At 27.9% G+C, this 288358-nt stretch overlaps 6 protein-coding genes across 10 annotated transcripts; 3 read left to right on the forward strand and 3 right to left on the reverse strand.

The window, feature by feature from the left end:
* Window positions 1-1157: 1157 nt before the first annotated feature.
* On the forward strand, window positions 1158-154240 carry RapGAP1 (Rap GTPase activating protein 1). Of its 5 annotated transcripts, XM_065502110.1 has the most exons (6): window positions 9240-9482; window positions 21794-22354; window positions 86049-86220; window positions 149436-151112; window positions 151210-151710; window positions 151786-154240. In XM_065502110.1, the coding sequence occupies exons 2-6, from the start codon at window positions 22110-22112 to the stop codon at window positions 151939-151941; spliced, it is 2751 nt and encodes a 916-aa protein (XP_065358182.1). In that variant the 5' UTR covers window positions 9240-9482; window positions 21794-22109; the 3' UTR covers window positions 151942-154240. The 5 variants fall into 5 exon arrangements, with proteins under 5 accessions (XP_065358183.1, XP_065358182.1, XP_065358185.1 ...); XM_065502111.1 differs by lacking the exons at window positions 9240-9482; window positions 21794-22354 and adding an exon at window positions 1158-1396; XM_065502113.1 differs by lacking the exon at window positions 9240-9482 and having other exon boundaries at window positions 22228-22358.
* Window positions 26852-27790, reverse strand: LOC135952260 (lectizyme-like). Its single transcript, XM_065502116.1, has one exon. The coding sequence runs from the start codon at window positions 27748-27750 to the stop codon at window positions 26929-26931; it is 822 nt and encodes a 273-aa protein (XP_065358188.1). The 5' UTR covers window positions 27751-27790; the 3' UTR covers window positions 26852-26928.
* Window positions 55874-56766, forward strand: LOC135952259 (lectizyme-like). The gene has a single exon (XM_065502115.1). The coding sequence runs from the start codon at window positions 55896-55898 to the stop codon at window positions 56715-56717; it is 822 nt and encodes a 273-aa protein (XP_065358187.1). The 5' UTR covers window positions 55874-55895; the 3' UTR covers window positions 56718-56766.
* A 3730-nt stretch (window positions 154241-157970) lies between the features above and the next one.
* LOC135950350 (ubiquitin-conjugating enzyme E2Q-like protein CG4502) lies at window positions 157971-189538 on the reverse strand. Its single transcript, XM_065499897.1, has 6 exons — window positions 188629-189538; window positions 163086-163481; window positions 162017-162134; window positions 161596-161945; window positions 161239-161399; window positions 157971-160198 (listed from the first exon to the last, which is right to left on the reverse strand). The coding sequence occupies exons 2-5, from the start codon at window positions 163253-163255 to the stop codon at window positions 161315-161317; spliced, it is 723 nt and encodes a 240-aa protein (XP_065355969.1). The 5' UTR covers window positions 163256-163481; window positions 188629-189538; the 3' UTR covers window positions 157971-160198; window positions 161239-161314.
* A 5848-nt stretch (window positions 189539-195386) lies between these two features.
* On the reverse strand, window positions 195387-238025 carry LOC135952173 (uncharacterized). Its single transcript, XM_065502010.1, is given in 7 exon segments — window positions 195387-199855; window positions 199965-200119; window positions 200191-200355; window positions 200534-200650; window positions 202894-203024; window positions 236547-237361; window positions 237684-238025. Coding segments are annotated over 6 exon segments (3597 nt in total). The 5' UTR covers window positions 236750-237361; window positions 237684-238025; the 3' UTR covers window positions 195387-197029.
* Window positions 238026-239697: 1672 nt separating this feature from the next.
* LOC135950697 (mitochondrial import inner membrane translocase subunit Tim21) lies at window positions 239698-240825 on the forward strand. The gene is made up of 3 exons (XM_065500227.1): window positions 239698-240134; window positions 240205-240387; window positions 240524-240825. Exons 1-3 carry the CDS (start codon window positions 239766-239768, stop codon window positions 240707-240709), a joined length of 738 nt encoding a protein of 245 aa, XP_065356299.1. The 5' UTR covers window positions 239698-239765; the 3' UTR covers window positions 240710-240825.
* The last annotated feature ends 47533 nt before the right edge of the window (window positions 240826-288358 follow it).

Here is a 288358-nt window from a genome sequence, read left to right on the forward strand (position 1 = left end):
AAATTTGTATGTTGAAGATTTAAAAAAAAAATCCTTTAACCGACTGTAGCGCCCTCACGAAATTATCATACACTTTAGTACGACAAAGGCGACTGCAATTAATTTGAAAAATTAGACTACATTAAATATAATTAAAATCAAACCAAGATTATAATTTAATAAATATGCAAACTGCCAATACAAATACAATTTACGACAACAACGTCAAGATAGTGAATGAAATAGAGAAAAAAAAGTAAACTTTTTTTAAAACGACAAGTGGTCAAGAATGAAATAAAAAAATAAATCAACAAGAATATGAAATACAATTAAATTATAGTATAGAATAGAATAATAACAAATAAAAAATCATATATGGGTACATGTTCTGGCACTACTTGTATGAGTATTATGAACAATTCTTTTATAAAGCAAAAACTTATTAAAATAACTGCATACAAGTATATACACATGTAGTATTTATTATATGGCATTTAGTTTAAACATTTACATACATACGTATTCTCATGATGCATTCTCTGGGTTACAACAAAGTGGTTTATCTTTAAGAAACTGTAGTAAGTAGTGAAGGTAGGCGACGACCTGGGGGTGCACTAAAAATATACTGCAGCTTTATTGAAAACTTTTTGAAAACTAAACTTAAGATAACAACATATGTTTTTACTGAGTTGAGTGTTTGATTTTGAATCATATGAGTGAAATCAGTTTCACCTTAACAGTATATCTGATAAACTTTTCCTAATAAGCTTCTGAAAATAAACACGGCCTGAATAAGTCTTAGTTAAATCTTGGATTCGAAACAATCTTAGTCTTACTCGATTTCCAATGTTCTAAAAATTACTAAATCATGATTTTAAACATGATGAAACCAAACCAATATTCTGTGTAGCGCAAATATTGAAAACTCGTCGTTCGGTTTATATGTAATTATAAAAGAAAAAAAAGAACTATAGAGAAAATCTGCGGTTTTTTAATAATAATAAAAAAATTCAGTAATCATTTGTAGTTTGTAGTATGTGTATCTCAGTAAAGAATTAACAAATGTTTCATAAAACGAATAAAATTGGAAATTTATAAAGAAAATAGTGGAAAATAATCAAAAAAATAAAATAATTTAAATTGAAACGAATAATAAAAATAAGGTGAAAGTGAAAAATTTTATTAAAAAAAGCATGTCCTCTTATCATACTCTTTCGAATACTAATTTCGATTGTGATCATCATGCACATCTTTCGAATAGTGGCACTTTACATCGCATGTTAAAATACTGGCGTAATAGTCCCAAAAAGCCGGCCCTCAAGAAAAGTTCCAGTTTCATTGAATATCGAAAAAAGCAAACGAATGTCATTTATCAGAGACTAGAAAGTTACGATGAATCAAAGTTGGAAAAATTAAGGTAAGAAATCAGTGCAATTTAATATTATGACAAATAAGCTCAATTATTCCGTTTAAAATAAATCTTAGTCATTATAAAAGCTTTCAATTATTGTTGTTAAAAAAACTGTGTATTAACATTTAAGTTACGCTTAATTGTTTAGTAATTTTATGTGTTTTTTTTTAAATATTAACTGTAATTATGAAGCATAGTAGGGAAAATGGGGAGATTTCTTTAAATTTTGAGGGGCACATTATAGAAAATGTTTAAAATAAATTAATTATTGGTTTTTGTTTTCTTTCTTTGCGACCACTTAATAAATATACAGTTTATTTTTATGGTTTATCTTTATTTAAAACAAATAAGTCATTAAACTTTAAGTTATTTCTTCAGGGTTACCATAAGATAGATGATATTGAAAAGCAATGGTCTTTATGAAACTAGTTAAGGTGATTAACATATGCAAAATGGACATACTATATCTATCATATCTATCAGTTATCAAAAAATTTATTTTGTGTCGAATATATTGTCCTTTTTTGGGGAATAAAGAAATTTTTAAATTTTTCTAAATATTTTTTTTGTAAGAAATTATAATATTTTCGAAGAAATAAATATTTTATTTAAAAAATGTTGGTATAAACCATAATTCAAACGAATTTAATATGGAGCATAATGAATGTTAACCACAATTTTGAATTTTTGTCTGCTGCTTGATTCTATTCCATGTTATAAATCTAAGTTTGTAAAAATAATAATTTGTTTTTCAATTAATGAAGTCTCTCGATTCCCATTTGGATGCTGATACATCTTAGAAAAGCGCAAGCAACAATTGTGTTTACATTGTATGTAGTTTAATATTTCTAATGACTGGTTGCTTTTACATTGGAACTTATCTCAAATTATTATTGTTTTCATTTTCTCCATATTTACTAAGTAAGTATGTACGTATGTACATTCATTTGAACAAGCCGCCTGGAGCACCAGCACAAAAAGCAAGTAGAAGCATCTGTATTTGTTTGCTGCGTTCAGAAACATTTTATTATATTTTTTTCTTTATTTTTTGTATTATTTTATCATAAAAAAGGTGTAATCGCAACAGTTGACAGATGATTATGCTTTCATATGTTGTCTTTTCTAATGCTGCTGCTGTTTGTAGTTATTTTAAATTAAATACATACATATGTATTTGCTTTGATTTTTTGTTTCATTTGTTTAATTCTAACTTGAGAATCTTTAAAAAGCCGCTAAATAAATACGGATTAAATTTAACCGTTACGGCGAATAAATATGATGTAGGTACATACAAATTAAAAATTATTAAAAAGTACTAGATTGGATCTGTACTGCACCAAATAATACTGTTGTACACTATGATATTAAACTTTGTCAAGTTTCATAAACATATCGAACATACATATTTCGTTGTTCGTTTGAGTTTTTTGTTAATTTTTTTTTTCGAGAAATTATATACATACATATGGGCAATTCCATGTCATCGTATGTACGTAACAGTTGTATGCCTATAGAGTGGAATAGATTTTGCAAAAAGAAGAGTATCTGAAAAATGTGCATGTTCCATTCAGAGGGTACATTTTAAAAAATAATACGTTCTTTCGAAAAATTGTTGTCCAAAATATCGAGCGAAATATGGGTATATCGTAAATCGTGAGATGCGTATGTTTTCTTTTAATTTCTTACACTAAACCAAATATTTTTCCTTTACAATCCGTCATATTTAAATAAAAACAATCTTTGGATGATGTTATAATGAATGAAATTTAATAACGTACGTGACAGTACTTTCTCTTAAAGTAAAACAATATATATTCTGTAAATATACATATGTATACAAAAACTAAACAAAATAATTAGAAAATATATATTCGGTTTAATAAACAATTTGATAATAGCAAAAAAAAAACAATCAGACTCAATTTGAATTCATACTACATGCTAGTTGGGAGCTTAGTTTTCGCCGCAATCTTAGCCTAAAACATACCAATTAAACTAAAAACTTAAATACCAGTTTAAACTATCATTTTGGCCCTTAAAATATGATAATAAGCTCTAAATTCTTTCACATAGTAACATTATAATGTTTTCTCCTATTCAAATCATCTTGAAAAAAAGTTTCAATGGTTTTTGTTTTTTCAGTCGTAGTTGTCATTATCGTGGAATTACCCATATGTAGGTGCTTGTATTACACATATCAAAATTTTATATTTGCAAATCCAAGCGAATCCGATATTAAAAATGGAATAAATAAAGATGTCAAAATATTGTTAGGGGAGGTACAAATTTTAACGCAGGTTGAATTTTAACACAGTTGACCATCTCACCACCCTTGTCCTTATCTTCTCATTGAACCACCACAGTTGTTTTATTAAACTTCCCGCTATTTCTCTGTTTAACTTACTAGGTAGGTATGTACATTTTTGCCATAATTTTGTCATGTTTTCTTTTCATGTATCCCATCCTAGAGTGTCCAAAAAACCGGCAAATTTGGAAAACCGGTTTCCGGTTTAAACGAATAAGAGTGTCTTTTAAAAAACCGGTCAAACGGTTTCGGTTTTTGTCTTCAAAAAAACTGGTTAACCGGTTTATATTTATATTTAAATTTATTTAATATGAAAAAGGTCTCTTAAATTTATTTTTATTTGTACTAAATCTTCGGAAATTTAGCATTTTTGAATTTTTAAAGCTCTATCTTTAGCAATTATTTTATATTTTTTACGAAATATTATTAAATGCTATAATTTTCTATAAAATAAATAAATATTTTTAAAAATGGTATCAAAGTTTTTCATAACTATGTTTGATTGAGCTTCAGAAAATATATTTCATTAACCCCCAGTAACACGAAGTCTGGTTATGTTTTAACTAATAGTTATACTGACAGTTTTCATACAAAAATAATTTTAACCGACAATATAACTATTAGTTAAGGCATAACCAGACTTCGTGTTAATGGGGGTAAAACCGATTAACCTCTTACAACAACCGGTTAGTCAAAAAACCGAAAAGTTGAGTTTGGTTTGGACACTCTAATCCCATCTATGTATATATGCCACCAAGTAATTAGTTAAAAATTTTTGCATAAAACTGCACTAAAGGCAAAAGATATATTTTTGTGATACAGGAAAATCGAATGACAAAAAATCATAATTAGTCTCAAACTAAAATCATACACTTACACAAAAACTATGAAATTAGACTGTAAAAAAACTACAAAAATCAGCAAAAGCTCCATCCAGCAAAAACAAAACAATACATTTTCAGTTAATGATTGCTGGCTGTTGTTGTTGTTGTTGTTATTTAAGCTGTTAGATAATGATGATGTTCATCATCATCATCGTGTTATTATCAAAGCTTTATACAAAACAATGTCCCCACATGGACACTGCAAAAATACAAAATAACACAACAGAACACACACATCCATCCAAACAACCAAACAAATCCAACGAATGAAGCGTTAAAGCAGAAATACAAAAACAATACACTTTATCAGTAAACAAATAATTGCGCTAGAGACAGTGAGAGAGAGAGTTAAAAGTGGGGAGCACACACACACAGTTTAAAAAACAAAACTTGGAGCCAGTCAGAGCATAAAAATAAAAAAAAATATTAATTTTTGTCTTGTATCCACATTTTCACAATACCATCCACAAAAAGAGAGTTTCTGTGTGATAAAGAGAATTGGTTATATTGGGGGGAATACAGTGTTGTTAATGTAACGAAAATATGTATGGGGAACTTGAATTCAAATTTAAAGCAACTGAAAAAACATTAAATACAAAAATTAGTTTTTTTTTTTTTAATTTACTCAATATTTTTTGAAATTGCTTGGAACCATTTAATTTTCATTGTAATGAAATTTCGTTTAACCGGAATGAGACCACATTTTTAACATATTTGCTTCTGATTTAAGCACAGTGATATTAATAGCTTTTAGTTCTGCGAGAAAACTCATCAATTATTTAAATCCAATTCAAAAGGCATAAGCCAAATTGAGAAATAATTATAATTTTTATTGGAAATTATACAATTACAATAAGAAAGAAATACTTTTACAAGAATGTTCCTTAAAGTGCGAGCAAGTCCTTGATGTAGCGGCTTTGTGATTATTAAATCTATATTCAGTCATTGATAGTTTTCGTGGTGGCAAGCAATTATCACTCCAAACATTTAATCGGATAGCGTGATAATTCAGGAACTGAAGATGTCCTCCTTCTTCTCACCTCACTATTTGTAAATATCATACTCATGCCTAGTTTTCTATGGAATTACCACAAACTTTTCGTCTGAATACTTTCAATATGTGTTGTTGTAGCTCTCTGTAACAACGGATGACTACCATCGATCTAATATGTATATAACCAAGTGCATTAATGACAACGTCCTTATGTTGATATCTCTTGAATATATCTGCCTAGTTGCTTCAGACAAAGCTAAAGTGTTACATGAGATCTAGTCGCCAACTTCTTACAGAAAATCCCATGTCCTACGCTTGCTTCTATATTATCATTCATGGACTTTTAGTTATCTCTTGGCAGAATGCTTATGGTGATTTCGTTGTCCCAATGAACATGATCGTCATTGAAACTCAATCTAAATTGAGTCCTATGAACATATTCTTTGATGTAGAGAAGCAATGGATCGATTTCAAATACAGTAAAACCTTGATAATCCGAAGTGCGTTTATTCGGAATATTCGGTATTCCGCACATCAGTTTTCGCTACATTGTGTACTCTATAATCCGTATTGATTGCATTTTTATAACTTTATAATTCGGATTTCATAGGTACAAACTTTAAAAAAAGGTTGTACAATTCTCGACAAACAAGCAAAATAAATAGATTTATTTTGAATGACTATTCTTGACTTGTAGAATTGAAATATGTTAATACTTTTTTATAAAATGTACACACAGTTACTAAATTTTACGTACGATTTACTTTTTGGGACTTTTTTTAAAAAAATATATATTTAAAAATACAAGGCCTGTCTCATTCATTCACTCACTCACTCATGACTGATGAGTCAGTGAATGAGTGAGTGAGTGAATGAATGAGCCAGGCCTTGTATTTTTAAATATATAGACTTTTAAAAAAAGGCCCAAAAAGTAAATCGTACGTATACTTTAGTAACTGTGTGTACATACATACAATTTGATAATCCGGATTAGGGTCTGCAATCAATTATCCGGATTATCAAGGTTTTACTGTATTTAAATAGTGTCACTATTTTATTCGGCAGTTACATGAATAAAGCATGGTCCATAGGTCCATATATAAATGTATTTAGAGTTTTTATAATTTTCATGATAAATATGTATTAAAAAAAAAAAATATACATACATACATATAAAATTATACTTCTTAAAAAATCGCCACATTATTGTTAAAAAATCGCTAAAGTATTGTTTATTTAAATTCAGAACTCACTTTTATTATTTTCTTTTCCATATAAAAATAACAACAGCATTTAGCACAACAATAATTATTTGTTTTGATTTTCGTTCACAATTATTTCGTCTACAGTGAGCACTTTTGTAATGCAAAAAAACTCTTTTTTTATTACAAAGAGAACCACTAGTTCCCACTAGACTGGCATTAAAATTTAATAATTACCCAGCAGTTCTAGGAGACAGTACCGAACTAGTGATTTTACCCGTCAATTAGGGTGGGTGCTAGTTACTTCAATAGCCACGTGACTAGTCATTTTAACACGGGCATGTCCTAAGCAGGGGGTCAATTGTTTCTTTTTGATTACAATGGGACTGTCTAATAGCTGGTCCAAAGTAGGCAACGCATTGGATTCACATACTGGTTACATAGCGTCAGTTACCTTGCTAGCTTTATAACTGGTTACTTGATCAGCTACTTGACTAGTTATTTTAAAAAGTGCATGTCCTAAGCAGGGGGTCAATTGAACCTTTTGATTACAATGTGAATATCTGACATATAATCGAAAGTAGTCAGCGCTTCTGGTGGGTAATACAAAATGCAGTACAAAAAAAAATTGAAGCGACTTCACCATAGGTTACTAAGAGACACTGAAGTGACTATTGACTTCATGCTGTTACATGCGATATCAGTATACTTAAACTGTATGAGAATTATATCAACACAATTTGTATAAAACCATTTTGTACAAATTACTCAAAAAACGTTTAAAGTGACTACACTCCGGATTGCTTAGAGACACTTAAGTGTCAATTGTCTTCACGCTAGATTACTTGGAATGTATAAAGTAACCAATTGTCTTCTATCTGCACTACAAATTTTACACACGTGTCAAATGACCAAGACATTTGTGACAATTACTGTCTTTAAGGGATACATTGACTATTTGCTTAACTGCTGGGTAAATACACTACATACATTCACACATCCATTAATACATGTTTTGTTTACATGCTCATACATATCTACAGTTAAACTTGGTTATAACGAAATTATATTTTTAAATACTTTTCAAAGTCTGCATTTTGCTAACTGTCGAACAACTTGCTGTTGTATTTCTACATAACTGAAGCAAATCATGATCTGTTCTCTATTTTTCTATATAGCCGATTTACATTTAGGCACAGGACTATATGGTATGTTGAATCCGGCATTGCTGAATAAACGTTTTTGTATATGTATATAGAAACATATCTTAAACAGCAGCATTATGCTAATTTAAATCACTATCATAAGTTTCAAAATACATCAATTCTAAATATAGAAAATAATTACAAACGACGCACAGTGGTATAGAAAACAAACCCTTAGTCCAATTTGAATGAAATTTGACAGGCAAAATACTGATATCTTTAAACGTCCAGATAATAAGTGAGAAAAAAATCAAAATATGATACCTCCATATTGCTTATTATGATATTTTTTTTTAAAGGTTTGAATGCTACTTTCGACTAAAATGTTCTGCCTTTAAGAATGTTCTGGAAACAATATCGCCATATTTGAAAGATGGAATTAAATCATCACTTATTTCAAAAACAATAAAATTGGCAACAACATTAATTAAGATTTCTGCCACAGGGTTTGTATCAGGTTAGTGTTGGAAACGATTTTAATTTGGGTTAATTTTTCTTCAATGGATAGTAATTTTTTTGCCATTTAAAATCCTTCGCACATTTGTCAAAAGTTTCGCATATTTGTCGCTGTGTTTTTCCAGCAATTCATTACGAGTACTGGAGTTGGAAACAGAACTGTTTCTTTTCCTTTTCGGAGTACAATATTCTTGTTGAGGACTTGCGTCGACGACGACAACCATAATATGGTTGATTGTTTCTGAAATAATTAAAGTTAATTTACAAAAGTAAATTAACTTTAACTTTTCAATCATTGTCCTTCGTTATTTATTTATTAAAATAGACTGAACGATTTTGGAATCACATAAGTTTGACATAGAGACCCCAGTCCCACGGTGTTCGTTATACCCCAGATTTACTGTATACATATATTTTTTGTTTATTTTGCTTTAATTTATTCTTTCTACTCTGAAAATAACAAAACAACAGAAAAAAATATTTAAAAAAAACAACAGATTTTAATGCCGGTTATCGCGCATACTTTTGTCGATGGGAATGAATGTCTGTGATGGATTTGGAGTATGTGTGGTATTTTGCCGCTGTTGTTTTTGCTGTTTTGTGGAACATATGAGACTTTTTGTGTGTTTTATTTGTTTGACATGTTTCTAGAGGAGATTTTTTATTTGTGTAAGAGAAATATTGTAGTGAATCTCGGCTGTCGGAGCTGATTCGTTGGATTGTTGTCGACTTTTTGAGTTTTTTTCCTACACATTTATAATGTGGTTGCATTTGAATTTCTTAAGTTAGCAACTATTAGTTTTACTTTAAAAATCTAGCAGAGTAGGTGGACGGTCGGTTGAATACGTGAGAAAATATTTTGAAAATCCACGCAATTGATTAATAAAAAAAGACGTTCGTTTAAACAAATTTGAAATTATTAAAATAATCACAGTCAATTATTTGAATAAAAAAAAGTAAAATTCAAGTGAAAGGTGTAAAAAATCGTTGAACGATTTTTCGCTTAATTGAAAAAGCTTTTCTTCGAGTGCAAAAGAAATGTAACGGTAAAGTGTAAATGCAAAATTAAACGAAAATTAATTACTATTCAAAACCAATTGTCTACAAAAAAAGGGACTGACTGAGTGAGTGAAGTGAATGCGTTAGTGATTTTACGTGCAATAAATCAAAAATATTTGAAAAATTTGTCGCTGTTTAAGACGAAGAAATGTGAAACGTGTTTTGTGGTCAATAATTAAACTGACCTTACCCAAAATACAAAGAACATGTACTAAAAATTGTTACATTATACCAAAGATAAAAGTACAAAAAAAATAAGTACGTAATTATTGTTTGAACAATAAAAAAAACAAAAAATTTCACCGGTTGCCTAATAACAACCAGCAAAGTGATTGCTATCGTGTACAAATCAAAAAACATAAATTTCAATTTCTTGAATGTGTTTTTGTTTGTTTTGCCAAAAAAATGTCACGTGTCTATTAATAAATTAATTTTTCTTATTGAAAAACAACCACAGCTATGTATGTACAACGCCAATTAAATACAATATGTAGATAATTTCAATAAATTTTCACATTCAATCAAAAGTGTCAAAGGAATCATTTAACAACAACAGCAAAGTAATGACAGTAACAACTAAACTGTCAAATACAGTTCATTAACCACCACTACCACAAAAAAGTGTTATTGAAGGAGAAAAAAAAGAAAGTAAAAAACAAAAAAAAAACGCAATAAAACACATAAATTTACATTAAATGAGTAGTTGTCAATAACTGTTTCTTATTAATAACAACAACTACAACAGTAATAAATAAATTAAAAAAAAAAAACAACTTAATGTACATGTAGCAACAACTGCAACGAAACTTATTAGTGTGTGTTTCTTTTTCTTCTTCTTCTTGTGTTTCCCCCTCCTCCCCTTTCATTGTCATTAATAATTTATAATTTAATGTGTTTCTTATACGCATCTCAACATCATTATCATTATCATCAACATCATCATCATCATGTTGTTACTCTTTAGCAATTTGCAATTTAATTTGCATACTAAAACTTCAAGAGTGCGTGAGCTTGTGTGCATTTGAGTGTAATATGCAGTTTTATTTATTTTTTACCTAAATTGATCTCTTTCTTTATTGTGCATGTAAAAAAGTTATAAAAATATGAAATCATAATCTGGTTTCTTTGAATGCCGCTATCATATGAGATGATATTAAAATCGAACGGTATTATCGTACAGTGCGATCAAATTTAAGAACTCTTGGTCTTTGCGTAATGATATGATGGGATGATTCTACGGTGAATTTATCTCTTTAAGATCTTTGTTATGGTGGAATGTAGTAGGGAAATAATTTTATTTATATAATAATAATAATCATATCATTGTCATAATGTCCATTGAGGGTACATTATTATCTATCGATAATTGCTAATTTATATAATAATAAATTTAAAAAAGTTTATACCTATAAACAAATAGTTTATAATTTTATTCCAAGTTGGTTAAATTGAAAATGATAGAGAATTATACATAGAGACGAGACACTCCGATTTGTCAAACAAAAATACAACAAATCATATGTTTGATACAACAACGATATACATTGACTAGCATGTATTTTGTTGTTGCAAGAGTTAGGTTTTTGACAACAGAATTAGGTTTTTGACAATTACGTCTTTATTAATTATCAATTACGAAAATATTATTAAATATACATACATATGTATCTATTATTAAATTTTGTCTTTGTAAAAAACAAATACCTATATTTTATTAAATTATTCAAATGATACATTTACTATTTATTTGTTCGAAATTAAAGGAAATATTAAAAGTTAATCGATCACTTGAATAATAAGAAATATGAACTTTTATTCGAATAAAAAAATCGAATAATTACCTACCCTAATGATTGATCATGTATATTATAACAGTTTTATCTAAGAAAACTATTACAATATTCGATGTGATTTTCAGATGTCGGATTTATCTTCGTCGGTACTGAGATGTTTTGAACTCTGGTGAATAGCAAAAGCATTGTTAGCCATGGACTTTTCTCGTTGTTTTAAAATTGTCTAAAACCTTTTCAAAATAGTGAATGATCCTGTACTGAAAAGTAACCGAATTTAAATGTTAATTTTTTAATTTAAAAAATTGATTTCTGCAAGAGATTTGATTTCTAACTTTTAACCAGTTTGAATAACAATCACCAGTGTAACCAAAAACAAAGCAATATAATTCAAAAGATTCTGACCGAAAAAAACATGCATGTTTTTGACCAACTGCTACCGTTTTTAGGCCTACTTTATAAATTTATTCCTAATTTTTTGGCATATAACTCACATTGATGTTCGTCGATGAAAATCTTTTTATCAAACGAAAATAAAAAATTATACATATGTATTCCAATTCGCAGATTTTCGATTATTCCATACTTAGATGCAATGTATTGATTGTAATGTATTGAAACCACAAAATAACAACAAATCCTACAATTCATGTCTATGAAAAGTATACATATTTGGTCAATTCACAACGTCTCTTATCAAGTCATATTGTCATAATATCCTAATATTTCAAAATGGTTTTTATTGCTTTTCAAGCAATATTGTGTGTTATCGTAACCAACCAGTAGAGACCTGAGCCGAATGCCAAAGAGCCGGTTAAGCCGATCCGCCGAGTCGTGATATATTAGGGCATTATGACAATGTAACTGATAAGAGACCATGTGAATCGACCAATTGTATAAATATTAGTATCCAGATAAAATTTAGCACAAACAAACGGTCCTTCCGTTACTACCGTAAATCATTATATAGAGCATAAATGTTCTCCAAATTTTAGTAATGGGACGTTAGGTTTATTAGATGGCTTATCTTAGGTCTAAGTGCTGGGTTTACATATAGTCGAGCTTGAGCGAACACATTTTCATACTTGTTAGATCATATTTTTGTTTGTTGTGATATCACATAATCATATAAACATTTCGAAATATTTAACTTAACTGAAAATGTTTTAGATGTCAGTGATTCAATATCGGTATGGATCGCATTATTAAATACAAAATCACTAGTCTGATCCCAGTTGATCCTAAATTTCAAATCTATAATATTTGTTTGGTAAACTGCCCATAAAAGAGAAAGTTTTAAGTTTCTCTCAGTGCAACTTAAAATCCTAGGAATTAATATTAAAGCATTTTTTGTTATTATTTCCCGATAAGATTATTTATAGCAGAAAAAAGTTAAAAAAAACATTATAATAACAAAAGAAACGAGTCATACAAGTATGTACGTCGTACATAAAATAAATGTTTCAATGGCAACAAATTAATCATCGAAATGCTACTTGTAGTTAGTTCGTATACCAGAACAACGTCGTCATCATCTTCATCATAATCATCGTAGACTTTGTGCGCAAAATAAAAACTTTCTTTGCCAAAGTGATAAATTAACTTTCATTTAATTAATATTCAAAGAAATCCGGAAATTATTTAAGGAATTTTGTATTAAAAAAAGTATAAGCTTAATAGCGGTGAGAACAATTTCTAATATTCTGTAGATTAGCGAGATATTTTTTAGTTTACATCGATAAAAATAATGGATGTTTAACAAATTCATATATATTACTGAAATTAACATTTACTCAGTTATAGTGATATTTCATACAAAGTTGGAAATGGATAATGACATTAGGTTTCATTTCTAGTTCTACCAGCATTTCAATTATGACGAACTTTATTTAATATATTGAAAATTTGCCGTAATGCATATTGTTGCATATTACGATCATAACATATTTCGACGTACATATTTTACTTGGTCTTGTCTGCAAAAGTGTGTTTCATAATTAATGTTATGAACAGGGAAACCAAAATATGCAAATGCAAGTTTTTTCTGGTGAATCTAATGAGCACATGGATAAGATATTTACACGTTTCAGAAATATTTAAGAATTTTGGCATTGATTTGTTAGTGCATATTTTTGCATATTTTACCCTTAAAAGCATATTTTTGCATATATGTGTTTTAAGAGCATATTTATGTCATATTTTTGCGTTTTAGAGCATATTTTACTGTTTAATAGCATATTTTCACTTTATCAAAAACTAATTTTGTCTTACTTATTTTTCGCTGTTGTGTTACAGGTTTTTTTTAATGTAAAATAAGCACTATTTTAATAAAGCGCCATCTAAATATCAAATTTTAGTTCGAAGTGTTAAAGAAATATTGTCTTTTACATTTGCTCCTATAACATCAGTTGATGTCGAAAGAACATTTTCTATGTATAAAAATGTTTTCAGATCCAATAGACAACGATTTTTATTTGAAAATTTAAGTCAATATTTTGTAATTTATTGCAATAATAACCTTACTTGATGAAGAGACTTTATATTCATATAAAATATCATCAAAAAATACCTTTCGAGGCCTTTTCATAGCTTAAGTTCCTATTGTTTTTATGTTGTATTTATTTTTTGTTAGACTTGTTTTAGTTCATGTTATTTTTGTTTATTTTTTTAAATAAAAGTATATTTTTTGGTTAAAAATTATGTAAAAGTTTGTTTTTTTAAGAGCATATTTTTTAAATTTTAAGATCATATTTTGAAGTTTTTACTGCATATTTAAAGCGCTTAAAACACTTTTTTTAGAGCATATTTCCGGTTTCCCTGGTTATGAACATATATTTACATGTCTGCTAGAAATAAGTTCGCTGGATATATTAATGATATAAGACAACAAATCTATAGATATCGCAATCCCCGTCGTACGGACGGATCTTGTGGCGTAAAATCTTTAATAATACGTAAATTGTTATATTCTATCAATCTGAAAAATCTGTCGCAAAATCTTCTACTGCTATATTTCCAATAATATACGCCACGCCATCTCAATGTCATTATATTCTTTTTAAAAATTCTATCTTACAAAAAACATCCATCCGATACTCCAAAAATATGACAATCTCAGCATACTGGGCCTCCTACGGTGGAGTGCATGAGTACAATGTGAAAACAGGTGCAAAAACCACATTCCTTTAGTCATGGCAAAAAAATCTATTTTTTCCAAAAATATTTTGTAAACATGAACACGAAAAAATCACAAAAAACTACACACAAATCCAGAAATAACATGAACTGCAAAACACAACATCTTTCCACAAAAAAGCTACTCGTAAAAAAAAACATAAAAAATCGTTGTTAAACTCGCTGCAACAACGACGGCTACAGCAACCGGTGCCAGCACCAGTGCCTCTACTTGGCTGTGGGCCAATCATCAAATATGTTGGCCATAAAATAGAGAAGAAGTGGCAGCAACATAAAATAAAAAAGAAAAGAACTGAATTCTTTTATAAATTTTGTGCCATTATTCAAGAATGGAGGGCACGCAACACGTTACTATCAACCTGATGAAGTAAAACCGCTAAAGCCATTAATTAAATTCGCGTGTTGGCTGTCTGTTTGCTCCATGTTGTCTCTCTTGCAGCAACGAAAATTCAAACAAAAATCTTATTTTTTTCTTTCCTTGTACCCCTCTTGATGATAGGTAGCAATGGTTTATTTTAAATTATGAGAATAATTCGTATGAGTTTGGATTTTAATGATTCTTGCATTCGTATGAACGCATCAGCGATCGTGTCGGTAGTCTCGATCGATGGATGGGCATTAGAGCAAATCATCTTTTGGTTGGGTTTAAAAAAGCCACCGACCGCATTGATAACTTTGTTGCAATTTTCAGTAGTATTTTTCAAAATTAATTTAATGTTGTTGAACGTTGCTAACGCCTGTTTGTTCAACAAGTTGTCGTTTTGTTGCGATCATTTTTAATGTTGGCTTTTAGATTTTCTTTAATTGAGTTTTTATTGATGAATTTTTTTTATGTCGTTAAAAATGCAACATTTCCATAAAAATTTTTGAAACTTGTATTAATCTAGTGAATTTCAATTGACTTGAGGAAGGTCAGTACCAATAAAGATTATAGGAAAATTATTGTTTTTGTGTTGTTACAATGTTGTTTTAACAATTTTGTTTTTTCTGGATATTCTGGATTTTTTGTAGAAATTAACATTCAGAAGCCCCCAAATAACTTACATAGCTTACGGTCCACAAATTGTTGATATATATTAAGTAGAAAACGCAGAATAAATCGATTATTCCCCAACAATTTTTTGTAAAAAAAACTATAATCTTACATACTGAACCAACTTCGAGTTATTTGATTGGGCGTTAAGAATAAAATAAACACTATTGATCTTTGAAAAGAAGTTTTTCATTTGCCTACTAAACCAATATAAGGAGTTGGTGATTTCGGGCAGGCAAGATAAAATACATAAAGTGCCGACCATACATTACTATATAATAAATTCAAGTTTTTAATGTTTAAACATTTGTAATTTCTCTATGTGTAGCCACAAAAACATTTAACCTTTGAAACAAGAAAATGTTATCTACTTTCATAGAAATGTTTCCTTTTTGTATGCAATCCTATTCGCGACATGCTCCTACATACATTCACCGATAAAATAATCTATTTCAAATTGTTTATTTTGTATATTTTCCTATAATTAAACATGCATATGTATATATGTACGAATGAGTACGGGGAATTTTTGTTTACAATTGAACATATTAATTGGTATTATTTTTCAATGAAACGATAATTAACATACAAATGCAATGCAATGCATCCATAAAATGATATACGTTTGCAGCAACAACAAATACACAATTGTTGTATAGAAAATATGTTAGATTTTTCCAATAGATTGTGTATAAATATTCAAACATTCGGGTTCAGATGTTCTTTCATATCGTCAAGATGTACGGATGAATGAATGCATCATTACATTGTTATGCACTGTGGTACTTAATGACCCAAAATACCGAAAGAAGCTTACTGGCAGACAGACAGACAGACAAACAATGCACGCATACACGCAGCCAGTCTGTCAAATTAGAAAACAAAAAAAACTAACATTTGTTGCATCAATAACAATTCCATCATCTATTTAACCAAGCAAACAAGACAATGCTGCAACACGTGAAATAATATTTATTTATTTTGTTGACACTTTAACAAACAAAAATGTTTTTTCTTTCTGGTTTTCTTCAAATCTGTAACAATAGCATAAAGATTGAAGATTTTAAATAACAAACGTTTTTTTTTTTTTGTTATTTGTAAAAAAGTTTTTGTTTGTAAATAATTTGTTAATTTGTCCAAAACAAATGCGTGTGTGTGATTAATATTTTATTAATTGTTTTATTTTTTATTGTGTAAACATTTTAATATAATTTAGTATGTATTTAATCTAAAAAAATATATATGAAAAACTTTTTAACAGACGTCACTATCACTGTTGATAAATGTTCCTTTGTAGGAAAGCCCTACAGTTTTAATGGTATATAACTACTTGGGCAGGTCTGGAGTTGTTTTGTCAACGAATCTACTACTTATTTAATCAAAAATGTAGCTAGCCGATTCTCTAGTGATTTTGCTAGGAAATTTTATCAAGAAAAAAATAGATACGTGGTTTTTAGTGGCTTAATAAATTTTATTAACACTTAACTAGTTCCATGAATTGCAGGGTATTTATCATACAAACATTACAATACAATAGTAATTTTTCATACATTTCATAATGTAATCTTATCTTGGATTCGTAATTGTCAAATGGCCTTCACGTACGATCATATTTATATAGTTGTTTTATTATTAATATTATTTATTACAAAAAACAAATAGAAAATAATAGTAGTTAAACAATTAAGTATTTAATATTAAAAATATCTAACGAATTTTCTAAAAATAAAGTTCATGAGTTATTGCTACGCAATTACACAGAATTAAAATGTTTTTCAAAGAATTAAAATTGTTTTTTTTTAAATGAATCTCTGGTGAACTGCATATCTCATCACAAATATGGTACTTTGACGATATTGAAGTTAATCATTGGTATATCTCAAAACTTAATTAATTTTGTTTCTCTTTATTACCCAGGAAGAAACAAAACAATCAGCATAACGTCATTGCGATCTTGATTAACATACATATTTTTTTTAAAAAAGTTTCGATGTACTAACAATATTAAATTGATAATGCCAAAAAATCATCCACGTTCTCTTGTTTACCGTAAATATAAATTAAAAAAATTTACGTTTTAATAATTAAATTTTTTTATAAAATTTATGACAAAATTCAAATTTTAAAGAACATTGTTTTAAAAATTCGCTTATTCGTACCTTTTGATGTTGGATTTTATTCATTTAAGCTTCATTAAAAAGATAATTAATTATGTCCTATATAAACTACATAATTAAAAAAATGCTTTTCTGATGCAAATACAATATTCAGACGCACTTTTGCAAATGTTCTCCATATTAAATTTAATTTTTTTTAAATAATCTTAGAAAGTGTTATATTGACTAAACAACCAAATTATACCAGAATTTGGTTGTTTAGTCAATTAGTCACAGGGAACCTGTTCCGATACCTTTTAAAAAGTATTTAGAATGAAGTGGTTGGAAAATTTTGCCTCACCCGCTTTATAGTCCCATGTCTCATAAAATATTTTACATTTTTAATTTGTTGTTTAGTCAATTTAACAGTTTTTAAGATTATTTGGAAACAAATTATATTTTTTTTTCTGAGGAGTATATAATTATCCTTTAAATATATGTATCTTAAATCAATAAAATCCGATGTTCGTAAAATATAAATATATATATTAAATTTTCTTGATTTTTTAAAAAAAATTAAATCTTGCATAAAATTTTGAGTTTTTCAAAACTTAAAAGAATAAAAATGTTCAAATCTGTTTTTTCTGTACTCTGGTGGAATTCATGAATGACAAATTTCATAAAATCTAGGATGATATTTTTTCGGGTTTTGTAATGGTTTACGATTTTTTTTAACCGCTATTAATTTAGTGTTATATTTTTTAGAATTTATGAACTTGAATTCAAAATTTCTACCACCTAGAACAATGACACTGTTAAAGTGACAGGTTTCCAGTCGCATGACTAGTTCTGTGTGTCAATTTCCTTCAATTCTGTAGTTGTTTAGTGCAAAAATCGTATGGTGCTGTAAAAATAGCAAAAACAATAATTTTATATGGGGGGATAGAACCCCATATAAAAATTATAAATTACAGTCTGTGTCACCTTCATTCCGTTCAGTGTACTCACAATCAATTCAATTTAATCACCTGTTTCAGTGTGTTTTTTACGAGCATTTTTATTTAGTGTAGTTCGTAGTTCATTAGTATGAGTATATTTTAAATTATTCTACATTTCCTTTTTAATTTGCACTATTAAAGTCAAACGGAAACATTTCATTTCCCATGCTCTCTTTCTTTCAATCACATGTGTATTTTTGTTTTTCTATGTGGATTTGTGTGCAAATTCAGAATATTTTATTATTTTTCTGTTGCTTTTTGTTTTTTTTTTTGAACAAAATTGTTACACAGTAAATTGACACCTTAGCAAAGGATGCCAGATTTGCGGATATTTCATTAATACTTTTTTATAAAGCATTTATAACATTTTGGTCTACTTAGACCTTTTTTGAGATTTAAGCTAAATTTGTGTTTGCTATAAAATTATAATGATACTTGGTACAACTATGCAATTTCAATAGCTTGCGCAAACTATCCTTAATTATCGATATGCATTAAAACATGAAAAATTAACAAAATATTTGATTTTATTGGTTAACATATTTTCGCTATTAGGGGACCTATTCGATTAGTATTCAACCGGTCGAAAAAAGAATATGGCAGCCCTAAACTTAGTTACAAACATTTTTTGTTGCTTGTTGGTGAATGTTAGAGAAAGAGAATGAAAATGTATCATGCATCATGCATCATATGTAACAAGCTAAATCATATAAAATCACAACAACTAAATAAATAACTACAAAATGACTGGAAACAATTTAAGAACACTACTTTATTTGACATGCCAGACAAATCGAATGAATGAATGAATAAAACGTTTGACAGTCAGTCAGATGATGACGACATGATAAATGGCATAGTAACCAAGTGTTCTGTAATACATTCAGTAAATAATTGAATAGAACGAGTGATTGAAAGATTGTTCGCAAAAAAAAATTTAAATTTTTAAAAGTTGAGAGGAGAAAATTGTATGCATAATGTATTTAAAGAGGATGTTAACAGTATTTTATTAGAAATATTTTAACAACTAATAGACTTGGAAAACCTCCTGTTAAAATTTGAATCCTCAAGAAAGATAATGTGAGAAATGATTATTCTAGTGTTAAATATCAGGGGTCCTTCCATATTTTCAAAATGTTTGATTACAATATATTTGGCATACATTTGAGTTAAGAGTTTTTCATTTCAATAATCAGGTTTTGATATTTAAAATAAAATATCTTAATAACATTATAGCAATTATGGCCGTAATTTCAATATCGTCGCCCCGAAATTATCTTCACGTATGTCCCGTATGTCACAAAGTTTCAACGATTTATAGCCAGACATACGTGAAAATGTACTGATAAAAATTGCTCAAATTTTGTTCTCCAAAATTATCTTTACGTATATGAGTTATACTTGCAGTATGCTAAATTAACGTATATATTTAGTAATTAGTAAGCTATTAATTAAACCACCAATCTTTAATTTTGTGGTCGCTCTGGAAAAGTTATGCGAAAAGCTAGTTCTAAAGTGTGTTTTTTTTTAAGCCGGATAGAACTTGAAATTGTAAAAAATTGCACAAAAAAGAAAAACTTTAATTAAAAAAAATGTATTCAAAAGAATACATGGCGTTAACATTCGAAAATGATTTTGGGTATATGGTCACCACGTCTGTTTTTGACGAAGCGCATTATGGACATACATTTTGGACTACCTTGACATTGAATTGATGGTATGTCACGTATAACACGAACAATGTTGGCCTCCAATGCGTCAATTGTTGCAGGTTTATCTGCATAAACCGTGACTTCACGTGGACCTAGAGGAAATGATCGAAGATGTCGACCTTGGAGTCCAATTGACAGATCCATTTCTCGCAATCAACTTATCGCCAAATTTTGATTTCAATAAATCGAACCACGTCTCGCTAAATGTAATTCATATTTTTAAACAATAACTCATTGATCGTTTGAATTTTTCTGGATGTAATGAAGTTTTTAGGGATTGTTGTGGTCTTACTCCATATGCGGCAATTTTGTTTATTAACAAACCAGATAATCCAATCCATGAGCCTCATCGCTGCACGCAATTTTGCGATAAATCAGTCAATAAGTTGCACGAATCAATAACTGATTATCGGAGTACATTATTTATAATGATTAGCCAGAGTATACTGATCCTAAATATCAAAAATTGAGCGCAGTAGGATAGTTTGTTTGACATTTAATCTGTCGTCCTTAAAAACCCTTTATTATTAAAATTTTGGAAAGTGTATTGCAAGATTTCTACTACTTTCCGTCTACTTTCCTTGACATTTTTTCAAGTTACCTAATGCTTAAGTAAATTTACCTGCTGAGTATTTTACACCGTATATACATATATCTTTCTTGAAAGTAGCTATAAGTGTTAATGAATTTTATAAAAAATTATAAAAGAGATAAAGAAATCATAATAAATAGCTGGTCAAATTACAGCAGAAAGGGAAACTGGAAGTTCTACAGGCTCTCTTTATGACAGTAAAAGATTTTAAACTGACAAATAATGCTCTAAATGTCTCAAATGGTAGTAATAATAATTATAAGAATAATATTAAACAAGACCTTATCAATATTTATTAAAATAATTATACAATTAACATTCATAATTGCTTGTAAATAAATTCCTTTGACATTTTTGTTTCTCAATCATGTAACTACAGTTGGCGTTTTTATTGAAATTTCTTTCGTCTTTCTTTTCTCCAAAAAATTGTATAAATCATTAGTAATAAAAACATTTGACTAAACAATCATTTGCTGCTTTTATTCTTGTCGTTGTTGTTGGTGGTACACGTAATTCATTAAAAATCAGCCGGAGCCTCAGAGTCTGGCTGCGGATTTTTTAATATTTCGGTTTATTCTTCTGTGTTTACTCAGCAATGAAAATACATTTTAGAGTGTTTTTTTACACAATGAAATGAACAAAAAAGTGAAAAAAAAAACAATTCAATAAACAATTTTTTATTACCGTGACAGATTGTGAGAACATGATTAAAGAAAATAAAAAAAACGAATCATTATTTAACAAAAGTAACAAAAATAAAAGAAATTTTAAATGTGTAACAAAATTAATTTATATGCTTACAAATAAATATGGTGACCTTTAAATTCTGTGTTTACAACAAAAAAAAATTAAATTTTTTCATTATTTATTTATTTGTTTTAGATCAATAAAGTTTAAAAAGAAATTATGTTAAAAAGAAAATGTGAATAAGCTATAATTTAAACAAAAATTTTAACACTTTAAAACCTATTTACATAAAATGAAAAAATAACAAACAACAAACTAAAGAAAAAATGTCTTACAAAAAGTGGCGGCCATTGTTGTGAGCTCTCAATTTATATGTAAATTTTTATTACACATAAACCAAATATTATTACACCAAAAATTAATTTAAGTCATTAAAATATTATAAAACAACTACAACACAATAATTCACCATAATTCCCAGCAAAAGTTAAACAAATAGCAAAACTACAAAATGCTAAAAGTCCAAATGATGGAACCACAAGTTGGCAACAACGATTCTAACCGAGATTCTACAACTACTAGTGTTAAGCAACAGCAGCCGGAGTCAACATCGCCCAAACGCATGAGTAGTGGCGGTGGCAGTATTATTACAAAAACCCCCACCTCATCGCCCCTGCATCATCCTCATCCCGTGCCACAAAGACAAATGACTACTGGTAGTATTAAGTCGGCTAGTCAGGGCTCATCGCCTGCAGGGTAGGTACATACATACTTTTAGAGACTACTACTACTGCATACTTATATTTAGAATGTTTATTGGGAAAACTAAGCACAGCAATCGTGTAATTTAATTAAAAGAATTTTTGAAAAAGATCAAGACATTTAATTAATTTGAATAAGTCTTAACCCTCTGACCGGCAAGGCTGCCTTTAGGAGGGGTATGTTAAATGTATGTAATGCTGCTTTATTTGCTTATTTCTCCCGTTATAACGGTAAATATGTATAAAGAGACAAACAATTTACTTATTGTGATAAATATGAACGTGCCCTTGTCTTTTGTTTTTTTTTTTATTCCAACGTATTTTTTTTATTCTAACAATAACCTGGTATATTTGTTTACCTCAAAATAAAATTGGCCGGTTAGAGGGTTAATATTATTACATTCATACATGAAAATAACAAACATGATTGGGGTGACCATAACCGAACAGCGTCATATTATGATTGCATTTTATGGTTGCTGTCAAATTATATTATGTATATGGTTTGTATATGAACATATAATATTACTAAATTGTAGCATCATGAAATATCATAATAAATTATTTAATAGTATCACAACCATAATATGATTGTGTCCCACAATGATTCCACCACAACCATAATGTGGATATGTAAAAGCATGATATCTGATATGATCATGTTATGGTTGCAGCGCAAAATCATATTTTTGTTGTGCTCATCCAGGTTGTGATTTCACCTCAACCATACAATGGCTGTGGCCACATAACCATATTATGGAGTATTTGTGATCATGTCATGTCATTATTAATATAAAAATATTTATCATAGTTATTATAATTTAGTTCTAGTTAGAATTTTCACAAACATAAACATCCAAAATCAATTATATTGCCAACCATATAGAGACAATGTTGTGAACCAAAACATTGCTGTAAAAAACAAGTTATTGTTAAAATAAAATGTTTTAAACCATAAAGTTGTTTGCGAGAAACTTGTATAATGGCCTAGAACATAGCATAGTTGCGGTAACCATGTATTTTCTTTATGTGGACTTTATGATTTTAATTACCCCATATTTTTATAAAGCTTTTTGACTCAATCAATTCGTCACAATTACGACATTTTGTTTTCGACTTTATTAAAAGAATTTTAAAATTTCCAAACGAATTTCTTTGAGCAAAAAAATATATGAAAAAATTTGTAACGCATCCGTTCGTTTATAAATTGGAAAATTTTATAAAAACAGGCTGTTAAATTTTTAAATTTATTTTGACAACTTTTCTCGTGCGTCATTCTAAGTATTTCAATTCAATAAAAGAAGATCCAAGTGTATCAAATAGGATATTTGATAGTTATTAATTCAGAATAACCAATGATACCGTTTATTTGATTATAATTGATATTTTGAAAGGCCTTTCCATTCCATTACCATTCTATTCTAAAGTACATTAATGATTCCCATATGTATTGTATATGAGGCAATACAATTCCAATTAGATTATACATTAAGCCATGACATAACAAGTCGGCAAGTCTTTAAAGTAAATTCGTTGTCTATGGCAAAAAAAAAAAAAATCTGTTTACAGTTGGTGGTTTTGTGATAGACTTCATTTCTGTTTTCTATTCTAAATTTGTTTCTAAAATGTTGACACACTTAAACACCCACTGTCTGTGGTATTTCTATTTTGTATTCCCTGCTAAAACATTTGTCTCTAAATACTTGTTCTGAAAAACTGATGAATTTTTTCATGCACTGATTAATGACATAAAAAGCATTCCATTCCATAGTGTAGAGATTAAAAGATTTTTCCAATTTTACAGAAAGCAAAACCAATTACATGCTTTCAAGTAGCAGAAAAACTAAAAAACTAAATCTATAGCTATACAAGTATTTGTATGTATATTCAGTGATATAGTGACAGTCAGGGCAGTGATTTTCATACAGATAGATGCACACATTAGATGTCAAATAACCCAAAACAAATTTGGACCAAAATCATTTCATAGATCACATAGATTTATCTTACCACGAGTGGTTTGCCTATATTTAAGTACAATTTATTTGCTACCCTATTAAGTACTTATTTTTATCGATATAACGAGGACCGTTTTCTGTTGGTTGAAATCAGCTTTGAGATATCAGATATTCGTTCAATAAGTTTAGCATTAGCAATTTGCAAAATCGGATATGATAAAAAATCAAGACTACCTTGATTATTGGATTAGTTTGAAACAGAGACCTAAAATAACCGAAATTAAATTTCGATCTGGTTTGAAATATAGTACATCGACAATACACATGCAGTAGCGAGCATAAAAAATGCAACGCCATGCATTGTGATTTTCAACAGCATTGCTTTTGCTTAAAAAGATATCCAATTGTCCACATCTGCTGTTTTTATATTCTTATTGATCATAGGCAATTATTGTATGACATTTTGTCCAACATTTTTTTACGTAAGTATAAAATGAAATAAAATCTTTAGTAAAAACAGTGGTAAAATTGTGCAAGCAAAAAAATGCAACTCTACGGAAATTACTTAATTTTTAAAATTTTGAAAAAAAAATAATTATAAAAAATTGCTAAAAACTATAATACAACAGGATAAACATTTTATCCAAAAAACGCCATACTCCTATTTCGTTATAAAAATTTAGATATAACTAAGAATTGTGTTATGATTAGAGTGCCGAAATAATTTTGATGGCTAGTTTTGAATTGGATTTTATTGAAATAAAACTAAAATGTTAGACATTGAAGTAATCAAGGCTGTGTTACCTGATCTATGGAAGGTGACATCATATATTTGATGCTACCCAAACGAACTCATGTGGACATTTCTTCGTCCCGACGTATATCACAAAATCAAAAAAAATTCTGGTGTAAAATTCTTAGATCTATCGATCTGTTCAATCTACAGGTTTATATCTCTTATAATTTCAGAGATATTGTGCAGCAATTTTGTTGTATATCCATTTTTGCTAAAAAAATTTAATGTGTTATGAATCATAGTTGGGGTAGTGCACTAAATGTTGATTGAAATCAGCATTGCACTATAATTGCAATAAAATTGCAAACAATTTTGTTTGCTCTATTTTTTATCAGCTTTAGTGATAATGCTTATTTCTTTACTAGCACTAAATAAAAATAGTGATAGTGATAATTTTTTCACTATCACTAAACGAAGATTTAGTGCAAAAATCTGCACTATAATTAATTAGTGCAACATTTTAACCTACAATCAAAAAAAGCTGCATTAAACAAACTATCACTAAATTTTCAAAAATGAGTTGTCATGATATTGTTGAATCCAAATTCGAAAAATAAAAATTTTAAATATTTTTTTTTGTTATTTTTAATAAGTTTTAAATTAGTGCACAGAATAAACTTTTTACTTTAGTGCACAATTTGAAGGTGCACTCAAATTAGTGCAGAAAAAATGTTGCAATAAACTGATGATTGCATTTTTTTTTTAATCAACTAATTTAATTTTGAATGCAAAATTTTTAAACTCACTATCACTAATGTTTAGTGAGGCTGCTAATTTTCAACTCAGCACTAAATATGAACAAAATGATTGCACTAATTTTACACTATCACTAAGTATTAGTGCAAACTGCCAAATTAGTGCACTACCCCCATCTATGGTTATGATATCGTATCTGCAATTTTTGTGGATATACAATAAAATTTGTATGAAATTTTTATCAGTACATTTTCACGTATGTGCCATAAATTAATAAATATTTCATAAAATGTGGAGTATACAACAAAATGGTAAATTTTTTTTGGAGCTTTAATTTTTCAGTAACTTGAAAAATTTCCTCCAAATTTTTAAACTAATCGATGTAGAATTTCAAGCACTACTTAATACAGAAATATCGAACCACTTTTTTCGACTCAATTTTTGTTTATATAAATCGTTAAAACTTTATTCAATTTCATTATTTGTAATTTATAAAGACCACGTGATGTCATATGATTGTGAAAATCTTATTTTAGCATTAAATTTCAGCACCCTTCTAACATTAACTAATCATATCCTTTTGATCTTGAGCTCTTATACACTCAGTTTTAAGCACACCACCACAATTATTTGATTTCCTTTTCATGGAGCATACCCGGAAGATTTTAAATTGGTAAAGAAATAAATAAAAATTCTTGAAATTTTCTTGGTTTTCGAAATCTTATATATCAAATGAAAGGTATTTCATATGCATTTCCAAATCAATTTCCATTTTTTGCTATAAGTAAATATTATTACTTTTTTCTTAACTCTTCCGATAGCCCTGTTTGCCAATCATTCTTTCAATGAAACTGTATTGAAAACAATCTATATTTTAAGTCAATGTCATTCAAGTTTTAAAATTTGTTTCTAGTCTTAGTACTTAGCGTTTAACGATAATATTATGAAAACAATTTGTAATATTTTTCTCAGTTCTTTTATGTGTGTACTTACATAATTAAATTCTCCCAAATCCCCATTTATTACAAAACTCATACCAGAATTGCTTTAGCAGGCGTTTGCCTTTAATGTGCATTTATTTAAATCGTAATTTTCATTGTTTGTACAATTAAAATCCCTTTAAGCCAAATAAAATTGTGTTTGAGCTTGATTAATCCAGGCAATGTAGGCAGAGACACGTGTGTAAATCGAAGGCAATTGAGCCAAACCGCAGGGAATATAACCCCAGGAAACAATACCAATCAATTCAGCGGGAGCGTTTTCGTATTCCTTAACCAAGGGGCCACCAGAGTCACCATTGCAGGCAGAGATGCTTTGTTGCAAGGAGTCCGAACACAAGTTGGTTTCATGGATGGGAGCATCGGCGGGTAAAGTGGCCTTGCACTTGTTGAATTCAACAATTTGGGTGGTTACAGTTTGCAAAGTACTGGCAGCCGTCAACACATACGATTTAGGTTGACCCCAACCATATAAATGAGTTTCACCATCATGGATTTCTTCGGGAGCAGGCAAGACAGCTGGTTGCACCCATTCAGTGAATTCGAAGGGTTGTGAGACGTGCAAAATGGCAATATCGTAAGGTCCCACACCACCACTGTAGTTTTCATGTACCTTACCAAAGTCTACCACACGGGACTGAGTTTTTGCATCGTAGTTGGTGCGCTTGTGTAGACCAGCAACCACACCCATGCCCACAGGATTGCTAATGCAATGAGCAGCAGTGATTATCCAGTTCTTGTTGATGAGGGTGCCACCACAAATGTGGGAGTGCTTGGAGGTTCTGCTCAAGGAGACAATGTAAGGAGCTGAATGAGGTGCAGCATCTTCTCCCTTAATAATGTAGCCAGTGGCAAAACTGGGCACCAATTTTTGAACAATATTGGAAAGCGAGGAGGCATTGGCACAGGCCACCAAAAGAGCACAAACTACTAAAACTTTCATGTTTACTTTTCAATTGCAAACTGATGGTCTGTGTTTCGACTCGCAAGTTTATATACCTAATTTTAAAGGTGCAATTCGAAGCTTACTGGTGTATTATTTGAATTTATTTCTTATTTCGCGATAAGTCCTTAACTTTATGCCTTTTTGTATGGGATTTCCTTAATCAGTAGCAAATACTTCAGTTGATTTACAATGGGTCCATAAACATATGTATAAATTTGTTGTGTTTATATTTCAATGTTTGAAATACTGATTCTTTTTTTATTTAGATGTTCGATTAGTAGTCTGCTAATAATGATTAGATTTGATTTTGTGGGCGATTAGAATTTAAAAAGTGCAATATTTGATTAGTTAAAAAACCCTCAACTAATGGAATTTTGTTTTGACTATCATTTTAAAATAAAAATAGATCATAAACAAAGAAATAATAAAGTTTATTTTGAAATTTGAATTAATGTTTAACTTAATATTTTTAATACATAATTGCAATACAAAACTGTTATTAATTTTCTATTGCATACTTCTTCCTTCAATATTTCAAATTCCCCTAGATAATATATACAATAGAATAATTAATATGCAGCTTCATTAATTTTTTGTACTCTTTATGATTTACTTTTGATTTTATTATTGAAATTATTAATTGCAAAGTACGTTGTTTGAGTTCGAAGTATTTTTCCTTTCTTATATGTAGCTGCCACAATTTACGACCAAAACCATTTATTTTTGTAACATACAATTTCCAACACTTTATCGTGCTACTTACTTATGTAACCAAATATTATGAAATTTAAATAAAAAAACTAATAATTAGCTTAAACAATTTAATTACCTCAACTCAACAAAAATATGAAAACCATAAAAATCTAGACACTTTAAACTAAAATAAACCATGAACACTTTTTACTCATTCAAGGGAGTTTTCTTTCACTACACACAGTATTTAGTTTCTAAGAAGTTTGTGCATTTTCAAAATAAATAAAACTTTATCTAGAAACAATATATGGACAGACAGACATCCATTTGTTTTGAAATATTTTTAGACTTTTTACACTATTTCGAGAAGTCTCCCCTTTTTAATTTATGATATAAAAAAAAAATTAGTTTAAAGAACTTTCACGGCTAAAGGTTTGATTTATTATGACATTTGGATTCTAAATAATCAATGAATGTATGAATGAGTTCATTGTTTATTTTTAGTTTTGTATATAGAGCGGGCAAATAGTGGTGGAAGCCAGGGCAAATGGTTGGGTGTAGGTGGAAATTGATATTTAGATTCCTGTTATTTAAAGTCGCCTGTCTCGACAGTAGTTCAGCTTTTGTTTTGATATTTTTAATCCATTTTTACATATAAATTGTTTACTATTTGCTGTTTAGCTTAAATTATTTTTAAATTTTAATCCTTAAATGATAAAATTGGGTTGGGTATTTAAAAGTCAGTGTAAGTTCAGAACTTTTTTTATGGTTTCTCTTTTTTTGTTTCAGTATTTCTTTTGTAGTATTGTTAATTTAGTGTTGATTAGGAGTTTTTTGTTGACATGTTTGATTTCATTTATCATTTACAAATGAATTATATGTGTCGGGGGTGTTACCATAATTATGTTGAAATGAAATATAAAATCTATGATTCCTTTCTTCCTAAACCTGAGTTTTATTATACTAACTTTTATTAAAAACAGCTTTTTTTGCTAATATATTTTGGTAAAATCTAAAATTAATTGGATTTATTGGTAATTTCCATGACATGTTTTCTTCAATCATTTGCTACACTAAAAAATTATTCTCAATAGCCATATCGTAATATGTACTTACATAGGAGTATTTCACAATTACAATGTTTTACTGATATAAATTCATTTGATTCGTCCTCATTTAACAACTGTTGACGACTTTTTTCTATTTATTTTTATTATTAAAAAATACAATTTAACGTAACAAAAATGACAAATATTAATTAAATAATAATAAAATGTATTTATTTGTATTATTAAAAACCCTAATCACGTCTATTTGGCGAAAAAAAAATCAAATAAAAAAACAAAGCATGAAAAAATCATTGATACCTCACAAACTCACAATCAACAAATTTATTTATTGTAATATTGGAAATACAAAAAAAAAACGAAGAAGAAAAAACATCAAACAAAAACAAACCATAAATTAAAACATATTAACAATAATATTAATGCTAAATAATTTAATAAACAAAATATGAAAAAAATCACTGACAAATGCAAATAATTAAATACTTATTTAGAAATACGAACAAACACTTTTATATTGAAATAAATTAGTATTAAGGCGGCACTTATTTTTAAACTTAAATTGATTTAGCATCTGCCCTGATTTATTAGAAATATTAAAACGGTTTGTGAAGAGATTTACTGCAGTACATCCTGTGTTAAAATTTCATATCTATGTATGTTCAAATCATCGAAAATTGAGTTGTGCTCAGATCAGTAGTTTTGAAGTTTTATATTTGAATCCTCAATTGATTACAATTTTAATGTCAAACCGCTTGATTTTAAAATTTCCTTAAAAATTAAAGAATATTCTTTATTTATCGGTTTTGTTGTAGTGAACATCCCTACTTTTTCAAATTGTTATATTTATTAAGTTTAGTTTTAGTTTTCAAAATATTTGCAGTTAAATTGGATCCACGATTTTTCATGTGAAAACCTATTTTTGACAGATATTTTTTAATTTTTTTTTTTCAAAAATTCGATTTTGGTGAAAAATTTATTTATTTTATAGATTATTTCAAATTATGAAACAATTGAGGATTTGATAAAAATTTTGTTTTTTGATTTCTCATTAAAAATATTTTTCTTTTCGAAACTATGAATCTGATTTTTGATGAAAAATATTTTTGGAAAAACTCTCTCTTTTGGTGAAAAACTCAAAAAACTCTCATCTCCAATAATTATTAATTTTCGATTAATTTTTTAATAAACAATCTGTTTCTAATTTTATTATTATAAGCCCAAAAAATAAGATTTTGATGAAAAATTAGACTTTGTTTTTTTCGATTTAACTGATTTTTGAGAATTTATATATAATTTTTTTGGAACTAGAAAATAGTTTATGGGAAGAAGGATAGAGAGAATGTTTGTCGAAATTCGATTTAAATTTTTGAACATTGAAAATGACTGTAAAAACTTGGAAAAAAAAACTCTGGAGCCAACACTCAGTGACATGCAACGACAACATCTATCAAATCTCCCATAGATCATTCCCAACGAAAGCCAAACTTAAGTAAATTGTTGGACTTTAAAAATTTTATTATTATTTTAAAATTTATATAAGTCATGATAAACTAGAAAACTTTTAGAATTTGGAGCACAAATTCCAATAGATCAATAATTTTTAGATTTGTTGACCTCTGTCGATTAAGGAATTAACATAACATTATGTCAACCGGCATTGTTAATTTAATCGACTACTCAGATTCAGATTGACTCTTCGGCATCCAGAATTATATTATAGGAATTTTTGTTTTGACAAAAAATATTTTCAGATTTTGTTTTTAACTATTAAATAAATACGATTATTTGTGCAAGTGTATAGAACCGGCTTCTATTTCTAGTTATTTATTAAAATTTATGTTTTTGTTTAATAACAATACACGAAAATTCTAAACAAATTATGTCACTGCATTGTGTTTTTATTAAGTGTGACAAACAATAGATTTAAACAATATTCAAAATCGAATTTTAAACAAAATCAAATCATGTATTTAAATTTAAATTTACAGCTACAAAGTGAAAGCGAGAAGAACAAAAAGAATATTAAATGTTTCACTTTCATTGTACGATTAGAAGTTAGTTTTATTAATAAATACCTATTTGCTGTCTATTTAAGAGTGTGTAATAAAGAAAAAGAACAGAAAAAAAAGTTCTTTAATGCTTTTTACACAAATATTTAGTTTTAATTCTTTTGGCCTTATTTACAATACATTGTTACGGGGCTGTTGTTGTTTTTCTACTCCATCAAGCAAAAATTTATTATTAAATTGTGGTTTCCCAAACTCGAACGAAAGAACACCCAGAGAAGAAACCAAAATCACAATTTTCAGCCACAACTTTTAGCATTTAAGCACACATTAACATGACACTCGAGGCATAAAACAGTCAGTCGTATGTGACACTCGAATTTGTGCAGGAATAAAAAACCAAAGAATCTATAAAAACTTGACAGAGCCAAGTAAATTATGCTGAAGAGAATGAGTGACACAAAAAATCATATATCAGATACACAGATACAAATAATGAACACTGCATGAGCAAGCAAAAAAAAAAACGCCGACAAATACTGAAAAAACGTTATTTTCGTTATTATGCCTCTAAGGGTAAATTAAAAAGATACAAAATAAAATAAAATAGAAAAGAAAAGAAATAATTTTTTGTGTTTGTTAAAATTAAACTACCATTAAACATGACAAGGAGTTGCCAATTTTAATGTTTTATCAAACAGAACAAATCAATGTCAAACACCGTTTAAGTACATTTTGAACAATCAAATTATAATCAAATTTAAATATTTTTTTCATATTTCTTTCGACAAAATTTTGACACATGTCATTGTTTAAGGGCGAACACAATTAAGTAATGCTGTGTTTGTTTTATTTCTTGTTAAACAAAAAAAAAACTCTTTTTTCAAAAGATCTTTAATTGATTCGAAACGGATTTATTTCGTATACAGCAGACCAAAAAGCTTGAAAAAAAGTTTGAAATTTATGTTGTTTCAGTTATAAAGTCAATTTTATTTTATTGCCATAATACTTGACAAATAATGTCATGGTTTGTTAAAGACATTTTTATAGACTTACTTTTCTTCTTTTTTTTTTTTTGCTTACCTCCCCCACCTAACCTTTTAGTACCATACATATATATTTAAGAAAAAGTTACAGTAAATAATAAAAAAAATATTGAAAAAATAAAAAGAATGAGCTAGAACAACAAAAAAAAAATATAAGAAATAAATTTGTAAAAACGTATAAAAATCACGTTTCCGTTTAACTCCCACCTTCATACCTCATAAACGTATGAGTAGGTTCATACACTCAGTGTTATAGCGAAAGGTATATTACAATTTCATATTTACAAAATAACAATGTACTAGTACACATTTTTGTCAATTATTATTATTATAATATTAAACAAGTTTGGGTAACATATTCGAATCTTATATACCCTATACCCTTCAAAATTCGTTTTTATAAAACGATATTTATGAACAAATTTTATTTTTCTCATTGCTTGAAAGTTTCCTTATGTATCTTTGAAAGTTGCCATTCAATTTGTTTTAGGCACATGTGGAGTTTCACATTTCAGAATTTTATATTATTGGCTGTACTAGTTCAGTGCAAATAAAAATTTTTTATAAAGTTTTATAAAAACTAATAAATATAAATATAAGGAAAAACCTAAGGAATATAGTACTTTATTATAATGTGTTTAAAATATAGAACTAGTTATGGGAAAAGTTTTTTTTAAAAATTAAAACATAAATATTCTGAAAATCAAAAATATCATTTGGTGTCCATATACGGTGCACTATATGTATAACAAAAATCAATAAAATTTTTAACAAATAATAAGGTGCATTAATATTCTTCAAGTACAATATTTCACGAAATAGGCTTTACTAATATCTTAAGCAGTGGGAAGCTAATAGTAGTTGAGCTAAAATCATATTTTAGGGGTAACGGTAGTCAACCTTGCTATAAAGATAAAAGTCGGATAAGTTAAAAACTTAATCTCCTCCATATAGCTTCTCAGAGATTTCCAATCGTGCTACACTTCACACGGTCCAGAGATCGTAACTTTGGATATATCCGTACGGGCCACACGCAGAGAAAAAATATAGTTGGGCATGGTTACTGTAACCATTTCAATATTGTTACAAGTTTTTTAACTATATTATAGTCACAGTAACCATTTACATGATTGTGGTAACCATAATATGGTTAACTTACGATTCACATGATTGTCTCAACCATATATATGGTTACAGTAAACATATATATGTTTGTGACAACCATTTATATGATGAAGGACTCATCATATTATGGTGCTCTCGGCTTAAGGCTTATCATAATCTGAGAACAACATATTATGATAAAATTATTCATCATAAATATGGTTGTCACAAACATATATATGTTTACTGTAACCATATATATGGTTGAGACAATCATGTGAATCGTAAGTTAACCATATTATGGTTACCACAATCATGTAAATGGTTACTGTGACTATAATATAGTTAAAAAACTTGTAACACTATATAAATGGTTACAGTAACCATGCCCAATTATATTTTTTCTCTGCGTGCAGATGAGACTTCACTCAGTTTTGTTAATTGTTAATACATTAATTAGTGTTCTTAGTGAGTGTTGGTCTATTTAAGTATTCACTTGGACTGTAGTGTTTTGATAATAATATGTTCCCAAGTTCACTTTTCAACCATTTCAAACAGTTACATTTTTTCAAAAAGAAATTATAAAGATTTTTCCCATAACAGATCCAAAATTACGAAATTTTTGACGGCCTTTTCTGAAAAATTTGGTTTTGTAAATTTCCACTCAAAAAATCATTTTAGTGTAACTATTATTATCAACCTTAGTGTTTAAAGTCTGAAGAGTTGTTGTATTCAATTTCAAACGACAAAAAACAAACTTTTCCTACAAAGACGGTGTGAATTCTTAAGAATCTAGAAAATGTAGACAACAAGTACGAGTACCAAAGTAACTAGTAAAAGTCGTTGTACAAGTCGAAGAACCCAAAGAAACGCATTAAAATAAATTGTTTATAGAGGATTTTTTTTTGTGTGGAAGGGTTGCTTACTTTGGCTGGGTATTTAATCCAATTCTGACAACAAAGCATGTGTGAGCTCCAAAGTGTTTAGACTCGAATAACAAACGACAACAAACACACTTTAAAATATTGCAACAATGACACTGTGCAACTTTCTACAAATAAACGAGAGAATAAATAGGTGGAAACAGTTGGGTTAGGCTGTATGTAAATTTAACCATTTCTTTTTTTTACTTTCAACTCCTTTCCATTCTTAACAAGTTCTTCAATGTTTTGTTAGTTGCTTTCATTGTCCAATGTTACAGCCACAACAAAAAAAAGGAACCCAATAAATAAGAAGGCAACTTGAAAATAAAATAAAGAAGAGCTGCAAAACACAACTGAAGCTCAGATGTCACGTGCATTTAAATAAGTTTTAAATTGCACACGTCTATTGAAAGAAAAATTGAATTAAAGGGAAAAAGTTTAAGAACCAACAGCATTTTATTTCATTTCAGAAACAAAGCAAAGGATACAATAAACCCACATTTTGGTAAAGGACAAAAAAATTTAAGAAAAGTGAAATACATACATATGTTGCAAAATATGTAAATTTTTTTTTTACTACAAATACAAGAGAATTCGTGCTCAAAACATGTGCTTTAAAAATAACAACTTTGGACAAAATTCTTATGTTAACTTAAAATAATCTGTTCTGATTCTCAATCAACATGTGATATTGAAATATAGAAAACTAGTCTCTCGCCAATTTTTGTTTTATTTGTTTTAACCTATGCCTTAGATTTCTCTAGGTGTATTTCCTCCAAAACCAAAAACTAGTTTCTTTCATAAAATAAATATTGTTCTTAATTTTGAAGCTCGTGTACGGTAAAAGATCAAAAACCCACCATCTAATCTGCTGCCGTAAGTCAATAAAAACTCAACAATAGACCAAGAGAAAAAGCATAAAGAACAAAATAAAAAAATTTAAATAATATTCACATCTAAGCTCGTTAACGTAAAAATTTATTGGCTACAATGTGTTAATAAGATACCAATAAAACTGAAACACAACCAAAATAATGACAAATAAAACTGACGGAGGGACAGACAAAACTTCATTCATGTGACATATTTTTGTCTTTCCAGAATTGTGTAAATGAAATGTTTAGTGTGTGAGATCTTTGTTTAGACTAGATTAAATCATAAATGACATACGTTATACAGTTGCACACACTCCACTCTACTTCATGCCTGATGTCACTTGCAGCCACTTTATAAGACTTTCAACTATATTTGTGCAGCATGCAAGTAGTTAAGTGTGTTGCAAAGAGCGGCGGCGCTATTTTGTGGCTGTTTAATTTGACTTAAAGTTCATTCTAGTAGATCACAGTTTTCAAAATTATGATCATCCCCATCATTGTTTTCACACCAGCCAACCAACCAATTATGCTGCTAGAGATTAAACTTTAATTACTTTGGAAACGAAAAAAAAATCAATATTTTCAATTTGACATAATTGTGTGGTTGTGGCAGTGACATTGTGGTATAATTGCTTGTGGCAAAGATATTTTTAAAATTAAAAATAAATTATTGAAATTGTTATTTTCTTTTAAAGTCTTTTCCGACTAAGTTTTATTGCTTTGTGCTGTGTTTGAAATGTTTATTTCAGATGCATATTACAATAATGCATTAGTTACTTCTACATAAAAATAATCCAATTATTTAGCAGATAATAAGATATTTGATAATGTCAAAAAATCAAATGAATTTCGATTTAAAATTTGTCATTCTAAATAAACTTATTATAATCTATACCACCATAGCGGGGTAGGGTATTATACGTTTGTGCTGATGTTTGTAACTCCCAAAAATATTAGTCTAATACCCACCTTAAAGTATACAGATCGACTCAGAATCTTAGTCGATTTAACGACATCCGTCGGTTTGGCTGGAATCCTAATAAAATAAAACAAAAATAAGTTTCGTATAGAAATAATCACACGACTTTATTTCATTCCAAATAAGACCCACTTCACTAGCGAAAATTAATTATTGATATTTTTAAAGAAAAAAGTTTTTGCTTATTTAGTCAGTGTAGGGCATTATGTGATCCGATTTCCCGGAAATGGAGATGTTAAATTGAATCAAAAAACTGCTGCATTGAGTCGATGTTGGCTACCAATTATTCATAGATTTTAAAATTTTATTAATCTGTATTTAAAGCTGTTGCAAATTTAATTATTTTACTAAATGTTACGCTTACAGACGACATCTCAGATAGTATTAAGTTTATATGAGATCTCAGATAGTGTATATTTTATACAATCTGAGATCTCATTAGAGTTGACAGCGTACATATTTGTTCATCAGCTAATTCAGTACAGCTTCTCAGATGTAGATTGAAGGTTTTTTTGACACTCACATAGATTCAAACTTATTTTTTAACATATAACTTTGATATCAACTCAGATGGCCTAAATATAGCTTAAGCAAAATTATTTTTATTCATTTAAGATCAAATATTTTTCGTGTTCCCTTTTCATACCCCTAGTTTTTAAAACTTTACTTTTGGTCCCTTTCAAAGTTTCCCCACATGTCTAAACATAGATAATTCACACTCAAAACTTGAAAGTTTCCCATTATTTAAAAGGTTTTATTTTATTTAATGCATATGAATATTAATTTATTTAAATTAACTGTACATTATTTGGAATTAAACAAGGATTACTACATATTCTAGTATTTATTTTGTAAATACCATTTAAAACCTTTTCATGATGCGCAAGGCTGGTTTGGTTGGGTTGTGCCAGACATAATTATGAGCTTTTGATGGGTTTTATTGGCTGGAAGACATGTAAGGTCAGGCAGCTCAACAGGTCAATCACATGAGTATGTGAACATATGTAAGTACGAGTAAATATTTTCATAATAAAACCAAAGCCTTGTTTAGTTTTACTAAAATATAAGTAGTAGTAAATAAATAATACAAATGATTACGAGTATTTCAACTAAATATTGGCAAAGATACAAAACAAATCAAAAACAATAAACATTACAACAAATGATGACCGCATCGGCTGTATGTTGTATGTGTGGATGATGATGACGATTGCCTACCACAATACAAATGTAGTTGTTCAATTTCATTTTCAATTCAATAATAAAGAAAATAAGAAAAAAAACGGTTAGTTACCTCTTGCCAACTATTGAACAGCGGCAACAGTTTGTTTTGGTAGCAGGATAGGACGGATTTATTTACCAATGTTACCAGTTACCAAAAAATATTTCAACCAAAATGTTGTGGTTGGTGTAGTTTTTCTTTCTTTCTCAGACAGTTACCAATAAATGCAGGCAGATGTATTGGAATGAAATACATTAAGAAATCAAATAATTATGTTAAAATCAAATCAAATAAAATAAATTATTTACACTCCGAACAATACAATTGTTAAATTTAGCAATAATTTGTTGTTGGCCATATTAACATAAGAAACAAAAAACCTACTCTCAAAAAAAAAAAAAACAAAATGAAATGGAGTGAATTGAATTGAAATACAAAATCCCAGTAACAAATCAAAAAAGTGTGAATGACTGCAAAACAACTGAATAAATTGTAGCAGCAACAACATCCATTCCATTCATCCAACCACTAAAAAGTCGTTTACAAAATCATTCAGTTTTAACAGTAGATTATTATTGTTATTGTCGGTCGGGCAGCCTGAAATCACTGAGTTTGGCTTTCGAGATCTTTTGTTTTGTTGCTCTTAAAAAATTCACAAATTGCTTGTATCGTCTTTAAATATTATTGTGTATTTTGGTCATATTTGTGGTAAATGCCTGTTGTATAAATGAGTGCTTTAAAAAAATACATACGTTGTGTTGTAGTTTGTGTTAAACACACGAAATTAGTAGTTTTGTAAGAAGTGTGTTTGTTGTTTTGCTGCTGCTGCATACATACATATTTTGTTATTATTACAATTTTTTTTTGGCATAATTTTGTTGTTGCTGTTGTTGCCGCTATTGTTGTTTTTGTTTCTTCACAACTCGTTGTTGGCTCGCGTGCCACATGCAAGCGAGTTTATTTAGACAATTTTAAATTCGGCATTGTCGACTATCGGCATTACTCAGCCAATCTGATTTGCAAAATTGGTTAACATCACTTTCTGAATTTTTTTAAAGTAAGATTTTGTTATTTTCCTACGTACGTTCTCTTCACACCTCTTATCAGTCATTTTAAAGTAAACATCCATTAGTTTCGATCCAACACAGAGGCAGTAAATTTTACTGAGTAAAATATCTCAAAACTATTACGACTGACGACGCACAGTGGGTTGAATGGTACCCAAAGTGGCGATTAATTCATAGAAGCCGTAGTTTTAAAATATTTTTTTTTTTTTATTGATGAGTTATTATAAGCACATAAAAACACAGCATTTTAGAAAAAAAAGGTTAAAAAAAATTAACCCTTTTTTCACAATTTATGCTGTAACTTTGGAATGGAAAGCGATAAATTATTGAATAAAATTGGAAATTAAATTCATGTGCTATTAAAAAATTCAAAATATAAATTTATTGTATGTATTTATATAAGTATAAATTTAATTTAAAATCCAATTTTTGTTTTACACAAAATTGTATAAATTTACAAATTTTTTCAAAAAAGTCATAAAAGAGAATATTATAATTTTTTAGTACTGAATAATCATAAATCCATAAAAACACAGCACTTTAGAAAAAAAAAAAAGTTTAAAAAAAAAAAATTTTTAACCCGTTAAATGCATTATTGTTTTTTGGAAAAAAGACCTTAGCTCACAATTTATGATATAACTTTGGAATGGAAAGCGATAAATTAATGAATAAAATTGGAAATTAAAGCATACTTAATAGCTATTAAAAAATTTAAAACATAAATTTATTATATGTATTTACATTAGCATAAATTTAATTTAAAATCTAATTTTTGTTTTTCACAAAATTTTATAAATGTACAAATTTTTTTAAAAAAAAGCCACAAAAGACAAAAGTTCTTTCACTATAACTTAAATAAGTAAAAAACTCAATAAACCCGTAAAATTTTTTTTCTGTATATAGAAGCTGAAAGTTCATATTTCAAGAGCATTTAATGGAATTTACTGGATCTCGCCCTGATTTTTTTTAAACTCAATCTATATATCGAAAAAACCCCAATAATGGAGAACTTTAAAAAAAAATTTAAAAAATATTTTTAAAACGTTTATCTAAACAAAAAGTATTTATTTATGTTCTCAAATACCTGAAGTTGATGGTTCCATTTTAATATTTCTACTTTTAACAGATTTAACAAAAAATATAAGCTCTCGAAATATCACAATTTTCAATTTTAACCACAGCACGCAAAATTTGTAAAAATTATTTGACTTTGACCGCTCACTGCCAATAAAGTAAGTTATTCACAACTGTAATTTTAGCAGTTTGTGATGTATTATTTAATGCACTTTAACCCAATACCAAACATGACTGAAACAGATAAAGTTCAGCTTTTGAATTAATCGCCACTTTTGGTACATTTCAACCCTCTGTGCGACGCACCTAGAATGTTGCAAATTTAAACTAGGAAAGTGATTAGTCAACAGGCAAATAAAGACTTATGTGCTGTTTTTCTATAGCGAACGAGTGCTTTGAGTGGACGTTTTACATGTATTTTGTTTTTGTTACAATAACAAAACTCATGTTAAATTTCCACTCAAAGTACTCGTTCGCTATAGAAAAACAGCACATTATTTACATTTTAAAAAATGTCGTGAAAACTAAATAACCTTGATCCAAAATATGAAGACGATTTGCCACTTTGGTGAACTTTTCATTAGGACAACGTTCAGCCGTATTAACCGTATGTTTGTTAAAATCAGCAAAATCGCTGAGATATAAGACAAACAGCACCACTACCTCGATATTCATATAAACAAGGTTTAAAATGTAAACTAAAATTGATTTTAGATAGCTCCCAGATACACGCAGAGAACAACTTTATTATTAAATATATTTTATTTCTATAATATCTTGATTTCTACAGCAATGTTTTGGATTTATAATACGATCGTAGAACCATAATATGATTAACAAGGTATTAAATTATATTTTTGAAAATATAATTTTATGATATTTTATATCATATACGAAGCATAATATAGTTTTTAATTTGGAAATATTTTTTGGCTACTGTAACAAATGACAGTTATTTCATGACTAGTATCAATAATTTATGTAAAATGCATATTAGTATGTAGTACGTATTCGTAGGGTATTCATTAAAAATTAAGTGCCTTGCCATCCAACATTTTCTGTTAAAGCTTCTACTGCATGTTGATCTATATTTATATATTTTACACAAGAACTACAAAAACAACTCTAGCAAAAATATAAATTAAGAATTGTATGCGCCATTTACACACAAATAAAATATTACAACATTGCAACACACACTTTAAATACAAGTACCAAACAGCATGTAGACGGACACAAGTTGTTGCAAAAAGCTAAAGTGTGCCAAATTATTTTTTTTTATTATTATTTTTGTTATAAAAATATTTTCTATTATTTAATGATACCCCAGAGTGAATTTAAAAAAGGAAATTAAAGTAATAGACCTAAAAATAAGTATGTTTGGCCATTTTACCGCCCAGTTAAATATAAGAGAGCATAGTGATGGTCAAAATGTTAGTAACAAAACCTATGGTTTATTAAAGGTATGTTTTCGAAATGATCACAGTATTATGTTGTTTACTCTTGCAAAAGTCATGTCAAATCAAATAAATATTTACCGAAAATTGTGGTAACGTTTTCATTATCCATTATTTGAACAATGTGAATACACATTTACAGTCTTTATTAAAAAAACTTATAAATTATGAAAAACTATTGTAATATTGCCTTTTTATGATGTTATGATGATTAAAATTCAAACGTGTACAGTTAAGAGATCAAAAACTGTACTTCTTCAATATGTATACAAATTATTTCATGGACAGCTTTTTGTATAAATGATTAAACTATTGGGACGAGCTCTAATAAGCTCTAATGATAATTTACAGAGAAACACAATAACCTGATGATTACATACAAATAATTTGTTCCCAAAACCTCGATTCGGAAGCAATGTTTAAAGGCCTAAACAAATGATCTGTGAAACAATGGCGGATCATCTATTGTTAGTAACAATAAAAGACCTTTATTTAAAAGTATCATTTGTTTTAAAACTTAAAAGATATTAATTTTTTGAAACAAATAAATTGAACCCACACTTTTTGCTAGTGTTCGTTTAAAAGCACAAGTGTTATATAATTTTTCTCTTAACTGTAACGTTTCGCAAATTGCCATCTAATAAAGAGCTTGTTAAAATTTAACACATCCGCTAAAACTCCATGATATCCGGTTTATGGCATAAATAGATGATAGAGATAATAATTATTTTTACTTGACCATTTGCGGTCTTTGTAGACAATTTAAACAAAAAAAAAATAGATTATTTAATTTAATGTTTTATGTTTTTATGGGGAACATAATATTAGCTTGTATTGGATAAGATTTGACACTTGTTATAGATTTAAAGTGCGCAATTTAAAAGAGAAAGCCATTTTATTGAAGCAGTTTGATTTAATAAGAACAATTTTGTTTTAGACTTTACCTTTTTTTTTGCATGTAAAGTAAATAAATTGTGCTGTACTTGAACATTTAAACTTAAATTATTGTGAGGAAAAGTTAAAGTTTCATATTCTATTAGAATATTTCTTATATCATTATTAAATTCAAAACATTTAACTTTGTTACATTACTAGTCACTAGTACTTTTTTTTATAAATTTTTATTTTCATGAAATTTAAAAGTTTTTATAACTTCTACCCTTTACATTTACTAGTTTTCCTTACACTCCCCTTTGTAACACTTACCGGAAGTGCTGCATTTGTTTTTTTTTTGTTAAAATCAAAATAACTTTATTTTCTTTACAAAAAACACCTTTAGTTTTATCTTTTTGTCATTTAGCATATTTTATGCATACATTTGAGTGCATATTTATGCGTATGTTTATGCACAAATTTATGCATTAATGCATGCATATTTTAACCTCAAAAATCATACAGAAAAACTAAAGTTGTTGTTTTGATATTTTGTTAGAAAATGAAATTTGCAAGTCAAATATATATTTGCATAAGTATCTAAATATTAAAAGGAACTGAGAAAAAATATATTGCTTTTAAATCATAAAATTGTCTTTATATACTCTACTTAATATTGTAAATTACATAAAGCATTATGTTCAATAACTAAGGTGTGTTATAAAAATAATATAAAGTAAATTTTGCAAAATACAACGTTTCTCTGATATAAACTTATTTTCACCTATTTAATCTTTAAACAGAATGACAAACAGATATACATACGTATTAAAATTTAGCTTTTTTTAATTGGTTTTTAAGTTATTCATCGTTATCAATCAAACATTTGATTTCGGTATTTTTGTTGTTACGCTGTTTTGAATTTTATATGATGATATTTAGGATTTATATAGGACAATACAGACATACATTCCTTTTGATTAATTTTATAATATATTTAAGTTAGTATTGTTTTGTTGATTTTTAAAGTATTGTATTATTTTTAAATTATTTAAAATTTGTTTATTTTTTCTTTCTAGGTAAGTGTCCTTCTAATTTATATATCAACACCAAATGACAGTTGTAAGTTATTATTATTAATCTTTAAATCCATACAAATCTTTGTAAATTTTTAAATCAGTACTTCCCAACATGGGGCCCTGTCAGATTTTAATGATATAAAATTTATTATTTACATATAGGAGCTAGGACCGTATTATTATTAACATATAGCCGATTGTAAAATACATGCGACATGGTTGGGGCAACTATACAATTTCATATTGCTAACACCATAATATGGAGATGTCATCTAATAGTTTTAAATATAATTATATTATTATTATTGAGCTGGAATCATAATATGGTTAGTTTACAACCGTCATGTTTGTGCACAACCATAGTATGGTTGTAGTGTAATTATAATGTTGTTGGTCATTATCATATTAAGGTTGTGCTACTATTATAATATGATCGTTGTAAAATATTTTATAGTGGCACACATTAGTACTAATATAACATCAATAACATTCCAATTTTGGAATGTTATTTATTAAATGAAACGGTTTTTATTACTTCTCGGATACTACACTATCTATATGGAAGTGGTAGTGAAATCATAATACTGGGATATCTGATCAAAACACTCAAATATTTTTTTTTAATTTTACCTCAGTAAATAAACACTTAATGGAATCATAATAATGGGATATCTGAAATTATCTTAGGATCCACAAAATGTTTATTCAATTATGTTTCAAAAAAAATTCAAATATGTTTGAATCCTATAATTATTTCAGATATAGCACTATTAAGTGGTCCTTGAACTACTTGATTCGTGGACATTTGCTCAATTACTATTTATAGAATTATATTTAAAGATTACAAGATAGAGATTTTAGTTGGCTCGTGTTTATATCGCGACATACTCTCCAGAATTTTGAGATTTCATATTAAAAAAGTAAAAAATGTCTAATTCATAAATATAAATAATTTTAAAGATCTAAAAATATTGTCTTTCTTGTTGTAAGCCAAAATCGTGATTAATTCTTCAATTCTTTCTGCTATTTATTTAACAAATTAAGAATTTCCTTCGCTAAAATACAAACACAAAAACATGAATACATTCGAATATATTCCATTGAAATTACTGACATAAATTACTATTAGTTTTTAAATTTCCGTCACCTGATAATGTATGAAATAAAAAATCACTTTAGCATAATTTATGCAGTGATTTGTATTTATTTTTTAAATAAAAAAAATATATTACATATTTTTTCATTTGTATGTGTTTCCCTTCCAGATACTTAGTGGTTGGAATACTACTACAATACAATCGTATTTCTCGTAATGTACTGGTATTATTCACGTTTGTTACTTCAGGAAATTCTCGCTGATTCGAATCTTACAATCAGCAGTGATGGCGTTGGCGACAGCGACAGCGATACATATCAACAAGTTTCGCTCAAGTATTTATCAAAGTGTTAATGTGGTGTTTGGTATTTTAAGAAGCAGTTTGTTTTTATGTTTCGAATAATATTCCCTTAGGATATGAATGGTAGAGTGTGATAGAAGAAAAAATACTAACAAATACTTCTTAATTTTTGTGGTAACTATGTATGTATGTATGTATGTATGTAGGTAAAGCAAATTGTTACTACAGACTTCAACTGTAAAGGAATGTAGTTCAGAGTAGTGTTCATCTTATCGTAAAGTATACATCCAATTTCTTCATTTGCAATGCTAAACAGTTGACTTTGTCTGAATTTATAATACATGTGTGTGAATTTTATTTCTTTTATTCCCTATCACCATCTACCATTTATTTAAACAAACTTGCAACTTGATGATGATTTCGTTAAACTTTAATTTGTAAGAATGTTTTTTCTTAATTTTTAGTTTTCAATTCTCCAGGCGATTATTAAAAATCTCTTAATGTATAAAATTTGTTTTTGAGAATGTTTTGAAAAGTTTATTTATGTATTTAGATTTTGGAAAGCAAAATAGGGTTGTTGCTAGTTGCTTATTAGTTGGAAATATTTTGTTTTTTTTTTGTTCTTTATTTGAGGTAATATTCTGAAAGTAGCATTTCTCTTAATTTAACCATATTAAAATATTAAATCAACATTTATTATTTGTAGTAAAAATGTAAAAAATCTTTTTATTTTATCTAACAAAAAGTACAATATTATAATAAAAAAATCTATGTTAACTGCTTATAATCATGTTAAAAATCCACAAACAAACAAACAGAAATTTGCTCATAATCTCCTTCATAAACCTTCTGTTTATTGTATAACGAACGATTAAATTTAGTTGAAAACATGGAAAGCGTAATAAAACTTGCAGCATGTAACTAACTTTTTTTCATCTGTATTCGTACTACACACTCTCAGATTACAAGTGGAAAATTGCCTATAGCGAAAATATAATTTATCATGTTCTTATTATGTTTTGCTATGTGAGTTTCTGACTAATACCTGCAACAGATAGAATGAAGAAACAGAAAGAAAATAAACTTCAATGGCCTCCAAGTTTTTGTTAGCATTGCGTGCAACTCCTGCAGCCGTGTTAGCAAAAAGTAAAACCCGGTAGACTTTAAGACGCTTTACGCCCATGTAGCCTGTCGCTCAAATATTTACATTGACTTTGACGTATTTGCAGATTTTGTTGTTTTTATTTTTTTTTTCTAGTTACTACTCATACCGAACGAAACACACTTCAGCTTTAAGTAGCTGAAGTGTAACGAATAAATACTGTTCTGCGTGTTGTTGTTGGTGTATCTCTCTGCAACATGATGAAAATAAAATTGCAAAAAAGTGCAATAAACTAATAAGTGGTTTTTTGTTTTATATACTACTTATACATATTTTTGTATTTTTATTTTTCAGACCTGCAACCAACGAACAACTCACTTACGTTTTTCAAATATTTATGAATATAAACTGTAGGTACTGACTGCTACACATTATTTTGATTGTGTTATAAAGTTGTAACTGGTAAAATAGAGCCGAAGGAGTAGTATGTATGTAAAAAAATTATTGTAATGGGATTTTATTAGCCTTTTTGCTGAACACGTGCACTTTGGAATAAAGGGTGATCTTAACAAAGTAGTTACAATTATTTTATTCAGCTACAAAATGCATAACTTTTTGGTCTATGATTTTAATTAGCCTTTTTGCTGAACACGTGCACCCCAGCGAAATAATTCCCCAAAAATAAAATGAAATAACCCCCCAAAATTAGTACAGAGAGCAACAACAACAATTTTTGGGGGTTTATTTAATTTTTTGGGGTATTATTTCATTTTTTGAATTGAGGGATTATAAGTCCCCAATATAAATTTTGGAGGATAATTTAATTTTTTAATGTTTAAGGAAATCTTAAAATCTGTAAATTATGTCACGATATATTAACAACTTGTATTTACCATTCAAAAAAAAAAGTTGAAGTGATAATTTTGCAGTGCAAAGAAAGTTGTAAAGAATACAAATTAATTTTGAAATTGTAACTGGGTTCAGAAATACTTTTTTTGGTTCAGAAATTCAAAAAGTCGGTATACAATAGTATCAGTTAATAAGAGTACAGGAATAAAACTTGCAAGGCAAGAGTAAGTGTGCTAAAAGCTGGTAACTGCTTACTTGCCAAGAATTATGTTGAGCACAACCACAAGAATGAAGAAGAATTGTATAAGGAGTTAAAGGCTCTTAATATAATTAAGGACGAATGCGAAGATCTTGCAGGAATATTAAGGGCTTAATAAGATTTGAGTTGTATGTTAGTAAGTTAAAAAATATTCTTCTATGTTTCTCTAAATTTCTAATGGTGTTTGAAAATACTTTCCGAGGAAGCAAATTTATTTCCTCATATTTAAATAAATAAAAATAAAAATTAAAAAGATTTTAATTTTAAAAAAATGTATACTTTTTCATAGGAAATTTGTATATTTAGTCTGCTTTAACTTTTTTAATAAGAGCTATAAGGTTTAACTTAAAACAAGTTTAGTTGAAATATTTATTTGTAAATTACTGTAATGTTTTGTGTAAAAAATAAAAAATCGCGCGATTAATAATTTTTATTTTATTTTGCCAAAAGTACAGTGGTGGCCACCAATTTAAGACAAATACTTGATTTTTTTTCATCAACTGGATTTTAGTGCGATAGAGCCAAAATAAAAGGACCTCTAAGGGTATGAAATTTATTATTAATGTTTCTAGTTTCTGAAAAATATTTGGAAAAATCGGTAAAACATATATGGACAAAGATATGTGGAAATACGTTGACCCACCTCAGCGAACATCCGCTGTTAATAACATGATATGACCGAAACTAATGGAACTAAAAATACGAAATTTCGTTTTTGGTCAAGTTGTAGAAAAATTTTATGTGTTCGTGGTGAATATGTATGATTTGACACAGTCGAATAAAACACACTTGTATGTTAAAACAGTCCTCATGCATACATATTTGTGGAAATATTTTAAAAAATAATTGACAATCGTGGAATTTAGCAAACAATTTTTGTCTTAAATTCCTGGCCACCACTGTAAATACAAACATTTGGGGGATTCAAACGTTCTGTTATTAAGTTATATTGTCATAATGTCCTAATATATTAGGATAGTTTAAACAAACAACAAATTGTTATTTTATGATAAAACAAAAAAAATAGTTCAAAAAGTCTTATTAGTTTAAAACTTTTACTTTTTTGTTTGAAAAACAACAAAAATGTGTTTAAACTATCGGACATTATGACAATATGACCTAATAGCAGACCAATTGTTTTCGATCACCTTCACTGTGTTTGGGGACTTATTTCATTTTTAAAATTGGTGTTCTATTTCATATGGGGTAATATTTCATTTCGTTGGGGTATTATTTCTCTTTCAAAATTGGGGTTTTATTGCATATGAAATAAGGCCCCAAATTTTGGGGGGTTACTTCATTTTATTTTTGGGGTGTTATTTCATGCCGCATAATTTAGTATTTTGAATTTGATAATGATAATCGCTGATCATATATAGATATTAGGTTGCCATTCGAATAAGCGAGGAAAAGTATTATTCTCATTATTTTCTCTAAATCAGAATACCATCAGAAGTTTTAATTTTAAGCATCTTAGTAATTGTTCTAAGAACTTAAGATTTTAATTTGTATTAATGCCCGTAGAAATAATATTGTAACTTTTCAAAAAAAAAAAACAAATAAATAAATTAAAAATTGCCCCTGGAAAAATTTCCTGATTAGAAGCCCTAGTTCAGAAACCAAATAAGTTTTAAGTACCTAAAAATTAGTCAAAAAATTCTGAAACAGTTATCCATTCAAATCTAAACTATGCAACATAGAATGTTTTGCTGAGTGGTTCGCAGAGCAGCGTACTACCTGCAACTCTTATCTTTCCTCAGGTCCCAGCAACTGTAACAATGGTCATAGACATTTTTTAACGATTTTTAACACTGCCACGAGCCAAAAACTGTCTCTTCTCTCGGATTATCTGCCGACCTTAGATGTATTTGTGCCATCAGTTTAAATAAAGAGTCTAAGGATTCCAATTTTAATTGTGCCGAACATAAAAATAAAATACTATAGACTTAAGATTAGAAGAGACTTACGTGGCTATAAGTGTTATTTATAAGTGATCTTTTAATTTTAAAAGAATTATTGATTTTGTTCAAGAAAAGCAAATAATTGTCTTAGAAAAATATTTTTGAAATTAAAATTGTTAGAATCAAATTTCTTTAATTTGTCTTTTTCACGTAACCTTGACAATTTACCTAAAAGTTATATTATAACTTTTAATTAGGATGAATTGAAATGAATCTTTAATAAATTTATTTAATATTTTTTTATGGAATTAATGTTTATTTTTAATTTGTATTTTTTGTTTACTCTAAATTTTTGGCAATACCTACTGCTTGCAACAAATCTGTAACACATGTTGTTTGAATTGTATCGGATAAACAAAATACTTTTTTTAATTTGCAATAAATTCGATGTGTGGCATTATAAAACTGTAGATAAATCCATACATACATGATACTTGATATTATTAGTACTTTTAATAATATTTGTTAAAGATGGCAGAACCGTAAAGGAGTTAAAGCAAAAAATGTTCATGTTTTTTTTTTAAACAAGTAAGAGTACTATATTCGGCTGTGTTCAATCTTATATTATTATACCCTTAACCAAAGTATACTTTAAGAAAATATTAAAAGCTGTGTTTGGTTAAACAAAAATTAAAATTTAGGTAACAAAAAATTTGGTAAACAAAAGTTTTGGAGGAAAAAAATTTTGGTAATAAAAAGTTTTTGTGAAAAAGAAGATTTCTGTGAAAAATAGGTGAGAAAATCAATGTAGTCGCGATTATTTTTGCTTATATCTCAGCTATTTGTGGGCCGATTTTAAATAGCTCAACTCAGGTTGGACTATTTCGGATGTATGAAAGTTATTTGTGGGCTTCGGTAAATTGATTTCAACAGAAAAGTACATACTTTTATCATAGATATATCGACTCCGCTACCTATATACATATATACAAACTTTTATTTATATAAAAATCACCCAATCTATAAATAATTTATCTGCTGGTTATTTTACACCGTATAAATTACCGGCATTAGACTTGTTTGTCTATTATTTAAAAATTTACTTTTAGTCCTCATTACAATTTATATAATTTTTTTATCAATGTCACTCCTTTAAATCTCCGCACAAGACGAATTATACCTTAAGCTCAAATATCTGTTTCCTTTGAAAATGTATTTCCTCATAGTAAAAGTAAATAAACCAAAACTGTTTACATTTTCAAAACGAAAAATCCAAAAAGAAACCAATGTTTTTCTCTTCATACATTCGAGAATGTAAATACACCCAGTAAAATGTATAAATATCAAATACCCCACCCCTGGGGTAAGGAAAACCATACATTTTTACCCCATTACAACAAAAAACAAAATAAAGAAAGAACTTAAATTTGTGAATGTTCCAAAGTCGTACGTAGTCGTATGCGAACAATTTGTTTCCGTTTGTTGGTTGGTTGGTTGTTCTGAATGTCTTCACTTCTTCGTACACGAATTCTTCTTGAGTATGAATTCGGAAGCCATAGAGCGAAAAGAAAAACAAAATTCTGAAAATCCAACACATTTGGCATATGACCTCGTATGTGTATCACTTTAAAATAATTTATTATTTATATAAACCACATTTGTTGTTGCCGTTGCTTTTTTTTTAGATTAATTTTTCTGTAAATTGAACATTTTATTATATCCATGGGGATGGAATATTCTGTGAATATGAATATGTGAGAGTGTGTATGGAAGTGTCTGTTGAAAAAAGATGAATTGAATTCAAAAACATTTAAAACTGCATTTTCGGCATTAAAACGGAAATTATTAGTTTTATATTTTTTTTGTTGCTTTTTGGATGGGTCTGTCTGTGGTGGTATTATTTTTTTAGTTTTTGTTTTGTATCTAAAACAAAAGTCATCTGATGTTTGTGAATTGGAGCAGAATTGTTTGGTTGTAAAATTTTAATAAATAAATATGTAAGTATATGTTTATTTTTAATATGTTTTGATGTTAAAAGACAGCATTAGTTTTAATTTGAAAAATAAACAAATATTTTTTTCTTTTTCCTTAAATATTATAACTAAAAATCTTAAATAAAGTGCATACTTTTATTATTTCTTTCAAATTGTCTTGCATCTGTCTGCATATGAAATCTTTATGACATTTCATATTTAACCTTTCACCTTTGCTAAAGATTACAAAATCAATCAACTATTCTATACATATTTCTAAACATAATAAAAATCCACAAATATTATATTTTCATGTTAATCGCCCTAAATTGACAGAAATCGGTAACCATCATCTGCTTTATTACAGAAACTAAACGAAAAATTTAATCCAATAATAAAAAAAAACAACCATAAATAAGCCAGCAAATCTTTAGATGAGAAAAAAAAATAGTTTGAAATTGCATATGTTGCTATATGTTCTTCTCTAGCAACAGAGAATACTTTAGGTGAATTTTGGATGGGCACGTCCTGTTTTACATGAAAACCATAAAATACGTAAACCTGCAAACAATATTTACTATGTTCCCTCAAATTGGTGCAACAGAAAAATCTCAAATTTCTCACGTAATGTTGGCCTATAACATAATTTCTTTCACAACACTTTTTACTATGATTGCAAATTGTTTTTTTTTAATGAAAATAAGGAGAAACAATGATGAAATCATGATTGAATAAATAAATAAATTTCATTTTAAATTATTTATCTAACTTCTGTGGCTAAATTAACCACAATCTTCTAATTATATAAAAAAATATACAAATATTAAACGTTTGTAGTCAACATGATTCACTGACATTCTCATGCATCATGATCCCTTAAATAAAAATATAGAAAGAAAAAACCAAACACCAGAAGCTCTTACACAAATTTATCATAATTCTAGTAATAAATTGTGAAATTTCAAAACCAAAACCAGAAAAACACACAACGCCTTTTTATGGTTCATTACGAATTGACTTCATTCATATTTAGTGATAAAAATATTCATGGAGCCTTCTCATGCTCACATTGCAATTTTACCAGATACATGTACAGATTTCTCACGTTTTAAGAGTAACTGAAAGAGCATTTATTTCCATAGTATGAATTCATACGATTTGGAGAAGATGATGTGTATGATTTGTTTTCACATTTAGTTATTAAGATGGCTACTAACTATTTCTTATGAATAAAATTTATTGTAATTTAGAAAATTTTTATTTTAACATTTTTCAATATTTTATCTTCTTGTTACAAAACACTGTGAAACAAAATTGGTGTCAGAATATACAAATTATGTACGAAAATCGAAAATGATTTAAGTGGAATTGAAAATATTTTATGCTTAAAATATACGGTTTCGTAGTTTAAACAGAGTCCACAAAATTTAAAAAAATATACCAAAAATGCGTTTATTATACGAATTTTAAGATTTGTTTGTTTATCTCAATACAATTTACGTATATTTAAAAAGCTTTTAAGATCTTCAATTGTTGTAACTCATTTATAGCTAAAATATAATGCAGAGAGATCCAATTGATACACGTTGCATTATAGTAAGTTCGACAATAAAATCGCTCAAGATATGTATTTCTAAGTAGCGATATACAATAGATAGTGCAAAGTTGACAGAGGAAACTTGTAAAACTGAGGGTAACTACTAGGGTTGTCATTCGAATAATCGAGGTAAATATATATTTTTTTTCAATTTAGAATAAAAAATTTTTCGATCAATAATTTTCGAATAATCGAATAAATAAATTTTCAATTAAAATTAAAAATATTCCTATGTATATGATTACAAATTTGGATGACATACATCCCAAACAAACAACAATAATAATTGACAATTTTATTCTAAGTTGGTTACATTGGACATTTTATTAGAAACGACTTTTTACATTTATTTTCCATCTTAAATTAAACGAGAAAACCTTGTGACTAAAGACCTTGGGAAGGGTTAAGTATTTACAACTAGTCGGTACTAACAATTTTTAAATATAGGAAAACGAATTACCTCCAATCACTTTGGTCCATCCATTCCTCTAAAATAGAACAAAATATCCCTAAGATGTGATTGATATGACCTTTTCTAAATCGTTTGTTTCACAAAAACATCTTGTCAAAAGCTACTTGAGAAATTCGTCAATATAAATTTTTTTTATGCAAATGTTTTACTAAATCTCACCAAACACCTTTTCCCAATCAAGTATTTACCATGATATCAGAGTAGTTATACATGAGTAAACTTAATGTCAACCATTGTGAGCCAAAATACTTGAGCCTCCCACATAAACGTTCTAATATTGCAAATGACAACATCAGCGTAGCAGCCTATTGACTAAAATAATCTACCAAGTAATAGTCAAATGTTGTTGAATGTATTTCATTAATGTTTACCTATAGATACATACATTTAAGAAAATCAATTATCTTAAGAGTAAAATGCCATTATTTTGCTTTTGAATTCATTACGAATGACAACGATGTCAACAAAAACAACCTGTTAAATTAAATACACTCCTCCAACTCTATAAAAACACCTTATTTTGACAAGACATCGTCCCACCACCAACATTCAACATTTCCGATGAAGAAGAACTTGACAAGAGTCAACAACAATAAAACTAATCCTAAAAATAAAACAAGTGACAAATTAAAAACACATTTAGGCAGGAGCAGTACCAAACACATCAACAACAATAACACCTCAACTTCCAATTATTATTGTTGTAATATTGGTAGAACACTTCAATACACGTACCGTTCATTCGTTCATTCATCCGTCCGTCCGTTTCTTCATTCATTGCTTTGCCATTAACCCACCACAGCTGTCTGTCACCTGATAAAACGGAAGTTTTTTGTTGCATTAACCATTGGAGGGGTCATCATCATTATTTGTATTATTATCGGAAAAAAGTAACCAAAAAGGGAAAACACCTTATGAAGTGCAAAAAACCAAAAAAACGTATGTGTTGGATAAAATACTGGTGGTAATACGAGAAATATATCGATTATGCTTAAAATTAATGATGAGAAGAAGACACACACGCATAAAAACCCACCAACGGACATGAGGACAGATAGACGGACGGACATTAACATTGTGAGTAGTAGATTTCAAATTGTTTGAACGAGTACGAGTATGGAAACAATATTGTTTAACTACTAAACACATGCTGTTCCATTTGAAGGTGTCATTTGCACCTCTGGTAATATTTTTTCGTTCTTCTCCTTTTTTTTATTTATGGTCTTCTAACCAACCATCCAAGTACATATTGTGTGATGCGAGAGTACTACATGTGTTAAATGTGTTTACGGATCATTAATTGTTAAATGATTGTTTTTTTTTTCTCTTGTTACTAGTCTGTGGCGTATTGGGCATAAAAAAGTAATGGTTTCAATTAAATTAAACCATCAACATATAGTCTATAGCAACATGTACCATACATAGGTTTACATATGAAGTTAGATAATTGTGCTTATTTCCACTTAAAGGGTTTATTTCCTTGTTTCGTGGGTATTAGCGTAAACTATGAGTTCCCATAGATATTGGAAAAAATTTAATACGATTAAAGAAATTTATTTGGCATAAATTAAAAGTGTTATTAAAGGTACTATTTTAATAATTTGTTTAGTTGTGAAAAAATTTCAATTAATTTTAGTCCAAGTATTTTAATAACAAAAACGGAACATAGATTTTAAATTTTTCCCTCCTGGGCCTGGGCCATATTAAATAGACAAGTTCCTATCATATTATTATGGAACTAGAACCGATACATTACTTTTAGAAATCAAACACACGACTAGTTGTATGTCGGTTCCCTATACGGCAATTCTGAGCACTTTACTTCTTTCATTAAAAATACTATAGAGGAGAGGATACATCCGAAAAGCGGATTATCTCCGATTTAAATGAAATCATATATTTTTTTACTCTGGACCCTTTTACGGTCTAAAAATATGAAGTTTAAAGAATATGCATAAAGTTTAAAGTCACACCAATTTAAGACAAATACTTGAATTTTTTCATCAACTGAATTTTAAGTGCGATAGTGCCGAAAATAAAAGGACCTCTAAGGGTATGAAATTTATTATTAATGTTTCCTGTTTCTGAAAAATGTTTAGACAAATCGGTAAAACATATATGGACAAAGATATGTGGAAATACGTTGACCGACCTCAGCGAACATCGGCTGTTAATAACACCGAAACTAATGGAACTAAAAATACGAAATTTGGTCCGAATATTTTATAATAATAAAATTATAATGATATAAATGTGAGAAAATATGTTTATTTAAAAAAAAAATTGTTTGGTCAAGTTGTAGAAAAATTGTATGTGTTCATGGTGAATATGTATGAATTGACACAGTCGAATAAGACACACTTGTGTGTTAAAACAGTCCTCATGCCTACATATTTGTGGAAATATTTGAAAAAATAATTGACAATCACGTGGAATTTAGCAAACAATTTTTGTCTTAAATTCCTGGCCACCACTGTATATTTAATTAAAAATTTCGGTTTTTGGAATTTTATATCTCAAGAATTAACCTTTGAACTATTAAAAGAAATGTGACTTATTCATACCATTTTAATGGACATATCTTCATCTTTTATATAAAATCAAATTAAAATTTATTGTACATCGTACTTCTATGAAATTTTTTTCAAACTTCAAGATGTCAAGAAGTATAAAAAAAGATAAACACTTGCAATACACAAGAACTGTGATAAATTTCATTAAAATCGGAGGTGACAAATCCGTCTATTGTCTGCTTTGGGATGGATCATTCTAGAGCGAAAGCTACAAAAAAATCTAACAAAAAAAAAATGATTTCTATTTTCAAATTCATTCATTAGCAAAACAAGTGTTTTTTTTTCTTATCAACATCACACATAAATAAATAAATAAATCGAAAACTTTCATGTTGTAAATCATACGTTTTTAAATATTGCTTAAATTCCTTGTTTACCGTCCCAGACTAAATTTTATCAAGCAAAACAAATAAACGTCATGGTCTTGGCTAATAAAAATCCAGATTATCAAAATCCAATAATTTACAATCCAAAATACCATATTGCCACCTATATAAACCCATTGTGTTCAAAGAGCTATATCAGTTTCAGTTTGCAATTGAAAAGTAAACATGAAAGTTTTAGTAGTTTGTGCTCTTTTGGTGGCCTGTGCCAATGCTGCCTCGTTTTCCAATATTGCTCAGAAATTGTTGCCCAGTTTTGCCACTGGCTACATTATTAAGGGAGAAGATGCTGCACCTCATTCAGCTCCTTACATTGTCTCCTTGAGCAGAACTTCCAAGCACTCCCACATTTGTGGTGGCACCCTCATCAACAAGAACTGGATAATCACTGCTGCTCATTGCATTAGCAATCCTGTGGGCATGGGTGTTGTTGCTGGTCTACACAAGCGCACCAATTACGATGCCAAGACCCAGGCCCGCGTTGTTGATTACGGCAAGGTACATGAAAACTACAGTGGTGGTGTGGGACCTTACGATATTGCCATTTTGCACGTCTCACAACCCTTCGAATTCACTGAATGGGTGCAACCAGCTGTCTTGCCTGCTCCCGAAGAAATCCATGATGGTGAAACTCATTTGTATGGTTGGGGTCAACCTAAATCGTATGTGTTGACGGCTGCCAGTACTTTGCAAACTGTTACCACCCAAATTGTTGAATTCAACAAGTGCAAGGCCACTTTACCCGCCGATGCTCCCATCCATGAAACCAACTTGTGTTCGGACTCTTTGCAACAAAGCATCTCTGCCTGCAATGGTGACTCTGGTGGCCCCTTGGTTAAGGAATACGAAAACGCTCCCGCTGAGTTGATTGGTATTGTTTCCTGGGGTTACATTCCCTGCGGCTTGGCTCAATTGCCCTCAATTTACACTCGCGTCTCCGCTTACATTAGCTGGATTAACAACGCTCAAACTGATTTTTTTATGGCTTAAATTTGTAGAGATTTAAGACTTTTTAATAAATATTGATGAGATTATACAATTGCAGAGTTTTTATTGTCTACTAGGATCGCCCTGGGGTCGAAATTCGATCACTTTAAAAAACACTTTTTACCACATATATGAAAGAATTTTGAAACAATTCTTTATATATATTTAAGCCTGTCCAAGTATGGTTTTAATTAGTAATTTCTTTACTAAACAGAATTTTTAAGTATCAATTTGCTATAATATTTGTTCTTGATTACTTAATTTATTTTGTGCATTAGTTAATTATATTCGAAATCTATTATTTTCTTTTTCATTTCACCAAAAGAAAACTTTCTTATTTCCATAATCTTATCCATTTGTGGAAAGTAAATTGAAATATCAAAAGAAACTATAAATACAATTAGATTTCTTTGATATTTCAATTAAGATTTTCTACAACCCTTTGAGGCATTCATTCAGAATAAATGTCAGTAACAAAATGTTTGTAAATCCATACAAATAAATATTTTACATGTCTTTGATACATAGCTTACGCATGTTAATAATCAGATTTTAATGGAATTAAAACAAAGAAATTTTAGGTTTAATATTTAAAATAAAAAATTTCATTTGAAGAAAATACACTTCATTTAATAAATGTCCAGTTGTAAATTTAATTTATAGCTGCTAAGTGATATATTGATAACTGCTAAGTGCAAATACGATTTATTGTTTATTTTGCGTTAAGTTGATTCGATTGTTAAAAGGTAACGTTAGCGATAATCTGTATTATTTTGGTAAAGGTATTTTAATAATAACGCCAAATTTCGATCTGATTTAAATGGAATTTACAAAAATTAAAAATAAGCTGACAAAGATGCCATTTTGAAATTCTGTAGATTTCAATAAACTGAATTTTGGAAAACAAAAAATTTTGTCATAATTTAAAATTATTTATAGAATAACGCAAACGATAATTGTGAAAATTTATATACATATTTTATAGGTGACCTTGACTTTATAATGTAATTTAATTTAAAATTTTCAAAATGTACTTTTGCATTTCTAAGAAAACTTCATTTCAAATCTCTGACATTTAGATTCTTACATACAAATCAAATATGTAATTTCGTTTATAAATAAATACACACACTCATTAAACATTTACACATTTATAAATATTTTTCAAATAAATTAAAATGCTTTTAATACAAATTTATATTATTTGCTAGGACTTTAATTAAAAGTATTCACAAACATTTAAATACATATATCAAACTAAATATAAAAGTGATAAATAAAAAAATAAATAAACAAAAATAATTTTTACTTAAAATGACAGTGAATTTAATTAATTGCAATTTAAGAAAAAAAAAACGATATATGTATAAACAAATTTCAATTATACGGATAATTGAAAATTACATTTTAATTTTAAAATTTCCTAATTATTTAGAGTTTTTTTGATAATGTCAAGAAACATTTTCAAAAAATTTAATGAATTGCATAAACATACATATTCTTTAGAGTAAGAAAAATTTCAAGGACTGAAATCACTGTAACCAGGACTTGTTTTAATTACATATATATTTTTTTTCTCTTCATTTTATAAATTTATACGCAGTGCTTAAAGTCTGAACTATCTTTGTAACCTTGCTTATATAAAGCGGGATGTGTAGGACCAACAGTGTAATTAAATTAAATAAGTTAGTATCAGTTAAATCCGTACAATGAGATGGTTGTTGCAGCAAACAAACACATCATGCTTTAGCATGTTCGATTATGGTCATAACAACCATGTTTTTACTTTGCGTGCAGTGGGAAATAAAATTATAACTAATTCCTTTCTCAAAATTAATAGATTAGATAAATAATAATTATAACGAAAAAAAAAAACAATTTTATCGATCTCAATCCTTAATATAAGTCAAACAACATTTCAACTAGATTTCTATCTTTAACAGACATTGATGAAAATGTCACACAATAAAGAAGGCAGAATTTTGATGCCTTTTCTGTGTGGCAGACAACGATGACAGCATGTATGAGCGAGTGTCTGTCTTTCTGTATGGTCGTGTAAGAGGAAAAGTTTTGAAATGAATAGACTCCATAGACTTAAATGCACACAGTTCGCTCAACACACACATTCACTCTCAAAGGACAATGATCTGTAAAATGAAAAATGTTGGCATAGAAAATAAAGAACGCAGTAGTCATTTTGCTTTTAAAAGGTTTTTATTTTTGTCTGCTTTATTTTATGATGTGTTTGTTTGTTTGTTTTATTTTTGCTTTTTTTTCGAAATGCAAATAATAAAATAGATTTGAATTGAGTTCTCTTTAACGCTACTACTCACTTACTTACCTTTCTATGTACATATTAACATTTCTATTTCTATTTTAATACATATTTATTTTTATTTTTCTAAACAAGAGTGTGAAAAGGGTAAATCTTTAGTTTACTCTGCCTGCATAGACTCACCACTCACATTGTTTGCTGACTGACAATCTTATCTGATTTTAGATTTTTTCATACACATATTTTTTTCTAATTCACACTGACATTGGAGACTTTTTAACAGTTTTTTTTTTAAATTTCAAAAGGTTAATTATGTGTTTTTAATAATCTTTTGCTTTATGTGTGCTTTCAATCTAGATATGCCTGACTGTAGCCGTGATTCCTTTTCAAATGAAATTTATATAGGCTTGAATTTGTTTAAATTAATTTAAATTTATTCATAACAGAATTTTTCCATTTATGCATATTTTTTGTTTTCACTCTTCTTGTTATGTTACTCTTAATTTTTTTTTAATTTAATTTTGTTTTTTCTTCTATTTTTTGTTTGTTTTAATTCCATTAAAGTGCATTTAAAGACTCATACCACTTGTGTTGTATATAGACTCATTTTCCAGTGCAATTTGTCTGAATAACCCAGCGACCACTTATTCATTCATTCATTCATTCTGCCAGCCTGCCTGCAATCCTCACAGCCCACATGTCAATTTGTATACTCTTCTAAAACACTGGGTTTTTTGTTACAACAAAATACAAAAAAAAAAGACTGAAGGAAGACTTTTAGATTTTGTTTTATTTTTGTTGTTGTTATATTTTTCTATTACATACTTTGTTTTTTTATTTTAAGTAAAATGACAAACACTTCAAAAAAAAAAAATATGTTGCAAGGCTTCTTTTTCTCTGTGTTTCTGTTTTGGATTTATTTCATCACTGTAACTCTGGGGTTGCAATGAAGTTATTTTTATGAAATTTAAAAGTTCTACATGGTTACTGTTCACACTTTCTTCTCACTGTCATTCAGTATTAAAATTTAAATTGTTTGTTTACATACAGTCGTACGCAAAAGTTTATCAACGTTTTGACAGTTGCTGTCTTAAAAGTTTATTATTAAGAATAATGTAGATACATATGTAGTTATATTTTTATATGAAAAATTTTGAAAAAGTAAATTGTTAAATGATAAATGTAGTCAATGCCATTTCTTCGTACTGCGTACAGTCAAAGCTTAGTATATCGAGTGATATATTTTCAGTTAAACTAAAAAATCGTTATATCGATCAATCTTTATTCTAGTATTTTTCATTAAGTGTTGTTTGAATTTAGAATTAGTTTGAAAAAGGTTTAAATCATAGCTAGAATACAATTATGTTTACGGCATCAAGGGTTGAATTTATACTTTATACTTTGATTTATGCTTGAATTCCAGGAAAAATGTTTATTGTGTAGATTTCACATTTTATTTAAAGTATCGAACTTTTTAAAAAGTTTTAAATGTTAAAAAATTCCAATTGAAAATAGCTTTTGTATTTCATAGATGCTTATATATAAAACATACACATCTGACGTCGATTTGTAATTTGATATTTAAAATTCCAAATTTTATATTTTCAAAATTTCTACAAAATAAAAAAATTTCTGTAGATTCTAATAAAGACGTAATGGAAAATAAAAAGGCAAATTTTAATAGTTTTACCTGTTTTTTGTTAGCGTGGAGAGCGTTTTTATATAAGCGGATTTCGTAGAAATCCTTCGGAGCATCGAAAATCCATTAAGACCACCCTAATGGCAGATAAGTTGATATAGCGATGTCTACCGGTGTATTGAAATCAACTTTCATACATCAATATACGAGCATATGGTATGGTTCCGATTAGGTTACTATTTAAAGTCGACTAAATCGGTATATAAATAGCTGAAGTACGGTTAACAGATGTAGGACGTAAAATAAGTCTCAAAATAAAATGCTAATTATTTCATAAAATTTCTACCAAATTATATTATAATTAATTCAAAAATGTTACTTTGTAACACATAACGACCCAGAACTAATACGTTTTACCCAGTTTTCTCCCAGTGCAGAAACATTCCATGAATAATTTTAAACTTAAAAAACAACTAAAATTTCTTTATAAGCATTTTAACTAGAAACATGAAGAAAATTTCACTTTATTTAATACAGGCTTTTAATAAAATAATAAAATTTTCTTCTTTTTTTTTCTTGCCATTTTTCTCTACATAATTTCACATAATCACTATTTATACACAGACGTTATTTTTATTCATATCCTTGTTTCCTTTCCATTTTATATAAGTAAATTTTTGTTATTACACTCTTTTTTTATATTTTCTTCATTTCTTTAATTATGTTGTGTAAAAGCAAAAAATAAAAAAAAATTGTAAAGTGCCAACTTTGTTACCCGTCGGAACCTATTCAGGAAAATAATTTTCTAGTAACAAAATTTTGTTCTTCGTTTCTATCCTGCTCTTCTTATTTCATTTTCTTTTTTAATTTTCAACAAAAGAGTAGAAAAGTTATAATTGTGATTTTTTATGCTATACATAAATAACTGGCTTCTAGTTAGAAGGGTTTGCTTGGGGTTACACTGTTTCGGTAAAGGAAGACAAAAATGAGTGACAAATTTTAAATATATAGCAGATTTACTATAGTTATCCAAAAGGTTGGCGGGAATTGAACCCTCAATACTGAGACGAATAGACTCATTTACTATCTACTAGCATTTCGGTTTACCCATATTTATAACAATTCCCATTGATACCAAGTTCCACAGCACCTGTTCGATTTTGTTTATTAACTTGGAAACAGTGTAGTACACTGTTGTACGTAATTCATAAATTATGTTGTATAAAGTCTGATGACTACATGCCTACGTCGCAATATGTTTGTTGTTGCTGTTGACGTTGCTGCTGTGGCAAGCCTTGTCAGTGATAACGTCTTTGCTGTAGCTCTCAAAACTGATGGTTGAAACCACCATACATACCAATTGCAAACAAAACGTACAAACACTCAACAAATAATACAAAAAAAAACAAATAGAAGTAGAAAGTCTAAGAAGAACTTTTTCGTAACGCAAAATGAAAATAAAACAAAATCTATGAACTCTCATGTTTTCCAAATGAAAACGAAAAATGAAGAAAAACAAAATAGACTTTATGGATGATGTTTTGTAAAAAAGGAAAAAAAAAATTACAAGTGTGAAGTACGCGAAAAGCATGCACCCTCCCAAATAGGTGGTAAATTTACCATTTGCCCCATTTCCCCACACACTGAACTTACAACTATTGCTGCAGCGTTGAACAAGTTGTTTTATTTTTTCTTCCTTTTATTCTCTTTCTCTGTTTCAAAGCCGTTTTAACTACTTAGGCTGTTTTTCTCCCCTCAGAGCCTACCTACCAACACAAGAACAAAAACTTTTATGATTTTTCCATTGAATTTTTTACTTTAGAATAAAAATTCTCCTACAGTTGGTTTTGTTTTTATATTATTATATACAGTATCGGACAAAACATTTGCAACTAGCATAGCAATTTTATAATTAGCTCACATAAAACACACGGGGTAATCAAATTCAAATTTTTATATTACTTATAAAACAAAAGGAACCTCAAAAGCGATATTAAATAAAAATTATTTTAATTTCTTATATACATAGACATTTTTAAAACTTAAAATAAACATAGTCACTTCTTCAGTAAGACAAAACAATTGCAACTTAAAAATATTTCACGGTAACATATATTTTTGCTTAATATTTCGTAGCGAAACCCTTACTATCTATTACGGCTTTGCATCTTCGTGGCATCGACTCTATTAAATTATTAATAGTAACCTGTGGAATAGCATACCACGCATCTTTAATCCGATTGAAAAATTCATCAGCATTTTTGACGTTATTGCGATCAATCCGCTGCTTTACAATTGACCAGAGATTTTCTATCGGGTTCAGGTCCGGTGATTGTGGTGGCCATTGCATTACATTAATACTGTTTTGCAAAAACCAAGTTTTTACTACCTTCGAAGTATGCTTCGGATCGTTGTCTTGCTGAAACGTCCATCGTAAAGGCATTTCCCACTCAGCATATGGCAACATAATCTGCTCAAGTATGTTTTTATAAGACCATTTATCCATTATTCCCTGAATTCGATGAAGTGGGCCCAAACCATTGGCAGAAAAACATCCCCAGGCCATGACATGACCGCCTCCATGTTTGACGGTCTTTACACAAAATTCTTGTTGTACTAGTTTTCCTTTTGGTCTTCTAACACGAGTTATGCCATCACTAGCGATAATATTGAATTTTGATTCGTCACTGAAAAGAACGTTTTTCCATTGGTTTACTGTCCAACTAATATGTTCTTGAGCAAACTGTAGTCGTTTCAGTTGATTACTCTTAGATATGAGAGGCTTTTTAGCTGGCCGATATGCTAACAAATCAGCATCAATAAGACGTCGAGAAACAGTTCTTGCGCTTACTGGAATATTTAATTCTTTAACCAATGTTGGAGCCGATTTAAAGGGAAACTTTTTAATCTCTCTAACAATTAACGCATCGGTTCTTTTGTCAGTTTTTCGAGGCCGACCGCCTTTGCTGATGACCTCCACAGACTTAGTTTTTTTAAAACGTGATAAAATTCGAGAAATTGATGATTTATGCACCTTATACTTAATCGATAGTTCTTTTTGAGAAATTCCTTGATTGAAATCATCAACAATACGTTTTCGTAAAACTTTACCGAACTTATCAGGTGCCATCTTTATCGAAATTACGAATAATTAGTAAAACTTGTTTTTTATACAAAATAATTTTACAGCTAAATGAAAGTGAGATTTTATACCAATAAACTACGAATTGGAACAAAACAAAAGCAAAAATAACGGTTTTTTTCAACATTAACAACAAAAACTGTAAGAGTTGCAATTGTTTTGACGGATAAAAATAATAGGTTGACTCACATACTATACTGCAAAAATAGAACCTAGCTATAACTGAACCTAAAAAATGTATTAAGTTATTACTGACATAATAAGAAACTTGAACTCACAAAATCAAGTTTAAATACTGGAAAGATTTTAATTTTACGAAACAAAACTAGTATTTTCAATGTTAGTTGCAAATGTTTTGTCCGATACTGTACGAGTCTGTAACAATATTTGTGCAAACGTTTGTTTGGAATTGTGACTGATGTTCCTTACAAGCAAGGTTGGCTACCGTTACCGAAATAACTGCAATTAACGTTGCAGCTAAAATACCGTTACCGATATTCTATAAATAATTTAAATTATTAAAATACACAATTAAAAATGTAATACTAGGGCCATTTTTGGACTTCTTATTTAAATATAAATTATTTTGCAAAAACTACAATTCCGATGCGGGGCAATTGGAGCTTCTTTTGCGCATTTTCCTAGCAATAATTTTATTGTTTAATAAACTTTTTTTCTTACTGGGCGAAATGTATCAATTTTTGTTTATGTTGAACAGTTGTTTTATGCAAAACTATCGATAAATTTTTGATATTTAGGGCGTGTGTGAAACGGTAGCAAAGTATGAGGGAAAGTAAATTTTTGATAGATATGAGGTGAATAAAATTTCATTAGCTCATAGGGCTACACAAATTTTTGACAAACGAATAGAAATTTTGACAAACTTAAAAAATATATACAAACTAAAATATGATAAGATATGTTGTGAATTTGTGTTATTTTATGTTTATTTAATTTGTAAATCCTATATAAAATTCAAACATATTTAAACAGACTGGAAATCGTATAAATTCTTGGTATGTATTTTGAATTTTCTAGACAGTTGTCAGAATTTATCAGAGTCAAAAGATATTTCATTTGGCACAGCAGAATTATAAAATTATCTCACCATAGGAAAATTATAATTTACCATAGTACTTTGCTACCGTTTGGCACACGCTCTTAGTAGTGCTACCATACTTTTTTTACAATATTCCCGAAATTATTTTTAATTTTTTTTTTTTAAATTTTATTAATAATTTAATTCAGGGTGATACCAAAATAACAGCAAATACCGAAATAATCTAACGTTGCCGAAATAACTGCAATTACCGTTACCGGTACAATTCCATTACCGAAATAATCTATTTTAGCGCTACCGTTATCTTTTAACGGTTTTGAATCGGATTACAAGTGAGCTGTATGTATGTGTGTTTCAAATATAACATTACCAACTTTTTCTATATACTTCTACAATACAGTGGGGCAGATTGCAAAACAAAAGAATATAAAACTTCTAAAATGCTGCGGTTTTTAGAAAACTTTAAGAATAATACGCTAAAGTTTTTTATAACAGCTACTATATTTTGGTTATTGGTAATTTCATCATATTTGTAATAGTTACAAACTATGTTCCGCTGCTTTTAAATTGTTTATCTCTGAAAGAGTGATCCTTCCACACAGATATTTCAAATCGAAGTTCTATATTAGAACAATTTATTTTGCTATCGGCCCAGACCCACTGTGTACTACCACTCACAATATCAACCGAAAATGTCTGATTGTTGTTGATGTACAATAAGTGTTGATATGTCGTACTTTTGCTGGAGTATTTGCAGATAGGTATATTAGGATTGCTCCAGAAAATTAAACTAAAGATTGGTTAGCTAGTTTGTTTTAACACATTTTTTTTGGAGTCTGTAGAGTACATAAATACTTATAGTTCTTCATGATCACTTCGTTTTAGAGAAATAACGGTAATCTTAAAGTTACAACTTCAAAACATAAATAAATATGTTCTTTTGAAACAAATTTTAAAAAAAGGTTTGTAAGAATCGGTTACAAAGTGGCTGAGTTACGATAGTATAAAGTCAGGATGTTCCCCAATTACTTAAAGCAAATTACTGTCTGCTATGTTTTTTTAAAGAAAAGCATATCACAAAAATTATTATCATTAATTTGTATATACTTACGAGTTTTGGAAAGCTAATTTAGTGTGGTTTTTCACTAAAATAAGAGACAAATATTTTCCAAACGATATTTAAAAAGTATCTTCTTTTTGAAATGTAAAACACATATCTTTTTAAAAAAAAGAAACAATTATAAAATCAATTTCAAACCAATATACTTATGATTTGTTGAAGTTGTAACTTTAAGAATATCGGTATTCATTACATTCGCTAATAAAAATGTACATACTAAAAAAGGTGATCGAGAAAGGTGACCATAATCGAACAGATCAATATTGAGATTGTATTTTATGGTTGCTTTAAATTATATAATCATATGTACATATGTATGTACACTCATAAAAAAAATTGAGTAATCCGTACTTAAATCAATCCGGAGCGGTGTCAATAGTAGGGTAAGTACGGATTTTCTTATACCGAGTACAAAATACTTGATTCAAGTACGGATTCATCAAGCCCAAAAATCTTAATTTTAGCTCTGCCTAAGTACGGCCGAGATTGAATTAATCCCTAAATACGCTTGATTCAAGAATTATAAACTTGATTTAAGCACGAATTCGTACTTGATGTAATCCAAAAATGTGACTGATTTAAGAATATCCGAGATTGAATTAATCCCAAAATGAGCTTGTTTCAAGAATTTTGAACTAGATTTAAGCTCGAATTCATACTTGATGTAATCCTAAAATCGGATTGATTTAATCCCAAAATGCGATTATTTCAAGAATTCTGAACTTGATTTAAGCTCGAATTCGTACTTGATGTAATCTAAACTAAGATTGATTTAATAAAAAACAAAATTTTTAATATAATATTTAGAAATAATATAAATATATATTATATAATATTGTATATAATAGTACATATAATAAAAACATATCTAAATTTGAATATAACTACATTGTGGAGTGTTTTTTTACATTTGAAAAACACTCATAAAACTCGTTTGTCACGGAAGTCATCTTCTTCAATAAACAGCCAATTGTCAACTTGGGACTGCACGGAAATTGTATTGTCATCGATATAATAGAATCATTAATTTTGCTAAGATCAGTGCATTACCTGAAGTTTTTTCGACTTTAAAAGCTTCTCGCAAAATTCGCTGACCAAGAGGAGGTACTGCTTCCTTTATGTCGCCCCGTTGCATATATGTATGTATTTCAAGCAGTTCTGTGTTACCTAAATAGCTGCAAATGTACAAACAATGACATATTATCTTATTATTATAATTTCTTATTCCTTTTAAAGATCAAGAATTTTGTTCTTGATTTAAGCACAGGTTTAAACTTACTATTAGTATAAAAACAAGAAATTCATTCTTACCTTAAGAATTCTTGTGATTGAGTTTCATCAAAACAAATCATGTCTCATTATTGTTTCAAACTGTTTCTAACCTAGCGTTTACACATGCAAGTAACAGTTCGAAAAACACAATACATTCACACTTTTGCACTAACACAAGCACACATGCAGCCACTTACAGCTCACTGCCTAGTGAATTTCGATGGACAGTGATTTTTTGACACTTACTGCAATAAAGTGTCAAAAACACAAACAGAGTTGCCTAACTAAAAAAATTTAAAAAAAATTACTGGATTGTGGTAAAATAATTATTATATTTTTAACTTATTTTATGTATATTTGTAAAAAAAATTGTTTTTTCTCTTCAAATATGAATAAAGAACGCTATTAAATTAATTTAAGAGCACTAATCTCATTAAAGTAATAATAATAATTATTTATAACAATTATTTCCCTACAAATATATGTATGTGGTATCCTAGGCAACTCTTAATAATAAAATAAAAGCTTTGATTGTTTGTCATTTTTACAAATTTTATAATAATTTATAATTTTATAGGAAAACTGTCTTTTATATAAAAAAATAGTAAACATATACATATTTTAATTATCTCTTAATTCGTTTTCTATAATTTTTAGTTTAAGAATTAGAGCAATTTTTTTAATGTGTTTACGTTTTGACGACATTTTTAAAATGAACTTTTACTTGCATGTGTAAACGCTCAAGCAACTTGTAGACATTTCGATGTATTTTCGACATTTTCGATAATAATAATACAACTTTCCTCAATCTACTTGCATGTGTAAACGCACCGTAAGCAAGAAGTTTGATGTGTGCTGTTTCTATGTGCTTATGATATGTGCATGTTTTGTTGTTTGCGTCTTCTGAAAGTAAAAAACCGTTTGTAAATGATGTAAGCCAAGCAGTACAGTTTATTTTAAAGAATTTGTTGCACATTAAAAGGCTATTTATAGAACCCAATTTAGTAAGCCAAATGCAAATTTTACGTTCTAGATTCAATAAGAAAACACATGTAAAATGTTGATAGACTTACTCGATTATGTTCCATTGTAAGTTACAATATTTGTTATAAAAAACATTTTGTACTCACCTTTTAAATAATCAAACACAGTAGGAAGTTGAATTACTTGAAAAGCTAGAGCAGGAGGGTGTCTTCTTTATCTGGAGTCACTCCCACTTCTTCCAAACTCATTATAATTAAAAAAACACAACACAATAAAAAAAACTTTAAAAATCACCACTTTATTCAACACAACAGATTCAACTCACAAAACAGACTGATGCAAATTGCACTGCAAAACTTGAAAATAACCGACGGTGCGAGTATAATATTACTTTGAGAGCAGTTGAGAGAGTCAATTTTATACCGTTTTTTTCTCTCAGGGATCAATTTAAGATTTTTCTTACTTAATTCAAGAACGTGTACTTAAAGTAAGATTTTCTTACTTAATTCAAGAATTTCATTCTTGTTTTAAGAAAATCTGCGCTTGATTTTTTTAATCAATCCCGTTAACACTTGTTCTAAGTACAAATGAGTGTGAATCGTACTTATAACTTTAAGTACGATTCTGGCAAAATTTAAGTAAAATAAACTTAAATTTAGAATGTGTTTTTTCTTTCTGTGTATGTGTCATAAAATATCTAAATATAATCCTATCTAACCATAATTTAATCCCTTGATATAATAGTACCACAAACATAATATGATTTCACTATAGATAAACATGACCAAATTATTATTATTATTATGAAACAAAACACTAAATTTTCATTTCAGTTTTGAAGCCGAGATTTTAACTTCATACTAAGGAAGCCATCCTAATGTATTTAGTAGAAAAGTTAGCTGGTATGTCTTTGTATGAGTGTGTTTTGGTTTATATACGTCAATGTAAATGTGTTGTATTAAATTACCATGTAGTGACACAATAGGAAAAAGGAAACACAAATAGGTGAACGTACTCTTTGATTTAATTTTTTTCTTTATGTTTTCTCTCAACAAAACATTTAGGCACCCTACACTTCAAAGAGATTCGTCGTTTCTGTAATGTCCTTAAAGCAATTCCATTATAGTGATTTCTATAGAATATTAAATGCTAAAAATGAATACTTAATCATACTATTACACTAGTAGGTACTTTACCAAACAAAATAGTTTATTTTAAAGAATTTATTTAAGGTATTCTTAAGTTTCAAACATTTTTTATTTAAGAATTTTCTCGAGCTCTATTCGACTTGAAAACAGCTACAGCTATATATATAACAATCTAATGTGTTGTTTTGAGTGTAGCGTGCAACCCATGCCAATGCATTGGTACTTGTTTCATTTTCATGTTGTTTTTGCTTTCAATTTGTATGTGTGTGTAGGTACGCGCACATAAATCCCATTAAACATTTTACACTAAATTTGGTCAGAAGTCGTACCGACAGTCTGCACAAGTTGCCGATTTCCTTTTCGATTGTATAAGTGGATGACACGAAATTGTAACTCATTGTCTAAATCTTAATTTTTTTATTTGTCGGACAGAATTCTTTATAATTTTCTGAAAATTCGAAAATTTTCTATCTGATTAATGTCAGAAGTCTCCCAAAACATTATATATGTATAATATCGGATGTGCAGACTCGCCTCAGAATTTCTACCAATATTTCAGAACTTGTGTAGAAAAAGCTGACCTTTAAAAAAAAAACCTTTGACGGTTAACCGAAAATTGGCCCTTTTGAAAAAACAGGGTTTGATGGCTACCCGGTTAATCTACTTATAAAGGAACTACGAGTATTATAGAAGTTTCAACAAAACAAACATAAAATAAACAATAAAATAGTAGTCAAAAGTTATTAAATACTAGTTGACCGCCCCGGCTTCGCCCAGTACCTATTTACTAATGTTAGTTCTTCAAGTCTCTTCAACCCACATACACCTGCGTGTTCTTATTTATTTGCAAATAAAATATTTAAATTTGTACAGCAAACTTTAGGGGGCATTTTTATTACTGGACTCAAAAAAATTTCCGAGTTTTACCCGGAATTTTTGAATTTTGTTTCTTTACAAACCATCTCCTGAAAATTTTGAATCGAATAAAAAAAATCAGCCAAATCGCTCCCGCCGTTCTCACGTGATGACATTACGTACATGGACCATTTCATTTTTATATATATAGAAGATATGTATTTAATATTGGCCCTATGCTCCAACTCGCAACGACGGGAATAAAAAAATATGTAATATAATATTATTATATAGTAATTAAATTTCACAGATGATTTATAAACTAAAATTTCAAGAACAGAACACACTAATTAAGTAAAATTTGCCGAAAGAAGATAATGAATGAATTTAAGGTTTGGTAAAATCATCAGTAGGTTTTGAATGGAATTTGTAGGAATTTGTATGATTTAGCCTAAATTTTTGAATTGATTCTGGAAAAGTCCTCTACTTGAAAATTTTTATCGAAAGAACTATTTATATCAGAAGTTTAGATTATCAATCAGACCAAATGACTATAAATAAAAAATCCACCATATTTATTGATTTTAGTGCCACATTTTACAAACCGGTTAACCGAGTAATAAAAACCGAATATTAACATTTTAATTTAACCGGTTCACAAAAAAGTCGCAATTGCAAGGAAACCACGATTTTTCGGTTAACAGGTTTGTAAACATCAGACACATCGGAGACGTCGCCAAAAATGTTTACTGGGATGTTTTATTTGCAATTGAAGTTGTTCTTGTTGTATAAACTTAAGTGTGGATGTGTGTTGGTTGGTTATATCAATAGTCGTTGTTCTGTTAAATGAAAATAATAAAATTTTTATTAAATTTAAATTGAAATAAATACCTTTTAAAATAAATTATAGAGCAAAAGAGCTGAATGAACACAAAATTAAATGTTTAAACTTGCGAAATTATAACCAATCGAAATTGAAAGAAAATCCCTAAAAAGGGAAATGAAAATTGTTAATTTAGATTTACTTTTCAAAACAATTTAAACGTTTTGAAATCCTTTAAAGTAATCTTGTTGAATAATTACTAGAAGTAGTGTGTACCCTTGATAAAGTTTTTATTTCTTTCTAATGACAATATATTTTCATCAATTTGACCCTTTATTCTGCTAACGCGTGCTCTAGTTATTTTTTCATCACTTTTTTCTTTTTCATTGAATTTTTTATAAGACGACAAACCCTCTTTATCATTTTTTAAGCTATGAAAAGAAAACAACTTGTATAGTGACAGTGAACCCAACCACTCAAAAACAAAAAAGAAAAGAATAAAAAATCTATATGTTCTTAAAGACCTTTTTTAAATGTAACAAAATCAGGGTGAGCGTTTTTTTATTCATTCAAAGTGTGTCTTTTAACGGTATAGAGATTATGTATGAAAAAACCACAACAAAAAATTAATTTGAAAATTTTTTTGGGAAGTACAAACCAATTAAACAATAGAGTTTCTTGAAAAAAAAAACACTTACAGCTCCCGCAGCAATTGAGTTTATTTTGAGAGCTGTGTGTTTTTTATAATTAAAGGGATGTTAAGTTAATAGATATAATAAATTTTGTTTTTAAATGTTTATAATAATTGGGACAAGCTGTTTTTTTTTTGTGGTTAATCTCAAAGATTTTGAATTTGAATATTGAAGAACAAATATTAACTGATGTGAGAATTTATTATCAGGATCAAAAAAGGAATTTAGGAAAAAAATAGAAACACCCAGAAAAAGCCACAGTTGCTGCAATAAATTTTAAATAACTAAAGTTAAATAAAAAAGTATACACCCTAAATATTTTAAAATACCTACATAGTTTATTTTATTTTTACTAAAAATTTAATTAGGATTTAGTTTGAAACTAAGGGAAAACACAGTTTCAACTGATTAATGAACAGATTTTCCGTATACATTTGTACTAGACTGGGAGCGATTTTAAATTTAGAGATATACAACTGGACTTAATTGCTTTTGGACTTGGTAGGTCTTTTTTGAATTTATTTCAAAACATGCGTTTTTAATAAAAATTTTTTATTTTCAAGATATCCTTTTAACAAATGTTAAAGTGATGAAAAAGCATCACATTCCATTTGTTTTTGCAACTTTATAGATCAACGACCTTTTCACATAGAACATTTCACAATTAAAGTTGCTTTGTAACTGGAGCAACAACATTAAAAACAGCGCACACAGCCATTGCAGTTTGACATTTGCCAAGCATTTCCCTTTTTAAATTTATTTCGAACATCATAATGAAGTTCCTCTGCGATCCTGGTTGGCTTCAATATTAAAGATGTGATCATACCAGATGTTGTGTTCAACAGCTTACAGAAACTGCAGTACATAGATACCAAAGTAAATCTTAATAGATCCCATTAGGTTTCTAAGTACATCATTCCTTATATCCCACATGTCTTATATTCATCGGTGTTATCATTGCAAAATTCTTATATTTCCAAAGATCAATAAACTTTATGTAGAACATTTTCTGATTAACTGATCATCCGTTGTTAGGTTGCATTGTAATCAAGCATGTAGAACTCCCTTTGGAAAACATAATAATATTTTATTCTCATAAAATTTCTGATAACATGTTGTGGTTTGAGTATGACGATGTATCATACCAGGGAAACTGAAAAAAATTAAGGGTGGGAAAAACATGCAACATGACCAAATAATGTTCGATTTGAAAAACTCATTAGCACAACATTTCAATGGAAAATCTTACAATTGCTCTATATGGAATGATTAATAATATAATGCAATCGGTAAGAAATTATAGTGCAACAGTCATGTTCCTTTTATAGAGTTCTTACAATCGTCTTTAAGAAATCTTCGATTTGTGTGATCATACCAATTGCATGACATGCAACCATTATTAATGTTGTAATTTTCAAATTGCATTATTAAGGGCAACATTTTATTGAACTAAAAATACTATTCCATCAATTCGACTATTAAAAACATTTATTTATAGACACCCAGAAAAATGCATTAGTTCCATAAATAGTTTAAAAACTCTTTCTCATTTGTGCTTGAAACCAATGATCACTTGTTAGATCTTAAATATCGTTATCGAAATAATGCAAATTAGCTTAAGCGTTACCTCTTAACCGTTCGGTAGCAAACCTTGTATCCGTCAGTTTGTCTGTTTGACAAATTTTGAATTTACAAACTAGAAAATCAAACCAAGTACACTGTAGCCTACTTTATTGTTGCAATTAAATTGATTAAATCTTTTAAAATTGATTTTTCTTATTCGTTTCTTATATTTTTGCGGATATTTTAAAAATCTTTTGATAATTCTTGTTTGCACATTTATACTTGCGCTATCCTGTTCCTGACTAAAGATCTTTTTATAGATATTGTTTGCTAGTAGTAAAAAAAAAGTTTAGAACTGAAATTTAATCATTCTCACCATGACTTCGGTAGACTAACATACGTCATTATAAAACATCTATCAAACTTCACACATAACTGAATGAACTCTAAGTAGAACATTTCCGACTACTAACTAGTTGCAAATCAACTGAAAAACTATTACGAAACTGCACTTACACCACTTACAATAATACAACCATCCACCCTTTTCTACCGGCACCACGAACATCATTATGAAGTTACACTATCTGATCCTCTGTTGTAACAACTATGTTCGTGGTATGATCAAACATTTGTAGTATAACAACATGTTGTAATCATACTAAAAACCGCTGGAAAGAACAGAAAAACACACAGGGGTTGAAAGAAAGAACTACAAACAAGTAATTGAACAAAATACTAACGTCTCTTGAAATTTAATTTAGTTTTAAACTTATTGTCGTAACGATAGGTAGGGCTATAAGATATTTATGTGGAAATCATATCGAACGAATATTGAAAAAACGTGAGCGCGATTTTATTTTTATAAGAAACAAATAAAACGTGTTTAGAAATTTAAATGAAAACGAATTAATTTCTTGGATTGGATTTGTGAGAAAATTTTATTGAACAGAGTTTTTATTTTCTTTAAAGAAAACACTACTTTCTGAATTCAAAACGTGTTTAGTGTAAATTTAAAAACAAATAAAGTTACATATTTAATGGTGCAATATAATTTTTAAGATTTTTTCTATAAAATTGAACAAACGAATTTTTATTTACCTGTTTACTCAACAAGAGATAAAAATCTAATTTTAAAAACAAATCTCAAACAAAAGAAAATTTTGTATAAAACACCAAGTGTATCCTTTTAAGTGAATTGACGACCCTAAATAAACAAAAGCAACAAAGAAGGAAAAAAAGCAAAAGATCAGTTTTACGGTCAAAATATTTCTCCTTGAACATAAACTGAAAAAAGTACCTGATTTTTACTTTTATTTACTAGTTAAGAACATCGTATGTTACTTATAAGGAAACCATTTATTTAACGTGAGAATTAACTTGTCCTGTCTACTGAGGACTGGAAATTTGTTTAAAATATCTTTAATTCCTATTGCTGGATTAACTTGACGTCACAACGATCAACTACAAAAAGACAAAATGAAATACATTAGTAATGGTCATAAAGAATCCTACACCCTGGTGGCACGAAAAAGATACATGAAGAAGTTATTGTAAGTAGATATTCTAAAAACAAATATGTGTACTCGTAGTATTTTAGTCATCAAATTTTATGAAGAAAAAGGGTTTTTTTGGTCTCCTTTGAAAATTAAGATGACGCATAAAGACTAAACTGGATTATGGAGACAATTTCTAAATTGATAATTCTATTTTCTTTAAAACATATAAAAAATATTTTTAATGGCCAAAATTTCTATTTTTATTTCAATTACCCATTTTTCTTAAAATTCCTTTTTATGCAAAAATTATGCAAATTTTATTTGCCTGTTTACATAACATCCGAAATCTTTTATTTTTACGAGTGTTGCAAAACTATAATAAAACCTTTGGCTTATTTTGTGCAAAAATTTAGCATGCCCTCTTCAAATTGTCAAGTACAAACTGACATTTAAAAAGGGATGCTCACGCTCTCATAAATTATCCATAAATATGCAAATTTCTTTATTTTTTTTCTTTCACAATTTGGCACGCGCATGCGCACGGTTTTTGCATATTTTTTTAATTAACTTTAATTTCGAAAACAAAAAGTTAATTTAAATAATAGACTAAACAAACTGAACGATACATAAAAATGTATGTAAAATGCTAATGAGTATAATAAGTTTATAAGACATGATATTCTCATTTTAAAATTATGTATTAAATTTATGATTACGTGGAAGTTTGCATGATCTGTCCGTATTATTGCCTTTTATTTGTAATGGGTGTTCAGTGATACGTTACGGAGCAAGTGTTAAATTGTCTTAATCTATCATTTTGCCACACGTATGTGTATGATAAGTAAAGATGTTGCAACAAGTGCTTTTAAAGAGTATTTGGCGGGAAATTTTATTTAAGCAAGAGAAATATTTTAGACGCTTGTTTGTTAATGTTTAAAATAACTAAAATCAAGTTTCCTGAATTTTTTTTTTAATTTTTATAAATGTAACGTACAGTTTTTCAACAGTCAGCTGCTGTTTAAAAATAATATTGGCTGGTCAGTTCTTTAACATTTTTTTTATTTATTACAACATTCTTAAAGATTATAAGAAAAATACCCTTTTAAAAAACTATGAAAAAAAAAATATTAACAATGATTTTTTTTAAAAAAACGACACAATTATCCTTCGTCCTTCAACTCCATGCTAAGCTTGTTAATTACAAATATGATTAATCATTTCCTTAGCAATCTCAATAAATATTTTCTTTTAAAGCAAACAATTTAGCTTGTTAAATAAATATACCACATCATCTATCCAAGATGAGGATAGGATGATGAGAATTTCTTTTGTTTTTACCAACAACCCCTTTTTTTTGGCATTTAAACGTTTTGCTAAACAAACTGCCAACAGCAAATGCTTTCATGATTTACATTTTGTTTTTTTTACGCCAACAATTAAGAAAACGAAATTTATATAAATCAGAGTTTAAAAAAACAATTGCCGGTTGCCTTTTCCTTATACCATTTTAATCAATTTGTTAAAAATCATTTTAAGGCGTTAATAAAAATTGCATTAAAATAGACTAATTAATAAAGAAAATATTAAATAATTTTCACGTTTGTTGTACAACAACTAAGGAAAATTATTCGGTTAAACAACATTTTAAAAAAAACTAGCTGGTATTTAATAAGGGATCATTTGTACAGTGTTTGGTTATACAGCAGCAGTTTAATTGTTAACTGGTCTGAGTAAATAATTTAATTATTTTTTCACAAAACTCGTCTTATTATTCTTTATTTCAGTAGTTTACTTTAATGAACAAAAGTCCTATTAATCAATTGTAATAATTAGCAATTGACTAGCTTACTTAGAGTTAGAACTGTTTTACTTTATCTTGAGAAACTGCTCCTGGTATTACAGTTTCATTATGTTACGTACATGTATGAATGATCATAATCTTTAAACAATTTATGTGTAAGAAAAAATTTAAGTATATAATTTTTAAAGTCTATAAACATTTTTTTTTAAAAATTTTTCATTTATGGCTTGTTGTTTATTTTTCGAATTTTTAAGATCAAAAACATTTACTGTTTACTTGTTTCATTTTGAGCCAATCTTTGTAGCCAAGATAATCAGTTTTAAATAAAAAAATATTGTGTGTTTCTGTCTGTCTGTCCGTCCGTCAGACTGCCTATGTTGTATACTTGTACTCATATTATAGTTTACTCAGTCATTAATTGTATATGAGGGATTAAAAATGGCAAGTTAACTTTTGTTAAAATGTCTATATAAGTTTAGTTCAGGTTTTTTTTTTGTTGCTGTACTATATTTTTTTTTTCTTTAACTTCAATTATTATTTTTATGATGGTGCCACTTTATGGGCCATTAGTAGACTAGAAAAGAGTGTTTGGGAGAGTAGAAGGAGAAAAAACAAATGCAAAACGAACGCGGGCGGTACAAATGTTTTGTATGTGAGTTGTACTAGTCAACAGCAACGATGACGGGAATAAAATCAAAATAATGGTAACAAATTAGCTGTAAATTGTTTAAAGAAACTTTATAAAATATTTAATTAAATTTTGGAGAAAAAAAAGAACTAATAACAGACAAAAATAAGTATAAAAAAACTTGTTTATTTGTTCTTATAAGGTTTAATGGTGGTAATTTTGAAATAGTTAGTTTTTAGAAACAATTATTGCCAATTTGGTAATAACGCCTTGAACAACACAGTATTTTAGTTGGAAACGCAAAAAAAAAAAATAACTTGGTTTTTGTGTATAAGGCTAAAAGGTAACTAATAATGATTCAAGCTTTAATGTATGGTTTTGGGAAGTACTTACTATTATTTCGGTAGGTTTATTAAGTATTATTTTTCATTATTTACTGAAACTGAATTTATTTAATTTAAAAAAATTCTATCATGAAATTCGAGTACTCGCTTATTAGAGAATTATAGGTCTTGTATTTTTCTTATTCTAAACTGAAAAAAATTGTAATTATTCATATTCAATATATGGTTTATTTTAATGTTGACACTTTATTTAACTATTTAAAAAAGTTTTATCATAAAATTAGAGTACAAATCTATAGATTAGTTGATGACATTTACCACTTGTAGGGTGTTTTCTAACCAAATAGAGGGCGTTTTTTCTATACTTAAACAAACATGTGTTATTTTTATTTAATTTTATTGTTGTTGTTTTATTACAACAACGACAACAACAATCAGAAAACTCAGAATGACATTTCGTTACTTGTCAACTTATAATCAACACTTGTTTCTTTTTGCTAAAAGTCAAGACACATTTTGTTTTAATACTCTCAAGACAAATTATTGTCAAATCAAATAACTTTAAATCAAAATACAAAAAAAAAACACATAAATTTAATTAAAAAAAAAACCAACATGAAGTAATACTGGCTATATTGTTGTTTTCCCAGTACATACTAATTCTTTGAGTACATTATTATTACAAAATGATTATTTATAGTGAAGAAACTTGCGTACTCACTCCATTATAATTTAAATGTGTTCTTGGTTTTCTGAATTTGTTTTCTTTTTACCAAAATGATTATAAAGTTAATTGCATGTTGCAACCTTGGTTGCTGGCTAAAAGATCTTAAATCAGATAAATAAGTTAGTTTCATACAGTAATTACAAAAACCAGAAAGAATAATTTTTGCGCCCACTATCAATTGACAATGATGTTGTTTTTCATATTTAATCTTTTTAATAAACTGTTAAATCTTTTAATGCTTTAATCAATTGTTTCGTTTTTTTTATTTTATGGAATATTTGTATTCGTACAATATTAAAACTGACAATTGCTTTCCTTATGTAGATAAAGCAAGGTAGATCTTTCTTGCACTTGGGTTTCTTTCAGTGAAATTTTTGTTTTGCTTTGTCTTTGAAGAAGAAATTAAATTAAAAAAATTAGTATGCAAAATGTTTTGCAAATGCAACATTTGTCTGTCTGGTCTAAGATATACGTTAGTGAATTTATTCGTTTTGATATTTAATTTGTATTTAAATAAATTTGAAAACTAACGGCCGTTTAAAAAAAATCTACATGATTAATTGCAATTTCTTTTGACTGTGACTACAAGAATTATAGTGAAATCAAACGGCGGATGTGTGTTAAAAGATGTGGGAATTTTTAATATAAATATGAAAATTAAGTGGTCAAAATACTTCAAGGTTTTTTGCATTATAACTTAAAGACGAAGTTAAATTGTTTTGTTTAGAACTTGACATGACGAGTCACTATATTAGTCATTGTTCTCTCTCCATCCCAGCAAAAACTTTAAATGTACCTAACTCTGTTAACTCTATCTTGTATCGATGATGCTTAGAGAATTCGAATTTAAGTATCAATTTTTTTTTCAACGTTCGAACATATATTTTTGGAAGCTAAATTCAAATGTATAAATTTTAGATTCTTCACCACGAGCGGTTATTTACTAGTTGAAATTGTTGCTGGGACATTTAAAATGTAAATGTAAAAAGCTTAAAAAATATGGCGAATATTTTTTCCAAAATTTACCAATTCCTTTAGAGTTAGTTGGCTTATTTGTTCAACTTCACATTAAAATATTTTTAAACAGTTTTTTTGTGCAAATTTTCTTTAGGTTCCAAAGAAAATTTATTCAACAATTTTTAGTTTTTTTATTTTCAATTTAAATATTTATTTTTTCGTACAACTTTAAAATGAAATGTGCTACAAAAATGTTGGGGAGGGTGCCCAAACAGAGGAAAGAGCCGTCGTTGTTGTGTAATAAATATTCGACCACATGCTGTTTATATTACGCCAACAATCATATATTTTCACGAAAATAAACTGAAAATAATTTAAATATTTTCCACGTAAAAACACTCTTAAGAGCACGAGTCATAAAATCATTGATACAGCCACAATACCACCAGGCTGGTTTACTTTACTATCTATCCTGTTTGACAGTTGAGAAAAGTTTTTTCTTGCTGTCTTTGTTGTTGTTGCTGTTGTTATTGTTATGCTCAAGTGGCTTAGCTCAGCTTAACGGTGGAAGTGTCACCCAGTTAAAGACAAAAAAGTGACATTTTTGTGTTTCATATGTGAATGATCAAATGTTAAATTCATGTATCTTTATATGGGTCACTAAAATACACAAAGAACGTTTCACTCTACTTTACGTAAACTAAGACGAAGTGTGAAGTAATACAGCAAGCGAGTGTTAACGTAGGATTATGTCATAAATTTTCCAAACACCTAAAGAATTTCTAAAGAAGGAAAAGTGCTGCTGATCACGACAGCTGGTTGGTGGTGTTAAATACTAACAACAACCCTTTTCCTTTTTGGGGGGGCATATTTAATCATATATTTTATGACCTATCATCGTCTTAAGATACCAGTTGTTCTAGTTGTTACACTTAATCCTGTTTATTGCTTGCTTTTGAATACGCCAAAGGCTAGAGAAACTTTTCTTTAAAATCATTGAAAATTTACCTTAAAATGTTTTATTTGCATTTTAATTTTATGCAAATTGGTTTTCTTGCTAACTTCCGGCCATAAAATTGTAATTTATTTCCAAGTTGTAAATCCGCTCTATTACAACATCCTTTTTTCTTTCTTTTGCTTTACTTTCTTACCACCTTTAAGCATAATTTAATAAAACCTCAAGCAAAGTGTTAGATGTACACAGTTTATGGTCTAGTTTTGTTTAACTATCAGCCGTAATTTTATTTATTTTATGGATAAATTTAACCAGTTTTTGGCAAACTATTTATTGCCTGAAGAAATTTTCATTTCTATCTGTGCAGCTAAAAATATTTCGAACAACCCCTTTAAAACATTCATAACAACCACTAATTTCGTATTATTAAGCATCATTCTTGGTCACCTTTCTTTTTATCTTTCTTTTTTGTACAAGCAAGTTATAAACTCTAATATCCTTACAAAGATCTTTGCAGCCCTTGTTTGTCATTAAGTTAAACTTTTTTTGAATGTATTGTTCAACTATCTTCTTGTTGTCTGTGGAGAATTAAAATTTAACGCTTTACAAATGCTGCCAAGATGTTGGAAATATAAAACTTCAATGGTTCCACCTCATTTCCTTTTGTTTATCAAAGAAAGAAATCTCTTCTTCCCCTTCTCAATACACGTCCGTTTTTTAATTATGGTGTTGAGTGATAATGCTGAAAATCATGATCATGTTGATGAAACATTTGCGTATAAATCGTTTAGCAAACAAATTTGAATTATTTAATGTGGCAAACATTATTTTCATTTTCAACTATTGTTTGTATAAATTTTCTCACAGTTTATTCTTTATTTCGAATATTTTTCTTTGATTGTTGATTTTTTAAAATTTCATTATTTTCTCAATTTTATGACAAAGGTGAAGTGAAATTTCGTCATTTATCCATTGCCAGTGATTTAATAAGAATGAAAACGTTAGTTGACTTTATACACCTTTTTTAGACGTTACTAAAGTATTCGTTAAGATAAAGTGTTTATAAACAAATGTTTTCGGTCTGTCTATCAAAGATCAGAAATATGTACAAAATCGGCCATTTGTGGGCCGATTTTTTCGTTTTTTAATAGTAACCGATTTTGATTTCAGCATACAGATGAGCATGGCTATCTCCACTCCGCTATCTATGTTTTGTGTGAAATAGCATAACCTTATGATTTGAACTTAAAATTTGAAATTCAAGATTCATTATGTTCAAATGAATAACAAATTATTTTATAGTTAGTTAGCTTTTTAAATTTTCATTACATTTACTGGCACTTTTAATGCTTGAACATATTAAAAAAATATTTTTAAAAAAAATTGTAAGCATTCCTTTCTATAAATTAAAAAAAAACATTCTTTAATATTTGTTTAAATTAATGACAAAATGATTTCTTGTAAATTTAATTACTTTTCATTTCATGCAACCCCTGATTTTTTTAATTAAATTTCTCAACAATAAAAAAAAAACTATTCAATTACATTTTGAGGCGTTTTTTGAAATCTTAAATGATTGATGATGATCTCATTCGACTTTAAAGAAAATGTACTTTCTTCTCTCTTATGTTCATTATGGTTTTTCAATTTTCTTGGCTTTTGTTATTATTACTTTTCTGCTTTCATTTAATACCTTGAGAATTACTTAAGATTTTCTTAACACAAAAAAATCTCAGCAGGGAAAAAAACTAAACAAACAAATTGAAATTAAAATCACAAATGATTAATGGCACAGAGAACTAGATTGATTTTATGTGTTTGCTCATAAAATGACAATTACAAACAATTAAATGGCATTTATACAAGATTATAGTTCTTTAAGCAAATACATATATATGCAGTAAGAAGCAGTAAATCATGAAATTTCAATCAATCAAAAGTAAAAGGCAACAATTCCGCTTCCGTTAAACAGGCCTACACCACAAATGGTAAAGCAAATGGACAGACATTTCTAAAGAATTTTAATACTAAAAGCATTCGTTAAACACACTTGCTCCATACTATTTTAATTAAATTTTTTATGCAAATTTATTGTTTGTTTTTATAACTCAAATATGGTTACAATTTTTAATGGCTACAACTACGAAAATAAAGACGAAGAAAAATACTATTATTTAACTATTGTTCTTTTAAAACATTTATTTCCCATACACCTTTAAACCAGCCAGTGTAGTATTCATTTTGTTAGTCACTGTAGGTAGTATGTAAATGTTAATGTAAGTGATGACATTTAAGCAGAGATAAATTAAGCTTTACATGTCATTTTGACACTAAATTACATCGTAAACAAGAGAACAAAGTATAAAAACAAAATTAATGTGAGAATTTCAAGATTTTGTTCTACATTTAAACCGGCGGAAAGAGATCGACTTGGCCACACATGTGTGTATTCTGCCAAAACCTCAAAAAAACTATAAAAACCGTGGGGGCGTTCAAATTCTAAAAGAAATACAATGTGTGTGAAAGTAATAAGAGTATTCAAGAAGAAGAAAAAAACACACACCACACAATACATTATCACATTACCTCTAGTTAAACTAAGTTTAAAGCAAAGATTTTTTACAAGATTAATGACAGGATATTGTTGTTAAAAAACACACACAAGACATGTAATAAATGTCAATGTTAGAATTAATTCACTGTTGTTCAAAAATACCCCAAGGAATTTAAAATTCATTAAAAAATTCCCATAAATAAATATTTAACGGAAATTTTTAGTTTTTTTATTCCTATTTACTGTTTTTTCGTACTGTAAATTTTTCCAACTTTTTTTTTTTTGTATAATAATGGGTTAGAAAATCAGTGATACAAAAATTCATAGAAAACTAGAGCAAACAAATAAAATGAAATGTAGAGCAAATGAGAAATAGAAACTCTGATAAAAATCACACAAAAATAAAAACAGCATACATATTTGTAACAATGGAAAATTGTCACTATGAATCAAGGGATGGATAGTTTTTCTTCAACTTCAACTGTATAAGCATGAAGTGTAAATGTCCTTTTAATAAACGCCAGGCTAATGTCCTGCTGAGAGACATTACTCCAACTGATGTATTTTAGCGATAATAACTTTTGTCGAATGCTATATGTATTCGAAAAGGGATATTTTATAAATTGCATGTGAAAAGTCAAGAAGTTTGAAAAGGTTTTTAAGGGTTTCAGAGAAGAAAAACATGCAGTTTTGAGTTATATTAACATAGTGTAATTAGGTTATTAAAAACTCAACAGGAAATGTTCATATTTATTAGGTATTTAAATGAAAATGTTAAAATAGTGAGAATATTAGAAAATCGTATATTAAGTCATTAATTAATGACATAAATACTCGTACCAAAGAAGAAAACGCTTGGGAAAATGGGAAATTAAAAATCTAAAAAAAAATTAATTAAAACCATTTAGTTTAAAATGCAAAATAAATCAGACTTTAGACGTTTTTTTGCCAAACAAATAACTAAAATTTCATAAAAAGTTGAAATTTTCATTATTCTGCAATATTCATTTGGACCCTATGGAATTTATATATTCTGGATTCTTTTAGATAGGAAAGTTGATATAACGTTGCCTGTTTAATCTTACGTAACCAAAGCAAGTACTATCAATATATCACATATTTAAAATCAGCAATATCAGTTCATAAATCTCTCAGATATGAGCATTATAACATGATTACCTCTATTTTTAGGAAAGCTTAATGAAATCTAGAAAATTATTTATTCCGAAAGAGCGCTTCTTAGATGCAGTTGTGTAAGGAAATAAAAGCCAGAAAACAAAAGCTGCTTCCAACTTGTCTTCTGTAAGGAAGACGGCTAAACCAAATTTGCAGAAGCTAAAGACAGACATTTTATAGTTTTTCTTTGATATTTGTAGTTATTTTAAGCGATTTTAAAGCTCTTAAAAATGGCTTTAGCGTTTTTTCCATAACTCTTTGTAAAACAAATCCCATCATATTCCCCTTATCTGTACTTACAGCACAGTAGCAGACACGCAAAAACCTTCTCAAGTATAAAGTTTCAAAGGGTTTGCGTTTTTTTTCCTTCTGGTTTTTAAACTAGTGGTTGGTTTCATTGTTTTCCAGCCGGTTTTTATGATTTTTGGTCATCAAACAGAAAAACACGCTATATTTTTACAGACATTGAACATCATACTTATAATTTTCAAAAGCAATACAAACTTCAAGTGGCTTCAACTTCATTCATAATTTTTTTTTTCATTTCTTCTTTTATGTATAAAAGTAAGAGAGAAATATAAGAAGTGCTTGTGTCCTATTGTTAAACAAGAAACCAGAAACAACAAGAGAATAAAATCTTAAAGTTTTTGCTTTTTTATAATCAAACCGAGTTTAGTTTTTCTGGGTTAACGCTTCAGTGACAGTGAAACAATAACAACAACAACAGCCTTAAGGAAATCATAGAAACCAACAACAAGATCATAAAAAAAACAGTGTAAATAACACATGTGGTTGATTCTTAACGAGCAGAAGAAATAAACCACCAGGAAGGAAGTATGTTCCTTTGATTTTTATTGTTATTTTTCACTTTGAAACTACACAAAACAAAAAATGAACACTTGTATTTGCCGAGTTGATTAATCAACACACACAAAATCTAGGGGTTTTGAGAAAATTAAACAAAAGTCAAGACCGTAACATAAATATTTCTAAACAAAAAAAACAAAAAATATATATATTTTGCACAATTTAAACAAAAACCAACACATTAGGATTTTCTGCAAAAATTATTTAAGACATGAAAACAAAACCACTTAGACTTATTGTCCGTCCGTCTGTCTTTCATTCCATCTTACGGTGTTTGTAAAAAAAAACACAACAACTCAGTGTTAGTGTTGTTGACATACAAACATCATTTTGTTGTTATTGTTATTTTCATTTGTTTACAGAAGATGTTCTTCGTATAATAAAAAAATATGTATTTCTTCTCTTCGCTTTCCAGTCAAGAGGATGTTGTCATAGTTTCATCACAAACATTTTAGTTGTAGTAGTTTCCAAGTGTCAACAACTTTTTCACAAACCAACAGCGCAGCTGTTATTGTTGTTGTTGTCTAAAGAAGAAAAGTGTTTTTGTTGGTGTTGATGCTCCCACTATTTCTAGGTGTTTATTTGAGACAAAAAATGCGTTTTTCTAAATTACAGCTCCTTGGAAATGTGCTTCACTGGCACTTGAAACTAGAACACTAATAAATTAACACCTTAACACAATTACACTCGTACAGGACATGCTTAAAACAACAATGACAATATGTACAACAACACTAATATTGGCTACAATTGTTAAATAAGCAACAACAACAACAACAAGTAAATAAATTACCAGCATCGACACCCTCCACAAATTCTAAATAAACAACAGAAGAACATGTAAATTTTCTTGAGGGTGTAACTGTGTAAAAAGCTACATATGGGCATTTCCACGACTCCAAACGCGACATTCATACGCCTTTGAAGTGAAAAAATAAGGAAATCTGAATAAAATGTTTCTTATTTACATTTTTGGATAGCATATTTGTAGCACTATGGTTTTTGCAAAAGATAGGATTTATCGATTAGTTGTTTACAATATATTTTAAAATAAATATGAAGGAGGTTTTTTTGGAAATACCCATATATAGTTTTATAAGATTTTGTTAGTTTTAGAGGTTTTGAAAAACGAGAGTACTATAAGAGCTCCTTCGCTTTTAGCTTCGTTTTGTAAAATTAGCCCTAACGATTGATTTTTTTATTTTTTAAATAAATTTTTAATTTGTTTAATTTTATTTTTTTTTTCAATACAGACGCCAACATGCCTTTATGGCTGGTACCACAACAAAAGGTAGTGGCGGTAGTTTAACCCACAGTCCCGAAAGATTAAGAGGCGCTACACATGATCTCTTCGAATTGCTGGAACGAGTACAGTGTTCTCGTTTAGAAGACCAAAGATGTGAACTCCCACCGTATTTTTCACAGGTAAGTTAAACACTCAAAATTCTAACTTAATATGCTTCATAAGTTACAATATAATACAGCCACAACTAATTCACAAATGGCTTAAATTATACTGAAAAAATTACAACTAGCTGACCTTTCACAACTGTAAAAGCTGGCCATAAAATATTTATCATCCTCCTTCTTCTTTTTATTTGTTTGTTTGAGTCGGTTTTATGTTATTTTTATGTTGCAAAATTTGTGTAAAATTTTATTATCATTTCCTTGTTGCCAACGTCATAAAACTGTTATTGTTGTTGTTTAAACATTGTACTCATATAAATTCTGGCATGTTTAACAAAAAAAAAAAAAATAAGTAACAGCAAAAAGATTTTAAACAATAAATGTCAAAATTCTATGTGATGTCCACAGGAAGAAAGCAACCCCAAAAAGAAACACCCTCTCTCCAGCGGCCGTTGTGCTGAAAACAAAATAGAGATGAGATGAGATTGAATTTAATTGTGCAACAAAAATATCAGCTTCATGTAATAAACATTAAATAAACATTTACAACATGTAATTTGTCTCATAAACATTTGATGTGTTTGTTGCTGTTGGAAATTTTACAACATGAGAGTTACAAATATTTCAGCAGCTAAATATTGTCAATTTATTTATTTTTTTTAGCAAATTCAACATTTAACACAATGTTTAAATGTGTACGTCTGTCCGTCCGTTCCTTAGTGCGTTAAATTAGATTGAACGGAAGTATGAACCAAATTCGCAACAGTTTTAAAACCACCAACTAATGTTATTCTTTGTTAATAAATAATTACTTTAATTTATCATTATTTCTACAACTTATTATTTCATTACAACTCCAAAAATTAAATGCAATGCAATGTTATTTTTTGCCATTAAACACAACTAACTAAAAAATAATTGTGAAGGTTGTTAATTTACCAAAAACACCTACAACTCGTTATTTTGTGGGACTGTACAAAGTGTTTGTTTGGTCATCAAGTACTTGTGAGATCATTTACTTACTGTCTATAATTTCATACTAGAAAAAAATCATAATGACACTGACACTTTAACACTTACGAGTACAAACAAAGTTTTCTTAAACCACAATATTATGATCTTGTCATTATTTTAGCTTTTTTTCTAAATCACCATTTATTAAAGAAACACCGCACCCGTCCCAAATTTTATATTTCTCATTTCGTTTCAGTTAAATTTCAATTGTATTTAATTATGTTTTTATTTCGCTTTCAATGTGCAATAATTAACACTGACTAGTTTCTTTTGGTTTGTTGTTTTTTTTTTTCATTAAATCATTAGTTTCATTTTAATAGTTTTTTGTTCACAAACATTTTTTCCGTTTATTAAACGGAATCAACCTTAAAAAAAGTGAGTTTAGCTAGAAATGAGCCAAACGTGAAAATATTTATATTTTATTATTTAAATGTTTGTAAAATCTTAATTATCGTCTAGATTGTTAAGTTAGGCTTAATTAAAAAAATGTTTTTTGAGATTTTACGAAACTAATTTTATAAAATAAATATTGAAACCATCAAGAAATTCTTCATATATTGTTGAATTCCTTGAATTTGTTGAAAGATTTCATTAAAAAACTTGTAATTTTATTTTCTTTCATATATAAAAACAAGTAAGAAAGTATGGTCGGTCAAGTCACAAAAAAAGGACCTATAAGATGCAAACGCAATTCTTCTTAACTGTGATAATTTTTCATTATAAATCATACCAAATAAGTAATAAAATCAATCGCATTAACAGATTTCAAAAATATATAAAATCAAGGATTTTAGTAAGGCACTTAGCACATTTGTACACAAAGCTAACGAATTGATTAACAAAATAAGTTTAGGTTTTAAATCAGACCAAATGTTATATATAATGTGACTATAAAAATTCATTAAAACGGGAGATTTATTGATTTTAATCCCAAATTTTAAAAGCCGGTTAACCGAGTGATATAAGCCGTTTAACCGAAAATCAACATTTCAAATTTACCGGTTCGCAAAAAACCGACATTTCGAAGAAAAACCGATTTACCGAATATTAAACTGTATTTTTACTTTTAATGTTGCTGCGCCCTCTGGGTTTCAACAATGTAAACTAGTCGTATAGGTTTGTGACTTGACTATTGAATGATGTCTTGGCTAGGAACCAGAATTTCGAGGTAAAATAAAAGAAATTCACCGCAGCGGTGAAGTAAACATAGTATTTAATTTCCTGTATATCATAGACACAAACCCATAATTTATATTTATATCAGAGACCGAAATTTCATTTCAAGGGTAAATTCTCATAATTCGGAGCCATTTAATTTTTTGCGATATATCACTGAGAGAGTGATTTATTCGAGAACATTTTAGGTTTGGGGTTGAGAGAAACAGAAAAGAAACAAACACAAATAATATGAATAAGTGATTTATAATTTATTTTTTTCGTAAAGGTCAGCTTGTGACTTTTATTTGCGAACATGAAAAATAAATCGCAAAAATGCATTTGATGCAAATCAACGCGTAAATATATACAATTTATCAAAATATTAATAACAATTTAAAAGAATATTTTCATTTGTGTTACTCTGACTACATTACTTCATACTTATCATATTTTTTGCATAATTTGTTAAAAATTACTAACAATATGTTATTGTATGTAAATAAAAGAGAAAGTAACAGTTATTAAGAACAAGAACAAATGAATTGTTTATCTCACATCAAAACCATTAAAAAACAACAAAAACGAATAAATGTCATACCAAACCATTTCAATATAAATCATTTTATAACGGTTATTTTCAGTGATTTTTATTTTCATCACAAAAATATAAATCACAATTTGGGTTTTTTATATTGTACCAACTTGTAGTGGGAACACCGCTGGCTACATTAAAAGTAAAAATACAGTTTAATTTCCTGTGTATCATAGACACAAACCCATAATTTATATTTATATATTGTACCAACTTGTGTGGCAACAACGCGGCTGACATCAGTGGCTGACGTCAGCAAAACCATTTTTTTTATATGAAGTTTTTCGGATTTAGATTTGGGGGGTCTATCATCCAAACATTCCCATAAGAAATACACAGGCATCAGCCTGTGAGCGGCTGATGTCAGCCGGAGCATCCGGAGTATAAAGTTGCCAGATTGGTAGCATTTTATTATTTCTAGTTTTTTTTTAACGTTATTAACTCCATTTTAAAAAAAAAGTATAGTGTTAGAAGTTAGAAGCTAGTAGAAGTTACTAAAAGATTTAATTTAATATACATATGTACACATTATTATGAACCATTAACTCCATTTTAAAAAAATGTACAGTGTTAGTAGAAGTTACTAAAAAAATTTAATATTTTAATAACAGTGTACATTCAGTACAGGAACAAAAAGTCTTGGTTTCACAAGAAATATGGAAAAAATCGCAGAAATAAAGAAAAATATTTAATTTCACAAAAAAAGTTAATTTAAAAAAAATTTCTACATTTTTTTAAACGCAACGACATTTCTAAAACTCAACGACAAAAGTTAAACAAAATTTCTCATTTTCAAAATGGTTCACAAACTTATTTTTAAGAATAAAAATATTGCAAAATTACTGAAATTTCTATATAATTATTGAATTTTTTTTACAAAATTTTATTGTTTTGAGAATTTTTTATTTACATCATATGTGAACTTGAGTAATTCGTTACATTTTTGATTCGTGATTATTTGTGATGCTGAGTTGTTAATAAGATTACAAGGATTTGTTTTATGCCAGAAGTGTGTAGCAGTAAACAACTGGCAACCATTATTATAGGCAGCAACAATTTTATAGGTGTTGATTTTAAAACTGACCAAGACAATCGTTTAGAGAGAAATAACTAAACAAAATATTACAGCAGGCAAAAAATGTCATTAATATCAAACCAATTTGAAAAAAAAAACAACATAAACAAAGCTAATCTTTATTTACTTTTAATTTTATTTTAATTCCCTTCATCACTACTTAACCTTTAAATTTGAAGAGAAACTGAAATGAGTTTTTCGATACAAAGACTTTTTGTTTTTATCAGACGTCACACATCCTCGTAAACAATTGCATTTACAACTGTTGGCGAAAATTGTTCAAAACAATTTTGAACCTTTTTTTCATTTATGACTTTTTTGTTATTTTGTAATGTTCTGTTCATTTAGTTTGTTTTGTTCTGGGTTATTGACGAATAATATTCATAAAGTGATGGACGCCAACAAGTCGCTGGTGGGTGAAATAAATTTCACAGTTTATTAGTTACTGTTTCAGGTTTTTTTTGTTTATCCCAGCCATCATAATGTTTATTGTTGGCAGGGAGAGAGTTTTTTCTATTAGTTTTTCCTGAAAATCCATAAAATAATATAATGAATGAGTAACAAAAGTACATACATTTATACTACTAAAATAATACATTTTACTTAACAAATTAGTGAATTTCGTCAACATGGTTTCTTCTTAATGTATTGTTGAATAAAAAAAAAACAACCAAACAACAATGAATAAAAAATATGTACGTAAAATTAAAATTTTATGGTGAGAACTTTAAGTTAAGTTTGTTTTTTGTGTGACTGAATTTGCATAAGAGATAAATAAAACTTACTTTTGTTTAACAATAAAAACACCAAAACCAAAGAAAGATTTCTGAAGAATGATAAAATTAACAAAAGAAAATAAAACATTGCAAAATAATAAACAATTTGAAATTTAATTGAGTCTTACACACTAAAATTAAGTTAAAAAATAAAAAATGTTTTTTATTGAATACAAAACTTTGTTAAAATAAAAAAACAACTCCCTGGATAAAAGAATATGTACATAGTTTAGTTTAGTTTAAGCGGATTTTCTCGAGTGTATTTAAATATATATTTTAAGTTTCTACCCTCATTGTTTAAGTTCTTTGCTCGCCTGCCACCTTTCTTCTTACTTAACGTGTCTTTCATTCTTGTTATTGTTGTTTATACGTAGTTGCTTTATCAAGAAACCAAGTTTCTTCAACATATGTATGTTTGTTTAAGTACTTCAATATACAAATTTTGCAATTTTTTTTGGTTTTAGTTTTGAAAAATAAAAAAAATATGCGGGTTTTTTTTATTAAAAATAAATGTTTGCTCAAGTGCTGTTTGTAAGTACAAAACAACCGTTATAATATAATCATCATCATTATCCTCTCCCTACTTTTCATCAGGGCTCTGCTCTCCAGCCACCATATTTTTCTTAGCAGCAACATTCTGTTTTGTGTTGTTTTCGCACTACAACAGCAACAACATCATTTTTTGAGATCCTCTCACAATTTTGTTTACAAATTTATTGTTTTTTGTTGCTACTTTTCGTTTTGTTTACAAACTTTTACACTCAATGTGAATTTTGAATGTTGACGGATTTAAAAGTTCTGTTCATGCCCTGGCTAGAACTTCTTTTTTGAATTTCAATTAGGATTTGGAATTTATTTTAAACATTTTAAGAATTTCTTGGAATAATTTACGATCTGATTCATTTCTTTAAGTTTGAGGTCATTCATATTAATTCGAACAAAAATACTTTTTGTGGTTTTTTAATGCAAAGTTTACAATTAAGATGTTGTGACTAAACAAAAAGCTAAATTTACTTAATTAATAATTTTATACTAAATAACGGATAAAAGAAAACACAAATATTTAAAATAAATACAATTACAATGCTTTCTTACAATATTTTATATGCATAAATTTCATATTAATTGTTTGATTTTCAAATTTTTGTATTAAAAACGCTAAAAAATTATTTGAAAACTCAGTGGTGATATAGGTACATACAAAAATTTAAAAAATTTTTTCCGGTCGTGTTTAAGAAACAAGCCCTAACTTTTTGGAGTACTCCTAAAAATTTTAAAATTAGAGTTCTATGATTTGCTTGAATCAAACTTATTTTGCCAATTTATTACAATATTTGTTTGTCAGCTGGGTTTTTATACGGAATAAGTCATCACGGACTAAGTCATTTCCAACTAATTAAAGATCTGAAATCTTAAATACATCTTTATGTATATGAATAATGGATGGGTATTTATAAAAATTTATAGCCAGGGCCATTTATAATAATAACTGCTGTTTTATTTCAAATTCTTATATGTATTTGGTTTTTAAACCTTCACCCCTCTCTTTCTGCTGAACATATGTACATATATAATGAGAAAGCGTCGAGTACTCGTAACTGCAACTGTTGATTTTATGAAAAAAAAAATAAAATTAGAAAAAATTTAAAGAAAGAAAAATAAACTTGGCTTAAAGCAACCGGAAAATAATTATAATTTTTCACAATATTCCAACGTTGTACTCCTCGTACTTTACACACAGTTAGAGGAGAAAAAAGTGCCACTAAAAATGAAACCCTAAACTAAACACAGAACAACATTATTCATTCATAAACTATTCATTCTGTGGTTGTAACAAGATTTTTGGATACTCCATAATATTTTAAAAGAGACGACACAACGATGATATGATGTGGATAATGTAAAATAATGCACACTCAATAAATACCCTGTATATCGTGGTGCTGACTGACAGGTATCGAACATACCAATACTTCACTAGTGATGTCATTAGTTACTCTAACATTTGGTAATTGGCCACCATAAATTAAGCAAGCTCTCTACAACTTCAGATCATTCAATCCTACAATAAATATATGACTTTGACTCGATCTCTTGTGTTAAGAACTTTGGCGTATATTGCCACAGAAAGAACTACCGGGTATATTTAGTACTCGTACTATGTCATGTCTATGTGTTTGCCACAATCTGCTGTTGTTGCTGTTTCATCTGAGTATTTCATCCAGCCCAGCCAACACACACACATGATTTAGAATCCATTTGTGACTAGACAAGAAACAGTCTTTAGGTAGTTTGTAATAATTTCCACATTTTCACATTTGTAAAAATACGTGAATTAAAAAAAAAATGCAACAAAATGTGGCTGAAATGTGGAGGAACATTAAAAGAGCTGGTGATGATGGTGGGAGTTGTATACTGTTTTTGTTCACTTGGTTTGCTTTAGTTGTTGCTGTTGGTTTATATGGCAATTAAAACAAAACTCTTCTACGTAACGTTTATACTACTTACTTTTTTTAAAAAAAAAAAAAAAAGTAGACGGAAAAACTCATACCTACTACCGCTAACGACTTCAGTTTACTCTGAAGTATATGAAAAAGTCTCATACATTCATGCCACAATAGAAGTGCAATATAACAAACACATCTATCTCACATGTATGAACATACATACATTCATCCATACATACATATTTGTAAAATATGCTGATGCAACATTTAACAGCGGGTTGAATGGATGGTTGGTTAGCCGGCCTTATGATGATGGGTGATTTGCTGACTTACTACTACTCTGCTAGCAAAAGGGTCTGGGTCTTTTCGTTTACCAACTACTTGTACAACAACAATAACAACTCTTTAATTTGAGTAGCCCCTTTATCACGGAGTAGGGGATTACTTAGGTCTTTAGTAGTTTCCACAAACGATTTGCAACATTTACTAATTTTAAAAGAATAAAATTTCAATTTTTCTTTCTTTAAATATTGAATTTTTTTTTGAAATATTAGAAAATAGAAAAATGTTTGTATGTCTATTTCTCAGTTTTAAATTTTAATTTGAGTTATTACATCAAATGCTTTGTTATTATAATTATTTGTATAAATAGTAGCCGATCTTTCGAATTCGTTCTGAATTCCCCAAAAACCTAAAAACACTATTTTAATTTTTGTTTCGCTGCTTAGGGTTTTAGACAAATTTGTGAGGCAGTTGTTAATTTTTCTTCATTTCCAAAGCTGACATATGCAAAATAAGCAAAAACCCAACAGAATACGGAGGAAAAGAAGATACTAACATTTAAATTATGTTTTTACTTCAAAGTGTCGTCGTCTTTGTCTTCTTTTACAAAATTCACACATTCAAGAGCCAAACTCAAAAGACCGTGAAATATATGCGAATAGTTGGTAACATAAAAAAATATAAAAAAAAACTAAAATGAACAACTTATATGTAAGTAGTGAAAACTCTGGCAAAGAATAACGACATGTTTTAGTAGACTTCCTGTTGAAACGAAATATAGAAAAAAAACAACCTGCTGGGAAGACAATGAAATGAACAAAAATTAATACAAAAACATTGTTAAAAAAGTGAATTTGAAAGTTAGTCAGTGAAATTGGGGAGTTTTTTTTATTATTGTTTAGTTGTAATTAAGTAAATTGCAACCACACATACGTACGAGTCTTGTTTGTTGTCTAAAATAAACCAAAGGATAATTTGTATCCTGTTACTGCTTGCTTATACTGTTGTAAAAGACAAAAAACCGCAATAATTTGCTATAGTATTTAAATTTCCCACAGGATATGTGAGGGCATGCATGCATACGTATGTACATATGTATATTTTACAAAATTAATTTTTGCAGAGATTTTTTTAATTTTTAAAGATTTTTTTTTCATAACTTCTGATTTCAAACCAGTTTTGTTTGATTTCCATTACATATGTACATATTTATTTTGTAATTTCAAAATAATTTGAATCGATTTCAGACATAAGATCTACATATATATGTTTTTAGTTTGGTAATGTTTAAAAGAAACTTTTATTAATTTTTTGTATTTTCTTTACTTCTTTAGTGTCTTGTGTTTAAGTATTTACGAGTATTTAAAATTCTTTAACTATTTTTATTGAGTGTTTGCACTTTTCACTTCTTTTTTATTTACAACTAACTTTCTATTACATACTTGAAACTTTTAATTGAATTTTTTCTCTGCATATTTCTTTCTATTCAAAGCTAATGAAAAAAATTTTAACGTATAAGGACTAAATAATTGTATAAACTGAATAGCTAGAGCTTTTTTATACTCCAACACCACCAACAAAAGTTATAAAACGTATTTTTTTAAGGATGTACATATTTAAAAAAATGTGTTTAGACTGACCTAAGACAAAAACAAATTAATTGAAAAAGTCAAGCAGAAGAGCAGCAGCAATTAAACAAACACTTAGAGAAATAACACAGGAAAAAGTAAAATGAAACGAATCTTAACGAATTTGCGCGACGTGTTTTATAAATTTTTGCAATATAAAAAATAAAGATAAATTCAACAAAAGCTTTAAAAAAAGTTTTTCTAAATTGTATAGATTTGAATTCTAAAGATTTATAATGCAATCGAAATCTTTGGAACAAAATATTTTCTTTATGTTCTTGCTGTTAGGTAACATTTTGGTATACAATGCCATTTATTCATCATTCTCTTCATTTATACATACTACATTTATATTTAATTTATTTTTATTTCATATATGTATGTAAATAAAAGTAAACAAAAAACAGCTAATTCAAATGCACAGTTTGCGAGGCATTTAAGCGTTCACACGAGGAGCCTTATTATTAATTCATTTAAAAATCACATAAAAATTGTATGGTATTGAAAAAAATTGACTTTCCAACATTTTTTCAATATGTAGTTGAAATTGCTACTTTTATATATTTGTAACGTCTAATTTTGTTAATTTGTGAAAATCCTACTTTTTTTTTGGATAATGTAATCGATTATTCGTGGATGAAACCTCGTAACTCGTATGACATTTATATCGCATTTTCCTTAATTTTTAATTCCTCTTTTAGATTGAAATTAAATACAACAACAAAAAAGTATTTTTTGTTACCTACTAGGTACAAACTTTATGAAAATGTCATTAAAACAAAACTTGTCATTACTCTCCTCAAGTTTGCTCAATAGACAGTCAGTCATTCATACATTCTTATGACACCAGCGTTACCATATGTCAAGTTTTCCCTTTTTTTGCAAGGTTTTTGAGATGCAAAAAGTTTAATTTTTTTAAAAAAAAGTTTTTTGGAAAATTGTAAATTTATGATATCAATAAGTTGAACCGTTTATTTCAAAATGATGTTCCCAAATTCATTTACTAAATATGTTAATTCATTTATTTAGGAGCTGAAATTATCTCAGTCTAATTATATGTACGAATTGGTTTTATAATTTTAGTATGTAGGGTGAATGCACCAGTAGTCGGCAGTTTAACTTTTTTTCAGTTTTTAAAGTGATACCATTATGAGTGCGAACATGGTATTGGGATGTAAATGGGTTATTCTTGTTTAGTAATTTGTATAGTTTTAGACTCAATTAATTCTTTTCAAGCAGTTTTTATTAAATTTGAGCAATTTACGTTTTTTTGAAAAAACACGATTTGTACCCGAAGTCGGCACCCTTGATCCTAATGTCGGCAATTTGTGACCCAATTGTCGGCATAGCATTTTTTATTAAGGAAAGAATAAAATCTTAAAAGAATTCAAGTTAGTTTTTATTTAAAATATCAGCCATTTAAATAAATACTAATAAAAAACATAAATTAGTGCATTTGAGGTGAAACCACTGTGGCAAATATCATATCCTACGTTTTTAGACCATCATCCTCAGGATCTGTGTCCAAATCCTCTTCACATGTGCCCCTAACTCGTTTTATCTTCCTTTTTTTAATTTGTTTTGGTTTATTTTATTTTTCTATTATCACTGTAATTATGTATATGTTTGCGGTAACCATTTATGTTTATTTTATGTTTAAGTTACCATTCACATCATTGTAGCAATCATATATACATATGATTGTAGTAAATATTTATGTGTTTGTGGCAACCATGTTTATGATGTAATACTTCAACATATTGTGTTGTTCTAGGATTATGGTTATCATATTCTGAGATCAACATATTATGATAAATCATTATCATGAAAATGATTGCCATAAATATATATTTATTTACAATCATGTTAATGGTAACGTAAACATATTATGGTTACCGCAATCATATACAATATCCCAGTGACCATACTATTATTAAAAAACTTTGAAAACATTTGAAATGTACAACTACAACTTGTTGGGATTGGACTTGAACAGTTAAAAGGCTGAAACCATGTATTTGAATAATTATTTGATAAAGTTGGAGATGAGTAGTGAACAGGTTTCAAGTTTCATTGTGATTTTCTGCAGCTAAAGTTGGCGATAATACCATATTTTCAACTTTTCCTTGTTAATTATGAACGTGCCTGCCTCTATGGTAAGATTACTCACAATTTCAATAGTTTGATAATTTATTTTTAAGTTATTGTTCTCTTCGATAATGTCATCGGAATCAATTCTACGCTCATATTAGGAGCTAGTCGGTTGACTATTTCAAAAGCTAGATCCAAATCCGTTTCTTTTCTCAACTGATTTAGTAAAGAGCCTGTTTATTAAGGTACCTTACATGATTATTTTAGAGAGAACAGTTTCAAAACCCCTTTATACAATTTCTTTCCGGGTAGATCATATACAAATGGTGTGGTTTGCTGCTCTTCCTTCACGATTGATTGAACCGTGTTAAGTTAATCCTCACTTTCTTTGGAATTAGATAACACTGTTTGCGGCCCCATTCTCATAGGACCTTCGGAACCGTATAATTTGTCCTATATTTTTGAACGCGGAACTCCATATTGTTTACTGGCACCTAATACAGAAATCGGGCCTTCTCTCGCATAGAAAATATTTTAAGGCTTTTTCAGGATATTGGTGCATGGGTTTTTTTTCTGGAGTGTCCATATTTGGAATTCTAAGATGTTAGAATTAATAATACCTACTGAATCTCTAAATATTACTCTGTTTAACGATCTCCAGTCAAATAAAAAGCTGCTGCCGAGTTCAGGATGCTTGGTCTCCTATACTCGGCAGTTCTTAAAATGCTCAATTAAAACTGTGCCGACTATTGGGTAAACTCATTTCAAACTCATTTTCTTCAAATCTATTGTCAAGAGAGATGAGTAATAAACAAATTTGTAGAATTTGAGTTTAATACAAAAAATTAGCAATTTTCCTGAAGTCGGCATCACTATGCCGACTATTGAAAATCATAGAAATTTTTGTTCCTAATGACGGCATCAATTAAAATAACCAAAAAAAATATTTTTTGTGAAAACTTTCACATTGTAGGTAATATTTAAACAAAGTTTTATCTGTTAACACCACTCTGGTAAAAATATTACTTAAATTGATATGGTTACTAACTTGTTTTAGTTGGCCTTGCCACTAAAAAATTTCTTAAAAAACAGGCACTTCCGCACCAGTTGAAGGATGGTCACTTAATGAGGATAAAAATAGATGAAAATACTCATCTCACCCAAATTTAAACATTACATAAAGATAAATGAGTGTATGTTTAATTAAAGTTAAATCTTACTTTTGTATAAAATTATCGTTATTCTTATTTATTAAGCTTTTAAGTCAAAAATGCCGACTACTGGGTCATGCCGACTATAGGAGCGTTTACCCTATGTAGTTAAAAAAAGTTTTTTTTGTTGAAAAAAAGTTTTTTTTTTAGAAATAAAAAGTTTTCTTCAAAAAATTTATGGCAACACTGTATGACACACACCTGGCTGACAGATTTTCCCACCTTCAAAAGCAGTTATTAAATTAAATTACTTTTTCCAAAAAAAAAAGCAAAAAACGCTTCACGAAAAATGTCACACATTAAAAAAATAATAATACCTATAAGTTGCCATTATTTAATGAGAATTTCATTTCATATGTATGAAGTTTACAATCAAATATTAACAAACACGCAAAAGAAACAAAAAGAACACATATTAACAAAAGAGTTACCAACCAGACCTTTGCAAAAAAAAACCAGCAATAACAACAAAACATCATAAGTTGAGTAAAAGATTAAATAAATACATAAATATGTATTTTGTTTAAATGAATTCTTAAGCTTCAAATCCAACCAGATTCATTCACATCTAACTACAAACACATGAATGACAGATATAAACAATTTTAACGGTAAATTATTTATATGTGAGTGAGTGAGTGGGGAGGGAGACATATTTTCTCTAACATTTCTTGATTTTTTGTTTTGGCTCTATCTTATACTCTATCTGTAACTTTGTGCTCTTCGTGATGATGATTGTCTTTTTCTATAATTAATCATCATTATGTATGAAAAACATAACTGCACTCACTGACTGATATTTATTTGTGTGTTTGCGCCACATCAAAACTTAAATTAAAATATTAACGGTTATGGTTATTTAAAGAAGCCAGAGAGAGAAGTGTGGAGTGTATAAAAATAGTTTAATTTTAATGGATTTTTGAGAAAATTCAAACATTTCATAACATTTTATGAAATTAAATTAAAATTTAAAATTGTCTTTAATTAATGTTATGGACTTTTCTTAGTAGATACTATGTATGTATTTTTAAATTGGTTTATTTAATTTAAAACAAATTGACTTTAAATTTGAAACAAATCTACATACCTACAAAACCAATTCAGTTTTATCTAGTCTTAGCTAGTTTTAACAGTTTTCCAATACATATTTTATTTTTGGATTGAAAATGTTCGTTCAATTATTTTAGTTTTGTTTTTAAATTTATTTTTTCTAAATTTAATTTATCGTTTCTTCTTTCAAAACTATTTTCAATTTTCTTTTTCTTGATTGATATTTTAATTTCATATTTTCTCCTTAAATTGTATGTTTGTATATCTTTCGACTTTTTGCATTTGTTGTTTTGTATTATCCAAAATGCACATATTTCTTAAGACTTTGAGTAGAAGAAAAAAAAATAACTAAAGTAAAAAAACTAAAGAAATAGAGACACCCAAAAGCAAAATCTGTCTGCCCGTCAAATGCCAAAAAACTATGTATAGGGTAAACGCTCCTATAGTCGGCATGACCCAGTAGTCGGCATTTTTGACTTAAAAGCTTAATAAATAAGAATAACGATAATTTTATACAAAAGTAAGATTTAACTTTAATTAAACATACACTCATTTATCTTTATGTAATGTTTAAATTTGGGTGAGATGAGTATTTTCATCTATTTTTGTCCTCATTAAGTGACCATCTTTCAACTGGTGCGGAAGTGCCTGTTTTTTAAGAAATTTTTTAGTGGCAAGGCCAACTAAAACAAGTTAGTAACCATATCAATTTAAGTAATATTTTTACCAGAGTGGTGTTAACAGATAAAACTTTGTTTAAATATTACCTACAATGTGAAAGTTTTCACAATAAATATATTTTTTGGTTATTTTAATTGATGCCGTCATTAGGAACAAAAATTTCTATGATTTTCAATAGTCGGCATAGTGATGCCGACTTCAGGAAAATTGCTAATTTTTTGTATTAAGCTCAAATTCTACAAATTTGTTTATTACTCATCTCTCTTGACAATAGATTTGGAGAAAATGAGTTTGAAATGAGTTTACCCAATAGTCGGCACAGTTTTAATTGAGCATTTTAAGAACTGCCGAGTATAGGAGACCAAGCATCCTGAACTCGGCAGCAGCTTTTTATTTGACTGGAGATCGTTAAACAGAGTAATATTTAGAGATTCAGTAGGTATTATTAATTCTAATATCTTAGAATTCCAAATATGGACACTCCAGAAAAAAAACCCATGCACCAATATCCTGAAAAAGCCTTAAAATATTTTCTATGCGAGAGAAGGCCTGATTTCTGTATTAGGTGCCAGTAAACAATATGGAGTTCCGCGTTCAAAAATATAGGACAAATTATACGGTTCCGAAGGTCCTATGAGAATGGGGCCGCAAACAGTGTTATCTAATTCCAAAGAAAGTGAGGATTAACTTAACACGGTTCAATCAATCGTGAAGGAAGAGCAGCAAACCACACCATTTGTATATGATCTACCCGGAGAGAAATGGTATAAAGGGCTTTTTAAACTGTTCTCTCTAAAATAATCATGTAAGGTACCTTAATAAACAGGGTCTTTACTAAATCAGTTGGAGTTATTAGTAGGTGATCGGCCTGAAAATGAGAAAAGAAACGGATTTGGATCTAGCTTTTGAAATAGTCAACCGACTAGCTCCTAATATGAGCGTAGAATTGATTCCGATGACATTATCGAAGAGAACAATAACTTAAAAATAAATTATCAAACTATTGAAATTGTGAGTAATCTTACCATAGAGGCAGGCACGTTCATAATTAACAAGGAAAAGTTGAAAATATGGTAGTATCGCCAACTTTAGCTGCAGAAAATCACAATGAAACGTTGAAACCTGTTCACTACTCATCTCCAACTTTATCAAATAATTATTCAAATACTTGGTTTCAGCCTTTTAACTGTTCAAGTCCAATCCCAACAAGTTGTAGTTGTACATTTCAAATTTTTCAAAGTTTTTTAATAATATTATGGTCACTGGGATATTGTATATGATTGCGGTAACCATAATATGTTTACGTTACCATTAACATGATTGATTAATGATTTATCATAATATGTTGATCTCAGAATATGATAACCATAATCCTAGAACAACACAATATGTTGAAGTATTACATCATAAACATGGTTGCCACAAACACATACATATTTACTACAATCATATGTATATATGATTGCTACAATGATGTGAATGGTAACTTAAACATAAAATAAACATAAATGGTTACCGCAAACATATACATAATTACAGTGATAATAGAAAAATAAAATAAACCAAAACAAATTAAAAAAGGGAGATAAAACGAGTTAGGGGCACATGTGAAGAGGATTTGGACACAGATCCTGAGGATGATGGTCTAAAAATGTAGGATATGATATTTGCCCACAGTGGTTTCACCTCAAATGCACTAATTTATGTTTTTTATTAGTATTTATTTAAATGGCTGATATTTTAAATAAAAAATAACTTGAATTCTTTTAAGATTTTATTCTTTCCTTAATAAAAAATGCTATGCCGACAATTGGGTCACAAATTGCCGACATTAGGATCAAGGGTGCCGACTTCGGGTACAAATCGTGTTTTTTCAAAAAAACGTAAATTGCTCAAATTTAATAAAAACTGCTTGAAAAGAATTAATTGAGTCTAAAACTATACAAATTACCAAACAAGAATAACCTATTTACATCCCAATACAATGTTCGCACTCATAATGGTATCACTTTAAAAACTGAAAAAAAGTTAAACTGCCGACTACTGGTGCATTCACCCTATACCTTTCATTCAAATTGATTGTGTCTAAGCATAAAATACGCTGCATTACAAAGCGATTATATGGTAATATACAAAAACTCAAAAAGGAAAGAACTGGAAAAAGAGTTGCCAACTCGTATGTACATAATAAAATTTCATATTTTTGAAACCCAAAAAATTATTTAAAAAATCGTTAAATACAAGTATGTGTATGTACATTAAATAAAAATTAAAATTTTTTACTTATTTTTAAATGAAAATTCTATGTATTTTTAAAAATTTTAATTTGGCAACTCTTATACATACATATATATATTTTTGTTTTTGCTTATATTGCATATGTCAGCAAATAATTCGTATCTGTTTATCATCATCATCCTCTCGCTCTATTCAAATGTTAAATAAATGAATTGAAAAAATAATAAAAACACAAGTTGATGCCTTTTGTTTTGTTAAGTAACTTTTCTACTAGAATGCAATATTATTGGCTTTGGAGTTTCTTAAGATTGACATATAAATATTGTAAGTTTTGTTAGTAATATGTTTTTTTACATTGAAATAACAAGATGCCACTTGCCAGATATAATATTTACAGAGAGATATAAATTTCAAATATAAAACTAAAATCTAAAGAGTCTTTAAATATACATACAGTAGCCCAATAAAGTCTACATACAGGAATTCAAATTAAATTTCTTTCGTTGAAAGCTGTATTCTTAAGTTAAAAGTAATGAAATACATATATTTGTTAAAAAAATAAATTCACACTAAAAAAAAATAAAACAACATCACTTAAGTCTGGTTTAGCAACATTTCCTATCACGTCCAAAATTTCACCGTTATTAGAATTTTTGATTCCGAGTCAAATAACGAAATTTTTTTTTGGTTTTTTGGGCTTTAATGTTCAAAATATTGTGAAACTTAATAGCCCCGCCCACCCAAAAGTAGGCGTGACCGAGAATAAATTTTTCGTTATTTTACTCAGAATCAATAACTCTAATAACGGTGAACTTTTTGGCGTTATTTGAATTTTTTTTTTTTTGGTAAAATCGACATAAGACATGTATTGTTATATATCTCATAAAAAAACTGCTTTAAATTAAAGTAACATAATAATTTTTCCTGTATGTAGACTTTCTTGGGCTACTGTACATAGGTATGTACATATACAAATTATTTAAAATCAGAAAACTTCATTGTCGACTAACTACATAAATATTATCACATTTTTTCCCAAAAAAATTTATGAACAATTTTTATCATGGTTTTTTATTTTAGCGCTTGCTTTTTTGCAATGTATAAAATAATTCGGAAGTTTATTATCACAAAGAGTTGTTCGTTAGCTCATTTTTGTAAATACTTACTTAATAACAAATATTTGAAAAAAACGTTTTCTTCAAGCGTTATCAACTTTTTTCTTTAGTTTTTGTTTTTTATTAATTTTGCGAAAGAAGAACATGTTTAGGAAATTATTTAAAATGACTCATAATATGAGATTTGATGTTTAAAAATAAAAATACTTTTTTGAAAGTATATACATATATACTATATTCATTTTTTTTATTAAAATAAAAAATAAAAGTTTCTTGCATATTTTCTGTAAATTAACAGAAAAATTTAACTTTTACAGCTTTAGTATTAACTTAACATAATATTATTTATATCTAATACATTTAACATAATCCTTTTATGTTAAGTTTGTTATTAATTTGCTTATGTATTTACATCACTGTACCGGGGCTGCCACATTATATTGAGAGTTAATCGGCTATTTTTGTTTAAACTCAAAACAAATAATTTTGCAGTCAAATAGTCATACAATTTTAATTAAAAATAAAAAAAACGTCTTTATTTTTGAAAAACCAGATTTATAATTTTTTTTCAATATTATATTACAAAATTGTTTTATTGCCTGTTTTGTTTCTTTAAATTTTCAAAAAGAAAAAAAATATTTAAAAGTACCCATAATGTGTCGTTTTCTCAAATTTTTTATTTCGATTATATTTACTATAAAACCGCACTTTGTCAATTTTAAATAGATAAAAATCGTCAAAATGCCAATAAATCGTCAAATCTGGCATCTATGCACTGAACATACCCCATTGCAATCTCTCTTTTGTTATTGTTTCACTACTCACTCTCTTCTCCTGCACACGTACAAACAGCTCTGTTAAGTTTCATTTTATTTAGTATTGAGCAAGTAACAAGCAAAACACAACAATACCAAATTAAACATGTTGGAAAAACAAAACAAATCATTCGTTAGTGAGCCGTGCTAGAGTTTGGAACGCTGCTAAATTCATAAACGGAAATAAATGACTAAAAATATAAGAAAAAGTGATTAATAAAAAATGCATATAATACACATACAAAAACTAACTTGAAAATTTTAAAAATAAACTGTTTTTATTAATAAAGAAATAACAAAACAAAAAAAAAACATAAATAAAAACCACAAAATGAAGCATCAGCAAGCAGTGAAATTTATAAATCATAAAATATTTGTGGTTTTATACTGTATTATTAATATAAATGATTGTAAAATTTTGTTAAACATAAAATTATAATTAAATCAGTTAGTAGTTTTAACTAAATTTATGTTAAACTGAAATATTTAATTAACACAAAATTGAGAAATATAAAATTGAAAAGTTTCTCTATGAAATTTAAAAAAGAGCTTTAAAAAAGTTAAGCTTAACAAAAAGTGTAATTTGTTAATAAAAATTAATGTTAAATCTCAAGAAAAACAAAAACAACAACAACGAAAATAAAGCTTGGAATTGCTACTCAATGTTCTCAAAAATTTAAAAAAACATAACAACAACAACGATAATAAACTGCAAAACAAAAAACCTGTCAAACAAGTTAAGAAATAAATATGAAATAAAACAAAATAATAAACTTAAAAAAGAGGCAAAAATAACCAAAAAATTTAATTTAACACAACCCATTTATTTGCCAACTGACAGCAACAACAAAATACAACGAAAACCAAAAAAAAAAGCACAACAAAACATTAAGAAAAAGCCCCCCTCCCGATTTTTGCTAATATTTCTTTAAAACTGGATTTTGTTACGAAAAACCAAAATATTTATTATACATAGTTGTTTTTCTTTTAAACGCCCACTGTTAGAAAAACAACAACAACAAATACAACAACACAAATCCATGTTGTTCATTTAGCAAGCAGACTCAAGACAAAAAAGAAACAGGCTGTTTTTTGTCTGATCCCCATTTTTCACAACTTCCATTTACACACTTCCCTGCTTCCACCCAGCACTCTTTTACATTACAACAAAACACCAAGCAACTCTTTGTACTCCATCCACTCTGTCTTACTCTGCTGGTCTGCCATAAAAGGAAACAAACATTAAGTTTTGTAACAGTGTAAAGCGTGTGTGTGGCTGTTGTTTTTGGTCGCCATCGTCGAAGAGTTGTTGTCTCTAAGAACAATTTTGCAAACAATTTTGTTGTTGTTTGCTAAACAAAAAAGCCTTGGTTCTTTTTATAAATATTGGTCGGTGGCTCTGTCTGTCTGTCTGTCTTCCGTCATCGTTGTCGTGTGCCCGTCTTAGATTTTTTTGCAACGTTGGAGTCTTAATTTGAAGGTGGCATTTTATACAGAAGGCGCCGAACGTCGTTGGGTTCGACAAGCCGTTATGGGGGTACTTAGGTGGCGCGATCTACCCGGATCGCGAGTTTCGGTTGGCTCATCAAATCACACAAATAACAATCATGCTAACAATAACAACAACAATAGAGGAGGAGAGGTAAGATTGAAAGGAGTTAAATATTAACTTGATATTTAAATAAAACTAGATTTTGGGAATGGTTTTATGGAATGAACTTTAATTCGGAATTAAGATTTTAGTGAATTAAGCTCAAATTGAATTAATTCGAATTCCTGAGTCTATAAATTTACATAAAAAATATAAGTTTATTTTTTCTCACTTATTTTTATCAGGCTGCTTAGTAATTTATCACAATTTGTCGTTAGAAGTATTTTTAATTTGATTATTAGCACATTAATACATCAAGGTTTCACTGTAATTTGTTGAAAAAAGAAACTGCTAATACCTATACATACGTTTGACCTTTTTACAGTCATGTCAAATAGCAATAATAATCTCTAGTTTACCACATACTCATCTCAAAATACATACTAAGTATATAGTTACTCATATGAAAACAAGAAATTATGTTAAACTTGTAATTTAAAGTCAGTCATGTCATGTCATTTGCTTTAATAACCATTCTTTATGACGGTTTTGGGGCAATTGGCTTAAAACTAAACAGAATCATTAAACTTTAACTCGAAACCAAAAATGCGTGACTATGAAAACTACTACATACTTACAATTATCTCATGACTTAAGAAAATCTTTTACCATTTCTTTTAACACTTAACATTTCACTGTCTTAACATTTCACTAACTGAAAGTAACGTCTTTTTTAGATGAACAAAAAACCAACATCTAATTAATCGTGTGATTAATGGTGGGTTTTTCTTTCATATGTATAATTGTTTTTACCCCTTTAACAATTCTACTGTTACTTTTAGTTTGTTTACACTCTTTTCTTTAATTTTTGTTAATGAAAGTTTATTATTATTTAGCAACCTACGCACCTTTTAACGTCTTTTATTTGTAAGAAATTGTGTAAGTTTTGTTTCGAAACCATTACCACCATCATCTTCATGATGATTAACTTCGTCATTATAGTCATCATCATTACCTTCCTTCCTCTTCTTCTGTAACAGTAGAAATTACTCGTCAACTTTCTCTTTTGTTTTGTTTTGTTTCAGTTCAGTTTAGTTTTGATATGAATGTTTTATTTTCTACTGCAGCTAAAAATTTCTTGTTATTAAATTCAATCATATAGACAAATAAAGTATCTCAACATCTCAATTCTAATGGATATGAGAAATTACAACTGAAAACGATTATTTATAATAGAAACTAGTAGCGTATTTAGAGAAAAGGAGTCGTATATCGGTGGATGTGGTTGTATTGGCTAATTTTAATTTCACTTTTTAATGTTTCCCTCTTTTCAATTATCTTGTTGAAGGTTTTCTCTTCATTAATTATTTCCCCCTCCTGTTAACACCACAAAACTACCGTAATGGTAATTAAGTATTTTCTTTTTCAAAACCTTATCAATAATACAAATTTCTCCATGAACATACATATACTATACATACATACGTATAAGTTTCGGTTAAAAGTATTTATAAAATTTCCACACCACAAACCAAAAATCTTCAAATCTTTTAAAAACAATCTCAGAAAACTGAAAAAGAAAAAATAAAATCTGTTTATCATTTCTTTACGCCAAGTTGGTTTAACATAAAAATACAAACTCAATTGGTTGGTTTCTTATTTTAGGGATAAATGTCTACTAAATTGTAAACATCATAAATACACATAAACAACAAATAAAACCTTTTTATTTTTATGCTATTCGTACTTCGTTTATTTATGTTTCTATATAGTAAAATATATGAAAATCATAAGAAATCTTTTAAATCTTTATGTTCGGTTAAATTTTTTGCTGGAGCACAATTGGAGCGATGCAGCGATAAGAGAAGGTTTACAAAATAAATGTCTTTGAGTTGGGATTAATTTCTAAAGGCAAAATGTAATTTCATCTTATAATACAAATGAGCTTCTAAAATGTTGGTCAAAATTGTACAATAACTACATCTTTCCAAGTTGGAATTGAGAAAATCAAAATTTATATTGAGAAATCGAAATTAATATTAAGATAACTGAAATTGTAATTCAGAAAAGCAAACTAATTTTGAGAATAAACAAATTGAAATTAAAAATCCATATTAATATTGAGAAAATACAAAATGAAATTCAGAATAACAACTTAATATTGAAAAAAAAAACAATAAAATTTAGAAAATAAAAATTGTAATCGTCAATTTCAATTTTCATTTTCTGAATATTAATTTCGATTTCTGAATTTCAAATATTAAATTAATTTGTATTTTCTTAATTTCTGAATTTCATTTTGGGTTTTCTTAATATTAATTTAAATTTCTAACTTCAAAATTGCTCAATTTCAACATGAAATGGTGTAGTATGTTAATTTAAAATTTTTAAATTTTGTTCCTTGACTATGATATTTTCATAAACCAGTTTTGTATTCCTGTCGCTTTTATTCCAAATTATCCTTCGAATGCACCCCACACACAGTAGTAGATGCTGTTGCGAGAGCGACGCTGAGTCTGTTTAGTCTATAAAACAACAATAACTACAGCAAATACACATCCTCCATAGAGTTGCATTCTTTTTTTTATAAAATATCTCATGAAATATATTTTTGTTTTGTAGTAGGGTTATTTATATACAAAGATATTGAAAATATGAAAATATAGATACAGCTGTGCTGTGTGCGATTTTTAATTTTTCAGTTTTTTTTTTGGAAATTAAAATAGAAAAATTGCTTTTAATTTTTTTAATGGCCTGTGTAAATTAGAATTCTTTGTCATTGTCAGTCATTTAAAAATTTCGTAATCTCGAAATTTTTTATAGCTTTTTGAATTTTTTTGTTGTTTTTATTTTTGTAAAATTTATGTCTATTTTTCTTCTCCCATTCAATGTTATCAGTTTGTTATTTTCGTTACTTATCTGAATGAATGAGTAGATGGATAGATGCGTGTATACGTTTCCGTTTTTCAAAAATTTACACAAAAACTACTAAAATGTATTACCAATTTTTTTTGCTGGTGTTTTTATCTGTGAATTTTTGATTTGAAAAACAGATTTTGAACATATTCGCGTGTAAAAATTGCTTGATTGAATGAAATACAAAATATTATGGAAGGTTATGGTAGAGATTAATTTTGTTTAACAATAGAACAGACAGCAAGAATGTTTAAAAACATGTGGTTTTTATGGGGATATTTTTCTATTAGATTTTCCTATACTAAGCTGAATGTGTAAGTAAGTAAGTGAGTGTGTTTTACATCTTCAATCCTCTAAATTGTTTTTGACAAAGCAATTATATTTTGAACTGCAATTTCAAGTACCCTGGGTTGTTGATGATCATGATGACGACGATGATGTTGTTGATCAATATTCTATACCATTGGATTTATACTTGTAGTCGTACAAGTTCAAAAACCCTGTACAAGGTTAAAATGATTTCCTGCATAGAGTTTTTGTTTTGTTTGTTTAGTTCACTTTGATTTCGTTGCGTTTTCTTTAAATCACAAACCTACCTACATTGAAAACAAAAAAGTCCGTCCAACTTCACAATAGTTCGCCCAAGAGTTTTGTAGAGTTGTTTTGCGTTATCTCTTCATGTCTGTGGTTATATCTATTACAATATCGTACTACCAATCACTACCAATCGTACTTCATAAATACAACAGCTATTCATTTATAAAATGAAAATAAAATTAAAAACTACCTACCTACCAGGTTTATTATTATTGTTATTTTATTTTTTTTTTCATATCCATATATTCAAACTTATTTGTTGTTTTGTTGTATTTTATATTAAAATAAGTATTACCACTCTACTAAGTTTGTTTATTGTGTGTTCGGATTTTGTTTTTGTTTTTGTAATTGTAATAAAGTATCTCTCGTTATAATATTATAAAATTTTAAATTATTTTCAACTTGATTACATGCGAAAGTAAACATGAAAATGATCACTTATTTAAACATTTTTGTTGTTGTTGTTGTCGTTGTCGTTTTTGTTATTGTATTAATGTAATACTACTACTTATGGCAGTAACTATGCGATACTCGTTCGTTTGGATATTTAGATACAAACTTAAATTGTTTATACTTCCTTTTGCTTTATTATGTTTATTTTGTTTTATTCAATAGCCATTTGTTTAGTTTAAAATAAAAATAAGAAAAAATCACAAATTTTTTATTAAAAAGTAGAGGGCTTACTGTTCGGTCTCTTAACCAAGTCATGCAGTCCAGTGTCTAAAGAGGAGAAGGTGTTTTATGACTTTAAAACGTGTCTTGCATAATTTAAGTACATATTTGAATGCATTTTACGCATTTAACTCCTTCAATTGAATGGTAAAAAATTATTATTAAGATTTATTAAATCTATGGAAGAAAAAACCTGAAAAAAAATATTTTGTTAAACAAATTAAGAAAAACCTACAAGGTTTTTAAAATCTACTCAATCTTGTTAAATAAAATAAAATTTCTTTCAAATTTATGAACATTGGTTATAATCTAGGTACGACGATTATTCTTCCATTTCGAACCAATTAAATTTAACTTTTACAAACAAAAATTTCCTTTTATAAGAATTAACTGAAAAAATAATCAAAAAGAATAATTCTCAACTCACTCAATATGATTGGCACATCCAATGCTAGATAATTTTGATAAAACATCGCAAATCATGCCGGAAGAAAATAATTTCGAATTACAATATATTTTAGCATACAAATTCAAATATTTCCATTTCCATTGTTGGACATTTTTATTTTTTACAAACTAATTTGTCGTTTTCCAAAATAATAACCTAACAATTTTTACAAATTTATTTAATGATTATTTGTTATAGCCAGCAATTAAAATCTAATTTGTAAAGACAGAAAATTACATAATCAAAATATTTTATATTAAGTCTGCATAAAGAAAATTTTCTTTTTCTTCCGCCAGACCATGAAATTTCTAATAAATGTACAATAATGTTTTTTTTCTTCTTTTATTATAAAATTTTTGTTTAAAAAAAAATAACTCTCAGATTATTATAACATCATTAGACATATTATATTTCTTTTATGAATATTATTAAACTTTTTGAAAATAAGTTTTTTTGTTTGTCTAAATATGGTAAATAACAAAAAAAAACACTTTTACTTTTATAACGATTTTTGTACTGCTGATGAAGATGACCAGCGATGAATAAATAAATGACCAACGATATGAATGAAATAATATTAATGGGAGAAATGGATCAAAGAAATAATGGGTATTAACATTTTTTAAACAAATTACAATAGTTTAACTTGGAGAGAAATCGTAAATTCAAACGTTTTTTTTGTAACTGTTTGCTGTTAATATTTGTATGGAATGTTGATGATTAAAAAAAAATAAGCAGAAAAAAACACAATGGTTGGAAGGTGTCATTGTTATAAGTAATTTGTGGAATAATTGGAGTTGTTTGATTAAAATATTTATACATAATTAGCTAAAAGCCGGTGTTTGAATACTATATATAAACATATTTATTTTAGCTTTTTCATTGTCTTATATTGTCAGGTAATGATTTATACCTATGTCTGTCATTTTAACAAACGATTATTAAAATGTATGAATGAAATATTGATGTAAAAAAATGTCTACTTGATGACTGCCGGGTTTTGCGACTTCAGGTCTGCTGTTGACTATCATGATGTATGTAGCGTCGAAGAAAAAAAGTCTGTTTTAAAGGCCGGATATGCAAGCACGTTTTCTACATTATTTTTTATTTTTCACTTCCAAGGGAATAAATGCTTAAAATCCAAAAATTAAATAAGTTTATGACGACATTACAATACAAAAAGACAGTTAAAAAATAGTAGAAAAAAACTGCAAATTATACTATATAGTACAGAGTATACGAAATTAAACTTAAACAATGATTTTTAAATGAACATGATGATAATAATAATAATGATGATGGGGAGGGGGATAATAATGATAATGATTGCATTGTGTTCAGTTGAGTTGTATATTGTGATGAGAAACAATTATATGCAATAAGTTTTGTTATTAAATAAAATATATAGTATATTTAAGCAGCATTTAAACAATGAAGTATTGCAACAAGGCTTAAAATACACAAATATTTTTTATATATTTTCTTACCTTTTTCTTACTTTTTAACAAAATATTCAACAAAAAAGTTGTTGTTTTATTTGAAGTTATGAAATTTTAAATTATGTATTAAAGAAATATTCGTAGAAAATCAGCATAACAAAACAAAAATTTCAAAAGACCTTAACCCATTAAAATAAATAAAATATTCAAATACTTAAACAAATACTTAAAATGCTAGATAGAATTTAAAAAAGCGCGTAATTTCTATAATTTTTTGTATTTACTTTTTAACTAAAAAAAACTCATACAATTTGGTGAATGGTTTCCTAACCTAACCTACCCTGCCTGCTGTTTCGTTTCAAAACATTTAAAACTGATAAGGTTTTGCACCAATATTTTACAGATACAAAAGGTGGTAAATGATGAAACACATACTACATACATGCATACATGTTGGTAAAGTATATTTGTATCGTTTAAAACACTACGTAGTAAAAGTATTTTACTTATTTTCTACGTTTTTCTGGTTGTACTTAAAAAAAGGTGATAAGTCTTTGTTTTAAACAATTTCTTAATTTTATTTTATTTTCTTCTTTTTTTATTGTTTAAACAATATTTATTTTATTTTTTGTAGTCAAATATTTATTTAGAATGTCACACTCATGTTGTTAAAAAATATGTATGTATGTATGTATGTATGTATGTGTTTGAGTATATTGTGTAAAAAACATAAGAAATTTTGGGTGGGGGAATCTTTCTTGAAATAGATCTTACAGATATCAAACCAAAAACAAACACACACATACTCATGTATTTTAAGTATTGGTAGAGTTGTTTATTTCTTCATCTAAATCCAACTATATGAAAAGTTTTATTTTTGAGGGTTGTTTTTTTTTTTCATTTACAAAAACAAAAGAAGGGATTTGACAAATTTGAAAAATTTTGTTAAAAATGACAACACGCGTCATGAGGATTTTTTTTTTTTTTTTACAAATAAATGTTTGTTTATTTTTGAAATTTTACAATAATTTATAATAGAGTTGGTCAAAGTTGCCTACAAATATTTCAATACCATTTAAATTAATGTTTGTATAGTTGTGTTAATGTGCAGAGTTGTTATAAACATTTAAGTAGTTTTCAATATGAATAACAAAATTAAAGCCAAATTAATCTTTGAATCTTTTTTTTTTTAATAAAATATTAGAAAAGTACCATGAGTGGTTTTTCGTTCCGATTTTAATTTTCACATTTTTCATTTTCCATTAATTTTGTAAAAATAATTTTGTTAAATTTTTTTAAAATCATTTATGTATAAAACATACATTTTTTTCAAAACAATTTACAGTTTTGTTTATGAGTCTGCTTTGTTGCTTGTTTGAAGATTGTTAAACTCCATCATCAATTTATATTTATGTATTTAAGGTTGGCGTTAATTAAATCTAATTAAAGTTAATATACTTATGACAGTCGTTTAAATATTTAACAAAATCTTGTCTTTTCTCTTTGCCTTTGTTTTTTTTTAAAAAAGTATCTTGAAGACAACCTCATTCTTGAATAATTATTCGTAATTACTTATGTATAAATAAATTTGTATTTAATGTAAATATGTATGTATGTATGTCTGTTTTGTTTAGGTTTTGCGGCTAATTAAAGATTTGTTTGTTTGTATTATTCTCTATTTCTATTTGCTGCCATAATAATTAATAATAATTACAGAGGAATTAAATACAATTAAGTGTATAAACATACAAAAAAAAAGAAAGAAAAAACAAAGTTAAAGAGATAAAATACTAATAGGTTTATTATTGTTTTGTCGCTTTTTCAACGACTTTATGATTTGTTTTTTCTCTTTCTCTATTGAAAATGTAGAACGTTTGATTTATTTGTCAGTGGTTTCATTTTACTAGTAATTACAAGCAGTTGGTTTAAATTAAATAAATCAATACAATGTTATTAAAAATAAATGGGAAAGGTATAAAAGTAGGTCTTAAAAGTACTTATTATAGGGATTTTAAAGACTTATTATGAAGAAGTCTTACAGAACTATGATATTTTCTAATGTTTGCAAAGCTATTTTAGTTTTTAATAGTTTCTTTAAGCAACATTTTATCAATATTTAAAATCTTCTTACTCTACTTAAGGAAAATCTATACCAGGAAATGTTTGTTTTTTTGCAGCATACTTTGTATATCATCTCCAGTTTATTTCTATCGATAATCTTAAGTGTTAATCTCGAAAAAAGTTTATACAGTGCATAAATACGTTATAATGAATTGGCAAACTCTTTGTATATCTAGCCTTATAATACCCTACTCCCACTAAAAACTAACTACTCCTAACTGCCAGACCGACAATACTTCAATACTTGGCACAATGATTTTCCGCTGAGCAAAAAAAAAAATGATTTTAGTTTTCATTTGTTCATACCTCTTTTGTTTTCTAAACATTCCTAAAACATTGGCGGACGGACGGACGGACCGACCGACCGACCAACTAACTGGCAGTTAGGCAGGTTGTAGTTTTTCATAATCGTACTACATGTTTTTCTAGTTGTGTTGCTGTTGCTGTTGTGTTTAGTTTAGTTCATTGCGTTGGTGACCCAGAAAAACTTTCTTTTCCGTAATGTGTTTTTCTTGAAGTATTTGCTGGATGCATGCCTCGCTGACTGGTGGTGGCTTGCTGTTTGGTTGGAAGTGTGTGTTTGTTTCTAAGTTGTTGCAAGCGGCATGATAATAATGATGGATTGTTTTGCTTGCATTCAAGTTGTAGATGATGATGACGAAGACGATGAGGAAGAAAATTATATTTCATTATTTACATGCTCATTTACAAGTTTTTTCTTCTTTTTTTTCTCTCTCTAATACTCTTAGTTTTTTTCTTATTATAAATACATAGTTACTGTTGAAAGTAGAATTCTAGTTTATGATTATGAAATCTGTTTTATAAGGTTTCATATTTTTGCACTTGTCATTCGGTTGCTGAGCTAACTGCAGCAACAATATTCAAAGTAGTTTTTTAACAGCTTTTAAAACTTGCGCAATTTCTTGTCCATTTGCTGCTGTTTGGTTTTTATGTTTCAAGTTACATTTTGCATAATGTTGTATGCTAAATAACAAAAAAAAAATTAATAAAAAAAAGTTTAAATAAAAAAACTAAACATTTAGAAAAGAGCAAAAACTGACATCAGCAGCCACCGCATACAATATTTATGGTAAATGGCAAGTTTTTTCTTTTCGTATTTGTATTTGCTTTACAGTAACTTGACGTTTTTCAACTGTGGGATTTTAGAGAACTGAGCAAAAAATCTGCATTTGCAACTGTTCATGACATACTCAACACATGGACTTAAAATACCTGTTTTATTCTTTTCACAAAATTGCAAAAAATCTATATTTAAGATCTTTTTTTTCATTGCTGTCTAATTCATTGATCAAGATTTGCATTTTGTCAGTCGTACTAGAACCCATTACATTCTACTAGTTTTTCAACGGGGATTTAAAATCCACTGATGACTTGTTTTAAGAGAAACATGTTTTTGATTTAAACTCATACCACCACTACTATGTTACATAATTCCAATAAAATACTCATTCCTTTTTTTTCTCATTTAACAAAATAATAATAATAAGCTGTTAAAAGTCTCATGTAAAAAAGTGAATGGCCCAGAAAACCTTGTACACTGATGTATTTATAAATGTTTAAACTTAACTACGATCATGTTACAAGTTTTGTTTAATTTACAAATTTAAACACAGTTTTTTTGTTGGGTTTTGTATTTAGTTTAAAACTTTAAAACAAGTGTATTTATTACACTGGTTTTGGTTTTATCTGTTTTTGCAAAACAAGTTGATTTTTAATCTTATTTAAAAAAATATAGAAGAAGATGGAATGGCTTTACTGGGATTTTCTTTGATTTAAATTTTAATTAAATTTTCAAACTTTAAAGAACTTACATATTTAATTATAAATTTAATATACATATTATATTTAAATGTTACAAATGTTTTAATATCCACATTTGTTGACCTATACTTATATACAAATATATTTCAAACCCCCTAACTAATTGTTTTTGATTTAAAAAATTATACTTATATATACAACCACATTTTTGCTATTCAACTCATTCTAAACAAAATATTATACTTAGTTCTCAAAAGGTCAATTAAATGATTTAATGTATGAGTAAAAAAGTTATTTCTAAATAAAAATAATAATAATAAAAAAACTTGTTTTAAACGTTGAAAAATTTGTTCATGCTAAACTTGTTTTTTGAGTTTTATTTCATCTATAAACAATTCAATAACTATTGTATTCATTTTATTTTTAGCTTTTTGTTGCTAAATTTTAATATTATTCATTACAAACGGTGAGATATGTAAAGTAAAGCTTTAATTTAAAAAGGTGTGACCCTTTACGAGACCCACACGTAGAGGGAAACAATTTAAAATATATTTCAATTTCAGTTAGATTTCAGTGCGATTTTTGTTTGCATCTCTCCCCTTCCCACTTTGAAATCGAAAAAATAACAAAATAAAAAAAAAATTTACTTGAACAAAAAAAAAAATAGAAAGATTTTGCATCTACACTTGATACCTTTATAACGAGTTTATGTTTGTCTTTAAAACATACAAATTTGTATGAGCCGTTTTTTAAGTTTGTTGTGTATCTTGATTTGTGTTTAAATTATTTTTATTTTTGCCTTCGGGACTGTTGCTTTGCTTTTCAAATGATTTCACTTCATTTAAAATTTAAATAATTCTTAATAAAAGTTGAATCACACTCAATTAACATTTGTAAACGTTTTGTAAAAGGCAATGAAATTAATTAATTATTTAATTGAGACAGCTTAGTTTACAGTTTTAGTATTTATTTGACATTTAAATCAATAATTTGTAAAAAAAAATAAAGAATACAAAAATTTGGTCACTCAACAGGAATGTAGTTTATTTAATATATGTATGTACATAAGTAGGGTATTTAGGAAATGTATATTTAAAACATTCTTTTTTTTATTATTTTATAACTTTTTAAAAGGTGTTTCATTAAATTTGTAATTATAACTAAATCATTTAGCTATTTTATTCTGTTCTTAAATAACTAATCAATTTTACATTTTAAATTAAAACATTTAGATTTTTAGTCAAAACAACTTTATTATGCAGCTTGAGGAAAACTTGTACATATGTATGTGGGTTTATTCGTTTCAATAATAGACTTGGTCGCCTAATGAAAACCAAAATGTTTGCTTCATTAGTTTTATTTAAATAAGTGCAAAACAACAACGCTTTTTTTAAGAAGAAACATAGAGGCTAACATACTTTAATTACAAATCAGTGCACTCGAAAAGTACCCTCACACTAACTAAACTTACTACACTTAAGCACAAGCGACATGTCGCTCTGACGCCTACTTGTGTTCATTAGTGGCGCCTGCCATGTTCATAAAACAAATTTAAAGAACAAACAAATAACAAATAATAAGAAAAATAAAACAACACAAAAAAAAAACGAAAATAACAAACAAAATTTTCAATTACAAAGATGTCTTTGTTTTGCTGAAGAGTATTACAGTAAACAATAAAAGTACGTTTAGTGACCATAACTAAAATTACAACTGTGTTCACTAACCAACTCTCTCACATACTTAGTGTTATGGTTATTGTTGTTGCTTAGAGTTAATATAAATTAGTTTTGTTTTGAGTTCAGTTGAGTACATTTTAAATAAGGTTATGTTTGGTTTGTTATTGTTTACAACTTACTCTCTGTAACTGTGAAAAAATCTACCTGATTTTTGTTCATTATAAAAATATGTATAATGACTTTTAAATGACAAAATCCTTAAAAACACTTTTAGTTTTCAAATTTTATAATAAAGTGTTTAATTATTTTAGTCAGGCCTTAAAGTCATAAATTTAGTGATTTTCATAATTTTTTCCTAGAACTCTTTTCATATTTCTTATTTTATATTATATATTTTTTTCGTATTAAAACTTTAGGTTTAAACCTAATTCTTATTTATTTTATGTTGTTTAAACGATTTCCTTTAATTTATTAGTTACAGTTACATAATAAAAATTGGCTTATCAGTTGACTATATTTGTCACATAAAATATAACATTTTTCTAACCTCAAAATGTACAAATTCTGGGAATAAAGTCACCGCCGCTTGGCTGTATAAAGATCAAAAGTCCCTCATAAATACTCGTACAATGTTTGCATATGATAAAATATTGTTATTATTGATTTTATTTCCCCCTGCCTGCCTTTTTTAACAACCATTTTTAATGTTTTCCCTTTTTTGAAATTGTATTCATTGATAAGCTTTGTTTTGGTTGGATCAGCTTAATAGAGGACCCATCATAATAAACTACAAATTTATTTTGTATTTTTTCTAGCCGTTTGAGGTTAGGTGGCTTTAGACATGTGTGTTGAATGTACATACATACATACATTCAGACAGACATGCATATAAATGCATATTTAAATATGTCATGGAGCTGACAATATTTATTGAACAATTTTAATGGGCATGTATGAATGTATAAACAACAATATTGAATTAATGTCACTTTAACTAGATTATTTATAAGTATTATATCATATTAAATAAACGTTTTTCGGTGCGAGTGTGTGTTATAATTAAAACACTCGTGTTTATTTCTTTCTGTCTGTCTATTAATTTTTTTAGAAATTCATTTATAGCTAGAAAAAAATACAATTGGTATTTTTTTTTTTATTTATTTCCAATTTCAGGTGAAAGCTGTTATGTTATGGTGACATTTTGTTTTTATATTTATATATTTTTTCTTCTCTTTATTGTACCTGGAATTGTTGTGTTCATTTGCTGTTTGGTTTTATAATTAATAATAAATAATTTTGCCGACAAATATTTCAATTGTTTAAAACCAATTTTAGATGTATCTGTATTTAATTTTAATATTTACCTTCTCACTATCTGCAGTTCTATATTTAAGTTACTTTTGTTTGTTTGCTTGGTTTTATTAAGAACTGTTTAATATTGAATTTTCTATATTTTCCCCATATATTGTTCGATTTCATCAAAGACCTCATTTTTCAACGTTATTTCAAGGATATTGTAGTTAAACAAATTTTTCTATAAAAAATAGCTCATGAACATACAATATTTAAAGAAAATTTTAAAAATAAGTGCATATTGCTACCTAAAACTCAAATGGCCCTAACTAAGTAACCAGAAATTCAAAATTTTGTTTATTTTTATTGATTTTAAAAATTTCGATTTATTCTAATAAAACTATCAGTTTTATTGACAAAATTAAAACTAGATTCTAAAAAAATACACTGTTTGCTGAAAAAAAACCGAAATCGAAATCTGAAAAAGTCGATTTTTTTAATTTTTTTTGTAAAAATAAAAAAATCCTTTTTATTAACAATAAATCTAGAACCATATATTTTTTACATTAAAATAGGTTAAATAATCGAAATAGCAAAAATAGTAGATAACAAAAGTTGAGGAAAGGTCAGGAAAGGTCGACTATTCACAAATTTAAAAGGTTAGAAAAGTCTAAAAAAAATCCTTTATTAAATTATTATTTTAGGTGACGACTTGTAGTCTAAATGAGTTATAAAATTACAATTTATGGATAAAATTTTTCAAATAGATATATCGAGCCCTTGCGCCAAATTATCGTAAGCGACATTTTTAAAATTTTTGTTTTATTGCAGAAATTAAAATTTTATGGACCGACTGATGTTTCAGCGTTCTCAGAATATCAAAATTGTTAATAACATCAAAAATATAGGGGGTAAGATTTTATCGTAAGTCAATGTTTATATTTCAAAGTAAACAAATTTTATCGTAAACGACACACAGTGGTATAGAAAAAAAAGAGGGAAATAAATCTGTAACTTCTAAATGTTTAGATTAGTTTGAATGAAATTTCACATGCGCAAAGAAGAGTGTTGTCGAGTTTAAGTTTTGAACCTGGAGATCATGGGCCCACCAGGGGCGCGACCAAGGGCCCTCAAAATAGGACACCTCGGTTATGTTACATTTTTAAAACGATATTATTTCTTGGTTTGAGTTCCGATTTCAAAAAAATTATACATATAGAATCTTCTCATCGAGCACTACAAAAAACCTCTACCAATTATCTATTATAGCTTAGGAGATATTCGCATTTGAAAATTAAATTTTCAAAATTTTTACCCACCCTACTCCAGTTTTTTGTTAACAGTGTATCCAAATATTTCCTGATTTTCTCCAGTTTGCCTTTATTGGACTAAGAACACATGTACTATGTGTCAAATGGAAAAAGAATTGTTTAAAAGTAATGACTAAGTCCAAAGTTGTATGCATTTGAATTTAAAAATTTTAAAAAGGCGATTTTTCGCTAATTTTTTGGGAAAAAATAACTTTTCTCATAAAATATTTTAAAGGAAAACTAATTTTAAAATTGTTGTTACCGAGGGGACCAGGTCCTTTCAAAAAACACCTATTTTTTATGTAAAATAAAGTTTTAGGGCAAAAATTCTCAAATCGCGTATCCGATATCAAAATATAATAACCGCTTATAGGTGCCTCAATATGTTTCTAATTATTTTGTAAAGGGTCCCGATAACCCCGACCCTGGTATGGATATTATAGCCAAAAAACTAAAAATTTAAATTTTTTGAATTTTTCGACACTTTTTTGGGAATTGCGGGATTGCTGATAATAAATTTCAACATTTTACATTTTAAATAGAAAAATCTACATAACTGTGAAATTTCATTAAAAACTATTTATAAATAAAAATTTAATTTCAATTCGAAAAATTTTTATCTATGCAAAAATTCAATAAAAAACATTTTTTGTCATATTTTTCTATAAAGTATTCCATGAATTTTTAATTGTCAAAAGTTATAAATGTTTTTGAAAAATAGATAAATAGCTTGAACGAAATTATATTATATCGCATCATAACAGTTTTAATTCTACGTATAAATTTCAAAATAATCAAAAAAAACCTTCTCCTGTAAAATTTGTGTTTTGTCGCTTACGATAATTTGGCGCTAAGGGCTCGATATTAAGATAATAAATAAAAAGTGATAAAAAATTGTTCCTATATACATATATATATTTATTAAAAAAAAAAATGTTTGAATGTGTATTTAAAACAAAGTTTAGTTTTAATTACATTTATCCTTTAATAAGGTTTAGTTTTTTTTTAATTATTTTTTCTTTCCATTTAACTTAATACAATTAATAATAGAAAACAAGCCAACATGGCGTCATTAGATTATCATCTATTTCATTGTATGTCTAACATTCTAACTATCTGTCTATCTCTATCTATCTATCGCCACTTTTATTTAAAAAGTATGTGCTTAGAATTATTAATATGTATAATAATAATACCTTCATATATATTGTATTTATCTAATGGATATTGGCAAAAAATAATAAAATGTATTTAACAAAAAGTTATAACAATCATTTTTATTTCTATTATTTTTGTTGTTGTTCTAAAATGACATTTCATAATAAATTACGCTGGTGTCAGCTCAAAATGACATTTTGCAATACAATTGGCAGTAGCAGCAGTTGCAACTAAAATGGCGGTACTTGTTTTTGTTCTATTTTTTTTTTGTTTTAGAACATTCTCAGAGCTTTTGTTTATTTATTTATACTTATATTTATTTTCGATTTTGCACCCAAGAAGGAGCTCTACATATTCCAGCTAGAATTTAAAATGCTAACAGTAGCAGTTGGTTGGATTTTGCTTTTCATCTACCTTTCATTGTTAAACGCATACAAATGACAATAAAGTGTCACTAACTTTTTGTTATAAAGTGTGTCAAAATAAATTTCTGTATGTCTGTCTCTGAGTTTATATATAGTAAAGCAAAAACATACACAAGCGAAGAGCAGCCGGTACAAAACTGAAACCGGGTTGCATACATCTCGATACTGCAACTAACAAGTGAACGAACATTGTTTTAAAGCTTTTGCTTACTTCGGGGGGACCTATTTTTTGTTTTTCTTTACTTTTTCTTGTGCTGTATTTTTCCTGTGTTATGTTCTTGCTGTGTTGTTTTTCCTGTAAGGTCTTGTTAGCCTTTGTTAATGCTCGTTTGATTTAATATGTATCTGCATTATGACATGACAACATTTTATAATATAAATTACATCTAAAATCCAACATAATGTCTACTACATACGACTGCGACTATAATAACAATATCACAATCACAATATCATCATCATCATCACATAATGTTCTTGTTGAGAGCAGTTTATGTTTCCATTTTGTATTTATTTTTTGCCAAGGCACACACAATAAAAGGGTTCCTTTCCTGGCTCTGTGTGCCTTTCTGCTCTGCTCAGTTGTGTTTCGTTTTTTCCTAGTTTTTTTTTCCAAACAAGGTGTGTCCTCTTTGCTGTGGATTAAAAAAAATGATGTTGATGACTCATGCCAGTTAAAGTCACGTTTGAAATGAGTTTTTTTTTCTCGATTTTTCCACATTTTCTCTTGCATATAATTAACGTGTAACAAAATGTTTTTGTATATTTTTATTATTATTTTCATTTCGTTGTTGCAATAACTGGCAGCAGCGCTCATACATACGAGAAGAGTATTTTGCCACAATGTACTCATTTTGTTGTCTTAAATATACTAAATGCACACATATGAAATCGTGCGTTATTTACCTTTAAAACCACTTTCAATAAATGATGAATAATTTAAGTAAATATCATAAATAAAAGTTATTGGTTTAAATTAAAATAAATATTGAGACAAATTGTGGGGCAAAGTTATTACTGAAATAACCAAAGTTTGCAACATTAGCTTGGTTATTACCATGGATTAACCAAAAGTTTAGTTAAGATCAAACAGAGGTGCTTTTTTCACTTATTTTTCACCAAATCACCAGGGTATATAATATAGTACTGCAAAGTCGCATGTTCCAAGTTTTTTTTAAGATTTAATTAATTTACATTGCTTTATTTAGATTTCGTTGGTAATTTTAATTTAACTTCCTTTACTGTGATGTGATGTCATGCAGTGTGAACACACTATAAAATTTCCCAAGAATTTTTCACAATTCTTTAATTGTTTTTCCATATTGAATGAAATTAATTTAATAAGAGAAGTAAGAAAAAACCTTAAGCCGACCATTTTTGTTTGTATTTCAGAGCCGTTATAATTCTGGTACATTATTTGTATTCACTAGTTGGTTGTTGTTGTTGTTAGTCTTGAGAGATTGTTATATCCGTTTTCCGGTTGTTACCTTTTTTTGTTATTTCTCTTTACTACTAATGAAGCTAAATTTTGTTGCTGTTTTTGTTATAAAATCTGACCATAAAAAGAAACTATACAACACATTCTCGAAATTGTATTCGGTTTTGCGCTGTGCAAAATTGTGAATTAAAATAAAACACACACAGAAAATTAATTGCCGTCATACATTTGGGCTCTAGATTCTAGGAAGTGGTTATTGGTTGTGGTACCTTTTTTGGAAAATTTAGTTTTTCATTAATGTTTAAATTTTAAGTATTATGTAAATGTTACAAAATTTAAATTGTTTGTTGTCTTTGTGTTGAAACCGTTTTCTTAGTATTTTGTCGGTAAAATTATCTATATAGTTTTTTAAATATTTTTCGTATCTAATTATTGTTTGTGTCATACGAAATAAATACTCTTAATCCCTTTATTTGGAAAGATAATAATTCATCCGTTTCGTCTGCCTAAGTGTCTGTCCTGTCTTTCAGTCAGTCTTTGTTGTTTGTTTTGTGCATCTCCACCTGCCACTTTAACAAATTCCCACGTTGTTGGAAATCCTCCCCCTCTTATTATGTTTTCAAATTTGAATTATTTTTCAATTTTATCTTTAGTGTTTTTTCAGAATTATTCTTTTCCTTTCGTTTCAATACATTGTCAAGTTGTATTCATTCATTGCACTAGTTTTTTGTGCTGTTATGAACAGATGCTTCTTTAGGATTACGAGTAGTTGGCTGGATGGCTGCTTCTGCTGATGATGCTCACTTGTGTTATTTTCATTCTTAGTTTTTTTGTAATTTCCCCTAACAATTTTAGCCTTTTTGCAAATGATTTTTTTCTGTTATTCTTTCTTTTTTCCTTTGCTTGGCTTGTAAATTATTTTGTTTTCTTGTTGGAATCTAAAACAACATCTTAAAGTTTTATGCTGAAAATTGATTTCATTTCATGTTTCTTTTATTAAACTCGACCTATTTGTTTTATACTTAAAGATTCGCTTTTTTTCTTGTTCGTTTAGCTGCTGTTTTTTACTTCCTGTTGGGAAAATATTTAGTTTTTCCTTTTGTAAATCAGCATTTCAATTCATATTTGCTTAAATAGTTCAGAGCTTTCGAAACATTTTTTATACATTAAAAATAAAAACTTTTACTCAAACATTCACATTCATATGTATGACCTGTTTCCGGAAAAATGTTAAGTCATATAGGAATAGTTTGAGCATGATGAAATTCTACATAGAGTTGTGAAAGGGAGAAGAATAACAAATTATTATTTAAACAAAATTTGTTTAAATAAAAAATTTAAATCTTTATTTATAACTTAAATAAAACTTAGTATGTTTAAATCGTTTAGTATTAGCTATACTTCCCCTTGCTTTTGCACACAGAAGATGTTATAATATTTAATATTCCACCTCTCATATTATTTGTATTTTATGTTGTTTCCTATTGTTTTTACCACCATTCAGCAAAAATTTCATATGCCATTTTTCTACAAAAAAAGAAAAAAAAAATAGTTGTAATAAAAACTTTTTTGTTCATAAAAAGGACTACACTACTAAACATTGTGCATACAAACCTTCTATTCCTTTTGTATATGAATTTTTTTACAATATTTCTAACCTAATATTTGTTTTATATTAATGTTTTTCTTTCTCTCTCTTCTCCTTTCATTTGCAGGTATGTATTCTACAAGGATTTTGAATATAATACACATTTATATTTAGTATGACTGAACAAATGGTTTGAGTCAACATCACATCACATGCCATCACAGAGTAAAGTACCTACTACGTATAGAAAACAAAATATTAAATGCAATAAACCGCTTAGAAAGTTTAAACAATTTTTAGATTAAAATCGGGCGAAAAAAATATGAAAAAGTATAACTGCATAAATAATCCGCTTAAATTAAAAAAAAAACTGATTATATTAAATTAAATTGCCAGGCAGAAATATATAGAAATATAAACTTAATATTATTATAGAGTGGTTGGGAAAGAGAGTATGATGTAAAGTAACCATATTACAACCTTAATAATTTAAATGTTTGAAAAGAGCATCTTTATTAAGATACTAAATATTATAATCAAAATTTAAATGAAAAGAGCTTGAAACAACTTTATTCCAAAAAAAAAATTAGGAAGTCTTACCTCCATATTCACATACAATTTTTAAATTTATAAAAGGCTTATAAAATAATATTTTCATACAGAATTTATTTTATAAACCTTTAATAGTTGTAAAAACTGTGTATGAATATGAGGGCTAGAGAATTAACTTAAGGAATATTTATGTTTTTGTTATATTTAAGTGATTAAAAAACTACTTAATGTTATACATATGTATATGTATATTTTACAATAAAAGTACTTTTACTACTTTAAAAATGTAGTTATGTAGTTTAATGAACTTAGAAAAGTCCTCTTTAAATAAAAGTATAAATACTATAAAGATAAAAGTACTTTATTAAAAGAGGGTACAAATTATTTACAAATATTTCCTTCGTTAAGGAATTTTTGAAAAATATTTAGGACCTGATTCAGAAACCCTACTGGAAAACAATTTTAAAAATCTGTTGTGTGAAATTCACTAAGTTTTCAAATAATTTTTTAGTGTTTTTCGTATAAAAATTTGCAAATTCTTAGTCGAACTTTCTTACAAAGTACTTAGTGGTAATTTATTTAAAAAAAGTTACAATTTACTCCAAAAAAAAGTACTCTTTTGCAGTAAAAAAAACACATAAATTTTGATTTGATTTGTCTTGGGAAAATTGAATTGAACTATGTTTTTTGCGTATTCAAAAGATTATAATTCAAAATGCAATCATTGTAAATTTATGTTATTACAATTTTTTCAAAAGTAATAAATCCCCCTTTTTATAAAAATTTCCCAGGAGTATCTATTATGTTACAGTTATAGTATTCGTATGTGTATATTGGTTATAAATTAACCACCACCACATATTTTCAAACTCAATCTTTTTTGCTTTTGATTTCTGGTTGTGTATTCTTCCTACATAGAGTATAACCAGCTAACCAACATAAACACAAAATCCATCATATAAATGTAGAAATATTATTTAATAAAACAAGGGAATTATGTATGAGAAAGAAATATACTTTGAAAAAAAAAGCAAAACTTCCAAGAAAGAAAAGAACTTTTTTTTGCCTTCGTTTTCGTCCTAAGTAGCATGTAACATGTAAGGAAAACCCACAGAAATCTGACACCATTTCCGTTTTGAGTCATTTATTTAGTAACTTGACTGTTTGCTTAATGTTTACCAACATACTGGCTGAATGACATGTGGAATATATTTATAATATTTCTGTTTTCTCCATCATGTTTTACTTTAATAACCGCTAATGGTACGGAAGTTATAGCCATCAATCAATAAAAACAGGTCACATTAAAAACATACTATTACTTGTACTCGTGTAAAAGATCCAACCTAAGAGGTTACTCAATGACTTGTGGTAATAACAAACCAGGAATTGAAATTGTAAACTTAAAGGAAAAGTTTTTAATATCAGAAATAAACTAAACTCATCATAGTCATCATCTTCGTCATCATAATTTTTTTTTTACAAAGAAAAATAGCATTCCAGAAATTTCTCTTATAAATAAATTTTGTTTGTAAATTACTTTATTTAAAAACTTTTTTATTTATTTAGTTTACACAAGATATTAGGCAATTTGTGCAGTTTCTACCTTATAAAAAAGTTTTAATCCCTCCAAGTAGCTGATATTAATTTAATTGCTTTTATTGAAAGCGTTATCAAGAAATCCTCAGAAAACTGATTATGATATACGATGATTATAGCCCCCCATTTATCACTTTTACTTTTATTTTATTGCGTTTTATATGACTTGATTGTCTGCCACAAGTACTGAGTAGTCAGTGTGTGTTTAGTGCCCAGTGGCGTGAAGTGGTGTGAAGTGGCCACATACAGACCACAGCATTTTGGAGTTGGCAGTTGGTTCGCTTATCGCTTTCGATTAAATTTTCTTGGGCTCTTGACTCACTCTCTAAATAATAATAATATTTGGTTTTTTTTTTGTATAAAACATTTAAAAATATCTTTATATTATTTATGGTGCAATTAAAGTTGTATTTTACTATTTTTAATTGTTGAATGAATTTTTTGTTAACAACCACTCATTAAGTTTAATGAACTTTTACCAATCTGTTTATTTTTTTCGGTTTGCAATAATAAACCACCACAATTGCACAAAACTTTAGATATTTCTAATATGAGAAGTTAAACCAACAGAAATATAATTTAAACCACCTACATTTTTGGTTTAAAATAGTTAAACTTATGACTAGTATATTTTGAAAAAAAAATTCACTTTCAAAATTCCTTAATATCTTTAGCTTAGTATACCTTCCCCTGATGTTCAACTCTTTAAATAAGTTTCACAATCTTTATAATAATATTAAACAAAGCTTTAAACACTTTATACTTAAAGTGATATCTTATTTAGTTTTTTTGTTATTTCTCTAAAAGTAATACATAGCAAATGGATAGTTTTTTTTTAGTTTCTTGTTTGTTTGTTTTTACTTGCGCATTTCAAAAGCTTTATAGGCGTCACTTTAATTAAACATTAAGACAATCTTTATTTTAAAAACTTTTAAGATTTACAATTTCTGCTTTTATATTGTACTAACAATATAAAAGCAGAAATTGTAAATCTTAAAAGTTTTTAAAATAAAGATTGTCTTAATGTTTAATTAAAGTGACGCCTATAAAGCTTTTGAAATGCGCAAGTAAAAACAAACAAACAAGAAACTAAAAACTTCCCATTGCCATAAACCCAAGATCTTTTTTAATGTAAAAATAATGGGAATGTAACTATTATTTTTTCCTCCGCATTCAACTAATTACTTTGCAAAAGTTGCATTAGGGATTACAGTAAAACAAGCGCTGCAGCGATTCCACATGGGTTGGGAATCTTAAGCAATAATAAGCAATTTTTTTGTTTAGCTCTCTCTGTGACTGTCAGTTTGTATCTCTATTTCGCCTAGTTGCGGTTTTGTAATACAATAACGGTTTGTTTGTAACTGCATTTTTACATATTTTCACACCATTTTTCTGGCAGACATTGTACGAGTTTGTGTCACATCTTCGAAATAATAATAATAATAATAATAATAATAATACATACTTACTTACTTGGTAAAATGTTGTGTGCAGTGCAACAATATACATATTAATAATACCAGTAACCCGTTTGTTTTATATTTTTATTCGTTAGTTTTTAATGCTTTTTTTGCACAGTATCATCTGCTGATGTTGTAAGAGAACTACTGCTATCATTATTATTACTTTGTTGTTGCTGTCGTTGTTATTTTTATTTTTTTTTTAACCAAGTTTTTATGTTGTATTTAAGCCAAGATTTGCATTATTGTAATTATACTAGTTTTCATTTGCTGTCATTCGAATCAGGTTTTATTATTGAGTTTTAAATTTTCATATTGTGGATTTTCTTGTTGAGAGTTTGGGTAAGGCATGTGATTGGCAAGACGAGACGGACAGACGTTTTAAAAAAGTTGCAAGGATTTTCAAAGTTGCGGTACTTACCAAATTTCATTGCTTAAATTTTTTCTACTACCATTGATATTTCTTTAAAAAAAAATCACAACTTTACAAATTTCTGACTTTCAATTTCAGTTTGAGAAACAGGTTTTTGTACTAAACATCCTTCCTTTACATTTTTTAACACAAGTTTTGTTCTACTTTTAAATGTTTCCCTTGATTATCATCTTTTTTTATACATTTTAGTTGCTTTTTTCTTGGTAAATCTTTTTACGGCCTTTTCCTGTACTGCTTTACTTTTTAGTTCATATGAGTACAATTTATTAAACACCTGCCTTGGCTTTATAAATTATTATTTTTATAAACAATATTTTAAAGCCTCTGGGCTTTGGTTCTTTCTGTACATTCAGCAGTTACAGTCTTAGCAAAAACAGCTGCCTTCAATTTATTAGCACATGCTACTTTTAAATTAAACCCTTTTTTATTGAAATTTGTTTGTTATTCTTTGGTGTATCAGTTTCATTGTTGTATTCGGATATTGTTTTAAAAACCGGCTGTTAATTAGCATTTTTATAGATTTGAATGACAGCATAAACAAAAAAACAGGTGTTGAGATCATATGATTTGTTTTTTGTATATTTATTCAATCGATTGAAGGGATTCTAAATTTATTTAGTAATTGATACTTAAATTAGCAAATTGTGTACAAAATATTTGGTCATTTGTTATTACTCGCTCCCTTTCATCTTAGGTTTGCTAATTTTGTTAATTTATTTTAATATTTTTATTGCGCACTCTTTCAGCTGCATGTGAGTGTGTTTCAAGTACTTGAGGGAGTGTTTTATTTTCGTACTAACTATTAGCCAAGTCATATAATCATTCATTTCTATTTTTTTCCATTTTTCCATTTTATTATTGTTTATTTTTCTTCTTAAGAGGGGGTGTTGTCTGTCTATCTGTCTCATTTGTATGATGACCTAACCCAAAATTTGTGGCTTTCCTAAGTAATAATCATGATAACTGACTGAAAAATATGATAGATGATAGAGTGAGTAAGTACCAACCACCGAATATAAATTGCACTATTGTAAAAGGTTTTAAAATAATGGAAGGAAAGTTCAAAAAGTATTATTCATGCTCTGGGAATTAAAACTCGAAAAAATAATAAATGTTATAGTTAGAGACAAATTGGTGAAAATACCCTTTCAGCTTAGCTACTGGTATAATCTAAATACTTTTACTGATATTCTATAAATATTTAAATTACAATATAAAAATTTCAATAATTGAGTTTATTAAAATCTATAAAATTTAAAACAATTTTCTTCTTCAAGATTCTGCTGCCGAATATTCGGCTTTTTATCAAAAATATTCTAATATTTCTTTATTTTTAATGACGTATTTCTAGTCATTTATTACTAGTCTCCAAAGGGAAAACGCCCTGTTTTTTTTATTATTGATTAGCAAATTAGTTAAATTAATAGTTGTGTGTCTCTTTTTTTTGCTGTGTTGGCATAGGTATAGGTATAATATGTTATTTTATTTATTAATAAATAAATTTTAGTAAATCAAATAAAGCAATAAATATTGGAAGGGGTTTAATATGAATGGTAGACTAATAATAACACATCATTAAGTTAATTACACAGCAAAGTCAACAGAAAAACTTTCACCAGGATTATGGGGGGATAGAGAACAAATGGGTTTTTCAATTCTATTGAAAGACAAAATTTGCTGATTTAGTAAGGCTAAATCTTTATTGCCTTAAAACTTTAAAATTTTACATGCCTTGACTTTTAGACCTTTTATTTTTGTTAGATTTTTTAAATCATGCCAAATACAAATTTAAACTCATTTAACGGTTCAAGTTAAGCTAAAATGTCATAATAGCTTAAATTTAATATGCTTAACATTAATATTTAGCAAAGCTAATAAAAAAATATTAACAAGTTTGTCAGTCTAGTTTTTAGCTTTAAACGTAATTTAATTTAAATTAAATTGTTGTTGTGTTAATACGAGTATTTTAGCTTTTAAATGGTTTTTTGAAAAATACTAATAATAATCCCACTTAAGTGTCTCTCTTTTTCTCATATACACACTCTTAAGAATGTGTTTTCTAGCTGAAGAGCTACTTTTAACATTTTGTTCATATTTTTTTATATTAAATATTTTTTTTTTTTGTAAAAAGATACAATTTTAAGTGTGTTTAGAACTCTTGAGAACAGTATGATGATGATGCATTTATGTATGTAGTATATGCAATTACAAGTGCTGTTCTTTTCTGCGCAAGGTCTAATTAAACAAACATAAAAAAGGAAAAAAAAAAACAGTAAATCTGACAAACTGCAGCCAACCATATAACCCAGTTGGAAAGGTCATTTTATATCAAGTACACATGGTGTTCTTTTGCATCATAACAAAATGTTTGAAAGAAAATACCATACAGCACCAACAAAATGACATTAAGTGCGGTAATATGTACAAATTTATTTATACTTACTTTCAAGCTTACAACTGAACATTAACTCTTAATGACATTTAATATTTCTTTGTATTTAGTATTGAGACGGGCAGACCTTAAATGAACACCCCTTCTTTAGATACGTCCATTTGTTTGTTTAGTTGATGTTGTATTGACACTGATTTGTCAAATGTAATAAATGACATTTGGTTGATGACAAGTGAGCTCAATGTTTAGTGAGGCGCGGGTGGATGTTTAAAAACCTGTTTAACTTATTTGAAGTGAAATTAAAATTGTATTCTTTATTATGATTACTACTTATGTCCATGTAATTAAGAGTTTGAAATTCTTTTATTTTATTTCAAAGTAGGTTAGTTAGTTCTTAGTGTCATACATATTATTAATTTAAAACCATAAACTCAACACTGTTTTGTAACATGATTGACTATTAAATTTAAATTTAATTTAACCGTTCTATTCATATGTATGTTAATTTGTTAAGTTTTGCTAATTACATTTACGTTTGAGAGTTTTCATTAACAAATTTTAGTTTGGGCTTTTTTTCTATTTTTTACCTTCTATTCTAAAAAAATATAAAGGTCAAAAGCCTGTCTGTCTAACCATTTATTCAGAATTTGTGAATTTGGGTGATCTTTGAAGTCTTTGTTTTTAAATACATTTTATTAAAATAAATTCTTTGTGGCGGACGGTATTTAGCCGAATAAAATAAAAAACGTGTTCTTTTGAACTGAGTTTTTGAGAAAAATAACAAAAACACATGATCATTTTATATTTCAAGATACAGATACAAAGATACACAAAACTTATTCATTGTTCTTTAGCTAGATTTAAAACTTTTCATATTTTGCTTGCGCAATTTCAGTACAAAGTTGTTGGCTTTTGTCTGCTTTTTGAGTTCCGTTGTAAGTTTTTGTTTGTTTTGTAAGTAAAAAAAAACGTTTATCTTTTTTTCTATAAACATGAAACATGACCTTCAAATAATTTATTATGTATATGAATTTTGTATTTACAAGATGCTTATTTCTGATGAGGCTGCTGTGGCTGATGAGTTTACGTATCTTCTTTTCAAAACAAACGCGATAATTGTTATAGAAAACAATAATTATTACAAGTTTGTTTAAGTCATTATCTTCTATATTTATATGTACTAAAAAATATATATTTTTTAAGTACTTTATTGCAGAAGAACCTTGATAAAAGCTCTGCAGTAAATTTTGACAGCATTATAAAATACTCTTTTTTTGACAGAATGTCTGCTAAATTTGTAACACTACAAATTATAACAATTAGAATTGCTTAATTTTTTTTGGAATTAAAAATCTGATTTAAATTTTCAATAAAAACCAAATCAATTTAAAAGTACTTTTAGTTGTTATTAAATATCTGTTTCTTCACTCGATTTTCTTAAGGGCTTTCAATGTTTATTTGTTTTTAAAATCCCTTTAACCAGAATCTTTCAATATTTTCAACACTTTATTTTTAAACAACAACTGGAAAATCATAAATCAATACTCATATCATACATATGTATTTCCAATTGTTGTTTTCTTTGTTGTTTAATAAATTTCCATTTAGTTCTTTTGGTTCAACGTCTATGATTTATTTGTTTATTTTAGTTTTTTCTTCTTCTTGTTTGTGGGTTTTTTTGTTGTTCATGGCTGCCATATGAAATCAATTAATCACAATTTATTGTAATTGCAAATATTGTTTGATTTCGTTTTTTATACGCACACATTTTTTATGATTTACAAACAATATCCAAGTGTTTTCGATTCTTTTCATAAATATTTTTTTTTTTTTTAATTTTTATTTTGATATTCATAAACATTACAATTTGTTTGAACTCTTTGCTAATCAAATATGTATGAATTATGGTACAAGACCATATTGTGCAGCCTGATCTTGCACACATTTTATTTAAGTGTTTGCTGGTAAAAAAAATGCTACAAATGCTTAAAATTGTTTTTAAATGTTATCTATTAGTAGTTTTAGTATCTATGAAAAAAGTTTTTAGTCGATTTTTAAAACACAAGTCTGCAACAAAAGGGTGTAACTTTTAAACATTTAATAAAACAGTGAGACTATAAATATTACTATATTTTTACAATACTGTCTAGCTGCCTAATATTCTATGACATTTTTATTATTTTTCTTGGTAATAATACATTCAAACGATAAGAAAGTTAACTTTTTAACAATTTACTGCATATTACAATTATATTTAATGTTTTTTTAATAGCTTAAGCTAATTTCTATTATTAGCACTTTCGACTTCACTTTTAAGATTATTGACATTTAAACTTTACACGCTTGAAAACAAATCAAATTCCCATTAAAACAGCCTTGATTTCATTACTTGTTGGCTTGAGGCGTAAATAAAGACAATTTTTGCATAAATAGTGGTAAAATAAATGATAATAATAACTATTATTAAAGATTATTAACATTAGTTTGTTTAAAAAAACAACAACAACATAAAACATACCAGTCAGTAGTAGCAAGTTGTATTGGTAACAAACTGAAAAAAAACTTTCGCTTTTACATGCAAATTTTCTACTATTAAAATTAAAATGCATAAAAGAGACAGATTTTTTCGATGAAATGAATTTTTGAAATGAATGTAAAATGACATACATACATAGTTAATATTGTTTATAATAATAATCACAACGAACTTGTTAATTATAAACAAATAACCGCTTAATTAAAATTCCAATTTATAAAGTTTTTTTTGTTGTATTTTAACAATTTAATGAACAATTTGACATTCATTCATCAAAATTTGTTAGTAGTTTTTGTTTTTATTTAAATACCTCAAGAAACGTTACGCTTTATATTTGTTCCAATAAATATGTATGTGTATAAACAATTTCTACTAGTTTTTAACCTTGAAAAATTAAACCATTAAATTATATGCAAAAATACATAAATTTAAACAAAATTAACGAAAATATCGAATGAACTAGCGAGCGAGCGAGCGTGCATGCAAGCGATCGAACTACTGAGCGACAGACTTATTTGTCAAGGTAAAAACGCCAATATTTTTTTTTAAACACAAATAGATACATATTTACCTTAATAATTATAAATAAAAACAAATACATGGCAGTATTTTTCTAAATCTATTTACAATTTTGTTTATAAACAATTGATACTTAAATTTGTAAACAACAAGAAAGAAAAAAAAAATAGATTTCTAAGGGGAATTTGATTTTGCTATGAGTGGCGTTTGTTTTTTAGTTTTTATTATATTTATAATGGTTTTATGTTTTATTTTCCTTTATTTTTGATTGAATATTTAATTAATTTTTTTTTTTTTTTTTGTAAAATTTGTTGCTTTAGTTTGGGTATATGTATTTCTGGGGCTTTAAACCTGTTAAACTGTTTTTATTTCATCTTCTGGGTAACCTCGTGCTAGTAATTTCCGTATGAAGCGAAAAAATAAAATACCACTAAAATAGAAAGTAAATCCAATTTAAAAGCAAAAAAATCTGTATAAAAAATCCACAAAAAATTGAATATTGAAAAAGAAAGTTGTTTTGGTATTTATTTATTTTTCCAATATTGTTTTCTGTGGGTCTATATGATTTTTAACAGCTTTATTGAAAAGCCAAAGCAACAACCTGCTGCTGAATATAATTAAAAATAAAACTAAAATAAGTTTCGCTCCTGTTGACCATCATCATGAAGTCATTTCAAAAATTTTGTATACAATTTCAATTTAAAACGTGCCATTGGTAATTAATAATTGGCTGCCTAAATGAATCATTCATAAACATTAAAATGCATTAGAGGTTTGTTTTTTTTGCTTTTATTTGTTAATAATAATATTGAATAATACATATTTATTCAGTTGGTTTTTTTTTTCAAAAATATAATAATTATCGATTTTGTATGTTTGTTTCAAGTCTATAGTATGTTCAGGTTTATGGGTTAACGCTTTTTTGTGGATCTATTTTGTTCGATACGAATTTCATTTTACGTTCATTGAATTGTAGTTGGTTGGTTGGTGGTAGCACGCATTTCTAACGTTGTAAATTGTATGTCTGTCTATCTATCTATGTAGCTGACTGACTGTCTGTCTGTCTGCTGCATCTGCTGTTAAGTGTTGTGGTTGGCCATACTATTTATTGGTAATTCCATTAGATTTGTTTTATTTTATTTTTATTTTTATTTTCAATTTAATTTTTTGTTACTGGATTTCGACATTACGAGTAATTGCATGTTTGGCTGTTTGAATTTTTATTTTTTTGAATTTTGTTTGTTGTTGGCTGGCTGGTGTTTTGTGGAGTTTATTTTATTTTGTTTTTATTGTTGTGGTTTGTACTTGTAGCAGCAATTTATTGATTTTACCAGTTAAAAGTGTTATAAATCAAAATCTAACATGCAATATCTCTAAATTATAGACAAACTCAAATGGGGCAAAATTCGCCAATACTCGCACAAACTAATGCACAATTTCAAATTAACCGCCACGACTTGCAAGTGAGCTAACAATTGAGTAACATAAATCTTACAAAATACGTAGTATGTTTAATATAAAAAGAATTTTTAATATAATAATAATTTATTATGTTTTAAAAAATGATTCAGAAATTTAAAATTTTTACATTTTATTAAATTTTTAATTTCACTTTTATAAATATTCTCTTTGAAAATCTAGCACGTTCTTCACTTTCTTTGCATTTGTGTAGTGCTTTTAATAAAATTATTATAAAATGTCTATTAGTTTCTTTTTTCAATTTCATTTTACACATACAATTTCATTGAGATTACAATTTGAAATATGAACAACAATATTCATTTGTGAAAAGTGTTCTTTCTACTCTAAGAAATACAAATTCAAAATCATCATTTTATACATAGCTGTAACTTGTGAATAAAATACTAAATATAAATATTTTTTATATTATTTTAGTTTTTGTTTCCAATTATAAATATTTATTTTCCAAATTATTTATTAGTTAAATAAAGTATTTGTCTAATTTATTAATAATATTTACAGTTAAATTTATCCATATTTATATCTTTTAAAACCAAATAAATTATAAATATAATCATTTTATATTAGTTTAATTAAATTATATTGAAATTTTTTTAGAAAATAGTAAAATTTTATATATTCAAATAAAACAAAGGTGAATAAAATTTAAATTTATTTCATTTAGATACAAAAAAATCAACTAATTTCTTTGGAATATTTATTCAAACAAAACACAAAAAACTAAAATTATTCAAACAAAAAATGATTGAATAGAAATAATTCTAATAAAACTTTAGAAATATTTTTATTTCTCACAAATTTGAAACAAATAAATTTATTTTTCCAAAAATTACTGAATAGAAATAATTCTAATAAATGTTAAAGAATATTTTTATTTCACAATAATGTTGATGTAAAATGTCTTCTGATTGCATTCTGAGTTGAAAAAGTTACTTTCAAAACGAATTACACATTTTTTCAGACCCTAATTCTATGATATCTAATATTCTATTTTTAAAAACTACTACTTAATCATTGATTATCACTAGAATATGAACACAGATTTATGGTTTCAATTGGAGGTTTATTATTAATTTAAATTGTGAAGAACAAAATTCATGAATTATTTTTGAAAACTGTTTTTAAAGGAACTAGTTGTTCAAAATGATCGTCTGACATGGCATTCCTCCTAGGGCTATTTATCGTTGAATTATTTTTGAGCATTGTTTTTGGTTTTTCATAGAAAACGAAGGATCTTTTTCATAATCATCGGATGAAAAATCTTCATCGTCCGAGTTCATTTTCACACAAAAATTTTTTTTTATAAAACTGTTCAAAAATTAGTTGTTAAAATATTTGACTTTATTTTCACAAATAAAATTATTCAAAGAAAATTTCTATGAATAAAAGTATTCTAAATTTTTTTGTTGAATATTTAAATATTTTTCTTTTTTTTTGGAGAAATAAAATTATTCAAAGAAAATTGCTTTGAATAAAATCGATCAACAAATTTTCGAATAAATAAAATAATATTTCATTTATAACTAGTTGAATAAACTAAATTAATATTTTATTTTTACTATAAAAATATAATTTGAAAATAATTACATGTTTTGATATTGATTAAAATATTTTAAAATCTATTCATTATATATTGAATAAAATACAACTTATTGTTACTAAAATACAAATAATATTAGTATAATTTTATGAATGTTTATTCAAAACTTTTCAGTATAATATATTTAATATCGTATTCTATTTAAATCAAATAATATTTATTGCTTTATATTCTAAATAGATATATATTAATTAGTATCCTATTTTGAATAATATAGAATGATTTCAATATAAATTTATTTTTTCAAATATAACTAAAATTCAAAAATAATTAAGTTTTTGGAAATATTTTGAATAAAAATATTCACAATTTACAGCTATGATTTTATATGTAGAATAAGACTATTTTTACTGTCATCTGTTCATGTCGTTGTCGCTGTAGTCTGCTTGTTCGTTGTTGGCCCACAACATGTTGATGACAACAAGCCAACACTTTGCTCCTCCAACTGCTTCTCTCTTATGGCCTTTCCTCGAAACAATTTTCTTATTGCGAAATCTAGATGCGTTCAAGATTCCAAACCCACCAACTATCCAACCAGCCAGTCAGCCATTCATATATGTATGTATTTATTATTTAACACCCTACCTCCCTATCAGCTTGACTACCTACTCCTGACTATAATTGAGAAAATGTATAATATGATGACAGACAAATGTAGTATGTAGTCGTTTGAGCGTTCTAAATGTGTTTTTATATTTAGAGACACACACCGAGAACCAGCCAGTGAATGAGTTGGTGGCGAAACTGAAAATGCACTGGTTGCGGTGGTGCTCAAATTGAATTTAATGGAAATTTATGCAAAATCATATTTCTTGGGTTGCCTTTTATTCTTCCTCGTAATAAAATCTTGACAAATCTTTATAAATGTTAAGAAGTTATTATTAAAAAGCAAAGCAAAATGATAAGTAATAATAATAATAATGAAAAAAATTATAATAAAAATGTAAATCGTGTAACAAAAAATATTACGAAAATTTAACAGAGTCTCTATAAAATGACCCAAATGCTTTTTTTGTTTCTGAATTACACAACACAATAATGTGATATATGTACATATTTATTTTGTAAAATAAAATTGCTGGCAAACTAATTATTTTTATTACTTAAATATTATAAAAGTACATACTTAAGTATTAAAAAAAAATCCTTTGTAATTTATGTTTTTTAGTTAATATTTCGTTATTCGTACTTACATACACATTTCATTAAAAGTAATAAAGTCGTTTAACGCACAAATATCATACAATATTCCTGTGAAATAATATGTGTAATAAATGAATGTAATTTGTATCATTGGAACTCATCGACGGAAACTGTAATGTACATTTCACAAATGAATGGGAATTAGAAAAGACTTGAACCCATAAAACTATATTTTTAATAATTTTTAATGTAGAGGTCAAACACTGTCCTAGAAATAAAAATTACAAAATCGTAAATTAGCAACCCCCCAAAAAAAATTTCGGAATTTAAAAATTTCCAGCATTTGGTTTCTAGATGACTGGAAGCATAGCGAAAATCGACAAATTGCAATAAAAGGACCACACATTATCATAGAATGAAAAAGGTAATGCATTACAATTACCAGATAACTTTTAAGGACAAATTTGTTCAGTACCGAAAACTTAAAGATTTTGTTGTCCCTATTTCCCTTTTTATTGTTTGTGTAAATTATATAGAGATGTGGTGCGTAGGTATTGGTAATTTATTTATTGATGTCTGTTAACACACTTACATTTAATTTACACAAAAAACCATTTAACTATGCTTTAAACAATCACATACTACATATTTAAATACTGAACTCGAATGTAAATATTGTATTGTATGTATCATTAAACAGCTCTATCAATTGCAGCAGTGGAGCAGCAGTGGTGTGTCGTAGTCATTGTATTAACTGACGTCAATCAGGCTGACTGCCTGGTTGGCTGGTTGGTTGGCTGATGCCTGTTTGTGGGGCTGGTTTTATTTTATTTCCAAACCAAACAAACTCAAAAACAAAACAGCGCCTCGAAAAAAATACAATAAAAAAGAATTGAAACAAATAGTAGTACGTACTACATATTTACAATATTGGTTTAACTTCAGTTGGTGCAGTAGCTACCGCTTGCCGTATGGTGTAGTTGTTGCCGTTTAATGCTGCTGCCACCATTGTATTTAATTTTTTTATGAGTGTTTGTGACCTCGTTTTAACAGTTTTTTTCTTTGGTGTACAGTTTGTATTTGGTATTTTGGTTCCTTCAGTGCATAATAAAGAACACAAGACACATGTTATAAAATTGATTACAAATATACTATAAAACATTCGCATGAGTTTCGAATTTAACAAAATATTTACTCACTCACATACGACACAACAAAAAAATGCAGATGTGGGTGAGCAAAATAAATATGTAGTCATATATTTTTGTAGTTGTTGGGGTTTTTAACAAATTTACAACATTTAAAACTACCACACTGCACGAAAAAAGTTTACTCAAACATCTTTAAACTCGAAAATTTGTATAAAGTATTAATTATTTGAATAAACACTGGGCGAAAATATGTTATTATCTAAACAATTGTTTAATCTTTCTGTAATCCAAAATACCACTTGTGATTTTTCTCAAAACATTTATAACAATTTCAAAAATTATAAAAGTCAGAATTTATTCTCAAGAATGTCAAGCTTCAGTTAAAAATTCCCAGAGTTAAATTCTACAACTTTTGTTTTATAGTTTTTTGCTGTTGTTATAAATACATATTGTAAAAACTACTGGAGTTGAAATAAATTATTTAGTCAACCATTACCAAGCAACAGCGTCATCAAAATCATTATCGTGATCAGCATGTATGTATGTTTGTATATACGACTTAATACCTTTTCTTGTAATTTTTTTTTTTTTTTGACTGAGCAAACAATTCTGAGCAACGAAACACGCATACTTACTGTCTGTCTGTATGTCCGTCCGTCCGTCTTGGTGCTTAAAGATTTTATAGCTCAAAAGTTGTCCAAGCAAAACCCCCCCTATGGAATGTAAGTAAATAAGTAACTATTTGCTCTGACTTTAATTAAAATTATCGTGGTATTTTTTCCCTGCTGTTGTTTTTGTTTGGTTTAACATGCATTAAATAATTTATTATTTATATTTGTTGTAAAGAGAAGTGCATTTACATTAAATTTCATTCACATTCAGTCATTCCTATGATTACACTGACATTGGCACCTTTACTGGGTTTCTTAACAACGTAACAAAACAAATGGCTGGCTGCATGGCTGGGCGACCTCTCTCTGCCATTCCAATTCCCCTCTCTCCGTCAGTACGCTTACTACGCTCGTTATAGTGACTTTAGACTTAAACAAACCAACCATTAAGACTCACGTAATATGATGAAAATAACAATGAAAATAATGAAGAAGTAGAAAAGTTTTTAGTGTTTTTTCCAACTCAAAATTGTGTGACGACCAAAAATTCAACACAAAATTTAGTTGTTGTTGTTGTTTGCTGTTTATTTTTTAACATCATATCACGTAATCGTACATTTTTGCTTTTAAACAATGAACTTATTTTGTTTTTTAATCAAAAACAAAATATAAAAAATAGTTGAAAGAAAATTTATAAACTAAACTAAACAAAATCATCATCATCATCATCATAATCGTCAGCCACATTAACAGCCACACAACCACCAACCCACTGTTTAACAAAAATGGGCTGGGTTGTGATTTTGACATTGTATGATGACTCTGCTTGAGGTAACCCATCCAACCATTGAACCAACCAACCATACATTATAATCGTAATGAAAATAGTGTTTATTTATTTTTTACTTCTTTCTTTATTAACTCCCGTCTGAAATTTGAGATTTAAGCTTGGGAAAGTTTATTAAGCTGGGAATGAAGAGGGCATAAAAAAAGGTTCTCATGTCTTGTAGCGCTTGGCATGATCGTCGAGAACAAAAGGAAGTAAATTAAAGTTTAGATTCTTAATGCAATTAAAAAATCATGATAGAAAATTATGTACTACTCGTACCATTATTGCTATTATTATTATACAAAAATCACTCAATTGGAACAGTGAGTGACAAAAGGGTTATGAGACATAAAATGTGAAAAATAAAACTTTACTTGAAAACATTCTTATGACATATCAGTTTATTGTATTTCTTTTTGGGAATGAATTCCCAGCATTATGTTTAAAATTTATAGAAATGTTGCCTTTTTTGTAAGTAGTATTCCACGTATAAACTACAATATAAAAATTAATGTTTGTGAACTATAAATATACTAAATATTAAATTAAATATTTAAGATTCTCATAAGTAATCAAAATTAATTAAAAATAATCAAATAAATTATATAGTAGGTTTTTTAAAGCATATTCCGCATATTCTCCACAAACTACTCGTTTTTAATATGTTCACCATCAAATTAAATATCTAGTTTATTAATTTCAAATTTAGAATAATAAAACTTTGATTTGTAAGATTTAGAATATTTTTAAAACTCCTGCAATCTTTTCTCTGACTGTAGCCATTCCACACAATTTCACTATTAAATTTAAGCAGCTTAATTGATCAAAATTTTTAAAAGCATTTTCAGTTTTGTTTTGTAGTTTATTTTGTGCACTACAAATAAAACACAATTAATAATTAGTCTAGAAAACTTTATTTTGTTATTTTTAATCTACTTTGCTTTAGTTTTTCATTTTGACTCGTTTGTCGTTGTTCTCTTTCTAAAGAAAAAATTATTTTGCAGCATTTGCCAAAATAATCTCCGTTTATTTATACTCCAAATGTCTATGTGAAATAACTTTATTAGGGGTATTCATTCACACAACTCAATAGTATTAATTAAAGCAATTACGATTTTTTTTTAATTTTTTAACATCTGAAAGCAGAAGTTTAAACAAAATAAAAATGTTACAAATATTACTGATTTAATTTATGGCTTTTCTCCAAATTCAGAAAATTAACAAAAAAAAAAACTAGGAAGCAATACAAATTGCTAATATTTTTATGATTTGTTGCAGGAAATTTTAAAATTGCTTATAATTTTTATCAAGCTACCATTACCGCCAAGCTATCGTTACCAAAATATATTCAATTGGCATTATTGCTAAAATGCCGTTTCCGATATAATCGTAAATTCCGTTAACACTAAAAACCGTTAACGTATTCTATAAATAATGTCTAACTATAAAAATACAAATTCTTGATTTCAATAATTGAGTTTATTGAAATCAATAGAATTTAGAATGATAGCTTATTTTAAATTTTTATGAACTTTATTCATATAATACAGAAATAAGCCCAAATACCATTAGGGCTAAAATGCCGTTACCGAAATAATCCAAATTAGCGTTTCCATTTCAAATCGGTAGCAACCGTTGTTTTTTATCTTCATTTTCAACTTCATTTCCCAAATGCTATGAATACCCCTTTTATTTTAGCTCAGAAGTAGATTCTTTTGCTGGTAAACTAGAATGAATACAAATGATATTAATTCTATAGATAGAACAACAAAAAAAAAATGGAGAAAAAAATCAAAAACAATTTATAAATATTGACTAGTTGTTTGGCTGAGCGTTTGGGATTGTGTTTTACGAATTTGCTGGCTTTTGGTTAAAGATATTGTTATTCGCTGTAAGTGTGTTTATGGTTATGGCTTGTATATTTGCCGCCATGTATTTTTGGTTTTGTCTGAAACGAATAATCTTGACATCAACAAAATTTGTTCATTTTTTTTTCGTATGGTCTGTTGTTTAGTTGGTTGGAATTGGTTTGTTGCTGTTACTCTGTCGTATTGTCATTATGCTGCTATTGTTTCTGAAGTTCTATATTTGCTATAACTTCCTAGTTTGTATTTTTTCTTCGTCGTCTGTCTATCTCGTTTATTTTATCTTTTTTTGTGTATCATTTCAAGGGGGGACTGTTTAACAAAAATTTCTTAACATTTTGGTTGGTGTTGTAGGTAATTCTTTCCTCCTGTATTTTTTCAATTCTATCAAATGTCATTGACTTGAGCTCTAAGAGATCCACCAAACTCTAACTCTGTAGATGTTTATATTTGTTTTTGCTTTTATTGCTGCCTTAGTGTATTTCAGCATTAAGACATCAAGACTGTATAAAAAACAAACCAAATTCATATAAAAATAAATACATACAATGTGTTTCCCTCTAAATTTTTTCGTAAAAATAGATGAGATGTGTGTAGAGATCAGATGGGATAAAAGTGGATTTAGTTTGAGGAAAAGACATTGCAGTGCCTGCCTGTTTGTTTGTTAATTAAGCTAAATTGTAATGTAATGCAATAAAATAGGTATTTTTGGGATTATTAACCAAAATTGTTTCCCTGTTCAAAGTTTTGCCATTTAATAGTCTTACGCACTCTATACTTGGAAATAATTGGGTAATAAACAAATGTTTGTTGTTTGATAGATACAATTAAATACGTAATAAAACAAGTGTTTTTTTTTCAGTTTGACAAACAATTTCATTGATAGTTTTATATACATATGTATCGGAAACTCACAGTAGTTTATTAATTAAACATTAAAAGAGGTGTTAAATAATTTCTTGTTATTTGTATGCATATCTTTTTAACTTTTCAAATAAAATTACTAATAAGGCATCTAATTTGGCAACCAGGCGCAAACAGTTTTTTTTTTACTGGGAATTTCGTCACCTTTTTATTGTTGTTTATACAACACAACTAAACTAAGTTAGTCTAGCAGTCATTCACTCACTCAAGCGTTTGTTAACAAAAAATACAAAATTCTTAAAAAATTTAAAAAAAAAACCAACCTCAGTCAACGATTAGTCACAATTTAGTCACTTGCTTATTAGTGGCAAAACGTTAAAATCATTTGGAAACCGGCAACAGAGGGAGGTGGTTTAAACAACGGCAATTGCCAAATTTGTAAAGTTGTTAATAAAAAGTAAATGTTGTCTTTTATTCTCTGGTTAAACAGGTTAATAACACTACATTAAGTATTTGTTCACAACTTTAAATGGTTTTTGTTTTGCAAAAATACAAAAAAATAAATATTTTATAATTCTAATGTGTAGCTGAACTTGAAAAATTGGGGGTGTCAAAGATTTATATGTATATGGAATATTTTTAAACCAATTTTGAATTTTTATTAGCGAATTGAAGGAAAGTGAATTAAAAAAAATAAAAATAAAAACGTTTTAATAAACATGACCTAATAAGAAGTGTTAACTAATAAGAGAAAATATAAACAAAATTATGAATGTAATTCAAATAATTATAATAAATTAGCCTATTATTACTAAATTATTATATAATTCTAACGATCTATCTATATTTTCCTAGTTTTCCAAATGTTAACTATTTAATTTTTTAACACATCTTGTTTCTTAACACAATTGTTTAAATATTGTCATAAAATTTGGTCAGTCTTTAAATGTAAAATTACAAATATCATGTTGTCTTTCTTTAACCATTTACCATTTATCTTTTGTATTAAAATTTAAATGTAATTCCCATAAATTATTTTAGTGTTTTACTATTGAATTTTTCTTTTAACAGAGTAAATCGTAAAAATGTATATTTGTCTGGAAATGAATGTCAATGTTCTGCAGAATATTCAAATAAGTGCAAATACATAAGAACATATAAAATGCATTTATTTATATATTAAAAAATAAAAAAAATAAAACTAAGCCTATAAAAGAGTTGCCAGCAGAAAAATATAAAGAACTACATTTAATTTACAAAACTTTTCCAAACCAGGGGCTGAATTACTAGATATAATTGATTAAAATTTATCAATTTTAATATTGAACTTATTTTTTTGAAACGATATCTCATTCGGTCACGAATGCGGTAATTCGGCCCAGTCATCCATCCAAAATTCTGATTAAAAAAAAATCAAAATTTCAATTGGCAACTCTTTTCTTAACCAACATTTTGTAAGTTAAACATGAATAATATTTACATCTGTGATTTTTTTTATTTTTTGATTTATGTACATTTACACGAAAACTTTTTCTTTATTTTTGTTTAACATGTGCAAATTTTAACCCTTGTTTTTGTGTTATTTTACACACAAAAATGGAAATGAGGAGAATTATTTACATGTATGAATGTACATACTAAAAAGTTTGGTTTTTTGTAGGAAGCCTCAAGATATTTACCATTTTTACCCACACCTGTCGAAATTCTTGAAAACATGAACAGGAACATCAGGTACACAATGTAGATGAAACAGATACAAAATGCATACAAAACTTTTTCTAGAACACGATGATGATGATGATGATTTTTAATTGTAGTAACAGTTTTGTTTTTGATAGGAAGACAATTTTTCTCTTAAAGCTGTGTTACAATGTATGACAAGATTTTGTCATGGTTTAGTTACAACCAAACCAAACGATTTGTTAAATATTGTATAGAAACTTTTTGTTTATTTTTGTTTGTATTTGGAAAAAGAAATGAGTATGAAGAAATTACAGATTATTTGTTAACAATTAAATAAACTGGTTGTTAACAAAAAGTACTTTAATTAGGTTTTGATTTCAAAAATCACAACTTTTGTGATACATTTCATTTAAATTGAGATCTAGTTAATTTAGAAAGTTTTTTTTTTGTTTTAATAAATACTGTGTATTTGTTTCAACGAAACTAATTTAAAACATTATTCTCATTTTTCCATGTTTCTGTTCCATGATACTCAAAATATCTGATAACAAAACTGAATAAAATTTATTATTTTTATTTTTAGGAACATTTTTTAGGTCAATATTTCCCACTATGTACATTTAATCTTATTTATTATCTTTGGGCCTTAAAACAATGACTGCCAATATTTGGTAATAAAATAAGTTTGAGGGGGATTCTTCAATTCAACACTGCGTTAGGAGGGATATCCTTAAAAACAAATTAATTTGTCTGTAATTTAAGTTTGATTAACCAAAAACAAATTCTAATACAAATGAAAACAAAAAGTCAGTCCCCTTGTTTTCAAATTTCAAACAAATGTGATGAGTCATGAGCGTGAATCCAGTAGACAGTAAAGAAATTAACTTCCTTTTTTGTCACTTTCTCTTTTGGTCGTCGTCGTCTGACTGCTATCATTTATCACAGTCTATTTATAGGGCTTAACAACTTTTGTATTCTTTGTTTTTGTTCGTTTGACTTTTACCAGGGGGGTCGAGCAAGTTTTATGTCCTTTTGTCATCTTTAATACGACTGTATTGATATTAAATGGGTGGTGTTGCAAACAATAACCTTAACAAGAAACAGGAAAATGACACCAACCAAAACACAAGCAACATACATACATATGTACTACATAAATTTGAATTTTATTTCAACAACCACCCATGTCTATTAAAAATGAACAAATTGTATTTAATTTTGTTGGAAATTCCTGACTTTAAAACAAAAAGTCTTTAAAAAATTCACGATATTGTTGTTATTTTTTATTATGGATGATTGAGAAATTTAAATAAATTTGAAATAATGATTTTTATGTCTCTTATAAACCTCAAATTTCATGCTATTAATTTAGTCAAAATAAATTTTGAAAGTAAGTGGATGATGATTTTGTAAAGTTTGACAACGTCAATGCTGTTCCAAAATGTAATTTTAAAAACACATACCAGCTTGTTAAATGCCTAATTTATGTTAAAACGTGAATTTATAAATAACAGCTCATAAAATACAAAATATCTTTAAAAATCAAACAATTTTATTAAATAACTTGATCTAATTCATGCGTTTTTGTTTAATTTTATACAGTTGAGTAGAGGAATCAAATCAAATTGAATTTAATTTATATTAAATTAATTTTGTTTATTTCTTTATAATGATGATGCTTAGAATAACCTACTGCATACAACTATTTTATTAAATAATACAATTTCTACAGCAAATATGAATAAGACTGCATTATACGAATATTTGTTAAAATTTCCAAGATTGAATGCAAAATTAATGATGTTTTTCATTCAATTTCTCTCTTTCTCCTCACACTTAGAAATGGCTGGTTGTTGTCTGAACAGTAACAACAACAAAAACTAATAAAAAAATATATTTTTTTTATGAATTCAAAACTTGGCCGTCTACTACAACACAAAGAACTAATAAAATGTAAAAAAATAACAAAAAAAGAAATTCAAACTTTTTTGTAGTTTTTGGCATAGAAACAAAATCGAAAAAGCTAACCCAACAAACAATAGTGTTAAAAACATCCCAGTACCTATTGCGACACATTTTAAATATACGTACGAGTATTTTCAAGTTTGTATTCTTGATTAAGTTCATTTTATGTAAACATTAGGGTAACAATTAGAATAATCGAACAATTTCTTACGAAGAATTTAAAATAATTTGTATACCCTAATAAACATGTTTATTATACAAATTACTTGCATTTATCGTTTAATATATTTTTAACAAAGAATTTTACTGCAACGCAATAGAGCCTTTTTAATAATTTAAATAACAACTTAATTTGCATTTGCGTGCTATCTTGTTGTATTGTAGGAGTTGTTGGCATCTTAGTCACCTGAATTAAACTGAATTAAAAGTGGCACAATTCAAGTCAAAACATATTGATGACAATTTCAGTTCAAATCGCCTCAATTTATCTAACAAATTTAAATGTATAAACATCAATTAGAAACAAAGTATTTCATAGGTAGTAATTTTGAAATTTAAATACACATAAGTAGAGGCAAACAAATTGTTTACATTTGAAGTTGATTGTGAGTAAGATTTGTTTTAGTTTCATTAAAGTGTGACAAGTTGTGTAGAAAAAAACTAACAGAATTTAAACGAATGGCAAATGTTTACATTTTCAAAACTCTACAATCACTTCAAACACATTTGTAACCATTTGAATTTAATTTGAACACACAAATAAAAATCTAAATACATTTTTGCTCTATAAGCAAAAAAATTTAAACAAAAATCTAAAGCCAACACTAAAACCCAAAATGAAAATCATGAAAGAATGGTTCATCAACTTGTACAATGCAGGAGAGGATGCGGAGGATGGAGATATGCATTATTGTTATCGTTGAAATTGTTAAACGTTTCAACAAAATTCATTTTGTCTTTATCTCTCTCACCCCTTCTCTCTGTAATATTTTAAGGTGAAATTGTTTTATTTTTTTTTAAAGCCATCCATCCATCCATCTATCCACCCACATTTCTAGAGTTTATAGTTTGTAGAATTGTTACTGTTGGTGTTGTTGGCTGCATGAAGCAAGTAAGGTACCCTTTGCCAAGTAGGTGCCATGCTGCACATCCATGTTTGCATATAAATATGGTCTCGTATGTATAATTTAAGTTCCGTATTTGCATGTTTAGTGCAGTGGGTTTTGCTATGTATTTTCAACGTTCAGCATTCACTCACTCACTCACTCACACTATTTGCAGCAACTATTGCTACCAGTGACGGTTGGGTGACAAAAACCTCCAGTGACTTAATGAAATTGTAGCAATTCTTGTTGGAACATTAGTCACTGGCTCAGCACTATTTTGTTGATTGTACACACTTTGTGTGTTAGAAAATGTTTGCAGTTTATTTAATTGCATTTAATTTGTTGTTGTTGATGTTGATGCCAAAAAGATTGACTCTATGCACGTACGTTATTGTACTGTAGAGTGAACACAACATGGCCAAATAGGTAGAGAGGAGTTAGTTGGCTTTTATTTTCCATTTTTTTTTTTTTTGCTGGAATTTAACACGAAAATTACAAACAAGCATGACGTTAAAACTCAGGCACATAATCTGACAGCCACAAATAGGCAGGCACATAAACGGCCGAACAGGGCATACATACATAAGTATCGTTTGTGGAAAACCATTATGTTGTATTTTGGCGCCTGGCAAACTGACAGATGTTTTACGTTCATTAGACGCACCAACACCAGCAAACAACCAATTCTCTCCATGCATTTTATTGTTTCAAACCATTTAAAGTCAATAACTCAATAATTCTTTGTTTTTTTTTTGGAAATTTAAATACTTTTGTTCAAAATCTAATCATTTATATTTCTTTCTCTCCTTCTAGACGCATCACCGCAATTCAAATGATGAACGTGTACCCAACCCACATTCACCTCATGACATTAACGCTAGTAATAACATGCACATTGTCACACCTCATAGTTTGCAGCATTCTGCTTCACGCTCTACCATGAGACATTCCATGTCGAATTCCTCTAGTAGCACACCCGCTTCTCCTCAGCTAAGTGGCATCATCACTGCCAGCGGTGGTCAACTGTTATCGAATGGTCACCACTACCAATCACAATCATCGTCACAATCATCAATAATCTCAACGATACCAGCGTCACAGCGTGTGCTGGAGGATGTACTGGGCAAGGGTGCGCCGTATCCCATGATCTGTCTGCCAACGAACGGCTATTGGGTCGATGGTACCGATCACGAGTGCACCTATGACTCGAGGGGCAGTCCCATGTTGCCGCAAACCACCTGGATGGCCAAATTCGAAACAGACGATACGGCCAAATGCTATCGTCGATTTTATGCTGCCCGAGAACACTCCAATTTGGTGGGCTATGATGAACAATTAGGCCCAGTCTTGATCTCTATTAAAACGGAAAATGTGGCCAATCAGGAGCACATACGTATCTTGATGCGTCTGAGAACTGGCACTATGCACGAATTGATACCGGTGTCGTGTCTGGGTCCTTCTCCCAGTCCCAACAAAATGGTTCATTTGTTAAACGATCAAATCAACGTAGACAGTTTTATGCCTGTTATCTGCCCCAAGGCTTCTCAGCTGATCGGTGTGTACGATGAACACGTTCTAGTATCGAATTTCAAATTCGGTATACTTTACCAAAGATATGGCCAAACTACCGAGGAAGAGCTGTTCAGCAACAATAATTCTTCGGCCGCTTTCGAGGAGTTTTTGGACGTAATCGGTCAACGTATTAAGCTTAAGGATCACAAGGGCTACAGAGGTGGATTGGATATACAAAATGGTCACACTGGAGATACGGCTATTTATGAAGTGTTCAAGGAGCGTGAAATAATGTTTCACGTTTCAACCATGTTGCCCTATACGGAGGGTGACCCACAACAGTTGCAGCGTAAACGTCACATTGGCAATGATATAGTCGCGATCGTATTCCAAGAGTCGAATACGCCTTTTTCGCCCGACATGATTGCCAGTCACTTCTTGCACGCCTTCATCGTAGTACAGCCCTTGGAGCCCAATACCCCCAACACACGTTACAAGGTCAGTGTGGCGGCCCGCGATGATGTACCCTTCTTCGGTCCCACCCTTCCTAACCCCGCTGTTTTCCGCAAGGGTCAGGACTTCAAAGAGTTTCTTTTGACAAAACTAATCAATGCTGAGAACGCTTGCTACAAGGCCGAAAAGTTTGCTAAATTAGAGTTACGAACTCGCACGTCTCTTTTACAAAATCTGGTAGACGAATTAAAAGAGAAGACTAGAGAGTTTCTGGGTGCCGATTTGGTTGGCCAAATGGCTGCCAGTCCCACCCCAGAAACGCCCAAAGCCGATAATACCACTGCGGGATCACGTTTTATTGATACAGTCAAGAAAGCTTTGATTTCGCGTGTACGCTCTCAGAGTGTAGATACCAGTAATTTGGCGAGTGTTGACAAATTCTGTGTTTCCACGAAAATGAATTCCTCGGCCACCAGCACGAATTCGAAGAAGGACACGAGTTTAACAGAGACGCCTAATTTAAATGTAAGTGCTTTTGAAATACATATTTATAAAAGTTAATTTGTATGACAATGTTCTTTTTTATACTTTATTAAATATTATTTTGTTTTCTAATTTATAGACTTGTAGTCGTACTGCTTCCAAATCTTCTTCGAAATCAAAATCTTCTAATGATTCAACTTCATCCTCACCCGACATCACATCCCGAGGTCCCTTAAACAACGGCACGATGAACAACAACAATGGCCATTGTTCGTTAACAAACAACAGCAAGGATTTACAAAACGGAAATAATTCCAACAACGGTGGCTCAGCGAACAACTGTGGCGGCGCTGCTGCAACTATGTCCGAAACTAGTGATGATTCCAGCTTAAACAGTGTAGATCTAGATCCAATGATGGGTCATATGGACGGCGGTGCAGCCTACATTGACAGTGATACTGGCTTGGAGTCCATGTCTTCGGCGGAGGCTACCACAAAAGCCTGCTCTTTGTGTTTGGATGGTTCACAGGGTATGATGGGTTCATCGCCCAGCAATGAAACTATGGTTATGATTGAGAATCTGAGACAGGAGGTGACCAGACTAAAATGTGACAAATTAGATTTGTTGAGACAGAATGTGGTAAGTAAAAGATATTTGTTTTAATGATTTTGAAACAATTTTCTTATCTTTATTGCTTTTCTTGTTTGCTTACAGACTTGCCAACGTGACATTAAACGTCTGCGTGAACGAGAACTTTCCCTACAAGGTGATTTGGCAGCAGCCGGTAAAGAAATTTTACGCCTAAGAGATCTTCTCAAAGAATACATGCCCGATTTGGCAGCATCGCCACTTTCGATTTCTCCCATTTAAGCTGAAGCTAGGATGCAATGAAATTCAAATATCGGCTATTAAACAACAACGAGTATCTAAGAAGAGATTTCCAAATGTATTATTGCTAAAAGAGGAAAAAAACATAAACGAAAAGAAAAATTTGCCTAGCAAATTCTACCAATTGTGCCGTGTAAAACACTTTGCAAACAAACAAACTAAAACAAAATGCTAAGCACAAAAACCAAAACCTTTAACAATCTGTGAATCCCGGGGGAATAATGTTATTTTTTTGAAAAAGATAAAGAGGTTGACGAGCAACCACAACACAAAATTAAAACATTTAATTTATATAATATTATTTTTTTTAAATTTAATTTTATTTAATACATTATTAACATTAAACATTTAACATTTAACATAATGAAATGAAATGTAATAAGTAAAGAAAACATACACCACACCAACACAAATATCTACACCAAAAATATAATTTAAGTTTTAAATTTAAACAACTACTGCAAAGAAAAAAGAAAATTTATGAAATTTAAGACACAACAAAAAATCCCTATACTCTAAATTGAAATTAAAAGAATAAATGAAATCTCTCATCAGTTTAATACAATTCAAGGTAAAAATTTATATAATTTTTGAAAGAAAAAAGTATTAGCGAAAAATTATTTTGAAAATTGTAGGGAAAAAATTATATAAATGGTAAAATATTAAAGATAGATTTGTTAAGACTGCAGGTTTTTCAATAAAAATTATTTGAGAATCTTGCAAGGCGTTAACTAAATGTATTCATTGTAAAGAAATTAAAAACATGAGCTTGTTTTGAAAGTTGGAAGATAAAATGCTAAATCCACTATTAACAGTATTTAACAATTACAAAAAGCATAATAAAATCTGTAGCACTTAATTATTAAAGCAAAACCAGAAAATCTTGAAAAACTATAAAAGTTTAAACAAATTTAAATACTAATGTAGAAAATTATATACCAAATAATAGAAATATATGAAATCATAACAACAATATTTTTGTTTTATATTATTATTAAATACATACATACATACTTTACTATTATTTTTCAAATGTTCTTTAAACTCTGATAAATCATCATTATAGTAAACTCTAACAAAAAACAAAGCCTTTAATATTTCTAAAGTACATTCATTCATTCATACATATAATAACTAAAACCAGACATTTATCTCTTATATTGTACTAAAACATTAAAATACAAACATACATACTACCATTTATATACAATTTATATCCATCTATTTCTTGTAATATTTAGTTTTAAACTCCAACCCTTTTGTATATACTTTTTTATGGAAAAACTATTTTATGATTTTTTTTTATTATTATTATTAAAACTACATTTATTTATATATATATATATTTTGAGAAACATGTTTTATTTCTATAATCTTTATTATAAACACTTATATAGAAATAATAGAAAACAAATCGTAATTAAGTTTAGTGCATATATAGGTAAGGAGCAAGTGTAAACAAACATACATACCCACAAATTATGCAAATATCCATAATAAAAATTTCGTTAAAAAGAATTTTGTAATTTAATATGAGAAATGTTATAAAACAAAAAAAAAAGTTTTTGAAATATATTTACTATGAAATACTGAAATATTTATTAAATATTTCCTCAAAATTAAATAAAAAAAGAAAAAGTAATACAACGTTGTTTTCTAATATTTTCTCTCAAATGCATATTATACTCACAAAATTTAAATGAAAAACAAAAAAATGAAGAAACGTAGAAAGTCACAATTCTTTTTTTTTTATTGTTAATTTTGTTTGTTAATCATCATTCTTCATACAATTGAAATCGAATTATTTTCCAATTCGTTTGTTCTCCAAATGTTTTTTTATTTGCATTTAAATTATTAATTACAAATTTAAAGAAAAAAGAAAGAAGTACAGGAACTGTTTTTTTGTTAAAACTTTTTTATATTCATATTTTTATTATTATTATTAATTATTATGTAGTTTATAAGATTAGAGAGACATTAACATGTTAAGCATATGTAGAAGTATATACAAACAATATAAAAAACAAAACAAGTATAACTATACATACATTCATATGTATATGATGTACATACATACATACATACAAAAATAAAACAAAATACATTTTCAAAATGCATGCAAAAATGAGGTAGAATAAAAAAGCCTACATACAAAACAATATTAAGCAAAATTATTCAACTTTTTTTTTTATATAGCAAGATGAAAAGTACATTCATTCATAATGATGAAATATTAATAAAATCAAACAAATATAATAATTTAATGAAAACTAAAAGAAAACGTTGTGTTATTTTATTTAATCAGTGGCATATGGAAATAAAGATAAATGCAATCAATGAAAACAATTGATCACAAAACAGATAGCACGATTACTGCTGCAATCTAATCATATTTTGCAGAATAAATCATTATAGTAGTAGAGCGAATATATAATAAAGTAATAAAACATATGTAGTTATGTTAAATGAGGGTAAATTCATAAAACAAGTAATATTGCATTATTACAATAGTTTAGAGTTCGAAAAATCAAATTTAGCAACACATCATTACATCACAATTTGTTTATGCAAGTAGTTGTTTTGAAAACAACGCATCATTTTATTTTCTGATGAAGAAAATTGCAGATCTGCCTGGGCTTTATACTAGATTATACACTATAAAATTATATCATGAACTTCAGTCAGGTATAATTCAGAAATAAATTGTTCCCTAGTAGTTTAGAGGAACAATGTATCTAAAATTTCATATATTTTTGCAGTCGTTAGAAAATATTTTTTTTTATTTTTTACAAAATAGTGATTGATTGTTAATTAGTGTTTATCAACAATTTAATGAATTCTCAAAATCATGTTTGGCTACCGTTACCCCGAAAATACACTTTCAGTTCGACTACCGTTAACACTAAGCTATCGTTATATATTAAACATAAATAACATTCATTTATTAAAATACAAATTTTTGAACTTGAAATGTATTTATATTATTTAATCAGCTTAATTTAATTTTCGTTACTGAAATAACAACAAATATGTACTATTACCGCCAAAATACCGTTGCCGAAATAATCAAAAGCGTTAGCGTTACTGTTCCCTTTTAATCGTGTCGAAGTGGTAGCCAACTTTGGTTCAAAATAAATGATCTATTTAATTAAAAGACTTAAGACGCATACGCGTTCCATTTAAATACAAAAGATTTAAGACACATACACGAAAAACACAAAATGGCAAAAAAAAATCCTCGGAGAAAAATTTAATGGTGATTTTCGGATTCAGCGTGTGGAGTTTGAAACTAGTAGAGTTTTCCGCCATATCCGCCTAGTAGTTTCCGAGAAAAATGCAAAAAACACAATTCCGAACAAAAAGATTTATATATCTTGAAAATTATTTAAAAACTTTGGCTGGAAATCTTTAGAAACTGATATTCTACATTTACAAAATTTAAAAATCACCACAAATTTTTGATACAACTAACATTTTATACAAATATTTGAGCATTTTATACATTATGTAAAACTCCGCCCTAGGTTAGGTTAGGTTCCATGGGCTGCTGCTCCTCAAGCAGCTCACTTGGGTCCATTTAAATCTGATCCCATTGTGATACCCAAGGGGTAGACAACAGGGTATTTATAATACCTCCGTTGCCTCCGCCCTAAATTATGCTACATATTTCAGATATTTTAAAAGTCAGGGAAATTTTAAACCAAATTAATAAAATGTAATTTAATGTACATACATATATTATTTCCTATTGTAAACTTTAAATTTCTAAAAATTAATTTAAAAATAATGGCCCATAATCATAGTCAAAAATATAGTGTATTTTAAGAAAAATAAAGTCGTTTTAACTTAAGAGTGGACTTTAGGTCTACCATAGACAAGTTAAAGTATACTTTTGACGTTAAAGTCGACTGTAAATATAAAACTAGCAGAAGCTGTTTTAACTCATTTAACAACAGCTTCAGCTGTTCTTCGCCAAGTAAAAATGTTCGACAAAAAGTCAAAAACGTTTAAGTTACAAGATATTGGCAGAGATTTTTCAATTATTGAACAGTTATCAATAAAATTAGTACCAAAATAGCATAAATATGATATTAATCATTAATTTTCCATTTCTCCACCACAAACTGCTTTTTTCTTTAGTTTTCGAGGTTAATTTTATTGTACCACTTTTTATTTTTTTTTTATTTTCTATTCAATTTAAAACACACTTTAATTTTGACTATATTTTAAAGTTGTTTTTAAAAAGAACCGACGTTAGTGTTTGACTATGATTATGGGCCAATGTAGATTACTATTAAATGTATGTTCTTACTTAACCTATTATTATAGTGATAGATACGTGTTTGTATTCACATAAAATATTTTAAGAAAATTACTCTAATTTGTTTATTACTATTATTATGATTTGAATTGCTATTGCTATTGTCACGATATAAACGAATTCGACATTATTGATGCCAATTAAATTTCTGGGAAGGTTTATGTTTCTGATACAATTTAGAATTTCGGAATTGTTTTATTTCAATGTATTCTAAAATACTCCTCGAATATTTAACATTTCGAGTTTGAGTAACAACATTTTATGGAAGATGGAGGAGAAAAAAAAATTCTGTATTCCTCTCTGACAAGATTTATGAATATGCTGCTCAAAAATTCACATTCAAACTCTCAAAAATTTTAGTAAACTCAATATCTAATAGAAATTATTTAGTTAGTAGAAATAGATTTCAATTTGATATCATAATTTATTAGCTATGATGTTGTCAAATCGTCGTATAAGCATCTCAAGTATTATAATCAATAGCAATTAAACCTCCATTTTAATAAATTACGCCCTAAAGTATGCAACATATTTCAGGTATATTACAAAACAGCTAAATAAGATAAATAGTTTTTTATCATTTTGTTCGGAATTATGTTTTTTGCATTTTTCTCGGAAACTACTGGTCGGATATGTCCCGAAAACCCTACTAGTTTCAAACTCCACATGCTGAATCCGAAAATCATCATTAAATTTTACTCCGACGAATTTTTTTTTTGGCAATTTTGTGTTTTTTCGTGTATGTGTCTTAAGTCTTTTGTATTTAAATGGAACGCTTATGCGTCTTAAGTCTTTTAATTAAATTGATCATTTATTTTGAACCAAAGTTGGCTAACGGCAACTCTAATTTGGATTATTTTGGCAACGGTATTTCGGTAACGATATTTTAATGATAACTGTAATTTCGGTCTAACTAAAATTTTAGTATTTTTCTTCGATTTTGTATTTGTTATTTAATCGATAATTTATTGAATTTTTCTGGAGTTGTTATTCGAATAATTGCGAAAATAAATAATTATTATTCGAATGAAAAAAAGATTTTCAGTGTAGAATACAAAACTATTTGATCAATAATTGTCGAATGAATTTATTTTCAAGCTAAAACTTAAAAATAAGAACAATTTATATAGATTTTCTTTATATTTATATATATTTTCTATCTATTGAAGAAAATAATATCATAACTCAAATAATTTATTAATTTCTACATTTATTTTTCTCAAATTTCGTATTAAGATCTCAATATTGTGAGATTCTTAGAAATTATGTTGCTTAGATTCACGATGGAAATTAAATTCATTATAAAAATGTATTTCAATACCTGATGTAGTGCCTAGTCGGGCAAATCGGACTGGGCCTTCTTATTATACATATTAATTGAGTAAGTTTATTTATTGTTAACCAACAAATTAATTTAAAAAATGAATCGATCACTCGAATAATAAAAAATGGTAAAATTGTATTATATAAAATTTAAACTCGAATAATTGATAATTGTTCCTAAATAAACATTGGTAACCAGCTGTAAATTTCAGGTCCGTGATGACTAATAAAAACTTACTGAATTTCTAATACGTTTTGTCAAATATTATTTTAATATTTAATTTATTTAAATAATTTTAAAGAAAAATTTATTTTTATTTATTAAATACCTACAGCAACCCATTGCAAGTGATAATTAAAAGCCATATTTCAATTTTTATGTTGTATATTTAAACATCGATACATTTTGTTTTTTTTATATTACAATATTTAGCTAAATTAAAAAATATATTAAAAAATAAATTCAATTTCATTATTGTATAGAAAAATATTACAATACAAATTAACATATTTAAGAAAAAAGAAATTAAACATACACATTAATAATAATTATAATAATAATAACAATATTTTACATAATTATAAATCACAAAATCAATTGGTGTGTGGAGCTTATCGTCAATGTTCATTAACAAATAATCTATTTAAAACAGAAACATACTGAGATAGAGAACTAATAGATTAAATCTTTATAGTCAATTGGTTAATAAACATTTTGAGGTCCTAGGAAACTATTATGCAATACAATTAATTAATAAGTCAAAATTAACATACATACATTTTTAATAAAAATTTTAAGCGAAAATATATTTCAAATATTTTCCGTAAATTATTTCTGATGCTTGTTTACTGAGCAATTAAATTCTTACTTATCTATCATTTGTATCTTTTTTTTTTTTTTTTTTTTGTTCCTAAAAAACGTTTTTATTTTAAATGTAAAATACCTAGACATGGAGGGTTGTTGTTGAATTCTGTTTTATAGTTAATTTATATCTAGATGCAATAATAACATTATTAATTTAAATATCGAATACATTTAGAGATACAGAGAGAGAAATAGTAAAATATCTAATATTATGTACTGTATGTATTGTATTTCTTTCATTCACATTGAGATAGAAAATTTGTTTGCTTTTCATGTACAAGTATGTAAAATAGTTAGTTTCAATTAAAAGCTAAGTTTAGATTAGACCTACAACATTTTCAATTTATTTAAATATTATTTTTTAAAACATTTATTTGTGTGTTACTTGAATGGCAATTTGAAAACTAACATCATTTTCAATATTCAAAATTTTACTTTCAAAAATATTATAAAATTATTTAATATTATTCAATTTGAATTTAATTCACTCAAATCTTAATTCAGAATTAAAAATTAAAATCATTCCCAACAAAACACATTCGTTAGCTATATTCAAAGACTTATATTTGAATAGATTTCATTAATTGTTGAATTAATTCATTCTACCTTTGCTTGTTTAAATTTTTATTAATTCACAACTAATCCAAACTGAATTGAAATCGCATCAATTCATTTAATTTGTTTTTGATTTGCTTTTAATCATTTACAAAATTAATTAAGAAATGTTGTCTAAAGCCTATTTGTAATAGATTTGAATTGAAGAATGGCTTTGAATTAAGGAAAACTTAGGATTTATTATTCAACAAGAAATTAATTCTGTAAAGAATGAATTCATTCGTTTAAAGTACTAGAAAATTAAGCCTTTGAATTAATTCGTAATTAATTATTTAAGGGAATTTTATTTGATTTTGAAAACTGAATTAGGAATTAGTTCTTTCGAACCTTTTTATTTCTAAAGCGAAAATTAATTTACTTAATATATTTAATTATGTGAAATTTAAATATTAAATTGAAAATGATGTAGAAATCTATATGCATGTTTAGTTAACCTATTATTATATTGAAATTATGTCAAATAACTTTAAATGAGTGTGACTGCATGTTTATTTTATAATACACAGTTGTAGGTATGAAGTATTTTAAAACGACAAGTTCGGGACATAAGAATTGTGGTAACGAATTTTGAATTTTTTCTATTAAATAATTTCAATGATTACATATGTATTTATATCAATCGTTATGCACACCTATGAGCAACTTATCGTTTATAAAATACCTTTAAAGGAGATCCAAGGAGTAGTAGAGATGGGCATTATTATGTATGTATTAAACCAATTGCAGATGGCAGCACTAACACATTTCTTTCAAGATGAGACTTATTTCCTCTTTATATTTAAGTAAGATTTTATTAAATGAATAATAGTATTTAGTGGTAGTAATAGTTGGTAGTTCTTAAGTAGTAGTTATGATTCCTTGTTTGTTTTTTTCTATGAAAACTTATAATCATTGTTTACATTTGTATCCATTCGAGTGGTTTTAAAAATATTAATTAAACACAAAATTTTACTACATACACTTACTAAGTTGACCATTAAATGTTTTTATATCCGAAAAGGAGTTAAAAAGGGGTCCAGTATTGCACACGAGTGGTATAAAAGTGATTAATTGTAATTGTTGCTTAGAGTTGTTCATCATACTGTCGTAATAAGTATGTATTCAAATCTATTATTCTGTAAGAAATAAGAGAACTTAAGTTAATTGGTTTTAAATTGTTCTGATAATTAATAATCAGCAACTTTTTCTGAAATAAATTTTAATCAATGATAATATAAATGAATAATTGTCGGGAATTTTATTTTGTCTGTGTATTGGTTGAAATATACAATATCTTATTTTTTAATTCGAAACAAATTCATCAATTCATTATACCCTACACTACCATAGTGGAGGGGGGCAATTGTGCTGTAACGCCCAAAATATTAGCCTATCACCCACCTTAAAGTGTAACGATCGACACATAATCAGCTTCTGAGTCGCTCTATTATTTCACCTAGGTCGGTCGCGTATTCGGGTCAACCATTTGGAGGTGGAAAATAAATTATAATTTATTTTACATTTTTAATTTTTTCTTTTTTATATTAAAACTTTCCTTTTTCACTCTCTTAGATCCGCGCCAGACTTAGCACTATATCTTACTCTATAGTTTTGAATGCGTAAATCATATGTCAATTTTTCTTTGTATTGGGAATCTCTCATAATCATAAGAATAAGAAAATATTATGTATTCATAAAAAATAAAATCGCAAATATGAGCAAAATCTGAATTCCCAAGATAAATTTGTTTGTGATGTTTTATGGAATTCATGTTAACTGAAATGTTATTAGAAAATGTATGTAAGTGCATCTAAAAATACAAAATAAATAATTGAAAATGAGCTAAATCCTAAAAGAAGACTTATAAATCACCAAATAAATAATAAAATAAAAAAAATAAAAAATATTTAAAACAAAGGATTTTAGGACGTTTTTGGTGTCTCCCATAAAATTTGTGAAAAGGCTAAGTGCCTGTTGCACACTAAGCTAACGATATAAATATGTATGTAAATTATAAATTTTATCGAAATGCTATTTATAATTATTCAATATTTTTTATAAAATATTCTTTAATTTACTTCATTATATTCACCTCGGTCAGTGGAAAATATCATGTCAAGAACATTTTCTAAACTGAATATGTTTAAAAGCTATGAAAATCAAAAAATTAACATACCTTTTTCGTTTTATAATTCTATTCTTCATACAATGGTCACGTCATCTGTATGTACTATACAATTATTTGTGGCATTTTAACCATCTGATAGTGCCGGTGTAACCCAGCCATATTTTTCATGTGTTTTAACCAACGAACGAAAAGCTTCCTCAGCTCTACGTCTGCAAAAGAAAAACAATAAATAAATAAAACGAATCATATACATATGTACATAAAAATAAATGTATAAATAATATGATTTATATTCTTTGGTAGAACTCAAGCACGTGGATACACATTAAGACATTGCAGCAGACCACGATTATACTAGTATACATACACTTATGTATGTACAAATATGTTGGGTGTTTTGTTTACCTGCTAAATTCCTTGGTATTTTTAGTTTTTCTCATTATACGTCCTTGACCTTTAACTAAACTAGCAGCAAATTGCATTAAAACAGCTTCGACCGTATACGCACTAGCCCAGCCACGCGGTGTTAATAATTCCATACAAATGGCACCACCATCCATGACATAACCCTTTTCTATATGCGGTTCAACGACACGCATAAATGGTGGTGCAAATGGAAAATTATCGGGAAATGCCAAGTGTAAAAGTATAAAGGGCACATTTAACTCCATCATATCTTTGGCTAATTTTGAATCGGGATCAACGGTGTGCAAACGGACATACCACTCATACAGGTTATCATTTATAAGTTCCACCTGTGGACAAAACAATAGAAATACTAAGTATTAGTATGAATTTAGAATATTTAGAACGTTATGTCATTTACCGTAAATACAGGATTACTTTTGCAACATTGTATTTTTTGTATTTCCTTGTATTCTTTCATAAGTCTGCGGGCTCTAACGCTAAAATCAGGAGCTGGATTTATTGACATGGGTTTGATTCTAAAAAGGAATGAACAATATTGACATATAAATTGGCTTTAATTTAAAAAGTGTACGTAACAAATTTTTGAATTTTAATATTGAAGTAATAGAGCTTAAATTGATTAAATATCTTTGTTTTATTGTCGGGTTAAATATTGTTTTCATTATTTACTTATTTATTGCATATTTAAATCGTGTATGAAAATAATGTGACTAAATAAATACATTCTATATTCATTCTATAAAATGATTATACACAGAGAAAACAGATTCGAATTTGTTGCTAATCGAATGATTCTATCTTAGTGACCAAATTTTACAGTTGTGACTACATTATTTTGTATGGGGTAACTAAAGGTTGGTTGCCTCAACTGAAATTCTTCTTTATCAACTGACATTCTGTTGATAGAACTGAAAAATTCTATGTTTGTAACCGAATCATTCGATTGGCAACAAATTCGGTTGCTATCACGAATCTGTTTTCTCTGTGTAGATATCGTTTCGGTGCGTGATATGTATTTTGTTTACAAACTTTTCAGGACAACAACTCTTTTTGTCAACTTTATAAAAAAAAAAAAATTAATTGGTTCGTCCTAGAATTGGAAGGTAATTTTCACGAAATGTGTACATAACTCTAATTATGTATTATTATTACAAGCAGGCATTTGTTGAACATACTTATTTTTTTAACTACTACTCCATTGGAGATATTCGAAGTAAATGCTTTCAGACTGCGTAATAAAAATGTGCGGCGACAAACTTTTGTAGATTAGATATAAATTAATGTCTGAAGAATTTCGCTTAAGGTTAAAATATACAATATAAATTTTGTTTAATAAAAGTTTTCGAAGTTTTTTCAAAAAAGCAAGATTGAACTAAGCAAAACTTAAACCAATCTAAGTATTTGAAACAAGAAAAAATTAAGAATATCTTTTGTGGTTTTTATAAAAAAAATATCACAGAACTTACTTTTTATCCAGTCTTCTAATGCGTTTTCCAGGTGATTCCGGAAATACAGCTGGCTTTTTAACCGTTCCTTCCGCTTCTGGATTCTTCTCTTCGGGCGTCTCATCTTTTGTTGTATTACTTTTGAATATTTTACGTAATGACGAGACAACTTTCTCTTTGGATCGGGACATATTTTCGCCGTTTTATTTGTATTTATTGAGAGATTAAAATTTGACGGTGGTATTTGTTTTATTCCTATCAAATGTAGTTTAATTTTTAGCTCATGTATTCTTATTTTGATTAAAATTTGATTTATTATCCTTTTATATACATATAAAGGATAAATCAGTCTAAAATTTAAAAAAAAAATAAATAAATGTTGTGCGGTGCTCGTGGTGGTGGTGGTGTTTTAAAGTTCTGTAAAGAAATAAAATTAAAAAAATTGTTTATATTTGAAAATATTTATATTTAAAATTATTATTTATGTAAATTGCAATTTGTTTGTAAAAATCATGAAACTAATATTTTCTCACTTCTAATCAAAATATTAAAGAACATTAGATCCATTTAAGAAAAAAAAATACATTAAGGATAAAAAATACCAAATTTAATCATTTGTTTAAATACACAGTTCATAAATCAAGTGAATATCTTGACACAAGCTATAATTAGACAATTTTTCCATGTCTTTTGCGCTATATAATTTTTTTTATAAATAATTGTAATTTGGGTTTTCAATTATTCGAGTTTTTTTAAATCGATTAATTTTTAAAATTTCCTCGACTATACGAACGAATAAAGAGTTTAAAATATTATTCGAATAATTTAATAAAATATACTTAAAACCAGAAAATGTTTAATAATTTGTTAACAATGAACAAAGTACAAAATTAATAATATATGTAGATAATATATAATAATAAAAAATTAGAGCATTTTAATTATATAAAGTCCCGTTAAATATTTTATTTAATTAATGTTGATTTCATAATGTTCCAATTTTGGTATGTTAATCCAAAGTCGATTGTGGTATGGATGTAAAAAGTTATTTCTAATAAAATTTCCAACTTAACCAACTTGGAATGCAATTATAAACTATTGCTCTTGTTTCTTTGAGAAATTTTTCTCCAAATTTTTGTTTATATAAATTATTGTATTTTTTTTTTTAATTTTAACATTGAAAATAAATTTATCCGAGTATTTGATTAATGATGATAATGATTCATTGCTATAAAAAATATATTTTTTCCCCCTTGAATATTCGAATAATTTTTATTCGAATGACAACCCGACAATTAATCGTATTGGTATTTATGCTTAAATTACATTTTAAGCTTGTAAACTGATTTCTTAACAAAACACCTTGTAGACATTTTCAACAACATTTAATAGTTATTTAAGTTAAATAGAGTCGGTGAACAACTCAAGTTTATTTATAACCCGAATGTAAACAATAGAGAGTAAAAATATAAATATTTCAATCAGTTGCTTGATGTTGTTACGGATATTTTATTGTTTACACATACGAGAACACAAATTTATTGCCTCTAATAAAAAAAAAAAATTTATTGCCTTCTAATAAAATTTCCAACTTAACCAACTTGGAATGCAATTATAAACTATTGCTCTTGTTTCTTTGAGAAATTTTTCTCCAAATTTTTGTTTATATAAATTATTGTATTTTTTTTTTTAATTTTAACATTGAAAATAAATTTATCCGAGTATTTGATTAATGATGATAATGATTCATTGCTATAAAAAATATATTTTTTCCCCCTTGAATATTCGAATAATTTTTATTCGAATGACAACCCGACAATTAATCGTATTGGTATTTATGCTTAAATTACATTTTAAGCTTGTAAACTGATTTCTTAACAAAACACCTTGTAGACATTTTCAACAACATTTAATAGTTATTTAAGTTAAATAGAGTCGGTGAACAACTCAAGTTTATTTATAACCCGAATGTAAACAATAGAGAGTAAAAATATAAATATTTCAATCAGTTGCTTGATGTTGTTACGGATATTTTATTGTTTACACATACGAGAACACAAATTTATTGCCTCTATTTGCTTGACTATGCTTTAAAGTCCTAGCTATTATTAAAATTATCTCTTCTTTTTCATTATTTCCTTTTTGAAAAGTTTGAGTATTTTATAGAGAAATATAAACTACTACCTTCACCCGGTGCTCTTCGCTACCCAACCATAGTAATATAAAAAAAGTAAATTAATATATTAGATATTATAAAATAACTATTTACTTTGTATGGTGACACGCCCATTTATCCAATCCCGCCCATTTTCCAGCAATGGTACCGAAGTAAATCCTGAGAAGTTTTGCTGCTTTCACAATGATAGTTCACCAGATATTCCATAATAACTATTTATTTTGTCAAAATAAAGAGCAGCTTATTGTTTCTACCAAATATAGAGGAATATACGGTACAAATTTATAAGCGATCGGTCCAGTGGTTTAGTTTCCTATAATGTACAAACAACAAATAAGCAGACATAAATATGGATAAACAAAAAATTCCTAATTTTATCCGTTTTTACCCCCTTGAAAATGTACATTCTAAATACAAATAGATATTTGTGACTATGTTGAGCTAAATTAAAAATGTTTCCACTTCCTTTATTGTTCCAGACGTGCATTTTTTCTCCTTATGTTAATTTTAGTAGAAAACTAATATTAAATGTTTAAAAACTGAAAGTACCAATTTTTCCCGTCTTTCCCCTTTTTATCCATTTGTGGTCCAAGGTATGAAAAAAGATATAGCCTATTGACGCTTCCAAGTAATCTATATCTACGTTCCAAATTTCAATCAAATCGGTTCTGCCTTTTAGGCGTGATTGTAGAATAAATAAACAAACAAACTTACAAAGACATTTATATATTTATATGGATTAATTGTTTTCTGACACACTTTTTACACAATATTAAATATTTCTACAGCTTTTTATTAAAATTTCAAAAAGTGCACCCCTTTTTAATGCATTTATTACTTACTAATAATGTTACTAGTTCACTTTATTTTATTTACCTGAATGTTTATTTGGATTTCCTGCTTTTTTACGTTTAAACCACACACCATAATTTTGTAGATACAACAAGTACGAGTAGAAACTATCAGACCTGATTAAGAGTTTTGTAGTAAATAGTTATTTGCTTTGCATAACTAACGAACCGACCAACTGGATAACAGCCAAATGTAAAAATACAGCTGGAAGGTCTGGTCCATCTAAAAAAAAACTAAAAACTATTCACTGAGAAACGAAACCAAAGAAAAACAAAAAGAGAAGTAGAGAGAATATGAGGATAATTGAAGTTATTAAGTGGCACTTGAATGACTACTTTTTAGGTTGTTTTTAACACGAAACACGTCTGTCCTATTTATTAGTGTGTCTGTGGTGATAACGTTCCCTTCAAAACAAAACCATAATTTTTATAATTATCAAAACCGTAATAAAAATGTCCTTCGTGTTCCAAACAAATATTTTTAACTAAACCAAACGAGTTAATGTACACAGCATTCAATGTAGTGGTACGAATATGAAGCCTCGAATACATGGATACATAATTAAACACACATTACACCATTTTCAAAGTGGACCTATGTTTAGATTTCGTTTTATTTTTGAATTCTCCAAATAGTTTCTTATTCGGAAACAGTTAAAAATTTTTATGAAAATCTTTTAGTTTTTAAATAATTTTTTACTCTTGTTTCTGTGTCAGGGGTAAAATTTAATGATCCATTTTTATTTTAGAAAGAAATATTTTTAATTTTTAAAAATACAATCATATTATGTTTGTATACAATCATATTATGGTTGTACTACTCTTATTATTATTATTTTGTAAATATGCGGAATAAAATTGCAACAAAACAGAAAACGAAATTTTTTTCCAACGTTAAACCAAAAAATCTTTATAAAATAGCCCAATGTATTAATTTAATGTAAGCAAAAAATTGTTCTTATTTTGTTAACATTTTGAAATAACTAATGGGCAGATTTTCAAATGGGGTTTTAAAATATTAAGGCAAAACATAACGTAATTCAAAATAAGTGCTAAAACACTAATATCTAATGTACTTTTTCTTTGGCCAGTGTCAAACATTTTGTTGCAATTTTATTCCGCATACGTTATTAGTAACTCTAAAGTAAAATCAAAGTACATAATATAATATATTATATTGGTTTTGTTTATTAGTATTATAAATAATGTTATGAGCAGGGAAACCAAAATATGCAAATGCATGTTTTTTCTGGTGAGTCTAATGAGCACATGGATGAGATATTTACACGTTTCAGAACTATTTAAGAATTTTGGCATCGATTTGTTAGTGCATATTTTTGCATATTTTACCCTTAAATACATATTTTTGCATGTATTTGTTTTAAGAGCATATTTATGTCATACTTTGCATTTTTAGAGCATATTTTACTGTTTAATAGCATATTTTGAGTTTATCACAAACAAATTTTGTCTTACTTATTTTTCGCTGTTGTGTTACAGGTTTTTACTTCCTTTGTTTAAAATTCAAAATTGAAAAATAGATGGCTTTTCACCAAAAAAAAAATTTAAAAAACAGAAATTTTTTTTTTAAATTTAAAATAACAATTCGAAAAATTTTTTTATCCAAAAACTGAAAAAACTAAAAAAAATTTTCACCTAAAAAATCTGAACAAAAATTTTTGTTCACCTAAAAATATTTAAATTTTTTATTTTGAAGTATAATTAGGTGAAGGGTATATAAGATTCGGCACAGCCGAATATAGCTTTCTTACTTGTTTTAATATAAAATAAGCACTATTTTAATAATAGCTCCATCTAAATATCAAATTTTAGTTCTAATTCAAACTTAACCGTTCTAAGTGTTAAAGAAATATTGTCTTTTAAATTTGCTCCTGTAACATCAGTTGATGTCGAAAGAACATTTTCTATGTATAAAAATGTTTTCAGATCCAATAGACAACGATTTTTATTTGAAAATTTAAGTAAATTTTTTTTGGTTAAAAATTATGTAAAAGTTTGTTTTTTAAGAGCATATTTTTTAAATTTTAAGAGCATATTTTAACGTTTTTACTGCATATTTAAAGCGCCTAAAACGCTTTTTTTAGAGCATATTTCCGGTTTCCCTGGTTATGAGTATAAGTTAAATTAAATTTGTATTATTAACGATTTCAATTCATAACATTTATAAATACTTTCTTGAGAAGATGAAATGCTTTAATGTTTATGGATGTTTTATTTTGTTTAATGATATTTTTAAATTTCAGATTATGTATTATTGAACTAATTCTTTAGATAATACAATAATAATGCATTTGGTTATAAAATACCATACAATTTACGTAAAACAAGCAAACATTTTCGTCATGTACATTTTTATATTTATGAACATGTTGTTCTTATTCTGAATGAAAAAAGTTTGGGAAAAAAGTCATGTTCGATTAATAATATTTATTACAAAATTAATTCCAATTATGATTTTTTTCTTTCAGTGTGTCTGTAAATGGTTAAATTTCAGTATTTTTTTATTATTTTTTTCAGTGAAATCTATATTGTGATTGTGACGTGTTCGATGCATTAAACATATTTCTAAATAGTTATAATATTTTGCTATTTTATAAATAAATAATTATTAGTGAACTTTTGTATACCTTTTATTAGTGAAATTTTAAATTTATTTATGATTTAGCTACATCTATAATATGTTTTTACATGACCATATTAAGGTTCAAGTGGAATAATTATATGGTTGGACATATTGATATTATGGTTGTTCTATTATTATAATATGATCATTAAACCATAATTTCAATAACAACGAATGCCCTAATTTTCATTTTAAATTTTCAAAATAATGGAAATGGTGTTTGCAACTAAAATCAATTCTTATCAAAATTTCAAAATCATAACTAATGATATACAAAATGGCATATTAAAGCAATTTGCATTTTGGCAAGGGTTGCATGCCTGTCATTTACATTCTTATTTAGTTTTGTTGATTCCTTCTTTAATATGGTTGGCATAAAATTGTCACATTTATTTAAAATAATAACAACTTAAATAGTCTGTTCTGTTCATTATAGATTTATTTACATATATACACATAACTATATACCTATGTACGTACATATGTATCTATGTATACATATATATTGTAAAGATAGCATGACCTTATTGTTTAGAATATTAAATTAGTAAAAAAATCCGCAATTTGTTGGTAAATAAAGGTATGGATAGATTAGCTAGAGGGTGGGTTATTTAATAATTGGACTTATACTTATATTAGGAGATGAGGATTTAAACAAACTGTTTGAAAATGTGCAGTTTGCGAGTATTATTCAAACACGTTAATATTAAAATATTTTTAAAGTAGCTTAATTGTAAATGCATTATTTTTATTATTTCATGAGTGGTAAGAGTTTCTATAGATTTCTCATTCCATTCGTAATTTCTATAAATTAATTTGAAACCTTATAAAGTAGTATATTCAGGATCGTTACATGTACACGCAGAAAAAAAATATAGTTGGGCATGGTTACTGTAACCATTTCAATATTGTTACAAGTTTTTTAACTATATTATAGTCACAGTAACCATTTACATGATTGTGGTAACCATAATATGGTTAATTTACGATTCACATGATTGTATCAACCATATATATGGTTACAGTAAACAAATATATGTTTGTGACAACCATTTATATGATGAAGGGCTTATATTATGTTGCTCTCGGCTTATGAATATCATAATCTGAGAACAACATATTATGATAAAATTATTCATCATAAATATGGTTGCCACAAACATATATTTGTTTACTGTAACCATATATATGGTTGATACAATCATGTGAATCGTAAATTAACCATATTATGGTTACCACAATCATGTAAATGGTTACTGTGACTATAATATTGTTAAAAATCTTGTAACACTATATAAATGGTTACAGAAACCATGCCCAATTATATTTTTTCTCTGCGTGTAGGTAGGTGAATCAGTTTAACGATGTACATATGACTGTGAAAATAAACTTTTCGTATCCAAACAATTCTCGGTATAACAAATACTGATATAACGTATTGAGGATATAGCGAATGAGCAAATATTTGTATTAGTAAGGTATTTTTTCGCATCTTATCAAAAATTGTTTTTTGGTATTTTTATAATATTGGGTTGAAATCTTCTAGAAACAATCAAGTCTGCAAAATTTTTACTAAGTAAATGGGTTCTAAAAAATTTGTGCTTAACAAAAAACGTACAACAATAGTATAAAACGAAAAAAAAATATTTAATTTCAATGTGTAATTTGTTTATATATTAGATCAGGATTAAAAACATTCATTTAAAATATTATCGTTTTAAAAAAACGCCTAAAAAACATACTGTTTTTAACAAAACGTACTTTTTTTCTTTACTTTTTCCGATATTAAAATGGTTTTATAGCAAATATCCTTAACATTTAATGTGGCGACTTATGGCAGTTAGATGTATCTATTGATAAGTAAGAAACTTGTTACCATTTCCAGGTTCATGAAGTTTTTTTAAGGGGGCGAAATAAATAAAACTCAATTTCCCAAAAAAATTTAAATGTGTGAAAAAGTATATTTCGTACTGCGGCTCCTCATATAACGAATAAATATCGTATCTTACTTATTTTACTATATGTTAAAAGTTGTAATACCAAAATATTGTAAATAAAATTGATTATGATTAAAAGACAATAAACATTGAACGAGAAATCTAAAATATTTTACAAAAATATTTGAATATTTAAATGTTGTTCGAAATAACGGATTTTTTAGTATAACGAATAGACCTGACATTATATCATTTGTTTTGGATTGATTTTTACAAAAACTTTGTTTCGCCATAAACACGATTTATTATAAAACATATTTCCAAAGTACTTTAACTAGATTAAGATCAAAATTAAAAATAATGTTTGGTAAGACAAAACTAATTTTTCAAAATAGGTATTTTTCCAAAATATTGAAGAATCGAGGCAAAAGAAAATTTTATTTCCTCTAATCAAATGTGTATGTGGGGGTTTTATATTTATATTGTACATTTTATCGGCCCCTACAATTTGACCCACCCTAATATACATAAATATATTATGAGGCCGTAATAGGAAAATGTTGAAATTAGCCTTACTAGCCATGGTGATGGGTATACAAATTTATTTTCTATTTATATTTTTGTGCATAATATGTGGTAAAGCGAATATGTCATTAGACGAATATTGCATTTTAACTTGTTTTAATTCATTGTCCTCTAGTTCCCCATGAAATTTAACGCTCATTTTAATTTCTAGAATTTCTTTATTGCATTCGCAAGAGTACGTATTTATTTTTATTATATGCTTTTAATTAATGTTAATTTTTCTAAATTAGTTGTACAGTATTAAATACTCATACAATATTACCTTATATTAAAGGCATTAGCCACATGTTTAAACCATTTGAATTAAAATAGTTTAAAAACTTAATAGTGTTTTGTCATAAAAGCATACATACATGCAATGGTTCAAATGGTATTTTGAATTATTTTTATTGATTATTCTCATGTTTACATTTGAGAAAGTGACATGCTCTCTTTACACGATGTATTTTTTGAAAATAATAACAACTTAAATATGAGTACCACATAAAGTCAACAGTTTTTATATATACGAGCAAATAAAAAAACATGGTTGTGGTGACCATAATAGAACAGCGTCATATTATGATTGCATTTTATGGTCATATTATGACCATAACATTATTTTATGTACCATAATATTACTAATGTTCAATGATAGTACATATTATAAAAATATTGTTGTTTCTTACCATATTATGATTCCACCTTAATCATAATATGGTTATGTAAAAACATGAAATTATATGATCATATTATGTTTGTACAACAATCATAGTATGGATGAGCCCAATCATATTATCATTCCAGCTTAAAAATAACAAAAATATTTTATTAGCTGACATGTCCATATTTTGAAGTACAATATTTGTTCATAGTTCATATTATATTTATAATTTTTGCAAACATAACATCGTTCATAATCAATCATATTTCCAACAATCATGTAATTTTAAATAAAGAACCAAAACTTTGTTGTATAAAAGAAGTTATTATTCTAATAAAATGTTTTTAACCTTAATGTCGTTTGCGAGGATCATTTATGATTGTAGTTGCGCCAATCATGTCCAAAAACATCAATAACACTGGCAAAATTAAAAAATATTGTTGTACTCGACAAAACCTACCAGAAAACTAGTGTTACTTCCCAGGTACTTCATTCATTTTTGTATCACTGTGTAAGGAAATTATTATATTTTAAATTTTTGGAATTTATGTACATATGTATATCTCACGTAAGCCAATATTTAACAACATATTTTCTCTCACGTAAACACGTAGGAATTTATATTCATATTCAACTGAAAATTAAAAATATCCTTCAGTTACTTTTACACATATACATACATATTTATATACGCCCATATAGAAAAATGAAAAATCAAAGCTATGAAGCAATTTTCCGCATAAACTATAATAAGTTTTGATGTTATGATATCAAATGAAACTTAATACTTATTTATTGAACCAAAATGCAAGTTATCGACTTGAATACCCACTCATTTATAAATACATACATATGTAGGTATGTACATCTGCATATGTATATTTGGTACAGTAGCCCAATAAAGTCTACATACAGGAATTCAAATTAAATTTCTTTCGTTGAAAGCTGTATTTGTAAGTTAAAAGTAATGAAACATATTTGTTAAAAAAATAAATTTACACTTAAAAAAATTAAAACAACATCACTTAAGTCGGGTTTAGCAACATTTGCTATCACGTCCAAAATTTCACCGTTATTAGAATTTTTGATTCTGAGTCAAATAACGAATTTTTTTTTGGTTTTTTGGGCTTTAATGTTCAAAATATTATGAATCTTAATAGCCCCGCCCACCCAAAAGTAGGCGTCACCAAGAATAAATTTTTTCGTTATTTTACTCAGAATCAATAACTCTAATAACGGTGAACTTTTTTTTTTGCTAAAATCGACATAAGACATGTATTATTATATATACCATAAAAAAAAATAAAAAAACTACTTTAAATTAAAGTAACATAATAATTTTTCCTGTATGTAGACTTTCTTGGGCTACTGTATGTAGATATGTAGATACATATTTCAAAATTCGTATGTATGTCCTACGCAAGATTTCGAAAATTAGTAATGACTGTGTTGGTACGTGTGACACATACAGTATCGGGATGGTAAAAATTTCAAAGAATTCGAGGAGAATGCATTATATGTAATATTGTTTTAAATTCTTTGTGCTAAATTAAGGCTTAGTCATCATCATCAACATCATCATGATGAAAGACCAATAGTAAAATGACATGGTTCATATGGTCGTTTATAACGCAAATCAGGAAAAAGAAAAGTGAGCAGCACATGTCCGTACACTTTATATACAGACATACATAGTACATTGTGTGCTTAAACGAATTAATATTAATTAAACAACAAAGAACATAATTTTTGCCAGAAACTTTGCGAATACATACAGACAGACATACATGCATACATACTAACAACATACGATTGAATGTAAATCCAACTGTAAAATACTACGATACATATTCATGGGATTATTTTATTTTGTTTTATATAGTACGAGTACGAACGAACAACTTTCAACACGTCTCTATATAGTTGTCTGTCCGTCCGTCCGTCCGTACGTCTATCTGTAAGTGTGCAGTGTGTCTGACTGTCTGCCAGTCGGTTTGACTGTGTATAAAATATATTGTATTTAAAACATTTGCATATTTATTGCCTGCATTTAGATGCTGTTAAGGAACAACAGCACCAACTACAAAAACATCAACACCAGCAGAAAAAAATACAAAACAAATTTAAGTAAAGTAAAGCAAGTAAGAGAGCGGAATTAAAAGTTTCTTCGAGACAAAAAAAAAAAACTTGTCCGTTAAGCTTTGATATGTTTGGATCATGATTAAAAGAAGAACAAACTGGTTTTAACACGTTTGTGATCAATTATAAGCATATGTATTATGATCGCTAATTCCAAGTTTTTCAAAGTACTTTTCAATTTGCCCTCGTTCGAGTGTAAATGCAACAAAACCAAATAAAATCATAATACGCGCATGTGTTGCATTTTTTTTAATACGTCTTTGTCTTTGTTGTTACACCGTCAAAAAATCACCCCCATTCAGTAAATAAATGTATCTACGAGTATAGATTCTAAATTTACATCAATATGCTATATGTACTACAATAGTATAGTTGAATATTTTACTAGTCACTTATCAATTAGATTTTTTTTTATTTATATATCAATATTGTTTTTAAATAATCATATCAGCACATCCCACGTAAATTAATTATTTGTACTCGTAATCAAATGGACTTAATTTCATTTTCATTTCCCGAATTATTTCGCTTGTTGTTGCTGTTTTTAATTTTTAAAAGTGTATCCATAACAACAACTACAATTTAATTGGCTATGTCTACACAATACAGTTTTATGACGTTTGTTGTAGTTTTATATAAATACATACATACTATGTACTTGATTTTGCCGATAGGTGGATAAATTGAAAAGTTATTAAATCAATGTATATTAACATGAAAATATATCAATCGTAATTACCACATTTTTCATTTGTGGCAATAATATATTGAAATCAACTTTCCAAAGCCCACACATAACTTACAAACCAGTTTGATATGTCAATATATCGGGTAAAGTCATGGTTCGGTTGCTAATCGAGAATCGGCCCACTGAGATGACTGAGATATAAAACAAAAACCATGACTACCTCGAATTGTTTACCTATTTTCCACTTTTCTTTTTTCATTAACAAATTTTCTTTTCAATATTTATCTAGAATTTGCGACCCTACAAAGTTTATATATTCCAGATCCTATATACATAGATAGCGTATGAATGAAATATGTTTTTCGAAGCTCGGAAACAAAACAATTTTTTTTTTCCAAAAAAAAAAACATTTTCAAAAGAATACGTTGAGAAAATACATGGTTTGTCGCAAATGACTTTAACGTTAATTAATAATAATAATAATTTGTTTTCTACAGCAATGTTTTGGTTAATATTGTATGACCACACGATTGTCACTATATGGTTGGAAATATGACGTGGAAATTCTAACTACAACTAAATTAGGATGACAATGAAAAAGTATTGTTATATTAATAATCATGAGATGATCATATCAGCTATCATGTTTTTACATAACCATATTTTGATTGAGTTGGAATTAGGGTATCCATTCGAATAATGATTTTTCGAATAATCGAACACTTTCTTACGAAGACTTAAATTTTCGAATAACGAATAATTTTACGTAGAACAATCGAATAAAATGAATAAATGGTATTTGTGTTACTAGTAATACTCTTTAGATGAGTGGAGAAGTGGAAAAGCTATCCGTTTTCAAATATATAATTTTACTACAAGAAAGATGTCGGAATCGAATCATTGGAACAATCGCAAATATTTATTTACTACGCTATATATTTGTTCGTTATTGATACCCTTTATTTTAAAATAAATAACAAAAAAAAGTTATCTTATAAAAAGTGACATTGAATGCGATGTTAAAAAAGTTGACGAAAGTGATATTAAGGATGACATTGATGAGGATGGAGGGGCGCTTCGCTACCCCTGTCCCTTAATAATGAATTCTACAGAGTGTCAAAAAATTTACCAAATAAAAAATGTGAAAGGATTTTATGAAAAAATAATACCGGAATTTCTTGAGTAGTGAGTTTTCCTAAAATTTTCTCATACCAACTTGAAAAAATTAGAAGTTAAAAGGAGGCATAGTTGTTAGTTCTTCAAGTTTCTACAAAAAAAATATCTTATTAATAAAAATGTGTAGTGAGGAGGCCCCTATTTAAATTTAAAAAAAAATAAAATCAACAATGGGAATCAATTTGAAACAGTAATGGCAGAACGTATACATAGCTGCAATTTATTTGTATTTAATTTTTTTTATTTCAATTAATTTTAAACATGGTTGGGATGAACTCAGACTTAAGTCAGTTCTATTGAAATCACATAAAAAATGTTGCTATTAGCGGAGTTATCTATTGTAAACAAAATAAAAAAGTTTATACTGCTACGAAATAATTGCACTATGATGCAAACAATTATTTCGCCCGGCCAAGTGCCGGCAGCATATGAAATATTTACTAGCGAAGCCGGTGTTCGAAATATTCAAATCATTGCTTCACTGGAATCTAATAGAAAAGGAATTTTTTATACGAATAATAAATAAAATCCAACAACTGCCACGAAATACATATGGATGATACTTATTTATTTTAAATGATCGATAACAAGTCGACATCAACACAATATTATTAGTAAATACCGATTAAGCGTCGAGGTGAGAGAAACAATTTATATTTCACTTAATTTAAAAAATTTAATTATGGAATGGTTGGTTTTATAGTAAATGAAATTATGCTTAAGTGGGGTCATATTATGATATTTTATAATGCTACTCATACGAACCATAATATAATTTGACAGCAACCATAAAATCCAATAATAATATGACGCTGTTCGATTATTTTCACCACACACTGTATGCCTGCATTTATATTCCATTAACTTTTCAATTCATCCACGAAAAATAACAAAATTATTGTAAATATGCAACACAAATACATTTACTATACATATTCATATTCATATATGCAGAGGCACACTCACATTTACTCATACATTTATAAATTTATACTCATAAAATAATTTCAGTTTCATTATTTATTAACAATTTTATTTTTAATAATTATTTTCTGTTATTTAAAACAAGGAACCAAGAAAAATAATAACCACAACAAAGAAATGTGGAAGTGTTGAAATCAATTGTTGTCGCCGTCAATGTAAAACAACAGAAATTTTTTTAAAAAAAAAAAAAGTTGTTCATGTGCTAGGAAATTTTAAATACAAATAAGAATTGTACCTCAAGACCGTAATTGAAAATCGATGTGAATGTACATACATACGTAAATAAATATGTTTGTATGTAAATAAATAAAAAGAATGAAACAAAAACTAAATAAATGTATACTTAGCTTATTTGTATTGCTTATTTATAGTAGATATTGTACAAATACTTGGTACTAAATACTAGACAGAAAATTTGTATTGTTTTGTACATAAAGAATAATTTTCATTATCATTGCCAGTAAAAGTTGTTTTCCTTCTCTCATTTTGTTTGAATTTTACATGTCAATCTAAATCTCAGCATCTGCTATATATGACTCGTGCACAAATCCATGAATTAATGCAGATTTTAATTGAAATATTAAAATATTTCTGGAAAACAAGTATGTATGTACATGTAATGAAATAACATCTATATATAGGTGAATAATATTGGAATGATAATTGCACATCGGCTAATTTAGAACCGAGCTTATGAATATTCAGCGCGTTTTCATTTAGACATGTGTAAATATTGAAGTAGTGAATTCTTATTGAAATTTTATAATAACACACATTTTGATTGAATTCTATCAGCCTGATAACTTTTTTCTCATATCTCAGAAATTCAAGGACTGATTTGCTAGATTTACGAAAGTTAATCTGACACAACAGAGAGGTTTGTCCCACAGAGAGGGCCACTTTAATCAGCCAGAGAGAAAAGTATTTATATGTACCTAATAGGGTTCCTACGCGGGAATATTTTTTTGTTAATTTTCGGGAAATGTTTGTCGGGAATTTTCAGGAATTTCTTCATAAGTTTTCTTGTAAAAGTTACAATATTCAGATACGTTTCGATGGACAAATTTGTTGCTAATTGAATTATTCTATTATATCCATAGATTTTTTCGGCAAAGAAGTATTACTATTGAAATAACCGAATTTTTTCACTCAACTCAAGCCACAGAAGATAAATTTGGTTATTATGAATGAATCAAATTTAAAGTTTATGCTCTTAAACGAATTATTAAGATGCCTAACATTACATCTTTTAGGGATATTCAATGATTATTATTTATATTTAGAGAAAATCATAAAAATAATAGTGGTTAAAATTTGTTTATCTACAATCAGATTATCAGATACTGATAAAAACTGCAACTGTGACAATACCGATCAAATGCCATTATTAAATTAGAAAGCTTTATAAAGGCTGGACCAACAACCAAATATACATATATATACTCCTTTGCCGTGAATTCCCGGGAATGAAACGATTTTTTAATTTCCTACCGGGAAAGAAAAAAGTCCGGGAAATTAGGAACCCTAGTACCTATACTAGACACTAAATTTAATATCAATTCTAGTTGAAAGTTAAACAATAATTCCTGTGAGCTTTTAAAAATTGTCATCAAATGGCAAAAAGTTGAATTTATATAAAATATTAAACTTAAAATTTGTCTTTACTCATATGCCTATAATTAGGCTTATAATGTTAGATTTTTTCAAATAATCTCTAGTTTTTATAAGGTGTCTTCCATTAATACATACTTTGAATTTCGGTTTCCATATCACCAAATAACCTTAGAACAAGGATGCTGCTGACATTACACAGATGAACAATAAATAATGAAACAAAAAAAAAACATGAAACACGAAACGAAATAAAATAAAAGCAAAAAAAACAACGCACATTCAACTTGGGGGACAGTTAACCGAACACCCTTGCCACCCCCTCTCTTTGTGTGTCGTATTGACGTCAATGGAATCCATTATACAAGTAGTTCCTATTAATATTTATATATGTATGTATGTATGTATGTGCGAGAAGTACAATGAAAATAAAGGAACAGGAATATTTGGTGTTTACATGAAAAATAGAAAAAGTATCTGGATAATAATGGTCTTCTGCCTGATTAACATTTTCTATACGAATAAATACAAGTTAATGGAATAATTTTCAAAGAAAATCTCTTTTTTGTTTATTTCCAAGTGAGGCTTGGAATATTAATAATGAATGAGTGTCAGAATGTGCGGGTGCGTGCGATGTGTTTCTATTGAAAAGTATCATCATATGTATATATGAGCAGATACATAAAATTAAAGATACGAAAATATTAAATGAAATGTGTAGGCGAAGGTGTATTAAACATACATTCAATGTTACTTGATTTAAAAATAACCATTATCAATGATACGGGATTATGAGCAACTCTGTGAAGTTGCTGATGATGATGATGGTCATAGAAATCTGGAACGGCTTTAATGTCTAAATTGATATTAAACTGTTTACCTTTACAAAAGGATGTAAATGTCAGTTACGAACATAAGTAATAACTAGACTAAGTTTTGTATTTTATTAAAAGCCTTCAAAGACTTTGTGTTGAAAAGTAAATACTTAGAAAAGTATCTTAAAGAATCTACACTTATGTACAAGAAATGTCCTTAAATGAGTTCAAGAGCAAAAGATATAAACAATTTCACATGTATTCAAATGTATGTATGTACATTAGGCTGGGTCGATTTTTTTCATAAAAAATTCTAAGAAATTTTCCCCAAGAAACCATAGGTATAAAATCAAATCCTATCTTGCACATTTCAACTTAAATCCAATAAAAAAAACTATTAAAAAAAATATATACTGAAATATCATTGGATAAAAGTCGAAATGCGCAAGATAGGATTTCATTTTAGACCTATGATTTCTTGAGGAAACTTTCTTAGAATTTTCCGTAGATTGCGTTTCTGCTATACGAATTTTTACTTTTTTATCGTCCATACAATTTGACCCGGCCTAATGTACATATCTATGTATACTTGTTATCGTATATGAATCAATTTACAGTCCAAGTACATGGCCAAGTGAACTACAGATAAAAAAGAAATACGCACACTTATTTTATGGCACTTATTTTACACTTTTTGGATTTGGAAACAAAATTCTGAAAATTTGAGTACTACTTTGAGAAATTTTCAAGACATCTAATGCAATTAAATGGTCATTGCTGAGTTTTCAACATATGGGCAATGTATTTTATAGCATTTTTTATAATATCTAATGATTTCAGTGTCAATAATATCACGTTATCGAGGTTTACAATTGTATCGGTTTTTTGGAAACTCTACTCTAAATATTATCAGATTTTGTTCAAATTTGCAGCATTTGATTTCCAGATATCGAAGAATATTTGTTATACGTTTAATAAGGGCCACCCTAACATACACACATACGGTAATTACTGCAACTAAGCAGTGTTGCCATGGACATAATAAAAAAATAAATTGTGTCCTCCAAAAATTAAGAGTATAAATAATCAATTACGATCTCGACAAAGCTAAGTCAAAATATCTGATAGTAATGCATAGTCGTCTAGAGTACCTTGCTATTGCTTATGCCTATAAAAAGTCAAATGAGTTAAAGTCTTTACAATCAGTACAAAATAAAGCTTTGAAATGTGTCTATAATTTAAATACAAGACATAATACATATTCTTTGTTTAAGGATTATTGCAAAACAACATTACCTATATATGGAATATATTTAAAACATATATTGTTCTATACCATAGTTGGGGGTAGTGCACTAAATTTTGATTGAAATCAGCATTGCACTATCACTCACTAATATTGCAAAACATTTAGTTTGCACTATTTTTTATCAGCTATAGTGATAATGCTTATTTCTTAACTAGCACTAACAAAAATAGTGATAGTGATAATTTTTTAACTATCACTAAACGAAAATTTAGTGCAAAAATCTGCACTACAACTAATTAGTGCAAAATTTTAACCTGCAATCAAAAAAAGCTGCATTAAATTAAATCACTAAATTTTCAAAAATGAGTAGTCATGAAATTGTTTAATCCAAATTCGAAAAATAAAAATTTTAAATATTTTTTGTTATTTTTAATGAAGTTTTAAATTAGTGTACAGGAATAAACTTAAACCATTTTTAACTTAAACCATTTTTAACTTAAAAATTTAGTGCAAAATTTGAAGTTGCAATCAAATTAGTGCATACAAAAAAGTTGCATTAAACTGATGATTGCATTTTTTTAAATCAACTAATTTAATTTTGAGTGCAAAATTTTTTAACTCACTATCACTAATGTTTAGTGATGCTGCTAATTTTCAACTCATCACTAAATATGAACAAAATGATTGCACTAATTTTGCTCTATCACTAAGTATTAGTGCAAACTGCAAAATTAGTGCACTACCATACAAATCACTTCATAATATTGGACATAGATCCGTAAAATTTTATAGAAATCAAAATAGATTTAATATGAGAAACATATATAATCTTAGAATACCTAGGTGCAGATTGGAAACTACCAAACAAAGATTAGAATATGCCGGCAGTGTGAACTTTAACAATTTACCAAGTAACTTGAAAGACTGCAATCGTTTATTAATATTAAAAAAAAAACATAAAATAGTATATTTTTCAAAACTTAGAAATGATTCTTTACTAATACTAAAAAACTAATTTGTAAATAATTGTAAATAATTAATATCTAATGTTTTTTCTTTAAGTAACATGTGTTAAAAGTTTATTTAATATTGCCAACTTGTCATCTTATAATGAATTGTATTAAACTTTTTAAAAATAAATACTTATGAAAAAAAAAAAAAAGTTTACTGTAGATATTCAGAACTAGTCACTCAGTGCCAGCTGTTTCAAATGTGGTCTTAATTTCGACATTTAAAATAAGTATGATTATATAGGTTGAGATCTGGGCAACATCTGTTGTCACATATATACATATTCTGACATTTGTTGTCCGAATTAAGTGAAATTTTACAAAATCCACGATAAAATCGATTTCCTACCTATAAAAAATCCAAAGTATGTATTATTTATAGTTGAATATTGTAGAAATTAAAAAAGCAATGACTTCTGTTGAAGTCTATAACAACTATGTATGTATGTACTTTGAACAATTTTAAACACTGTCGAATTGACTTGGGCATTAATGGGTTAATAAAAAAAAGCTACGAAAGCAACACTTAATCGCTGAATTAATATAAAAAACAAGTAAGAGTGCTATATTCGGCTGTGCCGAATCTTATATACCCTTCACCAAATTATACTTCAAAATTTTAAATATTTTTAGGTAAACAAAATTTAATTTTTTTTCCAGTTGTTTTTTGAATTTTTTGAAAAAAAAAAATTTTCGATTGTTATTTTAAATTTAATTTTTTTTTTTTTTAAATTTAAAATTTTTTTTTTTTAAATTTTAAAAAATTTTTTTTTTTTAAATTTAAAATTTTTTTTTTTTTTTAATTTTAAAAATTTTTTTTTTTGTTTTTTCAATTTTTTTTTTTTTTTAAAAAAAAATTCGGGTTCAAAATTTTTTTTCCCGATTTTGACCCATTGTAGGTCCAACTTACTATGGTCTTATATACGTCGTTGCAAATGTCTTTGAAATATCTATCATTAGATATCCATATTGTCTATATTAATGTCTTAGTAATCCAGATATAGGTAAAAAATAGGTCAAAAATAGAGGTTGTCTTGGTTTTTTCCTCATATCTCAGCCATTTGTGGACCGATTTTGCTGATTTTAAATAGCAAAATTCTCGAAAGCATGTCTGACCGAATTATTGAAGATTTGGATCCCGAAGATATCTGGGGTCTTCAGAAAACTGATTTCAACAGACAGACAGACAGACAGACGGACAGACAGACAGACAGACGGACATGGCTTAATCGACTCCGCTATCTATAAGGATCCAGAATATATATACTTTATAGGGTCGGAAATGAAAAATGTAGAAATTACAAACGGAATGACAAACTTATATATACCCTTCTCACGAAGCTGAAGGGTATAATAATATACAATTTATTTCCCTCATATATTTTGGTCATCATGCTGTAGTATGCTTGCGATTATTGCAATTAATGCACAAATGTACAAGGATATTAACATGAAGGTAAATATCAAGGTAGAGATGATGCAAGTATGTCATAAAAGTAAACAACTGACAAGATGTTGGAAATGATGAAAGCAAAACGTTAATATTTTAATCTCGAGAAAGATTTTCTTTAATTGGGAATTGTGTAATTCAGCAATTAAAATGCGTAAATATTAAATACATACCATTTACCATTCCGATTGACAATTTTACAAAATAAATTTCCGAACCTATTAAGTACATTTAGGTATAGGAATAGACTTAACAATGTCCGTCTGTCCATGAGTTAATTGAAATACTTTTTCAGAAGACCCCAATCTATATTTTTTAATTCAAAATTTAACACAATAATCACTTGAAATCCCCCACAGATTGTATCCTTCAATAAACATGAGTTTTAGGAAAAACAATTATCGAATTTTTATGTTAGTGTATACTAAAGTGAAGAGTATATAAAATTCGGCACAATCAAATAGATTTTACACACGTGTTCAGATTAAAGAAACAATTTTATAATACCCAATTTGATAAGCAATCGTTAAAAGTTGTGCTAAATGTAATATTAAACAAAACTAATATTCCCTAATTTTACACACTTAAAGGATAAGAACCTGAATGATGAACATGATGGTTTACTATCGAATACCAGAAATAAATTAAGAAAATTAAATATTTGTTCATTTCTATAGCTATTAAAAATATGTAAATACTATTTGTTAAGATCTTCAATAGATCTTTAATAAAATGCAAAACATTTTTTATATGAACATCTATATAACAACGAATCTGATTTACTGATTTTGGACAATGATTCATATTTGGACTTTATGCTAAGTGTGTTTTGTCACTACACAACACCGTGGCAAGAGTATTAATTAGATATGATATGGTTTTGATTATAACTAAAAACAAATACTTAAAATCCAGATAAGATAGTCTAATAATGTACATATTATTGCGATCGATAGTCTGATGTACAGTAAAATCTGCCAAAGGTTGACTCTGCAAAAATCCAGCAAGAATTTATTGTTTAATAAGTGACGTGAATTACACTTTTAACCTTTTTATATCAGGGGTCAAAATTCAAAGTTATACGCCTGTAATTAAAACTATTTAAAATCTATCTTCTATATAAATAAAAATCAAATGTCGTTCGTTGGTAATTGCATCAGTTGAGAACGGCCGGACCATTTTTATTTTTTTTCAAATGTTGGTCATTGTCCAACTTAGCTTTTTACGGAATAAAAAATTGACCACGCCCACTTTTTACGATTTATCCAAAATCGGAAAACGGCTGCACCGATTTGCCTAATTTTTTTAATCAAGAAAAGGAACTCGATCTGTGATGACTCATATTTCTGACCAAAAATCGATTTTTGATATAAAAACTCAAAATATTTAAATTCGCTAATAACTTGGCCAATAAGCATTTAATCAAGAAAAAGAGCTCGATCTGTGATCACTCATATTTCTGACAAAAAATTATTTTTTATATAAAAACTCAAAATATCTAAATTCGATAATAACTTGGCAAATAAGCGTTTAATTAAGAAACGGAGCTCGATTGGTGATCACTGACATTTCTGAACAAAAATCGATTTTTTTTATATAAAAACTCAAAATATCTAAATTCGCTAATAACTTGGTCAATTAGAGTTTAATCAAGAAAAAGAGCTCGATCTATGATCACTCATGTTTCTGACCAAAAATCGCTTTTTTATATAAAAACTCAAAATATCTAAATTCGCTAATAACTTGGTCAATAAGCGTTTAATCAAGAAAAGGAGCTCGATCTCAGACCAAATTTGTATTACTTATGTATATAAAAACTCAAAACTTGGACAGGACAACGTCTGTCGGGTCAGCTAGTATAAAATAAACGAGATTAGTTTGTTAATATAAATTGCTGTTTCTATATTGTGAGCTTTGACTATCATACAGAAAAAAGAATTTCATTATTGTAATGATTTTTTTAATACATACAGTGGTGGCCAGGAATTTAAGACAAAAATTGTTTGCTAAATTCCATGTAATTATCAATTATTTTTTCAAATATTTCCACAAATATGTATGCATGAGGACTGTTTTAACACACAAGTGTGTTTTATTCGACTGTATCAATTCATACATATTCACCATGAACACATAAAATTTTTCTACAACTTGACCAAAATTTTTTTTTTTTAAATAAACATATTTTCTCACATTTATATCATTATAATTTTATTATTATAAAATATTCGGACCAAATTTCGTATTTTTAGTTCCATTAGTTTCGGTCATATCATGTTATTAACAGCGGATGTTCGCTGAGGTGGGTCATCGTATTTCCACATATCTTTGTCCATATATGTTTTATCGATTTTTCCAAACATTTTTGAGAAACTAGAAACATTAATAATAAATTTCATACCCTTAGAGGTCCTTTTATTTTGGCTCTATCGCACTTAAAATTCAGTGGATGAAAAAGATTCAAGTATTTGTCTTAAATTGGTGGCCACCACTGTATGTATGTATGTAAATACATATTATTAATCGAACATGACTTTTTTCCCAAGCATTTTACATTGAAAATAAGAACATCACAAATTATACAGATATGAATCAGCTGATTTCAGTGATATGAAAATAGAAAACAAACAAAAGAAAATGTCAAAATTGTTGTAGTTTTGAAAGTGAGACGGACACTCGTTGCCTATTTGAAATTGTATTCTTTCTCTCGCTCTGCCAACCATATCCATTGAAAAGTGGTTGTAGAACATCAAAATAACCATACAGCATATCGGTAATAATCTGAACATATTCATAATAAATACTATAAAATTGTACTTGACGGGAATTTTAACTATTTTTACTTAACTTTGTATAAACTTTTTGTATAAACTTTCAATCAAAAATGAATCAACAAAATCTGTAACGTTAAAATAACATTAGACATTCCAAAAATTAAGTCAATTTCGCGTATATTCTCTAATTGAAAATCATAAAAAAATTAAAAATTGTCCAATTAAAAATTGTGACACTCTTCAATAATTTTCTTCAAGCCTCCTAGATTTTATTTGAAACCAAAAAATTAAAAAAATTTAAATGAATTAACTGTGTAAAATAATCGAATTGCATTCGAGTTTCACTACAAAATAATTAAATTCAGTTCAATTGTTTAATTTCTATCATAAACAAAAATAAATGTCAAATATTATTAAATTTCTGAATTGGAGCAAAATTGACGAGGTTTGGAAATGAAATTGTTCCAAAAAAATTAAAATAACTTGTGATATTGATATAATAAATCGAAATGTTAATGTTAAAATCTTGTGTATTTTGTTTTGAACAGTACTCTGTTCAAAATTTTGTGCGAAATGCTGTCAAACTACATATAAAATATTTTGAATGAAATATTTGCGAAATAATTTCGCAAAAGCAGTACTCTGTTCTTTTTGTGAAATACATCTGGCAACCTTATTTTTCCACACGAAATAACATAAGCAGCACTTCTTTCGCACGAAATTTAAACCAACAGCTGATCATTTGTTGTAGTATATAAAATTTTTCGCACGAAACAACCATTACTTTTCGCAAATATGTATAGAGTACTAAGCTTTAAACGGAAGCAAAAAATACTGTTCTAAATAATTGTAAAAATATGTGACTTTTACAAAAATCTACCCTTACTACACGATTTTTTTTACATATAATTGGGGTATTCACACGGACTACTATTTGGTTATATTGTCATAATGTCCTAATATATTTTGATAGTTTAAATAAATTTTTGTTGTGTTTCAAACAAAAAAGTTCTAAACTAATAACATTATTTGAACTATGTCATAAAATAATAACATTTTTTGTTTAAATCACAACAACAACTATTATAATATACTAGATGACCTCGACGGCTTCGCCCGTTTCTCCAAAAAATATCTCTTATTAAGAAAAGTGAGAAGTAAAAAGAAAGCAATATATTAAAAATTAAAATTTCCGATTTTTTTATTTTTTTTTCTTAGTACTCTGTTCATATTTACGAAAAAATTAAAACAATAAAAACAGAGTACTGCTTTTGCGAAATTATTTCGTATATATTTCATAGCACGAAATTTTGAACAGAATACCTGCTTTACAAACCACATCCTTAAAATTTCGAATCGAATACAAAAAAAATCGCTCCAGCCGTACTTATGTGATGTCATTACATACATGGACCATTTCATGTTTATATATATAGATTAGGAAATTATGACAATATGACTAATAGCAGATCATGTGAATATACCAAATTCGGTGTTAAATTCTAAAATAGTAGTTTTAAAATATATTTAGGTTTTCTATTTTATAGTTTAATATTATTAATGGTCTAATAGATGTGCGAAATTGATTTAAAACCTGTATTTTGGACTTTAGGTTATCATGGGTTAATGAAGTCCAAGTAAAAAATATATTCTTGTTTTGATAAACAAAGTTCATGTTTTTATAACGTACTAGAAATTTTAAAACACAAAATCATAAATAAGAAACCCAAAGAAACAATAGCGGTATTCACAATGTAGAGTACTTGGCCTGGTAATGTAATAAAGAGCACAATATCAAAAAACTAAAAACAAAATACATTACAAATTGAAATATTTGTCAATAAATAGCTTTTCTGCTTTTTTACTAGGCTATTATGAAATTATTATATTAGAAAATATGCTACGAAATGTTTCATACAAATATAGCAACTAGCTACATATATGTACAAATATGTATAAAAAATTGGTATCGGTTCAAGTTTACGTCCTCATTTAGTGTTTATTAGAATCGAAAACAATTTTAATAATTGTTTAATTTTAAAAAAAAAACAAATATACGAATTGTCTTAAATTAGTGTCGATTGGACAATTTCGACTTCTAATATATCTATCTATATATATAAAAATGAAATGGTCCATGTATGTAATGGCATCACGTGAGAACGGCTGGAGTGATTTGGCTGATTTTTTTTTATTCGATTCGAAATTTTCAAGAGATTTTAATTTTAATTTTTAATATATTGCCTTCTTTTCACTTCTTACTTTTCTTAATAGGATAAATTTTTTTATAAACTTCAAGTACAGCATTAGTAAATAGCTACCGAACGAAGCCGGTGCTGTCATCTAGTAATCATATAAATATAATCTAAAATAATAATTATGCCCTTCATTTAAAAAAAAATTATAAAATTTGGAAAAAGCACACTTCGCAATACAGCTCGTAGAAACGGTCAGAAATACATAAAATAAGAAAACAAACAATAGTAGGTACCTACATATAAATAAATTATAAATGAAATAGACACTTATTTAAAGAATAATTAGCATCACTTTAATTTAAGTACAATTCAATTATTATTGTTTTTATTGATTAAAGTTGAATTCATTTGTATTGTTGTAATTCTTATCATTTAATTTTATTTTTTATTGTTTTGTCCTATATCGCTCATATACAAAAATAAATTGATATCAATATAACAATACGAATATGTATATTGTATGCACATAAATAAATAAATATTAACAAATACTCATATACAGAACAGAAAACTAAATAAATAATAAAATATTAATAAAAAAATAAGAGTTCATTCACTTAACAACTTAACTTACCCCTTAAATACTCGTACTGGATAATAATTCTGACATTTTTGCCCATCTAAGTACTAACAACACTGCACATTAGATTAGTGTGTGTGGGTGGGTATATGTCAACATCCAAAATTACAACAGACATACAACAAAACACACAAAATTATGCGATTTGCTAAATTTTTAAAAATATATATAATTATTTGTCTGGTTTGAATTGCGGGCTGTTTGGTTGTTGGTTGATGATTATCAGACTTTGATTAAAAGTTTCTTGTTTTCGTTACTCCTTTCGTCTCCTTTTTTGACATTCAGAAATTTTGTGCAAAAAATCGATGTTGTTGTCTTAAATAAAAAACATCATCATCATCACCATGATTAGCACCAACAAAACGTCATTACAAAAAAAAATAAACTTAAACACTCGACTCGAATTGTAATAAAAAAAACTAAATGAAATAAAACACTCCTTCTTTTATTGTAAATTGAATTTATTGCGTATTTGCAAAAATGTTTACTTTATTTTTTCTTTTTTCCTTTTATTCTTCTGAAAATGTTTAAAGAATAAATAAATAATCCTTCAATTTATTTTTCACTAGTTAATCAGCTGTGTATTAGACTTGTTTTGCTTATTTAATTTCGTGTGTGGTGTAATACGCTTCTATTCATTTTCACACTAGCAAAAAAAAATTATTTAAATTTAGGGAATTTTTCATTTACACAATTTTATTTGTTGTTGTTGATGTATCTATACTTTGATTTTTCCTTTTTTACATTTTTAATTTTCCACTCGTTTTATTTAATTTTTTTTTATTTTTGTATTATCATGTAAACACAACAAAAAACCGAAAATAATTTTACATGCGAGTAAATTACAAATCAACAACCCACAACCTCACGTGTAAAAGTACCATTGATGACTGCTGAAATAAGTTTTGATACGAGTATCAAGCGAAAACAAAACAAACAAAAAAAGCACCACCACCAGTGCCAGTGTTGCCGGAGCAGTTGATTAAAACATCGCCATTACTAAATATACATACATATATACGTAACGGTTTTATTGAATTGTTTTCAACACAGATATAATACGATTTTTATGCTATCGAAATTTATAAAAAGTATGTACATGAAAATCTACAATATATGATGCTTCAGCTGACAACGGAAACTATTGATTAAAGTCTAGTTTTTGTAGGAAATTGTTAAAATAAAATGTTTGTCAAACTTGCCTATTTGATAGCGCATTCACATAAAAAGTAATATAAAAAAGCTAATCATTCGGAAATTTGTAGAAAATTCCATAGTTCTTTAAAAATATTGGGTGTCAATTTTTTTTTGCTTTGGATAATGTACTGGTTAAACTTTCAGTAAATTAATGAAAGAGCAATAAATATTTTAAAATTTGGAATCTTTATCGGAACAAAAATTTTAAAAAATTTACTTAATATTTTGAAAAATTACAATGTCGTTCTTATTTTTATAAACTTTTCTTATTTTTTGGACTTAACATTTATATAGAGATTTCGTTTTTTAGAGTATATTTTTTATGGAATATTTTATGCTCATATTCGCATATTTCCGGTTTTCACGTATTTGACTACATTTATAAATAAACAGAAAATAATCTGTAAAAAATAAAATAAAAATCCCTTGTGTTATACAGATGCCATCTCTGTGTATTAACTTACTTTCGCAAGATAAGGCAGTTTGTGTAGGTACGACAGTTTCTTATATGAAGAATAGTAACAAAAAATTTAACGGGTTTTTTCATTTAAACAATTAAAATTTTTACCATTTAAAAATTACACTTTAATAGAGAAAAATAGAGTTTTGTTTGCTTTGGAAATAAATTGACTTTATTGATAAATACCATTATTATATTTTCATTATTAGTTTAATATTCAAATTTTCTTCACTGTTTTGTGGGATATTTTAACATTACCATCTTTTTGTATTTGGTTTTATGTACATACCGCTAAAATTCGTTAAATATATACTTTTTGTTTCTAAATATTTATGTACTACTTCATGTAATATATGTTAGATAGAAAGAGAGATTATAATGGGAATTAAAAAACATGCTAATTTTATAATAAATACAAATTTTGCAAAAACAAAACACAAACCATTTTTTTATTGTTATGGAATTGTATGTTTTAAGTATGTAATGTAATTAATTTTGTAATTATTTATTAATTTTATTTGTTTAAAGTTAATAATACATGTTTTAATTAATGTTTCGAAACATATTGCTTTGTCATTTACATAAAAAATCATTTATTTAGTTATTTTTTTAATTATTAAATTTTAATGTAATTGTATGCAATACGACAGATACTTTTTGTTGTTGCTGTTGTTAAATATATAAAGACGATTAAGAAAATTGTTCACATGCAAACGATTTCTATATTATTGTATATATATAATATATAGTATGTATATACTCGGGTATATTGGAATACAGGTTACATAGGGAAAAAGTGGGAGTAGAAAGACGGTGTAGGTAAAAATGTTTTAGATTTTTCTTTTCAATTAAAAAGTTTTTATTATTTCAAAATTGTTCATTTATAACTATTTGTATATACACCATTTTCAATAATATTTTATAAGAATTAATATATTTTCTTTCAAATTTATTTTGTAAAAATTCCTTTCGATTCAAAATAAATGCTGTCTCTAACCACAAATGCTGTTTTCTGATTTCAACTAACACCTGGAGTCAAATTACCGCCCCAGGATTTTCAGATTATGGCATTTGATACCAAACAAGAAATATAGTCTATTTTATTATAATTTCGATATCGAAATTCTTTTTCGGTAATTTCGCTCGTTATCGAACACAATCATTATAATTTTCCACACATTTTATTAAATATCGCAAAAATAAAAAATATGGCACGTTCGAATAATTATTCGCTCGTATACGAATGCGAGAATTCGGTATATATAAATAATAATTGTTTTTGGGGAAAAAATCGTATTTCATTTATGATTAGGGTTTTTAATTTCCCGACCTTTTTTGATTCCCGGGAATCGGTAAATTTTTTTCTACATTCCGGGTACCCGGCTATTCCCGAAATATATAATGATACTGTAAATTAGGAATATTATAGCCAAATTTCATATTTGGCTTTTTTTGGTGAAAAAATAGAGTTCCAACTTGTTTTCTGCGTATTTTCATCAGTTTTTAATTCCCGGGATTCCTGGCTAAAAATCCCGGGAATCGGGTAGTGAAAAATTGGCAAAGTTCCCGGGAAATTTGTACCGGGAATTCCCGGGATAAAAACCCTATTTATGATCGATTTTACTGACATATTCTATTCTGACAGACGGCCGGACCTAAAGGAATCCAAAATTGTATATACTCTTACTACTCATGATGAACGATATAAAAATCATACCGAATGCATAATTTCTAGAGTCCCATAAATATTCGGGTTCACATTCAGCACAATTATAAATAAAAAATTGCGCGGGAGTTTGTTCCCCTGGAGTTTTTTCCCATTGAATTTGAATAGGAAAAATGAGAAAATAGCGGGAGTTTTCTCCCGGGGAACTTTTATTCATAATTGGGCTGATTAAGCCAATAATGGACCAAACCCCAGTATTCGGGCTAAATTTTTTGAAAATAAATATTTTTTTCTAGACTAGATTTCAAATGAATCAAATGAATCAATAAAATCCGACGTCAGCTTCATTATATGCGAAAATTTAAAGATACACAATACCTACAATTTTTAAATCGCAAGTTTTTCGGAATTAAAAAAAATAAAAATGAAACGACTCAAAAGAATATCATATAAATCGAAAGTGAATTTGTTTGTGATGTCTCATGTAATTCGTAACATATGTAACTAGGAAAAGCTATTCTATTTCTATAGACCGATCAAATATATAATTTTACATCTGACAATTTATTATTGCGTAAATTAAATTTAAATTTTATCAAAATATTATAGAAAATGGTAAAATTGTTTTTTATTTTTAAATAGTTATATATAGTTATATATCCTTATTAAATTACATAAAACACTAACTAAATTTAACAAGTAACAGAGCTATATTCGGCTGTGCCGAATCTTATATACAATTCACCAAATTATACTTTAAAATAAATTTTTTTAAATATTTTTAGGTAACAAAATTAAATTTTTTTGAAATTGTTTTTTAAGTTTTTTTAAAAAAAGTTTTTTCCAAATTTTTTTTTAAATTTTTTTTTTTGGGAAAAAAATGTATGACAAAAAAAATTTTTTGATGAAAAAAAAATTCGGGTTAAAAAATATTTTTCCCGATTTTGACCCATTGTAGGTCCAACTTACTATAGCCATATCTACATCGTTGCAATGGACTTTGAAATATCTATCATTAGATATCCATATTGTCTATATTAATGACTTAGTAATCCAGATATAGATCTTGCTGATTTTAAATAGCAAACTTCTCGAAAGCATGTCTGACAGAATTATTGAAGATTTGGATCCCGAAGATATCTGGGGTCTTCAGAAAATTGATTTCAACAGACAGACAGACGGACATGGCTTAATCGTCTCCGCTATCTATAAGGATCCAGAATATATATACTTTATAGGGTCGGAAATGAAAAATGTTGACATTACAAACGGAATGACAAATTTATATATACCCTTCTCACGAAGGTGAAGGGTATAAAAAATAATAGATTACCCTCCACATAAAATTTAAACTTTTTATACCCACCATCAAAAAAGATTTGGGGTGTATTGATTTTACCATTCCGTGTGTAATATATTATATAATATATAATTATTGGTCGTAGAACCAAAAGGTATACATATTCTAGGTCCTCATAAGATTCTAAGACAATTGATACGGTTTGTTTGGTATTGAAAATGGGTAATATCGGTCCATGATTTCACCTAGTCATAAAGATGTTATTATACGGCAAACCTGATAAAATGTTGAAAAAAAGTGCTCTGAAATTATACTATAAAGTATGGCGAAAATCGGACAACATTTGTCCCTAGCCCTAATACAAGGTCCGCCTCAGAAAATGACTTGAACATTCATAATTGTCTTACAATAATTAATATCGTGATGAAATTGGATATAACCAAGTTTTATATGAACCTTAATCTTTCTACCAGCTTTTGTGACGATCGGTCCATAATTAACAGAAAAATATTTTATTGTCACATATTGATAGTGGGTATACACGATCGAAATATATTACCACTATGGTGATCTGGGGTATAAAAATACATCGCAATTATAAGCTTACGATATACATATATACATATAAAGGAATACTTGGAGAAAAGTCTCGAAAAATGTTAATGCTCAAAAATCCACACGTACATAAGAGAATTGTTTTTAATTTAAAGTTTTATTTTTTCTTTGCTAATACAGATTTTTAGACAACTAAAGAGTGGATTAGCCGACCGTAATGTAATGTATCCTTAGCGGAACGGAACAGCTGATCGTTTTTGCTGTGTGTGAAGTAGTTAGAGCAGTTATAGTGATAAAATGTAACGTTGCTGTAACGTCTGAACATGTTAAAAACAGAATTTCATTAAGTTTCTACTTGACATCTGCAAACAGGGTTGATTTTCAAAAGCAATTAAATTGAAAACTAATTATTTTTTGAAAAATAGCACACAATATTGGTTTCATATTTTATTATTTTATATAAAATCAACTATAAAACGCTAAAAAATTATTTTTTTGGATTTTTATGTCAAATTCGCGTTACATATTTTTAATGTTCTATAATCACGTTACGTTAAGTCAACATTACGGTTACATTCCATCAACGGTCGGCTATCCCAGCCTTAAGCCGTTTCATACTCTATAACTTCCTTTATCCTATAAGAGTAAGTAGGTACTGATAAATATACATAGGCATGAATATTCTAAATATTAATAAAAGTAAATTACCGCAATATTTATGTAATTAATGCTCTAAGGTAACATAATAAATATCAACTTAATCCTTAGAATATGAATGTACTAGTTTATAATTTCATACATAGAATTCCTATAGAAATATACGGCGCTATACATAATGGCAATTCATTAAGTTAGAATACATATATATTTTGATTTTGAATATGACTGATAATGGGCAATAATTCGACACCCGCATTAACTATAGAGGAGTGCATACAAAATTCAAAATTTCTTTATGAGCTAGTCTATATTTGGAAATGTTTAAATTGATGTTAATTTAAACTTTTTGCTTGCTCGTTTAGTTAGTGTTTAGAATTTAATTTGATACTTAATACCTTGTTGTTGTTAAGGTTTTTAGTAAATTTTTCTAATACGAGTGATTTTATTACCTTTTCACGTTTTTCTAAATTTAATTTGTTATTAATTAGTTATACAGAAAGGCTACATACTAATCAACAAAATTTCATACTTAACCCTTAGGGTTTATTTCATTAATAATATTTCATTTTAAGTTTCTTTCTTTAATCCTTAAATTTAGGTGTGGTATAATAGTTAATTTTATTTTATTTATTTCTTTAATTTTGTATATTTCAGGCCAAAATATATTGGTCGTTTAATTAATTAATTAATTAATACTTTCAAGTTTGTTTTTCGTCTTTTTATTGTTCTTTTTTATATTTTAATTAAATTGTTTGTTTTTAACTCAATATTTGTGTGTTTTTAACGGAATCTCAGTTTTTCGTAAGGAAGTATTTTTTTGGTTTGTTTCATTTCAAATTAACTTTAAAAACTTTTTCAAAGTCTATACAATAAAACAGATGCTGAAAAAAAATAACAGAAATAAAAACAAAATATTTAAGATTTTTTACGAGATTATAATTTGTTTGTTTTATATTTCTTCTTTTTCAAATTTATATTAACATTTATATAAACTTTGTTTTGTATACTTAACGCTATTGAAAAATTATAATATTAATATGTATTAATAAAAATTTAAATATAAATTTAAATTAAAAAAAAATTATCTAAACTTAAACAAATCGAAGAAAAAAATGATATGAATATGTGGTGTGTGTTTTAATTAAATAAAACGATAAAAAACTAATAAATTCTTAGTAAGTCTCTGATTTAAAGTTTTATATTATATATTAGGTAGTTGTCTATATAAATATTATTTTGATTTATTTATATTTTCTTTGTCAGAGATCGTGTAAAATTATAATTTAATTGTTCTAGTATGGATATGTTTATTGTTTTATTACTTTATTAAAGAAATATTAAACTAAAAATTAATTATTAAAAAAAATTAAAATAATAATAATGATTTACAAAAAAAACTTGGTACAATAAAAAATAAGGACGTTAAATTTGAACTAATTTTAGCTGTTTTGGCTGCGAGTGTATTTTTTAGCAGAGAAATAAATTAGATTTATTAAAACATTGCATTTTAAACGATGTGAAAATAAATATTAGAGAATAAAATTTTCAATTTTATAAAAAAAGATTAAAGTTTTAATTTACATTTATCTATAAACGGAAGTGTAATAATCATTCTATCAGAAACAATTCCAGAAAATTTCAAATTGTTTGGAAATTTCTTTAAAAAAAAGAAATAAATTCTCAAAAATATATGTATGTATATCTTTTAGAAAACTCCTAAAAATTTCTATGAGAAAGACTTAACATGCAATATTTTTTTAATCTCTGCAGTTCACTTTAAAACTAAAATTGTTTGAAATATTTAATTTCACAATTTTTTCTCTAACTAATTTTTCATTACAACTTTCATTTTAAAATGCAACACATTTTATCCTTTTTTATTCAAATAGATTTTAACAATATTTCTTTTAATATAATTATAATTAATTCTAAAACTTTGATATTTTACAATGAAATGTACAATATGTTTATTTAGAAATCAAGCTTACGGAATTTATTAAAACCATAAATTTCGTTTACTTTTTATAAAAATAACCCCCGAGAAACAACAAAGATTACAAAATACACAGTTTTTTTTTTTTTTTTGAATTTCGAATTAATATCCAATCTCACAACAACATTCGCATTTGTAATTAAATTTTCAAACGTTTTTAAACTATTAGCATTACTAGGTAGCACAAAACAATTTACATAGCAGCGTAGAATGAAAATTTAGAATTAGGAAATATGGCAGAATTAGAAATATGTATGTATGTAGTATGCAGTGTATAAGACTCGTAACTACTTGTATAAAGAGTTATTAATCTTAATAAAATTTAATTTTGTTGAAAAATTAATGCACAGCCTTTGATTTGGTTTAAATCAGTAACTATTCCAAAAGTAACTATCACCTAATATGAATAATATTTAAGGATCGAAAATATTCAAAATGGAATAGAACTGAATTATAATTATAGTATAATCTACTAAAACAAACTTAATATGTTAAGAAACACCAATACCACATAAAGGAAGCAATTTTTGGTTTAGGCAGAATACGTCGAAGATGGCAAAGTTGCTATAATATGATCTCGGTAGAACGTCTTTCTTGGGCCGCATTAAGCAATGGGTCACAATTGAAAGCGTCTGCTGCCAATGGTGAAAACTTTGAAGTGCGTTTAACCCGACCTGTACTTGGAGCGGAGGCTGTAGTTGTTACTACAGCCGAGCCATTGCTACCACGTATTGCCGTTACAGCCGACAACGATTGTATCGATGGCTGCTGCGGTGTCGAACATAGTGACAGAGACCGAGATGTATGCAAAGAAGTCGACGACGATTGTGGTGGAAATTTCGCAATGGTTACAATCGAGGTTAGAGTAGCTGAGGATGAATCATTACTGCCTATTGATAAATCACGATGATGCTGATGGTACTGCTGATGTTGTACGGCAGATAAGTGCTGAGGCGATTTCCTCTTCAATTTCCCTGTCGATGGTAAATCCTTCTTCTTATCGGCTTCTCTGGTTGTGCTTATCGATTCTTGTAGGATGGCTGATTGGCGTATGGTTTGTTGTAGTAAAGAATTTACATCAATGGCTGGCCAAGTGACCAGCGAAACACTTCGTCATAAGTATGAGTCGACTGGCGAATCCACCCGTTTGTGACGATGATGTTTACTATAGTGTTTGCAGGGTTTACGGCCTTTATGGCCATTTGCATCATCTCCCTGACTTGTGGTCGTATTAGTTGTCGAGTCAATGACCGCCACATTGGGTATACCAATGGCGCCACCAGTTCCAGCAGTTGGTGTAGACGAGTTGTTGTTATTTGTTGGTAATTTACGAGGTGTTCCCTGTGATAATTGGTTGGTGGAGGATAGTGAAAAATATTCGGCAGAATGACTTTGGGAAGAGGTATCTTCAGAGAAAGCATTACTTAAGCTACGTATGGTAACATCTCCTTCATCTCCGGGTGTGGACACAACGGAGGATGGATTTGTCAGCGGTGTTAAGGTACTGGAGTGTCCTTCTTCACCCTCGAATGCACCAAGTTTACATAATGTTAAAGAGGCTATTGTAGCATCTCTGGCAGTACACATGTGACCGGTATGGGACTCTTCACAGCTGCCACTGCAACAACAGCAAGTGTTAGAGTTGCAGGAACAAAAACTAATGCTAACACTGCTGCGGCGACTAGTACGTGCAGAACTATCGGTGGTTTCTTGGACTAAAGGTTGGGGTTGGACCTCTTCCTCTACTTCACCATTTAGGTCGTGTTCTTGGCCCTCCAAATCTTCTGTACTCGTCTGAGAAGCTTGCCTCAGTGGATGACAATGATGACAATCGGCTGACACTGTGAATGCATGTGAGCCATGTGGAGCCGAACGAACGGAATGTCGGCCTTCTAAAGGCCATTCTTCAAAACTGCTGCAACTACTAGAATGTACATGAGAGCACGAGCAACTGGAACATCTGGAACAGCTACTGCAATAGTCATCAGCTGCTATAAAACGTTTGCGTTTTATTTTAACGCATTCATTTTGTATGGGCCTTGCGCCCAAAGCATCGTCCATACGCGTATGATCACAGCAATGGCAATAACATCGGCCCCCAATGGTATAACGTCGCATATCACTGTCCATTACGTCTTCATTGGACAATTCATCAGTTTCTATGGTAGTGTTGGAGTTCAAAGATGATCTTCGCTTTAGACGTTTTCCTCTACTACCATCATCGCTGTCAACGTGGAGAGGAGCTCGTATTATGGGTACTAGGGCGCTATCGGCTGCCACTTTAAAAGCAAAGTTCGAAGTGGCTGTTGTGGTGATGTCTTCGGTCATGGTAGCAGCATCTATTTCTATGGCTATTTCTTGCATGGCGCCCGAATATGATAATCTTTGATTTTGATCATCACTAGAATCCAAGGAAGACTTGGTACAGGTATTTGGAAGATGGCCCACAGAGGAGCAATGTTTCTTGTGTAGATGATGCATGTGAGACGGACGGTAATGGCGTCCCGAAGAGCAACGTTTATGACGTCTGAAACTACGATCTTTATTACAAATTGGCCAATGACCAAGGTCTATTACCGATGCTGACACATTCTTATCATTACCCGGCATCACTGCTGCATGCTGATGTCGCGAATAGTGATTAGGATGGTGCGTTGCGGAGCAGCAACAGTGTGAGGTAGGTGTTACAGTGTGTTGGCAGTGGTGTTGACACCTTTGAACCTCTGAACAATTACAATAGTCCCTTCTCTTTGTCGCCACCAAACACGTACTATGCTTTTCACAACAATAGCACGGTTTGTGGGAATCACCCTTCCTACTGCGACGTTCTTCCCAATTAATCAATGATGTAGGAGTCTGTGTGGCATTGTGCCGTTTCCGTGGTTCACTTAGTAATTGTGTCGTTAGTATTTGTTGCTTGCAAGAGCAGATATTGTTGGCCAAACCACCATCATCTTTGAGGTTTTTATAGCCCTTGTGGACAATAACCACATCTAGTACATCTAAACCATCCTTATCTTGGTCATCGTCTTTGGATATGGCGGTTTTTGTTGTTAGGTTTTTGCCTCCCTTTCGGTTCAGTGAGTTGTTATTGTGATATGAAAATGCACGATTGTCGTGATAGTTTTTATTGAATTCATCATCGGCGTGGGCAGTTAAGAGATGGTCATCGCCGCTGCCACTGCTAATTGTATTCGGTATTGATTGACTAATGCTGTCGGAATTGTTGTTGTTAAGATTGTTGTTAGTGTGTGAATTTTGCTGTTGTTGAGTTTGTGTTTGTTGTTGTTCTTCGGGGGCAAACTGCTAATCTCCGCGTCGAACATCACGAGGTTTAGAGTTATGACGATATATCCAAACCTGCATTAATATGGCTATATCAAGACTCACCTAGAGCAACAGAACAGATAATAAAATGAAAGTAAAAACATAAATCAGCAAATAGATAAATATGCAAATAATTCCGGATCTTCTTTAATCTTTCGACTTTTCAACAAACCTGTAATGTGCCACATATCCAAAATTGGGACGGTGCATTTCTTGCAATAAAGTAACCAGTCTTAAACATATCACCCAGTGTCCACATGAGTACCATGTGTATACTCATGCCATATGTAGATTTATTTTTAAAGTTTCGTACAAATTGAGGCGCTCCTAAAATAAAATACGCACACAAGAACAAATTAAACAAATCATGAAATAAATTTAAAATTCACAAGACTAACCTAACATGGCCTCTGTAAAAACGGCCACAAAACCAACCGTTTCCATAAACCAGTCAATGGAAAGCATTAGATATGTTATGGCAGCTCCTACCGCCCAAACAACAAGCATAAAATCCAAGTATGATTGAAAATCTGTCCAGTTCCAAAAATACTTTAAATCTAGATCTAAAAATAAAAATACATCAAATAACAAGAGATAAAAAAACAGCACAATATAATAACTGTATTTCAAACAAATAAATAAATTTAAACTAAATTTTGAAATAAATTTAAAGCCAATTTCAATCATTGTAGGAAAAGATGATGAATTATTTGTTTCACAATAATTAACTACGTTGCTTACCACTTAAATAATGCCGTGAACGGGCACGTTTTAATGGACCAGCTTCCGTTGATATCGAAACTGAGCCCGCTGTATCAGTGTCTGTCATGACCGCTTTCGGTAGACGCAGATCATCACCTGTTATGTTCACATGTTGTTTTTGTTGTTTTCCATTTTTTTTATTTTATACAAGCAGCAATAAATTATTAGTAGCGATTAGTAATAAAATAACGCAGAAAAACGAAGAAAAAATTAAAGAATTATTTCAAGTTGTTGATTTTATGCTTAGTATTGAAATAAAGAGGCAATTTCACAGTTTGGGTTTTTCTCTAATTTCAGGGGTACGTACGGTTTTGTATGGATTAAATAGAAGAAATTCTAATTAGAGTTAAATTTTTTTTTAATTTAAATTTAAGTTGAATTAAAGTAAAGTAGAATTTTATTTCTTTGTTTTATATATTAGTAAATATACTAATATTTAATAAGAGCAGCACATTTTCTAATTTTTTTTTAATTTTTTCAACAACATTTATATAGTTGCAATTCCATATCATCGTACGTGACATTTGTACGCCTGTAGAGTGGAATAGAATTTGCAAAAATTAGATTATCTGAAAGATAATTTGGTCTTTATGTTCCATTCAGAGGGTACTATATTTTAAAATAATAAAAAGTTCTTTCGAATCATTGTTGTCCAAAATATCGAGCGAAATTTTCGAATCGTGAGAGGCTACACTAAACGAACTATTTTTCCTTTACAATCCGTCATATTTAAGTAAAAACAGTCTTTGGATGGTTTTATAATAAATAAAATTTAATATCGTACGTGACATACCGTACGTGACAGATTTTTCTCTTATAATAAAACAATATATTCTGTAAATATATGTATACAAAAACTAAAAAAATTAATAGAAAATATACATTCGGTTTCAATAAACAATTTTATAATAGCAGATAGACAATCAGAGTCAAATTCATTTCATACTATACGCTAATTGGTAGCTTAGTTTTAACCGTAATTTTAGCCTAAAACATCCCAAATAAATTTAAAAATTAAATATAGTCAGTTTGAACTATTATGTTTGCCAATTAAATGTTGTAATAAGCTCTAAATACTTACACATAGTAATATCTTATTGTTTTCTCCTATTCAAGTAATTTTGAAAAAAAGTTTCAAGCGTTTTTATGTTTTCAGTCGTGGTAGTATGTATGTATTTACGGATCAGTTATTAAGATTTACAAAGATTTAGCTCCCATATTCATACACAATATTTTAATTTTTCAAATGTTTATAAAACAATTTTTGTATGGAAATTTTGTTTTATAAACCTTTTATTAATTTAAAAATTGTTTATGATTATGAGGACAAACGTTTAAGAGATGGCCGCCGTAGCTAGTGTTCAACATCATAATGAGAGCAAAGCTCTGAATGAACATTGCAGTCTTTGCTTCAGCGGTAGTTTTTAACCATTGATTTATATTGTTTAAAAGCGGATTTGGTATTGGCATATTGATTAACCAGAATCAATCATCAAATGTAAATTGATGGCATTATAAGATAAGTTGACGAAAAAATTGCAGACTGCTCTTATATCAATTAAATTTAATAAATAAATTATAAACATATCGTCATCTAAAATTCAAAATAATGTAACATCACTTTTCATAAGTTTATAGGAGAATGAATAAAATTAAAACTACTTGACAAAATTTGCAAATCTGAATTACATTGAAACTAGAATTATAATTTATACAAAAAAAAATATTTTTTTCAAAGTACACTTTACACTTTAATTATGTGTCTTACGTTTTTTTTTTTGAATTCTTGTTTTCTGAAATAAAAAAAGTATCATCAATATAAATTTGTATGAAAAAATAAAAACTTAAAAAAATATTTTTTTTTTATTTTAATTACAACTACTTTTTAAACTAAAAAATGTACTTCATTAAATATTCATAAAAAAATATTAAATTGCAACAAATTTATTAAAAAAAATTAGGATACTACCTAAAATAAGGTAAAACTGATTTATTAATTAATTACTCAAAGCGTATGTATATGTTATTTTCTTTAAGAAAATCATGGATCACTTGGTTATTTTTGATAGTAAAAGTTTATAATTTTGTACACACATGTCTTATGATGTAGTGAATTGTAATCAACAATAAAATCAATTTCTAATTTTTTGATGATACGTTGTTTTGCATTTTAGGTGACGATAAACATATATTATAGTTAATGTTCTATAAACGATGATTATTATTATTAATTCCGTTCCATACACTATACCCTGGTTTTTTTTTCATGCAACAAACTGTGAAATTCCTTTTTTGGCATGGTATCTGTGAAATTTTTGTTTAATTGAATGAATACAAACCTAAAAATGTGCGTTCTCTGTTATTCGCATTACCACGTTTTACCTTAACGCACAAATGTATCATTAGGAACATTGTAACATTCATTACTACACTCTGGACGAGCAGAGGAAGCTCATAACGTTTGGAAAACCTAAAAATATAAAAATAAAACAGCTTCATTAATAAATGCAGAAGAATAAATAGATAAAAAGGACGTTTTTGAATAATAAAACATATTTATTGTAAAATGTCTGTCCGCTTGTGTGTAAAAATAAACATAAATTTCATATTAGTCAGTGTTTTAAAATAAGAATGTTTTTTTTTAAATGATTTACACGAGGTAAATTTAGATGGAATGTTTAGAATGAAATCGGTTGCTTTATATTAAAAACTATTTTCATTCAGAATAAGAACATCTTCATAAATATTATAAAATTGTACATGAAGGAAATGTTTGCTTTTTTACATAAATTTGATGATATTTTACAATAAATTGCATTAAATCATTCAAGATGAATCAAAAAAATCTAAAACATAAAAAATATCATAAAACATCCATTGAATTTAAAGTATTTCATCTTCTTTAAAAAGTGCCGTAAAATATCTTAATTATAAAAATTGTAAAGCTTTCTTCAGAAACTTGTTATACTTCATGCTAACCATAATTTAACCAGCTTTACTTTACTGAATGGCCGCCCCAAATCCCTCCCTCGAGAATACCAATCATTGGTAAAATCATTGATGAAACACAAACTGAAATATGTAGTTCCATTTAGAATTTAAAGGGAAGTGATCCAATATATTATGAAAGATTGCATTTTTTGGTGTGCTCATTGGATACGTACTATATATATATGATTACAACATTTTAATAACTTTGTAAGCTGTGAAAAATTCTTGCTGATTCAAATATTCGAATCATAAATAGCTAAAGTGATAAAATGCAATGAAAATGTTGTGATTTTAGAACTACTTCCTCCTTTTTTTGCTGGGTTAACTTTCTATTTAGAACAACAAACATTTAACGTTTGTCACAACAAACGTGCAAAAATGTAAAAAAGGGTTTGAAATTTATTATGAAAAGTAAACATTTAAATACTTCGTTGGCCGTTACAACTGAATGTTGTAAAAAGCACGTGTATGTATGTTTGTATGTATGTAAGGAAAGTTGTTAACAAAATAACGTTTAATAAGAATGAGTAAAAAATATACATAAAACTGAAAATCGATAAAGTTACTAAATATTAAAAAAAAAAAAAAAAAAAAAAAAAAAACGAATACTGAGAAAAAATGTAAAATGTGTAACAATTTTCACCCTTTACATTATAATATTTGTAGCAACATTTTTTTTAACTTTAACAACAAGAAAAAAATGAAATAAATAAAACAGAAACATAAACATAAACGAATTTCCTTGAGCATTCAATGGAAAATTTATGTTGAAAGAAAATAGTGACTATAAAGGAATGAGCAAAATTTATGTAAAATTTTTGGCTTAAATTTTAAAAGCTTTTGGTATTTTGATTAAGAAAAATATTTACACTTTAAAAATAAGTTATTTAAAAAAAATATTGTATGTACATATGTATATAAAAGCTAAAGTAATGGTTAATGAAAATATTGATATGTTCAGTTTTTGAAGCTGCTGACAGACATCTATATGCGCTACACAGACAGTTTGTTCGCTTGACTGCTAGTTTTACTATTTTCCAATATTTTGTAAAGATAATTTGGAACAGTACAGCTTCAATTCAACCTCTTTTGAGGAGAGAGTGTATTGTGAAAAAGCAAACCATAAAATTCAAATTTTAAGTTCTGCAATACCTTCAATACCTAGTTTTCTTTTTAATATGCCTAAGATATTACACAGGACTCGAGGAATAAAGGATATAAGGAAGTGTTCCACATATGTGGTACGTTCTAATTGGAATATTTCCTACATTTCATATCGTTTTGACATTTTTCCGCATTGTCCAGCCAATGATCATAAAAAGGCTAAACTCCAACACTGATAACTACAATCGCAATTTGTTCTGTACTCTTTAATATAATATAATAAATAATAAATTTTCTCTTTATCCCCTCAATGCAACAGAATGGACTTTAATCCAACAGAATTACTATATTAGAACCCCTGCATAATTTTGTTGTATCATCCATCAAAATCCATCAAAAAAGCTGTAACTGAAGATATGATTAAACGAATTTTCAAAACTTACGTTTTAATAAATAACGACTGAAATATTTCAATGATTAAAAATAATAACACTTTTTGTCAGAACTTGAAAAGCGACCTAATGGTGGTCCTAGGCCTAGCCGAGGACATACTAAAACATTTAGTATGTCCAGTTAGTATGTTAGTATGTTTTAAAAATTTTTAATTATGTACATATGTATTTTGAAAAAACTGTTTTAAAGTAGGTAGTAGTACTTTAGTACCTCTCACTCACTGAGTTACAGGTCGATAACATCACTGAAAACGGTTTTTTTTAATAACATCTGAATTTGAGGGTGTTTCTGAAATTTGTTGATACAATTTGTAATGTACTCAACAAGACCTATAACACACGCTAGGTCGTTATACAAGTTTTTTCATCGTAGCGCCGTGTAATCAATATTATTTTTTAAATACACAATATTCACTAAATTTAAGTAAGTATGTCATTTTTAACATTGACAGTGAACTATATTTTATAATTTATAGCGTTTATCTGCAACGTTTAAATTATTATTCCTGTTTTTTTTTAATACTTAATTTAAAAAAATATACTCAGTAGTCATTTAGCCACTACAACAACACATTTCAAACAAACAAAAAAATTGAAATGTTAATTGTGATAAAAATTATGTAACTACAGTTCGCGTATAGAATAAATACTTTTTTTTTTAAATCTACATAAATTTGTACACACAACAATAACAACAGTAAAAGCAAAAAACCAAAAGAAATATTATCTCTTTCAAAATGTATAGTATACGAGTACAACAACTGTAACTTAACACTTTGCAATCAAAAACCCATAGAAATACAAACAATAATGAAATGCACTCACTCATCATCATCGCATGTAGTTGTTGTTATAAAAATAAAAATCCGCACATTCAGATCCACACAAAACAAATCCATTGAGATTATGTTTTTTTTTTTACTAAACCTTGTATATTCACCACACATTCATAATTGCCATTTATTTTAGAAAGGACCTAAGTTTTGATCATCAATTCGTATCGATTTTGAAAAGCAAGTTTTAAGTTATGTCTATTTAACTTAGTAAATTATAGAAATATGTAAATATTCAATTCTATAAAATAACAATTTCGAGGTTTGTTAAAAATATTTAAAAATTTATTTCCGAATATTTCATACCAATTTAGGTTTCCTTTGATAAAATCTTTAAAATGGAAATTACACTTAACGAACTTTTTCGATCGTTATATTAACCAAATAATTTTATCCCCGCGAAATGTTGAATACTAAATCTAGTAAAGTTATTCGAATAAGTAGTCTTCATTTACTTTTGCCTACGTTTTAAAAGAAGTATAGTATACACTAATTTGGCTATGGTATTTGCCCGGTCTTGTCTCACTAGTAGTTTTAAAAGGTCGAAATTCGAATTTACAGAATTGGTTTAATAAAAGGATTCAAATGTCAGGCAAATGGAATTTATAAAACATACGTTATCAAAATGTATGTAAAAAATTTTAAACCACGAATGTTGTAAGTTTCCATTATTTTCTTTAAATACTCGTATGAACAGTTGTAATGTTAGGCACCTTAATTATTGCTATTTATATTTAAATTTGTATCAAAATGTACATGTTATAAACATTTTTATGTTTTTCTTACACAGGTTGCTTATCGAATGATTCATAATTGAATTTTTCTGTAATTTTTGTTTTGCTGGACCGAAAAAATCTATGGATATAATGGAATGATTCGATTGGAAGAAAACTTATAAGAAATTCCCGAAACTGCATTATAATACGTTGCATTATAATTTTGCCAATTGAAGAAACACCTCCAGATAGCTGAATATTTTGTCATTTAAGTCATTTATCAAATAGCCATAATACTTGAGTTACATAGATGTATCTACATTTTAGATATGTTGTGTGTAAAATGTGTGATGTGCTGAAGTATGTATGTTTGATCATTTCTATAGAGTACACTTTTTTCGTTTGTGTATTTCAAAGTTTTTTACTTAATAACCTAGTTTATCTCTGAATACTCCGACATTCATACTAAAAACTAAACATACCACACATATGCACATAAATTCAGACACATTCACATATGTACAAAATTAACGACTACGACAAGAACCACCACAAGTACATAAATAAACTGGAAAAAAACGAGGCCAGACTGAAATGTCCAGATTCCTAAAAGTTACTTACATATTTCTAAATCCACTGAGAAACTTAAAAACAGTTTATATTCAACTAAGTTACTGGGTTATAAGTTCATAAGGGTACGAATCTCCGTTTTTTTTACCCTTAACCGATGATTTTTGATTTGTTTTAAAATTTTCTTCTTCTATATAAATAAAAATCAAATGTCGTTCGTTGGTAATTGCATCAGTAGAGAACGGCCGGACCGATTTAGACAATATTTATTTTAAAATGTTGGTCATAGCCCAACTTCGGTTTTTAATGAATGAAAATTTGACCACGCCCACTTTTTTCGATTTTTGTTTAAATGATCATAGTAGACAATTTAAGATTTTACTGAAAGAAAAATTGACCACGGCAATTTTTTTTTCGATATATCTAAAATCGCGGGACGCCTGAACCGATTTAACTAATTTATTTTTTAATGTTCGCAATACATAGTCCGCAAAAGTTTTTACATAAATAAAAATTGTCCACGTCCACTAATACGCCCACTTATTAAATACATCTGCAAAATACATCGGTCTGTGATCAATCATATTTTAGACCAAAATTCGATTACTTATATAAAAACTCACAACATCTTAAATCTATAATAATAATTGGCCAATAAGCGTTTAATCAAGAAAAGGACCTCGATCTGTGGTCATTCATATTTCTGACCAAAATTCGATTTTTTATATAAAAACTCAAAATATCTAAATTCGCTAATAACTTGGCCAATAAGCGTTTAATCAAGAAGAAGAGCTCGATCCGTGATCACTCATATTTCTGACCAAAATTCAGTTTTTTATATAAAAACTCAAAATATCTAAATTTGCTAATATCTTGGCCAATAAGCGGAAGAAAGAAAAGGAAAACGATCTGTTTTCACTCATATTTCTTAACAAAAATCGATTTTTTATATAAAAACTCAAAATATCTAAATTCGCTAATAACTTGGCCAATAAGCGTTTAATCAAGAAAAGGACCTCGATCTGTGGTCACTCATATTTCTGACCAAAATTCGATTTTTTATATAAAAACTCAAAATATCTAAATTCGCTAATAACTTGACCAATAATCGTTTAAATAAGAAAAGGACCACGATCTGTGGTCACTCATATTTCCGACCAAAATTCGATTTTTTATATAAAAACTCAAAATATCTAAATTTGCCAATAACTTGGTCAATAAACATTTAATCAAGAAAAGGAACTCGATCCGTGATCAGTCATATTTCTGACCAAAATTCAGTTTTTTATATAAAAACTCAAAATATCTAAATTTGCTAATAACTTGGCCAATAAGCGTTTAATCAAGAAAAGGAAAACGATCTGTTTTCACTCATATTTCTTAACAAAAATCGATTTTTTATATAAAAACTCAAAATATCTAAATTCGCTAATAACTTGACCAATAAGCGTTTAATTAAGAAAAGGACCACGATCTGTGATCAATCATATTTCTTAACAAAAATCGATTTTTTATATAAAAACTCAAAATATCTAAATGCGCTAATAACTTGGCCAATAAGCGTTTAATCAAGAAAAAGAGCTCGATTCGATTTTTTATATAAAAACTCAAAATATCTAAATTCGCTAATAACTTGGCCAATAAGCGTTTAATCAAGAAAAGGAACTATTTTTACCCTTTTCAAACCGCTTCTCACAAATTCAGAAATCGAACACAAGCAATTTTATAACTTGGACAGGACAACGTCTGGCGGGTCAGCTAGTTTCCAATAAAAATGTATTGTTGCACTCGGCATTTATCAGTTTCAGCCGAATATATTTTCTTATTTAATCGTCTTTATTATGTCTTTATATATTAAAAAAATATCTACGAATATTGATATCAATAGCGACTGCCAAATAATATAAGAAATCCAACTATGTATGTATCTTGGATTTCATGATCACAATATGTTATAATAACAAATATTTCCCTCATATATGAGAACTATTGTCTTATTCTTCTGAATGAGGCTGAGTATTTGTCGGCTGTCTATTTCAGACTCGGTGATTTTGAAATAACATTTCCAATTTCCCTCGTACAAACAAACATTGATAGAAATAATAATAGCAAAAGAATAAAATATATATGAATAGTGAGCAGGAGAATTTATACACATACATATGGGGGATTTCATGTCAAGTGAACCAACTTTTGAAATCGATGTCTTCCGATCGGGATGAAATTTGCACCAAGGTTAGCTCTATTGGATAGTAACTCAGACACAATTTTTCAACAACATCGGTCGAGAACTCTCTGAGTTATAGGGGGTAAAATTTTGACAATTTGGTCAAACAGGGGTTTTTTCTTATCCATGTAACTTATTACCTATTGTTCTTAGCAAAATGTGTTCCAAATAGTATAGATAGCTATTTCTTCGATCTTTCGAAAAAAAATATTTTAAAAAAAAAATAAAAAATTTTTAATATTTTTTTTCCGAAATCAAAAACTTTTTTGACTTTTTTTTAAAATACGCTATTTTTTTTTATTTTTTTTTTTTCTTAAAATAAAGTTTAGATATTTTCCTTGAACACCTACTTGGTCGCTTAGTGGGATGCGAGTGGGATATCTATCAAAATAAATATTTTGTAACTCAAAACATAAAATTTTTGACTTTTTTTGCAAAATCAAAAACTTTGTTGACTTTTTTTTTCAAAATGGACCCTTTTTTAATCTTTTTTTTAGGTCAAACAAAAGCTTAGATATTATCCTTGAAGACCCTTTTGGTCGCTTAGTGGGATGCGAGTGGGATATCTATCAAAATAAATATTTTTTAACTCAAGACTTACAATTTTTGACTTTTTTTTTTGCAAATACGATTTTTTTTCCAAATGGGCCCTTTTTTAAAATTTTTTTTGTAGTCAAAAGAAAGCTTAGGTCCATTCCTTTAAGATATTTTTAGTCCCTTAGTGGGATGCGAGTAGGATATCTATCAAAATAAATATTTTGTAACGTAAGACATACAATTTTTTAATTTTTTTTTGCAAAATCAAAATTTTTTTCCAATATGGGCCCTTTTTTAATTTTTTTTTTTGCTCAAAAGAAAGCCTAGGTCCATTCCTTTAAGATATTTTTAGTCCCTTAGTGGGATGCGAGTGGGATATCTATCAAAATAAATGTTTTAACACAAAAATTGTATGTCTTGAGTTACAAAACATTTATTTTGATATATATCCCACTCGCATCCCACTAAGCGATCAAAACCATCTTAAAGGAATAGGCCTAAGCTTTCTTTATAGCAAAAAAAAAAAATTACAAAAAGGGCCCATTTTAAAAAAAAGTCAAAAAAGTTTTTGATTTTGCCAAAAAATCAAAAATTGTATATCTTGAGTTACAAAATATTTATTTTGATAGATATCCCACTCGTATCCCACTAAGGGACTTAAAATATCTTAAAGGAATGGACCTAAGCTTTCTTTTGACTAAAAAAAAATTTTTAAAAAAGGGCCCATTTTGAAAAAAAATTCGAATTTGCAAAAAAAAAGTCAATAATTGAATGTCTTGAGTTACAACATTTTTATTTTAATAGATATCCTACTCACATCTTCCTAAGTGACAAAATAGGTCTTAAAGGAAAAGACCTAAGCTTTCTTTTGAGCAAAAAAAATTTTTAAAAAAAAGTCCCATATTGGAAAAAAATTTCGATTTTGCAAAAAAAAATTAAAAAATTGTATGTCTTGCGTTACAAAATATTTATTTTGATAGATATCCCACTCGCATCCCACTAAGGGACTAAAAATATCTTAAAGGAATGGACCTAGGCTTTCTTTTGAGCAAAAAAAAAAAATTAAAAAGGGGCCCATATTGGAAAAAAATTTTGATTTTGCAAAAAAAAATTAAAAAATTGTATGTCTTGCGTTACAAAATATTTATTTTGATAGATATCCTACTCGCATCCCACTAAGGGACTAAAAATATCTTAAAGGAATGGACCTAAGCTTTCTTTTGACTACAAAAAAAATTTTAAAAAAAGGGCCCATTTGGAAAAAAAATCGTATTTGCAAAAAAAAAAGTCAAAAATTGTAAGTCTTGAGTTAAAAAATATTTATTTTGATAGATATCCCACTCGCATCCCACTAAGCGACCAAAAGGGTCTTCAAGGATAATATCTAAGCTTTTGTTTGACCTAAAAAAAAAGATTAAAAAAGGGTCCATTTTGAAAAAAAAAGTCAACAAAGTTTTTGATTTTGCAAAAAAAGTCAAAAATTTTATGTTTTGAGTTACAAAATATTTATTTTGATAGATATCCCACTCGCATCCCACTAAGCGACCAAGTAGGTGTTCAAGGAAAATATCTAAACTTTATTTTAAGAAAAAAAAAAAATAAAAAAAAATAGCGTATTTTAAAAAAAAGTCAAAAAAGTTTTTGATTTCGGAAAAAAAATATTAAAAATTTTTTATTTTTTTTTTTAAATATTTTTTTTCGAAAGATCGAAGAAATAGCTATCTATACTATTTGGAACACATTTTGCTAAGAACAATAGGTAATAAGTTACATGGATAAGAAAAAACCCCTGTTTGACCAAATTGTCAAAATTTTACCCCCTATAACTCAGAGAGTTCTCGACCGATGTTGTTGAAAAATTGTGTCTGAGTTACTATCCAATAGAGCTAACCTTGGTGCAAATTTCATCCCGATCGGAAGACATCGATTTCAAAAGTTGGTTCACTTGACATGAAATCCCCCATATATATTATTTTCACTGACATTCGCCCCAGCAGTTAAGCAAGTAGTCAATGTATCCCTTAAAGACAGTAATTGTCACAAATGTCTTATCACTTGGCTGACTCCATTTTATATATTTTGGTCATTTGACAAGTCTGTGCACTTTGTAGTGCAGAGAGAAGACATGTGGTTACTTTATGCATACCAAGTAATCTAGCGTGAAGACAATTGTCACTTTAGTGTCACTAAGTAATCTAGAGTGTAGTCACTTTAAACGTTTTGTGGACAATTCGTACAAACTGGTTTTTTAGAAATTGTGATAATATAATTCTCATACAGTTTATTTTTGTTTTTTCTTAAGTATACTGATATCCCATGTAACATAGCACGAAGTCAATAGTCACTTTAGTGTCTCTTAGTAACCTATGGTGAAGTCACTTCAAACTTTTTTTTGTACTGCACTTTATTTTACACACCAGAAGCGTTGACTACTTTCGATCAGTTATCCGAAAGTCACATTGTAATCAAAAGGGTCAATTGACCCCCTGCTTAGGACATGCACGTGTTAAAATAACTAGTCAAGTAGCTGATCAAGTAACCAGTTACAAAGCTAGTAAGGTAACTGACGTTATGTAACCAGTATGTGAATCCAATGCGTTGCCTACTTTGGACCAGCTATTAGACAGTCCCATTGTAATCAAAAAGAGACAATTGACCCCCTGCCTAGGATATTCCAGTGTTCAAATGACTAGTCACGTGGCTATTGAAGTAACTAGCTCCCACCCTAAATGATGGGTAAAATCACTAGTTCGGTACTGTCTCCTAGAACTGCTGGGGTGTGTATGTATGTATGAATGTGTGTCTTAGGAGTGTGCGTGCATTTGATGAATGACAAGACAGATTACAGATTAAAATGAGAATTATTTATATGAAAGCATAACAACAATGAACAATAATAAAATAACAAATGAACTAACTAGTTTTTTAGTGTTAAAAGTTTTAAACAAAAACGAAAAGAAAAAGCAAAAATAGATGTGCCAATGAAAAAATAGATTTTGCATGTAAGTAAAGGAAGCCTATTCATTTATTCATATTCATAATGAGTGCATATTGACAGCCGGAATGATGTTTCAAAGAGAATATGTAGTTGAAATATAAATCAAGGTGTTTGCATTTGCATTTTCATCATCATTATGCCTTATTATGTCATTAATGAATTGTAACATAATAGTTACATATTCATAAAATATGTAATAAAATAGCCATACAATTCATAAATATTAGAATCAATGAAGTAACATTAATACGTAGAATTAAAGATAGTGTTACAATGGGACGATAAATTGCAAATTACTTAATTATAAAAATGTTTTGATTTTTATTTATATCATGAAGATATGGAAAAATTAACAATTAACACGTTTTAATTTTACAGTTAAAAGAGTTTAGGTTCTTTATATTAATTTTCTAAATAATTGCAGTTTCCATAAAATAAAATAAAATAAAATAAAATGTAAACAAAAAATAAGAAAATTGTATTTAAAAATTACTTAAAGGTGAACACTAAATAAATTTAAATAGTATGAAGAACTAAAAAAAGATCAAACATTAGTTCATGGTAGTCTATCATAAAGGGTTTACATATTGCTCAAGCGTACTCGTTCCTAGACTCAACTGCTTTAAATGAATTAAAAATAGACAGTTTATCCAGAAATTTATAAATGAATTTGAAAATTGTTTGTAACCACCACTAAGTTAATTATGATTATATAATCACCTCAAAATTGTCCCGAATCTACAAAATTATCTCCAAATTACATACAAATTTACAAAAATATTATTTTCTACCCACTCTAATAGGTAGAAAAATATTCAGATTATGTTTGAGCTGGAATCATAATATGATTGGATTCAACCATAATATATTTGGATTCAACCATGATATGGTAGGTCTCAACCATTATATGATTGATCTACAACCATAATATGGTTGGGCGGCGATTTACAGGCATGTTTATAGTCAGTAAAACATAATCACTTTTGATCCATTACTTTTCTGAATCAGATGAATTGCAACAAAATGGAATCGATTTTGTTATTATGTTATAATATATTATATTATAATAATAAAAAAACATTTTAAATTTTTTTTCTATTTTAGGTGCATAATTCTCTATTCATTTTCGATTCATAGTTCATTATTTTCGTTTTTCTTCAGGCTTAAAGATCATACAATATGATCTTCATATTAGCACAATCATATTATGGTTGTGCTAACACTATAATTGAACCAAAGGTTTTAAAGAATAAATACCTTATTCAATTTTCAAAATAAAATTAAATTATTATCTTAACCATAGAATAAATTATACATAGAAGCATTACTGCGAGTCAAATAAACCTATGTCTGTTGTCAAAAACCAAATTCTTGCAGCATCAAAGTACATGTATCAAAGTACATGTAATGCAGCATCAAAGTACATGTAATGCAGCATCAAAGTACATGTAATGTATTTGGTTGTTGTGACTGAAAAACTACCAAACTTTGAAAACTTGTGGTTTTCATACAATAATTTGAAATTTGATTTCCGGTGTTTCTGAAACTGGGTCTAATTAAAGTATGGACAAGTGCCTACGATGAAAATATTATATTTCGACTTAGCGTGTTTTATAATGTTAACCAGATTCAGTTATTTCAATATGATTTTCTTAATAATTCATTTATTTCTTTAGTTAAAATTCAGCTGAAATAACTTATAGACGACATTCACAGTCATTGCAACATGTCTCACGTGGAAATCAAGTTGTCTTATCATCATACATACTGAGGCGTCTATAAATTCAAGCGGCCTTAATCTTTGATAATTTTATTTAATTGGTTTTCTACAGATTTTTAAAACTACAACTAGATTTAAATGCAATTGTCTCAGCTAACTTAAGAGTATATTTATTAATAAGAACATAGAATTACACTCACAACCATATTGTACATTGTTGCAATAATTATATTGTGGTTGTGATATTCATAACGAATTTAGTATTCTCATCACAATTTCCTATAAACTACCACCACTACTATTTTTGGAATGTACAAATGAGTCTATAGTAGTTAAAATTAAATTCATTTGATTTAATAAGATTTCAATAAGTATGAAGAAACTCAGTGAAAAAAATTAAACTGCTTGTGCCGTGTCTACAATGATTATAATTATTCAACCATTAAAATAAATGAATATGGTCAAAGCGAAAAAAAACGAACAACAAAAAATCTTACACATACTTACATTTATTAAAAGAACAAAAAAATATTTATATGTGAAATATAAATAAATATGGGAAAATGGCAAACAATGGAGAGAAAAAAAATCCACTCAGACCTAAACTCAGAAAAAAAAACAACATTAAATCGAAAATCAATAAATTGTATTGAATACCAAAAAGGATTGGAGATAAAATTATGATAAACCGAAAGAAATTAATGACAAAATAAACACCTAAATATACGAAATACACAACTATATATATATATATATACATATATATATATACATATATATATATACATATATATATATATACATATATATATATACAATCGTACCAGATATGTGAAATAAAAATTACAAATAGTACCAAAAGAATTTAAACCTAAAATAGTTTGTCCTTAATTAATTAAATAAACAGTCGTGATTTTATTTACTAGAAGGATTTTATTTCTCTGAAAACTAAACTAATTACTTTAAGTATTTCTTAAAGGAAAATCTAAGTATTGATTTGTAAGTGTCTACAAATTACAAATAGTACCAAAGAAATTCAAATCACAAAATTGTATGTATTTTATTAAAGCAACATTTGTTGTTTTATTTAACTACTAGAAGAACTTTCTAAAAGCCCTTTTGAATTATCAAAATTCTCTTTAAGTATTTATTAAAGAAAAATCCCAATCTGTTGAATTAAATTTCAACTTTGCCATTATTACTAGTTAAAATGAAAAAAAGTACAATTGTACCAACCATTTCACTTATTACCCAACAATTTTAATGTATGATTAAATAAAAACACAAAACCCTGGCCATTGAATACTAACGACTTTCTAAATCCCTAAAGATTTTACACCAAACTCAAAATAGAAACTGCAAAATACAATTTGTAAGTGTCACTGAAGGCAGAGTGAAAAAATAGTGCAGAGTTGAGAGTGTAAACTAATTATAATAATGATTACAGCAAAACACACCAAATAAAGCAATTTGGAAAAAAGACAACAAGAAATTAATTAATAAGCTGGAGGAAGGGAGGGAGAACAAGAAAAATACCTTGTTTAATAAAAATATTTTAACTCGTGAACAAATATTTATATCATGTTGAGCATTATAGTTAGAAGCAATGCAGTCAGTCAGTTAATTAAACAATACAATACTGCTGAAAGAGCAGTCGAGAAAAAGAAACCTTAACATTTTAACATACACCTCCCTCCCTCCTTTCATTCATACATACTTATTTATTTTTTATGTACATACCCTGTAGGGTTCACAATCAGTGTTTCGAAAAAATAACTTTAAATATAAAATTGCCACCACATAAAAAAATCTTCATATGTATATTCTGGTTCGTTGTAGATAGCGGAATCGATATGGCGATGTCCCTCTATCCGTCTGTCTGTTGAAATCAACTTTCCAAAGCCCTCAAATATGTTACAAATATGATGAAATATTAATATATCGGGAATAGTCCTGGTTCCGTTGTTATTGAAAATCGTGAAAATCGGCCCACAAATATAATATGGATATCAAATGAAATGCATTTCATAAATATTTTCAACGACGGATGAATATTTTTTAACCCGATTTTTTTTTTCTAAGTCTAATGAAAGACCTATCCAGCGATATCATAGCTTAAAATTCGATGTCGAAAACGTCATCAAATCGGTAAATTAGAACTTAGTAAAAAATATTCAAATTTGACAAATTCGGTATTGCAAACCCTAGTGATACATATAATAGTACATAAATATTCTTACAATATTTTTGTTTTTTTTTTTTTTGTTATTTAACGGATTTTAAGCATGAAAGGTTACGTGTTTAATGCAACAAGGACAACATCATCATCCATTTCCTAGATTGAAAACAAAGACTAAAAAAACTTTATTGCTGCAGGCACTCCCACTTCTTGAGGTGGGGGTTCAGCTCATAACGCTAGATAATAGAATAAGAAACGACTCCACTTGATGTGTGCCACCGACTTCAAAATGATAAATTCATTATGAAGAGTATTCATTACAGGTGGAACAAAAAATATTTAATAAATAAATTTTTAAATTTATCAATGTTATATAGATTAAAAGGTAACGGTAATGTTAATTTGGATTATTTCGGTAATGGAGATTTAGTGGTAACGGAATTTTTTAATAATTTAAAATAATTTAACAAAGGTTCTATTGCTTTACAGTTTAACTATCAATAAACTTAACTACGGAAGACAGAAATGGGTATTTTCATAATTTAGAATTATTTATAAAATAACGGTATTTTAGAGGTAACGGTAGTTGATCTCAAAATGTATTTTTGGGGTAAAGGTAAGCAAAACCTTTCTTAAAATTTAATAACATAATAAATTATTTATGTTGTATATATATATATATATATACGTAGTATTTTATTTCCAATATACATTTAAAAATTTTAAATAATCTCTACTTTTAGTTCTGAAAGTTACTATTCTTGAATTCTCAAAAATGTTTACCGCAATTAATTTAAAGACTGAATTCTTTTAAATAACTCATTTAAATATAAAGTAACAGCTTTCTGTTGTTATAAATTTTCTACTTCATTTTACGATGTGTAAGAAAGAAGAAAGGTTGGCCATAAACTTTGGAAACAACACTATCACTGGGCTACTATTTACTTATTTACTAACTTACGAACTTATTTAATTATAGTACATTGACTATATTTCAGTGCTTTACATTTTGTTTCTAATATTTTCATTTATACGTTTTATTATTCTAATGTACTTATATGGAACTGAAAAATCGTGAATTTTTTTAAATGTTGAATCATAAGAATGTTATTCATTAGTCACATTTATTTACAAAAAACAATGTTAGCAAATCTATAAGTATCTATCTATGTATATTTATAGATAAAATTTAATTATAATGTTCTATTGTATTTGAACAGTCTCTAAACTTTATAAATTGTTCAGTGATCAGGTGTTAAAAGTATTAAAAAGTTTCACAAAATTAATTTTGTTTCATGTACAAAAACTGAATTTTTACTTAGTTCTATGGAGAATATTTATTTTGAAACTTTTAAATAGTCTTGTTTTCATTTTACAATAACACGTTTCAATTAACAAAAAACTGTGTTATAAATTCGTATTGGCCTACGCACTAAATTGTTCATTTTAGGAGGAAAAATTTAAATTGATTGACAAACATTGCTCAATTAGAGTAATGATTCATCATTAACTTGTTAAATATTTAACAACTAAAGAAAATACAACACATTTGATAAACAAAAAGTAGCTGAAAGCATAATAAATTTTATCAACTAAGTACTTATTTATCAGATAAGTCCAACAAAAATAAGTTTACGCAATGAATTTTTTATATTAAACCGCAACGAACTAATTTAAACATTTTGTTAGAAATTATAACTACTCAATTATTCTTTCTATTTAACCATGATTAAACAAATAAAAGTATGACATGTTAGGAATTAAAACATTCCAATAGACGTCAATAGTTCAGAATGGGACAAGTTCAATAAAATATTTAATATATTTAATCTATATATGTATGTATGTATATCGTATTTGAACGTGTTTCTACAATTATAGCAAAACGGTAGGTACTACAAAAGTGGTTTATTAGATTGTAAACAAATTTTCTGTAAAATATTAGAATAGTCGGATATCGGACATTTGTGAAAAACCATAACCAACACAATTTTAAGTTAAAGGATATTTCAATATGTCATTTATCTCAGAACTTTCCTTTTTAATCCAATTATATAAAATAATGTAAAATTTCTGTAAAAGCATAATAAAGTTTCTAACATTTACATTACGTAACTGATGACGTATGATTTATATTAATTAGTAGTGATTTTATATAATACAAGGTTAGCTCCCGTTTGGAAACCGTTAAAAGGTAACGACAACGATAGTTTGGATTATTTCGGTAACAGTAATTGCAGTCAGACTTAAATGATTAATAAATTTAAATCAATTATTGAAATCAACGATTTGTATTTTTATAATTTAAAATTATTTGTAGAATGACGGTAATGGTAGTTAGTTAGAGGTTAAGTCAAAATTATATCTCTGTAACGGTATTTTAGCGATATGTTTGGACAAAAAATCAACTAGACTAAATATTTATATCGAAAACCACTTTATTGGTTTTGAAATACATTGAATGAAGATAAAGCACTTTTATTAATCAACAATGAAGTACTATTTCCGCCTCGATTAACATGCATTTTAAACCGAAATAGCGTATTTCGTGGTACGGAAAACTTTAAATTCAGAGAATCCCAAACAAATTAACTATGTATATAACTAGTTTATAATAAAATAGTTGTTAAGAGCTTTAAGAATTCCCTACATAGCATAAATTGTTTAAATAAATAAAAAAAATTTAACTGTTGAAATGATATGAAAACAAGGTCAGAGCAATAAAAATTGTGTTATTTTATTTTCATATATACACGATAATGATTTGGTTGGCATATACATATGATGATTTATTTCTTAGTGATAAGTGACAATTAATTACCACTTTAGATAATTACGTATTATTATTATTTTTATTATTATTGTAGAACTATTATTGACCTACTGATTAAGTTGTGTCTGTGAATACACAGAACTAAAAACATATTTGAAGATGACACTCATGGCTATGTAAACAACATATCCACAATATAATTAGATATTTAAAAAAAATAATTGTGATTCATTATATTTGTGGAAGTCGCGCACTAATCACAAAATAAATATTTGAATAGTATTTATAAAATGTTTAAATTTACCAACTGCCTTTTCGTTTCATAATTAATTTCTAAAATTCTTAATAAAAAACAAAAGTAAACAATATTTTGATTAACTGAAGAATTAGGTTTGGGCCTTTCATAAATTTAAATATCTCCAAATTTCAAAAAGTTTTCACAACTAAATTGCCGTAATAAATCTGTATTCCCCTCCCTTTTAGCAGATTCTCTCTCTTTAATTACATTTAAAGCAAATAATAAGAATACAAAATAAAGCTCTACTAACCCCATTAAAACACTTGCTAGTTATTTTTATTTTTTTTTCTCAAAAAATGTTAAATTTCACAATAATTATTTGCAACTCTTTTTTTGGGGGGGCTTTTGCAAAAAAAACTTGGCTTTCTTTCTATTGTTCTGTTCTGTTGACCTAAATTATACATAAGCAATAAAAAAAATTATCAAATTAATTTTCATTTGGCATGCAGCAAATTCTAATTTGAATGTGCAAGTATGCAGCATGTGTGTGATTGTGTTTGTCTACTAAGAGTATTTAAGTGTTAATAAAACGACATTGCACTTGACCAGAGAAACAATCAAGTAGTTTTTTCTTTTGTTTTGTTTTCCAAACAAACTATATGTGACCTAGAATCACCCTAACCCATCCTTCATGTCCACCACCTTTCGTTTGCCTTCAGGGTGCGCTTAACATTTTCTATTCTCTAGTCTCTGTTCGGTGTTGGGTTCTTTTTCGTTTTGCTTTTTGTATTCTTATGACATTCCATACGTGTGCAGAGAGTGTAGTTCGGTTTGGGCTGGATTGTTGTAATAAATCCATTAAAGTGCTTTGACGCCACTATGATTTAAAAAAAAAAAAGTTAAAGAAAAAACTGTCACAGAATGTGAAATAACATTTTACAAACAAAACGCTGCAATAGACAAGCTTGTCAGTTTTATATTGTTGGCAAAAAAGACAGAGAGAAAATAAATGTTAAAAATATGTACGTACTACGTACATATGTATGTATGTATGTTTGTTTAAACAAATTATTGTTTTTAATAAAGATGTTGTTGGTGTTTTCATTCGTTCTAACCCCCCACAAGACATTATGAGTTGTGGCAAATAATTATCAAATGATTTAGTGGTTTCATATTTTATATCAAAGTCTTATAGTTATAGATGGCTTATAATTAGAACACTTTATGTATGAGGTAAATTGTGTTATTTAAATAGATATAATATGGGGATTCATGTCAAGGTGCAGTGTTTTTTAATGATAATTAAATGGTTCGTTTGAAATTAAATGTCATTCATTTTGCAAATGACATTTTAATGCAAAGAGAGTAATGCAACTCAAGCAATTAATTTCAAATTAAATTTAAAGAAAGTTACATTATTTTAAGTTACTTCATTATATTTTCGGTGTCGACATATTTATGTTGCTGCCGATACTCATGTTACTTGTTATAAGCTATTGGACTTTAAAAAAAATCAATAGATGTCATCACAGTTGGATCTACATTTCATTCTTTACAATTTGATAGAACGAATTTTTCAGTTCATGATCAGGGGCCGAATTACCGCATTCGTGATCGAGTGAAATATCGTATCGAAAAATAATTTCGATATCGTAATTATAATAAAATGTACTAAATTTCATGCTCGATATTGAATGCCGTAATCTCAAATAAGAAAATTACGATCGAATTTACTCGATATCGAATGCGGTAATTCGGCCCCAGGTCTTACGAGTTTAAATCTTACTTTCGAATTAGAAACTGTATGAGTTAGAGGAAATGGATATTTAATAATTAAACTGTTAAACTAAATTGTGAAGTGATTAACGGAGTTTAACCAGCCATCAATGTGTTTACAAGAGTTTAATATCAATACAAAAAATACAGCATGAGTTCATGCGACATGAGTTACTTTTGTTTTAAGTACAAATACATACTGATTATAAAATTAATTTAATATGGAAACAAAAGAAATACCATACAGATATAACTTTTTCCAACACTCTATAGATTTAGTTGTTATGCGGGTATAGGGTGAACCTTATAATGGACTTTTTTGATGCTTCCAAGGTCTACAAATGCTATCCGCCATCTAAAAAACAAATCCTGTAAATTTATGATTACGTTTAGGTCGTACATGGGCATTTTCACGGAAATGTCAAACGGGCATTTATAAACAATTTTTGTTTTAGGAACATTCTTTAAAAAAGAATTATAATATAATGTATTTTCAGCATATTGAAAATATATATTTTTTTGGACTTAACTACATGATTAACGGTAAATTGTTTATTCGATTTTGTTCATGTTCGGTATGTTATCACCAGGGAAACCGGAAATATGCTCTAAAAAAAGCGTTTTAGGCGCTTTAAATATGCAGTAAAAACTTTAAAATATGCTCTTAAAATTTAAAAAATATGCTCTTAAAAAAACAAACTTTTACATAATTTTTAACCAAAAAAAATTTACTTAAATTTTCAAATAAAAATCGTTGTCTATTGGATCTGAAAACATTTTTATACATAGAAAATGTTCTTTCGACATCAACTGATGTTACAGGAGCAAATTTAAAAGACAATATTTCTTTAACACTTAGAACGGTTAAGTTTGAATTAGAACTAAAATTTGATATTTAGATGGAGCTATTATTAAAATAGTCCTTTTTTATATTAAAAGAAGTAAGACAGCTATATTCGGCTGTGCCGAATCTTATATACTCTTCACCTAATTATACTTCAAAATAAAAAATTTAAATATTTTTAGGTGAACAAAAATTTTTTTCAGTTTTTTAATTTTTTGGAAAAAAAATTTTTTTTTTTAAGTGAACATTTTTTTTTAATTTTTTTCATTTTTTGGATAAAAAAATTTTTCGAATTGTTATTTTAAATTTAAAAAAAAAAAATTCTGTTTTTTAATTTTTTTCTTGGTGAAAAGTCATCTATTTTTCAATTTTGAATTTTAAACAAAGGAAGTAAAAACCTGTAACACAACAGCGAAAAATAAGTAAGACAAAATTTGTTTTTGATAAACTCAAAATATGTTATTAAACAGTAAAATATGCTCTAAAAACGCAAAATATGACATAAATATGCTCTTAAAACAAATATATGCAAAAATATGTATTTAAGGGTAAAATATGCAAAAATATGCACTAACAAATCGATGCCAAAATTCTTAAATAGTTCTGAAACGTGTAAATATCTTATCCATGTGCTCATTAGACTCACCAGAAAAAACATGCATTTGCATATTTTGGTTTCCCTGGTTATCACTAATCCGAGATTGTACGAATCAGAAGGCTGAAAAAAATAAAGTTACTGCATACAATAATCGTACCAAGCATTTTTATTTTGATTTTCAAAGTGTTGCATTAAACACATTGAAGACAGCAGGCTTCACGAACACAAATGAAGCTGGGTGCAGTGCCAGTTGCAGTCGTGCGGAAGCTGCTGAAGTCTTTTAAAGACGACAGCTTCAAAGTAAACAGGTGATTTATACTTCGTGGTTTCACTTTAATTTTTTACTTTAATAAAAAATAACCGTACAAAATTCCAAAGTAATTAAGATTTAAACAATTATTTTGAGTAAAAATATATGTATATGTGGTAATAATTAATGTACCTGTTATTAACTTAATCAGAAACTTCTCTTAATTAAGTAAAAAATATATTTTTTATTATATTAGCAACACTATTTCTGTTTTGCAGTTGACAAAAATAGAAATTAGCCTAATTGGGCAGCAGCGGCAAAATAAGTCGTGTCGCCGTGAAGTTGTGCTGTCGTCAAAAGAATCGTCTTCATATAAACGTGTGTATTTTATTTTTGACAGATTGCAGTCGGAAGCCTGCTGTCTTCAATGTGTTTAATACATGTGTCTCATTATTTTATATTTATTCAATAAAAAATGATTTTATTATTTTAAATTTTTCCGACAGTCGCATCGCGATTCTTGTCCTATGGATCATTCCATAAAACCGAAAAAAACATAGCTTTCGAGCCCCCGGATTTTTCAAATAGAGAGGTATTTTTCCAAAATATTCAAGAATCGAGGCAAAATAAAATTTTATTTCCTCTAGCAAAATGTGTATGTGGGGGTTTTATTTTTGAGTGCCTTTTTTGTAGAAAATTTACGAATATTTTACTTTTTCATAATTTTTGTGCTACGGTTTCTTCGGCAAAGTTTTTTGGAATAACCCAATGCTCCTTTGTACATTTTTTCGGCAAGAAGGATGGAGTATTCGAAAAAGTCCAATGTAAGGGCCACCCTAATTCATACTTAACAATTATTATTTGCTAAAATACGAATACATAAATAAAATGCTCCCATTTAAAACCCACATAAAACAATTATCTCACATACGAATGAACCATGATGCATTTCCACATCTAACGGTCAATGATCTAAAAAACTTCTCTTGTGTAGGAATTTAATAAAAAAATATGTATGAAATAAAAAATGATGCTGCTGTTGCTGCTACTTGCACCTCTATCAGATACTTCAGTTTGTTGTTGTTCTCTTGTTTTAGTGGCTGTTGTTGTTGGGTTTTGTTCTATAATTGTATTACGGAAGTTGAGACAGACTGAAATTTTGTTTTGCTGTTGTTGCAACTTGTTTATTGTTTCATTTATTATTAGTTTGTTGTTATCAATTGTTTGTGTTGTTGAAGAGCATAGGATGTATACAGGATGTTCGCCTTTGTTGGAATATTAAAAACAAAGAGAAATAAGTTTTGCTGTTTAATATTGAAAGATGAATTCAAAAAATGAAATAATGACTCTGGAACCATTTAACTGTTTATAACATCTCAAAGAAAAATCGTATTTATGAAAACTATATGGAAAATTAACTTTTACATAAAAAATGTTTTAATAAGACAGAAAAATAAATAAATTTCTTGATGTTGAATAAATGTAGGAACATTCTTTATAGAAATATTTAAAATTAATAATTAATTATTGTTGTTGTTGTAACAGTTCGACTGTGACCGATTGTTCTTTCCTGGGGAAAAAACTTTCGGAATATGATTCGGGTCGTTCCGGAACGGAGATCCAATTGTCGTGGGAACGATTTGAGTTAATTATTGTCGATCCTTTTTATGATTATAATCATAGAGAAATATACATAGAGCGGAAAATAAAATAATGTGAAAACAAAAACAAAACTCGTATGTGTGATTATTTTGAGTAAAATTTAAGTTTGAGTTTTTTTTCTAGTTTCCGCTCTTATAGTTTCACCATGATTATAATTATTTGAAGTAATTTAATCAGACTCGAGTTCATACAAACAAACTTCTTAGAAAGAGCATTTATTATACCCTTCCTCATTATATGAGGAAAAAACCAGGACAACCTAGATTTTAACCTATTTTTGACCTATTCTGGATTGCTAAGTCAATAATATAGACAATATGGATATCTAATGATAGATATTTCAAAGACCTTTGCAACGACGTATATAAGACCATAGTAAGTTGGACCTACAATGGGTCAAGATCGGAAAAAATATATTGTATAACCCGAATTTTTTTCCACCAAAAAAAAAATTAAAAAACCAAATTTCTTTTTATATTAAAAAAAAATAGAAAATTTTTAAAAAAAAATTTAAAATAACAATTCCAAAAAATAAAAAAAAACAACTTTGAGAAAACAAATAAATTTTGTTTACCTAAAAATATTTAAAATTTGTATTTTGAAGTATAATTTGGTGAAGCGCATATAAGATTCAGCACAGCCGAATATAGCTCTTGTTTCGTTTTTATTGTAACAATTTAAAATCTACATATATACATAAATAAAAATCAAATGTCGTTCGTTGGTAATTGCATCAGTAGAGAACGGACGGACAATTTTTTTTTTTAAATGTTAATCATAGCCCAACTTAGGTTTTTACGGAATGAAAAATTGACCACGCACACTTTTTTCGATTTATCTAAAATCGGAAAACGGCTACATCGGGTTAATTTTTTGTTTAAATGATCATAGTAATTAAATTTAAGTTTTTACTGAAAGAAAAATTGACCACACCAATTTTTTTTCGATATATCTAAAATCGCAGGACGCCTGGACCGATTTAACTAATTTTTTTGAATGATCGCAATACATAGTCCGCAAAAGATTATATATAAATAAAAATTGTCAACGTCCACTTATTATTTACTGCAAAATAATTCGGTCTATCATATTTCAGACCAAAATTCGATTACTTATATAAAAACTCACAATACCTTAAATCGATAACTTGGCCAATAAGCGTTAAATCAAGAAAAGCAGCTCAAGCTGTGATCACTCATATTTCTGACCAAAATTCGATTTTTTTAAAAAAAAAAAATCGAAATATGTAAATTCGCTAATAACTTGTCCAATAAGCGTTGAATCAAGAAAAGGAGCTCAAGCTGTGATCACTCATATTTCTGACCAAAATTCGATTTTTTAAAAAAAAAAAAATCAAAATATGTAAATTCGCTAATAACTTGTCCAATAAGCGTTGAATCAAGAAAAGGAGCTCAAGCTGTGATCACTCATATTTCTGACCAAAATTCGATTTTTTATAAAAAAAAACTCAAAATATCTAAATTCGCTAATAACTTGGCCAATAAGCGTTTAATTAAGAAAAGGAGATCGATCTGTGATCACTCATATTTCTTAACAAAAATCGATTTTTTATATAAAAACTCAAAATATCTAAATTCGCTAATAACTTGGTCAATTAGAGTTTAATCAAGAAAAAGAGCTCGATCTGTGATTACTCATATTTCCGACAAAAAATCGATTTTGTATATAAAAATTCAAAATATCTAAATTCGCTAACAACTTGGTCAATAAGCGTTAAATCAAGAAAAGCAGCTCAAGCTGTGATCACTCATATTTCTGACCAAAATTCGATTTAAAAAAAAAAAATCAAAATATGTAAATTCGCTAATAACTTGTCCAATAAGCGTTGAATCAAGAAAAGGAGCTCAAGCTGTGATCACTCATATTTCTGACCAAAATTCGATTTTTTATTAAAAAAACTCAAAATATCTAAATTCGCTAATAACTTGGCCAATAAGCGTTTAATTAAGAAAAGGAGATCGATCTGTGATCACACTCATATTTCTTAACAAAAATCGATTTTTTATATAAAAACTCAAAATATCTAAATTCGCTAATAACTTGGCCAATAAGTGTTGAATTAAGAAAAGGAGCTCGATCTATGATCACACTCATATTTCTGAACAAAAATCGATTTTTTATATAAAAACTCAAAATATCTAAATTCGCTAATAACTTGGCCAATAAGCGTTTAATGAAGAAAAGGAGCTCGATCTATGAACACACTCATTTTTCAGACCAAAATTCGATTACTTATATAAAAACTCAAAATATGTACATTGATTTACATGTATTCTGTTGTTGCAAGGTTTTTGATAACAAACTTAGGTTCTTTGTCTCTCAGTAACGCTTCTATGTATATTTTATTCTATGTTCTATATGAATAAAAATTATTCTATAATACGTTTTTTTTTCTTTTTAACTATTTTTACCGTTTTAAACCGCTTCTCACAAATTCACAAATCGAACACAAGCATTTTTTTAACTTCGACAGTACAACGTCTGTCGGCTCAGCTAGTATTCAATATAAATTACTTGGATTTATTATTTGTTAACTTAATTAAATAGTTTTTTTTGTGATGGCATTAAAACTGGAAGTAAACAAAAATATAACTGAACAAAAGGTACTTTTTCGAATTTTTTTAAAAATTGATTTTTTGGTATTTTTATAATATTTGGGTTGAAATCTTCTAGAAAAAATCAATTTCCCAAAATTTTTAAATTTTCAAAAAAGTACCTTTTGTTCTGCGGCTCCTCAAATGTCATATATTGTAATAAAATAAAATTGTTCTGCTATAACTGATAAAAATCATGATGAGTGGATTGCTTATTTTGTTTTTGTTTATAAAGTGCTTTTATGCCTCATTTTTCTGTTGATTAAGTGTTATTGTCTGTCTGTCTCTCTCTGTTTGTATTATGAAGTTTTTTTTTTTACTTTAAAATCTCATACAGAATGAGATCATCAACCTCAAAGCAAAAAATACATGAGTATACTTTAACACAATTAAATAAATGAATAATTATCAAAAACAAAAATATAAAATAATAAAATTTATATGTAAATTTATTTTTGTTAAATTTCCCCCGTTCAGTTAAATCAAGCTCCGTTGGAGGTGCAAATTGTATAATAGACAATTAATAACCGGAAATTAATTGTTCTTTATAGATTTTTATGATAATAAACAAATACAAAATAAATAACTATAGCTATTAATAATAGCAAAAGTACATGTATTTTGAAAAGGAAGAGAACTAACATTTCTTTTAAGAGTTTGACCGAATATTGGGTAATATTCGACATATATATTATTATTTTAGGAATTTAAATACTTTTGGCACATAAAACAAATGTACAATATTAGCTCTGTTCAATTACTAAAAGTTGTTACTAGTTAGTAACAATTGTTACTGTAAAAGCGTTCATTTACTTTTTACTATTTTTGAGAATAATTTTTTTTAAGAGAGTAATTTTGTAAATTTTGATTTTATTCTCTCGTTGCAAGTATTTACTGGGAAAGTAAATGAACAGACCTATTAATTTGAGTATTTATAATTATGTATTACAAAAAAAATCGAAATATCAAATCATTTGAAAATTAATGTTTTCTAAATTTAATTCAAAAATAATAAAAAAAATATTTAAATAGCCTGAATATTTTAAAAGAAACAATTACAAACATGTTCAACTTCTAAATATATATTTGGCCTTTTAAGCCAAAGGACCAACATTTAAAAAAAATACAATTTAATTTAATTAATTCATTTACTATAATATTTAAATATGAAATATGAAAATCGTGTAAATATAAAATAAGAATATTTTCAAGTCGATTATAAGTTTACGGCGCCTTTCTTGATTTATTAGTTTGATAACTATTATGCTTTTAACTAACTTTATACATTAAATTTACTTTCTATTTAATTTAAATAACTTTGCCAACAATATGTGTAGTTTTCAAAAATTATTTTCATAAGACCTATTGATCGTACGTCTTCATCAATCTACATTCAAATAACACTATTCATTCAAAAGTTATAAACCACATTACTTACATTACACATAAGTTGTTGAAAAAACACATAGCTCTTTTTGTAGACGCAGCAACGATATCATTAATTCTCAGTGTAAAGGGTTATGAAATTTTAACTATTATATAAGTAGTCATTGCCAACATGCATACGTCTTATCTCAGACAGTAAATTAAAAAACCAACTGAAGCGAACTACTGAAATCAAGAAACTTTGTAATTAAAATTATTTATTATTATTCAAAAATAATATAGCAAATAAAATGTAGTTAAAATAAATACAAACATGAAAGGAGGGAAAAAAATAATTAAACATGACCTAAGACAACTGTATATTAAACAAATTTTATAAGTGAAGTGAATAAATACAAACTTATACAGTATTAAAGTATTAATTAGGTATTATACGGGTATTAATTAGTGTAGATTAAAACCAAAAGCTAGAAAATCCTAACAAGCCACCTGAGTTGCTTTAGTTTTGTTTTACAAAGAAACAATTCCCAAGTAAACATATTCATCGAAAGTGGATTGAGATATTTACACAAATATTTATACATACATATGTATGTAGAAATATTTTTTTCAATTCTATTGATTTAAATAGAAATTTAATTGAAAAAAAGCGTTTTCTTTTATGTCTGCTAAATGTCTACAAATAACAATGACAAATTTGCTTTACAAACAAACAGATCGGCCGACCGACAGCCCCACTGACTACTGACCACACAATATTAATGGTGAATGGGGTGAAGGAAGACATAGTCGTACTGTGCTGAATGAATGAATTAAATTTAAAAGGTTCTTCTGGGTGGGGGTCTGCCGCCATCATAATGTTAATTTGTTAAAATGAAATATTTATTAGATTGTTTATGAATGTTTTGAACAACAAAAATAGCAATCTAAAAATACTCTATAATTCAATAATTCAATTTAGATTCAGTACTAGCTATTTCAAAATAATGTTGTTTTTTTTTGCTGTATGTGTTTCAGTTTCGTTTGTAATTATATTAACAAGAAATATTGTAGAATAAATGAAAAGTCATTTAAATTATCTAATAGCTAGCTGGATGTCTTCCAAATACAATTTCAAAACAAAGATTTATGTACATATGTTCAAACAAAAAAATCATATTTAATTTTGCAAAACATTCATGTACATATGTATTAACAGGCGGACAAATTTTTTTAAAATAAATAAAAAAAACATAATTAAAATTAAAAATTCAATGTAGAAGATGCATAAACAAGACCTAAATAATATCATAAACTATTTTCTAAATGTTCTAAATTTATAGAATACACAGTTTTATTTTTGGCTCTGGAACTTGACTACCACTCACTCGGTAATAAGTAGTTGACGAAAACAACCAAAAACACAACAGCAACATGCTACATGTTTGTATGGAAACATCAGTGATCTTGAATTCATTACCGGTTGACCATGAATGTTTATGTCAGACATTTTAAAAATAAATTTTAAATTTAATCAAAAAATAAACAAATATAGATAACAACCAAAAACAAGTTAAGCTTTTTTCCTTTGTTGTTGAAACTAGTGTAATGGTGCACCCAGACCTAGATGAACGGCAAGGATCGTACATTTAACTAAAAATATGACCACACTGTAAGTCTATTAATTTTTAAAATTTTAATTTTAATTAAGTTTACCTTATTATAAGTACATGTGTGCCAATTTAATTTACATGCCGAATTTGTAGCTAAAAAATTTGTTTATTTACACAAATTGTTTGAACAAATTTTACTATTGGAAAATAAACAAATATCCCAACATGAAAGCTTCCAAATACCCCATGGAGAACACACACTGGGTCATGGAAATCTAAACAAAAAATTATTTTAGCATGTTTTGTTTACATTAACTAATGAAATTTTTATTTAACATAAACATCGAAATTGCTCTTTTTTAATTATGTTTATGTTAAAAGTGGCTCCGGTGTTCAACACTGTTAAAATCTGCATAAGATGAGGTACGCTCTAAAAATATTGCTAAAAATAGCACTTGTTAAAGAGAAACAAGTAAAATACATAACAACTTCCTCTCTTTTCTGTTTTGTTTGCTACGTTGACATTTTAACGACGTTTGTTGCTATTATTAACTTGTTTAATAACCAGAGAAAGAAAACTATGAATAAAAATCGTTGTTGGTAGTCTAACAACCACCTTAAAGATATTGGTATCCAAATAAAATACGTTTTGTATCTACGAAAATCAGGCGTCTTAATTTCATTTTAAACGAAAAATTTCATTTTAGGGACGACTACATTTTCATGTTTGTTTTAATATTGGTAGGATTTTCACAATAGTCCTTTGGAAGAATAGAAGAAGATTAGAAGATTAGATTACCCAAAAACTCAAAAAAAAACATTCATTCATACATAAATTAATATTCGAGTACATATTTATAAATAAAGGGAGTAATGACATTTTTCATTATAAAATTTCCCAAAATAAGTAAAAATTGTTGTCCATTTTTCTATTTGAATAATCTTTGACACATAACAATCAAGGGAATTTATGCAGAATAAAATGTTATCGTTATACAAATTTACAATGTTCTTTTTAATTCCAGATTGTAAATAACTACTTCATTACTTGAATCAAGTTAGTTTTTAATTTCTTTATCAAACTGGGCTTTTAGAAATGATAAAAGCAATATAAGGTTTTTGCATAGTTCTGTGTAGAAGGCCTTCGGCTGGTCCCAAGAATTTCCTACTCTATGATATATCGAACACAGGCCTCACTTAGTAAATATTTCTACCATAACAGCCCTTCGGTTAGCATACAAAATTGTTTATGGTTAAAAAATCGCGATCTTTCTCTAAGATCTATATTACCTAAGAGTTGACTTTTAAATTGTCTAATATAATCGAAATTTTTTCCGATTTTTTTTTTAGATTTTTAAAAAAATATCGGATCAAAAAATATTTTTTTTCCGGAATTGGTCAGTGCATATTAATTTTAATATTTCAGCTTGTAAAGGCCTTTAATAGATTAATAATGCATGGATTATTATAGTTTTAATAACAAAATATATATTTGCTAACCAATTTTTCTTCACGTAAACTTATTTTGATAATTTTTAACATTGATGACAACTATAAAGGTAACTGAATACCTAAGTATTTTGTCAAAAGCCTAATTCATGAGAATATAATTATTGTATGTTTAATTTTGTTCACAGATATTTCTCTCTCTCCATTCCAGGTATCTATTCTATGATATTTTATATTAAAAGAAACATTATTTCGATTTTTTGTCTCTCCCCTATTTTATTGAATTTTAATTACCATTTTCCAGTAATTTTAATAAATTTGTTTGAACAAATTTATGTCCTACACTTGCAGTAAATTTTAATAACTAAATATAATAAACAAACTAAAATAAATATAGTTTTTTCATAGTGTAGATTTAAACTTCAATTACAGTTTCACTGCATGAGACAAATTCAGTTAGTACATTCATTTTGTTATATTTTTAATTTTCACAATTAATTAGTGTCAATATTTTAAAACCAAGCAAATATTATTGCAACAAATTCATATTCAATATATACTAAAATTATTTTTCAATCTGCTGAATACTTTCGAAGATATTATTCAGAGAGGTTTGGCGAACAAAATTTTTGAATTTCACAAAATATAAATTTTTCGTCATTTTAGCACTCATAATTATTTTCCAATTCCAAAATTTGTTCATTAAGAATTTTTCATTTAATTCATATAATTAAAAATGTCTTTCTAAGTCAATTAATAACCATCCACTTCCGAATATAACTCTAAGACTTGTGTTTTGATTGATGTGGGGCATACGTTTAACATTTAACTTCAGTCAGAAAAACAGATCGAACATTTTGCTTCTTCCTTTACATTAACTTATCAATCTAAAATAAACAAAAACCAACTCTATGAAACTATAACAAAATGCAAATACAAGTAAAAGAATAAACAGAAAAGTTGACTACAAAACAAAGTAAAATTAATCAATTAAAGTCAAACAACAAAAAAGTGTATATTTAAGTATGTCACATACAATACACGTGAATTGATTGAAATTATATGTTTGTTTGTATATTTGCCCTTAAGAATGTCTGACATTTAATGGTATTCATTCAAACATTGCATTAATAGCAAATTTCGAACAAAATTTTAACATTGATTTAGATATAATCTAAAATAGAATTATAGAAAACATTTTTTTAAAATAATTATTGAATTATTTATGTGATTTAGTTTTATATACACATAAATTGGTTGTATTATTTTCTAAATCCTATTAATAGCGATGATACCATTAGATAATGTGTGAAATATTTGACTAGATTTTGACTATGGTTTATACAAAATTACTGTGAATATAATTTGTGTTAAATATAATTTGAAAGCAATTAATATATTCAATTTATTTAATAAATTCTATCTAAATAGTATACATAATTATAAAAGTAAAACAATTAGCCATAAAAATAAATATGTAGTAGGTATGTATGTATGTGTTTTTATATTTTTAATGGGTATAATTTGTAAAGCAAATTTTCTTAAATTGAAATCCAAAAATAATCTGCAAACAACAATATACATACTTACCACACATTTAAAATATTAGAAAAAATTGCCTTTGACAAACCTCATTGCCCATTTTACATGTGTTTATTATAAATAATGGGACCAACTTTATTGCCAAATTTCTTTTAAATTATTTACTATTAGTCATCGGGACTTTATATTACAAGAAAATGATAAGTTATTGATTCAAAAATGTTCTTGAAATCAATAGAAATTCATCACACCTTCTCAAATCGATCGTTTTGAATTCGATATACATATTTTCATCACATACCTGCCGATTTTCTGCTCAAAGTAAGTCGTTTTTTAGCTACTCCAATATTTTGCTTCAAATTCTAAAAACTTATTCGCAATTTGAAACCTCACTAGACTTTGAATCGTTCCCGCGGCAACTCTGTCAAAGATTGTCAGAAATGTATATCTTTGCTTTTATTATTCCTTATTTTTAAATAATAATGACTGAAAAATGCGAATTTTGTGAAATGTGAAGAAAAATATTGCAAACATTTCTCCATTGGAATAGTTTTTGTTGATCGCATATTATGAAATTCAGATTGACCAAGTTAGTTGGTCATATTATTTATAAACTGTATACAACTTTTTATACAATTTGTTTGCTACTTATTTGCATATTACATACAAAATAGAATAAAATATCAGCCAAAGAAAAATAAACTGAAATAATTGTAACGTGTCTATACTACAATTGTACATGTGGGAGCACATATGACGTTAAAGCTACAAAATACGAAAACAAGAAAAACTATAAAAATATAAAGTAGGAAAAAAGCTCAAACAAACTTAAAAAGAAAGTAAAGTGAAGCATTTATTTCTACGAACAAACATAAAGCCATGAAAGAAAGTCAATTTGAATAACACAAACTTGGTTATAAAACCAGCGGTAGCACCAGTAACCGCACTAAATTCAGCACACAAGATGAAGGGAATTTCAGTGACCTATAACAATGAATTTATTATCAAACGAGAACACCCTTCATATCCACACCAACCTCTCGTTGCTACCAGAACACATGTTTAAGGACTGTTGAATAGGGGTCTCACAGAAATAAAATGAAAAACTTATAAAAGAGTTGTATAAAGAAAATATAAATTTTATAAAACAATTATTTGTGTTTACCCAAGTGTATGCAGCGTATACATATGTGAGAAATATATGTAATTTGTTTCCCCTCTTTTCAATTTAAAACTGTTAAGAAATTAATATTGTTTATTAACAAATATATGTACATAACATTTTAATACATGTTAATAATAAAAATAAATAATCTTTTAATAGAAGTATCAACGGTATTTTCATTCTAGCTCTTCAGTTTGATAATCAGAATATAAAGCAAATCATCATGAATAAGTGACCTTTGATAACCCACAATGATAAGAAATATAGTTTTTTTTAGAGTATGAATGGACTAATAAAATGGACGATAACAAAATTTTATTTTATAAAGTAATAATGCTATAATTTTAGAAGGTTATCTAAAGAATAAATACATAGCAGTAGATGAAGACATAGTGCAAGTGAATATTTTGTACGTAATTTAAGATTATGTGACATTTTTTAATTTACTATATTAGTTTTGAAAAAGAGTTGATTAAAATCATTATACATATACCATATACATATTTATAAAATACGATTGTGTATTAAAGTTGTCAGAATTATTTTTACAAGCGTAAATAGTCGAAGGACGACTATTAACTTTTTTCATACCGTAGTTAATGTGGCGATTTTCAGACGTCATCTAAGTATATATCGTTGTTGCTATAAACATAAATATCAGCTGATATTAATAACAGTTATTTTTAATTTACGTTCTTACGTTTTTAAATTTATCAACAGTATTTTTTACATTTTAATTTAATGAACATTTACAAAAATTAATAATAAGCTGATATAGGTCGTATTATTTTTCAATATTAATTTGCTACTCAGAATTTAAGTATGTATTTTCTCAATATTAAATTGGATTTCTCATCTTCAATTTGTATTTTCTTAATATTAATTAATTGGGATTTCTTTATTTCAATTAATTTTTTCTCAATAAAAATTTTGATTTTCTCAATTTTAACTTGAAATTGTATATTTTTTAGAATTATGTACCTAACAATTGTTTTATTACCCGCTGTCTATACTTGACAAATATTTATCATAACAATAAATGACATTTGCTGTCAAGACAAAGTTGTCTAAGCAAAAGCACTAACAATTTTATGGAGATTATACCATGATAAAAATGTATCAGGTATAACCAGGATGTTAAATGCTTCAGAGCTAACAAAGGGGAAAACTTAGTAATATATCAACCTATGTTTTCGATTTCAACTATGTATTTCAAAATAAATTTAGCACACGTTTTATTTCAATTATTTCTTCTAGTTATACCTATTATTATATCAGCCATTCACATGGTGTCAAAATATGAATGTTAAGAAGACATTATAAATCAAAGTTGAGCAATAAGGAAATGATTTTGTGTCTAATTAATTTGTAAAATAAAACAAGAATACTCTGTCTGTCAATGTTTTCCTCAGTTCTTCGCGGCCCGCTGTAATATATATATATGGACCCTAGAAAGCCGCATTTGAGAACCGTTGCTCTATATAAAATGTCAACATTTTAATTCTATTATCAGGTTTTTTCTTATAACAAATAATTTTAACAAAAAGCTTTTTTAGTATTGAGGTCTTCAATAAAAAACTAAGTGCTTTAATGAAAAAAAGTTGATAAGAGGACGACGGACGTCTACTTGATTATAAAAAAAAAACTTTATTTTTATGATCAAATTATAAAATGACTAGGTAGTCTGTCTTTTAATAGAACTGAAAGAGTTTATTTTTTAAATTTTTCATTGGAAATTAAATTAAACAAGATAATGTTTTGCAAAAGTGACTTACCAAAATAATATACGCAATGAATTTGCAATTAGTAGAGCAAAACACACATGCAAAGAGAAGCCATCCGCATCCTGGGTCTTCTTGATCTCCAGATATTGTGGTACATAGGGAATGACACCGCCAATAACCATGGCGGATGCAGCAGCCCATCCAACAACATGACCAACGGTCAAACCCATTTCATCGTTTATTATCCAATCCATGTTTGTAAATTGATTCTTTAATAGAGCAGCAGCAAAGTAATAAATTTAATTTGTTGTAGATTTATTCTGTTGTTTTGAGTTTAATAGTTGGATGGATATGTTTAGATTGTTTAATTAATTATCGTTAATAATTTTAATAACTCGGTTTTTTACATTCATTATCGTCTGGAAGTATTAAAAGGCGTTTTGCAATGATGATACACGTCAGTACAAATTGACAATTATTCAATAACTGCATCTTTCTTTGTCGTATAATTTATTTCATTTTTTTGTTTTTTGTTTATTTCGAAAATTATTTTATTTCAAATTGATAATATTGTTTGTTTTGTTGTTGTTTTTTACAATTCTTTCTTTGGATGTCGACTTGTTTATCATTTACTCAGTTATCGTTGTTATTATTATTGTTGTTGTTTGTTTGACATTTGTATACATTTGTTGTTGTTTAATTTTGTAGGAGGCTGCTGGTTTAGTTTTGTTGTTGATTTTTTGTGTGTTTTTATGTGTATCTTGTTGGTTTTGTAAATATAAATTACCGAAATGAAAGCGTAATATAAAATTGCAGGAAACAGAGCAAAGAAGGGAAAAAAGAACAAAGAATAGCAACACCAATAACTAGAAGATATTTAAAATAAAGAAATAATAAAAATCTTAATAATAAAATGCTGCGGAATGCTAAAAGGAAGCTTCTTTTTAAATTTTGTTGTTGTTGTATTTGCTACACAACAACTGTTCAGTGTATTTTATTTATACTTCGTTTTTTTATTTTATATTAATTTCTACAATTCTTTCTTCTTTCTACTTATAAGTTAAGAAAAAATTTCATGTTTGGCGAAAAAAATAATATATTTTTTTCTTCAGCAATTTTTCAATTTTTTCACACAAATACACACAATCTATCTACATACATATATATGCAAACAAATTTTCTTTTTACTTTTTTTTGTTGTTTTACTACTAATAATAATACGTTTTATTGAATTTTCCACACAATGCACTGTACAGTATGTAAAATATTCTTTCTTTCTTCTTGACTTTTTCGCCACACTCGTTCCCTTTCATACACTCATTTTCACTATATTTATTACATTTTTGTTAATTACGTTTCGTTGTAATAATAAATTTTCTTAATATCTCGTTATTTGTTGTTGTTAAAATGTAAAAATATCTATATTTTTTTGCAAAAAATAAGTGTTTTTATTTAGCACACACACAAGTTACGATAAAGCAATACGTTGTCGCGTCGTCGACCGTCTCCACAACAATGAATGTATTTTGACAAGAGTTAAAAAAAGCCCCAACCATATCAATTCTTTTGCTTCAACTACGCAATGGTGAAACAAATGGAACACAATCAGTGCGTTAACAACACATATTTTCATAATATATTTTGTACTTTACATACTTCAAAGATAAAAAGCAAACTAACTTTTATACTTTGCGCTGAAGTTGGCTGTACTAATTGGATAAATCTGTATACAAATACATGTATTTAACTGAAGCTGTCAGTCAGACGCTGTAAACACCTAAAATGGGCAGGGTACATAACAAGATAGCCCCAGTACGGCAACAACCAAGGCGAATTTATACAAGGTGGAGTCAGTCAAACAGCTGATAATTTTTTTTTTCGCTTTTTGGTTCTAACAACTGTCAAAGCTTGTTTTTATATTTAAATATCTACATATTCTAAGCTTATTAACAAAATATTTATTTTCTACATAAATAAGTAAAGCCCTCACTATTCAATTATCTACATTATATTAAGTTTAAATACTTATTTGTTTAATTTTTCATTTTGGTTTTTTGACATTTGTTAAGACCAATCGTTGTTTTTGTAGAACTGACACCACCTTGTATTAATTCGCCTTGGCAACAACTAAAACATGATGTACTACACAAAACAATAAGCAATTTGTTTTTGTTTAAGTTGTTAGCAATATCAAAGTTATCTTGTTGTTTTTATTTGTTGTATTTTCGCCGTAACAAATACAAATCAATTTGACTGTTCAAAAACACTTAAGTAAGTGATAGTTTTCACCCTCTTTAAATTTCATTCAATCTGACATTTTCTTTCCATCTGACATTCTTCTGCCACACCAACATAGAGTTGCCAAGTCATTATTTCCGGCGAAATTTTATAAACTTGGCACTACCTTTTTTGATAAATCATTCCTACCTAAAATTCCCAAATTCTTTTTTCTTTTAAAGTTCGCATAAATACCACGACCCGGTTTTTTCTTCTAGAAAAAAATAAATAACAAACAACAAACAAACACCCACCCACCACCACACACACACACAAACAAAAAAAACACCACACTAAAAAAACCAAAAAAAATAAAAAAAAACGAAATAAAAAAAAAAATTTTTTTCGTTCGTGTGGTGAATAAAAAAATGTGTGGTGAATATAAAATTCGTGGTGAATATAAAATTCGTGGTGAATTTTTAGAAACTCACCACAAGTACCGTTACAAAAAAATAAAAAAAACGGAAAAAAACGAAATAAAAAAAAAAAAATTTTTCGTTCGTGTGGTGAATAAAAAGATATGTGGTGAATATAATTCGTGGTGAATATAAAATTCGTGGTGAATATAAAATTCGTGGTGAATATAAAATTCGTGGTGAATATAAAATTCGTGGTGAATTATTAGAAACTCACCACAAGTACCGTTACTTGAAATTTTTCAAGGTCATTGCAATTTCACCCTAAAAAGTAGGCAATGCTTTTTTTTACATTTTTCACGTGTAGTTGTTGTATTTGATAAGCAAAATTGTTTGCATTGTGTCGACACTAGTTAGTTAGGACATTCTCCTGTTATTAATGCGCTGCCTGCCATCTTTTGTGGGAAACACTTTATATACATAGTTGTATATTTTCGCACTATTGCTCACAGCTGTTGAACATATGTCAACCAGCTGTTCAGTTCAACTGTTGAAATTATGTTTTTGGTTATTATTCTCTCGTCGTTAACAAATAATTAAATAATTTGAAGAAAAAAGTATAATTTCCGTCAAAAATATGTCTCAATTAATTCTATTACGTCAAATTTTACAAAAGCAACAACATTTGCAGTTGAAAACCTATTTCCAACAACAACAAATCAAGAAAATAAGTCAATGTACGGTCTGGCATCAGAAAGCCAAGGGAACAGAAGCCGGCCAGGGATTGCAGCTGAGTAAAAGTGGCGCTGGACGTACAGATGTATCTACCGATGTCAGACCTTTAGGTGAGAAAATCAAAGAAACTACCAAGACGGCGAGTTACACAGCCATCATATTGGCTGGAGTGGGTGTAACAGCGGTAATGTTTTGGGCCATATTCCGAGAATTGTTTAGCAGCTCCAGTCCAAATAATATATACTCAGATGCATTAGCACGAGTGATTGAGGTGGGTAGAAAATATAACTAGCATTATATAGTATCTTATAATTTGAAATTAACATGTTTGTTTAATAAAGGATCCCAGAGTTCAGGATTCGTTGGGCGCACCTATTAAAGGATTTGGTGAAGAATCCCGTCGCGGACGTCGTCAACATGTGGCTCATACCAGTTTTGAACGTAATGGAGTACCTCATATACGCATGCGATTCTACGTACAGGGTATAAGAAATAAAGCTACAGTACATTTGGAATCGAGAAGGGTAAGTATCAAAGAAATTTGAATAAAATGAACGGAATGTTTTTGTATAGGAAATGCAACAGTTTTCTAAAGAATTTGATTCCAATCATTTCATAACAGACGTAATAACATTGTTTCTCCCTTATTTTAATTTGCAGGCACCCTCTGGGAAAATGGAATATCGTTACTTATTTGTGCAATTAGATCATTATCCCCACACCACCATCATATTTGAAGATAATCGTGCCTTTGATCCTGTTCCATCCAGTTCATCAAATTCTACATCACAAGCCCCTTTAACAGGTTCTAGTCTGTCTTTTGCATCATTTGATGGCAAAAACTAATATTTAATGAACTGCCAAATATAATTTTAAGAAAAATAAAGTTATTAGTAGCCAATGTTTTGTTATGCGGCCCATTTTAATATGAATTTCTTAAACATAATTTTTTAACTTAAAAAGTTTTCTTGAGTTTTAACTGGGTATATACACGATGCAAATTTTCGTACTACATAATCGTATTATGAGTTGAAGTACGGTTTTGTGATAGATGTTGCTACAAATTGTACTACATGCAGTGCACTCGCGATAACGTGAAAACCAAGGCAGTTCATATTAGTGAAATTGTTCACATTAGCGATTGTCGAATTTCATTGGAAAAATATAAAATTTACACGCTTGATTATTATGTTCATTATTAAAATATAAATTAAAAATTATTGATTCAAATGCATTACAAAACGAGTTCACAAGAAAATATACATTGAAATAAAATTATATACACACAAAAAATTCCTTAGGTAATATTTACTAAAAATATGGTATAAATTTAACTAAGCGCAAGAGTAGCATGGCATTTACAAAGTTTCTTAGTTAATATAACAAACATTTTAGTTGATTTCTATGTTCGAAAAATCAACTAAAAACTTTGTTGAATTTACTTATAAACTTCTTAAAATTAACAATGATAGCAAAGTTAAATCATATTGTTATTTTTGGTAACTTTTTTATATAATAATTGTAACGAAACATTTTTTTAGTAGAATCAACTTTATTTTTTAAAATTTGTAAATTTTACATTTGTAGTATTAAGAATAATATAGTAATTACATTATATTTATTATACATAATATGTCTAAAAAGTTATATATGAGATGAAAGTTCAGAACAGATCTCTACGATTCACTATTTAAAGCAGCAGTGTCAGAATCTGTGCCCAAAATGATGGATTATATTACAGATAAATGATGTTACCTAAACGCAATATATAATCTAAATTACTTGTTTGATGTTCTTTATTTTCCATTTCTGCTTTATTGGAATTGGTATTATTATAGTTTTCTGCTGATGTTTCAATACCGAGTTCAAGAGATTCACATGTCGAAGTTGCTAAGGTGATATTGAAAAAGGGTGAATCAGAATCTGAATATTGGAATTGTTTAATAAATTACTATTTACCGTGATATCAATCGGCTCTTTACTGCTTAAATTATCAGCCTTTTTGCTCACACCACATTGATTTTCTTATTTTTATAGTTATCGTAAGAGTTCTACTCCGAAGAAAATGATGAACTGTGGACGATTTAGGACATCTGAATTAGTATATTTGTTGTTCTTATGTTTCGTTTCGTCTTGTATTGCTTTTTGGTTTCACGGTTTTTTGTCAAGTTATATTCTAAATAATTTTTTAATTTTAATTAACACAAAAATATTTCCAGTTGTCAATAAAATAAAAAAAATGTATACAAACAATTCCGAAGAAGATACATACATACCTAATTCCAATAGTTATATTAACCCAGATATGCCGGCGGCTTGAGCTTGATCATTTTAAAAGTACTTTCATATTATTTTGGAAGCAAATGAGAAATAAAAAACAGTGCAATTAAAGTTTTTTAAAAATTTATTGAAAAAAGTGGTTTTTTAAGTCGTCCTATATATAGGACTTTGGGGTCTCAACAAAAAAACTAAAACGCAATATTGAAACATTCATGCATATAACAATCAAGCTACTCTTCATAAATATAAATTCCAAAAATATATTATAGTATTTATTCACTTGTAAATGTACAAAATTTTACTTTCAGTACAAATGAGATATGTCCATAATGACTAAATATGGGCATTTTGAAAATATCACAAACTAAAAATACAATAACTCAAAAATAGTAGCAAAAAATAATGCGATCACACAATCTCCCATGAAGTAGTGGTGAGTACTAAGTATGTGAACAACAAAAAATGGTATTTTGATAAACGTGACGTATCCTGTATACAAGAACTACATGTACTACATGTAGTACAGTCGGCATATCTGGGTTAACATGGATTTTAGGCAAAATGTAGTGTATGAATTAACAATTGACATAGATAATAATACTCATTTTCATATAAAAATTATTTACCTATGCAAGCTTAGTTAATATAACCTCGACTATTTTTTTGTATGTAGCAAATAAAATTACTCATTCGCTGCCATATAAAACAAAAAACATTAATTTAGAGGATACAAACACATTTTTTAAATAAAGGGATTCCCAAAACTTTAAAAATCGAATTTAATGTATGTATTTCAGTGTTTCAGTCAGCTTAGAAAACAATTGCAGTGAAAAAAAATTGTTCACGCTATAGAGCTTTCTGAGTTTGTTCACGTTACAGAGTAGTTAATGTAAACAAAAGCTTGTTCATGTTATGCTGTGTTCACGTTAGACGGTGTTGACGTTACCGCGAGTTCAAAAAATAAAAAATATCACAAAATATCTGACATATGAATGAACAAGCTGTTAAAGAAATAAATTTCGTAGTACGACTAATATTATCAACTTATCGAAGCTCCGCCATTTTTGATTTTCATACATACGACAATATGATACACGTTACTAATTTCATACTCGGGCGATTTATTTTAATTTGTATACCTAGCTAATAGCTATTTTTTCAAACGGTTAAATGCACTGAAATCTGGAATCTATACCAACATTTACATCCATTTCCTCCACAATTTTTCCGATTTAAAACAACAATAAAAATATTAGTGTAGCAGCACCAACAAAATTACCGCTAAAAATGTTAAAATCTTCAATATGGCAGCACAGTTTTCCAGAAAGATTATTTTTACCTGGCAGCACCATATCTCCTTGTTTTGCAACTCTGTATAGAATTCTGGAAAAAAATCGCTCCAATTCAAGGCGCTCCAATTAGATTCGTGTTGTTGCAATTGGTCCGCCTATTTTCAAAAAATATCAAAATTTAATTTTCTGATTAGAATGAATTTGTGAAAAATGTAAAATTCAAAAAGTGAAGTGTTAAAAAGTTTGGGGACAAAATTAGTGAAAAGACAAACTAAGACGTATTTATTGTACATAAACAAATGTTGAAAATAATTATTTTTCATTAAAAGTTTATTATAAAAATTTGTTACATGTTGTAATAAAATACATATATGTAAAATCAGTTAAATAAGTGTTAAGTTAATTGTCACAATAGTAAATGTGCTTAAAAAGAGGTTCCCTTGATTTGGTTTGAATTCTGAAGGTCACCTGTTGACAACTGTCTCCATTTGGGTAAAGTGTTTAAATCCCTGGGCGGAGTAAGTTTTTTCTTTTTAATAAAACCTTGTGACATGTTTCAACGAAAATATTACAGATTTCTTGCAATTCCACTTGGAAATTAACATATTACTGTTTGCTCCGGATACTATACTAAATTTTCCATAAAATTATTTGGCCGGTGATTTTGTTAAGATTGCATATATGTTGCCTAATTTGGGGTAAGCAAGCGTTGGACCATTCCCGAATTTCTTATGTTTAATTATGGCATTTAATGTCGGTCGTGAAAATAGTAATCTATTATATGTTCTTAATATATTATCAGTCGCTTTTCTATCAAAGACCAAACAACAAATGTTCGGCCGATTGTCCTTTGGCAATAATAACAATAATAACAATGGCTGCTCTATGAGAGATAATTAAATTTGCTCAATTAGAATTATAGTAACACGATCGTCTTTTCTAATATTTTAATTTTATTATCCTTAGTAAAAGGGTTATTTACAGCAGTCAAATGAGACCTTATAACGTATGCGCAATGAAATTGCAAAAAAACAGAAAACGCTATATTTGTTTTTCTTTATAACTCCTGAACTAATCGAGTCTCCATCGAAATTTGTTTGCACGAATATAGTAGAGCGCTAAGGTGTCCTCAAGTTATGTTCTTTCTGAATTTTTAACACAGCGATCTTTGATATTTTTTACATTGAAATATATACTCCGACTATTGACCTTTAACCTTTTATAAGTAAACAATTTTATTCACACCATTTTAAGGACAATATCTTTGGCTTTAAAATGGAGACAAAAATTATGCTGGTCTTTGAGTAGATTCAAAGTTATGAACAATTATGTGTATATAATTTTAGACAATTTTAACAAAATTTTTCAATTTTCAAATCGCAATGTTTTTACATCGGAATGAATTTCCATTGAAATAGTCACTGATATGAGAAATATATTGCATATATTATGTGTGTGGTAAATTTCATTAAAATCGGAGACGGTAAATCCGACTCCGGCCGCTATCACGTGGATCATCCCCAATGCTTTTTTTGGGAATCTGTTAACAAAAAATCAGACAAATATTTGACTAAGGTTTTCACTTCTCTACCAGCGGACATTTGTCGCTCTCAAATATATTTTTTTGGAAAAAACTTGAAAACTAAAATCACTTTTTTTATATTTATTTATATTTATTACATAAATAATTTAACAAAATTAAAACAAAATTAGGCCCTATCCAAATTCTTCTGTAAATTCGGAAAGATTTTTCTGCGATGTTAAACTTTAACCCCCATTAACACGAAGTCTGGTTATGTGTTAACTAATCGTTATATTGAATGTTTTCAAACAAAAATAATTTTAAACGACAGTATAGCTATTAGTTAACAGCTAACAAGACTTCGTTAATGGGAGTAAGAATAATTAAAAAATAAACTTTAAATATTAAGAACATAAAATGAACATGTCACATTAAATTTTTTTGGGGTTACATATTATAATTTTTTCTACAGTGGGTATGGTATTATGCGTTTGTGCAGATGTTTGTAACGTTACCTCTTAGTACCGTCAGATAGGAAAAAGTTTATTTTTCGTAAATTTTTGTTTTTTCTTCAGTGATGATTAATTATATTTTATTGTTCGTAACTGATATTCTATGTCTTTTCTATTCTAGGTTATTCTATTAAACATATTATAAACTTTGTAGATTTCAATAATCTCAATCTATCTCAATCTATATAAATAAAAATCAAATGACGTTCGTTGGTAATTGCATCAGTAGAGAACGGCCGGACCGATTTAGAATTTTTTTTTTAAATTGTTGGCCATAGCCCAACTTATTTTTTTTACGGAATGAAAAAATTGACCGCGCCCACTTTTACGCCCACTTTTTTCGATTTATCTAAAATCGGAAAAGGGCTACATCGATTACGCTACTTTTTTGTTTAAATGATCATAGTAATCCAATTTAAGTTTTTACTGAAAGAAAAATTGACCACGCCAATTTTTTTTCGATAAATCCAAAATCGCAGACGCCTTGACCGATTTAACTATTTTTTTTTAATGTCCGCAAAACATAGTCCTCTAAATTTGTACATAAATAAAAATTGTCCACTAATACGCCCCCTTATTAAATACATCTGCAAAATAGAAATGGAGCTCGATCTGTGATCATATTTCTGACAAAAAATAAAAACTCAAAATATCTAAATTCGCTAATAACTTCGCCAATAGCGTGTTTAATCAAGAAAAAGAGCTCGATCTGTGATCACTCATATTTCGATTTTTATATAAAAACTCAAAATATCTAAATTCGCTAATAACTTGGCCAATAAGCGTTTAATCAAGAAAAGGAGCTCGTTCTGTGATCACTCATATTTCTGAACAAAAACCGATTTTTTATATGAAAACTCAAAATATCTAAATTCGATAATAACTTGGCCAATAAACGATTAATCAAGAAAAAGGGCTCGATCTGTGATTCTGAACAAAAACCGATTTTTTATATAAAAACTCAAAATATCTAAATTCTAACTTGGCCAATAAGCTTTTAATCAAGAAAAGGAGCTCGATCTGTGATCACTCATATTTCTGACCAAAAATCAATTTTTTTATATACAAACTCAAAATATCTAAATTCGCTAATAACTTGGCCAATAAGCGTTTAATCAAGAAAAGGAGCTCGATCTGTGATCACTCATATTTCTGACCAAAAATCAATTTTTTATATAAAAACTCAAAATATCTAAATTCGCTAATAACTTGGCTAATAAGCGTTTAATCAAGAAAAGGAGCTCGATCTGTGATCACTCATTTTTCTGACCAAAAATCGATTTTTTATATAAAAATTCAAAATATTTAAATTCGCTAATAACTTGGCCAATAAGCTTTTAATCAAGAAAAGGAGCTCGATCTGTGATCACTCATATTTCTGACCAAAAATCAATTTTTTATATAAAAACTCAAAATATCTAAATTCGCTAATAACTTGGCCAATAAGCGTTTAATCAAGAAAAGGAAATCGATCTGTGATCACTCATTTTTCAGACCAAAATTCGATTATATATACTTATATATTTACATGTATTCTGTTGTTGCAATACGGAGGTTTTTGACAACAAACTTAGGTACTTTGTCTCTCAATAGTGCTTCTATATATATTTATTCTATGTCCTATATCATTCAATAATACGTTTTTTTTTGTTCTATTTAACTATTTTTACCCTTTTCAAAACGCTTCTCACAAATTCACAAATCGAACACAAGCATTTTTGTAACTTGGACAGGACAACGTCTGTCGGTTCAGCTAGTTTAAAATAAAAAAATTTTATTTTTTTTATAATTTTACTCGCCAGTGGTGACGCAATTTTTACTTTCATAAATGGTGACCCCGGTCTAATGCACTAATAGCACTGTCCAACAGCATTTTTGGAACAGACTAGCGACCCTATAATTCTGAAAGGGCATGTTGAGTAGATCATATTTGTAGAATATAACTCTGACAATAAGAATTCTCTCAGATATTAACTTACAACATTTTTTTCAGTTAGTATAATGCTACCTTCGATCAAAAAATTAAAACTTTGACCCACTGTAAAAAAAATTCAGACCAGCTGCACTATATGTTTATTCTACAAATATGATCTGAAAGAATTATAGGGTCGCTGTTCTGTTCCAATCAAAAAGTCTCAATTTTTTGGACAGTGTAGTTAATTTTTTTTAAATTTATGTTTTTTGACAATAAAATCAATTTAAGATCTTTTCCTTCAATTTTAAAATTCCAAAAATTTTGTAAAAACAATAACGGAGAATAAATTTATTCGATTTTTTGAACACACCCGTTCTCACAGACATATAAGTCACCATTGGCGGGTTAAATTGTTTATAGAATATCGAAGAGGTGACGGTATTCTAGCGGTAATGGTGTTTACAGTTATTTGGGCAACAGGAACTTAGAGGTAACATAGTTGAGCTGGTAAATACTGATCGTATGTTTTAAATCATTAGAATTTTTAAAAATCTAAAACAATTATGTAATTACAATTACAAATTAAGGGAGCCTCTGGCAAGTGTGTTTAAAAAGGTGTTATACCAAAAGTTAAATTTATCACAAATGGAATTTTGTATCTGATGTAAGGTAAATTTGTTAATTTTTATATTTCTTAGTCTAAAACCCACTTTCGACTCAGAATCACTTTCAATATCTAAAGTCGAATTCTACACAGAGAAAACAGATTCGTGATGGCAAACGAATTTGTTGCCAATTGAATGATTTTATTTTAGTGACTGAATTTTACAGTTGTGGCTACAAAATTTTTGAAGGGGTAAAAAAGTTTGGTTACTTCAACTGAAATTCTTCTTTATCAACAGACTTTCTGTTGATAGAATAATAATATACTATTCCACTTCCGAAAATCACTTTAACGAGTATAAATCTTTTAAAATTTATGGTATGCAAATCAAATTTAACAGAGTTTTCATATAGAAATTAATTATACATGATAATTCCATGACGATCGGTACATAATTAGTCATAGATTCCATATAAGGCTCCCTTCCGAAAATCATTCACGAAAATAAATTATTGAAATTTTAAGAGAAAAAAGTTTTTGCTCATTTACTCAGTATAAGGTATCATATTGAACTTTCTTAATTGTTTATTGTATGAAAGTAATTAACTAAAATATTTTCACAGAAAAAAAAAAACTTGTAAAACCATTAGAACTGGTCACTCCAAGTCTTCAGTCAGTTGGGAAGCATTCACAGTTAGAGTTAATATGCAAAACAATTTAATTAAATCTTATCTTATCTCATACATTTCCAATTGTAAACTTGTGTTAAGCCATGTAAAATTGGAGGCATTAATTTGTTGTATCTAATCTTAATTTCCGTTTTGATTGGCAACATCCGCTGTTACATATGAGTTGCATGCTTACAAAGATAAATGCATGCACTCGTACATACATACATATGTATGTATCTACGTAGAATATTTGCAGCATTAATCTGCATAGAAATGGAAAACAAGTCAGTCAGTCATTCCGTCCGTCAGTCACTCATTCATTATAAATTGCAATGTTAATGTGAGTAAAATAATATTAATAACAATATTATTGAAAGCTTTAATCGTATTATGCCACCAGTCAGGGTCAATACACAGCAAATTAATTGATTTATTGGATATTTTTTTATATCAAAAGTAAAACTTGATCATTTTTTAATATGTACTCGTAATGAATAAACATATGTAAATTGTCGTTTATTTTTCTTGGTGTTGCTGTAGCTGCCTCTCAACAGGAAGAAAGGCTTTAAATGAGTAAATACTCAAATTACTTGCTGCATGAAATGTTAAGTGGATAAAAACTAAAATTCATATTGACATTTGAGCCAAACATATGGTATCCGTGCTATTCCCAAAAAGTCAAATGATTAAACCACAAACAGAAACTCGAACACAAAAAAACAAATTGACAGTTAAGGGATTTTAAGTGGTGTCCTTTTAGCAGACTGAATGTTGAGTTAAGTTTAACGGTACATTTTTTTTTATAATGTTTTGGAAAACCACAATTGATCGATTGTACATATTTTTGGGTTATTTTTGTTTTTCTAACTGCTTATTATCGAAAGAATTGCGGTTAGAGGTTTTTCATTTGTGTTCCAATTTGTATTTTCCAAAGGTGCGAAAAGTATTATTGAAAAAATATCCATTCAACCGTAAACTTAAAGTTAAACGTTTGTTTAAAAGGTTAATTTAATTTCCGTGGTTTTTATTATTTAACATGTCATCTTTGGAAAACATTTGTCATAAATTGCTGTTACATTTTTTTTGTTTGTTTTTAATCATAAAAAACGAAATGTCTTTGGTTAAAACCAAAAAACTAAAACCATTCGTTAGCTTATCATGACATTTAGCTTCCAAAGAGACTTGAAATTTTTATTTATTTGTATGTTTTGATATTTTAGTATAGTGTTTAAATATTTGTTCCAATGTTTTTATACAACGATGCATGAATGTTTTTTATTTCCCCAAATGCGCCATCTCTTCATGATGATGTTGTTGGCCACTAACAACATCACAGGTGCTTGATTGCTCCAGGCTAAAACTTTGCCACCAAATGCGAGTTTTAAAGCTCCACATAAGTGCTGTTTGTTTTTTGTTCTGTCCGTCCGTCTGTTGGTGAATGTCAAAAAAAACTCCTGCAATGTAAAATAGAACAAACAACGCAGCTTTTGGACAACAAACTGTCAAAAGTTTATTTGTTTTTTTTTCCTGTTATTACAATATTTATATGTTTGTATAACCACCAACCACATCACCCGAAGTATTTGATGGTCAGTGTTGCGAGTTGTTACCCAGCGGGAAATCACACTTTTTACACCATCTTTCTTTTTTTTTATTTTTTGTTTTAGCTTGTTTGTTGCAATGCTGTGTGGTAATGTAAATGTATGACTGTTTTATGGAAATTTTTGATAAAAAAAAAATTAAATGTTTTTGTGTTTTCTTAAACGTACGAAATTTCGGTATATTCGGGCTAATGGTTAGTTTTGTTTATTTGATTTTTAGTTATTAATTTACTGCACTTGTAGACATATAAAAATGCATATTCCATAGAAATTTTTTAACTAATTTTAGTTTAAAACATATTAGGATACCTTGTCTAATCAGGCAAATTTTCAGCGAACTATATGTGGTAAAATTTCTAGAGTTTTCTTTTTCAAGTTACAATATTATTTCCGCAATGATAAAATACTATCGATTTAATTTGTTGATTCCATAGATTAATATTCAAATTTCTAAGGATACTGCGCCATCGAGGGAAAAATCATTTTCGATGCGTCCAAATTTCAGAAAAATTTACTTTTTTCTCAATTTTTTTTAATAAAAAAAAATCGGCTGGTTTAATTTATTTTTAAATATTTAAGGTAATATTTAAAAACAATTAAATTATTGTTTACCTACAAAAAAAAAAAAAAACAATAAAAAAAATATTTTTTTGATATGCCTTAGTGTAAATTTTTCCTCATACACAAAGATATTCTTACAAAAATATTCATTTATAGAAAATAATATTCCCGGGAAACTAGACATCAAGCCGATTTTATGGGCAATATACGTACACCTATGAAGTGGAATAGATTTTGCAATAATAAGAGTATCTAAAAAATGATTTGATCTTTATGATCCATTCAGAAGGTACCTTATTTAAAAAAAACAATAAGTGACATATTTTTCCATTACAATTAGTCATATTTAAATGAAAACAATCTTTAGATGGTTTTATAATCTTTATATATATAATTCTTCTGTACGTGTGTTAGTAACTGAACTCCTCCCCAGCGGGACTTCAGTTTGTAGGCCTTCTAAAAGGCATACTTACACATTCTAAAATATTCGATTCTAATTCCACACTGCCTGCTCTTAGAAGGAGTTCAAGAAGGCCTATAAATCCCCTTCTAATAACAAGTGGTTAAATAAAAATAGTCTACATCAAAAAATAAAATACTCTGCATCTCTTTGATTAACTCTCTTTACAAAATTTACAACAATAAATTGCTTGATGTCGCTTCTTATTTATTTTTATTGCTTTTTAAGTATGTAATCAGAAATTATCATGTTTCAAAAAATCAAACAAACAACTTCATTTTAATTCTTATTCTTATTTTAGATCTTCTAATAACACTTTAAATAGGTCTTCCATGGTAGACGTTCTATAAAACTTTAAAATGCATGACTTTTCATAGGTCGTCTTTTGATGCCTAATTTCTAATGCTTTTTTTTTTCTTTTAGGCACTTTATTATGCCTTCTCATGTAGCTCTTCCATAAGACTATGTCATTCCTCTACAGGCCTTTCATTAGAGCAGTAATAACAGGTTTTTGTACAGGCATAAGACCATATAGCAGCCCTACAAATAGCCCTTCCAAAGTAGACCTTCTAATAGCTCTTCCCAATTAGGCCTTCTAGAAGCCCTTTCAAAGTAGGCCTTCTAGTAGCCCTTCCTAAGTAGGCCTTCTCTCAGCCCTCTAACAGCAGCGAGTGTGCAAGGCCTTGGCTCGCAATGACACGCCGTGTAAAATTTAAATGATTTTGCAATGCGGCTAGAAGTCCTTGTGTCTGCAAAAGAAGGCCTTTAGGAAGGCCTCTTTTCTGCATCTTTTTCCCGCTGGGTCCTTAACGGTTGGGCCGATTTCGATGAAATTTGTTGTGTGTGTTTGAGTAGGGATGGTTTAGATTCACAATTGATCAAAGTTAAAATTTATTATTGCATATCTGGAGTAATATTATAGTGGGAGTCTTCAAACTTTGTGTCAGCTATGGCAAAACAACGTTTGCCGGGGCAGCTAGTAATAAATAAAATTTAATATCGTACGTGACATACTGTATGCGACAGATTTTTCTCTTATAGTAAAACAATAAAACATGGAAATTTTTTAAATAAGGTTTTTTGAAGTTTCCTTTATTTGTGAGAATTATAGAAAGCGTTGCCACATTCCTAAAAATTATTTTTATTTTCGTGAAATTTTTTTACAAAAAATGTGTAATTTACAATTTAGTATTTAAATAAAAATGTATTATGTAGTGTTGCAAGTTATTTATTCAATTCCTTACATATATCCAGACACTATTGTCGTTTGTTGGGTAATTTATTGACTTTAAACAAATTTATGTTTGAATTGTTGCAAAAACATTTTGTATTTTCGCAATTGGGGAAAATGAAACTCATGTTTGTTAATTCATTAGCATTGAAAGTATTTTTTTTTTATATTTTTCAAAGAATATATGTGCAAATTTAAAATTAATATGGTATTACTATTTTTATGAAAACTTCAAAATCCTTAACTCCCTGGCTATACCTGACAAAGTTTTATCATGATAAACGTCAAAGTGGTTGTTAAGATAACAAATTATCAGGTATAGCCTCCATTTATTAGTATTATTGCTTCGTTATGACAAAATTGTTTGTGCTTTTGCTTAGACAACTTTGTCTTGACAACAAACGTCATTAATTGTTGTGATAAATATTTGTCAAGTATAGACAGGGGGTAAGCATGTCAGACACAGAATTTGAAAAAATAAAGAGAGAATGAAACTACCTTCTATTTTTGTACTATGATATATTCTGTAAATATATGTATTTAAAAACTAAAAAAATATATATGTATTCGGTTTCAATAAACAATTTCATAATAGCAAAAAACAATCAGCGTCAAATTCATTTCATACTACATGCTAATTGGGATCTTAGTTTTCTCCGTAATCTTAAGGTAGGATCACACGATTGCCGCAATGAACCAATTTAATACAATTTTTATTGTGCTGAATTGGGGCCCAATAAAGAAATTGTCCCAATCAAATTCTCTGCAGTCACATGATTGCTTCATTTTATATAAATTTGATTGTCGTAAATTGGCGCAAAGCGATTTAGTGGCAATAATTGTCGCATTTCAGTCACACGATTGTTCTAGTTTACGGCAACTCAGAGAAACAGCTGTTGTGCTAGATTTTAAATTTTGTTTTGTTTACATAAATGTAAAAACAATCTATTTTTGAAAAAAATATTTGTTAAATAAAAAAAGAAAATTGCGTCGGCCTTAATTATCATATAAAAAAAATAATAAAGAAATGTTAAAAGATGTATGTGGGTCAGAGAGTGGCTGACAAAAACAATATTTCATTTACAAAAATTAATATTGGCGCTAATTGTCTTCTTTGATTGCCGCACTAGAACACAATAAATATTGGTGTATTTTTAACTTTTTTATTGGTGCATGTTGCCTATCAAGCACTCACATGATTGCCGTACCAGGGTTGCATTTGATTGGGCCAAATAAGCACAATATTGTTGTGGTTTGACATATGAGCCAATAAGTTGTGAAATCACACGATTGACGTATAAAATAGACCAATAATTGGTGCATTGCGGCAATCGTGTGATCCTACCTTTAGCCTAAAACATACCAATTAAATTAAAAAATTAAATATATTAAGTTAAACTATTATTTTTGTCCTTAAAATGTAATAAGCTCTAAATAGTTTCACATAGTAACATTTTAGAATCGTCTCCTATTCAAATCATCTTGCAAAAAAGTTTCAAGGGTTTTTGTTTTTAATTTTAAAATTAATTGATTTCTTAGTTTTTTTCCCCTTAAAATTGGCATTACATTTTTCTTATATGTATAATTGATTCAAAATATATTCAATTTAACTTTAATTGGATGAATCATACATACTCTTTCGTTGCGATGTTGGTTATGTGATATTATTGAATAATTTCTCTAAATAAATGTCATATAATTACTTTCCTAGGCTTACGTTTGGTTCAGATTTCCAACTGATAATTTACTTGATCAACTGTTTTAGAAATTGAGGAAGCCTAAGCTAGTTGTTAGTGGAGCCTTTTCCGTCATTTCATATACATTGATTTTAATATTATCCTCCAATTTTGTGTTACTTAAACCGATTTGTATGGTATTCTTATTTCGAATTTACTTCTTTTCACTTTTGATTTTACCAAAAACATTTATGTATTTGTTTATTCAACAAACATTTTTTGTTGTTGTTTAGTTTGACAGTCGTTTGTAACAAATTTATGATTTTATTTTTTATATTTATTACATCTTTGTGTGATACACTCAGGAAATATTTATACAAACATTGAAGCGTTAAGATTTAATATAGGAATTATAAAATTCGATCTATAAATTTTGTAACAATTTGGTCAACTTGGTGTGTTAATAAACATGCTTAACTAAATTCTAACGGAAATAATAAATACCGATGGTCACATGTTGACATCATATTCAGGTGTGTTTTAAAATGTTTCCGAAAAACACTACTATGATATTGGTATCATTTAACATCAAAAATTATTTCGTTATTTTAATGATAGCTATCTCTAGATTTCAATAAATAAACTTACTTAATTATGGAAAATAAAAATTCAAAAATTCGATGACGTTATTTAAGCTGTAATAGTAGTTGCAGTTTTTAAATTCATATGCAAATATTTGTCAGTGTATTAAGAACCCTAGAGTTTTTTGTGCTCCAATTTTTCACATTTATGCTGTTTGCTTTATGACATTTAGTTTTTCGAGGTGTCATGCGGGAGATCTCTTTTATTGTATCATCTTTTTCAGTACCCAGAGTACATATTCATGCTTTTAGTATTTTTTAGTTTAAAAAAGTGTGTATATGGAGTAACTAAAAGTTAAACATATTTTACAATAAAAAGTTTCTAAACCTGACCATTATGCAGTTGTTAACTTTTGTATGACCATTACAAATAATTTGTATATTTATTATTGACAGAATTTAAGCTGTGTATAAATGAAATGGGTTTAAATAATGTTAATGGCTAAAACAGTTATGAATTTATTTAAATTATTCAAAAAATGCAGTCGTATAAGTTATGCTAGAGAATTTGCAATTTTAAGTCTAGAAGTCTATGGACTAATAATAAAAAATAAACGAATATATTTCTGGTCTAATGAAAATATTGCTGAATCCCTAGTAAAATTAATATAACAAATATGTCCTAGAATCGTCGAATCTTTTCTTTTTTACAGCTTTTTTATATTTTGAACAAAATCCTTTTCAAAGGATGTCTACCTATTAACAAATATGTATCTAATTAAACTTACCATCATGTAATTTTCAAATTACTTATTTTTGAATTCGTTTAATTGTCTATTAATATTTTATCATTTTCCCTAAAACTTTTGTTTAAATATAAAAATTGTAATTACTTGAAATTGGTATCTTGTCTCTTTTTGTTTAAATTTCACATAATATTGTACGTACTTAATATAATTATCATTAGTAAATGTGTAGTAATCAGCAGCATGAATGTTGTTCCATTACTGTTGTTGGGTTGAAGTGTATTTATTGTAAATTAACCAACTCAATTTTAACATTATTAAACATTAAACATAAAAATAAAACTTGAACAACTCAAGTGGGATTTTTTACATTATTTTTTAAATGAAATGAACAGACAACTCATCTCATTTCAACTCTACTTAACTCAATTTAACCAGCAGCAGAAACATCATAATCATCCGTAATAAATGAACAAAAACTCACACATACATATAGAAAAGCTAATAAAACAGTTATGTATATTCATATACATACACACACACACAGAAATCTTTCTTAAAAATGGCGACATTATGTCAACTTCCTCCTTTTTCCGTTTTTTTCTTCATGTACCTACTATTTACATGTTCATTTTGTTGGTTTGTCTTGTCGTTCGTTTTTGTTAAAAATGGCTCCCATGTCTTTCATTAAAACTTTCGGCAAATTATCGAGCAACATATGCTTGCGGCTGTCACATATAAAAATCTTACCAACACCAACAAAAAAAAAAAAGAGGAAGAGGAAGACAAAAAAAGACATCAACAACAACTACTAACAGTAGGAATGAAAAATATTTTATAACTTTAGTATCACAAGTCTGAAACGTGCCTTTCTGTTTTTTTCTCCTTTACGACGACTATTCTACCAAGGAAGCTGTCTGGCTGTATGTCGTTTTGTATTTGAAATTCTAACACAAGATGGTTGGAATGTAGGAAAGAAGACCGAGAAGGATGTAGCCAAAAAGCTTATTGTATTGTAGAGGGTTGACAGCTTAGTGCCTAATGGCAGTAGTTAAAGATGTCACTGCTGCTTGCTGATGGTATTGAGTGGGGGTGTTTGAAAACAATCATATACAGACATCTACACTTTTAGATATTCATACATATGTACATAAAATATAAAATTCTCTTCATACTTCATACCACCCCGTTCTTCTTCTCTGTAACAATTGAGTTGTTGGCTTTTTTCGCTCCTTTTTTTATATCTTTTATTTTCGTGTCATATGATTTCCTATGGGATCTTATGTGTGTTTGAATAAATGTATTAAAGGACTACAACTTTTGTATTTTTATATAGAAATATGGTTTATTAAAGGGGGTCACAATGAGAGATGACAGAAAAATTAGATACATATTTAGTTCTTATAGGAGAGTTCCTAAAAAAACGTTTTTTCCATCATAATATCAAATTTATAACTTATAAGCATAAAACATGCCAGAAATTAACATCTCAAATAACTCTCATTCCTTGCAGAATCCTGCAAATATCCTAAAATATTAAAATAACGAATAAGCTAAAAACCTGGATTTTTAGTGAAAACTTCAAATTGCAAAAACATATGTATACATATCTCTAAAACTGACTGTACGTTTTTTTCCGATTGTTTTCATCTGAATCCAAAAAATGTTTCTATAATTCCAACCAAAAAGATTATTTAATGAAGAAAATCTAAAATTAAAATTGATAATTAAAATCAATGGAGAATGTTTATTTTATTAGCTATAGCGCCATTCTAGTAACCACATTGCATTCACAATATGGTATACCATTTACGCTTAATACTGAACTGCGATATTGCAAAGAAGCTGAACTCATTCGAGTGTTGCAAATATGCAATGGTGTGATAATCCTAAATATTTTATAATTGGATTTCAAGAAATACTAAAGTATTTCCTATCTATAGAAAATTACCTGTATAACAGTTTATTTTATAAAAAATGTTCTGTATAACTATTCTATAAAAAATTCTATATAACAGTTTTTTCTATATAACAATTTTATACATCGAAAGTTTTATTACAGTTTTTTCTATCGAACATTGTCTATGAAGAATTGCCTGTATAACAGTTTTCTGTATCGAAAATGTTGTGTAACAGCATAAAAAATGTTAACTTTACTAATCTGAGGGTGAAAAAAGTACTTTTTGAATAATATGTTGATACCGAAACATTTAATTTTCTATCCTTTCTACTGATTAAATGACCTTCCATTTGTGATATAATTCTCATAAATACGAATTTTCGTTTTGAAATTAAAAGAAGTAAATACTTCAAGTTTTAAACTGGGCCGTGCTTTACTACACTGCGTTTCTTATACTTTATTACTACCCCAAAATAATCTGTTATTTTTTGGATATATGTAATACTGGTCACGAAAGTTTAAATTAATCGATTGTAGTTTTTATCAAATTTGTTTAAAATTCATTGGTAACCTGTCAACTTTTCGCTAAAATTTACATGTCACGGGACTAGTACATTTGAATCAACTGTCACAATTTCCCGCAGCCATATAATACAAAAACAACGGATCCACACGCAGAAAAAAAACCATGGATATGGTAAACATAATCTAAGAGCAACATATTGTGTTAAGATTTGTGATTGTAGTCCAAACATATTATGATCATTATTAGTATCATAAAATATCATCAAATATAGTTGTAATATCATTGTCATACATGGTCATAATATGTTCTGACGTAATTGTGATCGAAAGCCCAATTTTATGATCCAAAGTAATCATATTATTATTAAAATTTATTTTTGGGAATACAAAATTTAATTTTAATTGCTTTTAGTTCTAAGGTACTGAATTTCCCATTAAAATATTATTGATAAATTAACTTAAATTTGTTGTTATTCGCTTTAGGAAAGTTAATGATATTATACAAAATAAAACGATAGAGCGAATGAGAATTGCAGACACTCAAAATTTACTTGTAAAAATATCATAGCTTAGACATAGACCAACACTATCAAATGGTGAGAACAAAATACTATACTAAACTATAGTTTGTTTGCATCTTAAACATATTATGACTACGAGCATAGAAACTTAACATTTAATAGTTGTACATAATATAATATGTTTAACTATTTATCAATACATATTAAGTGGTTTGAAAACTAATTATGTTTCGATGAACCATACTCAAATTTATAATTGCGATGAAAATAGAAATGTTTACAGTAACTAAAATATTGTTGAAATTAAATTAAAACAACAATTATATAATTATGTTATATGTACAATAACAATATATTTTTACAAAGAACATAGTATAATAGTTGTCGTAACCATATTTTTCTCTGCGTGCATAGTGTGAGAATTTTCTAATAATTTTAAAAATATGTTTATTTTATTGTAACACCCTGTATATGAATGATTTTGAATATACTTGAGTATATATGTATGTATGCGCATATTACTAAATACATATGTATATAATCTACTTCAAATTGAGATGATATATTGACTCACTTAACCTCCATTTGAAAATAATGTAAGAGTTTTGTTCAATGCGTTTTATATTAAATTTGGGTTTGGTACTCTATGCCTTTGTTGTACATCTGCGTATTAAAAAATATTTCAACTTTATATGCAAAAAAATCCTACTACTAAGTAAATAAATATTTCAAAAATGAATAAGTATAATTTACTAAAAGTTTTCTAGATTTCTGAATAGATGATCTCGAGAACATAAATATCATTTGAAAATATTGATTTTAAGACCGATCTTGGATTTAAAGCTCGGACAACGCTTTAAATTTAGTAATCACATCGTTTAAAAAAATTTGCAGAAATGATTTTGTTTATAGAAATTTATGTTTTGCTAAAAAAACTAATTAGTTAAAGTCAAAGGATCAAATTTCAACATTGGATTCGTAATTTCAATAGAATTTAAATTTCGATAGATATCGAATTCCTTAATTAGCCTCCAGATAACGCTCATATATTCTATAATAGTCCTAACCAAACTATCCTACTATTTATTGCATATTTGTATTTAAATGCTGTTATTCGTCTAAAGTACACACAACATTAAAAGTTCTTTCGTTTCCGTTGTGAGCAGTTTCCTTCGTTTAGTTACTATTATCTTTAAAAATTTGCCACTTCAACAGTTCCTTTGTGACAAGTTGTTCTCTCAAATGTATCACGTACACACTTGTACGAGTAGGACCAAAAACAGCAACAACAGGAAATGAATGAGTTCACTTTTTACCAGAATCACAAACTAGGGATGAGAAATACAATACTAGAAATTGTACCAATTAAGGAAGAAAATTGTACTGTTTCCAAAGTACCTATTAAAAACTATATTAGTTTCACAACTACACAGAGAAAACACATTCGTGATAGCAACCGAATTTGTTGCCAATCGAATGATTCTTCTGCCTTAGTGATCGAATTTTATAGTTGTGGCTACAAAATTTTAGAAGGGGTACAAAAATTTTGTTGCTTCAACCGAAATTCTTCTTTATCAACTGACTTGCTGTTGATAGAACCGAAAAATTCCATGTGTGCAACCGAATCATTCGATTGGCAACAAATTCGGTTGCTACTACGAATCAGTTTTCTCTGTGTAGTTTTATAACGCATTTTTATAGTCAGTACTCATTATACCCTAGACCACCATAGTGGGGTATTAGTAGTCTAACACCCACCTTAAAGTATACCTATCGACTTAGAATCACTTTCTGAGTCGATTAAACGATATCCGGCTGGCTGGCTGGTTGTCTGTCCATGTAAACCTTGTGTGCAAAGTACAGGTCGCAATTTTGGAGATATTTCGATAAAGTTTGGTACATTTTATTTTTTTGACCCAAGGACAAAGCCTATTGAAACTGGCTGAAATCGGTCCATTATTTCACCTAGCCTCCATACAAATGTCCTCCCGAAATTGGACTTTATCGGTCATAAATGCTTAATTCATATATGTATCTCCAAAAATTCTTCTCCAAATAAGTTTTATATATACAAAATTCATGTCACCAAATTTTGTAACGATCGGTCCATAATTAGTCATAGCTCCCATATAGACCCGCTTCCGAAAATCACTTTAACTTGCACAAATCTCTTAAAATTGTTGGTATACACACAAAATTCAACATAAATAACTTTCATATAGGCATAAACAACACGACTTAATTTCATGGTGATCTGTCCATAATTGGTCATAGCATCCATATAAGGCCCACTTCCGAAAATCACTCACGAATATAAATTATTGATATTTGAAAAGAAAAATGTGTTTGCTCATTTACTTAGTGTAGGGTATAATATGGTCGGGCTTGACCGACCATACTTTCTTACTTGTTTTAGTTTGGAATTCCAACCAAAACATTTTCGCAATACAATGCAAATCTTTGTCGGTAAAAAAGAAATCCATTTTTATTATAATTTATTTTCGTTACTATACAACATAATTTTATATTCATCGTTACCCCTAATCTACTCTTTCAGCTCGAATACAGTTACCGCTAAGCTATCGTTAGCAATAACTGCAATTACCGTTAACGATTTTTTTTCACCAACAAATTTTGTTCACAAATTTTTTTTTGCCATATAATTTTTTTCACCAATTAATTTAAAAAAAATTTTAGTCGGACCTAAAATGGGTCAAAATCGGGCAATGATTTTTTTAATAAAAATGTTTTTCAAAATTTTCGAAAAAGGAATATGAAAATTTGTTTGCCATAATTTTTTTTTCACTTAAAAAAAGTTTTTAAAAATTAAAAAAAAAAAAATTTATTTAGTTTACCTAAAAATATTTAAATTTTTTAGGTAAATTGTTTGAAACAAATTGTTGGTAATTGAATTATGTGAAAGAGCTTTCTCAGAGAAAAATTGTAGTAATAAGTTAACCAATTATGAGTGATGCGTTCAAGGTTAAATATATGTACCTGCAAAGTCACCTGTGAACTGTGTTCATGCTCTTGAAAAGGGTTAAGTTACCTAAATGAACTCAAATTATAAAATTATAAAATAATCAATTATTTTTCATAAAAAGGGTTCAGCAATATCCAACCAAACACTAGAAGAGGGTGAACATATGCATATATGTACATTAAAACAGGTTTAGCAATACCCAATATAAACTCTCATAAGTATTTTGAGAATTTAATTCAGAACATAAACAGTTTCATTGCAAGCTTGCAGAATACGTTACAACAAAATCAAATCATGCAGATGCTGATTCTGCTAAATAAGAAAATAATCTGTTAAGTATATGTTTTTGGAATGTTAATATCCGAAGATAACATAAAAATTAAGTACAGCTATTTATGCATCTGGAACAAATTGATTGCTGGTGTAATTTACTTTGACGCAATCAAGAAATCTAAACTCGATCAGCGATTCCATCACCGGATATTTCACAAAATTTTTCGCTCATACATAAGTCTTACGCTTTTAACCGTTTGGAAAATAAGTGAACCAACTTTTGAAATCGATGTCTTCCGATCGGTATGAAATTTGCATCAAGGTTAGCCCTATTGTATAGTTATTCACATCGCACTGGTTTCTCTAAAGAGCGTCAACTCAAAATTTTTCAATTTTCACTTTTTGCAAGAAATCGATGTGCAGTGGTCATATCTACCCACTATAAAAATCTGCTATCATTTTCTTATTCTTTCGCCAAAAAATACAGTTGTATCCGTGCAGTTGTTTCACTGTAATGTATTGAAAAAAAAAATAGTTTTTTGCTTCTACTGAACGTTTTAAAATTTTGAGTTGACGCTCTTTAGAGGAACCAGTGCGATATGTATATTGTATATGTTGTTTAAAACCTCGATCATTTCCAATAAGATGGACGGATGTGGGTTTATCACATAATAAAATTCCGCAGGCGTCAATATTAAAGAAAACTCTATGCCAATATAAATTTTGTCTCACCTAATCCGTTATAAATAAACTCAAATTAAAAAGTTGAAACCAAATTATTTTTGTTAAAATATTTCCAAAGTTTAGGGCGAGGATATCTGATTACTCCATTAAATTATGAAGTACCTTTCAGGTTCAAATTGATCCAAAAAGTACCATTACCCCAACATTTTCATTCTTGCCACGAAACATACAAGAAATGGAGCAATGAAGAACGAAAAATATGTGATAGCAGCAAGAAAATTTGTGAAAAAGGATATAAACATTGGTGATGTGTTCATGGGTATGAGCTCGAAATATGTGTATGAGAGAATGTGTGCTCAGCATATAAATTGAGATAACAAACATTTAGGTGGAGGATAATATAAGGGAGGGAGTTGTTTAATAATTTAAGAAAATAAAACAAAACATTTAAAAGTGTAAACACTTTTTTAACACAGAAAAAGTATTGATTTTTCTTAAATTTGTGTAAAAGCCACCATAACAGAAAATGGCGTCTTTTTATTAGCGTTTTGTAACTTATCGATTTAACTTTACTCGTGGTGTGTATTGATATGTTTTGATTTTGACTTAAATTACAATTATAAAAACATTTTCGTTGAAATTGACACATCACGATACAATAATAACAATAATGACTAAATTTCTAAAGTAAACAAAACACATACATTAAGAGGTTGACACTTAAATTGTCAAATAACATCAAAATAATAAAAAAGTTGGGGAAAAAGCATTTGACACAAATTAGATGTCATCTGGGGTAATAGACTTTGTCTGGATGACTGACTGACTGACTGAATGTCTAAAACAAATTATTTAAATAAAAACATTTATAGCCATATAATCTCATATCTATATAAATATGTATATAAATGTCTTTGTAAGTTTGTTCGTTGGTTTGTTTGAGCATCACGCCTAAACGGCTGAACCGATTTTATTGAAATTTGTAACGTAGATAGATCCTTACTGGGAAGCGTCAATACCTTTAGTTTTTAAACAATAAATACTAAACGGCTGAACCGAAATTTCGAACATAGATAGATTATCACTTGGAAGCACAGGAAAAATAGGTACCTTTAGTTTTTAAATATTTAATAATTGTTTAAAAAGAAAACATCTTTAATTTAGCTCACTATAGTCACAAAAATATGTATTTAGAAATTACATTTTCAAAAGTCTACCTTGAGGGAGGTAAAAACGGGAAAAATTAAGAATTTTGTGTTTATCCATATTTGTATCTGTTTAATTTAATATGCCTTATAGGAGATTGAACCCTAGGTCCGATCCTCTTGAATTTTTTACCATATATTCTTATATATTTGAAACGATCAATAGACTATTTTTTATATTGAAATTTTAAGTGGGCGTGGCACCAAAGTTAATAGTTATTATGGAATATCTGGTTCGCGGGATTTACTTCGGTAAAATCAATATCAGCAGAACTACAATTGTGACAATATTGAAACTTTATAGGAATCGATTTCTTATCACTGCATGATGTTTAACCGAAAACGGAACGGATCGGAACAGGGGGTGTGACACCACCCATACAAAGTAAATAATTATTTTCAAATATCTGGAGAGCTTAATTGTGGTAGTCTTAAAACTTTGTCCAAAGAGCACCCTTAGCATTTTACATGGGCGGTATTGAATTAGTGGGCGTAGCACCTCCCATACAATGTAAATTGTTTATTTCCAATTTCTGAAGAACTATAATTGCAAAAGTATTTAAACTTTGAACACAATAATTTCTTATCACTATATGGAGTTTGGCTGAAAATGGGCAGGATTGTATTAGTGGGCATGGCACCTATCAAACAATGTAAATAGTTAATTTCGAATATCTGGAGTACTATAACTGTGAAAGTCTTCGATCTTCATATGAATCAATTTCTTATCATTGTATGAAGTTTAACGAAAATTGGGAGTGATCGGAACTGGGGGTAAGTCACCTCCCATACAAAGTAAATAGCTATTTCTAAATATTTTGATAACTATAATTACGATATACTTCAAACTTTGTCCGAATATCTCTCTTATAGTTTTACATAATCTGGCTGAAAATTAGTTTAATGGCCGAAGAGCCTTCCATGCAAAGGATTTTCGAATATCTGCAGAACTATAATTGTGAGTCTTCAAACTTTATACGAATCAATTTCTCATCACTGCATACGGTTTAACCAAAAATGGGAGGGATCGGAATAGTTATTTCTATACAACTCGAGAACCATAATTACAAGTTTCTTCAAACTTTGTCCGAAACATATTTTTATAATTTTACGTAATGTGTCTGAAAACGGGCGGGTTATTAATAGTGGACATGGCTGAAAATGTGCTGGATTGTATTAGTTATTTTCGAATAATTGGAGAACAATAATTGTGAAAGTCTCTAAGATTAGTAAGCACCACTGTACGAAGTTTAACAAAAAATGGGCGAGATCGGAACAAAGGGTGTAGGACATACATTACAAAGAAAACTGTAATTTCGAGAGTCTTTTAGCTTTGTCTGAATCACTTTCTTTTATTTTTAGGATGTTGGCTGAAACTTGTTATAATTAAAAATCTGGAGAATTATAATAGTTAAAGTAATTTTTCAAAGACTTCCTTCCCCCTCTCATACAAAGTAAATATTTATTATCAAATATCTGGAGAACTCTAGCAATTCTCAATACTTTGCATGAGTTATTTTGGTACCTTGACGTATTTCAAATGGGTGGTATTAGACCATGTTAAGTAAATAGTTCTTTTAATAAATTGCTTTCATATCATTGTTAGGAGTTTGACTTAAAATATGCTGGATCGAAGCATGCCCACTGTAAAAACATAGGAAATTATAGCGAAGCGAAAAGTATCAAGATTTTTTAAAATTATATTCATTTATTTTTATATAAAATCCTTTCATATTTTTTATATTTTACTACGACATGGGTAGCGAAGCGCACCGGGTCAAGCTAGTACAAAATAAATAAATAAATCATTTACGACATGTAATTTTTATTTATATTTAGGTATATGACACTAAATGCTGTCAAGTCGAGTAATATGAAAAATTTGTTGTTCAATTATTTTAATTTTCATGTTTGATTGAATGTTAATAAGAAAAAAATTGAGTTTGATACAAGATTTAAGTAAAGTTATTTTCAAATCAATCATATGTTGAAAATAATTTAGTTGTAAAATAAAAATATCAAAAGCTCATAGAATCTTCAATACAGTGTAAAATGCCTAATAGATATCTTTAACTACGAGGTAAATTGGCATGTATTACAAATCAATATACAAAATTACTAAATAATTTCACACCATAGAAAACTATACACTGAAAGAGATCTATCTATGTATGAAAAACTCAGTATTTTTTTTCTTCTTAATACAATAAACTCTTACGATTATGACTGAGTACTAAAATTTAAAAATACCTTTTGCTGTGTTATTACAAAATGTATTATTACGCTGTCTGAGTACCGAGATGATGATAATTATTTTGTGTATTGATTATTTCAAAGGTATTAATGCACAGAAACATTTACTCACACATCCTTACACAAATTACCGCGCATTACACACGTTGAATATTTTCCAAAATTATATTAATTTGTATGCGAGTCAAACTGATTTTCGTGTTGGCAAATGTGTGTGTTTATGAAAATTATCCTGTGGGTCACATATGTTCAATTGTCTGGTTATATTGATGTAGACTTGTTGTAATATGTATTATTATCATCATCATTGTTACGCCTGCAATGAAGTTGTAGTTAAACAAATACACAGCTCTACAGCCACCCATTGGCAGTTGTTGTTATACCCATGTAAATATCCAAAATTGTGACGGGCTTACATTGTAATATGATTGGCATAAAAGATAATTGTAAACAGAACAGATAATTGCTACAGAATTTCAATTATTGTAGCTGTAGTTGCTGTTATTACGTGTAGTAGTAGTAGTTGGATACAGAAAAACCCCATAAAATTTTATCACGATTTTCGCGGTGACAACGACTGTTCATTCATTAATTCATTTATACCCATTAGGGTATTCAATTAATCGGGTTTAGGGTTTAATCGGTTAATCGGGCAAATAATTAATCGAGTTTTAGATTTATTCGGTTAATAATCGGTTAATTTAAAATTATTCGATTAACCGAATAATTTCTATTTTCATTCTAAATTGAAAATACAACAACGAATTTTATGTACAAAAACATAAAAAACAGCGCAAATAAGGTATTTGTGATCATTTTTGTAAACATATCGCCTATTTGCTGCAACAACGTCATAACTCAAAATCCATGTTTTATGAACTGAGTAATACAAAATATGCGCTGTTCTATAATCTTTCATATATAGTTTCATCAGTTTTCAAAAAAGTTAATTATTTTTTGTGTGTCTTTTTCTGTCGTAAACATCAAAATTAAAATTCATGTTTTCTCGTGTATTTGATAAGTAAAAATTTGGGTTAAATACAGATTAACATCTACTATTTATATTTCTGAAATCGCATGATTTGTTGAAAATTTATTTAAGAAATAGTAAAATGCCATAAAATATTCAAAGACGTTTTTCTCGAAACTACTTTTTTGGAATTATGACGTAGTTGCAGCAAATGAGTGATGTGTGAGTTTTTTAGAGTTTTATTGAGATCTTCTGAAATAATCTTTTATAAAAATAATATAATTTAAACGATTTTTTTCTTTAGATTTAATAAAACTTTTCTTGGAAAAAAACTCTCTTGCTGATTGTATATGTTGAAGAAATCTAAAGCATGATAAAGAATATTCCTTATTGGATTGTTTTACATTTTGATTAATTGAATAGTTTCGTTTAGTTATGATAAAAGACTATTTTCAAAAAAATGTTTCGTCTATACATGTGAATACAAACAATGTTTCAAATACATGTAAATTAAATATGCCAGTTGTTATACATACTCACTAATCATGTTTATTGGATGTTTAAAAAATATCTAATTTTAATTTGAAATTTGTACTTGAATAGAAACGGAAAAATAGATACATAAAAATTGTTTATGGTGCAAAAAAAGGAATTTCGGTTAATCGGTTATTTGAAAATCGGCAATTTCAAATTATTCGAACAGTTAACCGTCCAAAATTAATCGGTTAACCGATTAAAGGTTAATCGATTGAATACCCTAATACCCATTAATACTTACTCGTATGTTATGTGAATTACAACTTCAGACAACAACTACTTACCTCAACTTGTGAATAGATTCAAATGTTTAAATATGCTGTAGACTGACTGTTAGAATGTATGTGAACTCAACTCCTGTACCAATAATAAACAACAACATTTATTTCAATGTTCGTAACGACAGATTTAATCAGCAACAACACATGCAAAATAAAATAACAAAAAAAAAAAAATAGAATAACACCAACACACTACGAGTGATGTGATCATTAAATTTTACTCACACTTCTTTCTTTGCCAGAGCTCTTTTAACACTATCAACACTAATGTGTCAGTTAGTAGTTACATTTGGCAATAATTTAAATAATTAACACACACACACACAAATAAAACATATTTTATACAGGTTTATTTGCGTGTGTGTTTAGTTTTATTAATTCTAAATATTGTATGTACTAAATAACACGTTACAACAACTAATAAGATATTTAACATAATTAGCAACTTAAGTGAGGGAGTATAACATAAGCTTTTGGCTATATAAGATTCTAATAAACATTCTTCTTAGTTTTCAGTCTCCCAGTGCGCAATTTGTGATAATTGTTTTAAACATACGGGTTTTCATACATTTTGAAATATATTAACAAGACATTTTATCAATTGAACGTAATGTGGTACAAAATGTATTTATTCATTTTAATAATTACACAGGGCAACAAAATCGAAAAAGTTTTAGAGGTTTTTTAAACCACTACACAATTTTGATGTACTGTGGTTCCAGTAGTACAAATATGGTCCAAATTTTTAATTCAATGCACTATAGTTCAAAGTATCACTTTTTCCGTGCGAAATTCAAATTTCGAAGTAGTTATTATTCATTATTTTTGATTGTCAACCTGTTACTAAAACTCCAATGCAATCAAATTCGCAATTGGTTTTTGTAAAATACAAAATATGGTTTGACAGCACGACTTCAAAGTCAAAGTTTCGATACATTTTTAAAAATTTGTGAATTGTATTAATATTATATTGTAACTTTTAACCGTTAATTGTGGAAAGCGTGTGAATAATTTAAATAATGTTTCAAATGGAAAACAACGAGACGTCTAAGTACTTAATTTTTCTTTTCTAAATATTTGAAAACTATTTCCTGTTATATTAAAAATTACAATTTTTAAACATAACCTTAAAGTAATTTCTTTTGGTTACAAAACTTTAACTTTATAGAAGCTTTTAAAAAAATGTTAACGTTTGTTAAACTTGAAATAAAAAGAAGTAAATATACTGAAATGTTGTGAATTCATTTCACTTTATTTCATACTGCGCATTTTTGCGCTTTCTGAGTAATTTAATTTTTTCTAGGTTACTGTCCTATAAAAAAAATTAACTTTTTGAAATTTGGCTAAAAGAACGCCCAAAAGACACAAAGTATGATGCTATTATTAAATATATTGTGAAGAAAATTAGTGCTCCTGTTATTCCTAAGGGCTGTAAGAAATTATTGGATGAAAAAGTCGGCCATTTTGTCTACAATCACTTAAAAGTAAAATGTCAAAAATGAAGAAAGGAACACTATGGCTTAATGGTGATATATGCTTTCAGATTTGTATCTTAGGTTACCAATGGCATCCACAGTACACAAGGTATTAATACATTCGAAGCAGATGATAGAAAACACAGACGAAGAAATAGGATCGTTTTAAAAATTGAACATACCCGAGGTGTCCTCCTATGGGGACCCCTGGTCGCACCCCTGGTGGGCCCATGCGGTCAAAATTTAAACTCGTCAACACTTCTTTTTTGCGCATGTCAAATTTTATTCAAATCTAACTAAGGACTAATGATTTAGAAATTACAGATTTATTTGCCTCTTTTTTTCTGTACCACTGTGCGAAGTTTTATCTGATACTTCAATTAATATTTTGAATCAAATGTGTTTACAAAATGAATTCACTGATACAACTAATTTGACTGAAAACTAATATAAAATACATTTTTTCTGATCAAAAGCAATGAATTTACTTTATTTTTCTCCTGATGGGTCGACAGAGGGTCAATTTTTTTCTTAAATTTGTTGAAAATATAAGTATTTCTACCTATGGTCCAATTTTAGTATCAAACAGTAGAATACTTTAATAGTTATTAATTTCGCACGGAAAAAGTGATACTTTGAACTATAGTGCAATGGAGAGGTTATTTTTTTAAAAAAATTTTTAAGTAAACCTGTAATTTTTTTTCTTCGTCATCATTTAACAACCAATTCATTTCGAAACCTCAAATTTGTCCACCTTTTATTTGAAACTAGTTGACCGACCCGGCTTCGCCATGTAGCATTTACTAATGTAAGTTCTTCAAGTTTCTCCAACCAATACAACTGCCTGTTCCTATTTATTTGCAAATAAAATATCTAAATTTGTACTGCATACTTAAGGGAGCTTTTTGATTACAGTTGACTGGACACAAAAAGAAAAAAATTTCCGAGTTTTAGCCGGAATTTTCTTTACAAACCTGAAAATCTCCTGAAAATTTCGAATAGAATAAAAAAAATCAGCCAAATCGCTCCAGCCGTTCTCACGTGATGCCATTACATACATGGACCATTTCATTTTTATATATACATATAGATTTAGTGGTTTTGGAATGTTTAAGGCTTCTTTTTAATCGATTTTTTGGTTGATACCGTTTTGAACGACTCTCTTGAATGTCTGCTATACAAAACTACTACTCAGGTTCTGTGCAAAGTCGGGAATGATCCAAGATTCATAAACATTACTAAATATTGAAATGTCCCTTTTTGGACCTACTTATCAACTTTAAAAGTTATAAGATCGGCATTATCTTTAATTCTGCTTGTACAGGAGTCCTCAAAATATTTTTACCTTTTAGGTTCTGACTTAACACTTCTGTTTTACCCTTTTCAGATTTCATCACAATCACTAGGTCTTTATTAAATTTTGGGGTTGCTTTCGTATTATAAGCAAGTCACATTTAAATTTGTATGTACAGGTAAGCCTCCATTTACGCGGTACTTTATTTATGCGAATTCGATATTACGCGAACTCAAATTAGCAACTATTTTTTCAAATACGCGACTTTTTTTTACGCGATTTTTATATAATGCGGCAACAAACAACAAGAAACGAAAAAAACACAAGCGAATAACAGATTTCTTTTTTGAAAACTTCGTTAATTTTTATAAATTTTTTGTTATGTTTTTTTAGTTGAGTCTTTTTACTTTACTTTTGTTTTAAGTACATATGTTTTTAAAAGTTTACTTGAAGTATATATCGTCGCCTTAAATGCAAACGGACGTAACTACATTTTTATTGTTTTTGCAGGATACGTTATAAAATCAATAATAATAGAGTATTCTTGGCACTCGATTTTGAAGCCCTTGGCCGAGTGAACTCGGGTTATTCCGGTGCGTAGAACCGGCTGTCGTGGGAATGTTTTTTTTAGCGTCCGCTTTCATTTAAGGTGACAATATGTATGTATATGTGTTTTCTATTTAACGCGATTATTAGGTCCCAATTTCTTTTTTGTTTTACGCGAAATAAAAAATTACTGGTCTCACAAAAGCATTTCGTTCTAAATTAGAACCTCGTTTTACGCGAATTTGATTTACACGCTACTTTTTTGGTCCCAACAAACCGCGTACATGGAGGCCTACCTGTATCTTCAATTGGGATGATTCTTAATAGTTTTTTATTTTTGTGATCTTATCATTTTCTCACTTTTTTGCTAACTAAGAAATCATTATAAACCTGCAATATTTCTGAAATTAAAATTTTTTAAGTTTATCATTCCGTTTGTAATTTCTACAATATTAATTTTCGACCTTATAAATTATTATATTCTGGATTCTATATCTGTACGTACGTCTGTCGGTTGAAATATGCTTCACGAAGCCTCTGGATATTTTACGGTCCTAGATCAGAATATATCAAAAATTACCCCAAAAATGGCTGAAATATTTCTTTCAAAAAAACTGTTTAAATAAAAAGGTTTTGCAACATTCGACTCACTCTAACTTCTTTTTTCATTGGATTTATTTAATTAACAAATTTTTACTGCATAACTTCAACAAATAATATCTGAAATTTAACAGTAAACGTTTCCTTAATCCAGTAAATTAAAAATATCAACAAAGAAAATAAAATAATAGAAAATAATTAAAAACTAAAAAAACTCACACGCTCTTTTGAGTTTAAAATAGTTTTCGATTCACAAAAAAAACAATAAAACCAAAAACACCAACTTATTAATCCCAGTAATAAAATAGATTTTAATAGCTCTTTTTTATGAATGTTGTACAATATTTTCAACTTTTCAATAGTCGTCGTAGTATTTACAAATGAAAAAATAATAATATTTATGTATCATTTGTGTTTTTCTTTTCTATTCAAAACAAGGAAAACAAAAATGCATTCTTCTTCACTAACGAATGAGAAAAAATGAAAAGTGTTAAAAAATAACACTTAAAAACAAATTTTTGACATTGATGAAGGCAATCAAAGTCAACTAAACTAAACTAAAGTGAAGTGAAGTGTTGTTTCGTCTGTTTTTTTTTATTGTTTTTATAAATTTTTTTGTTTTTATTACATTAAAAAAATAAAATTTTTGGAAATATTATTAAAGAATGAATGAAATACATAGATTCATATTTAATACATATTACACCCGCTGATTAGAAAGTGTTGAAGAGCTATTAAATTTCAAAATAAATAATCAGTTTAAATATAGGAATAAAAAACACTCATATTCAAATACACTTGGTTGCATCCACATAAATCCATTTGGAATCCATTTGTATAGCAGGCTCATAATTTGAAGGCGGTCTTTAAAACGTTTCACACTCTTAACAATTTGGTGAATTGTGGTATTTATGAGATTTTTTATGTTCCTTAATGTTTTTATTCCCTAGATTTATTTATTTTATGTTGTTTAGTTTGGTTTAGTTTAGTTTGAAACAAATGTATACGAGTATTAAATAATTATATGTTGAAATTTATTTTATGCATAAAAACTGGGCTTGAAACAATAACCGCATCAAATTGATTGAATAAAATTAGTCATATGTGAAATGTGTGATGTAAGTCGTTAAACTATGTTCGAAATAAATTTATGAGTAATAAAGTTATTTGAATATTTAAATTTAATAGCAATATTAAATAAAAAAATAGTGCATTTGAAGCATTAAAGTAGGTTTTTGACCATCTTTACGATTTAAATTACAATATTTTTATGAGCATTTTCAAAAGGGAAACACTTTTCACGAATGAGTATAAAATATCGTTAAGCACTGACATCTCGTTTTTATAAATATTTTTAAAATCTGCTAAATTCCCAATTATTGATAAATTCACTGAAATTTATTGTTGGGGGATAAGCTAGTTCCTATGAATTGTACTGGTTGCTTAGGCCTGATCATCAGATAACCTTTTCCCAAAAGGTAAGATTTCTAATTACAAAATATAGTTAAGTTTTTAACTAAAACTGTTACCGAACGATATAACACAATTATATTTGAATAAAACTCGGAATTGTTCATCAGATTTCTCAGATATTATGTATGTTACAATAACGGCTAGATAAAGCAAATTACATTTTACAATATTCCTCTATCAAAATAATAATTTTCATTTGTTTATAAATTACGGTTAAATTGTTTAGTGCGGAAATTCTAAAAAATTAAAAAACATATTTAAGTATGTTCACAAAATTTATATTTGTTTTCCTTATATATTTGTCATTTTAAAAATTTTCCCACATACAATTAAAAGGCAAAAAGAAAGACATCACACAAATAAAACAGAATGTTGACATTTTTATCTTTCCTACTCATAAAATTTTATTATAATTTTCCGTTTTTTCTCACAATTTTCACACGCCAAAAATCACCAGTTTGATTAACAATTGTTCGCAAATTTTAACAAGTGTAACGAAAATTGATTTGTCATTTCGCAACCACACATAAAAACAACCACTTTTCCACGTCAGCTTCTCTCCCTCATTCGAACTAAAACTGAACTGAACTAAACTAAATGGAATGGAATCGTACGGAATATTGTGCATTACACATATGAAATGTCATTAGTGATCCCTGAAGGATTTCATCGTTATTATTCTGTTTGTTTTTTTTTATGTATTTATTTTTTATTTTGTTATAAACGCATACGCATCATCAGATTCAATAATTGGCATAACAAGTGTAATTTTTTATTATTGAATTTTAACATAAAATCGAAGGGAGGTGGTGAGAAGGTGGGTTGATATGATGGGAGTTTTTTTTTAAACTTTGTGCAAATAAATGACAGGTTTTTTTTATAATAAATTATGTTACAAATTTGGAAATTCGATTATTTAGATTAGCAAATTGTAAACATCTCGCACGATAAAGTTTGAAAATTTGCCTTATCAAAAAAAAAATAATAATAATAATAAAACAATCCTATTTGTTTTATTATTATTTTAACAAAATAATCAAAAACACTGTAATGTCCGAAATACCGTTACCTTAACCTAAATCGTTAACGAAAATTGTGTTGCAGTAATAATTGAAAATGCCCTTAAACTTAAATCATTATTAATGATGAAAATACAAAATTTTTGTTTTCCATAATTTATTGAAATTTACCGAACGAAGTTAATGTTGAAAAATACTGTGCGACAAAATTCTGTTCATCTTCTTCGTCCTTAATAATTCCGTATGAAAGTAGATTAGTAGACAAAGAAAATACCTGAACAATTCTGTAAAGTTGGTTCGAATTTCATTATTATGGGATTTAGAAAATTTGGGAATTTTTTTTAATTGATTTAAATAAGTGTGGATAACGATAACGAATTAATATTGGATGATACTAGGGTATTCAATTAATCGGGGTTCTGGTTTAATCGGTTAATTGAGCAAATAATTAATCGGGGTTTATATTTAATCGGTTAATTTTAAATTATTCGATTAATCGAATAATTTCTATTTTAATTTTAAATGGAAAAGAAAAACACATTTTTGTGTAATTACATAAGCATTTTTTTAATAAAAAGAACAAAAACATAAAAAAACAAAGCATAATAATTCAACAAAACTATTTTTTAGGATTTTAGGGAGATCTTCTGAAATAATGTTTAAAAAAAAGAATGTAAGTTAAATGCTTTCCCTTAAAACTATTTTTTTAGTTTTAATAAAACTCACTGATTGTAGATGTTGGAAAAATCGAAAGTAAGGCATCATAAAGAATATCCAAATTCTCAGTTCTTTTTTTATATTTTTTTTTAATCATACAAAACTATTAAAGATTTTGAATTCTTTAATAGTTTCGTTAAGTTCTGATATAAGACTGGTTTCGTCGTCCTCCGACTCATTAGGATAAAGTTCATCATAGAACATTCTAGAAAAAGGTCATTTCCAAAATACCTTAGTTTCAGTTTACTTCAAAAAACTATTGATAGATGGGAATGTTTACGAATCAAGAAATAAAATTGGTGTGTTTAAAACTATATTTCTATATAAAGTGCAAAAAAAAAAAAAATTCGGTTAATCGACACAAATTAATCGGTTTATTTGTTATTTGAAAATCGACCATTTTAAATTATTCGAACAGTTAACCGACCAAAATTAATCGGTTAACCGATTAACGGTTAATCAATTGAATACCCTAGTTGATACTCAATATATCTTAGTCAATATATCTTAGTTATTGTCTTATTTAAAAGAATTCCAATTAATTTTAAATTAAATTTAGCAGAAAGTCTATTTGTTGTCCATCAAATTGTTTGAAAAAATTTTGGTATTTATAAAATAACTAGAATAAATTGTGTGACATCAACTATGAACGATTTATATATTGAAACATACATTTTATGAAATACTACTAAAAAATTGAGATACAAATTTATAAAATATTCTAGATTTGTTACTTCAACCACCCAAAATCTCTTTTGAAAGAATAGGTTGAACATATCCGAACAGCTTCATATTATTATTGGATTTTAACGTTGCTGTCAAATTATATTATGGCTATATTAATATTGTTAACTTAATATAGAAAGGCCCTAACTCCTTTTTTTTTTTTGGTAAGCCCAGATTTTCTTTATTATATGATATGATCATATTATTATTTGCTCAATCATAATACGATTATGGTTGTAGCACAATTGAGTCCAATCATATTGACTCAAAATCATATTATGATTAAGGCAACCATAATATGATTGAGGCCAATTACAACCATAATATGATTGAGGCCAACCATATTATGGTTGGCCGCAATCATAATATGGTTGGCCTCAATCATAATATGGTTGACCTCAACCATAATATGGTTGGCCGCAATCATAATATGGTTGGCCGCAATCATAATATGGTTGACCTCAATCATATTATGGTTGGCCTCAACCATATTATGGTTGGCCTCAATCATATTATGGTTGCCTTAATCATAATATGATTTTGAGTCAATATGATTGGACTCAATTGTGCTACAACCATAATCGTATTATGATTGAGCAAATAATAATATGATCATATCATATTATGATTGAGGCCAACCATATTATGATTGAGGCCAACCATATTATGATTGAGGCCAACCATATTATGATTGAAGCCAACCATATTATGGTTGGGTCAACCATATTTTGATTGAGGCCAAGCATATTATGATTGAGGCCAACCATATTATGATTGCGGCCAACCATATTATGGTTGAGGTCAACCATATTATGATTGAGACAACCATATTATGATTTTCGAAGTTTTCCAATTAGAATGATTATTGAAAAAACTACAAATTGTTTCTCGACATTGTTCATCTCTTGTCGACATTTTAAAATAATTAAATGTTAAATTGTTGATAAAATTGTCAACGTAATATGATAAAACATGTGGTAATTCAAATATAACAGTAAACTAATTATAGCATTCGTTTTTTTTTTCCCAGCATTTATTACGCTATTATTTGTGATCATGTGGCGATTATAAATATAACAATATTTGTTAATATTTACCATAATTTTGAAATCAAATTTTTTCAAAGTCAGTTGTAACAAGTAAGAGAGCTATATTCGGCTGTGCCGAATTTTATATCTCAGCCATTTGTGGACCGATTTTCTCGATTTTAAATAGCTACCGAGCCGGAAGAATTTCGGAGATATTGATGTATCATTCGTGTATGTAAGTTATTTGGGGGCTTCTGAAAGTAGATTTCAACACACAGACGGACATGGCTATATCTATATTCAGAATATATGTACATATATACTTTGTGGGGTCGCAAATGAAAAATGTAGAAATTACAAACGTATAAAAATTTATTATATTGCCAACCGTATAGCAACAATCAAAAAATATGAAACAAATTATTGTTAAACCCTAGTTATTATTGAAAGATGTTTGGGACAAACATTTGTGGTTGCTTAGAACATAGTGTATGTATTTGCCGCAAACATGCCTTGAAAAACCTGATTTTTATATAGAAAATATTAACGTAAAGGGTATATAAAATTCCGCTCACTCGAATATATTAGTATAAATTGTTTAAAATGAAATGTTCTATTTTAATTCATTTACTTTAACCACTCATTATTAATCGTTTATTAACATTTTACCTCTAACCCCATAAATCCATTATAATTTTAAAAAGTTTAAACAATTCTGGAGTAGCAGTCAATTTAGACACTTGTTACAGTGAAAAACAAAATAAAAGTTTACAAAGAACAAAAAAGTTCAACCATAATTACATTTTAATCATCTGAGTGCTAATTTTTTTTTGTTTTTGGCAACTTGTCTGCCAGCCTTGGCTGCACGATGATGATGGTGTTGGTGTCATGTTAATGTCAAAGACTGACGACCCTGCCTCATCAATGTACTACATAGTTTGTGTAGTATAAATCGTTATTAGCTCTGTGGGTTTTTTTGCTTTATTGTATTAATAATCTACAAACCAGCTCAATTAGGGGTTGTTTTTTAAATGTTTTTTTTTTTTTGCAGTTGTTTGGAATATTTACACGTACATATATCGATAATTTAACCACAAATTAAAACAGTAGCAGCGCAGACCAACCGCAAAATATTTTTTTATATAGAAACAATCCTTCCTTGCTGGCTTTGCATTTGATGAGCTGCTATAATTTGCTCATCTACTTCCATTATTTATGGTTTAAAAATCATCATTAATAAACCAAAACAAAAAAAAATAACTTTTTTCAACATTCACTTTTAGAATTTCTTTTACAAGCAAAACTTTTTTAAACATCTGTCAAATTTTTATAATTGACAGTAATTTTATTTATTTTATAAACAAAAATAAAAAGTTGCTAAAATTTTAAATTTGTTTATTAAACTTGTAGGATTATCGACCAAAATTTATATGGAACATTTGTTTTTTTAATTTTTTAAATCTCGGAATTTACAACTGTTATAAGGGAGACTTTAAGAGAAGCCAAATTACAATTTTGTGCAGAGGTAGATGTACTCTAAACTCCTCAAATACGATCGAAGATTCAGTTTCGACTTACAGTTTTAGGGAAATTCATACAGAAATACATATTTTATGTATTTCGCAGTATTTTAATAAAAACTCCAAATATTAAAAAATTTTAACTTTGACCCGGTAGTAAAAGTATTAAGTTTTCCCGATTTAAGCAAAATCATAGAAAGGCATCCCGGAGAATAATCCTAATCAAAAACAAGTAAGAGAGCTATATTCGGCTGTGTCGAATCATATATACCCTTCACCAAATTATACTTCAAAATAAAATTTTTAAATATTTTTAAGTAAACAAAATTAATTTTTTTTCCAAAGTATTTTTTTTTATATTTTGGAAAAAATAATTTTTCGAATTGTTTTTTTTTAAATTTTACATTTTTAATTTTTTTCAATTCTATTTTAATATTTAAAAATTTTTTTTTTCTCCATTTTGACCCTTTGTAGATCCAACTTACAATGGTCTTATGTTGAAAATATCTATCATTAGATATCCATATTGTCTATATTAATGACTTAGTAATCCAGAAATAGGTCAAAAATCGAGGTTGTCCTGGACCGATTTTCTCGATTTTAAATAGCAACCGAGCCGGAAGAATTCCGGTGATATTGATGTATGAATCGTGTATGTGCCGTAGAGACAGACAGGCGGACATGGCTTAAACGACTCCGGAATTTGTAAGGATCCAGAATATACTATATATACTTTAAAGGGTTGGAAAATTATATTGTGGAAATTACAAAGGGAATGACAAACCTATATATACCCTTTTCACGAAGGTGAAGGATATAAGTAATAACATTCGGAATAATGCTCAAAAAGGTTCTAGAATTGTCAGGACCAAGACTCTATATTTATTAATTATGGGGGACTCAAAGCCAAAATCTATGTAAAATTTTAGCGTCCTGTCTGTCATTACAAGGTTAATAACTTTTTCAACTATTTTTTATAAATCTGGTTTATAATCCTTCGTATTTCTTATTTATTTTTAAAGTATTTCTTTAATAAAACATTTTATAATACTCATGCTGTCTACTCCCAGAAAAATCGTAATGAAAAATATAAATATTGGCTAAAACAATTAAACATGGCTCTAACTACTACAAATGTCGCCCATTAGTCTTTAATTGCTTTCGATGGTCATTCATTCCTTTGGACGCAACATCAGTTTGTATAATTTCTGTACTTCTATATTTTTTTTGTCCAATGCATTTCAGGAATATTGAATTAAATGCGTGTTATTTTCTATCGATGTATACCGAATACCAACACATTCCATTTGAATTTTCATATTGTAACACTGTACAGAGAGACATAGGAAGAAGAGTGAATCTCTAAGTCAGAGGATTGGTAGGATATAAAATACGTTTTTTTGTTTGTTTCTGTTGTTGGTTGGTGCGTCTGTGTCGTAGAACAATGACCATTGTCGTTTGTCGTTGGTAGCGATAAATGATAAAATATGTTCAAATGCTGGCCATTTAACACAAAAAGCATGAATGCAGTATCGAAAGCAATTTAAAATGACAAACTGTTGCCACATTTATGTGGTCACCAAGGGGTTGGGAGGTTGGCCTTTTTAAGCAGTGAAAGGGTATAAATATTCCTTGATATAGATTCCAGAATTTAATGCTAAAATTTACTGTATTGGATTACACCATAAAACTAAATGTTCGTAAAATTATGATTTCAAAATTCGGAACAAATGCATTTTTAAAATTCTATTAATAAATATTTTTGTTGGAAAAATTATGAGCTGAGCTGCGATTTTCATGTAAATGCATGATTCTTAGTAACCAAAAATTAGTTTTGATTTGTAACAAAATGGCATCGTTTTGATGATGCATATTTTGTAAACATTTTATCCTTAAATAACAAAATTTACTGAAAATGGATTTTCCCGCAAAACAATTTCAACAAATCCTGGATTGTGTCTACGCATTTGATGTGTTATTATATTTTTTTCTTGGAGTATTGCTTCAGTTTTGAGAAAATTCTAATGATGGTAGAAAATATTTATATTTTTTCGTTGCTGTTTTTATTGGGAAATTAGAAAAATAAACATTTTTTTAATGGCGATTATGTGCAGAAGTTGACCAAACAAAAACAACAGCAGCAAACAAATTTTAACTGCATTAGAACATGTCCGTGTACAAAATAGTTACAGCAATTAAAACGGATTAAAAGACAACCAACTGATTTATGAGAATAAAAGACTTTTGAAATGACTGCGACGAGTTTTTACTTTACAACCAACAAGGCACACACTCTCATACTCTGTATATTTAACAAATTACAAACTTGAAATTCTCAATACCAATGTTGGATGGGTGGGTGCAGCTACTATTGGGGAGGGTATATGGGGTTTTAAGGATTTGGGAAAAGATCGCACCATGAACAAACCAGTAGATATTATTGTTGGCAAGTAAAATTGAAATAATTGCGCATTGAAGCAATTTAGAAGAATCATGTGATATTGCTACCACACTTAATACATATGCAACATTAACACAAACACATGGACACACTTTACATCTTTACAATAGAAATCATGGATATTAACATGCATACACGCAGAGAAAAAACATGGTTGTGGTAACCATAAACTAAGAGCAACATATTATGATCAGATTTATGCTTGTAGTCCAAAACATATTATGATCATTATCATATGTTCTGAAATAATCATATTATGATATAAATCAATCATAATATGACCCAAAGTAATCATATTTACGATCCAATGAAATCATATTATGATCCAAATTAATCATATTATTATTAAAATTTATTTTTTGAAATACAAAATTTTATTTTAATAGGTTTTAGTTTTAAGGTACTTAATTCCCAATTAAAATATTATTGATAAATTCATTGAAATTTATTTTTATTCGCTCTAGGAAAGTTAAAGATAATATACATACAAATAAAACTATAGAGCGAAGGGAATTATAGACATTCAAAATTTACTTATAAAAATAACACATCTTAGACATCTTAGACCAGCACTCTCAAATGGTGGGAAAAAGTAAACATATTTTGTTTGCATCTTAAACATATTATGACTGCATAATTTAATAAGTTTACCTATTTATCATTATTTAGTTGTTGTAAACATATTATGTTTACATCTTAAACATATTATGACTACGCGTATAGAAACTTAACATTTAATGGTTGTACATAATAATATGTTTACCTATTTATCATTATTTAGTTGTCCGAACCATTCGGTGAACCATATTCATATTTATAACATTTAATGGTTACAATAACTAAAATATTGTTTAAATTAAATTAAAACAACAATTATATGTTTACGACAACAATATATTGTTACAACGAATATAGTATAGTTGTCGTAACCATGTCAAAACCATGTTTTTTCTCTGCGTGTACATACAAAGGATTCTATAATCATTGCACATTGTTGTCGTATCAACTGGAGAGTCCTTTATAGTTGTAATTGAAAAACATTTTAATGACTTTATATAGATTTATACATGCAAAGGATATACTAACACTAACATGAATGAACACAGCCATACAGACACATGCATTACGAAAACTTACACGTTTGAACAATTGCAGAATATAATAAAAGTATTGTTGCAGTAGTTTTCAGATCGGATTTTTAGAAAATACAGTTCAGTTCGCATTCAATTTGATTCATTTATGCATGCCGTTTGACTATTAAAAATTGGATGAGGGAAATATGTAATTTCGGCAAATATTTAGTCATTTAATTTGCTATTTTGAAAACAGCTTTATATTTAAAGATTCGTCACATGAATGAGATCAAATTTGTTGTAACAAAAAATATTAATTTGTCCTTTTTTCTAAATTCATTAATTTAATTTCCATTTAATGTTAGCGAAAATCCTATTGTAATATGACTAAAATTTAATATCAGTTACAAAACGGAACAACATTATCTTAGCTGCCTAAAATCTTTTACTCCCAACGAATTTAACAATATACGAGGAAAGGGGAGCCTTAAGGTTGGGGTACATTTACAGCGGTATTTAGAATTTATAATCGTATATTGTGGACATAAATCTACAACCAACAATACCACGTGTATCTAGAAACTAAATTAAAAAAAAAAATCCAAAAAAAAGACAAAAATAACAATAAAACATATCTGCAGCATTTTACAAACAAATACAGAGAATCTCGTACTCGAGTTTTGCCAGACAAATCGAAGTTTTATACAACAAACAATTTACAATACATACATATTCATTCATTCCAGTATGGTTTATTACATTCATGTTGGTTCTATAGATGAGATATACTAAATACACATACATTTCTATATATTGTAGTTTTAATATATACAACAATATAAAATTACATACATATATACAATATGTAGATTAGGGTGGCCCTTAATAAACGAATGTTGGATTTTGGCCATTCTCACATACCCCCCCCATAGTTTGGTGAACATTGGTAAAAAAAAATCATCCTGAAAAAATGTTAGGCAAGCCCTTTGAAGTTTTGAGATGCATTTAGAAGAGGAAACAATGCAATTTTTTCAGTTTTTGTAAAAATTTTGCCACTTTATTTAAAGTAATAATTATGTGTACGTAATTGTCGTTCTAATGAGACATAAAAATCAGAAATTAGTTAAAAAATGTTAACGATATTAAAAATTCCCTAGGCCATTAACGTGTCTCAGGCCACTAGAACAAGAAATGTAGGAACAAAATTAACATATTTTTAGAAATATTGAAATAAAAGCACGTTTATATTTAAATATATACACACGCAGAGAAAAAACATGGTTGGACATGGTTACGACAACTATACTATGTTCTCTGTAACAATATATTGTTGTTGTAAACATATAATTATTGTTTTAATTTAATTTCAACTATACTATAGTTACTGTAAACGTTTATATTTTCATCGCAATTATAAATATGAATATGGGTTTCGAACAACTAACTAATGATAACACAGTGCAACAGTGAAAAAAACACACGATCATGACTATATAGGTTCGACTCTACTACCAAAGGGTAGTAAAACCCTATACTCAGTTTGTCCATTTTGGTGACCGATTTTTTTTTATGGGCCCACAAAGTTTCTGAAAATCAGTTGGGCCTCTAAAAAAGGTGTCATCAGTTTTTGGTTAACAGCTAATTCAGACTTTGTGATACGGCTTAACTTTATATGGCAATAATATAACTAAGATTCCGCCAAATAATTTTTGTTACAATTTTCTTCCAAAAAATAGCTTTTTCGTGCACTTTTGTTGAAAAAATATAGGAAAAAAAATTTTTTTTTTTACTTTTTTTAGAATTACTTCCAGGTTCTCCTAATTTTTCATTAACACTATTTAGGAAAGTTGTAGCTACGGTAAAGTTGAACAACACTTGAGAACATATCAATGCATTCTGAACGTGTCTAGTCACTCTAAATAGCACATAAAGATCACTTTGTACCTTAACAATTTTCGTTTTTACTATTTTTTTACGCTAAAACAAAGATTTTTTATTAAAATAGTATGATCAAGTCCACACTTCTATGTTGTGCTGTATTATTTTCTCGGCTGAGGTGTTCGGAATGGGGATCAGTGAGTGGACCCTCAATGTCACACATTTAAAAAAAAATCGCCAAAAAGCCATTTATGATCTGAATGAGCTGAAATTTAAAATGTAGATAGTCCTTGAGAAGATCTTCAAAAATATGCTTTTAGCTGTAGGTATCTCTTTTAGTTCAAGAGATATTTAAGTTTAATTTTTTTTTTAAATTTTGCTCGATCTTTTTTTTTGTATTTTATATATGATGGGCCTACGAAAGGTCGAAATTTGTTTTTTATATACGACGTATATTTGCGATAAAATTCTAAAGAAAATAAAATCAACCTGATAACAATTATTTCGTCCCTATAAAAAGTTACACGCATCCAAAGTTGAAGCATCTTTTTATATATTTCAACTTTGTAGGCGTGTGTTTTTTAAGTTTTTTCCCAAAAAAGTCCCCATATTTTTTCTTTTATAAAAAACTAATTTTCTTCGTGGCTATACACATTTTTTTATGATCTGGAAAGAGAACTTAATGCAAAAACGTATAAAGTAAAATTTGACTAACTTAAGCGGACATTGTACCCCCCAGCCCTATCCAAACTTGGCAAATTTTGAAGCAAAATTTTAGGTTTGAGTAAAAAATTCTAAAAACGCATAGCACCGATCCTCAAAAGCTCGTCATATTTGTATAGCCATATATATTGTTTATATACTTACAAAACGTTTTTACTATCTTACTGTAAATAACGTCAAAGTGGGCTATTTTTAAAAAAAACTCAGTTTTTGGAACACATTTCCCCGTTTTGGTAATTTCGATGTTTGAAAACAAAGAATGGCAACAGTAGTGATGCCATTGACTTAAGATCATTTAGATCTACATTACTTCCAAATTTTATTGTGATGTCTGTAACTGTTCAAATTTTACATTAATTCAATGTTTTTATTTTTCTTGATGGAAAATCACTATTTTATAATATAGTTAGTTTTTAAGGTAAAATACGTCCGAAAAAACTCAAACTTAATTCATTTCACTAAAATGTCAATCTCCAAGTCACAAGGTTTCCACCGATATCAAAAACTTATATAAAAAGCATATAATTACTCTTCAGAAGCTCCACAAACCATGCCCACTTTAAAAATGTTTAATGTTTTTTCATATCTTGTATCAAGCCGGTCTTGCGTGATCAAGATTGGATAAAGTGATGCGCCCGAATTATACCGATAATGATTTACCCATTCTTCGTTATTCCAGCACAATAGAGAAGTATACACTCGAGCATACATTTTTAACAAAAAATTTTAGTTTTAGAGTCGAAAAATAGTAAAAAACTAAAATTTTTAAGCTACAAAGTGATTTTTGACAGCTATTTAGAATGCCTAGATATGTTCGGATTGCATTGATATGTTCACAAGAGTTATTCAGATTTACCAGAGCTACAACTTTGCAAAATATTGTTATTGAAAAATTAATAGTCCCTGGAAGTTATTCTAAAAAAAGTAAAAAAAAAATTTTTCTTCCTATATTTTTTCAACAAAAGTGCACGAAAAAGCTATTTTTTGGAAACAGATTTTAACAAAATTTATTTGGCGGACTCTTAGCTATATTATTGGCATATAAAGTTAAGCCGTAACACAAAGTCTGAATTAGCTGTTAACCCAAAACTGATGACACCTTTTTTAGAGGGCCCACTGATTTTCAGAAACTTTGGGGGCCCATAAAAAAAAATCGGTCACCAAAATGGACAAACTGAGTATAGGGTTTTACTACCCTTTGGTAGTAGAGTCGAACCTATACTATAATGATCTTGTGTTTTTCCAAAAGTCTTCATTTGTTGCATAGTGTAATTAGTTAAACATATTATTTTTATGTACAACCATTAAATGTTAAGTTTATATACGCGTAGTCATAATATGTTTAAGATGTTAACAGAATATGTTTACAACAACTAAATAATAATAAATGTAGTCATAATATGTTCAACATGCAAACAAAATATGTTTACTTTTAATAGTCTGTTTTCCCACCATTTGTGAGTGTTGGTGTTTGTCTAAGCTATGTTATTTTTAGAAGTAAATTTTGAGTGTCTGTAATTCCCATTCGCTCTATAGTTTTATTTATATATTATCTTTAACATTCCTAGAGCGAATAACAATAAATTTGATTTTATCAATAATATTTTAATTGTGAATTTAGTACTTTAAAACTAAAACCTATTAAAATTTTGTATTTCCAAAAATAAATTTTAATAATAATATGATTATTTTGGATCATAATATGATTTAATTGGGTCATAAATATTATGACTTTGGATCATATTATGATTGATTTTTATCATAATTTGATTATTTCAGAACATATTATGATATTTTCTGATACTAATAATGATCATAATATGTTTTGGACTACAAGCAAAAATCTGATCATAATATGTTGCTCTTAGTTTATGGTTACCACAACCATGTTTTTTTTCTGCGTGCATATTTATTTATATGAGTTTTTGGATTCGTAGGATACCGTTAATCTATACGCAGGTATGACCAAACAAATTTATTTTTTTTAACGGCAATTTAATTTGCAAATTTCGAGAAAAGCAAATTATTTGGCCATATTTTGGCGAATGAGCTCAATTTCCTTAATGTTATGAATTTTAAGAAGAACCTATTCAGAATATTATAGTACAGATAATTCTAAATATACTCTGAAAGTTTTACTAAAATTGGAAAACGTTAAAGTTAAATCGTGAAGGTCAAAGGTAAAATTTTTCAATATTTGCTATTTATAATGGTATCTTTCCGAAATGTTATATATTTTTGGGGCGATTTTAATGAAACTTAAGAAAAATATATTATGAAGTCTATTATTTATAATAACGGAGCGAAAATGGAAATTAACCCTTGGGAAAAATTATTTTTTTCTTTATTAAGGGCCACTCTAATGTACATATGTATGTATTATATATGAATCTGTATTGTGTATGTGGCAGTGTCATGTATTCTTTATTTTTTTTTTGTATTTTTTGGAAAATGCAATATAAATGGCAACAAGCTTTTCATATGTTTGTTATGCTGCATATTCAATATTGTATTTGTATGTGTTTCTTTTTTGTTTTATACACATACTTTCACATGCACTGACAAAAAAGATGTAAAATACTTTTTTTTTACTGCTGTTGTTTTTGTAGAATAGTTTTTTTTTTTGGAAATCTGTAAAAGTAAATCTTCATTAGATTTACCAGAGTGACCGACCAGAAGAATTACAGCAGCAGCAATTGTATCAGTAAATAAAAACCTAAGTTTTTAAATTGAAAGTACAAAATACAACAATAAACAAACAAACAAACATTCATATAGTATATGTGTGTATCTATGTTTGTATGTAACATCATTCTACATAAAAAGTATATTTTTTATTGTAGTTGTTGTTGTTGTTGGTTGTATTTATTATATTTTCGCAACAGTTATAATTGATTTGACAGTCTCATGTGTTTGGGATTGTATGAAAATTGTTAAAAAGAAAATTTATGACCAAACAGAAGGACATTTTTCAAGTTATTCTTTATTTATACGTACATTTGAATGTATGTATGTTTGTTTGTATTTAAATGTATGTGTAAGTGCTCATATGCATGTGTGTTTGCGTATGACACAGCCAGGATCAGTAGGGAGCATGTTTTTTAATACTAAATTCCATAAGCTTTAAATAGATGTGTGGTTCATAGCAACAACAAATTTATGTAGTTCTTTGCTAATCACATTTGCAATACACCAACAGTTTGATGTTCTTGGGAAGTTATTTTTAACAACATCAACATACATAAATCTATTCTGAACTAAAAATGAGAATTCTTCAAACGATTTCGTTTTATATTCTTCAGATTCCGTGTAATAACTGAATTCTAACAATATTTAATAATTCTATATTTCTGATTTTAATTTGGCAGTGTTTTTTATATTAAAGCAAAAGTGAAATTTTTGGTACAGAAACTGAAATTGAAAAATTGTAGTGACCTCAAGCTCAACTAACTATAAATAAAATTAATTTTAGAAAAACAAATAATTACAAAGAAATATCAATTCCACTTTGAAATACAAGAAATATACAACAGTGATCACAGCAGTTAGGACTTTTTAAATTAAACCAGGAATTAAATAGTTAAAGTTTTAAAATTATAATTGTTCTTCTGAGAATAAGATGGATATATTAATTATAATATCTTGGTATGAATACTTGTTTAAAGCCATAATCTTTTGAGCATCTGTCTTGCGACTTGCCTTTTAAAATCGTCAATATGTTGGTGCTGTAAAGTAGCATCCAACCTTAATTTTAATTTCCTAATAACCCAGCAGTTATGTCTGATCAATTGGTTGACTCCATTTGACACGTATGTGCTATTTGTAATGCAGAGGAGGGAGTCAATTGATTACTTTATACATCCCATGTAATCTAGCTTAAAGGCAATTGTCACTTAAGTGTCTCTAAGTAATCACTTTAAAACATTAATTGGAACTAGTTCATGACAGTCTCCTAAAACTGCTGTGGAAATGACTGTCTCTTATAAATCCAAATTTAAATGAAAATAAATAGTTTCTCAAAGTCGACAGAAGTCAGTCGATAACATTTAATGCTGTTTCTATAACAAATTCTTTTTGTCCAGACAATATGTTGCCCGTTGACGACAAAAAAATATTAAAAATTTGTTTTAAGTAAAACAAAATATGCATTATCAATAAAATATGCAAAATGATGACGA

Source organism: Calliphora vicina, chromosome 2 (genome assembly GCF_958450345.1).
Source record: "Calliphora vicina chromosome 2, idCalVici1.1, whole genome shotgun sequence".
NCBI classification, from domain to species: domain Eukaryota; kingdom Metazoa; phylum Arthropoda; class Insecta; order Diptera; family Calliphoridae; genus Calliphora; species Calliphora vicina.

Bases quoted from the DNA above. Each gene is read 5' to 3' on its own strand.
- RapGAP1 (XM_065502110.1), top strand. From the start codon at position 22,110: ATGCTAAAAGTCCAAATGATGGAACCACAAGTTGGCAACAACGATTCT. The intron at 86,221-149,435 runs GTAAGTTAAACA...CTCTCCTTCTAG, and splicing joins TCCCACCGTATTTTTCACAG to ACGCATCACCGCAATTCAAA. The intron at 151,113-151,209 runs GTAAGTGCTTTT...TCTAATTTATAG, and splicing joins CAGAGACGCCTAATTTAAAT to ACTTGTAGTCGTACTGCTTC.
- LOC135952260 (XM_065502116.1), bottom strand. From the start codon at position 27,750: ATGAAAGTTTTAGTAGTTTGTGCTCTTTTGGTGGCCTGTGCCAATGCC.
- LOC135950697 (XM_065500227.1), top strand. From the start codon at position 239,766: ATGTCTCAATTAATTCTATTACGTCAAATTTTACAAAAGCAACAACAT. The intron at 240,135-240,204 runs GTGGGTAGAAAA...TGTTTAATAAAG, and splicing joins CATTAGCACGAGTGATTGAG to GATCCCAGAGTTCAGGATTC. The intron at 240,388-240,523 runs GTAAGTATCAAA...TTTAATTTGCAG, and splicing joins TACATTTGGAATCGAGAAGG to GCACCCTCTGGGAAAATGGA.
- LOC135950350 (XM_065499897.1), bottom strand. From the start codon at position 163,255: ATGTCCCGATCCAAAGAGAAAGTTGTCTCGTCATTACGTAAAATATTC. The intron at 162,135-163,085 runs GTAAGTTCTGTG...ATTCCTTTTTAG, and splicing joins ATTAGAAGACTGGATAAAAA to AATCAAACCCATGTCAATAA. The intron at 161,400-161,595 runs GTAAACAAAACA...TTTCTTTTGCAG, and splicing joins AATACCAAGGAATTTAGCAG to ACGTAGAGCTGAGGAAGCTT.
- LOC135952259 (XM_065502115.1), top strand. From the start codon at position 55,896: ATGAAAGTTTTAGTAGTTTGTGCTCTTTTGGTGGCCTGTGCCAATGCT.